This window comes from Canis lupus, chromosome 27 (genome assembly GCF_011100685.1).
Source record: "Canis lupus familiaris isolate Mischka breed German Shepherd chromosome 27, alternate assembly UU_Cfam_GSD_1.0, whole genome shotgun sequence".
Classification (NCBI taxonomy): Eukaryota; Metazoa; Chordata; class Mammalia; order Carnivora; family Canidae; genus Canis; species Canis lupus.
The window spans coordinates 41,970,017-42,190,114 of NC_049248.1; the positions used below are offsets into that span (position 1 = coordinate 41,970,017).

General features: G+C 44.6%; 6 protein-coding genes and 2 long non-coding RNA genes across 22 annotated transcripts; 5 read left to right on the plus strand and 3 right to left on the minus strand.

The window, feature by feature from the left end:
• The first annotated feature begins 19,703 nt into the window (after window positions 1-19,703).
• Window positions 19,704-44,354, plus strand: ASIC1 (acid sensing ion channel subunit 1). Of its 2 annotated transcripts, XM_038577620.1 has the most exons (12): window positions 19,704-19,758; window positions 20,638-21,015; window positions 21,626-21,821; window positions 38,413-38,563; window positions 39,189-39,316; window positions 39,600-39,750; window positions 40,141-40,197; window positions 40,618-40,771; window positions 41,212-41,303; window positions 41,802-41,881; window positions 41,969-42,073; window positions 42,235-44,354. In XM_038577620.1, exons 2-12 carry the CDS (start codon window positions 20,654-20,656, stop codon window positions 42,337-42,339), a joined length of 1,581 nt encoding a protein of 526 aa, XP_038433548.1. In that variant the 5' UTR covers window positions 19,704-19,758; window positions 20,638-20,653; the 3' UTR covers window positions 42,340-44,354. The 2 variants fall into 2 exon arrangements, with proteins under 2 accessions (XP_038433548.1, XP_038433547.1); XM_038577619.1 differs by lacking the exons at window positions 19,704-19,758; window positions 20,638-21,015; window positions 21,626-21,821 and adding an exon at window positions 34,912-35,782.
• Window positions 44,355-45,259: 905 nt separating this feature from the next.
• On the plus strand, window positions 45,260-58,232 carry SMARCD1 (SWI/SNF related, matrix associated, actin dependent regulator of chromatin, subfamily d, member 1). 7 transcript variants are annotated; one of them, XR_005380137.1, is made up of 15 exons: window positions 45,260-45,451; window positions 46,075-46,262; window positions 46,576-46,618; window positions 46,709-46,831; window positions 47,304-47,426; window positions 48,467-48,583; window positions 49,828-49,929; window positions 50,233-50,394; window positions 50,489-50,586; window positions 52,691-52,826; window positions 54,814-54,936; window positions 56,278-56,379; window positions 56,506-56,699; window positions 57,060-57,138; window positions 57,644-58,232. XR_005380137.1 is itself a non-coding variant. In XM_038577621.1 (13 exons), exons 1-13 carry the CDS (start codon window positions 45,275-45,277, stop codon window positions 56,557-56,559), a joined length of 1,548 nt encoding a protein of 515 aa, XP_038433549.1. In that variant the 5' UTR covers window positions 45,260-45,274; the 3' UTR covers window positions 56,560-58,232. The 7 variants fall into 7 exon arrangements, 4 of the variants coding, with proteins under 4 accessions (XP_038433549.1, XP_038433553.1, XP_038433551.1 ...); XR_005380135.1 differs by having other exon boundaries at window positions 56,506-57,138; XR_005380136.1 differs by having other exon boundaries at window positions 57,060-58,232.
• LOC119866368 lies at window positions 55,861-65,014 on the minus strand. The gene is made up of 2 exons (XR_005380138.1): window positions 64,550-65,014; window positions 55,861-56,501 (listed from the first exon to the last, which is right to left on the minus strand). It is a non-coding gene; the product is annotated as an uncharacterized LOC119866368 (long non-coding RNA).
• Window positions 61,176-68,324, plus strand: GPD1 (glycerol-3-phosphate dehydrogenase 1). Of its 2 annotated transcripts, XM_038577629.1 has the most exons (9): window positions 61,176-61,346; window positions 61,825-62,002; window positions 62,792-62,932; window positions 63,552-63,690; window positions 63,933-64,045; window positions 64,648-64,881; window positions 65,100-65,206; window positions 65,537-65,618; window positions 66,406-66,453. In XM_038577629.1, exons 1-8 carry the CDS (start codon window positions 61,306-61,308, stop codon window positions 65,568-65,570), a joined length of 987 nt encoding a protein of 328 aa, XP_038433557.1. In that variant the 5' UTR covers window positions 61,176-61,305; the 3' UTR covers window positions 65,571-65,618; window positions 66,406-66,453. The 2 variants fall into 2 exon arrangements, with proteins under 2 accessions (XP_038433557.1, XP_038433556.1); XM_038577628.1 differs by lacking the exon at window positions 65,537-65,618 and having other exon boundaries at window positions 61,182-61,346; window positions 66,406-68,324.
• Window positions 68,325-68,871: 547 nt separating this feature from the next.
• Window positions 68,872-74,036, plus strand: COX14 (cytochrome c oxidase assembly factor COX14). Its single transcript, XM_038577630.1, has 2 exons — window positions 68,872-69,028; window positions 73,626-74,036. Exon 2 carries the CDS (start codon window positions 73,634-73,636, stop codon window positions 73,805-73,807), a length of 174 nt encoding a protein of 57 aa, XP_038433558.1. The 5' UTR covers window positions 68,872-69,028; window positions 73,626-73,633; the 3' UTR covers window positions 73,808-74,036.
• A 12,149-nt stretch (window positions 74,037-86,185) lies between these two features.
• On the minus strand, window positions 86,186-117,079 carry CERS5 (ceramide synthase 5). 2 transcript variants are annotated; one of them, XM_038577627.1, is made up of 11 exons: window positions 116,790-117,079; window positions 96,410-96,515; window positions 95,489-95,619; window positions 94,208-94,265; window positions 92,516-92,566; window positions 91,736-91,828; window positions 90,016-90,144; window positions 89,775-89,881; window positions 88,853-89,009; window positions 87,783-87,891; window positions 86,186-86,509 (listed from the first exon to the last, which is right to left on the minus strand). In XM_038577627.1, exons 1-11 carry the CDS (start codon window positions 116,984-116,986, stop codon window positions 86,502-86,504), a joined length of 1,146 nt encoding a protein of 381 aa, XP_038433555.1. In that variant the 5' UTR covers window positions 116,987-117,079; the 3' UTR covers window positions 86,186-86,501. The 2 variants fall into 2 exon arrangements, with proteins under 2 accessions (XP_038433555.1, XP_038433554.1); XM_038577626.1 differs by lacking the exon at window positions 87,783-87,891 and having other exon boundaries at window positions 116,790-117,076.
• A 3,985-nt stretch (window positions 117,080-121,064) lies between these two features.
• LIMA1 (LIM domain and actin binding 1) lies at window positions 121,065-209,503 on the minus strand. 6 transcript variants are annotated; one of them, XM_038577636.1, is made up of 11 exons: window positions 209,376-209,503; window positions 177,820-177,961; window positions 163,665-163,710; window positions 155,376-155,840; window positions 141,471-141,555; window positions 140,671-140,819; window positions 137,871-137,978; window positions 133,795-133,852; window positions 132,261-132,370; window positions 125,083-125,216; window positions 121,065-123,364 (listed from the first exon to the last, which is right to left on the minus strand). In XM_038577636.1, the coding sequence occupies exons 2-11, from the start codon at window positions 177,936-177,938 to the stop codon at window positions 122,353-122,355; spliced, it is 2,286 nt and encodes a 761-aa protein (XP_038433564.1). In that variant the 5' UTR covers window positions 177,939-177,961; window positions 209,376-209,503; the 3' UTR covers window positions 121,065-122,352. The 6 variants fall into 6 exon arrangements, with proteins under 6 accessions (XP_038433564.1, XP_038433563.1, XP_038433562.1 ...); XM_038577635.1 differs by having other exon boundaries at window positions 132,261-132,373; XM_038577634.1 differs by having other exon boundaries at window positions 141,471-141,558.
• LOC111092730 lies at window positions 186,517-193,842 on the plus strand. The gene is made up of 3 exons (XR_005380139.1): window positions 186,517-186,638; window positions 191,020-191,080; window positions 193,733-193,842. It is a non-coding gene; the product is annotated as an uncharacterized LOC111092730 (long non-coding RNA).
• Window positions 209,504-220,098: the final 10,595 nt, after the last annotated feature.

Genomic DNA, 220,098 nt, shown 5'->3' on the forward strand with positions numbered 1-220,098 from the left:
ATTTGACTTCTCTGTGCCTCTATTTCCCTATTATATGGGGATGAGAATGATAATGTGAAGGGCTGTTGGAAGGATTCAATGAAACAGTGTTTGCAGAACACTCAGCACACTGCCTGGCACATGCTTAGGGCTCCATAAGTATCTGTTACTATTTTTATGTCTCCCTGTGCTCCTCTCTCTTTCTTTTGTCACTTTCTTCTGATGATCCTTCTCCCTCTCATCAAAACAAAAACAAAAACAAAAAATCTTCCCCCAATCCATAGTTTCCCCACTTCATGCCTAGGAATCACCCTCTCACAATGAATAAAGTATTGAACTAAATCAGAGTATAATAGAACCAAGGCCCCTTCAGAAACACACCAGTGCCTCTCCCAAGCACCCAGGAGCCTTGCTTACAGGAAGGGTGTAGTTACTGTGCTGAACGTGGCTCCCCTAGATTCCAGTCTCTTTAAAAAAACTGAGACCACAGCTCATTCAGCCCCACTTTGTCCCATCTCTGACAACATGCCTGACCTTCAGTAGCTCCTGCTCTATACTAGTGATTCTCAGATGTTGATGTGCATTAGAATCCCTTCCAGAGTTCTCGGCTTTTGTTTTTTGTGTTTTGTGTGTGTGTGTGGGTGTGTGTGTGTGTTTTAAGATTTTATTTATTCATTTGACAGAGAGAGCACAGGCAGGGGGAGTGACAGGCAGAGGGAGAGGGAAAAGCAGGCTCCCTGCTGACCAAGGAGCCCAAGGCAGGGCTCTATCCCAGGACCCCAGGATCATGACCTGACTGAAGGCAGTGGCTTAACCAATTGAGCCACCCAGGTGCCCCCAGAGTTCTTGTTAGAACACAGGTTGCTAAAATGTAAAAAAAAGAAAAAAAAGAAAAGAAAAAGAACACAGGTTGCTGTGTACCACCATCAGAATTTTTTTTCCCCGCCATTAGAATTTCTGATTCAGTGGTCTTTGGTGGGGCTTGAGAATTTGCATTTCTAACACATTTGCAGGTGATGCTGATGCTACTAGCCTGGGGACCACACTTTGAGAGCCACTGCTCTCTAATGGCTATTGAGTGGGAGAAGAAAGTAGCTGGTTCTTTAAAAAGACTCGAGATTTATGTAAACCATAGCAAGTGCCACTTCTACTGTTAACCCTAAAAGTCCAGCCAAGAGCTAGTTCTCAGGAGTCAGATCTGGACCCTCTCACTCTTCAGTTTCTGTCATCTGCAGTGTTAAAGGAGAATAACAGAACCTACTTCTCAGAGGTTTGATTTGATGATGATGAAGGGGATTATAGATGCTGAGTTCGCTTCCCCAATCACTTTGTTGTTTAGCCAGAACTTCCACACACCTTTCATTAGATCCTCCCAATAGCCCTGTAGCCTAGGGGAAGCGTTATTCCCAGAGGGAGGGGGATGTTCAACTGCTAGTTCCCTCCCATTGTACAGATGAGAAAGCTGAGTCTCAGGGAAGTTAAAGGACTTGTCTAGAGCCTGTGCAGTTTGGGAGAATAGGGGAAAGAGCTCAGAGCAGAGCTGGATGCCCCTCTCTACTTCTCCCTCTGTTTATTCTTCCGCCACCTCCTTCCCTTAGGTCCCTTTCACAGCTCCTCTGGGTGTGTCTTACCTGAATCCCAATGATAAGAAGACAAGGTTGGGGCTCTCTGCACTTCTTGGCGGTGGGTCTGTTCTCTTGCCTCCCCCTACCCCCCTGCCTGCTACTCCCTCCCTGTGTAGGCCCCTATAGAACTGCCACTGGCTGTCTGTGTGGCAAATATCTACCCTGAATTCAAATTCTGGTGCAACACCCGCACTAGCTATGTGAATTTAAACAGATCTTTCCCTGGGATCCCTGGGGGGCTCAGCAGTTTAGCACCTATCTTCGGGCCAGGGCGTGATCCTGGAGTCCTGGGATCGAGTCCCATGTCAAGCTCCCTGCATGGAGCCTGCTTCTCCCTCTGCCTGTGTCTCTGCCTCTGTCTCTCTCTCGGTCTCTCATGAATAAATAAATAAAATATTTAAAAAACAAACAAACAAAAACACAGATCTCTCCCCTTCTAGCTTGTCTCTTCATCTGTGACATGAGGAGTGGCTTAAATCTCTGATTCCCAAACTGTAGAGGCCATAGAGTGATCGATCGATCATGGTCCCCAGGCCCCATGAAGACTGAGGAACCTGTCTCTGTGTAACTGTGTGATTGCCCGGGGCGGGGGCGGGGTGTGTGTGTGAGATAAAATACAAATGAGTTTTAGTGATGCAGCCCCAAACTCAGTTATTACGTATGTTCTAAACCAATAGATTTTAAAAATACAACTGTTGGGATACCTGGCTGACTCAGAGAGTAGAGCAAGCAACTCTTGATCTTGGGTTGTGGATTTGAGCCCCAAGTTGGCCAAAGAGTTTACATAAACACACACACACATGCACACACACACGCACAAATATACACTTGTTAATATGGCAGGATCATGGAAACTTTTTTGGGAATTTAAAAGGTTGGAAACCTCTGGGCTAAGATATCCTCTGAAGACCCTTTCAACTGCCATCCTGCAGGTGAATGGGCCTTCGACTGCCAGAGGGCGCTGACGCCCTGTAGGATGTGGAAACTGAGCCCCCCACCCCCAGCCCCCAGCCCCCAGCCCCCAGGGCGAGAGGGCTCTTCCAAACTGAGATAGGGTGGGACCAAGGCTCCAGTCCTGGATCTATAGACCGCAGCTGAGACCTGTCACACAGAAGGCTCTGTAAGAGAGATGTAGCTCCAGAGTTGAGGGAGGTAAGGGACTCAGAGAGGACAGTGACCTGTGTCCCTGGTCACTTAGCACTGTGCATACACCTGTGGCAGTGAGTGGTGATTCCCATCTGGTTGAACCTTGAGCTCCAGGTCCTAGTGTGCCATGTAGAAGGGTCCTCCCATTTCACCTCAGCTATCCTCAGAAAAGGTACCAAACAAAGCACAGATGGCCATCCCGAGTGGCCTTGGCACACAGCTCGGGAATGCAGGGACCTGATGAAGACCCGTGGAGGCAGGAAAGCCTTCCCGAAGGTGGAGTTGAGGATGATCAGAGAGGAGCAGGAAGGTGAGTCCAGGCAGGAGTTCTGCATAAAAAGGGAAATAAAGATCACTTGAGAATAGAAGGCAGTGGCTCAGGGCAAGAGAAGAGGACAGGAGAGGCATCGCCCTCCCTCCACCCTCTCACCACACCCCCACACCCCTCAACCCCAGCCCTGCTGAACCCTGGGCACAGCTCTGACCCAGCTCAGCCTCTCCAGTCAGGAATTTCTCGCTGGCAAGAGCCAGAGGGAAGGGTCACATACAAACCCCAGAGGCTGAGACTGTCATAGTCAAACTGTCGGGATCCAGAAGACCTTGCAGCCCAACCTGAGGGTATATGAGCGGAACGTGATGGGACACAGAGACTCTATACCACCCTAGAACTGACTCTCTCTCTCTCTCTCTCTCTCAGGCTTGATCTTAGCAGAACAAATGAAGAAGGACCCGGGGCCCCCGGCTCCCTTGGGCCAGAGTACTGGATCCTCACGCCTTACGGCCTTACTCTTGCTCTAGATGGGCCACCCCTTCTCCTTCCTGGCCAAGCTCCACTCATCTGCTGTTCCTCTCTTATGTATCCTGGCTGGCCCTAAGCGGTGAATTGCTTCCCACAACCACACTGCCCAACACAGCCCCTCTTCCCCTTGGCCTGGGCTCTGGGTACCAGCCCTGACTCCCAGGCTGAGTGTCTCCCAAGCCTCATTCCTTCTGCCCTCCCACACCTCTGGCCCTCCCAGGATACCTTTCTGAGGTTTGCCAAGCCTGAGTGCTCTTCTAGGCAGAGAAGACCAGAAGGAGAAGCAACCAGAAAAGCAGGGGGCATTCGTATTGGCAAGGCTCCTCTGGACAGCAGAATGGACAGCAGGACAGGCGGGGCAGGCTGGCCACTCTGGAGAGGGTGGGCACACCCTGCCTTCCCCTGTCTGAACAGGACCATCTCCCAAGCTTAGAATTTTGGCTCCAACACACATGTGAGTGTACACATACACACCAGGCCCGTCTGCTCTGCAGAAGTCCGCTTCCCTGAGGCCCCCAGGGCTGTTTCCCCATTGCCCACCAAGCCTTTCCCGTCTGCTTTCACAGGGGAACCCTCAGCCATGGGTTACCCCCACCCAGAGAGCTCCCAATTTTTTAGTCTTCCTGCCTTCTAGAGACAAGGCCTTATCAAATCTAGGGTCACTGCAGCTGCCCCATTTACAGCCCAGCCCCTGCACCTCCCTCCCACCTCAGCACATCCCTCCCACTTCTGTGAAGCCTCCAAGGCTGGGAGGGAGGTCAGGATGGAGCCCATCTTGGCAAAATGAGAAAAGATTAGAGCAATACATTTGCTGTCAATGGCAATAAGGCTGCCTGAACAGGGAAAGAGGAATATTTGATTTCGGGCTCTCCAGGGGTCTTGGCGGAGGAACACTGGCAGCCCGCAGCCTCAGGCCTGATGGAGTGGGGAGGGCTGGTCCCAGCTCCAGCCAACTGGGGACCCTGGAGTCCCAGCCCTCCCATCTCCATATCGACCCCATCCTCTGCAGTCACCCGCAGGGTTGCAGCTCCCTCCCCTCTCTCCTCCCATCATTACTTCCTCCCCGCTGCCAAACTTGTGCTTCCCTGGAGCAGTTTTTCTACCCAGTGCAGGGTGATGGAGCAGAAAGAACAGTGCTCTAGGGGCTGGAGAGGAGACCTGGGTTCCAACCCCCTGCAGCATCTATGAGGGACTTCAGGCAAGTCGCTGAGCGTCTCAGAGCCTAGGACACTGTGGGGTTGGGGCATGACATGGCATTGGGCATCCTGAGGTCAGCGCAGCCATTCACCACTTCAGTGGTCTTGGGTCACATCACTTAACCTCTCTGAGCTCCCATTTGTTCATCTATGAAGTGAAGATGAAGCAAATAATAAGGCCTACCTATGTCCTGGGGTGGTAGTGAGTGTCAGCAAAGCCTCAGGATAAGAAAGCTGTAAGTAGTGTGACATAGCATTGTCTCCCTGCTACGTGGGAATTCTTGATGTGTTCCCTGGCCGAGGATGGGCCTGAGCTTCATCCAGAAATTCTAGAGGGTTCCTTCCAGCCCTAGGATCGTGGCTCTGGGTCCCACCCTCCCCAGTAGGCAGAGGGAATAGTTTTTCTGGAAAAGGCAGAAGAGGATTGTTTTTTTGTTTTTGTTTTTGTCAAACAGGCCTGAACTGAGGAGTTGACGCTCCTGGGCCAATCCTGAAAGACATTCTAGAGGGGGAGGTTTTAGAAGCAGCTGGTCAATAGCGTATCTTTCCAACCTCCTACCCTCATGTTTACAGGCTAACTGCCCCCTAGAGTTGTGCGATGGATGCAAATGAGGCAACTTCTGTCCAGCTTCCAGGCAAACGGACAAGGTGCTAGGCTGGAGAGGGCACAGGGAGCCTAGGGGATGGAAATAACATTCATTTCTGGGCTGCCTGGAAACATCTGCAGTGTTTTTCATATGATATCTGGTCTCTGCAACAGCCTGAGAAGGAGGTGTAACCAGCACCAGCTCAAGGTTGGTTAACTTGCCCATTTTTATATGCAAGGGCTATATGGGAGGAACTGTGATTCAGGTGGGCTGGACATCACTCCATGCTTCCTCCGATTGGAGCAGAAGGTTTGAAGGTTCCGTCCCGGACCTGGTTCCTTTGACTGAGCTGGGAACCTGGGCAGATCTTTGAGGGGATGGCACTACTTAACCAACTGAGCACAGAGAATGCTCTGTGTAGAAAGTGTAGAGCCCTGCACAAATGCATTATACCTTCATGTGCTTCCTTTCCAGTTCCAACTTCATTTCCCACTGCCCCCCTACATGATCCTCCCCTCTGGGCAGATCTCACTTTATTTTCAGCCTGACACATCAGGCTGATTCATGTCTTCCCCTCCCTCTTTGCTTATCGGGTCTCACCCATCCTTTGACACTTCCATGAAGCCTTGCCTGCCATGCAAAGTGGCAATAAGGTTAGCCTTCCTTGACTTACTGTTCACTTTTTATGAACGTGTCCTGATCCCACAAGAGAGTCCCCAACTGATTCTCTGAGGGCCCAGACTATGGTCCTAACTCCTACCTCTTTGTAATCTTAAGGCTTGCATAGAGTCTGGTACATATGGGGTGTTAGGAAAACATTTACAGCTGGAGGTGATGATTGTGGTGACGGTGCTCATTATAGAATCCACATTTGAATTTAAAGAAGAGGTGGGGGACGCCTGGGTGGCTCAGTGGTTGAGCATCTGCCTCCGCTCAGGGCATGATCCTGGGGTCCTGGGATCAAGTCCTGCATCAGGCTCCTGCGGGGAGCCTGCTTCTCCCTCTGCCTGTGTCCCTGCCTCTCTGTGTCTCTCACGAATCAATCAATCAATCAATCAATCTTTAAAATAAATAAAGTGGGGGGGGGCCTGGGTGGCTCAGTCAGTTAAGCATCTGCCTTCAACTAAAGTTATGATCCCAGGGTCCTGGGATCAAGCCCCATGTTGGACTCTCTGCCCAGTAGGGAGTCTGCTTCTCCCTTTCCCTCTGTCATTCCTCCTGCTTATGTTCTCTCTCTCTCTCTCTCTCTCTCTGTCAAATAAATAAATAAAATCTTTAAAAATATAAAGTAGAGGTGGGGATGGTGGTGACGTGCTGATAGCTGTAATGCCTGGTATGGTGGTGAGCTGAGCATAGTGGTGTTGGTAGTGATGGTGGTGACTTGGATGATGTGAGTTTGAAGATGGTGGTAATGATGGTGATGGTGGTGATAGTGGTGGTGGTGGTGATGGTGGCCATATTAACTACCTATGGCTGCAGAACAAATTACCCCCAAAACTTAATGCTTCAAAACACACATTTGGGACGCCTGGGAGACTCAGCAGTTTAGCGCTGCCTTCAGCCCAGGGTGTGATCCTGGAGTCCGGGATCAAGTCCCATGTTGGGCTCCCAGCATGGAGCCTTCTTCTCCCTCTGCTTGTGTCTCTGCCTCTCTCTGTGTGTGTTTCTTATGAATAAATGAATAAAATCTTTTTAAAAAACCACACACACACACACACACACACACAATCATCTCCTAGTTTCTGCAGGTCAGGAATCTGGGCATCTGGGTTTAGGTAGGTGCCTCTGGCTCATTTTCTCATAAGACTGCAACCAGTGTGTCAGCAGGGGCTACAATCTCATCTGCAGTCTCCACCGATGGAGGATCTGCTTCCAAACTCACATGCGTGATTATTGGCAAGATTCAGTTCCTCCTGGGCTCTTGGGCCTTGCTGGGCATTGGCCTGAGGCTTCTCTCAGTTCTTTGTCACCATTGAGTAGCTGGCAACATGGCAGCTGGGTTTCCTCAGTGCAAGTGAGAGAGTACCCAGGACAGAAGCTACAGTCTCTTTGTAACCTAATCTTGAGGTAACATCCCATCACCCAATCCTTTCACTAGAAGCGAGTCATTATTCTATTTACTATCAGCCAGCCATTAAATACAGCCCATACATTAAAAAAATTGAGTATAGGGATGCCTGAGTAGCTCAGCGGTTGAGCATCTGCCTTTGGCTCAGGGCGTGATCCCGGTCCAGGGATCGAGTCCCACATCGGGCTTCCTGTGGGGAGCCTGCTTCTCCCTCTGCTAGTGTCTCTGCCTCTCTCTGTCTTTCATGAATAAATAAAATCTTTTAAAAAAAATTAAAAAATCGAGTATAGTTGACATACAAGGTTACATTAGTTTCAGGTGTGTAACAGTGCTTCAACTTCTCTATGTGTTACACTACGCTCACCACAAGTGTAGTTGCCGTCTGTCACCGTACAACACTGTTACAATACCATTGGCCATTGGATCCCTGGGTGGCTCAGCCGTTTAGCGCCTGCCTTCAGCCCAGGGCATGATCCTGGAGTCCCAGGGTTGAGTCCCACATTGGGCTCCCTGCGTGGAGCCTGCTTCTCCCTCTGCCTGTGTCTCTGCCTCTCTCTCTGTGTCTCTCATGAATAAATAAATAAAACTAAAAAAAAATACCATTGGCTATATTCCTTATGCTTTGCCTTTCATTCCCATGACTTATTCACTCCATAACTGGAAGCCTGTATCTCCCACTTCCCTTCACCCATTTTGCCCACCCCATCACCCCTCTGCAACCATCAGTTTGTTCTCTGTATTTATAGGTCTGGTTCTGCATTTATTTTGTTTATTCATTTGTTGTTTTGGATTCCATATATGAGTGAGGTCATAGCATAATATCCTCTATATCCACATATTTTGTAACAAATGGCATATATCACCCTATTTTAAGGCTGCATAATATTCATTATACACACACGTGTGTGCACACATACACACACAGATCGCATCTTCCTTATCCATTTGTCTCTTAATGGACACTTAGGTTGTTTCCATGTTTGGCTATTGTAAATAAGGCTGCAGTAAACATGGGGTGCATATATCTTTTTGAATTAGTGTTTTTGTTTTCTTTGGATAAATACCCAGTAGTGAGATTACTGGATTGTAAAGTAGTTCTATTTTTAACTTTTTGAAGAAACTCCTTATTGTTTTTACAGTGGCTGCACCAGCTTGCATTCCCACCAGCAGTGCATGAGGGTTCCTTTTTCTCCACATCCTCACCAACACTAATACAGCCCATACTTGAGGGGCTAGGCTTATATAAGGACATGAATTACTGGGAGGCAGTGGCCAGTGGGAATTACCTTAGAGGCTCCTACTGCAATGGCGATGGTGGTAATGATGATGGTGGAGGAGGAAAGATGGAGAGTGTGATTGCATCAAGGATGGTAGGGTAGGGGATCCCTGGGTGGCGCAGCGGTTTGGCGCCTGCCTTTGGCCCAGGGCACGATCCTGGAGACCCGTGATCGAATCCCACGTCGGGCTCCCGGTGCATGGAGCCTGCTTCTCCCTCTGCCTGTGTCTCTGCCTCTGTGTGTGTGTGTGTGTGTGTGTGTGACAATCATAAATAAATAAAAAAATTAAAAATTAAAAGGATAGTAGGGTAGGGGCAGCCCCCGGGTGCACAGCGGTTTAGCGCCACCTGCAGCCCAGGGTGTGATCCTGGAGACCTGGGATAGAGTCCCACGTCGGGCTCCCTGCGTGGAGCCTGCTTCTCTCTCTGCCTCTCTCTCTCTCTCTGTGTGTGTCTCTCATGAATAAATAAAATCTTAAAAAAAAAAAAAAGGATGGTAGGGTATCAGAGAATTAAAGTATTAGTGTCCATATTATTTTAAGATTATTTATTTATTTATTCACTTGAGACACAGAGAGAGAGAGACAGAGACACAGGCAGAAGGAGGAGAAGCAGGCTCCATGCAGAAAGCGGGATGTGGGACCTGATCCTGGGACTCTGGAATCACACCCTGAGCAAAGGCAGACACTCAACCACTGAGCCACCCAGGTTGAAAAGCGGTTCCTCCAAACTAGATCTGAGCAGAGGAGCGCCACTGACTAGAGCCAGATATACAAGACCCACTCTTCTCTACTGCACTCCAGCCCCCTCCCAGGTCCAGGTCCATTTCCGTTCCCCTAGAGTCCTCCTATCCCATTGCTTTCTTTGCCAATCACCCACACCCTAGGATGACGTTCTCCTTTAGGCAATTAATGAGCTAAGAAATGGCCAAATGGAGAGCAATTACCACCAGCAATCAAAGGAAGGAGAAGAGAGTGGTCAAAGGCCCAGGGGAGACAGAGAGGTGTTGCCAGTTTGGGGGCTGGGTTGCTGTTCCCGAAAGTTGGATAAAGCCATCCACCCGGTCCTATACTGAGTCCTCACATTCTTGGTCTCCAGCTCCACATTCCCATAGGACAAAGCCCACCACCACCACCACCACCTTATCTTCCCTCTCTCAATTCTTCTCAGAGGCTTTAGGCTAGAGCTTTGCTAAGCTCAGGGGAGCCCATCCTCTTCAGTTCTTCTGCCTCTAGCTCCTTCCTCTAATCTTTCCCCACTTCTGACTACCTACTATTTCTTAAAATCCCCCCAATATTACCTCTGTTCTTTGATAAGCACAGAAAGGACGCATCTTTTCTGATGTCTCATACCTTCCATGACTACTACTAAACCCCCTAATCGTCCCCCCAATGCCAAGGTTTTTGGGTCTTGTAAGCCAAAATAAAGCCTATATCTAGAAAAATCCCTTTAAGTAGCCAGGTGATATTGGGTGTCATGGAGCCAAGTTCTCCTACAGTAGAATCATCAGGTTGAGTGACAGGGGTAAATTATACTAGATTGGGAGTAAGGACATCAGGATTCTTTTTTTTTTTTTTTTTTTTTAAGATTTCTTTATTTATGATAGACAGAGAGAGAGAGAGAGAGAGAGAGAGGCAGAGGAGGGAGAAGCAGGCTCCACGCAGGGACCCCAACGCAGGACTCGATCCCGGGACTCCAGGATCGCGCCCTGGGCCAAAGGCAGGCGCTAAACCGCTGAGCCACCCAGGGATCCCCGACATCAGGATTCTAATCCCAGATTTGTCACTCACTAATCGTGCCACTTTTGCTCAATGTCCTCATCTATTTAATGGTGGTAGTTGAAGGTGGAGGGTGGATCAGATGACCTCTGAAGACTCTGCTGCTTCTGAACTTCTCTGATTCTAATTCCCATGAGAATAGTGGAGGTTAGGTGGAGGGTGATGGCCAGGCTAGAAAGCCAAGAGCCATGCGGCTGACGGAATAGTTAGTGTCTGTTTGCAAAGGAGAGTCAAACCTCACGGTGGGGGGAGGGGGGACTTCGCTCTATGCATAATAGGGCCCCAGGGCCACCCCAACCTTCCTTTCCCGCATCTGCCCAGGCCCTCCACCCCCAGATGCATGACCTTAGAATTGCCAGCTCCCCCTCTGGCCCTTCTTCAACATGTCCAGACAGTCCCCATCTGCCACTTCTAAGTTTCCGCTCACCTCTTTTGTTTCCTTTCTTCCTCCCGACACACCCATATTGTCCCCACACTAGTTCAGCCTCTTCTCTCCTGGACCTCCAGAAGACACACCTGACTGTCCTCATGCCTCCCACCCGCTTGGTCCACATGACACCTCTCTCTCCTGGTTCTTCTCTTTGAGCGATCTTCCTCAGTTCCTTTTCTCTTCCAGCCTCCTTTCCTGCCCTCCGTCTCGCTTCGTGTCCCTTAAATTTGGGTGACCTCCCTAAGGCTTTGTCCTTGGCCATCTCATAATGGTAACATAATAACAAAAGCAAAAACAACTCAGATTTAGTGGTTCTTATTCGCCACAAAGAACCTTCCCATGTATTTTTATTTGATTCTATGAGGTAAACTATTCTCTCCCGTTTAATAGAAGTCAATTGTGCCTTCATGGAGTCTCTGAAAACTGTCCTTGCCTTTTTATTTCCATTGCCACCGCTTTAATTCAAGTCTTTAATGCCTCGTCTTAGACCCTTGCTTCAGCGCCCTAGCTCACAATAGTGTAGGTCTTAGCAGCAGAGGAGAAGGGAAGGATGTAGCTCCAGTTAACCAATTGACCAAGGGCTTTAGACTTAGCTGAACCAGACCAGGCCCCACTCAGAACACAGTGGGCTGTACTGTAAAGATAAGGCACTCAGAAGTAGAATCATTCTGGGGAAAAGATTAGGGTCACACACAAAAACTCAGAATCTGCGATTGGTCCAAGCATAAAGAGGACAGTTCCTGATGGAATAGGTGAAGGGCTGCATAATGAAGTCCAGGAGAATCTGTCTGGAAGCCCCACCCTGCCAGGGCCCTGTGCCTGGTCCCAGATCAGCAACCAGCAACCGGCTCTGCACCCTCAGCTTTCTGGAACAGGTAAACCTTGACTCTCTAGTTTAAGACAGGAAAAAATCCTACCCCTGGAAGAAAAAAAGAATAAGAATGAAGAAAATAATGTTAGAAATATTGAACAAAGAAATTTAAATTCATGATATTCAGGGGTTTTTTTGTAATGGGCTTTGGGGGCGGGGCAGCCATTGTGACATTGTTTTGTCTGCTCTTCAAGACGTTGAAAGTTTTTAAGAAAACCTGATTTATGAAGAGTTTAATTGATTTCATTTGCAATCAATGTTTAACTATTTGGGGAAACGCAATTTGCCAAATTCGTAAGTTTTTGATTTATTGGTTGTATAAGTGGTATGAGAATATTTAGGGGAATGTTAATAATTGAATAAAGATTAATAAATTGGACATCAAAGTAGAAAAAAATAATGAGTATTCCCCTCCATGTTCAAAAGTGTTTGAGACATTAAAGAATTTATCATCCTAAACTTCCCATCTGTGATATCTACTGACTTCAATTAATTCCCATCCTCTTGCCAAGACCTCTGTGACCCCATTTGCTCATCTATAAAATGGGATAATATTACTACCTACTTAGAGGGTGGCTGTGAGGATTAAATGAGAGAATTGCTTCCATAGCACTTAGAACAATACCCAGCGCACAACAGCTCAATAATGTTGGCTATCTTTATCATCCCCGGTACCACTTTGATCACGCCACCTCCTGCTCAAAAACCCTCAGCTGCTCCCTAGTGGCTCCAGACAAATGCAGGCTCCTTCCACATGTCAAGAACCTTCATGTCCTCATTTGTGCCTGCTTCACAGCGTGGCCCTTACTCTTTCCCCTCACCCACCAGACAAAGTTATTATCTCCTTGCTTCACCCTCACCTTTTGTGGTCATTTCTTCCATTTATTTTCCTCCTAAAATGTCTTACCTCTTTTTCCTATGCCATTATGGCTAATTCAAACTCCTACCCATGCTTCAAAACCCATCTCAAATGCTCCGTCATCTTCAACTTTCTTCCTCCGTGGAGCAGTTTATTAGCAGTTCTTTCCTGGCAAGCATCACATTCTGTCAAGCATCGCAGTCAAATATGTATGTGTCTGGTCCTCCAAGTTGGGCCAGAAGCTCCTTGACGGTGAAGCTCACTTCTAATATTGATCTTGGGGAACACGTGCCTGCCCTGCCCAGGTCCTGGTGCATAATAGGTGCTCAGTTATCGGGTGTTGGACTCCTCTAGCTCTGGGGGCCTGTCATCGAAGCAGAAGAAGCAGGGACCTCCAGGCTCCCCAGGTCAGTGTCCCCACCCTCGCTGGTCTACGCAGACCAGAGAAGCACAGGAAATGGAAGGAGCCAGCAGTCCCTGTGTGCCAGGGCCCACGGGGCAGATGGAAAAATGGCAGAGCCGCATTCCAGGAGCATGTGGAGCTACATCCACTCAGCTCATCAGCATTCTCCCAGACATTCAACCCTCCAGTCAGTCAACGTTTTTTGTTTTTTACCCTCTTCCATGCCAGGCCGCATGTGACGTGTGGCGGACCCTGATGCTGGTGCCGCTTCCCTGAGAGGTATGCCCGTGTGCCCAGAACTCCCGTGTGTACACATATGTGGCCACATGTGCGCCCCACATGTCCAAGTCTCTTCTCCCGACAAGCCGAGCAGTCTGTAAGCCCAGGCTGAGAGGGTTGCCTTTTACCCTGTTTCCAAACAAGTCCCTTTTCTGCGCCAGCGCCCTGCTTCTTCCTTCTGTTTGCCCCTCGCTTCCTCCTCCCTCTGTTGGGGCTGCCGCTGATGATGAAATTTGGCTTGCAACACCCTCTTCCTCCCCTTCCTGCAGGCCTGGGAGAGGATTAAGCCGCTGGAGTCTGAAATCGGAAAGATCCCAGCCTCTGCTCCCCAGCACCTCCCCACGCCCCCTCCTCCTCCCCGCCCATGCAAAACCAGAAAATTAATCTCCCCTTCTGCCTGTGATATGGCGGGCTGCATTACAAGCTGGGTGTCGAGATAAAGCGGGGAGCCGCGGGACAGCGGCCCAGCGCAGGGGCCCCGGGTGGGACCGGCCTGGGAGATAAGGGCCTCCCAGCCCCATGAATTATTCACCGGCACTGCCTCCTCCGGCTCAAAGGCTGCCCTGAGCGCTGAGATTGCGCCTTCCAGAGGGGCCTGGGTAAGGTGGGAGGAGGCTCCATGGGGAAGGCATGGGCTTAGAAGGGTCCTCCTGGGCTGGGGGGGCAAGAAGAGGGGAGGACTGTACTCCACTGAGGGACTGTTCAGAGACACAAGCACCCCACAGGGCCAAGGGATGCAGAGGATGGAGGATGTCCCCAAGCCCAAGGGCCCCTCAGACCCAGCTCTGGCCCTCAGGGATGCTCCTCATTTATGCAACTGACTAAACACTATTGAGCAGCTGTAAGTGCCAGGCCAGGGCCACGGCCTGGCATCCCGGAGCTGGAGACGCAGTCCCTGCCCTCAGGGTGCCTAGGATCCAATGCACCTACTGAGTGTGGGCCCAGCGCTGTCATCCCCTCACCCCCTTCCATCTGCCTTGTCCACCACCCGTACTCCCTTCCCTCCTGTGGAGGTCTAGACAGCTACTATCCCCTCTGGTGAAGCACTTCACCTTGAGGAGGGGGTGCCAGGGGATGACAGAGGACAGACCTGCTGGGGGGGCTAGAGCTCACAACACAGAGGCCAAGGCAGCTGGTGCAGCAGGGAATGGGAGGTCAGTGCCAGAGTGAGAGATTAACCAGGGAAGTTTCCTCCACCTGGGCACTCTGTGGGTCTTTTGTTTCTCCTTTGTTTGCTCTTCAAAGACCCAGAATTTGGAATCCCTGGGTGGCGCAGCGGTTTAGTGCCTGCCTTTGGCCCAGAGCTGATCCTGGAGACCCGGGATCGAACATTGGGCTCCCGGTGCATGGAGCCTGCTTCTCCCTCTGCCTATGTCTCTGCCTCTCTCTCTCTCTCTCTCTCTGTGTGTGACTATCATAAATAAAAATAAAAAAAAAAAAAGACCCAGAATTTTAAAGCAGGGGAGGGACCTTAGCGGTCTCTTCCGTATCTTGTAGACTCTATCACTACATTCTCCTTACCCTTTCTCTCTGTCTCAATCTCTCTTCCCTCCTCCTTCTCCCTCCACTACACCTGCCCTTTTAATCTCTGCCTTGACCCCAATCTCTCCACCTCTCTCTTGCACTCTGCCATTCTCTGTCTCTCAATCTCTCTGTTTTCTCTTTAATCATCCATTTCTTCTGGAGCCATGACTCCCAGAGTGATACAATGACACACAAATTGGGCTGTATGATGGAAGAAGGGTGGCCATCTGCTGGTCCCCTTCTCTGGGGGGAAGGGAGAAGAAAAGAAGGGTCCAACATGTCCTGGGTGTGCAGAAGAACTGCCAAGAGTCTGAGAATAGCAGCGGTAGCAGTTTGGGGAGAGAGCCCCCAGAGGCATTGGCACAGGGAAGACACTGAAATACCATCCCCCTACCAGAGCCAGGAGTGAGAGATGCTGGGAGAAGAAGGTAAGGACCTTCTTGGAGACCCCTTCCAATTACAGAGGTGGGGACCCAGCCTGGCAGGCGACCCTGAACCCACTGGCTCCTGGAACCCCACACTTGTAATGAGTGAACAAGGCACATCCTCTGAGACCCACATTCAAGTTAGAGAAGGGAGAGGGAGAAAGGGTGGAGAATGAAGAGCGGGACATGGGGAGAAGGGTGAGCCCCAAAGGATGGAAGAGGCCGTGACTTGGATAGGAAAGGATGGACAAGCTAGATGGGGGAGGAGAGAGATCAGAGATAGGATCAGGGAAGAAGACAAGACAGCTGGGTTCAGGGGAAAGGGTGAGGGTAGCAGAGAAATGAGCCATGAGGGTAAGAGGAGCACTGGGACCAGAAAATACAAAGCAGCGGGGGTTGGGGGGGAAAGGAGGGAAGATGAGGATAGCAGGGGCAACATAGAGCCCAGAGGGGTGAGGGAGGGTGTGTTGATGGGCCCCATCAGCCTCAGGTCCACAGCCCCTTCCCACCGGCCTGCTAATTAACTCCTTAATTGTCTCTGCATTTGCTGAGCTGGCAGATGAAGTGGATGCAGACAGATTGGGGCTTGTGTGATTTCACGCATGGGGGAGCAAAGAAGAGCTGCCTGGGAGTCCCAGGGGGCCTCGCCCCCTCTTTGCCCTCCTCCCTTCCCCCTTGTCTCTGAGAGGCTGGAGGGTGCTTCTGTACCTAGAGCAGATGGGGCCATCTGCAAAGGAAGGGTCCGGGGGGAATTTGCCCCCATCAGCCTCTCGGGAAGAAAATAATATTCGCTACTACTGATGGAGCACCTACTGTTTACTAGGCATACGTTATTTCATCATTGTGAGCTTTAGCCAGGTTTTATGGCTTGTTGAAACAGTGAGGCCCAGACAGGTTCAGTAACTCGGCCATAATCACACAGCACTGGTGTGACAGAGGTGGGATTAGACTCCGGTGAGTGGTGAGCGCAGTGCTAACGCTTGGGGGTGGGGTGGGTGGGGCTCCTGGCCAGAGGGCTCATGCCAGTGGGGGGAGGAATATTTCCAGGCCTCCTTCTCTCTCACTCTCTCTGCCTCAAGGGAGAGAGGGCACTGAGGTCTAGGGACTATAGGAGCCGAAGAGGAGGGAAGTGTGGGCAAGGGACTTGGAGGAGGCTGAAGGAGCAGGGATCTGTCACTTCCTGCATAAGAGGTAGGTGGGTCCAGAGAAGCAGAAAGGAGCAATGGGACACTAATCACAGTCCTTGGTTCCCTCAGTGTCATCTTGCTGAAGCCCACTTCTCCTTTTCCTCATCCCTGCAACTCAAACCCCTTTCGGTATGACTTGCCCCTCTGCCACCCGGCGCTGGCAGCCAGGACTCATCCCTCACTTTTACTCCCAGCCTTTGCACTAGAGTCACTCGTCAACACATTTCTCTATGCTTGGACGGGGAGATTTTGAAGACAGTGACTGTGCCACTCTTCACCATGTCCCCAGGGCCAGTCCTGGGATTTGAAACAGTGTAGGTCTGCTGAAATGCACAGGGCAGGGATGGGGGACCAGTGCGGGGAATCCATCTCATCTCCAATGAATCGGAAACAATAACATGAGGTACTTAGATTGTGCATAAGAAAGAACTTCTGGGGCGCCTGGGTGGCTCAGTCAGTTAAGTTCAGGGCATGATCCTGGGATCCTGGGATGGAGCCCCACGTCCAGCCTAGCTGCTCAGCAGGGAGTCTGCTTCTTCAGGGAGTCTGCTTCTCCGTCATGTCATGTGCTCTCTCTCAAATAAATAAAATCTTAAGGAAAGAAAGAAAGAAAGAAAGAAAGAAAGAAAGAAAGAAAGAAAGAAAGAAAGAAAGAAAAGAACTTCTAGATCTGGGCCTGTCATATGAGGAATCATACTGAAGCTTTGATTCAGACCTGTGGATTCTCAAGATCAAGGTTTCTCAAGACGGGCTGCTATATATTAAAGGTCCTGAAAAGCTAGGAAATCTGGGCCCTACACTCAGAGATTCTGATTTAATTGGACTAAGGTGGGGCCACAGCATCACTTTAAAAAGCCCCCCAAGTGATTCAAATGTGCAGCCTGGGCTGAGAACCACTCTCAGATTCTGTCCTGATTTGGCTGCACTGGTGCCTTTATGGCTGAATCCCAAACATACTACTACTTATAATTACTTATTGGGGATTTACCAGGTACAAGCTAATGTGCCAGCACATTGTGTGCATTAGCTTATATAATTCTCAGAAATTCCTGTGAAATAAATATTATCCCCATCTAACAGATGAGGAAACTGAGCTCAGAGGGGTCAAGAGACCTGCCCATGCTAATGAATGGCAGGGCTAGTTCTGGAAGCTGAGATTACCTGATTCACAACTTTTATCTTCCCGCAGACTCCTGAGGCTGCTCCTTGGCCTCGATTAGTCCTTGTCTGCCTCCACCTCACCTCATCACCTTCCTTCCACCCCCGCTGCTCCCTCAATAACATCCCAGGTGACTGAAGCAATTTGCAGCCATTTGAGGAAGCTCCATGTGTCACTCAACCTGCGAGGGTGGGGAGTTAGGGGAATTACAGATGCTCCAAGATGGTCCTCCCCTCCCCTGAAGACACTTGGATTTCAAGAATCGTGCCCCGCGTTTCCTGTTTCCTCCGGTCCAAGGTCCACGTTTGAGGCCAAATTCCCCCTCCCAAATGCCCCCCTTGGGTTGATTCTAAGTATCTGGGATAGTGCTGCCACCCAGTGGCTGCCCAGGGATATGGCAGCCCTCCAGCACCGTCTGGTGCTGCTGGACAGCTCCCCAACTCAAGACCAGAACCTAAGATCTCCCCTTCCCTTTGGCAGCACCTGCGGGGGGGGGAGGGCAGTAAATGGATCCCACCCTACCTCCTGGGATCCCACACACTCCCTCTAGGGATCTCCAGCGTCCTTCTCTGGTTTCTCACGTACTCCCAGCCCCCAACACCTCTCAAATTCTCATCCAACTTCTTTCCATTGTGCCAGCCTCTTCTCATTACAGGTTCTTTCTTCTCACTTAAAGCCCTGGGAACACACCTCTCACCTTCCTTCTGCCAGAGCTGTGCCAGCCTGCAAGTGGATTGAAGGAGCTTCTAGAGATAGAATTCTGGTCCCCCACACCCCCCTCCTCATCATCTGACACCATCAGACCTCAACAGTCTCCGTGCTAAGAGCCCCTAATGAGCATCAGCAAATTAACAACTTCCCTTTGATTGCTCCTTCTCTGTTAATTGGATAGGGAGGGCCCCCCAAGGCCTCTCAGAGAGGAGGAGGGAGGGAGAGAGAGAAGCAGAGAAGTGAGGGCTACAGGAGCAGCCCCCAGGCCTGGGCTCAGCGCCCCAGAATTCTGCTCCGTGCCCGAGTACAGCTCCTCCTTCCATCCCGTCCTCATACTGTCCACCCCACCCCACCCCCACCCCTCCACCTTCCCACCTCGTCCTAGTCCTATCCCCTGTCCTTTCCCTGCTTCTTGACTTCGGTCCAAATTCCCTTGACCTCTGGCTATTTCTTCTTCTGTCTCTGTGCTCCCTCTTTAGAGGTTTGGCGGTGGGGGGGCTGCGAACGCCACCCTCTAAAGGCAAGCCCAAGGATGGGGTCGGGGCGACCAAGCTGTGGGTCTATTTACATACGTGCATGTGTGTCCATGTCACATGTAGGTGGGAGGAGGGATGAGACCAGGTGACTGAGGGTAAGCTCCTGAGTGCCTACCCTGCAGGCCAGGCCTCTGCGATGTGTGTGTGTGTGTGTGTGTGTGACTGTGAGTGGCGTGGTGTGGCTCTGGTCTTATGTGTGTCTGTGTCTCCACACGAGCAAGTGCTTGAATCAGTCAAGTGTGACTCGGAGCTTGCGCGCGCGCGCGCGCGTGTGTGTGTGTGTGTGTGTGTGCGCGCGCGCGCGTGTGCCGCCACCGGGGGAAGCAGCAGCAAGAGGCAGGAGCATCGATCCGAAGGAGACAGCGCGGGGAGGGGGACGCTGGGGGCAGGCTCCCTCCCTCCCTCGCGCTCGCGGGGGCGCGCGCGCGCACACACCACACACGGCCGCACACACACGAGCCGCGGGGCCTCGCGGGCAGGGACGCGGCTCCCGGACCGGCGGGAGGCAGAGCCGCGGGGAGCGGCCGCGCGCAGGGGGCGAGGCGGCGGGGGGAGCCCTCGGTCCCGCTCCCGCGGCCGGGGGCCCCGCGCGCACCCCGGCCCGGAGACACCCTCGCAGACACTCGTAGGCGCGCACGCGCACCCTCTCCCCTCCCCCGCCGCCTCCCGGCCGGACGATGGATCCCTGCAGATCCCGGGGCTGAGAGCACCGCCACAGCGAGCCCAGGCGAGCGAGCGAGCGAGCGGAGCCGAGCCGAGCCGAGCCGGGCCGGGCGGGCCGCTCCCTGCAGGGCTGTGCGCGGCGCCCCGCGGGCTCCCGCTCCGGGCCATGAGCCCCTCCGCCGCCCGGCGCTGAGCCCGCGTCCGGCCCCGCGCCCCAGGACCCGCCGCCGCCTGCCGGGTGCCCGAAGCCCCCCCAGGTGGGTCTCCGATGCCCCCGCCTCGGGCTGCGGGACTCCCCAGCGCCCCGAAGCCAGGACTTTCCTCCCCTCCGCTTCCCCCGGCGGCCGGGGCGGCGCGGTGGCTGGGGAGGGGGGCGGGGGCCGCGCAGGGGACCGGGCCGCGTCGAGGAGCTGGACTGGAGGGGGGCTGCGTCCGGGGCGGGGACAGCTGCTGTCAGAGGGAACCGCGCCCCCCTATGCGTCCACCTCGGGCTGCCCCCCTCCCCCCACCCCCGCCCCCACCCCCACCCCCCACCCCAAACGTGCACACACACAGCCCGCGCCGCCGTTGGGAGAACTGGAGCCGCCCGCAGGTGAGGACTCGGGCCGGGCCCCCCGCCTCCCCGCCTCCCCGGGGTGGGGGGGGCGGTTAGCCCCGGTTTCGCTTCCCCGGGTGAAAGCCCAGTCCTGGGGACACCCGTGGCCAGAAGCTCCTGCCCCCCCTCCCCGGGGTCTGTCCATCTGGGGGAGTCTTCGTCTCCAGGATGGGGCGGACATTCCTGTCCCAGACTGACCCCACATCTGGAGGAAACTCCTGTGCCTGCCTGTGGAAATATTGGGACTTCCTCTCGCTCTCGGATGACTACATCTGGGGTCTCCCCTGGCCTGGGAAGCTTCCCTGGGAGAGCATTCTCTTGGCCTGAGCTGACCCCAGAGCCCCTGCATTCGGAGGAACCCTCCTCTAGGAGGGTGTCCCTTGGCCAGCCACCTCTGGGCTCACACAGAGGGAAGTCTTCTGCCCCAGAGGCGGTGACCTCTGGTGATAGGGATTCCCAAGGGACACATTTGCAGCCCCCCGCCCCGCCCCCCATGTGTACTCTCACCGCAGGACTCTAACAGACTACCCATCTTCCCCAGGATCCCCTGGGCCAGGATGGAACTGAAGGCCGAGGAGGAGGAGGTGGGAGGCGTCCAGCCGGTGAGCATCCAGGCCTTCGCCAGCAGCTCCACGCTGCACGGCCTGGCCCACATCTTCTCCTACGAACGGCTGTCTCTGAAGCGGGCGCTCTGGGCCCTATGCTTCCTGGGCTCACTGGCTGTGCTGCTGTGTGTGTGCACCGAGCGGGTGCAGTACTACTTCCACTACCACCACGTCACCAAGCTCGATGAGGTGGCTGCCTCCCAGCTCACCTTCCCCGCCGTCACGCTGTGCAATCTCAACGAGTTCCGCTTTAGCCAAGTCTCCAAGAATGACCTGTACCACGCTGGGGAGCTGCTGGCCCTGCTCAACAACAGGTGGGCGGCTCCCACCCATCCTCGGCTCGCTGGAGTTGCATGCATCCCAGCTCCTAGTTATTCCCATCGGGGTGCTTGCCTTTCTAAACCCACCATAGAGCCCAGACCACCCTGTCCTCCAGGCTCCCCAGACCTGCCACTCACAGAAAAGGAATTGGAGCACTGCTGAGCATGCAGTGCAGGGCACCCAATCTCTGATCCCAGCATAGTCCCAGCCTGAGCTGTGAGACATCAGTACCCTCTCTAGAGTGACCTTTGTCACCCTCCTGCCCCTGTGTCTTGATCTTCTTCTCCTTACTTGAGGGATGGGGGCAGACCATCTTTACCGGGTAGAGACTGTAATATAAAAGATAGCTCCTGCCTTGATCTCTCTGCCCTCCCCTCCCTTACCCATGCAGCCACTGCAGACCCTATTGTCTTCTCAGACCCCATGGGGCAGGTCCTCTGGACACACCTAGTTCTCCTGTGCCCGTGCCCAGGCCTGATCTCCAGGGCTAACTCTGCCCCCTGCCACCCCCACCCCAACCCCAGTTGGGTTTGGGGTTCTAGAGGCCAAATGGAGGCAGGGACGAAAAATGCTGATCCATTCGCTGCTCACCCTGGGCTCCAGGTATGAGATACCGGACACACAGATGGCAGATGAGAAGCAGCTGGAGATACTGCAGGACAAGGCCAACTTCCGCAGCTTCAAGCCCAAGCCCTTCAACATGCGGGAGTTCTACGACCGCGCAGGGCACGACATTCGAGACATGCTGCTCTCCTGCCACTTCCGTGGGGAGGTCTGCAGCGCTGAAGACTTCAAGGTGGTGAGTGAGTCCCCTGGTGTGGGGTCCACCGAGTCAGGCCTGAGGAGGAGGAGGAGGAGGAGGAGGAGGAAGAGAAAGAGGAAGAGGAGATTAGGAGCCCTGGGGCCTCTGTCAAGCTTGCTACTCCGGGAGAGGAAGCTGAGTGTCCCTGGGGTTTGCTTCTGTCAGGAGGGATCTTAGTTCAGTACAGGGGCTCATTTGCTCTGTGGGAGGGCCTGAGCATCAGCCTTGTGTCCACGGCGACAGGAAAGAGAGCCCACAGTGCACAGCACACACAGGCGGACATACCCACACAGAGTCTGGCATGACCCCAACCCCATCAAGCTTACCTTTTGGGCTACAGGTGTCAGACCTGGACGTGGTGGTGGGTAAGCTGCAGCCTTGTTACTAGAAATGAGGTCTGAGGACCATCACCTGGAAGATTGAAAGAACTGCAGGACTTAGCCACCGCACTTTCCAGACCTACTGAATCAGAATTTGCATTTTGACAGGTGATTTGAACTTAAGTTTGAGAAGCACCATGAAACATAGGAAGTGAGGGAAGCTTTCTCTTAAATAGCTAGACAGGTAATTCTCTCTGTGCCACACACCCCCTCCACACACACACACACACACACACACACACACGCATACACACGCATACTCTCTGATTGGGTTCCTCCCCTTGTCAGCAAGAGCCAGTGTCTGAGGAAGGAGAGGTTATTTGGGGTACAAAGTCATGGCTGAACTGGAGGCTTCCTTTGCTTCTTTTTTTTTTTTTTTCCTCATCTCTTTGCTTCTGAAAATGGAGATGCCCCACAGTCCCACACAGCACTCCCCGCAGGTGGGGTTGCCTCAAAGTGAGCATCCCAGGGAGGGTTAGAAGTGACTTGCATCTCACGTGCCAGGTGATCCTGGGCAAGTCATACCGGTTCCTGAGAGGTTACAACTAGACAGAGGCTGGAACGGGACCAGAGGACCTGAAGCCATAGGTGAAAAATGACACCAGATGAGAGAACGATGCTTGTAACTCTTCAGAACGCTTTGTAGGCTCTCGTGCAATCCCCTGGATAAACAGCCATATTATCTCTATTTTGCAAATGTGCAAACTGAGACAGAACAATAGGATGAGTCCCGGGTTATTGACAGGTTCAGGATTAGAACTCATATCTTGTAAAGTTCCAACGTAGTATGCTCTTTTTATTACTACTGCCAACCCTGGAGTCGTGATGTCCACTTCCAATTCTGGTCATTGCTCTTTGAAAACCCAGTCTCTCTAGGATCCCCTTCCTATCCATGCCTGCCTCTAATGCTCTGCTCTCAGAGACTCCCTTTTCTCCCTTTCCCATTTCTCTCCTACTTGCTTGCATCCTCCTAGCATTATGGGAGCATGAACTGCACTTGTTTCTGTAGAAATATTGGAGCCATGGTCATCCTTGTTTTTTCCTGCTGAGGTTACAGAAGAATTCCCACCTCTTTAAGCCCTGCTCTGCAGACCAGTTTTATGGGCCTTTGTCAGTCCTGCCAGACGAAGGTTACATGCCCATACTCCTTGCTGAGCCAAGCTGATGGGGAGCATAGGGTGATGCCTTAACCACTTCCTTCTTTTCCTTTCTCAAAACAGGGAAGTCCTGGATTCTCCAGAACCTGAGACCAAAGGGTTCCCAGGCTCACCAATTATGTACCCATGAGTAGTAGAAGTTAGGTGAGGGTGAAAGGCAGAGAGCCGTCCTCCTCTGCAACATACCCAATATATAGCAGAAGGGACCAGCAAGAAAGAGAAAACCCAGTAGCTTGGATGGTTTGTAGTATTGAATGAAGGGCTAAGAAGGCATAACATGGGGATACAGTTAGTCTATAAAAAGTCTTCAGTTGAGGCTCCGTTTGTCCCTCATGTCCGGAAGGATTCCAAGTGGTGATTGCTATGACATGTTAAGGTTCATGAAAATGGAGATACAGAAATGTGATTGGTCCATGTTATCTGAGGGGACAATTCTAAGTGTCAGATGGTGATATGACTGGTTCACAAAGTTCTGGAGCAATTGGAATTCTTGTTCTTGCTTGGGGTTGGGGTGGGAGGAGATATGAGAGCTGATAGCCTGCAGTCCCAGCCCTGGCTCTTCTTGGTTCTGGGTTGCTGGGGAAGACCAGGTTTTTGATGTTTCTGAGCCCATGTCAAAGACCTGACTCTGCGTCTGGCTGCACCCAAACCTCTCAGCGCCTCCTTCTACCCTGTCTCACTGACCTCCTTGCTCACTGTTTCTGTGTCCGGAGCTCTCCCACTTCTGCCCATAGGGATGTTCCTACACAGATGGGAGCTTGGCTGTGAGTCCATGTCTGACATCTCCCGAGGGGAAGTGAGGGGCTGCGGCGCTCTCCTCCAGGTCCCTGGTACTTAGGGGCGTAGACACTCCTTGCCCGAAGCTCTGCGGACTTTGGTCTAATAGTTAACATCTCCTCTCCATCCTTGCCATTCTCTGCTAGGTCGAGAGATATGTATCTAGCCCCTGGACAGTTGTGGCACTGAAGAAAACATTTGCCTCTTGGGTCAGAGCTTAGGAGAGACCATCTTGGCATCTTCTGCTGCCTTGAAACAGAAACCTAGAGTCCAAGCCCTGGTTCAGAGATTTTGCAAAATACAGTGTGCACAGGTACATGTGAACTCCTCTGCAGGTTTCCAGGGGCCAAGCTCATCCAACAGTGAGAACCCTGCTCATAGAGGACAGTTCAGGAGGTATAAGGGCATACTCTGGTCCCTCAGAGACCCTGGTCCCTCTAGCAGGGATCTGCAGTGACAAGTGTTCCCCTCAGATGTCTTCAGAATCCAGCTTAACTGCAGCAGATGGACTGGTGGTCACAGTGTTTGACTGGGTCTACCCGCCCCCCCCCCCCGCAGCTGTAGCTGAGTCAGCTTGGGAGAGTGAGGATAAATATGGGGAACCTGGGTTAATCTGGGAGAAACTAGTTTGGGACTGAGGAGGCTGAGGGTGGACCGTAGTGGTTCTCTCCTGAGCTACCAAAAGAGGAAGCTACCAAAGACCCACTGTCAAGGACCCCTCTTCCCTGGCCAACGCTGCTTTTCCTTTGAGGTGGGATGTTTGGTTGCCGGGGCAACGGGGTCTGAGGCTCTGCTCTCCCACCCCACCTCAAGGCCAGTCAGGCCAAGGCAGGGCAGGGGTTCCTGGAGGGGGACGGGGGCGCAGCTGTCCGCCGTTGTCTGGGTGGGGGCCGGAGGGAGTGAGCACAGCCGCAGCTGGTGCCAGCCTCCAGCTGCACCTTATCTGTCCCTGGCAGTGGGAGCTCCTATGTGGCTGGAATGCTGAGCAGCGCCAAGGGGAGGGGGCTGGCAGATGGCTGCCCAGTCAGCCCTATGCCATCCCCCTCCTCCAGCTGAGACCCAGAGCCTCTGCCTGGGGCAGAGAGAGAAGGGAATTCATTTCTGGGCCCTGGAAGAGAAGGAAGGGGAGGGTAGAAAATGGAAATCTTGGGGGTGGGCATGCAGTGGAGATGGTATTCTCTCTCTTGGGGGGTAGAATTGGGGGACAAGGGATTGGGGGACACGAATCCTTGAGGTGGCCTACAGGAGTGTCCCCACCCCCCCACCCCCTGCCCAGGTCCCTGGAGTAGAGACAGGAATTCCCCCAGAGAGATGGACTAAGGAGGAGGGGTGGGACAGAAATCCCCTTAAGGTCTGGAGGGGGCAGGACTCTTCTGGAGCTCCTAGAGGGGTTAGAAGGTGATAGAAGTGGGTGTAGGTGGGTGATCCTGAGACCTGGAGAGGGGAGGGAGAGGCCATCTTAAAGCCAGCTGAACCGGGCCTGGCAGGTGCCAGAGACAACTTCCTTATCCCCACCTTAGCTCTGCCCCTCACGCCCACGCACCCTAGCTTACCTCGCCCCCCTCCCACCCCGAGCAGCTCAGACCAGGAGTCCCTGGGGAGAGCCCAGCCCCACTACCCGGGTGTGTTCCCTCCAGCTAGCAGGGAGTGGAGGGGCTTCTGCACGAAAAGGCTGCCCAGACTGCGACAGAGGGAAGGAGGGTCCTGAGCACCACCACCCCCCACCCTCCCCACCCGGGGCGGACCCTACGCGTCTTTGTGTGTGTGTGTTCGTGGGGGGCCGGCAGCGGCAAGGGGAACCTGCAGACGTTGCAGCGGGACAGGAGAGAGGCTGGAGTGGAGAGGTTAACTTTGGAGGAGGGCATTCCTTCCAGCCTTACCCTTCCTTTCTCTCCCTCCCTCCCTTCAAAGTGCTAGAGGTTGGAGGGAGGAGGCTGGAGTGGAGCTGGTCGCAAGAATACGGGGGACCCTGGTTCGGGTCTCCCCCTCTCTCCCTTTCTGTCTCTCTCTCAGATGCATATACACACAAACCTCCTTTGGATAACGTAGCTTCCTCTCTCACCTCCTCTCCCTCTCCTTCCTTCCTCCCCTGCCGTTCTGGACTCCACCCCTCTCCCAGACTGCAGTTAGCTAAGAGGCTACTCTAAGTTAATTGATCTCCCGGCTGCTGGCTAAAGTAATAGGGAATTGATGTAAGTAACTAAGTGCCTCTGGGGGCAGAGTGGGAAGTGCAAGGGTGGGGAGGAGGAGTGCTTCCAAGCCAGGGGCCTTTCTCCTGCCCCGGCCTGCCGGCCTGCCCAAAGCTCAACGGCATGGTCACTGCTGCACCTGGTGTGCATCCAAGAAGCAGGGGTGAGGCCTGCAGAGAGGCCCACGTTTCTGCTGTGGGTGGAGGTGGCTTCTGAGCATGCTTCAACTTTGTGGAAGGCACTTGCAGTGCTGGGGGGAGGGGAGATGAGTCGGTCTGAGGTGGCGGCTCCGGCAACTTCTACCCTCTGGCTGAGAACCTTCCAGTCAGGATGCTTGTGTGGGGATTCTGGGAGGCAAACGTGGAAAGCAGAGAGCAAGACTGAGAAGTGGTACCTAGTTCTGGCGGAGGATGAGGCTGGGCACCGGGACCCCTCGGTTCTATTTTAGGCATAGTTTCATCTGGCTCCATTTCTCAGCTTCTAGGCACAATTTCCTGTGAGGAAAGGAGGCTCTAAGTAGATGGCTAAATTACTTTGCCAAGAGGCAGCCCCTCCTTCAGCCTCTGGGACTCTCTTGGCTGAGCCCACGCTGGCCCATGCATGGAACGGACGCGCGGCGCTGACTTCCCTGGACACGTGGATCAGACACCTTCCTCGTGGAAGATTTTAACATGAGCACGAAACAGCTGTGTGTTCACCTGGAGGGGAGGTTCCCTTAAGAAACCACAAGGACAGAGACTCTGAGGCCCCCAGGCTCTCCGGGGCTACTCCCCAAGGTAGAGGGAGGGCAAGTGGCGGATTTCTGGGCTACTGTGAGTTCTTGGAAAGGAAACCCTTTCTCATCCCTTTCTCATCCGTCTCATCCGCACTCCCTAGACGAGGCTGCAGTCCCCGGGGCCCTGGGAGGTTGGGCTGTATGGCTTAGTGCTGTGTGTCTCTAATTGATGCGTCACATCATCGAGCCAGGCTGGGGACATCCCGGGGGTGAGACCGCTGCAGTGGCCTTACCATGGACAGCAGCCAACTCAGCCTTCCTGTGCCGGTGCCACACTCACTCCAAGTGTGCAAGCACGCAGGTGCACCTCGGTGGGGGTGTCTCGGAATGGAGGACGTAGATTAGGGCGTGAAGTGGATGTCTGTGGATGTGCCTGGGGGCACTCGCAGCTCTCTTAGTGCAATTGTGGGAGGGAGCTCGTGCACAGACAAACCTTTGGTCACATGCAGAGCACATACCAGCAAAATTAATCATCTCTTCCAGTCGAGCTTTGCAGTTTACAAATTCCCTTTATTTTAGCTCCTGATCCTCATAATTCTGGGAGGCAGGCAGATATTAATATCTTCACTTGAGAGATGAGGAAACTGAGGCTCAGCGATGTTAGGTGACTTGGCTGAGGTCACACAGCCGGTGCATGCCAGAGTGGGACCTTGACTTCAGATCTTCTAAGTCCAGGTTCTTTGTGTGTGACTGTAGGAGTGGGCCTTGTGGAGCAAGGGGAGCAGGGTGTCTGGCTCCCCACTTGCCATGCTCTCTCAAGAAGCAGGAGGCAGGAAGGAAAAGAAAAGGTGCAAAGGAGAAGGAACCCCAGACTTAGGCTGGCGACACCAAGTCTTTTGACTCCTCTGCCTTTCCATTGTGCCATTTGGCCAAATCCCAGCTTTGCAAGGTAGACCCGCCACTGGCTTTCCTCAGGTGGCTCCAGGGCAGCCAAGCTCTGCCAGAGGAGGTCACACAACAAGCCAGCTTGAAATCGCTTTGTGCTCATGATCAACATCCTGAAATGGGCATGCAGTGCCGCCAAGCAACCCCGCTGTGTTTTCCGGGTCACCTTGCTCATCCCAATGACTCCTTCAAGCTTCTCTGCTCATCTCAGCCACCCTTCCTAGCCCCCCCTTGCACCCTCGGCAGATGACTTTGCTTCCTGCTTCACCAAGAAGATAGAAGGGACATCTGGGTGGCTTAATGGGTTAAGCATCTGCCTTTGGCTCAGGTCATGATCCTGGCATCCTGGGATTGAGCCCGCATTGAGCCCCCGCATGGCTTCAGGCTCCCAGCTCAGTGGGGAGTCTGCTTCTCCCTCTCCCCCTTCCTCTGCTCCTGCTCTCTCTCTCTCATGCTCTCTCTCTCTTATACTCTCTGCTGTCTCTCTCTCAAATAAATAAAATCTTTTTTTTTTTTTTTAAAGAAGCCTCGGCCAAAAAAAAAAAAGAAGAAGAAGCCTCGACCAAGATCTCCCCCTTCCCATTGGGGAACATCCCTCTTATCTAGGCTGAAATCTCAACCTATTATTTTTTAAAGATTTTTAATTTTTATTTATTCGTAAAAGACAGAGAGAGAGGCAGAGACACAGACAGAGGGAGAAGCAGGCTCCATGCTGGGAGCCCGATGCAGGACTCGATCCCAGGACTCGATCCCAGGACTCCAGGATTGTGCCCTGGGCCAAAGGCAGGCGCTAAACCGCTGAGCCACCCAGGGATCCCCTCAACCTATTCTTTCCAACCGATCTCCTTCTTCCAGTATAGGAATTTCACCCTAAAGATTTGTCTCTCCCTCAGCTATGGTCAGTCTCTCCCCTCTCCAGGGGAATCTACCTGTTGACACATGAAGCATGCTGAAGATTCTCCCATCTTGAAATATGTAGCTACAATGACAGCTAACATTTATCGAGCACTTACTATGTATCAGGGTTGAGGTTAATATAAAAACCAAAAACCAAAGGTCTCTCAACTCCGTGGCTTGAGCTCCAGCTCCCACACTCTCTCTGCTTCCTTTCTCAGATAAAATTCGGAAAAGTAATGTATATATTCCACTGTCTCCATCTTCTCATCTCAAACTCATGCTCCAATCCACTTCAGGCTGCCTTCTGTCCACTCCCAGCACTCCACCAAAACTAAGAGCTGAGGCCACCAGCGACCTCCACGTGGCCAGAACCTGCAAACATTTTTTTTATCCTTAATTTCTCAATAACATTCAAAATGGTTGACCACCTTCCCCTTTTTAAACTTTCCTGGGGGGATCCCTGGGTGGTGCAGCGGTTTGGCGCCTGCCTTTGGCCCGGGGCGCGATCCTGGAGACCGGGGATCGTCTCTGGGATCGAATCCCACGTCGGGTTCCCTGCATGGAGCCTGCTTCTCCCTCTGCCTGTGTCTCTGCCTCTCTGTCTCTCTCTGTGTGACTATCATGAATAAATAAATAAAATCTTTAAAAATAAATAAATAAATAAACTTTCCTGGGGCGCCTGGGTGGCTCAATGGGTTAACCGTCCAACTCTTTTTTTTTTTTTTTTTTTAATTTTTATTTATTATGATAGTTACAGAGAGAGAGAGAGGCAGAGACACAGGCAGAGGGAGAAGCAGGCTCCATGCACCGGGAGCCTGACGTGGGATTCGATCCCGGGTCTCCAGGATCGCGCCCTGGGCCAAAGGCAGGCACCAAACCGCTGCGCCACCCAGGGATCCCCCGTCCAACTCTTGATTTCAGCTCAGGTCATGATCTCAGGGTCATGAGACAGTTCCACGTGCAGTGGGGAGTCTCCTTGAAATTCTCTCTTTCCCTCTCCCTCTGCCCCTACCCTTAACCCCTCTCACTGCACATACTCTGTCTCTTAAAAAAAAAGAGGAAAAAAACTGTAAAACATTTGTAATACCCCAGAAAGTACCTTTGGGCCCCTTCCTAGTCAATGCTACCACACAAGAGTTAACCACTATTCTGACTTCTGGTGGTGCAGATACGTTCCACCTGTTCTTGAAGTTCCTAGAGTATATGTATTCTCCAGACAGTACCCACACTTTTGTGTCTGTCTTCTTTTGCTCATGATATTGTCTGTGAGATTGTTTTGTTTTGTGTGGTGGTAGCACTTTGTCAATGCTGTGTAGTACTCATTATGTAAATATGCCAAAATGTATTTATCCAGTCTACTCTTGCTAGACATTTGGGTTGTTACTAGTTTTTTGGCTATTGGAAGTAAAGCCACCATGAACGTTCTTGTTTATGTTTTTTGGTTGTCCTATGTAACTGGGAGCTGTGGTTAAGTCACAGGTTGGGACTCTGTTTGGCTTTGGTGGATATTGATCCATCTAGGCTTGCTCTCTTTCTCTTTCTTTTGACTTCCTATTCTATTCTTGGGCCATCTCTTCTTCACTCATGTCAGCATCTAGACCTTGGCAGGTGCCAGATGTGTGCTTCAGCCTGGCTGTCTTCAGCCTCTGTGCTAATGGCCAATCTCCCTGTTCACATCTCCACTTGGATGACCTGAGGCTCAAAAAACCCAGTATGTGTAAAGCCAAATTCATCATCTTATCTCCCAAACTAGTCCTTTCCTTGTGTTCCTGGCCCAGTAAACCACCCCACCATTCAGCCACTTATGCAAACTAGGAAGCATCCCTGACACTCCATCTCCCTCATCTCCCTTAATAGGATCTGCTATTGATGCCTCCTAAACATCTCCACCCTATCACCCTGCTCCAAGCCAGTCCACTACTCACTCCTTGTCTCACCTGACCTTGTGAGGTTTCCTGACAGGTCTTCCAGCACCCCTCTGGCTGTTCCAGTAGACAAATCCAAATTTTTCAAAATACTGCTCTGATCACTTGAAGTCCTCCCACGGTGTGCCTCCCATTGTCCTTGGACAAGAATCTTTGCTGTGGAGACACCTGGATGGCTCAGCATCTGCCTTCAGCTCAGGGTGTGATCCCGGGGTCCAGGATTGAGTCCCACATCAGGCTCCCTGCATGGAGTCTGCTTCTCCCTCTGCCTCTGTCTCTGCCTTTCTCTCTGTGTCTCTCATTAAAAAAATCTTAAAAAAAAAAATCTTCACTGTGGCCTGCAAGATCCTGAGGGGTCTGGGTCCTGCCTGTTTCTTCAGCCTGTTCTTACCCTGCTCTGGATGTCCAGTTATATCCTCCTCCTCTGAGCTCTCCCCCCACCCCACCCAAGGTCTTCAGGGCCTTTGCATAACTCTTCTCTCTGGAATACTCTTCCCCTGCCCCACCTCATACAGACCTAATTACTCTTTATTCTTCAGATCACAATTCAAACACACACACAGAGAAACCTACTTTGATTCCCTGGGCTGTGTCAGAACCTCCTGTCACTCACTCCCAAATTATGTTTCATAGCCCTGATCATGATTCGCAAGTAAGTATTTACTTTTGCAATTTTTAGAAAATGGTATCTGTCTCCCCCAGTTAGACAGTAAGCTCCACACGGGCAGGATCCTGGTTCATCATATATTCTTAATGTGTCCTCAGCCCATAAACACTCAGTGACTATTTGATGAATAAATGAAAGAATGAAGGAGGAAGGGATTTAGAGGGGGATGGTCTAATTCTAGTCTCATGCCCACCACTTGCTCTCCATGAAACTTGAACAGGTCACTGTGCCTCGGTTTCCTCATCTGTCAAATGAGGGTAAAGTTACTCAAACCCTTTTGCTAGGCTGTATAAGGATCCCTGAGATATCTACTGAGAAGCCTGAAACATTCTACAAGTGTTGGCAGGGGGGTGGGGGGGTTATTTCTATCTATCTATCTATCTATCTATCTATCTATCTATCTATCATCTATCTATCTATTTATTTATTTATTTTTGTGAGGGGGTTTTAGAAAGAGATGCAGAGAAAGTCAGAAACCACTGAGTTGCCACACACAGTTTAAGAGTGATACTGGGTAGGGATTGACATGGGGAAGGGTTGCATCCTTGGACAGAATGTACAGAATTGGTTTGTTGTTCTGCGCGTATGTCTACTTGGCCACTTCTCCTGGGGCCTCTGTTTGTGCTGCTTGATACTCTCCTTATGTGCCATTACTGTGAAATATTCGGATTTATCTATTGGAACAAGATGAGGCAGGAGGAAATGTTAGAGGAGGGAGGAAATGCGGTTGGTGTGTGTGTGTGTGTGTGTGTTTGTTGCCCCACAAGGGAGCTGTGTGTAGTGCTGTGTAGGTGTGCAGTGTGGGTCTTTATGTTGGTGTGGGGGAAGAATTGTCCCGCCATACCCGGATTGGCTGTCCTCTAAAGCCACTGGGTGTGCATGTCCCCCCTCTCTGGTGAAGCCCCAGGATAGAAGCATCCCCTCCCTTAGCCTCTTCCCTCTGGAAGTCTAATCTCCTTCCCCTTCCAGGAAGTCTGAAGGAGGGGCATAATGCCCTCTAGTGGGTGTGGAACGCATGGGCAGCTGCAGCTTCCCCACCTCCCACCCAGGCCTAGAACTTAATTTACCTCTGAAACATCCTGAGGATGTGCAAAGCCCTCTGAGAGCTGAGGTCTGATGGGGGGTGGGGGGGTGGAGAGCAAATGCACACAGGACCAGAAACAGAAAAGGAACCCCTGAGTTCATACAGAAGAAGCCTGAGGACAACAGCTGAAGGTGTGTGGTGGGGGGTTCTCTCTCTCCTCATCTCTGCAGTGGACTCTGAAGTTGCCCTGGGTCTTCCTGGTCTTTCTCAGTTCTGGTTTCCTTCACATGGTCACTGAGTCTTGCTCTTTCATTCTCACAGTCTCTGTCGTCAAGGAGCTCTTGGTTACTACTCAAGCCTGAAGGGACTTGAGCAGGATGGGACCCTTTGTTCTGTTTGCTGGGTGGGTACTACCTATGCCCTGTGCAGTCAGGGAAGGAAGGCTTCTTGGAGGAGGTGATGTGTGAGTAAGGTCTTGAAAAATGAGGAGAAATTCTCCGGATGGAATCCGAGGAAGGCACAGAGCTGTGAATGAGCCTAGGGGATCTACAGAATAGGAGAAGGGCACGCTGGCTGGGCGCTGGACTGCTGTGGAGGGTGGGGGAAGGGGAAGGAGAGCTGGAAGGGAAATTGCCAAGGCTTCATATAGCTTTTCCTGAGATGGAGGTGATTTTACCAAGAGGCACTGGTGACTGAAGAAGGTCTCTGTGCAGGAGAATGGTCAGAATTATAGAAGGTGAGGAGAAACTGTGGGGAGGCGGGGAGTTAGGGGGTCAGGTGGAAGGCTGATGTTTAGGCAAAAGAGATGAGGCCAGTCTGAGGGCAATGGTGAAAGGATGGAGAGGGGCCAGATCTCAACGGCTGCTCTTCCCCTGGGGCCTCTGTGTCCCTGGCAGCAAAGTTGAGGCCAGAGGTCCCACATCAGTCAGTGCCACTGAACTTGGCATCTTGCCTGCCATCCCTAACACCCTCCAGGGTCCCTGCATGCAAATGGAGAAGGGAAGAGGTGTTGGAGCAGGGAGGGAGGGGGGAGGGGGGAAGAGAATAGGGAGGGGGTCTGGGGCTGTGGATGGTTAAGGAATGGCAAGGCCCAAGTAGACTCATCGGACCCCCACTGCTTTGTTTCTGATCCTGCAGAGGAAGGGTTAACCTGCTTCCCCTCCCTCCCTCCCTTCCACTCCTCCCCTCAGGTCACCTTCTAGGCCCTGGAGACTTGACTGATGGCTCAAGTTCCTCAATCAGTGGCCCTGAGTAATCAGAGCACACAGTGGGGCCAGGGGCCTGGGGTCAGAGAATGGTAAACTGGGAGCAAGGGGAGCCTCAGAGACTAAGGTGCTGGGGCTGAGGGTTTGGGGGGCACCCCAGGTTGATCCCCGAGGCTCTCCACCTGACCTGGGAGATTGCCCTGATCTCATTTCTTCTGCCTCCTGGACAGAATTCCTCGAACTCCTCTCCTGGACCACTGAGGGGTGGGCAAGCTAGGAGGGGGAGTGGTGATCTGCCTGGAAGCTTTTCAGTGGCAAGAGACTGGGTCCCTCCCTGCCCCCCCTCCTGGTGCCGGGAACTGGCCATAAATGAGTCTGTGGTCAGTGAGAGACCTCTGCTAATGGAACCTGGGCTGCCCCCCAAGCCACAGAAGGGAAAGGTGGAGGAGGAGAAAGTGACCTAAGTACAGCTCAGCACGGGGCGGGGGGGGGGGGGGGGGGGGGTTGTTGGGGGGCATGTAGGGGTGGTGCTGACTTGAAGCTCTGCCAGGGTCAGGGGAGGGAGGGGAAGATAAATGGGGTTGGGGACTGGCTGGAGGGAAACTGGAGGTCAAGGCAATGATTGCAGGGGAATTAAGGGTTCAGGAAGTCACCGGGTAAATTGGGGTTAGGGCAGTGACAGGAAGGGAACTGGGGTCTTAGGAGTATATTGGGAGAAGGTGGGGGCATGATCATTGGAATAATTGGGGAGATTATGACTCAGGGGCAGTCAAGGAGGAATGAGAGTTCTGAGAGAGAGAGAGCCGAGAGAGTGCAGAGGCTCTTATGTCTCAGGGGAATGGCTGCACCAGTGAGAATGGAGGCGAGGACCCAGAACTGGGGTAGGAAGGTGGAGGGAGATGCTGAAGAGCAGATGAGAGGGTGACGGGCAGTTTGAATGTCATGGGGGAGGGGCAGGGGCTGTTGCTGTGAGCTGTGGGAGCAAAGGAGTCTCACCTGGAGCCCCGAGGCTTTTCCAGGGCTTCCACTGTCTTCAACCCTCTCTGTCCTGCTGGAGCTGGTAGCCGGAAAGGGGCTGTGGCCCGCCTCCTCTCCATCTGGCTCCCTTTCCCGCTGCCATCCATTATTCATCAGCCCAGGCGCCCGCCCTCCCAGGCAGGGCAGGCAGGTCCTCCTCTCCTCCCCGCCCCGCCCAGGCTCAGCCACACCGCCGCCGAGCAGCCACACGGCCGCCGAGCAGCCACACCGCCGCCGAGCAACCACACTGCCGCCCAGGCCGGGGCAGGCGGGCGGACGGAGGAAGAACGGAGCCTCGGACACCTGCGGAGGCGCGGGGTGGCTGGCCCTGCTGGTCCCTGCCTGAGAGCACATCTGCCTCTCGTTTCTCCTGCCAATCCCCCAGTGGAAGGCCCTGAAGAAGATGCCCATCCAGATCTTCTGCTCTGTGTCATTCTCCTCTGGAGAGGAGGCCCCAGGGCCCTTGGGAGATGTTTGGGGTCCCCACCAGCGGCGGCAGCGGGACAACTCAGAATCAGAAGAGGAGGAAGAAGAGAAGGAACAGGAGGCAGTGAGGAAGGAGGCTAGAGAGGAGGATTCGCCCATGGATCTGGTGGCCTTTGCCAACAGCTGTACCCTGCATGGCGCCAGCCACATCTTCGTGGAGGGAGGTCCGGGGCCGAGGCAGGCCCTGTGGGCAGTGGCCTTTGTCTTGGCATTGGGCGCCTTCCTGTGCCAGGTGGGGGACCGCGTCGCCTATTACCTCAGCTACCCGCACGTGACTCTGCTAGATGAGGTGGCCACCACGGAGCTGGCCTTCCCGGCAGTCACCCTCTGCAACACGAATGCCGTGCGCCTGTCCCAGCTCAGCTACCCCGACTTGCTCTACCTGGCCCCCATGCTGGGGCTGGATGAAAGTGATGACCCTGGGGTGCCTCTTGCCCCACCGGGGCCGGAGGCCTTCTCTGGGGAGCCCTTTAACCTGCATCGCTTCTACAATCGCTCCTGCCACCGGCTGGAGGACATGCTGCTCGATTGCTCCTACTGCGGGGGGCCCTGTGGCCCTCACAACTTCTCGGTGGTGAGTGGGGGCCCATGCCTGACACAGCACCCCAAGGGTGTCCGCCACGGCTTACCCTGAGCATCACCTCCTGGGACTGGGGCTGGTGGCCATCCTGCCTCTCCTCCACCTCACCTGAGCCACCCACCCTTCCCAACAGGACTCAGGGAGGCCCAGCTTGCCCTGGGGCTGGGGCTGGGCTGCTGTTTTCAGGTCTGTACTGGTACCGCTCTTCATGTTAGAATCTGGAAATACATCTGTGCTGATTGGTAATTAGTTGCTGCCTGGAGGCCCCCAGGGTCTCCCTGAATATTCTCCAGCATCTCCAGCCCTTCCCCAGATCTCCTTGTGATCCAGCAGGGCCTAGAACCTTACTGTGTCTCTGAGGTCATACTTTGCTCTGCTGGTGGGTACCTAGACCTGGCCTTAAAAATTTTGACTGTGACCCCTGGGCTGGAGCCAGAGCAGATGTCACCTGGTCTCTGGAAATGCAGGAGAAGGGTGTGGAATGCAAGTGGAGGGGTGAGGACAGTCCCTGACTCCACCCCACCACAGCCTTCTCAGCAGTGACTAAAGCCGGGACTTCAGTGCATCCTCACTTGGTCTTTCAGTGCTCCTTCTACAGGGTGTGTGTGTGTGTGTGTGTGTGTGTGTCTGTCTGTCTGTCTGTCTGTCTGTCTGAGGGAGAATAACAATCCTCCTCTAAATCTTCTCCCTCCCCCAGGTCTAAGTAATCAGGAATCCTCTTCCCTGGGAAAGTCCTGTGGCAGGGTCAGCCTCCTGCTTGCCCTCCCATTCTGGAGTCTAGGGCCTTCCTTGCTGAGAGACCAAGTAGCACCCCATCCCCTACCCAGTTCAGCTTCCCCTTCTGTCTGGCCTGATTCCTTTTGTGCCCCGTCCCGATGCCAGATGCCAGGCCTTCCCTTCCCACACATCTATCCCCTCAGCCCTCCACCTCCTCCCTGGCACAGGAGCAGGTGGGTGTCGTCATATAAGTGCATCATGGACCAGCTGCAGACAGAGATCAGGAGGTTTATGGCCACTGGGCCTCAGGGAGGTCAGGAAATAAAGGAACATGAGATAAGAAAGGAGTCAACCTGGCTTCCTCTAGACCAAAAGGTAGAGCAGACACTTCTCACACAGAACCACCAGGTGGCAGCAGTGGCCCACAGGTCCCCTGCACAGCTCTCAGCCCAAGTAAGCCAGCGCTCTCAGCCCCCCACTTTCCCAGACGGAGGGGTAGGCATGGGTGTGTGTTGGGAGCCTGTGACCGAATGCCACGACACCTCATAGTGGTGGGACGACGAGTCCTTGGAGTTCTCTCTCAACTTCATCTGTGGACTTTGCCCTTTCTTTTCTGGATGGGGAAGAGGATCTTCTAGGAAGGGGGAAAGGGAACATTTAGGACTCTATTTCCTAGTAACCCCCACACCCCTGACTTCTCTGGTCTGGCCTGACACTGTCTCTCTCTTTCTCTGGCATATGTGTGTACTTAACCTTCTAACTCACTTTGTGGATTTTGTTGCCATCAAGCAGTAGGAAAAGTACACTCACCTCATTTTTTGTGGGAACCTGGAAACATTCAGAGAAACTGTGGGAAGAGGGCCACAAAGAATTGCTTCACTCTTCTCTTTGTGGCTATGTCATCAGGGCCTTGATAAGGGCTGCTCTGAGGCATGGAATAGGAAGACTGCCCCCAAAGCTGAGAGCTCCTCTGAGGCCCCCTCAGTTCTGCACAAGTGTTGCCAAGCATGCCATGCCCTGGATGCTCAGTACCAAATCCTGGGGGAGGAGGTACTGGTGCTTGGATGAGCATGGTCCTTGGGATGGCAACTGGGTCAGTTTTCAGGTTCTGGTGATGATGGGACAATGATGGACACAAAGGGCTAATGGCTGGGGGTGGGGGGAATTAACCTTGGGGAGAGCAGGATTTCAGATGCCTGGGGCAAAATCCAGAAGAGAAGATATATCTCAGAAGCCCTAGGAACTTGGGGCTGAGGAGAGGGTCCTTAGGAGGGACCAGGAGTATGGCAGTGATGGGATCCTGGTGATGGAGGTATATTTGTCAGGGTCCTCCCAGGACTGCCATTCAGATAGTTTAATTGAAAAGACTTGAACAAAGGGACTGTTTATAGAGCTGTGGGCAGAGTAAAGGAAACTGCCTGAAGGGGCCTGAGGCACTTCGTGATAGTGGGAAAATTGTCACATAAAGGCTAGAGGGGCACAGGGAAGTGGCAGGACTTTGCAGGGAGGCCTCCTGGTGGGATCTGCAGTCTCAATGGGTCTAAACTACTGCCAGAGCATTCTCAGAGGCGTGAGGGGTGGGGAAGGATGAAAACCCTGATCTCCCCTCCTTCTGCTCTCTGATCCCTCTCTGATAAGCTCCCATTGGCCACACCCACCCCGAAGCCTGTCCAAGTGGCAAAGGAGCACGGGCAGTGCACCCCACAGGGATCAGCTTTCTAGGGCGCACATCAGGGCAAAGCAAGGCAGAGAATGGGTGGGAAGGAGGACAAATGGAGAAAGTGCTGCACAGAAGGGATCGTTCCAGAAGTGTGTTGAGATTACAGCAGCTGAGGGGTCTGGGAACAGCCCTTGGTAGGTAGAGGGTGCTGGCAGGACTCTCAGGCTCTCCACTCTGCCCTCACCAGGTCTTCACACGATATGGAAAGTGCTATACATTCAACTCGGGCCGAGATGGGCGTCCACGGCTGAAGACCATGAAGGGTGGGACTGGCAATGGGCTGGAGATCATGCTGGACATCCAGCAGGATGAGTACCTGCCTGTATGGGGAGAGACTGGTATGTCACTTCTCTCAGGGGCCCCTTCCCATGGCCCTAGCCATCAGCCTCCACCAGGGGACTCCTGAGATCCATTGTGGGACCTGAGACAGGACTTGGCCCTCCTCCCTTCCTCCCAGCATCTTGCCATCTCCATCTCCGACTCTACCTGACTGCCACCCTCACAGTTCCCTGGCTCCCCCTTCCTGGCTCAGTTACTCTCCAAGGTAACCAGCCGTCGCTTTCCATCAGTGGCCGCCACTCACTCTATAAATAACTCCCTCTCTTCTTGGGCTGCCTGCCGTCAGTCTGGTCTCGAGGGACCTTGGGGCTGAGAGAGATAGGAAGAAGGGAGACAGGGAGGGGGAGAAATAGAGAGTGTCTGGGAAAGAATTTGAAACCGCAAGATGCATACCCAGAGCCCGGTAAGAAACGCATGTAGGATGTGGTGTTCATCAGGGCAGTGTGGAGCTAGTGAACCCAAAAGGAGGCTGGGAATGGGCTAGGACCCCCCAGAGACTAACCCCTCCCCCAGTCCCAGTGTGCACTGTGCTCACCCCTAGGAAAGGCAGCATGGCCCCAGCTCTGAATAAGGTTAGGGAGTCAGAAGCCCTCCCAATACACCCCCTGCTCCTCATTCCCATAGATGAGACGTCCTTCGAAGCGGGCATCAAAGTGCAGATCCACAGTCAGGATGAACCTCCCTTCATCGACCAGCTGGGCTTTGGTGTGGCCCCAGGGTTCCAGACCTTTGTGTCCTGCCAGGAGCAGCGGGTGAGAGGGCCACGGGAGGGTGGTCCCAGGGGGTGTGTATTGAGGGGTCGAGACGGAGTGGTGGGTAATCAATACAGGAGGGACAGGTGAGCTAGGGCCTGGGGGCTGATCTGACTAGTGAGAAGCATGAATGAACAGGAGTGCTCTGCAAACTCTGAGACCCTCAGAGTCTGTGGAGGGACAGGGAGCAAGGCTCCTGAGTTCTGCGTCTTGTCAGAGAAGTCCATCAAGGTGACTCGGGGAGAAGTCCCCACACCCCCCAGCTCCCCGGCTCTCCCAGCAGCTCATCTACCTGCCCCCGCCCTGGGGCACCTGCAAAGCTGTTACCATGGACTCGGATTTCTTCGACTCCTACAGCATTACTGCCTGCCGCATCGACTGTGAGACACGCTACCTGGTGGAGAACTGTAACTGCCGCATGGTGCATATGCCAGGTCAGGCCCCAAAGCTCCAAACACAATCTTGGAGCCCCTCAGCCTGCATTGCCCCTCACCAGCTCCCCATCAACCTTCTGCCAACATGGAAGCAAGATTAAATGGCTTTTCTGCACCCCAGTTCTAGCCCCATTCCATACTCACATGGCTCTTGTCCCTCTAACCTCAATTCCCACCTGAACCCATAAAAATGTGTGGGAAGGGGTCCAGGAGGGATGGACTGTGGGGTGGGTGGTGTGTGGTCACCTTCAGGACATACTGGGGGCTGGCTAGTCCTGCCTTCCCACCCACTCCCATCTTCCAGTTTCTAGGCGCTTGGTACCACCACCATCATCACCACGAGACCCCTTTAATCTCCATCCTGCACCACTGTCTTTTCTCCTCTGTTAGGGGATGCCCCATACTGCACTCCAGAACAGTACAAGGAGTGTGCGGATCCTGCTCTGGGTGAGCACCCCTGTCTTGGGGCAGTCTGGGGGAAGGAAGGAGCCACATGCATAGGGGTTTTAGGCCAAGCTCCCAGAAGCTTCCAACAACTCCCGGATCAGGCTTCGCTTGGAATCTCTTGTGTCTGACTTAAGCAAGGCTGGGAATAATATCTCTAGAGGCCCCCATGCCCTTACCCTCTCTCATTAGCACCTCAGCTAGTTGACCCTCGAGGGCCCAAATGAGATATAGGACTAAGAAATACCCATGGGGAGGCTGGGTGAGGATCAGCACAGGGCAGACACAGGGCTCGGGTAAGAACAGGTCAGAAAAAGAGAAAGGGGCCTAGGTTTCCTTCGGACAGGGCCAGGATGTTCGTGTTGGGAAGGAGCTGGCCGAAGGGCACCACTCAACTGGTGCCTCTCGCCTGGTCGGGCACAGACTTCCTGGTGGAGAAGGACCAGGAGTACTGTGTGTGTGAAATGCCCTGCAACCTGACCCGCTATGGCAAGGAGCTGTCCATGGTCAAGATCCCCAGCAAAGCGTCAGCCAAGTACCTGGCCAAGAAGTTCAACAAGTCTGAGCAGTACATAGGGTAAGGGCTCTGGCTGTGCAGGGCAGGGCCCTTGGGCTGGGACTATAGAGGGTGTGAGTGGGCTTTGAGGGGCCGGTAGACAGGAGGAGATTGAGATGAAAAGGGGAAGGCAACCAAAGTGTCTGGGATGGGCATGGGGGGCAGATCAAGCTGGAACAAACAATGGAAGCACCTCTCTTTCCTCCTTGCATCATTCTGTATCTTCATCCTCACTGCTGTAACTGGGAACAACCCCATGCTTGCCAGTGTGCAGAGCATCTTTTCATTTTTGCCATCACATTTAATCCTCATGACAGTTCTACACTGAGGATACCCCCATCAACATCTCATTTTATGGGTATGGAGACAGATTCAGAGAGGGTAACTTGCTAAGGTCACCTGGTCAGTGAGGGACAGAGATGTGACTTGAACCCAGGTCTCCTCCCCCAACCCCTTTGCAGGGAGAACATCCTGGTGCTGGACATTTTCTTTGAAGTCCTCAACTATGAGACTATTGAGCAGAAGAAGGCCTATGAAATTGCAGGGCTCCTGGGTGAGCTGCTCATGGCACTGTCCCCTTCCCATGCCATGGGCATGGTGTGACATCCTACCGCCCAAAGCAGGCTGCCTGCCTCGGTCCCACAAGTTCCTTTGTCCCCTGCCATTCCCCCCCTCTCCCGGGGCCTTTCCCCAAACTATGTTGTCTTGGTGGGAGGAGGGGATGAACCTTCTCTTAGGGCAAAGTGGAAGAGACAGGCCCGTGGGTATGAATGGGGGACTATTTGATAAGCCTCTGAAAATTCACCCAGAGAATGAATGTTGGGGTATTTGATATTTTCTGAATACCTGTTCGCTTTAGAAAAGTAGAAAAAATGCAGAAAAACATAGAGAAGAAAATAAGAACCCCACCAGAATTGCTCTGTGCTCCTTTTATACAAAGGCGGTCGATCTTTTTGCAAATGCGACTTGCCTGCCCCTGTCCCAGGGAACTCTGCTGCTTCCACGGTGTCCTGACACCTCTGACCTCCCCGTGCCCTCCCCACTCCTGCAGGTGACATTGGGGGCCAGATGGGGCTGTTTATTGGGGCCAGCATCCTCACAGTACTGGAGCTCTTCGACTACGCCTATGAGGTAAGCGGGGGCGGGGCGCTGGGGCGGGGCCACCGGAGGGGCGGCGGTCCTGCCGGTCTAACCTCTCGCCACCCACCTCTGTCCCAGGTTATTAAACACAAGCTGTGCCGAAGAGGAAAGTGCCAGAAGGAGGCCAAAAGGAGCAGCGCGGACAAGGGTGTGGCCCTTAGCCTGGATGACGTCAAAAGACATGTGAGGGAGCGAGACAGAGGTGCCCTCCAGTCCCGCCCCTACCCCCAGCCCCAGGCCCACGCAACACCCCCCCCCCACCTTCTCTCCTCTGCCTCTCCCACACCCCAGCACCACCTGTGGCCCTTCTGATAACCAGTCCCTGTCCTGTGCCGTTCCCCTAGAACCCGTGTGAGAGCCTCCGGGGCCACCCTGCCGGGATGACGTATGCTGCCAACATCCTACCTCACCATCCGGCCCGAGGCACTTTTGAGGACTTTACCTGCTGAGCCCCGCAGGCCACTGTACCAAAGGCCTAGGTGGGGAGGGCTAGGAGAGTAAGGGGGCCCTCAGCTGCGACCCCCCCACATCTGCCCTGGGGACTCACTCCCCCCTCCCAAGGTAGTCTCCCACTCCTGGGCAGTCTTTTCCTCTGGTCTGCAGAGGAAGGAATCTTGACCATAGAGCCCTCTCCCTGCCTCTACCCCATTCTTTTTATTTTTACCGAAACTAATCTTAAAAAAACTAAACTAAACTAAAAAGAGAGAATGGGGCAGGTGACCTCAGGCTGCCCCTCTCTGTTCCATGCTGCCTCCCCCAGCTCCCAGCCTGAATTCTGTCTGTCTGGCTGTCTGTCATCTGAGTGTCCACCTACATTCTGCTGCCACCAGTCACCAAAGCCCCTCCCAGTGGGGGGTGGAGGGGATCCTTGGGGTCTGGAATTTGGCCCCAAACCAGAGAATGTACCTTGAAGGGGAGGGCTAGTGGGGGGGGGGCTTCCCCAGCCTTAAGAGACCCTCTCAGCCCAGTGACCCCCCCCAACCCCAAGTCTCCAGGCAGGAACTAAGACTCTAGTCCCCATCCCCACCCCCTTACATGTGAAGTCTCTAGGGAGTTGGGGATGGGGGATTACCTGAAGAAGTGGATGATGGGGAGGAGATGTGGCCCTGGTGCTGTAGGCCACATCCTGATATCTGTAAGTTTACCCCCACCCCAGAACTGCTGGAGAGAAATCCCAAGAGGTAGCACTCCTCTACCATCCCACGAAAGATCCAGCTGGTTGGCTTCCAGCTCAGGGAGAGGGGCACTGGTGCCTAACCTCACTGGTCCCTCTCCCCGGGGCCCCTGCAGAGGGCCACATCCATAAATTTTCTTATGGAACTCTCCCAAGTCCTCTTCCCCAACTTCATTTGCTTCTCTCAACAACCTCATCTGCATTTTCTATTTCTATATGATACAGACTCTATATTGCTATATCTCTGTATATACTTTCCCCTAACTCTGTCTGTCTCTACCCCCATCCCCTCTTGTCTCTAAGAACCATCTTCCCACCCAAAGTTCCCCTTTCTGTGTTTCTACTCCCTCCCTGGTCTCTGAATGCCTTCGCCTGTATAAAGAGTTGGACTTTCTCCCCTGGTGTCTGTACTGTGTACACACATCCCTCTGAGAAGCACAAGGAGACGACACGCGCATTGTAACCTTCGCACTGTCTCGGTGGCGACATAAAGGAAGCTGTGAATCACAAGCTCTGCCTCTTTCTGGCCTCACCCTCTCCCCCCAATCCCGGGCACCCTACGCCCTCCCTGTAGCCTTAACATTCCCTCCCCTGTTCCACCATCCCAATGCCCTTTGCCTGGCTGACTGTGGCCTCCCCCAAGAAGGGGTAGTTACAGACAGAGCCCCCCACCTAGGGAGTGGAGATCTGCTCTGCACACTAAGCCAAGGGTATCAGACACAAGGGGAACTGTGGATTGGTGACTCTTGTAGCTGGAACAGCGGCATGCAGACTAGCAGAAGTTGAGGTCCTCAGTCAGTGACCTTTCCTTTCTTCTGGGTGCCCAGCCTCCTTTCCTCACCTAATACCCAAGCCCATCACTTGTATTTTCTGGTGAGGTATGGTTTGGTAATGGTGGGAAAAATACAGGCGTAGAGTAGTTGAAAGCTCTGCTGTTCTGTCCCTTCCTTCCTATCTTAATGAGAAACAAGTGAGGTAGAGGGCCCGTCGTGCCGCCTCCCCCAGGCACTCCTCCTAGGCCAGAGGCCTACCCCTTCCCAGGCCTTCTCTACCCAGCTGTCTCTTGGTTTCCAACCCCAGAACAGGACTTTGGCAGGTCACCTGTACATTGGCCTGGTGCTGGAGAGTGAAGCTATGGGATTTTCGGGAACTCTTGGTTCCTAGAAATTCCTTGGAGATCAGACCTCTCCAAAGGGAAGCAAGGCCAAGGGGTGTGCACCGGATGGGGAACAGCAGGCAGGGCTATGGGTGACGCATGCCTCTGGTCTAATAAACTGGGTTTCAACCATCTCTTTGGTGTCGTTCTTCTCTTCGAGAGTATTTAGGTCTCCCACGAAGTGCCTCCAGCTGAGCTTAGCTTGGGGCCAAACAATCGTGCAGAAGTCAGGAGGCTCAAGCAAGGAGACCCTCCCTGGTCCTCCTGGGATGGGGCCCGACTGACCATCGCAGTAGGAAATGGTTTCCACTACTGGGCAGGGAAAGGGGGAGAGAGGTCAAAGGCAAGAGAAGTCCTAAAGAGAAGTCCTGGCACAAAGGATTCTTCGGGGGAGGGGGCAGGGTTAAAATCCAAACTAAAATCCGGAAGCAGGTTGGGTTTTTTAAGGTCAGGGAGAGAGTTGGGTTCAAATTCTGGTGTGAGGTAGCTACGGAGGCATTGTGTCTGCAGAATGAGCCCTGGGCCGTGAGCCAGAAGACCTGGGCTCTGAGCTCTGGCGTTCCTGCTAACTTGCTGGTTGGTCTTTGCCAACTCACTCACTAAGGTCGGCTTTCCGGTTTGTAAAATGGAATAAGCGGTGCATTCTCCTCTTCGGCTCCCCAGGCTTACGGCAGTAGGAAGGAAACGAAAAGACAAAGCGCTTTGGAAAGTTAGACCTCCTGAGCCTGCACGCGCAGGTTCCCCATCCCGACGCGGTCCTCAGAGCCCGGGGCCTCGGCGTCCTCCCGTCGGCCTGGGGGCGCCCGCTCACGCGGCCTCTCTATCCCGCAGTTCTTCTCGATGGCCTCCGCTCCCGGACCGCGAAGACGGGAGGGAGTGGTCAGCACGCCTTTTCTGCTGGCCACCCCCCCTCTAGCCCGCAGTCTCGCTGCCCCGAGCCTCCCGCGCCGGCCGGCCGGCCGGGCGGACAGGCGGGCGCGCGGGGGGCGCGCGGGGGGCGGGGGGAGTTCCGGTTCCGGTTCTTTGTGCAGCTGCAGCAGCGGCTCCGGGGAAGATGGCGGCCCGGGCGGGCTTCCAGTCTGTGGCTCCGAGCGGCGGCGCCGGAGCCTCCGGAGGGGCGGGCGCGGCCGCTGCCCTGGGTCCGGGCGGGACTCCGGGGCCTCCCGTGCGGATGGGCCCGGCGCCGGGTCAAGGGCTGTACCGCTCCCCGATGCCCGGAGCGGCCTATCCGGTGAGCGGGGCAGGAGGAGGGGCGCGCGGGCCGGGGGCGGGGCCGAGCGGGGGCCTGGGAGTGACAGGGGTGGCGGAGAAGTGGGAGGGCCTCCGGCGGGAGGGCTTCGGGCCCGGAGTCGGGGTGAGGGGAGGCGGTTAGCATCCCCACCTGCCCCCGGGAGCATTGTTCCCGCTGGGGAGTCGGGGTGCGGACACCGCGCGGATGAAGCGGGGCGAGCGGGGGCACGTGAGAACTGGAGGGGGCAGAGCGCCGGGCAGCTCCGGTGCCCGGGGGAGCGCGGGTGTAGCTAGCAAACGGAGGCCGGCTTCCGCGGGGAGGAGAGCTGGCGGTACCAGCCGAGCAGAAGTGGGACTCGGGGAGGACCCCGAGTGTCGGATACCAGAGAGGCTGGGGAGCGTTTGGGTGTCGTCGGGCTCTCGCTTAGCCTTGGGGCTGTAGCCCCTGGAGGACAGGAAGCTCCAGTTGTTCGGGTTTCAGAGACAGAGGGGCGCCCCCCCCCCACTGCGCCCCCCCCCCCCGCCGCCCCCAGCCTCGTTCATTCAGCGGACTCCGGCACCTCCCACTTGTCGGTGGGGTTAGTGGGGAAGCCATGACATCTCTGGGTCCTCTCCTCTCCGTAGAGACCAGGCATGCTGCCAGGCAGCCGAATGACACCTCAGGGACCTTCCATGGGACCCCCTGGCTATGGGGGGAACCCTTCAGTCCGACCTGGCCTGGCCCAGTCAGGGATGGACCAGTCCCGCAAGAGACCTGCACCTCAGCAGATACAGCAGGTCCAGCAGCAGGCGGTCCAAAATCGAAACCACAAGTAAGCTGACCCTGGGGCGAGGGAGTGAGGGAGGGAGGGAAGGAAGGAGGGGGGAAGCCAGCCCTTGAGGACACAGGTGATGGGAGAGCCTGAACCCAGAGGTGGTGATGCTGCGTCAGCAGATGGGTGCTCATTCTTCAGAATGCTTCAGCATGCATGGGTAGGGGGTGGGGGTGGGCGTGGGCAGAGTGCCTTGGATTTGAGAGGCGCTTTGCAGTCCCTTCATTTTCCTATAAATGGAGGTGCTGACCAGTCTGTCTTCATGTTCTGGCTAGTTCCATCCCAACCTGATAACAGTATTTATTCCAAACAGTGCAAAGAAAAAGAAGATGGCTGACAAAATTCTACCTCAAAGGGTGAGTCCAGGGTCTTCCTGAGGAGGTGCTGCGTTTGAAAATAGGAGCGGTCAGCTCTAGACCCCAGTGATACCTTTTTTTGTTCCTAAGATTCGTGAACTGGTACCAGAATCCCAGGCCTATATGGATCTCTTGGCTTTTGAAAGGAAGCTGGACCAGACTATCATGAGGAAACGGCTAGATATCCAGGAGGCCTTGAAACGTCCCATTAAGGTAATGCAGGAGAGTGCTAGGCAGAGAGCCAAAGGAGAGGACTCGGGAACCTTCAGTAGGCTTAGGATGAGAAATCAAAGGCACAGCACAGCTCTCCTTGGCATTTAAATTACGTCTCCCTTCCGCCTACGAACCTAGGAACTGAGAATTACATTAGAATCCAACAGCCAGGGGGGAGGGGCCCTTGCTGTCTCTTGCACCAGAAATCTGCCCTGTCCCTGTTGTGGCCATAACTGTTCTGGCACCTTGGGAACCCGGCATCTTGCATGACTCTTGTCAGTTTGGCATCCTAGTGTATGTACTTGCACTCGGGCCAGTATTCTTCTAGATGGAATCTCTGTCCACCCACCCCAGGGACTGGATAGATAGTAAGCCAGTCTGTTAGGAGTAATTTGCGGGTTTGGGGGAGATTCTTGTCTTCAGTATCAAACCACTGAAGCCCCATCATCAATCCTGTTTCTGCCTTCCTCAGCAAAAACGGAAGCTGCGAATTTTCATTTCTAACACTTTCAACCCGGCTAAGTCAGATGCCGAGGATGGGGAAGGGACGGTGGCTTCCTGGGAGCTTCGGGTAGAAGGACGGCTCCTGGAGGATGTGAGTTCAAAGCCCACTGTGGTTGCCGTCTAGGGCGGGAGCTGCTGGGAGCAAGCGGTGTTGTCTTGTTGGCAGGAATCCTGACTGGTGCTCACAGCTCCTGTTGAGAACAGCAGGGAGAGGATCACTGTGTTCCCTGCACTAAAAGACAATGGTTCTTTGTGTCTCGCTCCCACAGCCTGGCCCTCGCTGTGGTATCATATCGAGAACCTTATTGTTCCAGGACTTGATTTGTTGTTTACCTTCCTCCTGATGGTGCTGGCCATTGGACTTAGCATCTGCAGGTTATTCAGCTTTTGGGTTTTGTTTCTTTAAAATCAAGTGAGTTTGCACTTAGCACTGGAAGACCTACTTTTCTCTCTGAGTCCTGGAGGTCCTCGATTCCCACTGTAGTATCTCCACCTTCGCAACTTTCGTTGGAGACTTCTCACAGTGGCAGTGGGATAGTTTTCTGTGCTTCATGGGGAACATCAGCTGACAGGTGGCAGCCCCCAAAACTTCCTACCCCAGAAGTTCACCTTTCATTCCCTTACATTCTCTATTTTTAGCTTTTCATAAGCAAGCTAATTTGGATGCATTTTTGCAGGAGAACTGGGGCTCTGTGTCAGAGCTTCCTTCTCTATATAGGTCCAGTCCATCTGCTGGTGGTGTCATTCCATCCAAATAAAGCTGTTTTTGTTCTGGCTGCTTATTGCCTGTGATTCATTTCCCCTCTAGAGTCAGATTTTTCTCTGTTCAGACTCGCTTTGTTACAGGCAGCAGTTTGGCTTAACTTGCCTCATTTCCCTAAGGGAAATGAGGTGGGTAAGTCAGTGACCCTGTACGTGTTATTGGCTGCTTCTTCAGGGTTCTCTGGCTACCTTGATTGGTTTAATACCCACAGGCACCTATCTTACCATCTCCTGAGAGAGATTCTGCAGACATTTTTGAGGGTTTTTTTTTTTCCCCCATTGCTATTGTGGGTTCCTTTTTAATGAGACTTTATCTTTAGAAATTCTTTCTGGTCTTTTCTAATGTGACCTTTCCTCTCTCTCCTCTAGTCAGCCTTGTCCAAATATGATGCCACCAAACAAAAGAGGAAATTCTCTTCCTTTTTTAAGTCCTTGGTGATCGAACTGGACAAAGACCTGTATGGGCCAGACAACCATCTGGTAGAAGTGAGTAGTTCCATCCTGTAGGCTTTGACTCCATGACTGGAGGATGGTGGACTTGGGAGCCAAACTTTAATGCTTAGGGAGAGGGGGAGGTATAAAGGGTTTCCCCTGGATACAGTACTATTGTCGCAGTTTGCACGTTGACCTCCAGGTGGCACTAGGTGTTTAGTTCTGCTACTGTTTGAACCCAAGAGCTCTTGCAGTCTGACTTGCCCCACCTTTTTAATGTTATTTTCCTGGTTGCTGCCCTAAGGGAAATTCTGATGGAGGCCTCTTATACATTCCAGGTCATCTCTGCATCTTACTTATTAATAATGGTGAGATGTAGTTACCCACACCCTCCTCATACTTCTTCCTGATAGCAGGTGCTGTAATGGGGGTGGGGGCGTTAACTAATAGGTTTCTTTCTGGTCCTTACGAAGTTACCTCTATAGATAGATCTGGGACTTCCTTTTGGTTCCTGTTCTGTGTAGATTCACATCCCACATCATCAGAAATCCTTTGTTGTAAAGCCTGGTTACACAGTGTTCTTTGGGGTACAGTCAAAACAGAATGAGACAGTCCAGCTCTCTGAGTGAACTTAACCTGCTCCTTTCTTTGCCAGTGTAGCCGCAATCCCTTAACCTCAACTACTAAGAGACATGGGAAGGTCTTTACCACCTAATAAGGGAAGTAAGTCATAGAATCGATAGAAATTTATAAATATATTTAATTTGATTTTATAGCAGTAGAGTATAGTGGCTAAGAACTTGGGCTTAGAATCAGACACGCCAGAGCTCACAAGTCACAGCGCCACCACTTAGTGCCACCACTTAGTAGTTGTTTGACCTTTGGCAAGTTACTCCACTCTTCTAAGCATTAGCTTGCTCACCTATAAAATAGGTTTAATTGTGTCTTAATGTGGATGTTGTGGGAATTAGATAAGATGATCCCAGCAAAATGTCTTAGAATACTCTTGAACATAGTAAGTATTCAAGAAACTATAGCCACATTATTTTACTGTGCACATATGTGTTATCCATTTAGGCTAATTTAAATGTGATTCAAAACAGAATCAAAGGTTAAATCTGTTTATGTACAGACAGTATTCCCAGAGCTTTATGTGATGTTTAGAAATGTCTCATGCTATTGCTCTTTTCCAATAGCCTCAGTAATCAAAGTTGAATATTCAGTCATTACAGACGCTCTTCCCTCCCACCCCAGCTCTTCCTCTGGGAGAGCACCCCCTGACATCTTCCTCTCTGTAGTGGCACAGGACCGCCACTACCCAGGAGACGGATGGCTTCCAGGTGAAACGGCCAGGAGATGTGAATGTACGGTGTACTGTCCTCCTGATGCTAGACTACCAGGTATTCTGTGGTGATGTCTGGGGACCCTGCTGCTTTCACAGCCATCTCCCATCAGCAGCCTGCCTGATAATTTAAAGGTTTATGTCTAGTTGTGGGTAGTTTGTCACCATATGATAAACTCCCCAAAAAGAAGGAAAGGGTCTTAATCATCTCTTGAGTTTTTTCTAGTGTTTTTTGGCCCTAGAGAAAACACTACGTTAATGCTTGTTGAATGGCTTGAATGCATGGCCACGCTAAAGCACCCCAAAATACATATAGACCTAGCTCCCTAGCTTCATCCCTCTACTCTTTGGTTCTCTGCAGCCTCCCCAGTTTAAATTAGACCCTCGTCTGGCTCGGCTCCTGGGCATCCACACCCAGACCCGTCCAGTGATCATCCAAGCACTGTGGCAATATATTAAGACACATAAGCTCCAGGACCCTCATGAGCGGGAGTTTGTCATCTGTGACAAGTACCTCCAGCAGGTAAGAAAAGGGCCCATTCTTTTGCCAGAGTCCAGTGGAGCTCTAGTTGTGCTCAAAATGCCAACTTCTTAGCTACCTTTCCTCTTTCACACAGATCTTTGAGTCTCAACGTATGAAGTTTTCAGAGATCCCTCAGCGGCTCCATGCCTTGCTTATGCCACCAGAGCCCATCATCATTAATCATGTCATCAGGTGAGCATGTATAGGAGAGGCAGCAGTGTGATGGAGTGGGCTGGTACCAACTTTGACAATCCAGTTGTCAAATTTCCAGGAAGCAGGTTGTCAAATAGCAATTATTTAAATTATTCAAATCTATAGTTTAGTTAAAAAGAGGATAACCTATACCCAAAAAACTCATTACTTCTTGATTATTTTATTGGATCTTACTGGTATTTATATTTTTGAGGTTTCTGTTTTTCTTTTTCTTTTTTTTTTTTTTAAGATTTTATTTATTTATTCATGAGAGACACACAGAGAGAGGCAGAGACACAGGCAGAGAGAGAAGCAGGCTCCATGCAGGGAGCCTGATGTGGAACTCAATCCCGGGACTCCGGGATCATGCCCTGAGCCAAAGACAGACGCTCAACCACTGAACCACCCAGACGTCCCAGGTTTTGAGGTTTCTTATGTCTGTTGTGTTTGTATAGTGGAAATATTAGCCCATTTCCCCTGCTATCCAAAAGTAGAGCGTTCCTATGAAAGCTTTCCTTATTTTTTTTTTATTTTTATTTTTTTTGTGAAAGCTTTTCTAAGCTGAAATGGCATAAAGCAAGAAAACAGGAATGCCTGAGTTTCTCAGTTAAGTGTCTGCCTTCGGCTTAGGTCATGATCTCAGGGTCCTGGGATCAAGCCCCACATCACTCTCTGCTCAGCGAGGAGTCAGTTTCTCCCTCTCCCTCTGTGCTCTCTCGCGCACACTCTCTCAAATAAATAAATAAAAACTTAAAAAAAAAAAAGGCAAAGTGATTACCATTAATTTAAATGGAAAATTTTTTTAATGTCTCAGACGCCCAAAATGACCTCTTTTGCACAAGATAAACAGAAATAAAGTCCACATGCTCACAGACACAAATCAAAGCTGTGGTGGCTTGCTGCTGAGATGCTGACTCTAGATCTCCCAGAGAGGGAGCTTGGGGGCACCACTTGCTGTTTGGGGTGCGCACTGCCTCTGTGATACTGCTGCAGCACAAATCCTGAATGCTAGTGTTGCTTCTTGCGGGTTCTCATAAACCTGAAAATCCTTGGAAAAACTAATGTAAGTCTTTCGGAAAAGCAAAGCAGCATAATGTGAACTTTAAAGAAGCAGGGGGGAAAAATAAATAAATAAAGAAGCAGGGGATACTTGTGTTAGGATGTGTTACTGCACATTTCATCCCAGCTCCTTGATCAGTAAAACAACTTTGGCAGCTTGTAATCAACCAGGTTGGGAATATCTAAACCACAGAAATCCACAAATGCTGCAAATTGGCTTTTTTTCCCTCCCCTTTTGGAGAATCGGTTGCTAGACATTTACCAACTCATTGTGGATGGGCTACCATCTCCTCTGTGGTTGGTAAAACATTCTAACCTGAGGCTCAACAATTCCATTATCCTTTCCCACTTTTTTGTTCAGAAGATGTCCTTCAAGATTTAGTTGGGACACTCCATCCCACTAGATATGGGGTGAGGGAATGCCTTTCCTCCTCCTCAGAGCAGCAGGTGGTTTGGCTGTAGTCTCTTTGCAGCCTTTCCCTTACTCCATGTTAATTCTGATAAAGGCTTTCCTTTCTTTATATCCTGAACTGTCACTCAGCCAATAGTAACTCCTACAATTTATATGTTGGATCATTAGAAGCTGATCTCTCTTGTATTCTTGTGCTAAAGTTAAGCCTTTTGTGTAGTGTGTGTTTTATTTGAATTTATTTTCAGGGTCAATTTTGTTTAATAGGGAGAAAGATATATAAGATACTACAGTAGTAGTTTCTTTTGGGGTGGGAGAAACTTCCTTTTCACTGAATATCTTTTGTACCATTTGAATTTTTACCATTGATTTTTTTTTTTAAAAAAACAACAGCTTTATTGGGGTTTATATACAATAGGTCATACACTCTTGAAGTATAGTTTGAGACTGTCAAACATGACACCATGTAGCTACCATCACAAGGAAGGTATGGGAAATTTCAGTTATGTGCAAAAGTTCTCTTATGTGTTTTTGCTCTCAACCTCTTACCCTCATTCTCAGGCCTTCTTCTGGATCTTGTGTAAATTGGTCTTAAGGGACAAGCCCTTTACTAGTCCCCTTTGGTTTCCTCCCCAGTGTTGACCCAAATGATCAGAAAAAGACTGCTTGTTATGACATCGATGTGGAAGTGGATGATACTTTGAAGACTCAGATGAATTCTTTCCTGCTATCTACCGCCAGCCAGCAGGAGATTGCTACTCTAGACAACAAGGTAGGGGGCCCCAGTCCTGGGTACCTTGGGTGCCACCAGCCCTCTGCCACAGCTTCTAGGCTATCTTTTGATTCTTAGCACTCATTCAGAATGTATTAACACCTAATCTATGCCAGGCACTGTGCTTGGTGCCAGTTGGAGCTGGCTGTTATGATTCTGCTATAGCTTTTAATAGCTTTGAGCCTGTTTCTGAACTATGAAATAGACACTATCATTTTTTTTTTAAAGATTTTATTTATTCATGAGAGACACAGAAAAGGAGAGAGAGAGGCACAGGCAGAGGGAGAAGCAGGCTCCATGCAGGGAGCCTGACGTGGGACTTGATCCCGGGTCTCTAGGATCAGGCCCTGGGCTGAAGGCGGCGCTAAACCGCTGAGCCACCCAGGCTGCCCGACAGTATCATTTTTTTAATAAGATTGTCATGAGGATTAAATGAGACAATGTACATAAAGACGACACAGTGTTTGGCAAGTGAAAACAAATGGTAACTGCTGCTGCTACTGTTATTTTCCTCGATAGACATTGTCCATGAAGGTAAAGCTAGAAACCATTCTGAGGAACACAAAGGAGCACAGGGACGCTTTCCTGGATCAGTTGATACCCCAACTAAATCTTGAAGGACAAAGTGAGAGTTAATGAAAGGGGAGAAAGGATAGTGCCTAGGGGTGTGGGAGGCAGAGGACATTCAGAAAGAGGGAACAGGGTAGGTAAAGGTCCCAAAATGAGAGTGAGCCTGGCATGTTCAAGAAATACAAGCTGTCTAGTGTGCTAGATATATCTTAGGGTGCTAGGAATGGGAAGTTTGGGGGAAGGAAATTGGATAGGGAAGCAGGAGTCTAATTCTAAAGAAGCTTTAGAAGGGAAACTGGTTTATTTATACTTTGTCCCAAAGACTGGAGGTAGCGATGCTCTTTGCATTTAGAATGACCACTGGCAGGAAGGCAGAGAGCAAGTTGTAAGAGAGGCAGATCTGGAGACAGGAAGGCCACTGAGGAGTCAGTGCAGTAACGCCTGTGACATGGTTTGGAGGGCCTGAACTTGGGGTACTGACAATAAGGATGAAAAGAAGTGGACAGATCTCAGAGGTGTCAAGATTTGGACCTGCAGAGATTTGGATACTCTTCATATGGGGTCAGTGGAGTGTGGCTTGAGGGAGGAGAAGGCATTATGACTCCCACGGTTTTCGCTTGGATGCATAGTAGTGTTCATTCAGATTGGCAACCGGAGAACAGAAGTGAATATTGGGGGAAAGGTAGTGAATTTTGTTTCAGAGTTTCATGTGTCTTGAATTATCAAGCAGCTAGAGTGGTTGGAGTTTAGAAAGTGGACTCTGATCTGCAGACTGAGGACTCGTGAACCCATCAGTGGTAATGGAAGATGTGCCAGTGAAGGAAGTTGCCAGGAAGAGTATGGATGATGAGAGAAGGGCAGGGACAAACCCCCCTGGGCCATGGCTTTTGAGACAGCTGCCTGTACCACCGCTCCTACCTCAGAATGTTTTTGCGCTTATTTGTGCTGTGGATTAAGTATTCACCATGTGGCTTCACCTGTAGTGGACATTGTAGGGATCAGAAGGAAAACTTCCCTCCCATGGGGCGTGTGACACAGTGCACACAGCTGCTGAAAGAATGCCGTGTGCTGGAGCAGTTGAGGCTCTGGGCAGCACTCTGGGCCTAGGTTGGGAGTGGCTGGCACATGGAAATGCAGACACCATCTGCCATTTATTTTATTTTTATTTTATTTTTATTTTTAAAGATTTAATTTATTCATGAGAGACACAGAGAGAGAGAGGCAGAGACATAGGCAGAGGGAGAAGCAGGCTCTGTGCAGGGAGCCCGATGTGGGACTCCATCCCGGGACTCCAGGATCACGCCCTGAGCTGAAGGTGGCGCTAAACCGCTGAGCCACTCGGGCTGCCCCCCGTCTGCCATTTAAGGTCGCATTTCCCAGTTTGAAATGTTATTAAGCTTCCTTCTTTTCCTTTCAGATCCATGAGACAATAGAAACTATCAATCAGCTGAAGACCCAGCGGGAGTTCATGCTGAGCTTTGCCCGAGACCCTCAGGGTTTCATCAATGATTGGCTTCAGTCCCAGTGCCGGGACCTCAAGGTAAAGAACCCGGGAAAGGTGCGAAGGGACTTAGATCAGTGAGGCACACATCTGCTTTATTTTTGTAGCATCTGGTAGAAGAGCCAGAGGGGAGGTGAAGGACCAGATTTTCTTTAGCATGTTCTCGGGTCCGTTTTACAACCAAGTAGGGAAATGGAGGTGGAACCATCGAGTGTTCATCTAGTACGTACTATGAGGTGTCACTGGTGTACCGTATCGGAGGGGATGCAGAGTGGAAAACTGGATCTCTGCTTTCAAAGCAGCTTGCGTTCTGTTTGGAGAAACTAGGCTCATAGGATTAATGCATTTATTTATTTATTTAAAATGTGAAGATCTAATTGGTTTTATTCAATGATTCATGAACTGGGCAGCATCCCTTCTAGTAAATAGGCATTCTGAGGACTTGCACAGAATGGAAAGTTTTGATAGCAAGGAGGTTACTAGCAAAAAATAAAGGATTGTTTCAGACCAGGTTATTTTCTTTTAGAGGGAAGGGAACCGACTGATACAATTTAAAAAGTTGTAAAGCAAAAAAAAAAAAAAAAAAAAAAAGTTGTAAAGTATGTAAGACATTATCGGAACTCACCACTACCAAAGACATAATTCAAAGACGGAGATGGGTGAGGCTGGAATAGCCGGGGAACGCTCCATGGCAAATTTCGGATTTGCGGTAATCCTCAGAGAGGAGAGCACCATAAGCTCAGGCAAGGAGGTGGGAGTGAGTACCGAAAGAGTGAAACGTGCCCTCAGTTTTCTCCTGTCCTGTGGTGACTGTAATTACGGAGGCTGAGCAGAGGAACACAGGACAAGGGGTGCCAGAAAGGATCCCAGAAGAGAGCAATGACTCATTAATAGCAGGGGGTGACTTTGGTCGTTGTGTTAGTAGTTTGCGAGGGCTGCCGTAGTAAAGTACCACGAACTGAGTGCCTTAACAAGAGAAATTTATTTTTATCTGGAGGCTGGAAGTCTGAAGTCAGGGTGTTGGGAGGGAGAATGTGTTTCCAGGCCCCTCTCCCAGCTTGCGATAGCCTCAGGCATTCCTTGGTTTGCAGATGGTGTTCTCCAGGTGTCTTCACATCATCTTCCCTCTGTGCATGTCTGTCTCTGTGTCCAAGTTCCCCCTTTTTATAAGGACACCAGTCCTGTTGGATTAGGCCCACCCTAATGACCTCATCTTAACTTGATCATCTGCAGAGACCCTATTTCCAAATAAGGTCACATTCACAGGTACTGGGGGGTTAGGATTTTGTCGTCTTTTGGGGGGATACAATTCATCCATAACAGGTATGAAGGAGGGAAACAAGTCCTTCTCCTCTTTCTCCCCCCTTCCCTGTCCCCCAGACCATGACCGATGTGGTGGGTAACCCAGAGGAAGAACGCCGAGCTGAGTTTTACTTCCAGCCTTGGGCTCAGGAGGCCGTGTGCCGATACTTCTACTCCAAGGTAGGTGCCTGGGTGTGGGAAATAGACAAAAAGGCAGGGATCTGAACCCCTGATGGATGTCAGTAGTATGAGGTGCCAGCTTCTGGCTTGTCTCATCTTCTGCTCCCTCCACTGTTTTCTCTCTAGGTGCAGCAGAGACGACAAGAATTAGAGCAAGCCCTGGGAATCCGAAATACATAGGGCCTCTCCCACAGTGCTGAGCTGGCTCCATCGATTCTTATTTGGGCCCTGTGCTACCTGCCTCATAGCACCTGCCTTGGCCTTGCTTGGGGCCTCCCAGGGGATGCTGTTGGTTCAAGGACAACATCAGAAAGAAGAGGGTCTCACATTTCTGTCTCATAAGACACCTGTCACCCTCTTCTCCCACCCCATCCCTTCCTGTCCCCCAGCTTCCCTTTGCCCCACAAAGTTCCCATGTGCCTCTACCCTCCCCTGGTCTACATAGGACCTCTAGGTAGCGTTAGAGAGAGAACCTGTAGTGGTAACCAGTGCATTGAATGGATTGGGCCTAAGGCCAGGTGGTCTTCAAGGGGACCAGCTACACTGATCCTGCCCTTCAGAGACCCAGGAGTTGGGAGCTTTAGTCCCTTCTCTGAGACTCAGGCCTGGGGGCACTCTATAAGCTAGTTGATCTTGGCTCTCTGGATAACAGAATCCAATTTCCTTCCTTCCCTCCACAGGTTTGGAGCACACTCTCCCTTTACTTCTTGCCCTCTAGCACTAAAGGAACCCCGGTTCTTGGGCCCCACTGAGCCCCAGGTCAGTCCGCAGCCCTCTGGATTGGCCTGCTGTCTCAGTGCTTCTCTTACTCCCTCGTAGGGGGTCCACATCAGTATTGGAGTTTGTTCTTTAACTGTTGCTCCTTCCCAGCACACTCCCTGTAGCTGCTCTTTTTAGGCTCCCCTGCTATCTATCTGTCCTAACGCAGGGCATTTGGGTGGGGGAATCTTGCCTTTCCCTGTCAGAGCCCCAGGGATCTAACCTGGGGTATTGTCATTGCCAGCAGAGGCTATTCCTTCCTGCTGTTGCTTGGAGGTGTGACTCATTTATTCACTCCACCCTGCCCCCCCACCCCCACCCCTTCGTGGAGAAACAGGCCTGAAATCAAACGGGTAAAAGCCCTGGGCCATCCCTGTCTTCCTGTCCCTTGTCTGCCCAGTTGACACCCACTGGTGACTTCTAGGGCACTGAGGAGTGAAAGCGCCTAGGGCTGGCGAATAGCTCTGAGTTGGGTTTGTGACTCTTCCCTCTCCCTGCCTCACAGGATTGTGACTCCCCAGCCCCTGCCCTCAAAGCTTCAGACCCCTCAGGTAGCAGCAGGACCTTGTGATCTTGGCCCCTTGGAACTGAGATGGTTTTGCATCTTTCCAGGAGAGCCTCAGATTCTTCTTCCAGGTTGTATCACCCCAAGTTAGCATACCCCAGGCTCGCAGACTCAACATAGCAGGGTGGGAGACAGCTGGGCACAGAGGGGGACTCCGTTCAGCCTGGGCTCTAAACCCACAGAACTGACAAAGCCCCTGCTTCCCCACCCCCTCCTCAGGCTCCTGCGAGCACATCCTCCAGCCCCATAACCCTGCCTGTTCCACACCGGGGACAGAATTTTCTCTCCATCTTCCCCTTCTGACCATTGTCCCATCCCTCCCTTAAGAGGTTCTCCCCACAGACACTGGACAACCTCTGTCCTTGGGGCTGGAACCAGGAGAAGGAAGTTCAGCACTCCTACATAGTGTCCCTGTTGAAGATAACTTTTTATTAACGGAATTATTATGTTTTTTTCATGGACCAAAATTTTTTTTGTACTGTCCCCTTATCGATGTCACCCAGTTTTAATAAAAGAATCTTCTGAAGGATGGGTCCCCCTACCTACTGAGGGAGAGCTTTTCCCCGAGCTCTTTCTCCAATACCATTAGCCACACTCATGGTGTTTGTTCATTTTATTTAACAAATATTGACTGAGCACCTGCTGTGTGCCAGCTGCGGTACTAGGCACTAGGGATACGGTGGAAAACGAGGTTTCTGCGCTGTGGACCTCAGGTTCTCCAGAGCTTGCTCTGTCAGCCCGCTGGCTGAGCAGGCTGGTCTGAGCAGGCTGGGTACTGGTTGGGATCATTGGGCTTCCTCCGTGGATCTGAGAGTCCCGCCCCGGGCTCTAGGTAGGGAGGTACTACCAAGGCCGTGCCACTGCCATCTTATCTTCTCCCCGTGGTGTGCGCAGGCGCCGTAGGCTTGCTGATCCTGAGCCACCTTGGGGGCAGGTCCTCTTGGGCCCCTATCCAGCCAGGTCCTAGCTGAGGACCTCTGTGTGCCTCTGCCTGCTGTTCCCTTAAGGCTCCACTCTAGGGCCCTAGTGAGATTTCAGTTCTTCCGAGCAGCATGGGAGGGCTGTGCTGTCCAAGTACAGCCTGGGGCCCCTCGGCAGGGCTGGGAAGACTGCTCAGGATTGAGCTCCCCTTAGCACAAGCGGGACATTCTGCAGTCGCCATCATAATATGCTTGCCTCTCGCCTGGTGGCTCCTACTTGCCTCCTTGGCACCACTATCTAGCTTAGTTCTACCCAAGAAGTGGGTTTAGAATGTAGGATGAGTGCGGCCACATTCCCAAATTGTGAAAAAAATTATCCTTTGTCTTCGTGAATGGGAACGCCCAAGTACTGCCTGCACGCGGTCAGACCCGCCAAGGTTGCAGCTTGTTCCCAATTTGGAACTTGGGGGTTTATCTGACTTAGGATGGGAAAACAAGAACGTGTGGGGTGATAACTTGGAGTGGAAAAAATTGATGTCAAGGACATTGAAATGGCATCTGTTTTCACCCAGGCTAATTACATGTGTAATGAATGGCTGATGAACCATTATTAATTTCAAGCAAATAATCTACAGTTCGCTCTTGGGAAAAGAGCTCTAGTGGTAGAGATAACTTCCTGTGACGAGCCCATTCTGAATCTGCACACTCTATTCCTATATAAATGCACAAATTCTTTGTCTCCATACTACTGACAATGATTTTGAGGGCCAAACGGGAGATGGGAGAATTTAGGCAAACACAAGGGGGTTATTTTATGCATAAACCTCCATTCTCTGGGGTTCCCACCACGTGCACCAGGGACAGAAGCATTCTTTCTCTTCCATCACCCATAATCAGTGTTCCCAGCTGGCACTTGGCACTGGTGCCTTTTGTCTCCGTGCCAGTGCGATGATGAGCGATCTGTGGGAGGCCGGCTTTGTAGCAGGTGCGGTTTCACTCCTCAGGGAAACCATCAGCTACCATCTTCACGTATGTTCCCGTGTGGGAACTCCTTGGCCCTGAGAGGGGATACGATGTGCTCCTCCGGGCCAGTCCCTGGAACTTAGAAAAACCTCTTCTCCACAGTCCTGCCCTCAGACCCACTTAGCCTCGCTCAGCGGTTGCACACAGACTCCCCCCTGGCCTAGTGCTCGTGGCTGTCGCCTGCAGGCAGTGGCCCTGAGGGCTGGAAACACCCACTCAGCAGTCTGCCAAGCCAGGAGGTCAGCACGTGAGCAGACAGTGGTGTCTGCCCTCTAGGCCAAGGTGCACAGACAGCTGCAGCCTTAGGGGCATTTGCCCCACTCCAGATCAGCCTAGAAACCAGAGCTGCTGCTCTTCTTTGTCAAACAGATGGCTGTGGGTGATATGGAGTCCGGGGCTGCTCGATGTGTTCTTTCCAATCTCTGTGTCCCAAATCACACCCCTCACTTACTCTCAGTTACAGGATCTGAGACCACAAAGCTCAGCAGAAGTTACAGCTGCCCCAGGTCCTGCCTCCCTTTCCCTTTCGGGCTTGCAAACCAGCCACCACCCTGAGGAAGCCCCTAGTGTGGTAGCTGGGAAACCCGAGAAAGGATCGAGGGAAGCTCAAAGCCCCTCAAGGACAGGGAATCCTTTAGTCACTGTCTTTCCTCTCCTGTCCTTTTCTTCCTTAAGCCCAGAGTCTGCAAGAGCAATGTAAGCCACTGACATCAGAGCTTTTAATTCTGACCTTTCCCACCTTCTCTTTGTAGAAGACAATCAGGTGAGGATCCTTGGAGGTGAGGAGAGAGGCCCAAGGGTGAGTCCCTGAGATGACCTTGTCTCTCTGGGCTCTTGGAGTCTCTTCTTACTCTTGGGCTAGGATACCCCCAAAGCAGACCCTTACCTCTTATGTGGTCTTTTTTTTTTTTTTTTTTTTTTAAGATTTTATTATTTATTCATGAGAGACGGAGAGAGTGGCAGGCTCCCCACAGGGGCAACCCCAGGACTCTGGGATCACTCCCTGGGCCAAAGGCTGACGCTCCACCACTGAGCCGCCCAGGCGTCCTTCTTATGTGGTCTTATCTTTAAAGGTGAGCACACACCTACCCACCTCACTCACACACAGCCTGGCAGTAGAGCTAGTGTAGGGCCAGTGACATGTAGTCTTTGTCACTGCTAGAGGACAAACCTGCAGAGTAGATTTTGGGGTCCTAGGAGGCTATGTGGGGTGATTCCTACCTTGGAAAAGAAAGCACTCCTGTATCTGCTAATAGGACTGAAAACAATCTATTCTGGTGCTGGGGGACAGCAGGGAATAAGGGGGGGCCAGTCACTTGCTCCTCATCTGAGCTATTTCTTGGCAGATCTCAAAATGAGACCACTACAGGGAGGGAGGGCTAGGGCCAGGGGAAGAAGCTCACTAGCACCATCAGCTGGCAAACCCAAACGGAAGAGGGGCCTGGCCCCTGGCCCATTCCTGTTCCCCACCTGTCTCTACCCTTTTCTCCCCTTTCCCTGGCTTTGCCAGAGTCCCTGTCTCCCAGGGCACCCGCCTCCCCACCCGCCCCTGGAGGGCGGGACTTGGCTGCACCCACGTGCGGCGGAGTTATATGCTCCTAGTCGGCAGAGGAGCTGGGGCGCGGAGCACTGAGCTGAATCAGTTAGAAAAGTGGCACCATGGCTGGCAAGCGAGTCTGCATTATAGGCTCCGGCAACTGGTAAGTGGCTCAGTCAAGGAGTGTGGGGGCAAGGGGAGGTTTCCCTAAGAACACGGGGCTAGGGAGAGAGGCTTGGTGGGTAGGAAACGCCGTCCAGTTTCTGTTCCACCCCTGCTGTCTTCTGTGCTAGGCACAGGGGCAGGGCAGATGGTGCCCAGACCTCTCGCGTCCTTGCCCACCTGGGCAGCTGCACCTGTTTGCCACAGGAACGGAGCCTCTCCAGTGCTCCCTGCCTGAAAAGCTGCTTTGGGTTGGGGGGTGTGGGTGGGCAGATCAGAAGGCTGGGCCCCTTCTCCAGCTGCAAAGTGTAGGGTGGACGGGGCCACACTTTCACGGCGGTGGGGGGTCACAAGGACGATGGCAAGTAAATCTGGTGGGCTGCTGGGCCATCCCTTAATGCCACCCTGTGCCTCCTCCCCACCACCATTCCTCCCTCACGCCCTGACTCTTCCACTTTCTGTCCTCCCCCTCCCACCAGGGGCTCAGCTATTGCCAAGATTGTGGGTGGCAATGCAGCCCAGCTGTCACACTTTGACCCACGGGTGACCATGTGGGTGTTTGAGGAAGATGTCGGGGGGAGAAAGCTGACAGAGATCATCAACACGCAGCACGAGAATGTCAAATACCTGCCAGGGCACAAGCTGCCCCCCAACGTGGTGAGCCCCAAAACCCTGCAAGGAAGGGAGAGGGAAGTGGAGGGTGCTTCCTCCTGAGAGGGGGCTATTTCAGCCGCTACTTGGACTTGGGAAGCATCCTGGGAGGGCAGCTCTAGGCACAGGGCCCCCCTCTGCACACCCCCCAGACTGCTCTCCTGGCACTTTCTGGGACTGAGGAGAACTTGAACTCCCAGCACCCCCATACACTGAGGGGCTCCCAGGCAGAAAAGAGGGGGAGAGGGCAAGGAAGTTAGTTTCCATGGCAACCAAAGGCTGGGGGTCTGGGAAGCACCTGCCTCAGGTTGTAATCCTGTTACTTATTCACTGACTTGGAGGCTACTCCTTGGACTTAAGGTCCCTGGTCAAAACCGTGTGGCTTGCTCCCAGCCTGGAGAGGACGAGCAGGGACGACAGCAGGAAGGGCTCTCCTTCCTAGCCTGGGAGCCCTGCGAAGCTGCTGGTGGTGATGAAATCGTACCTGGCCTCTTCCTCCTGCCAAGCCCAGGCGTCCTGTGGCCTCCCTCGCTGTCCCACAGCCAAGGGCTAGGCGAGCACTGAGAGGAGGCTCCCAGGAGTCCTCAAGAGCCCCGGGCGGCTGGAGCAAGAGGCACGATGGCGACAGGAGGGAATATGGTGTTTCATTCCGAGTCCAGCCCTCCCAGATTCAGTCTCCCAGCTGCCCTTCCTTCTCCCCCACCAGCCTCACTCCTGAGCTCCTAGATCTCCTGCACAGGCTCCCGGGGGCTGGGGGAAGGCTGTGAGGCCCATGAGCACTGGTCACCCCCACAGGTGGCTGTCCCAGACGTGGTCCAGGCTGCCACGGACGCTGACATCCTGATCTTTGTGGTGCCCCATCAGTTCATCGGCAAGATTTGTGGTCAGCTCAAGGGCCACCTGAAGGCAAATGCCATTGGTGTATCTCTTATTAAGGTGCCAGAAATATCTCCATGTGGATGGGGAGGGTGCAGCTAACTGCTGGGGGTGGGGGCAGGGTCGGGGAAGAGAGGAGAACAGAAAACGGCAGAAGCAGGCCAAGGGTCTTTTAGAGAGAGAGGAGGAGTTGCTTGAGGGAGCCTGAGAATAGGTGCTGGGGCCACTGGGGAGGGCGGTGTGTGGGGGAGTAGTTAAGCGATTGGTTTGGAGGCCAACATCTTGAGGAATTTGGGAGGCATACAAGGGATGCCAAGGGGTATGAGAAGTGGGCTAGTTTGAGGAATGTGAAAGGGAAGCCGGTTTGGGGCAGTGGCTGGGATGGAAGTTGGTTTGGGGTACTTGGTACTTGGTGGGGGGTTGTTTAGGGATGTGGAGGGGATACATGGCCTTGGAGAGGTAGATCAATTGAAGGTATATGGAAGGCGAATCTTTTAATGGATTCGTTTTCACTTGCAATCTACCCTCTTCACAGCAAGCTCTGGATGGGTTGGAATGGGGCAGAGCCTCTGGGGAGGGACCCTGATGAATGGTGAATTTGGAAGGGGCAGGACTTCTGGGGGGGAAGCCCTCAGTTGGGCATAGAGGGCATCTGGCCTGAGCTCCATCCTGTGCCCAGGGGATAGACGAGGGCCCTAAGGGGCTGAAGCTCATCTCTGAAGTGATTGGGGAGCACCTTGGCATCCCCATGAGTGTGCTGATGGGGGCGAACATTGCCAACGAGGTGGCTGATGACAAGTTCTGTGAGACAACCATTGGTGAGAGCCCTATCATCACCTACACACGCGGCGCACCTTGTTACACCCCCTCCACTCTCCCCTCTCCCCCAGTTCGCCCTCTTCTCCCCATTAATCAGGCAAAGGAAGGAGACCCAAGCATCAGAGGTGAGGGAGGACTGGGACCACCCCCAAACCAGGGAAAGGGGTACAGGTCCTGCTTAGGGCAGGTGTGGGAAGAGTCAAGAATCTCCTCTTAAAGCCTTGCCCCCTCCCCACTTTAGGCTGCAAGGACCAGACCCAAGGACAACTTCTGAAAATGCTGATGCAGACGCCCAATTTCCGCATCACAGTTGTAAAAGAGGTGGATACGGTGGAGATCTGTGGGGCCTTAAAGGTGAGAGGGGCGCAGAGGCAGCCATGGGGTATGCTCCGGGCTCTCACTCTTGGGCCCCTTCCCCACCAAGTCCCACACACTGGGACGAAGAATTGCCGCAGTAAGGCCAGGGTCATTCCACCCTGCCAGTTACTCTCAGACATTGGGCCTCCTTCTTCCTTTCTTCCTACAGCTCCTTGTGGGACATCCCTATCCCTGCCTCCAGGGGGCGGTCCGGGGGAAGAGATGTCCTGGGGAGGCACCCAGGCTAATGGGAGATAAGACATCCAGGGCAGCCAGGCAGACTGATGGCTAGAACTCTGGATCTTGGATAGAGCCGACAACATCAGGGATATGGAATGGCATAGTCCTGGCTGGGAGGGCCCCGGGGACAGAAGACTGGTTTTCAGGATGGAATATGGGGCAGGGTTGGGGAACCAGGGAGCACAGGCCGGGTGGGGTACAGCAAATGGGAAAATCACTAGGTGGAAATAGCTGGGGAGCTCACCCACTGACTTCACTTACCCAGTGGTGTGTCACGGCTGAAGGAAGGAGCAGGAGGCAGGTGCCGAGGGGCCTGCAGGAGGGGATCCTTCCTCACCCGTGACCTCCACTCTCCAAAGAATATAGTGGCCGTGGGGGCTGGCTTCTGTGACGGCCTGGGCTTTGGCGACAACACCAAGGCAGCAGTGATCCGACTGGGGCTCATGGAGATGATCGCCTTTGCCAAGCTCTTCTGCAGCGGCCCTGTGTCCTGTGACACCTTCCTGGAGAGCTGCGGTGTTGCTGACCTCATCACTACCTGCTACGGAGGGCGGAACCGAAAGGTGGCCGAGGCCTTTGCCCGCACAGGAAAGGTGGGACCCTGGGAGAATGCAGAAGGAGGGCGGGCCCTATGGGTTCAAGGTAGAAGAACGTGGCTCGAGGCATCTCTTGAGCACAAACAGTAAGACTTGTGAGCATTCCCAGCCCTTCCACCCTCCTAAGGCCTCACCCCCATCTGAACCCCAGACTCCACCTCCCACAGACAACCCTCCTCTCGCATTTCCGTCTACCCGTCCTATTTTCTTCACAGTCCATTGAGCAGCTGGAGAAAGAGATGCTGAATGGCCAGAAGCTGCAGGGGCCCCTGACAGCCCGGGAGCTGCACCAAGTCCTCAAGCACAAGGGCATGGTGGACAAGTAGGTGTCCGCCCCAGCCCCGCCGGGGAAGCGCTCGCTGCCTCAGCTTCTCATCCTCCTCGACCTGTGGGGTGGGTGGGGGGGCACACCTCATGTTTACGGAGACTAGAGCTTGGAGAGTCTGGTCTGTCCGCTGTCCCCCAGCTAGTTCATAGCCTTTGAACCACCTCCGGGTCAGTGTTCTTCATACCACATCGCTTGGACCCTTCCACGTAGCCTCACTTTTGGTCCTTTTCCTCCTGTCCTCTGCTTTGGGGACTGGAGCTCTGGGGCAGCTGAAATAAACTCAACTGACTGTCGCACCTCTCTCTCCATCAACCCCATTCTCAGCCGCTATCCGGAGGCCAACCCCCCTGTACCCTGAATCCTGTCCTGGGTGCTGAGGTGTGAGGAGGACAGTCTCTGTGTCAAGGTGCTCCTTTTCAGGGAGCACAAAGCGGGGGGGGGGGGGGGTGGTCAGAGCAGAGCTCTGTTGGTCTGGAAAGAATCCAAGAATAAGAGAGTATGAAACAGGCTCAGAAGATCAGCTCATGGCTGGTCAGGGGAGAGCCTCCAGGTAAAGGAAGCAGGCTGTGCAAGGGGATGGGAGGAAGGAAATGCATTTATTGAGCCCTTTACATTAATACATAATCACTTTATTGCTTTGTTGTATTGGTCCCAATTTACAGTTGATACTGAGGCTTTATTTATTTATTTTTAAAGATTTTATTCATTCACTAATGAGAGACAGAGAGAAAGAGAGAGAGAGAGGCAGAGAGAGAGAGAGAGGCAGAGACACAGGCAGAGGGAGAAGCAGGCTCCATGCAGGGAGCCCGACGTGGGACTCGATCCTGGGACTCCGGGACCACGCCCTGGGCCAAAGGCAGACGCTCAACTGCTGAGCCACCCAGGCACCCCGATACTGAGGCTTTAGAGTGGTTAAGTGACTTGCTCATCTAGAACAAAAAGATCATGCCAGGGAATCATGCAGGCAAGTTTAATAGAACAGGGAGGAGGGCAATTAAAAAACAACCTGACCCTGAACCCAGGACTAGGGAGTTCAGATTCTCAGCAATTAGAAATTCAGAGCCAGCACCTGCCTGGGCTCAAATGTGGGAAAGTAGGGAGTGGAGGGTTAGGAGGTGGCTGGGGAGTGGGTGGGGGTGAGGGTGTCGGGGTATACTAGAAGGCTGAGCTGGGTCTTTCCTTCCCCTTTCTAGGTTTCCTCTGTTCATGGCTGTGTACAAGATATGCTATGAGAGCCAGCCTGTGGGTGAATTCATCCATTGCTTGCAGAATCATCCAGAACATTTGTGAGCAGGCCTGGGGCCCAGGCCAGGCAGCTTCTCTACTCCAGCAAGGCTGGGGGTACCTGGCCCCCAGAATCTCTGGGACCCTAAATGGAACTGCTTCTTCTCATGGAGGACAGGAGGCTGTGGGGTGCAACTACCTACTGGGGGATCCCAAACCATCAAGCAGCCTCTAGCCTCTTGCCACCACATCTCACCAGAAATGGAGTTGCCTTGTCCCTCTCCGGAAGTGGGCTTTTCTCTTTGTCTTCTGGGATGGGTAGTGTCAAGCCCCAGTACCGCGTGCTCTGGGTGTGTGTGCGGCGGGGAGGGTGGAGGTGTCGGGAGGCAAGAGCTACCCACTGCTGCCTCACACAGACCAGGAGTCCCATCCCCAAGCTCAGTTAAATGGCTAAAGAAGTACCTCAGCCACAAGAGGAATGAGGCAAGGGCTGCCAAGGGAGGGGTCTGGGCTTCTGGGCTGCACAGGCCTCAGGGACCCCTCTGCTCTGACCTCTGCCAGGCCCCACACCGCATCAATGGATCTCAGTGTTTGTTAACAAAATACAAAGCTCTCAACCCCCTCCTAGCTTCTCCTAGCAACATCTGTGTCCTCAGAAACCTCTGGTTGTTCCTCCCCCTCCCCGAACCCCCCCCCCACCAGGCTGCCCTGGCACCAGAGTTGCTGCCATGCTGGCATCTCTGGCCCTAGGACTTGTCATTCTCCCCAGGGACTTCCTAGTTCTTGCCAGCTCCTCCCCACCATGCCTGACCTTTCTAGGCCTTCCCTCGCCCTGCTGGCCAGCACCCTCTTTGGAGATCAGGCCCCTAATCTGCTGACAGCTACACCATTTCAGAGCAGGCTCGGATCACTCAGCTCCCTATGACCTCTGTGTGTGTCCTGCCGCTCTTCTCTGAAGCTCTGGTTGGGGGAGGTGTCAGCTGGGTCCCTCCTGCTTCTGTCTGCCCAAGGACATCCTGGGCTTCACCCATTTCCTCCCTGAAGCCCTGTGCCTATTTCTCAGCTGCCCCCAGAGCAGCCAGGGCAGCTAACCAGCACCTGCAGCAGGAGGCCAGGGGGCCAGAGAGTGGCCCAGAGGCTGATGGGGAACTGTGAGCAGGGCAGGGGGAGCAGGTGCATGTTGATGGCCCCTGACATTACAAGGCCAGCTCTTCTTTGTCACTGGAAGGCTTTCTCACGAGATATTGACTACATCAGCACCTCAGGAGCTGGGAGACTCAAGGAGAAAAAAATTAAAGCCCACCCTACCCGCTGTGGTGAGGGAAGAGCAGGAAAGGGGAGAAGGGAATGTGTTCTGAACTGGCCTTGTTCCAGGATGGGTTGGCAGGCAGGGAATGTCACAGGTCAGCAGTCCGGGCCCTAGCTACAAATAGGCCCTGTGGGCCTGCCAGGCTCCAGCCACGTTCAGCAGGGGCTCTCAGCTTCCTATGTGGCAGCACCTGGCACACTGTGGCTCTGGCAGCGTCATGTTAATCCTCGCCTACTCCCTGCCAAGTCCGGGAGGCCCGCTCCTCTCAGCCCAAGACCTGGAGGATTCACTGTTTCACCAGCGAAGGGCAGAGCTGCCTGGACCGGGCTGCAGGAGGGGGGCACAGCCACCCCAGCTTTGGCTGGGCCCAGGCTGGGGCACTGCCTGACTCCAGGGCGGCCCCCCCAGGAGGTCAAGGTCGGGGCAGGGAGGCAGCTCTTCTCAACCTCGGCTGCAGCTGTGACCTTGATAAGATAATCCGACACCTCTGCCTACGTCTGTTCACTCCGCGGTTAACAATCTGAAGCCTTCCATTCAAGTCTACCACCTGTCTGCTCAATAAATCGCGTTTTTCCCAGAGCGGAGTTGGGGCAGTGCCTATGCTGTGGTAAATCACTGCATGTGTTTCCAGGCATGTCACAGGGGGAAAAAACAACAAAACAAAAACCCAAAGAGGAGTTCCCTCCTGGATAATCGCAGCTGCTGCTGGCCGCTGGCAGGGGGGCCCACGCGGTCGCTCTGCCCCAAGGGCTGCCCCCTTCCCGGCGCGTCTTAGGCTTTCGCACGACTCCCGCAAGCGCGGAGGTCGCACCGGGCCACAGCCCTCAGACAGTCGCCCCGCGCCCCCGCCCCCGGCCCCCGCTGTGCGGCGGAAACCAACCCGCTGCTCCGGGCTCCAGCGGGCGCGCGGGCCCCCTCCGGGAGCCGATCCCCCGAGAATCCACCCAGCTCCCGGAGGCGTCACCGCGCCGAGGCTGCTGATTGGCTGCCTCCGAGCCGGCGAGAAGGCCCGTCTTTCCCTAGTGTGACCGTGTATCCGGCTCCGGAGCTGCAGTCACCACGGCCTCTCTGCCGACGGAGATGGACTACAAGCCCCAGAATTCAACAGGCCTCCCCGAGAGGAAGACCGGTCTGAGCATGCGTAGTAAGGGTGACTGGCCCGGAAGCGCAAAGGCGGCAGCCGGTCGAGCTGCGGCGTGCGCGGGCCGCCTCCTCAGTGGGCGGATTTGTGTTGCTACGGGCGTGTGGTGTCCTCTCTCCGGGTCGGGAGCCGAGTCTAGAGGGTAAGCGGGACGGGTGGGAGGCAGAAAGGGTGGCTTTCCGCACCAGTTGCGCCCCGGGAGCGGGCGCCCCCGCGTACGTGGTCCGGCATGCTGCGTCGGGCTGCGCTAGGAAATTGCGCAGGCGGCGGCGGCGGCGGCGGCCGGGCCCCTGGAAGCGGCCGCATCCCCGCCCGCGGTCGCCGAGGGCAGTGCAGGGGCCTCCAAGTCCGCGGAGGCGCCCCGTCTGGGCCCGGCCTTTGCTTACCCATCCTCCCGTGCGGCGGCCTTCGGTGCCCTGAGGCCCCCGCGCGTGCTGCGCCGCGGCCCGCCAGCCGCTCTCTCGGCCCCGCTTCCGGCCGTAGGCTCCGGGCCCGCCGTGGTCCTCCACGCTCCGACCCCTCCTTGCCTTACAGTCAGCGGCGCCTTGGCCGGTGGCTCTCCCGGGTCCTTGGTGCTTACGGACGAAACGGCCTCAGTCCTTTGCTGCTTTCAGCCCCTGAGACGCTGTCCCCGCCCCCCTCCTGCCCGCCCTTCTGAAGGACACGGCCACGCCCCCTCCCCAGGGGGCTGCTAACTTCTTGGGCCCGCACCCACCTTCCCTCCGAGCGCTCGCCTCGCTCCTTCTCTGCTGGTCACCGCCCGTCTCCTACCTTGTGTAACCGAATGTGGGATCTCTGGCTCCCCCTTTCCCCCTCAGACCGTAGGCTGCTCTGAGACTGAAGCCTTGTTCTCTGGCTTTCATAGCACTAGTAAAAGGTGGACAGATCCATCGTGTCTAAGCTGAGGTGGATGAAACACATTTGAGGAAATGATTTTCCAGAGGAGAACCTGGAGCCTTGAGATGCTCCCATGGTGGGGGCGGGGGGAAGAAGAGCCAGAACCTCACAGCTTGCGCTTCTGTGGGATTTTCTATACTGGTACTTGCGTCTTTTTCCGTTTTTCGAAACCTTGAGTCTAACTCCATCACCCCATAACAAACCCAGCATTTAGCTTTTTTTGTTTGTTTTTTGTTTTGTTTTGTTTTGAGAAAATGGATGTCTCTCAGTGAGAATGTTCTGCTCACCTCAAAAGTGTCATTTCTAAGGTGAATCCTTCTACCCGGGTCTAAGTTCACCTTTTCCTGGGCCATCCTGGATCTTGTTCCATCCTGCCCACCTCTTTTATCTTGTGTTTGGCGACCAGCTTATTTCTCTCTAAAGCATATTCACATCTTCCTTATCAATAAGCAAAACATAACTAGAATGCCCTTGATCTTGTTGCCTTCTCAAGCTACTGCCCTATCACTTCTATTCTGTTAACCAGAAAAATCACAAGAATTCTTATCTTTGAAGTGAAGGGGGTATAATCGAATCATCTGTTTTTTGTCTCTGAAAAATGCCTCTGCATTGGAAGGGCTGAGTTTGTGGACCTGCTGGAGCCCTGGCTTTGAATCTGTGCTTTATTGGGGCATCTGGCCAGATCAATAGGTAGAGCATGCGACTCAATCTCAGTGTGCTGAGTTCGAGCCCTACCTTGGGCCTGGCGCCTACTTTAAAAAAAAAAAAAATCTATGCCATTATTTAATGCCTGTTCCAGTTCAGTGCACTAAATTGACTTCTGTAGGATTGTTTACATGTCCTCTAGTCATCTTTTCCTATCCACTTATCCCATCTGACTAGCCTTCATGGCACTTAACTTGCAGTAATGGTTTCCAGTTTTCATTCTGGCTCAACAGGTGGGAAGGATACAGCACACCTCCATCAGTGGCAGTGACTTGATACAGCAGTTATTGTCAATCAGGAAGAGGAAGAGATGTTGAATGAAAAAGCCACCCAACATGTTTCTGGAGTTTCCCATCTGCATTCGTTCATTCATTATTATCCTTCAAACTAGCATTCCCTTGGCATCTCTCTCTGGTCTTTTTTGTTTTTTTCCCCCTAAAATTTGTTTGTTTATTCATGAGAGACACACACAGAAAGGCAGAGATATAGGCAGAGGGAGAAGCAGGTTCCCTGCAGGGATCCTGATGTGGGACTGATCCCAGGACCCCGGGATCATGCCCTGAGCCAAAGGCAGACACTAAACCACTGAGCCACCTAGGCATCCCTGTCTCTGGTCTTATCCTCTGCTTTGGTGTCACTTGTTACCTCTGTATCAGTAGGTTAGCCTCTCCCAAGATCTGTCCAGATTTGTGTGTCTGTGTGTGTGTGTGTGTGTATCTGCCTGGTAGACCTCATCACATGAGTGTTGGGTTGAGCATCTTAATTTTAATTTCTGGTCCAGAACCCAGTTCATGATCTTCTTGACTGCCACTCACTGCCACTACCACTCCCATACACACAGTGAAACACGTCAGTTTCATTTCTTTTCTTAGTCTTATTAACAGTATCCCAATCCACAGAGTTAGCAAATTGGCTGCCTTGGAGATATTTCCAGCTTTGCCCAAATCCATTCCATTAATAAATCTTTGTTCTGCTTCCAAAATAACTGCTACATCTGTCCTCTCCTTTTCTACTGCCCTGCCTTAGCTCAGGGTCTGTGGAGAGTTTTGGTTAGTGTGAAAATAGAAATCTTGCAGACATGTAGGTGGCTCAGCAGTTGAGCATTTTTTTTTTTTTTTAAGATTTTATTTATTTTTTCATGAGAGACACAGAGAGAGAGAAGAGAGAGGCAGAGACACAGGCAGAGGGAGAAGCAGGCTCCATGCAGGGAGCCTGATGTGGGACTTGATCCCAGGTCTGCAGGATCACGCCCTGGACTGAAGGCGACGCTTAAACCGCTGAGCCACGGGGCTGCTCAGCAGTTGAGCGAGCATTTGCCTTCTGCTCAGTTCGTGATCCTGGAGTCCTGGGATCGAGTCCTACATCGGGCTCCCTGTATGGAGCCTGCTTCTTCCTCTGCCTCTGCCTCTCTCTGTCTCTCTGTCTCTCATGAATAAGTAAATAAAATCTTAAAAAAAAAAAAGAAAATAGAAATCTTGGTTTGGATTAGACAAGAGATGAAAGTGGAGTTCTAGACAGCAAAATCACATCTGTTAGTAGGTCATCTTTCACTTGTCTAAGCAAGGTATACCATTCTTTTATAAGCTGGTGAATGCCTCCAGCCTTCTTCCTCCAGCCCCTTGAAGAAGTGGTCCTGTAGCTGATTAACATCTAGCCAGGGTAATGGGGGACAGGTGGAGAAGGAGTAAATGAGGAAGATGTTGAAGGTTGCAGGTCTCTTTGTTGGAAGCTTGCTTACCTTAGTGTCCTGCCCTGTGTGAGTGTGTGTGTATGTGTTCTTCACATCTCACAGCTTGGGGTCCTTTCAAACCTCAGATAACCTGAACACAACTGTCTCTTACCTGAACCTGTGCCATTTGGTTTTCTTTCTCCTTTGACCTTATTTAATGTAGTCACTTGGAATTATGATTCAAGGAAGCTGTGCCTCAGCTCAGCTTGGGCTCCACCCTCCAGGACTGGCTTGATAGCAGTGGTTAGTCCATAGGATGCACTCGGAGAAGTGCTTATGTGTCTCACCCTACTCTAGACCCCCTGAAACCAGCTAACCCTGAGCTTTTCTTCTTTCAAGTTCAAGACTTTTAAGAAACCTATTCTGTTTTGGTCTTTTAATGTCAATTCCCTCAACAGTGAGGAGCCTGAGAACATGTTCCTAGTCCCAAATGGAAGAATGTTTTGTTGAGGATGAAAGTGTCCTGTGCTAAATTTTATCTTGTTCCCTAGTTCAGAATATCCAGGGAACAGTTAAATTAGCAATAATTTATCTTATGCAAATGTGAATTAACAATTTGCTGGGGACTCAGTAAGTTTCTATTTAACCCTTGGGTTAGGTTCTTGGTATTATGTTTGGAACTTAGAATTAATGCTGTAGACGGTTAAGTATAATTGAAATAAATATACTGTTGGCATTATTTCAGGTGTATTTGGCTTATATGGACGCTTGAGAGCTAACATGGGAACTTCACCATCAAGAATAGGATTGTTTTCATGGGAAAACAAATTGGTTATTGTGTAGAAGGTTCCCATTTGATCCTCCTAGAGAGAATAATTCATTGCTAATGTTTAATCCCTGGCTACCCCATTAATTCCCTACTAGCCAGAAAAACTGATACGTGCTTACAGTCATAGATCAGTTAAGAACATTCCTGGGTGGTTCATACCAGTCATTTGTTTCCACAAATATAGAAGGCCAGGTTTTACCTGTAACATCATCGAAACGCACCTGTTTCTGTATCTCGTATGCAGAGCTTATCTATCATCCTGAATCTTTTTTTTTTTTTTAAGATTTTATTTCTTTGACAGAGGGAGAGAGCCAGAGAGCACAAGCATGAGGAATGGCAAAGGGAGAGGGAGAAGTAGGCTCCCTGCAGGGAGCCTGATTTGGGGCTCAATGTGGAGCTCGATCCCAAGACCCTCGGATCATGACCTGAGCCGAAGGCAGATGCTTAATCGACTGAGCCACCCAGGCACCTGTCTTTCTGAATCTTCAGAGTTCCTGAACAGTATCTGCATGTGTGTAGGGGCTGTTCAGAGTAGAGTACAGACAAAGGATGCAGAAGATGTTGTATGGCCTTAAACAGAGAAGTGGGCTGGGCAGATGAGGCCTTATCCTTGGGTCTAAATCCAGTCTGTCTTTGTAGGGGACAACATGCCAACTGCCAAGCAACTAGCTGACATTGGCTACAAGACCTTCTCTACCTCCATGATGCTTCTCACTGTGTATGGGGGCTACCTCTGCAGTGCCCGAGCCTACCGCTATTTCCAGCGGCGCAGCTCTCAGCGCCAGGCTGCAGAAGAACAGAAGACCTCAGGAGTCCCATAGAACTGGGGGTTTTTCTCCTGGAGCAGAGAGGCCTGAGGCGTGCTGTGGAATGATCTCACCTGCAATCATTTCCAAGTCAAGAGAACTAGGGCCTTAATGGTTTTCGAATCCTGCTGAGGAAAAAGTGCCCCCTATTTTCTCTGGTACTGCCGTTTTGGGGAGGCTGTTGAGTCACAACAGGAATGGGAGGATGAGGCACACCTACAGAGATTAAATATTTTGCCATGTCTGTGTCTTGGTATTTTTGTTTACTTAAATAGGGGATGAACTGCAGAGATGGGGCCTTGACTACCAGTTTTCTACTGCTTGACTACCAGACTGGATTTCTATATTTTGAACTCTTAGCTCCCATGAAGGGGAGATACGCAGTTTTAGGAGTAGCGGTGTCATCTCATGATCTCAGATGGAAGACTGTCCCAGTATCTGTACAAATCCCCTGAAAAGACTCCGTAAAGACCAGAACTCTTCATTGGTCAGTGACCATTCCTAGACCAATTACTGTGTCCAGGTAAAGGGTTACTCTGGCCAGTTCTTGGCCACGCATGCACCTCTCAGATAAGGAAGGCAGAGGCCCTTGTTTAACAACCCCACCAAAAACGCCCGAAGTGGGGGAGGCAGAGATCCCAGAGGGAAGAGTTGTTGGGCAGCCAGCCTATAGTAATGCAATCCAACTCCTCAAGCGCAGTGGGCATAGTATTAGCACAGGGCTGATTTCCCACTGTGCCAGTGCACAGGAAATCTTCCTGCGGGTCTTTCTGCAAAGTTGTGAAGAGGATTTGAAAACAGTGCATTCAAGGTAAAACTCAACTATGAAGAGTGCTGTTCTTGCCACTATACCATTTTGAGCTTTGAGCCTTGCTAGTTGACTTCATTCTCATTCTTGGTAATCGCCCCAAATAACAGTCCCCTTGGACGTTTGTCATCTCTCCTGCTTTCATGTGCGTACTGCTCTTACCATTGTCCTTCTACTCCTAAACCTTTCACCCAAAAGCTTTCTTCTGTGATATAAAAAACCCAGCTTTCCTATACCACCAGCCCTTTTATTCCCAGCCTCTCTTGGTGTGTTAACCAAGAACTCCATTGCCTCTGCTTTCTCACTTCCCTATATGGTAGAGGCATCATTCTCCCAGCTCCCCTGTGCACTTTCAAAAAGTGTAACATCTGTCTTTTTTTTCCCCCTTCCTCTGCTCCCCCCCCTTTACATCATTCCTTTTAGAAATGTTCTCTTACATTCGCATTTCTACTCCAGAACTTGGAGTCCAAAGAACTTCAAGTCTTTTTTTTTTTTTTTTTTTTTTTAAGAACTTCAAGTCTTTTGATTTCTTTGGTTTTCCAATCTGTCTGCCCTTGACGTAAACAGATTTCCTATCTAGCCTGTGCCCAGATCAGAGCCTTCAGATAGCTCCATTGTGGTTTTTGCCTTCCTCATTACCCTTTTCAATCCCAAGCCTTGCTTTATTAGTTGTCTCTAATTCATATTCTTTCTTCTCAGTGTACAAACTTGCGTAAGGCCTCCCGCCTCCTATCAAAACAGACTATTCAAGATTATTTAAGGAGAAGTGATGCCACTTGCACGGACTTAAAATTCCTTCCACCTCCACCATTGTGTTGAAACTCCAGGTTACCATGGCCTCCTTTGTGTTGCACCTATGGATGATTTCAGTCCTTCCCTGGCCGTTTCACTGCTGCGCTGAAGTTCTGTTTTGGCCATAGGGTGGGCCTACTATCTTGTTTCCTCCTATGCCTTTGACTTTTCCTTTTGATTTCCTTTGGGAATTTCTGCCCACTTTATTTATTTATTTATTTATTTATTTGATTTTTTTCTGCCCACTTTAAACAGTGATACTTCAAAGTTTTGTTCTTAGACCATTGCTCTCATCTGTATGTTTTTCCAAGATTATTCTAGGCACTCAGTGAAAATAGTTAATTAAGTGCTCAGTGTTGGTATCCCAACTCTACCATTCCAGCTATATTGCATTAGGCCAATTACTTAACTCTTAACTCCTCACTTTACCTGTGTCTAATGGGGATTTAAAAAATAATAGTTCCAGTTGGCTCAGCAGTTTAGCGCCACCTTCAGCCCAGGGCCTGATCCTGGAGACCCCGGATTGTGTCCCTCGTCAGGCTCCCTGCATGGAGCCTGCTTCTCCCTCTGCCTGTGTCTCTACCTCTCTCTGTCTCTCATGAGTAAATAAATAAAATCTTTAAAAAAAAAAAAAAGGTTCTAATTTAAGAGATTAGTTTGAAGAAAAATGAGATCATTCATAGTAAGTATTTCTTTGGGCAATCCCTGGGTGGCTTAGCAGTTTAGTGCCTGCCTTTGGCCCAGGGCATGATCCTGGAGTCCAGGGATCAAGTTCCACATCAGACTCATGCATGGAGTCTGCTTCTCCCTCTACCTGTGTCTCTGCCTGCCTCTCTCTCTGTGTCTCTCATGAATAAATAAATAAAATCTTTAAAAAATATAAAATAAGGGATCCCTGGGTGGCGCAGCGGTTTGGCACCTGCCTTTGGCCCAGGGCGTGATCCTGGAGACCTGGGATTGAATCCCACATCGGGCTTCCGGTGCATGGAGCCTGCTTCTCCCTCTGCCTATGTCTCTGCCTCTCTCTCTCTCTGTGACTATCATAAATGAATAAAAAAAAAAAAAAATATATATATATATATATAAAATAAAATCGTAAAAACAAAACAAAAACTCAACACCCCAAAAACACATAATCCAATTTAAAAATGGGTGGGGTTGCCAGGGTAGCACAGTTGGTTGAATGTCCTACTCTTGATTTTGGCTCAGGTTGTGGTCTCAGTCATGGGATCGAGCCCTGCATTGGGCCCCAAGCTCAGTGAGGAGTCTGCTTGAGGTTCTCTCTCTCTCCCCCTCTCCCCCTCTGCCCCTCCCCTGCTCACATGCATGCTCTCTTTCTCTAAAATGAATAAATAGGGGCACCTGGGTGGCTCGGTCAGTTAAGCATCTGCCTTCAGTTCAGGTCATTATGTATCCTGGGGTTTTGAGATGAAGCCCCACATCGGGCTCTCTGCTCAGTGGGGAGCCTGCTTCTCCCTCTCCCTCTGCCTGCTGCTCCCCCTACTTGTGCTTTCCTCTCTATATCAAATAAATCTTAAAAAAATAAGATGAATAAATAAGTCTATTTTAAAAATGGGCAGAAGACACGAATAGACGTTTTTCCAAAGAAGACATACAGATGGCCAGCAGGCACATGAAAAGATGCTCAGCATCATTCATCATCAGAGAAATGCAAATCAGAACTACAATGAGCTGTCACCTCACACCTGTTGGAATGGCCAAAATGAACATCACGAGAAACAACAGGTGTTGGGTGAGGATGTGGAAAAAGGAGAACCCTCGTGCACTGTTGGTGGGAATGCAAACTGCATAGTGGAAATGCAAATGCAAAATGCAGCCATTGTGGAAAACAGTATAGAGTTTCCTCAAAAAGTGAATGAAACTACCCTTTGATCCAGCAATTTACACTGCTCAAGCAAAATATACCACTAGGTATTTACCCAAAGAATACAAAAATACAAATTCAAAGCGATACATTCATCCTTATGTTTATAGCAGCATTATCTGTGGTAGCTAAATTAAGGAGATAGGCCAGCTGTCCGTCAACTGATGAACAGATAAAGAACAGGTGGTATATGTACAATGGAGTATTAGCTATAAAAAAGAAATCTCGCATTTGCAATGACATGGATGGAACTAGACAGTATTATGCTAAGTGAAGTAAGAGAAACAACAAATACTATTATGATTTCATTCATATGTGGAATTTAAGAAACAAAACGAACAAATTTAAAAAAGGCAAACCAAGAAACAGACTCCTAGCCATAGAGAATAAATGGTGGTTACCAGAGGGGAGGTGGGTGGGGGGATGGGTGAAATAGGTGATGGCGACCAAGGAGTGTGCTTGGTGTAACGAGCACTGGGTGACATAAGGAAGTGTTGAATCACTGTATTGTACACTTGAAACTAATATTACACCGTATGTTAACTAAGTGGAATTTAAATAAAAACAAAAAGCCCTCTGATACAGCAGATAATGCCAATATGTCGCTGTCCAGCTGGTTTTCTGGCCTGCTTTCCAGTCCTCCCTTACCTCTAATGGTCTAAGAGTCATTTTCACTTGGAACACCTACTGCCATTTCAAATGCAACTTGTCAAAGTCTAAATCAATTGTTTAGTCTTTACTGAGCATGAACTATTTAATAAAGAAGAGGAGACATATTTGCTGTCAAATTAAGGTGAATACAATCAAATTCATCAGTTATTTCACTATCAATGGACAATTTAAAAAGACTAATAGATTTGGCTAAAAGGAAATCAAGTTATATGTAGTTTTAATAAACATGCTCATTATTAATAGAGATTGAAAATAGATGGATAAGACATTCCTGAAAAATGTAGACAGATGTAAAGAGTGATAATATTAAGAAAAGTTAACAAATACTAAACAGTAAAGAGATCATTTACTAATGTAAAGAGTTTCTCTCTCCCTCTGCCACTTCTCCCCATCCAGACTCTTTCTCTCTCTCAAATCTTTAAAAAATATTCACACAACTGCACAGCATATATGTAGAAGGATATCATTTGCAATAAAAAAAAATCCATCTCTTTGAGAGTGAGAGGAAGCAGAGAAGAGGGGCAAAGGGAGAGGGAGGGAGAATCCCTAGCAGACTCCCCACTGAGTTCAGAGCCCAAGGCAGGTGGATCCCAGGAACCTGAGATCATAATCTGAGCGGAAACCAAGAGCCAGCTGCTTAACCTTCTGAACCACTCAGGAGCCCCTGTTTCACAATATGTTAATAATAATCTTTTTTTTTTTTTTTTTTAAGATTTTTATTTATTCATGAGAGAGAGAAGCAGAGGGAGAAGCAGGCTCCATGCAGGGAGCCCGACATGGGACTTGATCCAGGGTCTCCAGGATCACGCCCTGAGCCAAAGGCAGACGCTAAACCGCTGAGCCACCCAGGGATTCCTCAATAATAAAGAATCTTAAGTAAATTCAAGAATAATGGTATATCCATAAAGTGGAATGTTAATCAAAACTAGCAGAATATGTATGATCTCATTTTTGGGTTTAAAAAAATTTTTTAAAGAGTTCGTTTGTTTGAGAGAGCACAGCAGGGGGAAGGGCAGAGGCACAAGCAGACTCCCCACTGAGCTGGGAGCCTGTTGCAAGCCTCCATCCCAGAACCCTGAGAAAATGACCTGAGCCAAAAATCAAGAGTCGGCCACTCAACTGAGTCCCTCAGGCTCCCCTCATTTTTGTTTTAAAAGGAACATTTGTGGGGCACTTGGGTGGCTCAGTTGGCTAAGAATCTGATTCTTGATTTCAGCTTAGGTCATGATCTCTGGATCGTGAGATCAGCCCCATACAGGGCTCATGCTCCAGTCTGCTTAAGATTCTCCCCCTCTCCTTCTACCCCCACCCCCGCTGCTCACTCTCTCTTTCTCAAATAAATATACCCCCACCCCTGCTGCTCACTGTCTCTCTCTTTCTCAAATAAATATAAAAGGAACATTTGGGGACGCCTGGGTGGCTCAGCAGTTGAGCGCCTGCCTTCAGCCCAGAGCGTGATCCTGGAGCCCTGGGATCGAGTCTGTGTCTGCCACACTCTCTCTTTCACATGAATAAATGAAATCTTAAAAAAACCCAAAAAGGTACATTTGTATTCATGTGGTTATCTGAGAAGTGGTTTTGGAAGGCTATCTACTGAGTGTTGATAGTTACTGGGGCGAATGGAAATGTCATAAACTTCCTTAACTGCATTTTTTACAATGAGCATATATAGTTTGTATAATAAAAATATTTTGGGGGTTTCAAACATGTACTAAAGCTGAGGGAATAGAAATAAAACCCTTATACCCACCGATTCCTCAGTTTTAACTGTTATCAATCTACTGCCACACTTGCTTTAAAAAAATAGACACTTTTTTGTTTAAGGAAAAATGTTTATTTGTATCACCGTCTGTAAGCTTCTTATATGAATGTTTTCTCATAAAATATTTAAAAATAGAGATAAATACAAGTACCCCTTGTTATTCCCTCTTCTCCACCGTTTCTCTGCTCAGAAATTACCGGGGTTCCCAGCTTGGTGTACCCCTCCAGCCCATCTCCAGTGTGTTTACATGCACATAGTGTAGATTGAATTTTCTCTGGTTTCTTCTGTTGTTCAGAGGCAAAGGCTCAGGAGAGAAGTACTAACAGGCACTGCCTGGGACCCCACGGCTCTCCCCATCCTGTGCTAGTCAGGGGCAGCTTGGGTGGCGAGGTTATAGTTTGTCCGGGGAGCCCTCTGGAGGGAGGGGACAGCCAGGCCGACAATGAGGAGCCCTAACAAGGCCTGCCCTTATAACTCTGTCAGCCAGTTCCTCATGGTACCTTCCTATCAGATGGGAGAGCCTCGCGCTGCCAAAACGGTTAGTGGTGTTTCCCAGGTGTCTTCTGTAGAGCAGTCATTTGAGTGAAAGAAGATTCCCAGATCTGTTTTTTTTTTTTTTTTTTCCTTAATAGGCCTAGGGCTTGTGGCTAACCTCTGCTGGTGAGGCCTGTTCTGCGGACGACTTTACTGAACAAGAAATAACAACTGTATACAGATGGCTGAGGTGAGGGGGTCTAGACTGGAACCTTACTACCTGTCGGTTTATGCCGACCCATAGGCCCTTTCTTTTTTTTTTTTTTTTTTTTTTTTAATTTATTTATGATAGAGAGAGAGAGAGAGAGAGGCAGAGACATAGGCAGAGGGAGAAGCAGGCTCCATGCACCGGGAGCCCGACGTGGGATTCGATCCTGGGTCTCCAGGATCGCGCCCTGGGCCAAAGGCAGGCGCCAAACCGCTGCGCCACCCAGGGATCCCCAGGCCCTTTCTTTATAAAGCCATTTCTTGTAGCTCTAATGTCCAGTCTCAGATAGTAGGATACCCTCCCCTGAGTACTTTTCACAACTCATTTGTTGCTTTAAACCTTCGAGGGCTCCCATAACCTACCATCTAAAATGTAACTCTTCGACATGATAGTTTCAGGCTCTTCACTCTATGGCCCCAAGTCATCTTATTCTCATCTCCTGCCACTTTGATCCAGCTCCAGCAGGTTACAGTTTCCTGAAAATGGCACATACTTTTTTATATTAGAAAAATATTTGAAATGAATTATTCCAAATGTATTGAAAGCACCAAAAATAAAATATTATACCACTTAGCCATTTTACTCACATCTTCCCTTCCCAAAGATAAACACTTTCCATCCTTCTCATGCTGTATAGATTCTGTACTTTTACTATGGAAATACACTTAATAGTATTTGGGGGTTAAAAAAGGTAATGTTAACTGCATTAAATGGGACATTTTTCTTTTGAAACTTGCCCTTTTCACTCAACATTGTTTTTGACATTTATTTGTCCATTGTGCTGGTAATTTGATGTGGTGACTGAGTGCCCAGATACTTGGTTAAACAGTATTCCTTTAAAAAAAAATATCTATATATATTATTTTTTAAAGATTCTATTTATTCATGAGAGACACAGAGAGAGGCAGAGACACAGGCAGAGGGAGAAGCAGGCTCCATGCAGGGAGCCCGATGTGGGACTCAATCCTGGGACTCCAGGATCATGCCCTGGGCCAAAGGCAGGCGCTAAACTGCTGAGCCACCCGGGGATCCCCGGTTAAACAGTATTCCTGATGCATCTGTGAGGCTGTTTCTGAATGAGATTAACATTGGATTCCACATTCTGAGTAAAGCTGATCACCCTCCCCAGTGTGGTTGGGTCTCACCCAATCCATTGTCAGCTGGAATAAAACAGAAAGGCAGCATATGCAACTTCCTCTGCCTTCTGGCTGGGACTGGAACTATGGGCTCTCCAGGTGGAAAGGCTTCGGAATCAGACCGGGACATCATCGGCTCTCCTGTTTCTTCAGCTTCCTGACTTCTGACCCTGGGAGTTCCCCACCTCCACAATCACGTGAGCCAATTCCTTATAACAAATCTTTTAAATATATATATTTATTTCCTATTGGTTCAGACTAGTACATCCATATTTAACCCCCCCCCCAAAAAAAAAAACCCCTGTTTTTAATTGCTATATAACATCCCAACTGCATATAAATCAATAAATCAGTTTATTTTATTCCTCTGGAGAAAGATCACTGAGTCATCTACACTTTTCCCCTCTTAATAAATAAAAATAGCAAAAGTATAGTATCCTTGTATGTTTTCTTGGGCCCATCTGCTAGTTTCTCCAAGAGTAATTATTACTAATATTTAGCTTTGCTGGTTTTGGTTAAGTTTTCCAAAGTGGTATGGAGTGGTTTCTGTTAGTTTTATGTATTATTAATTTTCAGTAGAGTACCTTTTTACTTGATTTATTACCATTAGTGTATTCTTCCTCTAGAAGTCGCCTGTTCCTATCCTTTGCTCCCTATTCTGCCTTTGTCTTGCTGTTGAATTGTCTTTTATTTCTTTTTAGGTCTGTATTCTGTATTATACTAGTATTCTGGATACTAGTAGTTTGTTAGTTATAGGTCTTGCAGGTTTGACTGAGATGGTGTTTTAGAGCTTTGTTATTTGGGAGGTAGTGGTAGTGGTATAAGAATCCCACGTGGTCTGTGTCATCACGCACGGGACTCTCCAGAGCAGTGCCACGGATAACTGACCTGAGACCATTTTCATGTGACTCTTACCCGGGAATGAGGTGGGAGGAGTCATGACATTTCCTAGACCAACCACGCAGGAAGTGTGTATTTATGTCCTCAAATTCACATGAAGTGTGAATTTATTTACCATTTCTAGATGTCTGTCTCAGGTTATTTTAGCCTGCATTAAGCCAGAACTGGTATCTTTTATATACTTTGACATCTCTTCTCAGCATACCTTTGCTTTCAAGTTTTCTCCCACCTTGCCAAGAATAATTTAATAGTTCTTTTTGCACTGTATTATCTTTCCTCCTTACCTGGGGTATATGAGCTCTTTGAGAGTAGTAGAAACCAGATCTTGGTCCTCTTTGTGCCTCCAGTGTCTGCCACAGTGCCTATCATAAAGTAGGCACTTAAACATTTTATTGAACTGTATTTCCCTGCATGAATACTGGATCTAAAGTCTTAAGAACTTGGTTTACAATCAGCATACTGAATCAAAACCTCCTAACTTAACCTATGTGATGTGATTATTTTTAGGATTGTGATAACATGAAAGCTCATGATATATGATGGGCAATCGAAGATGTTTGTGGGATTTTATTTTATTTTATTATTATTATTATTTTTTTATTTTTTAAAAACGATTTTATTCATTCATTCATGAGAGACAGAGAGAGAAAGAGGGAGACACAGGCAGAAGGAGAAGCAGGCTCCATGCAGGGAGCCCGATGCAGAACTCAATCCCAGGTCTCTAGGATCACGCCCTGGGCCGAAGGCAGGCGCTAAACCGCTGAGCCACCCAGGTGTCCCTGTTTTTTTTTTTTTTTTTTTTTTTAAGTAACCTCTGCACCCAACATGGGGCTTGAACTCATGACCCTGAGATCAAGAGCTGCATGTTCCACCGACTGAGCCAGCCAGGTACCCCGGTGTGTGTGTAAGATTTTATTTATTTACTTGAGAGTGTGCATGAGCAGGGGAAGGGGCAGAGGGAGAGGTACAAGCAGACTCCCTGCTGAACAGGAAGCCGGATGCGGGCTCCATCCTAGGACCCCGAGATCATGACCTCAGCTGAAGGCAGACCCTTAACCGACTGAGCCACCCAGACGTCCTGATGTTGGTGTTAAGCACTAAGACTCAATTTCCTCAATGTGGCAGGTTGAAGTTTTCAAAGATGAATGTAATTCTATCCCATTCCATGTGCTCTTCAGCGGGAGCCCTGCTACTCCTCATCTAGAGGTACTGTCGTCTGTGTCCCCACCCTCTTGAATCAAGGTGCTCGCCGTGACTACTTTGATCAGAATACAGTGGAGGTGATGTGTGCCAGCTCTACAGGACATTCTTCTTCTCCGCACTGTGTATGGATCCTGAGATCAAGACCTGAGCTGAGATTGAGTCGAGTGCTTGGGGCACCTGGGTGGTATAGTTGGCTGAGCACCTGACTCTTGGTTTCAGCTCGGCTCATGATCTCGGGGTCGTGGGATTGAGCCCTGTGCTGAACACGGACCCTGCTGGATATTCTTTCCTTCTCAAAAAAGAGAGACACTGGGTTTTGATTCTTGATTAGCTGTTTGACCTTAGGCAAGTTAACTTCTTTTTGCCTCATTTTTATCATATATGAAGTGCTTTATATAGTGCCTGGCATGTAATGAGTTATGTGGTATTATTTATATTATACTACTCAGGTGCATCTTTTGACAGATTAACTGGGACAACCAACAGATTTACAGAGTAGCTGTTCAGATTGCAAAGGCTTAAAACCATATCTTTTAAAAGTATTTCATATTTCACAAATCCATGAGTCAACACTAGGGGAAGTTGAAGAGCTAAATTTAAGACCTCAGGCTAGCTCTGACCAAAAAACTATGTAAAACTTTTTAGAAATAGCTTTTACAGGCCCCAACATAAGTCTTAAAAGCCAGCCACTCAAGGGCGCCTGGGTTAAGCGTCCAACTCTTGATTTCGGCTCAGGTCATGATCTCGGGGTGGTGGGATCAAGCCCTGTGTTGGGCTCTGTGTTGGGCATGGAGCCTGCTTGGGATTTTCTTTCTCCCTCTCCCTCAGCCCCTGCCCCTCCCTGGTACTTGTGCACACGCTCTTTAAAAAGTCAGCCAGGGGGATCCCTGAATGGCTCAGTGGTTTAGTGCCTGCCTTCGGCCCAGGGCGTGGTCCTGGAGTCCCAGGATCGGTCCCTGCGGGGAGCCTGCTTCTCTCTCTGCCTCTCTCTCTCTGTGTCTCTCATAAATAAATACATAAAGTCTTTTAAAAATAAAAAAAATAAACAGGGCAGCCCCGGTGGCGCAGCGGTTTAGCACCGACTGCAGCCAGGGGTGTGATCCTGGAGACCCAGGATCGAGTCCCACATCGGGCTTCCTGCATGGAGCCTGCTTCTCCCTCTGCCTGTGTCTCTGCCTCTCTCTTCGCTCTCTCTTCATGAATAAATAAATAAATCTTTAAAATAAAAAAAAATAAATAAACAGCCACTCATTAAGGAAACTCTAAGCAGGGTCAATATCCTGATATTGTCAATCAACACCGAGTACCTGATTCTTAGAACAGTAACCTGTATTTTTCCGTTTTCATCCATTTCCCTGACAAGCACCATATGCCTTAATGTACACAAGGACATCTGGAAATATTTTGATAATCTGAATATTCACTAAATGGAAGACTATCTGAGATGAATTACCAAACTACCATTGGTAATTTTGCCAAGACCTCAACTACAGAAAAGTCTGGATTAGGAAGACTTTTTTTCCATGGCTAAAAGAAAACAGAACTAAAGGAAAACATCTTAGACTCATTTGTCACAATCTTTTAAGTGTTAATTGGTAGTCTCTATATGGGAAATACAAATTTCTAACTGGAAGTGTCTTCACCAAATCTCTCTTTCATTTGGTGACACATACTTTTATCTGCTCAGTATTTTTTTTTTTTTTTACTATTATGCATGTTTAGTGAGCCATAAAATGTGGACACTCTCTTCCCAGCATGCACAGAAAGAAAATACTGGATATCTAAGAACCTTAAGAATGAAACCTGAAAATTATCTTAATTAGCTTATGGATTCAGGGAATTGGGGATAGAGTCACTAAAGAGGTTGAGACAGCAGAGGAGGGTTGAAGCACTTTTAATCACAGAAGAGTAAACAATAGTATAAACCGTTAACGGCTCACCCAGTGGCTGTTGTCCCCCTCCAGCCCTCAGTGTACCCTCTGCCACTCCCCCCCCCCCCCCCACTCCCTGCGTACCATTTAGTGAAGAGCAGGGTATCAGCAGCTGTCCCTGTAACTACCAGGTGGCAGGAAGGGAATCTAGCTAGGGGCCAAAAATCTTGGTCATCCATCCATCCATCCATCCATCATTGTCTGTTTCTGTACAACTTCATGTGAAATCTTCCAGCTCCAAGGAGGAACAGTGCAGAAACCTGGAGCTGAACTTTACTGTTCCGTTCAGATGGCCAGAGCTTCAAGAGCCGTGGACAACAAGGGAGGGGACAGGTCAGAGCCAGCACCATTCAAGATGCAGGCCAGTCTGAGATTGAGGTGGGTTCAAAGGGGGCACAAGGTCTAGTGGCCCCAGCCTACAGTTGTGCCCCAACCCAGGAAATGAAACCCGTGCACATGCACAAATGCATATGCATATACATGTACGGGCACGCGCACGCGCACACACACACACACACACACACACACAGCAAATAATATTACTGAAAGAACCTGGAGGCTATTAAATACAAAATGGCAGAGTTTTTTTAAAAAGTGAAAATATCTGCTTCTTTGATTCTCCTCAGTGCCCTGCAGACCCCTAGTCACAAGCACGTAGATGTGGGGAGGCCCAAGAGGAGTGCGTTGCCAGTGGCCCTACAAATCCATGTGTGCTGTAGTTTCCACACCAACCACCTTACTCTTCAGCCCAGTAGCTGCTTCCCATGTGACCATTCACCCGATTGGCACCATTGCTGGAGCTGCTGCCACAGGGGCTTTTCATGTTGGTGGCCATATCTTCTTCCTCTGAGCTGCTTTCCACATCACTGCGGTCATCCTTAGACACCTGGGTGGGATGGGGCCAAAGATAGGAAAGGTGAGGACAGAACTCATCTGCTACCGTAAGACAGACTTCAGCCCACAGAGCCCATGTTTGGCCACTGCTCCCACTGTGGCCTACTTTCTGGTTGCACCTGACTCAAGATACTATCTGGGCTATGGCTACCATTGTGAACATCCTTTGACTTTTTATCGGTTTCTCTCTCATCATCTGATTGATGATTGATTGATTGATTCTGTTCCCTATAGAATAAGGAGCTGCTTTGGTAAGGGTATGTCTCTCCCTCTGGAGCAGCCTAGGAGAGCTGAATTCATTCACTGAGTCTGGGTGTAGGTCTGAGGGAAACTCCACACACTCTTTCTCCTCTCCTACCTCAAAAGCTAGAAAAGACCAATACAAACAACACAGATGGCTGTCATCATTGCTTCTGTCTTATGGGGGTGGTGGCCACTGGAGTTCCCCATATTGATTATCCTGACTTTTGTTTATCCCCAGAGCTGATCCATAACTAGGCTTTTTTCAATAGTTCTACTCTTCCCGGACTCAGTACCCTATGACATCAATGTATTTCCAGTTCTCTACCATGGACTATAAAAAGTAAAGGAGAGAAACCCAGTGAGACCTGCCAGACTTCTAACCCCTAGGACTGAAGGACAATCAGTGTGGGTTTTTTGTTTGTTTATTTTAATTTGTTAAGTAAGCTCTGCACCCAGTGTGGGGCTTGAACTTGCAACCCTGAAATTAAGAGTTGCATGCTGTACAGACTGAGCCTGCCACGTGCCCCTCAATACGTTTTGTTAAAAAAAAAAAAAGAACAAGAAAGGGGTGAGAAGGATACAAAGCTAGAAATGCTGTTGCCAAGGAGTAGGGCGGTTACTTTGGCTAGTTCTGAGACTCTGGTTTATTGTAGCTGTTGACCTGTGAACCCAGGCAACTGTATTATCTGAGCTTTAGGAAATTTCTACCAGAGGGCAGAGTCTATCTAGATTTGAGGTAAAGGGAGGCTCAAAAAGGAGAAAATTAAAATAAATAAATAAATAAATAAATAAATAAATAAATAAATAAATAAATAAATAAAGGAGAAAATAAGAGTAGACTCAACTTTTGCCTCCATTTAGGAAAAAGAATCTGCCAACTTGAGCTCTAGTCAACAATGGCCCCACAAGGTCAGGAGGGAGGCATGCTCAGAGACAACACGGCCAACAGGAAGGAAAGCAGAAAGGAAGAGAAACACATTCAGACATGCTTTACTGAACACTAGAAGCACAGATACACTTACATGCAAGAGATGAAACTGTCCAGCTCCCACCAGGCATAGAAAAAAGGAAGGAGGTGAGAAAAGAGTGGAGAGTACAGAGTCTGGGTCTAATCCTTCCTGGATAGGTCACCTGGTCAGGAAAGAAAAGCAGGAGAAGAGATGTCCAGTCACCCAGTAGCTACAGCAGAATGCATAGGCACACTGAGCAAGTTCTAAAACCAGTTGCAGCCATAAAGAACAGGGACACAACAGATCGTGTATACTTGGGTTACATTCCATCCCTTTGTCCTACAGTCAGTATCTTCTCCGGCGGAGCCCCTCCCCCTTGCCACTCCGTATTGCTGAAGGCTGAATCCCTACCTAGCCCGTAGGCAAATCCCAGCCTGACTGCTTCAGAACTTGCACAATTCAACTAGGAGTTTGATTGTTAAATGACACCGTCCTTTGTATTTTTGGGCTGGGGGCATAAGGTGGGTATTTGAAACCCTAAATACCTATCTCATGTAGGATCACTGCCTCATTCAACAGTGGGATGAGGCCAGTACTTAGTCCCATATCTTGAACATCCATATCCCATATCTTGGGATCTTGGAGTAGCTTGTGAACACCATTCTTAGGCAATCAAACAATGCTGTTTTTATATGTAGTTTAGAGCTCTGCATACAATTTCCTTTGGAAAAAGGTTTCCCTGATAAAAAAACAAAAATATGAAGTGCACTGAAGTAGGTAGGTTAGGGGCAGGAAATGGTTGAAGCCATCTCAAAAAATAATACAGTTCATTATTTAACCATAGTCATTCCTAAAGGACAGGAAGAAGGCAGATCCTTCCTCCTGCACCTATGTCTTTTTTTTTTTTTTTTTTTTAAGTAATCTCTACACCCAACGTGGGGCTTGATCTTCTGATCAAGAGTCACATGGTCTCCTGGCTCTAAGTCATGTCTTAACAGGCTAAACACTTATAGAAAAGGTGAAAAATCTGGAGTCCAAGCTTTCTGCTTGAGTACCTGCGGCTAAGCTAAATAGAAAAGGTCTATGAGTAATATGTATCTTCCTCCCTGGCCCCAAAGAAAGAAGCCATCTTTCCTCCTCACCTTTCCTCGGATCAAAGCTTTAAAAGCAATTCGCACAATTAGGTAGGACCAGAAGACATGTAGAAACTGTAGGATCAGGAGAAGGCCATTAAAGAGCCACCAGGAGGGATAAGGCCCGATAATTTCCCAACTCTCAAAGAAGGTCGTGTTCAGAATCCTAGAAGAAGAGGCCAATGGTGAGATTCCAGAGTTACAGCCGGGCAGTTGGGAATGAAGCTTGGTTTCCGGGAAAGCAGAACCCAGTATGTTTTCTCTCTGTACATTCTAACAGTTGAAATGCCAGGAACGTTCATCCACAGTGAAAGATAAAGAAAGGGGGCTATGAAGTTTTTTATCTTAAGGGGCAGGGAAAGATGTAAATCTTAGGAACTGATGGATTATATGATATTATTAATCGTTTCAAATATGAAGAGTTTCACAAAACCGGGGGCAGCAATTTTAATCATAATCCTCGTCATTCCTCAGATCCTTAGGTACAGATAGAACAATTTGGTAGTTGCCTCTCTCAGACTAAGGGGAATCTCTAACCTACAGTCATTGGCTTTGCACCATAAGCAGGAGTGTAAAGTGAGAGTGGTGTATATGTTGGTTACGGTGGGGGAGAGAGTATAAGAGCAGGAAAATAAGAGCCTGAGAATTTTGCAGTCAGTGTAAAAGAAGGCAAAATAATTACTTAGGCATAAAATGAGGGCTGTTCCTCAGACAGGAGTCTAGAAAGCCACAGCCAAGTGAGTTGGATGTTCTCAGTATGGATCATACCTCCTTAGAAATACTGTTAGAGGGAAGTAAGGTCCTGTGAGAGTCCATAAGGGGTCATGTTAGGCTCAGGATAAAGCAGGGCAATAGGGGTTTTGGTGGCCTGTTCCCTAAATTGGCAAAAAGTACCATTAGCTGACCACAGCTCCATGGCCCTAACACTTACCAGAATGGGTAGATTCCTAGACGAGTGACCACAAAAACAGCACTGAAGATCACAAAGAGGGTGTCACAGAGACGCTGGTATTTGGCATAATTGGCCAGTTTGGCTGCCTGGGAAAGGAGGATAAAAACTGAGTTGGGGAGTGGGGGAAGAAAAAGAACTGAATTGGGGAGAAAGCCAGTTATCAGGAAGAAAAGGAGACAAAGAGAGGAATAATGAGGAAAGAGGGGTTGGGGGATCTTACCTCCAGTAAGAAGTCTGAGGCATCATGTAAACACATGATCAGAGTTCCCACCCGAACCATGTTGTTGATGTAGGAGAAGGTTATAAGCCCAATGGTGGCCAAGTGATGCACAAACATGATCAGGAAGTCCTAGGAAGGAATGGAAATAGAAGAGGCAGGTAACGGCAAAGCTACAGAGATACTAGCCAACTCAGTCCCTGCATGGTTCTCTGAGGATCTCATCCCCTACCTCAGAGGTTCTTTAAGCACAGAAAATAAACATTTTATTTGGAAGTTGCAGAATATGTAGACCATGTATGCTGACCTGACACTTGGAAATAATTTCCGTTGGCAATCAGACCTAGAAGTCATATCTTTGAGATTCTTTTTCTTTCTTAATTTAAAGATTTTATTTATTTATTCATGAGAGACACAGAGAGAGAGGCAGAGACACAGGCAGAGGGAGAAGCAGGCTCCTTGCAGGAAGCCCAATGTGGGACTCTATCCCAGGACTCCAGGATCACGCCCTAAGCCAAAGGCAGGCACTTAATTGCTGAGCCATCCAGGTGTCCCAAATAAATAAAGTCTTAAAAAAAAAAAAAAACAACCAAGAACCTCAGTCTCAGTTCACTGAGGGACAGAAGGATGGGGGAACACAGGTAAATTTGGGTCAGAGAAACAAGGATGTCGTATCTCCACATGTATATGACAGTACATTATAGTTCTTGAGTTGGGGATGGGTTCACAAGTGTATGTTCTAGGATGTTTTAAAACCCATATAGGGCAGCCCGGGTGGCTCAGCGGTTTAGCGCCACCTTCAGCCCAGGGCGTGATCCTGGAGTCCCGGGATTGAGTCCCACGTCAGGCTCCTTGCATGGAACCTGCTTCTCCCTCTGCCTGTGTCTCTGCCTCTCTCCCTCTCTGTGTCTCTCATGAATAAATAATAAAATCTTAAAAAAAAAACCCCAAAACTTGTTTCCACCTTTGTCACCATGTGGGCAAGTCAACTCGCTTCTCTGAATCTTTGTTTCCTAAGCAATAGCAATAAACAATAAAATAAATCATCTAAAATGCTTTCCAGTTGACTCTGAGTAGGTGGGGTTACCAGGAAGGGAAAACAGAGAGCAAGCAAGCAAGAGCAAGTGTGCACACAAGGATCTCCAATGCTAAACAAAAGCCAGATCTTGCTTTTTTGAAAGCAGGCTTTTTCCTGGATGAGACCTTGCTATCCCTAAGTTCTGACTAGTTTCCAGAGCTTTATTTTTAATTTTTTAAAAAAAGATTTTACTTATTTATTCCTGAGAGACAGAGAGAGAGAGAGAGAGGCAGAGACACAGGCAGAGGGAGAAGCAGGCTCCCTGCAGGGAGCCTGATGTGGGACTCAATCCTGGGACTCCGGGATCACGCCCTGGGCCAAAGGCAGACACTCAACCACTGAGCCACTCAGGCGTCCCTCCGGAGCTTTTATACATGTAAGAACCTTAGAGAAAAATAAAGAAAATATAAGGAAAAGGCTGGCTAACTATTCTTATCCTGGGCTGTCTTGAACACCTCAGATATACTTCATCATTAGTAAAGTCTCATTTCTGAGAACATTACAAAAAGCTAACAGTCTCAATTAAACCTACTTTCTCCCTTTTTTATGGTCCCAGTCAGGGCAGAGAATCCAGTGGCAGTAGTAGTGGCTGCTAGAAAGGGGGAGTATGCAATAAATTAGAGTTGACAGAGCCAGGGTCCTTACCTTTCGTTTAATATCTATAAACTGAGAAAACATAAGAGACCAATAGAAGGCCAATTCCATGATATAATAGTAATAAAGCCCACTTGTGAGAGGCTGGAAGAAAGAAAGTAGTAGTTAAAATATTGGCTAGTCAAAAATTCATTCCATCTCTTGTTACTTTATCTCAGAGGACCAATCAATACCCCAAATCATTAGACATCCTTCCTCCCCATCATCTCCCAAGACCTGTAATAGCTAACAGACTTTGGATTGGTGTAGAGAAATAAACCTCTTCCCTCTGCCCCTCCCCATACACATTTTCAGCTTGCAACTTTAGTGATCAGATAATGTTAGCACACAATCGAATCAGTGTCTAGAATTCTGGACAATTAGTGCTTTTCAGGGGATTTAAGACACTTGGTCTCATCTTCTACCCTGTTAGCAGCCCCTGACATTTTTCTAGTATAGATTAGAATCAAGACACTTATTAGGGGACTCTAAGTTACCCTTGATTCAAAAAGGACACCTGAGCCAGAAAGCATCTCATTAAGTGCCAGGAAGCTGTTTATCTTCCAGTCCAATTAGGATGAATATAATGGGGAATCTGGAACAAAAAGATCACTGGATTTCACTGCTATGGGGGCCCCAGAAATAGGTACCCTAAATATATGACTCAAAGAGACTTAGCCCCCAATCCCTCAAGAATACCAAGAAAACATGCCATCTGCCCTAGGACTACCCTACCTACCCTACCTTACACATATACATAAGGGCCCTGTTTTGAAAGGGCTCAGACTGTACCTGATATGGATAGCTATGCCAGCACTGTCGGATGTCCCAGAACCAAGGTGACTAAGAGAAAACAGAGAATCCAGGTCAGGCTTTAGGATTCAACCCTGGCTTACCTATAAATCCCTTTGTCTATGCCAGGAGCCACATGAGAGATGGGGAAGAAAAGGGAATCCCTCTTGATGGAATTTAGGGGTCCTTAAAGGGTCAATAAATGGCTAGGTTTTTCTTCTTGAGCAAGAAAATGTTATTACAAATAGAAAAACCATACTTTTCATTATGTTGTCTTATTATCCTTTCAATGTCTACAGAATGTATAGTTAAGAGACCCCTTTTCTCCCTGACATTGATCGTTTGTTTTCTTTTTTCCTATGGGTTTAACAATTTTAGTTAAACCTTTCAAAGAATCAACTTTTGGCTTTACTAATTTTCTCCATTGTTTGTCTATGCCTATTTCATTAATCTTTTACCTTTTTTTGGTTATTATTTCTTTCCTTTAACTTACTTTGGAGTTACTTTGCTCTTCTTTCTCCAGATATTTCTCCAGATCATAAATTAAAAACTTATATCATTGATTTTAAAACTTTCTTTTCTAATATAAACATTTAAAGCTATAAATTTCCCTCTAAGTACGCTTTAGCTGCATTCCACAAGTTTTGTTACGTTAGGTTTTCAGCTTCATTCCATTAAATATTTTCTAGTTTTCCTTGTGATTTCTTGTTTCATCCATGGGTCATTTAGAAGAGTTTAACTTCCAGAGATTTTCTACATATCTTATTATTACTGATTTTTAACTTCATTCCATTATGGTCAAAGAACGTATTCGTAAGATTTCAAAATTTTAAAATTTACTGAGACTTATGGCCTAGCATTTGGTCTTAATTCATGTTCCATGCGCATTTGGAAATTATATATATTCTTTAGCTGTTGGCATAGTGTTCTGTAAATGTCAGGTCAAATTGGTTGATTGTGTTCTACAAATCTACATCGTTAGTAATGTTTTGTCTAATGATTTAGTCAGTTACTGAAAGAAGATTAAAATCATCGATGGTATTTGTCTGTTCCTTTCCTTCAATTCTGCCTTTTTACTTCCTGTATTCTGAAGCCTCAATTGCAACATTTAGAGAAAAATAAAGTGGTACAGTGAAAAAAAACCCAAACAAACCAACACCAACCATGGAATCAGGATCAAAAAGCCTGAAATTCTTCGACTCTGATAACTGAAGAACAGGAATGATACCTGTTTTATCCACTTTAAAAGAGTTACTAGTTCCATTTCTACAACTATCTCCTCCTTGGAAGAACAGGAATTTTTGTCAAATATTTTATTTTATTATTTTATTATATTACTATTTTATTTTATTTTATTTTATTTTATTTTATTTTATTTTATTTTATTTTATTTTATTTTATTTTTTGTGTCAAATGTTTTATAAACCATCACAGGGTATGCTGATTTAGTTATTAAATTATTATAATTATTATTACTATTATCTCCTCTAAATAAGGGGAGAAACAGTAAAGTTAAAAAGTTACTGAAGTCCAATGCCAGACAATCTATTTAGCATATAAACCTGGGCTGTAGGCATTACAGAAAAAATAAAAGGGGAGAGGGAAGATAAAGAACTAATGGTATTTAACTTTTATCTCTAGAGATGTAAGCATGATTAGAACCCAACAGAGGACCAGAGAGTTTAGACTTACCGACCAGAGAAATTTAATTCCGTAGCAGAATATACATAAATAAAAAGTGAATCTCCACCTGGGTGGACAAAGAACAGAGATTAGATGAATATTCACTCAAAAGAAAGTCTTTGAAGCTGAGGAAGTCAAGATAGCAGATTTGGAGATAAGATAATTATGGGTGAGAAATAAGATAAGTTCCCAGAGGGGCACCTGACTGGCTGGCTCAGTTAGTAGAACAACTGTTGATTTCAGATTTGTAAGTCTGAGTGCCACAATGGGCATAGAGTGTGCTTAAAAAAAAAAAAAAAAAAAAAAAAAAAAAATTTAATTAAATTAAAAAAAAAATAGGGGATCCCTGGGTGGCTCAGCAGTTTGGTGCCTGCCTTCGGCCCAGGGCATAATCCCGGAGTCCTGGGATCAAGTCCTGCATCAGGCTTCCTGCATGGAGTCTGCTTCTCCTCTGTCTGTATCTCTGCCTCTCTCTGTGTGTCTCTCATGAATAAATAAATATTAAAAAAAAAATAGATAAGTTCCCAGAATAGGGACAAATACTGTTACCTAAAAAACTAAAATGATAGAGACATCTTCAGCCCTGTTTAAAAGATTTCCACAAGTGTGTACTGCCTTTAATCCTTTTCTTGGGATCCCTGGGTGGCGCAGCGGTTTGGCGCCTGCCTTTGGCCCAGGGTGGGATCCTGGAGACCCGGGATCGAATCCCACGTCAGGCTCCCGGTGCATGGAGCCTGCTTCTCCCTCTGCCTGAGTCTCTGCCTCTCTCTCTCTCTCTCTCTCTCTGTGACTATCATAAAAAAAAAAAAAAAAAAAAAAAATCCTTTTCTTCTATACACTCCTTAGTGATAGTGCCTAATATTTTTTTGCATGACATGATAAATTGTATTCTGTGGCCAGACGATAATTAGTAAAAACCCAGTGAAATGAAATATAGCATGTCCAGAAAAGGGAGGTTTCCCACCAAAATGCCAATTTAGAGCAAGCCGGTACTATCTCTACCAAGGTGTACAAGGGTGTGCCTGTCTACCTACATAAGTGGAGTTATAGGAACGCACTCCCCAACTGTTTGGGAAAGGGGAACAAAATGGAACTACAATATGTAGCTTAGTGGCAAGCATGTTCAAGACACTAAGGGTAACCAGTCTTCCAGTTATCTTCTTTCCTGCCTATAATAAATTGAGTTAGCCCTCTACATCCATTTACTATTGTCCTACCAAAAGAAAACCTCAGTCCAGTCATACCCTACCCTTCCTTCTCCTCACTCCCCACATCCCTCTGCACACCTACATGCTTTCACAGAATTTAGTGAGCGTTGGGGGCTTGTCCTGATTCCTCCGATGACGAAACCAGCATTGGATTTTTCGGACATCCCAGTCCAGTTGCTTTGACAGGCCCTCCAGCCTCTTCTCATCAGGATACTGTAGATGTATGACCAGAGTCAGAACATCCTTTGCTCTTCATCCTTCTCATTAAATCCCTTTGACTAGCTGAGTGGCAAAAGGGGGATAACTATAGCAATTTAAGGGATGTTTATCTTTCTAGGTTTCATCCCCAAACTCATTTTTAGTAGGAAGTCCTATTTCACATATCAAAGACCTTTACCTTTATACACGTCCTCATTTTGTCTCCTCCCTCCAGCCCAAGCTGAGTAAAAAAAAAACTATTAAAAACCCAAACCACAAAGGTTATCAGTACCATCCCCATCTTGATTATGCAACTAGATGACGACAGAAGCTAGAACAGGGAAAAACAAAATCAAGATATGACATGTGTCTGGGGAAGGAAGAGTTGTGGTGGCTACTAGGTCTAAAATTCAAATGTGGGATCCCTGGGTGGCGCCTGCCTTTGGCCCAGGGCGCGATCCTGGAGACCCGGGATCGAATCCCACATCGGGCTCCCGGTGCATGGAGCCGGCTTCTCCCTCTGCCTGTGTCTCTGCCTCTCTCTCTCTCTCTCTCTCTCTCTGTGACTATCATAAATAAATAAAAATTGAAAAAAAATAAATAAATAAAATTCAAATGTATGTAAACTTGACTTATTTAAGGGATCCTGACCCAAAGGTATTTCCCTGAGGGGATAAAGTTCCCCTTATAGTTATATGGTCTACCCAAATGTGAAAGATCATTCTGTCCTATTCTACCCTTGGAGATACTTGTTTTCTACTCTCCCCTACCCCATATGAATCTTCCTATTTCTTTGCCCACTTACCTTGGTAATAGATATGAACACCTTTTCAAGGATGGCATTGGGTTGGGCCAGATAAGGATCACTGTCCTGGATGCCAACATGGAGTGCACAGGGTTTGGCAATAAACCTGTAATGATAAAAATCCAAAGCCAACTCTAAATACTGTTTGCTAAGCATGAAGGAAAGATTCTGATTAGGGGACTAAGGGGAGGCAAAAGGGAAAACATTTGGCTGGGAACTAGGTATTTTTTTATTTAGTTCTGGATTCTGCCATTGACTCACTTGAGAAGTGACCTGAATAAGAAATATTAGAATATAAGCTCTCTTTCCATTTTTCCCTGCTTCCCTTATCACATCTTGAGCTTTAGAGTCATAAAGATCTAGGTCAAACCTATCATTTTATCTATCAGTCTATCACTTATCACCCATAGGAATTTGGGCAATTTACTTAACCTCTATAAGAATGTTTTCTTCATCTATAAGATGAAAGTAATATCAACATTGCTATTGAGTATTGCTACTCAGTATAAGGGCCACAGACCAAAAGCATCATTGGTTTTTCCTGCAACCCTTTTAGAAATGCAGAATCTCAAACCCCATCCCGGACCTGCAAAACCAGAATCTGCATTAACAAGATCCTCTGGTGATCCTCATTTGCCCATTAAAATGTTAGAAACACTGGTCTACTTTATAAAAACTTTGTAAGTATTCAGTGAGACAATGTATTATGAAGACCATGGCACAAAGGAGATGCTTAATAAATGATGTAAGGAGTTTTCCTTACATCAAAAGATCAAGAAGATCTTAATTGGAGGGCAAAGTAGAACTGAGACTGTGTTCTTCCTAAATACAAATATCCTGGGTCTTGGTCACCTTCCTGACTAATCAAAAGATTATGGAAATAGGGCAGCCCGGTTGGCTCAGCGGTTTTAGCGACGCCTTCAGCCCAGGGCGTGATCCTGAAGACCGGAGATTGAATCCCGTGTCGGGCTCCCTGCATGGAACCTGCTTCTCCCTCTGCCTGTGTCTCTGCCTCTCTCCCTGTGTGTCTCTAATGAATAAATAAAATCTTTAAAAAAAAAAAGATTATGGAAATATGGAAATACTTAGAACTTTCAGTAGCCTGGAAGGAAATTACGAGATGGGAAATAAATTACCTATTAGTATTTAGTTCTAATCCCCAATCTACCACTAATAAGTCATATAAACTTTATCTAGTCACTTAACTCTTTGGGTCTTGGTTTCATCATCTAGAAGAAATAATGAGATGATTCCTAAGATTTTGTATCTATGATTCCATGGTGTTATCATTGATTATAGTTAATTTTTAACTTGTAGATCTTTGAAAATAAGGAACTGTTCTTTGGTTCTTCAAGAAAGATCTCTCTTTTGGGATGCCTGGGTGGCTCAGCAGTTGAGTGTCTGCCTTTGGCTCAGGGCGTGATCCCAGATTTCTGGGATTGAGTCCCACATTGGGCTCCTTGCATGGAGCCTGCTTCTCCTCCCTCTGCCTGTGTCTCTCATGAATAAATAAATAAAATCTTAAAAAAAAAAAAAAGAAAAGAAAAGATCTCTCTTGGGGCACCTGGCTGGCTCAGAAGGTAGAGTATATGACTCTTGATCTCAAGGTTGTGAGTTCAGTGCACATGTTGGGCATACAGTTTATTAAAAAATAAAAATAAAAAATAAATAAAGAGGGCACTTCAGTGGGTCAGTTGGTTAAGCGTCCGAGTCTTGATCTCAGAGTTGTGACTTCAAGCCCTGTGTTGGGCTCCACACTGAATGTGGAGCCTGCTGAAAGAAAGAGAGAAAGAGACAGAAAAATCTGTCTTCTCCACAACCATAAACTTCTGTGAGCATTAGCTCTAGGAAAAACTCTATGTAGTCACTTTCAGGATAAGTCAAAACCAGTTTTAGTTCTCTTAGCACCTTAAGGAGTCCCTAGATGACATTGTGACTGGGAAGCATAAGATGGAGTGCTCTTGACCTATTTTCTTGATCTGCATTTGAATCCAGAATTTATCTCTAAGGGAGGGACTGAGAATAAGAAACTTTATTATTTTCCTCTGTGAAAATCTATCACCAAAGTTAATCAAAAGATTATGTTATGAGCCATGGAGAAGTATTTATTCAGAGCACAAAGTTAGCCACATTTGTAGCCTACTCTCACCTCTTTTGCAGGTGGTGCAAAAGTTTCATTCAAATACCAATACTAAAAGAAAAAGAAAAAAGAAAAAAAAAACAAATACCAACACTAGTAGATACTTTAATTTATACTTCCTGTATATTATTCTGTGTACAAATATGTTAGCATCCTACTCATGTTTAAAAACATTATGAACACAGAATATACAGAGAATAATGTTTTTGTTTACCACAATTCTGTGTCTGTGCTCAGTAGTTGCTCAGTAACTGACAACTGACAGGTCTTGCAAATCCTACCCTTGCTCTAGTGGAACTCAGTTGGGACCTAGGATTGATCAGCATCCAGAGGAGTAATTAAGTCAGTCATTCTTTCCTTTTGAGTTGGTGCTGTATGAGAGACAAAAGCACTGTCTCCTCTCATCTACATTAATTATACGAAGAGGTAGATCTAATAACAAAAATAGCCTTTCCAATTCCTACTCTTGCTCCCTGATCTAGGGATCTTCCTCAACCCAGAAGCAGTCAGGTGATGAATGCCCTGAAGCTAGATTTTACCAGCTACGAGACTCTGTGAGTTACTCACCTATAGAATGGAGATGATATCTACTTCACAGGGTTATTTTAAAAATGAGATGATATGACCCATGCCTAACCTAGTATCTGATATTTAGTAAACATTCATTAAAAGGCAGCTGCTATTACTATTATTATTATTTTGGAAGGCAGCTATTATTATTTTTACCAGAAACAGTTCAGTCTTCGTTCTTCCTGATGCTATCTCTGGCAGAAGGCAAAAAGAGAAATCTTTTTTTTTTTTTTAAGATTTTATCATTTATTTGACAGAGAGAGAGAGCACAAGCAAGGGAGAAGAGAGGGAGAAGCAGGCTCCCTGCCGATGTGGGGCTTGATCCCAGGATTCTGGGATCATGACCAGAGCCAAAGGCAGACGCTTAATAGACTGAGCCCCAGTGCCCCAAGAAGTTTTCTTTCATACAACAGGGACAAGTTTGTACCCTGCTCACCTGGGCGAAACCAAGATAATTATTTTATTTTATTGTATTATCTGGACCTTGGAGCGGACTTAATATCCTAAAGTTGTAATTGGCTCATATCCTGACCTCATTAGTTTGCAGAGTGCAATGAAAGACCGTCACTGGCATCCAGTCAGTTACAGTTATACAGATACAGACCCTGGGAAAACTTATCTATTTGACAAATCTTATGAAGCACCTATTTTGTGCTACAGCACGAAGCACAAAGCCATAAATAAGGAGTTATGATTGGAAAATAATCTTTTTCTGATAAAAATTAAATACACAGATTTATTTATGTACTTAATGAATCACCTTCCTGAAGAAAGTGAAATTAGGTAGTCTTTTTTTTTTTTTTTTTTTTTTTTTTTCTGAGAGAGAGAGAGAGAGAGAGAGACAGGCAGAGGAAGAAGCAGGGTTCATGCAGGCAGCCCGACAGGAGACTCGATCCCAGGTCTCCAGGATCACATCCTGGGCTGAAGGCAGTGCTAAACCGCTGAGCCACCTGGGCTGCCGGGTAGTCATTCTTTCTGTTAGATAGGCACTTAAACCAAAGCATGTCGTAGAGACTCACAGGATTTCAGAGAACCTTTCAGGAGTCTACAACACTCTCATAATCATTCTGTAACTTCATAATAGTTCTTTTTTCTCTCATTCTCTCATGAGCATACAGTGTAATTTTCCATAGGTTACATGACATTGGAATAGACTGAATGCAGAAGCTGACATGAGAATACAGCTTCCAAATGACTAGAGACAAAAATGTAAAGTAATGCTATTCTCATATTTTTTTGTTTTAGAAAATATTTTTCATTAAATATTGGTTATAATGCCAATATAATCAATTTATTGTCATTTATAAATAAATTAATAACATTTTTTTAACATTTCCATTTTAATTTAACCCATGTTAATATTATCCATATAAACATAAATTCTCAGGGCACCTGGATGGCTCAGTAGTTGAACATCTGCCTTTGGCTCAAGTTGTGATCCCAGGGTCCTGGGATCAAGTCCCACTCAGGCTTCCAAAGGGGGTAGGCCTCCTCCTCCCTCTGCCTATGTCTCTGCTTCTCTCTCTGTGTCTCTCATGAATAAATAAAATCTTTAAAAAATAATAATAAACTCTCTTGGAGCCTTAATTTTTAAGAGTGTAAAAGATTCCTGATATCACGGTTTGAAAACTGCTGTGCTGGATGACACTGAGAAATCAAATTTGTCTTGTGATTTTTTTTATCCTCTCCAGGATCAGTTTGTTGCCCAAGTTTTAAAATAATTTGAAAAATCAGATTTCCCTTTGCTTGCAGGTCTGAATTAGTAGGCATTTAGTGCCCTTAATAAATGGTAAGTTACTCCTTTCCATTGCCACTCCAGGAACAGGAGTCTAATGATCCAATCTGATTGTAACATATCTATTCTGCTTCATATACATCATTTCATTCTGCACTTTTCCTGCCCTCTAGGTACATGGCAGCAGCTGACTGAGGCCTGGGCTAATTAAGATGAAATTACTTACTACCTTGCTTTTTCATACCAAAGACAGGAGATATACTATCTTTGTGATTCACTACAACATCACTGATAGACATGAACTAAACACAGATCTATTTCAAAGTATAGATCAAGCTTCTCAACTGGTATATCATGGCAAGTAACATACTTGAGCTATATTTATCCTGAGATACTGCTCTTAGCTCTCAGGCTGATCCATGGGGCCCACGGTAGTCAGGAAACCTTAGTCTATAGCCTTTTTTTTTTTTTTTTTTTAGGAAATCAGCATTTTATTTTTATTATTTTTTAAAGATTTTTTATTTTTATTTTTTAAAAGATTTGTTTATTTATTCATTAGAGACACACAGAGAGAGGCAGAGACACAGGAAGAGGGAGAAGCAGGCTCCAGGCAGGGAGCCTGATGTGGGACTCGATCCTGGGACTTCAGGATCACGCCCTGGGCTGAAGACGGCGCTAAACCGCTGAGCCACCGGGGCTGCCCAGATTTTTTATTTTTATTTATTGAGACACACACACACACACACACACACACACACACACACACAGAAAGAGGCAGAGACACAGGCGGAGGGAGAAGCAGGCTCCATGCAGGGAACCTGACATGGGACTCGATCCCGGATCTCCAGGATCACCCCCCAGGCTGCAGGCGGCGCTAAACTGCTGTGCCACCAGGGCTGCCCAGTCTATAGCCTTTGGCCTCAAATATCCCACTGTGCTATACACAAATCATTTTCTATGTGTGCAGCAACATGATTAGGTTGGAAAGCAGCAGCTCGGATAAATTTCTGGAAAACTATTAAGTATCAAAATTTATATATAAAAAAGAAAAATTACCATCAAAGAAATCAAAATAGGGAATGAAGAGAAAAATACCATAAAAAGACAAAGATCTTATACAGACTGATGAGGATGGTATATCCCTAGAGTATTGAGTAACAATATCTGAACCTGGGATCCCTGGGTGGCGCAGCGGTTTGGTGCCTGCCTTTGGCCCAGGGCGTGATCCTGGAGACTCGGGATCGAATCCCACATCGGGCTCCCGGTGCTTGGAGCCTGCTTCTCCCTCTGCCTGTGTCTCTGTCTCTCTCTCTCTCTCTCTCTCCGTGTGACTATCATGAATAAATAAATTTAAAAATAAAAAAAAAATTAAAAAAAAAAAAAAAACCAACAATATCTGAACCTGAATGCTCACCATTACACATACACACACAAAGGAAAGAAGATAGCGATTTTTTAAAAAGACTTAAGAGAGAGAAGTTAGGGGGAGAGGGGCAGGGCAAGTGGGAGAAGACAACTCCCTGCTGAGCAGGGAGCCCAATGTGGGGCTTGATGTCAGGACCCTAGGATCATGATCTGAGCCAAAGGCAGATACCTAACTGACTAAGCTATCCATGTACTCTCCCCCTGCCCACCATTTTTTTTTTAAATAAAGATTTTATTTATTTATTCATGAGAGACAGAGAGAGAGAGAGAGGCAGAGAGACACAGGCAGAGGGAGAAGCAGGCTCCATGCAGGAAGCTCGATGTGGGACTTGATCCGGGAATCCAGGATCACACCCTGGGCTGAAGGCAGGCTCCAAACTGCTGAGCCACATAGGGATCCTCCTGCAACTGAATTCTTAATAAACCAATCACATTACAAGTTTAAGTGGCAAGGTACCTGGGTAGCTCAGTCAGTTAAGTGTCTATTTTCAGCTCAGGTCACGATTCCAGCGTCCTGGGACTGAGCCCTGCATCGGGCTCCCTACTCCTCGGGAAGCCTGCTTCTCCCTCTCCCTCTCCCTCTGCATCCAATTCCCCTGCCTGTGGTCACACTCTCAAATAAATAAAATCTTAAAAAAAATTTTTTAGCCACTTCTGTAGGGTAGAAAGAGGGAAAAGTAAAAAAGACATTCAGGTAGCTGGAACAGCATGCATTAGAAATAAGAAACAGTGTGTTTAGAGAACTTTGCAATGGTCAAATCTGGGGCTGGCAACAGGGAAAAAAAAAACTATACAGGTAGGTAGAGGCCAGGTCACGGGTGCCTTATGCGTTATGCTAAGCGTGAACTTTATCCGATAGTTGATGAAGAGTCATTGCAAGGCTTTAGGCAGGGCTCGAGAAGAGATACAGATTTGTATATTAATAAAGGAATGCGGGATCCCTGGGTGGCGCAGCGGTTTGGCGCCTGCCTTTGGCCCAGGGCGCGATCCTGGAGACCCGGGATCGAATCCCACATCAGGCTCCCGGTGCATGGAGCCTGCTTCTCCCTCGGCCTATGTCTCTGCCTCTCTCTCTCTCTCTCTGTGACTATCATAAATAAATAAAAATTAAAAAAAAAATAAAGGAATGCCATCAGTTATAGTCTGCTGTAAAAACTCCATGCTATAAGTGATAAAGCACTGAACTAAGGCTATAGAAGTGGAAAGGACAGATTCAAGAGATGCTGAGAATGTAAAATTAATAGCACTTGGTGACTGAATAGATGTAGGAAGCAAAAGAAAAGAAAGAGTCAAGCGTTCCTTTCATATTTCTGGCTTGGGAAAACTAAGGTGATTATGGTGTCTCGACTATGTAGAGCAAACAGTAAGAAAGCAAATTTAGAGTGATAGGTGAATTCAGTGTTAGGCTGAATTTGAAATGCCCTTGGGACACTGAAATCAAACTATCTAGTAGGCAAATAAACTTGAAAAGGGGCTTGACAGACAGACACACACACACATACACACACAGATCTAAGAAAGAAAAAAGAGTAAGAGAATGAGAATATAGGTGGTAGCTAAAATTGTAGGAGTGGATGTGATTGCAATAAGAAGGAACACAAAATGAGAAGAAAACCAAGGTCAGGATCCTGGGAAATACTAGCATTAAAGGTGAATTTAGAAGCCAGGAAGGCCAGAGCAGAGTCATATCAAATGAGGCAGACATCGAGTAAGACAAGGATTTCAATATCCACTGGATTTGGCAATTTGTAAATCTCTGGTAACCTTCACCAAAGACATTCCAGTGGAATTGAGACTAGAGAGAGAGAGAGAGAGAGAGAGAGAGACAGTGAAAGGAGGAAGAAGAAAGAAGTGGAAATAGCTAAGATTCTTAAGAATTTTGACTGAGAAGGGAATCCCTTCAACTTCTGGCATCGGAATCACTCTAGATCCCCGTGCTTCAGATACATTTTCTTCCTGACCAGAAATTTCATTCTATTTATTCCTCTTTTTTTCAGCCTCACTATTTCTTCTCAAGAGAACTTAAACATGCTCAAGTTCTCATCTTCAACAGCTCTTCCTGCCCCTCAGATCCTCTGGTGCTCTCCCACCTCACAGCTGAAGTTCTTGGAAAAAGTTCTCTCCTCAAGCCTTCTCTTCTAATTCCCACTCATTCCTCAGCCTTCATCCTCTCTCATCTGGCTTCTGTCCCTACACTCCAATGGCACTGCTCTTGCCAGAGCTGTTAGTGATCTCACTGTGAAATCAAATGGATCCTTTTCAGTCTTCTACCTTACCTGACCACTTGGCATTTTCCCACATTACTGACCATGCCCTCCCTCATGAAATGCTTTTTCCTTAGCTGCTTCTTTATTGACATACTCTTCCTAGTTTTCTCCCCCGTCTCTCTGGCAGTAGAACTATACTGCCTGGTATGCATTGCTAGCTGAGTCACTTGGACATGCTACTTAACTTTCTCTGTGCTCCCGTTTTCTCATCTATAAAATGAGGATAACTGTAATATCCACCTACTTCATAAAGTTACTACGAGGATTCAGTGTTTAGCACTCAGAACAGTGCCTAGGACAAATAAATTTTTTTTCAAATAAATATTTATTACATCTTAACTACTGATATTATCAAATGTTGGTTGTCCCCCCCCCTCCCCCCCCCCCGCTTTTTCCTAAAATGTGCTATTTTCTCACAGCTCTATGCAGGTTCTTTTCTCACTTTACACATTCACTCTGGATGATCTCATTCAATTATAGCAGAAGGTCTCAAAGTATAGTCTGCAGACCCCAGAGGGTCCCTGAGATAGCTTCTAGAGTCCCAGAAAGTAAAAACTATTTTCAAAATAATTTTAAGACACTTGCATTTGTTACTGTGTTGACATTTGCAATGACAGTGCAAAGCAACAGTAGGTAAAACTTATAGCACTTGAGCACAAATTGAGGTAGTGGCAGCAAACTGCAGTAATATATATATATATATATTTTTTTTAAGATTTTATTTGGGGATCCCTGGGTGGCCCAGCAGTTTAACGCCACTTTTGGCCCAGGGCGCAATCCTGGAGTCCCGGGATCGAGTCCTGCATCGGGCTCCCGGCACGGAGCCTGCTTCTCCCTCTGCCTGTGTCTCTGCGTCTCTCTGTCTCTCATGAATAAATAAATGAACTCGATCTCAGGGCCCTGGGTTCATGACCTGAGCCAAAGGCATATGCTCAACCACTGAGACACCCAGTCGTCCCTGTAGTAATAGTTATTGTGTTCTTCCTTGCTATGTCCTCTTTTTGTTGTTGTTGTTTAAGCCAGTTCACTTAATATCTTGATGAAGCAATACTAATTATTGATTTTAATAAATCTCAGCCTTTGAGTATATTTTTAAAAAGCATTTTGTAATAAAATGGGAAGTACACAGAAAGCACTTTTGCTGTATACCAAAGTATATAGTTGTCTCAAAGAAACACACTTGTTTGACGGAGTTGTGTGCTGAAATAAATCACTTTTTTGACAGAATGCCATTTTTACCCGAAAAAGTGGGGAACAGACAAACTAAAGTTTGGATCTAGATATTTAGAAAATATTTTCTTGAAAATGAATAAAATAAGCTTGTCACTTCAAAAAACATTGTTGCCAATGATAAAATTCAAGCTTTCACGTGAAAATTAGAATTTTAGAGAACTTATATCCATCTTTCAGCTTGACAACTTCCCTGTGCTATAAGCTTCTATGATAAAACTGGTTCTGATGAGATTAACTAATAAGATTTTTAAAATATTATATAAAGAAATATTGTATAAAGAAATACATTGTATAAAATATTGCATAAAGAATATTGTATAAAGAAATGTATTGACACATGGGAGATCTATGTAACTCGATGAACCAGTATTTTTCTTTTTCTTAACTGATGTACTTTTATGTACAAAGAGTTAGCATGAAGGAGGTAGGTATCTTGGATATCTGCAGTTAAGTAAGGTAGGTTATCTTGGATGACCCAATCAAAGAAGTTCATTTAGTCCAACTTCAGCCTATATTCTTCACATACTGATAGAAACAATGGCAGCACATAATGAGGCTGTATTTCCAGATCAGACTATGCCAGTTTGAGGTGATGTGGCAAGCATGAGAACTCTTGCCAGATTTCCTCAGATGGCTCCAGTAGAGCTGCTGGTGACCCCATCTTGCTCTCTTGGATGCAACAAGACAAAGTGACCAATCCATGATAGCCAATCAAAATTTAAGACAGATAATGATTTTAACATTATTATTTTTTTTTAAGATTTTCTTTATTCATAAGACACACAGAAAGAGAGAGAGTCAGAGACACACACAGAGGGAAGCAGGCTCCACGCAGGGAGTCCGACGTGGGACTCGATCCTGCGTCTCCAGGATCATGCCCTGGGCTGAAGGCAGCGCTAAACCGCTGAGCCACCCGGGCTGCCCCGATTTTAACCTTAATGAAAAGCTCATTGATAGGGTTTCCTCAATGCAACCAATTATTTAAGAAATACTACTTAGGGGTGCCTGGCTGGCTCAGTTGGTTAAGCATCTGGCTCTTGGTCTCAGCTCAAGTCTTGATTTCAAGGTCATGAGTTCAAGCCCCAGATTGGGCTCCATGCTACTACTTGTTTGTTGTGCTTCAGTACTGTATCAAAGAAAAAATAAGTCCCCTTTCCAATGACATATTTGTGAGGCCAGCTTTTATTTTTATACTTCAACCAAAACAGTGTATCACAAGAGATTGAATGCAGAAGCCACAGAGAAAAATCAAACTATCTTTATTAAGTCAGACATGAAAGAGATTTGTAAAAATGTAAAATCAGTGCTGTTCTAAATTTTTTTTTTGGAAAATAATTACTTTTCAAAAATGTTATTCTTGTTAACATGTAACATGGATATCACTGTTATTTTTAATGAAATAAATACATTTCTTAAATTTCTCAGCTTTATGTATTTATTTTATTTTAATAAATAATATTTAAGAGAGGGAGAGCACAGAGAGAGAAGCAGGCTCCCCACTGAGCAGAGAGCCAAATGTGGGGCTCGATCCCAGGACCCTGATAGCATGACCTGAGCTGAAGGGAGATGCTTAACCCACTGTGCCACCCAGTCACCCCTCAACTTTATTTTCAAATATGGAAAAACTGATAGGAATAAGAGATGTTCAATAAATTCAATAAAATAAAGATTTTATTTATTTATTCATGAGAGACACACACACACACACACACACACAGAGGCAGAGACACAGGCTGAGGAAGAAGCAGGCTCCATGCAGGGAGCCTGATGTGGGACTTGATCCCAGGACTCCAGGATCACGCCCTGGGTCAAAGGTGGCACTAAACTGCTGGGCCACCCAGGCTGCCTGAGATGTTCAGTAAATTCTAAGAATGAAAAAGAATGCTGAGAATAAAAAGTTCAAAAATCACTAAATTATTCATTTCTGTGCTGATGACTCCCAACCATATATTATTTTATATATCCCTTATACATATGCACCCATGTATTTTTCTGAGTAAATTCTTTTTTCATTTTTTAAATTTTTAAAGAAGATTTTGTTTTTGGTTTTTGTTTTCTGCTGCCAAAAACTAGGAAAGACAGATTTTTCTTAAAAAGATTTTATTTATCTATTCATGAGAAACACAGAGGCAGAGACATAGGTAGGGGAAGCAGGTTCTCCGTGGAGAAGCAGGTTCTCCGTAGGAAGCCTTGATTCCAGGTCCCCCAGATCATGACCTGAGCCAAGGGCAGACACTCAACCACTGAGCCACTCAGGCGCCTTGAAAGATTTTTAAGAAATCTCTACATTCAGTATAGGGCTTGAACTTACAACCCCACGACTTAAGAGTCTCATGCTCTACCGACTGAGCCAGCCAGGCACCCCTTCTGAGTACATTCTTGAGCATAGGATTTGTTATCTACAAACACATGTGCTATACACATTAATTGTACATATATATGTATTCTTTGCAGTTTCCTTTGAGGACTATTTTTTTTTAATTGGCAAATTTGCTCTTAAAGTAAAAGCAGACTTCTAAAAAAAGACTTCTATAATATATATTACCCTAAACTATAGCAAGTCACACACCATGTATTTATAGCAGATTATTCTTCCCTCCTTCTCCCACTTTCATCAGATTTATCTTCCCTTAGACCTATTAACAGGGCCTTAAAGCATTAAGATGACTAATACCTTTACCTACCAGGTGCTGTGATGAGAAGGATCAGCATTCTGCTTACATTAACTTCTCTGTAAGGGTCAAAAGTCTTGAGATAGATAGTAAATTACATACCGTATTATGTTAAAATGCTTTAGATAGATACAATTTAAGACTAAGTTGTAGTATCATTGTATAGTAGTGAGTGAATATTTTACTTGCTATCGAGAGCAGCAGGCTTCAAAATGTGATTGAAGAACAGCTCGGGGTCCTTGAGACTCTCATTGTTAGAATAATTTCTCCCTCTCCAACTATATACATACATTTCTTTCATTACACATATTTATCTTTTTAGGGTTTTTTTTTGGGGGGGTGGGACAGAGGGAGAGAGAGAGAGAATCTTTTTTTTTTTTTAAGATTTTATTTATTCATGAAAGACACACACACACACACACAGAGGAACAGACACAGGCAAAGGGAGAAGCAGGCTCCATGCAGGGAGCCTGACATGGGACTCGGTCCCAGGTCTCCAGGATAACACCCTGGGCCGAAGGCGGTGCTAAACCTCTGAACCACCAGGGCTGCCCGGAGAGAGAGAATCTTAAGCAGGCTCCAAGCCCAGTGCTTAATCCAGCACAGAGCAGGACTGGGGGTTCCATCTCGCAACCCTGAGATCTTGACCTGAGCCCAAATCAAGAGTCGGATACTTAACTATGCCACCAAGGGCACCCATCATTACAAATAATTTACCTTTTTAAAATGGACAAGTGACCATACAACTTAATGTATTTGCTTAAAGTTGAAACACAAATGTGCAAGTGCCAAGAGGTGGTTAACAAGAAATTCTTCCTTATGCCTTACAAAGTTTTTACCATCCTATAGAGTCCAAGAAACAAGTGTTTGTTAGTGAGACATTAAGTCTACATTTTAGTTAATGACTGTTAAAAGGAAGTGAACCCACCTCCTCCAAACTCTCATAACAGCCTTGTGCATATGTTTATTACACTGTATCTTAAATCACTGATTTTCTTGCTTTCTTCCTGCGAGCAAACACTATGACTTATTCACGTTTTTTTTTTTTTAATTTTTATTTATTTATGATAGTCACACAGAGAGAGAGAGAGAGAGGCAGAGACACAGGCAGAGGGAGAAGCAGGCTCCATGCACCGGGAGCCCAACGTGGGATTCGATCCAGGGTCTCCCGGATCGCGCCCTGGGCAAAAGGCAGGCGCCAAACCGCTGCGCCACCCAGGGATCCCTTTATTCACGTTTTTATCTGTGGCACGTAGCTTGACATCTGGCATATACTAAGCTCTCAATAAATAATTGCTGAAGAAAAAAGAAAATGGATAGAAACTTAATTCTCAAATAAAAGGTGAAGTGTTTTTTTTTAAATTATTATTTTTTATTTATTTATGATAGTCACAGAGAGAGAGAAAGAGAGAGAGAGAGGCAGAGACACAGGCAGAGGGAGAAGCAGGCTCCATGCACTGGGAACCCGATGTGGGATTCGATCCCGGGTCTCCAAGATCGTGCCCTGGGCCAAAGGCAGGCACCAAACCACTGCGTCACCCAGGGATCCCCAGGTGAAGTGTTTTAAGGAATTGTGCCCACTTGTTCTCCTGAGTCATCAGATAACCTGCCAGCTCCATGTAGGAGAAGGTCATTGATTTCTGGAATCAGTAGAAATTCAAGTTAACCAATTTCAGTATAACTGGAAATTTCCCCAAGAAGAATTAAACATAGCCACAACAACCTGATTGGGTTTGAGTCCCTCTGTGCCGACTAAGTGAGACTTCTTACAACTGCTGACGCTACCCAAAAGCAAAAGGCTACAAACAATACCCCTTAAAAAAAAAAAAGATTTTAGGGGATCCCTGGGTGGCTCAGTGGTTTGGCGTCGGCCTTCAGCCCAGGGCATGATCCTGGAGTCCCAGGATTGAGTCCCATGTCAGGCTCTTTGCGTGGAGCCTGCTTCTCCCTCTGCCTGTGTCTCTGCCTGTGTCTCTCTCTCTTTCTCTCTCATGAATAAATAAATAAAATCTTTAAAAAATAATAAAAAATAATAAAATATTTTATTTATTTGAGAGAGAGAGCATGAGCAAGAGGGAGGGGCAGAGGGAGAGGGAGAAGCAGACTCCCTACAGAGCAGGGAGGCCGATGTGAGGCTCAATCCCAGTACTCCCAAGATCATGACCAACTGAGCCATTCAGGTGCCCAGGAATACCCTTTTTAAGAAACTCCATAATTTTGAGAACAGATAAAATACTGTGTTCTTAATGTCTTACCAGGGCTGTGCAGCACCCCATGTACATTTAACTACTTGACAAACTTGTTTGTTTACAGATCTTTACTCAACTAAGAAGATATATGCAGGGATCCCTGGGTGGCGCAGCGGTTTGGCGCCTGCCTTTGGCCCAGGGCACGATCCTGGAGACCCGGGATCAAATCCCACGTCAGGCTCCTGGTGCATGGAGCCTGCTTCTCCCTCTGCCTGTGTCTCTGCCTCTCTCGGACTATCATAAATAAATAAAAATTAAAAAAAAAAAAGTAGATATATGCAGAAAAGCAAGACTACAGAGCGATGCTTGGCTAGACTGTCAATAACTCAGTGATTACTCAAAACAGACTATAACTAGTCATTTATATCATTCAGGAAATGATTTACATTTAAAAAAAAGATTTATTTATTTATTCATGAGAGACACAGGGAGAGAGGCAGAGACACAGGCAGAGGGAGAAGCAGGCTCCATGCAGGGAGCCCGACTGGGACGGATATAAGGTCTCCAGGATCACACCTTGGGCTGAAGGCAGTGCTAAACCGCTGAGCCACAGGGGCTGCCCTGATTTACATTTTTAAACCCCATTTTTACCACAATTTTTAGAAAGACCTGTTGTTTAAAGCAATGTCTGAGATATTTAGGCCTGATCACCTTCTGGTCCTAAAAAAATGAATCAAATTTGAATTTACATTAAAATTCTTTTTAGTTATAAATATGTTTGAATTACTATCAGCATTGTTCAGAATATAATGGAGACCACAAATATAATTTAAAATTTTCTAACAGACACATTCAGAGAAGGAAAAAAGAAACAGGCAAAATTGATTACTTTAGCTTGATATATCCAAAATACAATCACATCAATATATAATCAATGTTAAAAATTGAGATATATTTGAGATACATTACATTCCCCCCCCCTTTCCAAAATCCCTGTATTTTGCATTTAGAACACATGTAACTAACACATCACATTTGGACTCATCACATTTGAAATACTCAAAAGCTAGTAGCTACTGTACTAGTTAGTGGCTACTGTAGTGAACAGCACCCTTTTAGATAATTCAGAGAGAATTCTTTACATCTAGGAAAACTGTCTTTGTTTCTAGGAAAGCTGGTTTCAGATTTTTTTTTTTAAGTTAGAAGTGATTATGGTTAACTCCTTTTGCAGTAACATTTCAATTAATCTCCCCAAAGATAAAGCAAGAGTGAATTCAAAAAGAGTCCAAAACTCAGTGCAGGGCAGCTTTTATCTGCCTAAAAATACCTCTGGAGAGGAAGCCAAAATGAGGTACATCTCCCTTTCTACTCTCTAAGAAGGGTGCAGATTTCACCTGCTTGCCTCCTCTTCATTACTTTCTTCTTTACCCATCTAGGAGTCCTCAGTTTTCAGAATCAGGAAGTGGCTAAAGCAAAAGTATCTGACATGTTTCTTTTCTGTGACAAATATATTGTCTCCAGGGATAAGTTAGGAACCTGACCTCAGGCATGACAGTATTCAGTTTTCTGCAGAGCATCAACACCCCCTGAACACAAAGGGTTGGGGAAAGAAGTTTACCCAGAAAAGAGGAAGGACACATAAGGCTTCGGATCATCTGGAGTTTATCAAGAGGTGGATTCTTAGATAAGGGCAGGGCCACATGATTGACTTTTCCAGTCTTGCTCTGCTAGATCTGCAAATCTGATTTACATCTGTGATTTACAATTCAATAACGCCCAATAGAATACTTTTAGGGATGCAATGAAATGAGCAGGCTCCTTTCCAGCCTAGTCAGCAGCTATGTCCATTCTTCCTAATGCCTCTCTACCCTGACAGAAGGACCCATTAATATCGGGTTGCAATGCTGTGTCCTGACATGGATCTGGGAGGAAGGCAGCAGGCCTGTCAGGTAGAGGAAAAAAGTTCTTCCTCTGATTAGCGGAAGTGGGGGGAAACAAGAAAAAGAAAAAAGGCAGTATGCAGCAGAGGTTGCAAGGCTTACAAGAAGATGAAATGAGCAGTTGAGAAATGTGCACAAGAAAAATGAGTCACTGCTCTTGTTGCCAGTTACATGACAGGCCAGCAAGTGAATCTGTTCAGTCTCCTGTGACAGAGAATGATAATGAGAAGGCTCTTTACACACCCCAGTGAGGTGGCTTTGGAAGAAGAGAGAAGAGGGGATTGGAATAATGAATGAGTAACAAGGAGAGCTCTAATCTTTCTCCTGCATAATTCACAAAATAATTTTCTTCTGGCAACACAAAGCTCCTATTGCAATACCATATTCAAAATAAATGAGCCAATATAGCTCTGATGGTGTCAATATTAAGTCTCAAGCTCCACTTGATCCCAAGAAACAAGTGCTCAAGTGACTAGATATTAAATTTCAAACAATTTTATCATGAACATAATAGGATAAGAAGTTTTGAAGTTTTATTTTTTAATTTTTTTTAAGTTTTGAAGTTTTAAAGAACACATGGAAGTGTTTCTTATCCCCGTGTTGATAGGACACAGGGTAGTGTGAATACGTGTATGGGGACAGGGGAGAAAGAAAAAAGCTGTAGAAAGGTGCACAACATGCAAATATATAGTATGATGAAATTTAACCACAGAAACAAAGGAATTTTAGTTTTGCCTCTTTCAGTCAAGCCAAACATCTCTTTCAGGTTGAAGATCTAGATTCCAGTCACTCCTCTGGGCATCTGTATAGATAAAGATGGACCCTTCTCAAACATTCAGTAGATATTTGCTGACCACATGCTACACCCGAGGCATTTTGCAAGGCTAAGGCCATCACAATACAACCACTGAACAGAGGCCCACAAAGGAAAGCCTCCTCCATTCTTTGGTAGGTAACAGTCTCCAGCCTGCAGTTCTTCAGCAAAATAGTTGGCTAGATACAAACACTTTATTATGGTCAGGTGGCTTTTCAAGTCATCCTTATCAGATATAGTTCTTCAGGGAATGTGGGAACTTAAAAAAAAAATGCTTAGTGTGGTTGATGAAAAGGATGAGAAAGTAAGACCAAACTATAAATGCTGTTTGTTCTTTGGGAGATTTTTTTAAAAAGTTTGTTTATTTATTTACTAGTAATCTCAACACCCAACCTGAGGCTGGAACTCACCACCCCGAGATTAAGAGTTGCATGCTCTTCCGACTGGGCTAACCAGGCACCCCTATTCCTTGGGGGATTAAGACAACACAAATAGCAATAAATTATCAAGGGGCATAGTGTAAAGACTCACTAAAATATGCAGAACAATTTGAAACAAAAATTTGAAAATATGATTTTCAAGTCAAATGCATTATATTAAACAACCAAGAATAAGATGAGTATAGGTTTAGTCTCCAAATCCTAGAATACTAGGAATAGGGGTTTAAATCTTAATCCTTGAAAGAGGGTTTAAGAACAGGAAAAAGATGGCCACATCATCATACAGTGGAAAGAACAAGAGGCTTGGGAAAATGATCTGAATCTTAGTTCTAGTTCCTCCCCCACTCTGAAAAGTTGCAGGGTGTTTCTAAGCTTTAGTTTACTGTCTGTAAAAAAAAAAAAAAAGGGGGTTCTGGCTCTTATAGTCTGATTACTACATGAATCGCTTCTAGAAACCAAGTAGATAGGATTTGAGAAATAAAACATAGGAAGGACAATTAACTGTACTAATATTTCTAATATGTCTTTTACTATAAGAGTGGCTTGGACTACTTTTATGGAAGACCAGTGTAGCAAGAGAGGAACTGATAATCTCTGTCAATTCTACTGCTAAATTAATAGGTTTTATAAAAAAGAAACAAAATAGCAAGACTGCTTCTAGGGTTAAACCTTCCTAAGATCAAACATGAGATGAACAAGGTGCCTGACCTTACTAGTCAAGGAATATAATACTAGAATGCTTTCAAGCTCAGTATTCCCAGCCACCTCTACTCCTCTGACACTGGAGCACTGTAGAAACATTCAGATAGAATTCCCATAGGTAAAGGATCCTTTCCAGTGGCTCTGCCAGCGCATATATAAGTCTTCATAGTCATTTAAGAGTACTCTGGAAATCTGAAGAGAATACAAGCTTATATCTTATTTCATTATATGAAATGGATATTTATAAGCAACAAGCTATTTCCACTTACCAATGATGTGAAGAAATTTCCATATTGGTATATATTTATATGAAAAGCAGAAAATCTTTTGGACAATTAAAATTTTCTGTCCTGAATTGTGTTTTTTTCTTTTTAGTCATTACATTTTCTCTTTTTTCAGCCCTCATATACAGCTACCGAGGTAGAGAGTACCTGGATTTAGGTTATCGCTAAAAGGGAAAATTGGTTTGTGCCCTCACCCCAAGAATACTTAATACAATTGACTATACTTAAATAAATACTGCACACAGGGGACACCTGGGTGTTTCAGTGGTTGAGCGCCTGCCTTCAGCCCAGGGCGTGATCCTGGAGTCCCAGGATCGAGTCCCGCATCAGGCTCCCTGCATGGAGCCTGCTTCTCTCTCTTCCTGTCTCTCTCTGTGTCTCTCATGAATAAATTAATAAAATCTTAAAAAAAAACCAAACCCTGCAACACTAAATTCCCAAGGACCGAGAAAAGGCACTTAGATCTTTCAGTTTCATTTGCTTCAGTTAAAAACATCTTTATTTTTGTACATGAATGTCTGATAGAGCATTTTGGTAACAATACACAAACACTATGAGTAAACGGATGAATGACAAGCTAGCTACATATAACATATTTTATGAAAGATTAGTCAGAAATAGGCAATTTTGAGAAGTAATTCAAAACATATTAATTTTTCAGAGCAACATTTGCAATGTAGTCGCATCCTAAAACGGGCATTTCTGCTCTACATGAGGGCCAAATGAACAAAAGATGTCAAAGTGCAATCCTCATTACCTAAGACCTACGTGGAAAGCAGTCTCCTTTCCTGCAGTCTGAGTAGGTTTTTTTTTGTCCTTTTTTTTTTTATGATTTTATTTACTTATTCATGAGAGACACACAGAGAGAGAGAGGCAGAGACACAGGCAGAGGGAGAAGCAGGCTCCATGCGGGGAGCCCGACGCGGGACTCGATTCAGGGTCCCCAGGATCGCGCCCTGGGCTGAAGGCGGCGCTGAACCGCTGCGCCACCCCGGCTGCCCAGTCTGAGTAGTTTTGATCAAAATCGCCCACAGCTGTGAGTCCACATTATAAAATCACCACACAAAGTCCTCTGTAAACGTTTCATCTGAGCAGATACCAACCGCTCAGAGAAAAGTGAAATCACTTTTACCAAGAACACACACGGTCGGGAAAAGAATGTTGTGACTCTGCTAAACTCCCTTGGAAGCCGGCTGGATACCGGGGTCCTCTCGGAAGCCCTACGGCTCCATCCTCCTGAAGGACCGCTCCTTCCACCTCCGGCCTCAAGCCTGTCCCTGACACCCTGACTCCCCTGACACCTTCCCATACTTTGGAAGCCTCAGGCTCCACCACGCCTCATCCCCACCGGACTTCTCTCCCGCGGGCTCCGGCAGCAGTTTCTGGAAACACACACACGTCCGTGAACGGGCAAACCGAGACAAACCAAGGCCTGGGGCCTAACCCTGCTCCCCTCAACTCTCAGAACCATCCTCACAAATCGCGGATTCCCGAGAACCTGCTCCTTTCGCTCGCAAGCGCGGACTTCTACGTTAACCCTTCAGCTTCCACAGCCCCGACCAGTTCTGGCTCCCGCGGCCCTTCCTCGTTTCTCGCTTCGGGTGTTGGGCCGCAGCTCACACTCACGGTTCGCCGCCCGGGCAATCTCTGGAGGCTGGCAGCAGGCCTAGAAGACCCGCCAGGCGACCTCCGGGACCCGAGGCGGGGAGGCCCCGCATCGCCCTCCCCGCCCCCCCGCCCTCGCTCTCCCTCGGTCCACACCCCAAACTCTGTCAGTGCCTCCTGGGCTCCGCGAACACCTCGGCCCCCTGCGAGCATCCCGCGCCGCGGCCCAGGCCCTCCCAGCCCCCTGCTTCCGGGCTTTCCCGGCAGTTCTGCTTCCGGAGCTCGGCCTCCCCGCCAGCGGCCCCTCCGGCCCCGGCCCGCGCCCCGCGCCCCGGGCCTCCCCGCCGGTCGCTTGCGGACTCACCGCTCGAAGAGAAGCCGCACGGAGAATATGCCCGCCGCCACCGGGAACACCGAGAGGATGTGCCGCGCCCGCGGGTAGCCGTAGCCGTCGCCCGGCCCCTCAAGGTCGGCCCAGCTCACGTTCTGGGGCAGCCAGAAGCGTTCGCTCCACAGCCAGCCCCACAGCAGGCCCAGGGCTCCCGCCACCGCTGTCGCCATCTTACTCCCACCCCGCGGCCGCCGCCGCCACAGCCTCAGCTGCCGCCGCAGCCAACGGAACCCGCGGGGAGGCGGCCCCAGGGCGGGGCCGGGCCGGCGGCCACCCCCTTCCGGCCCCTTCCCGTCCCGGGCAAGTCTCAGCCCGCCTCCTCCGGGGGGCCGGGCCTCTTCACCGCCCATCTTGCCTCCCCGCCCACCCACCTTCCGGACGGCCGGCCGCCGAGCCGCGTCTCCTTGGGACTCCGCCCAGCGCGGCCACGCCCACACCCGCGGGCCACGCCCACACCCGCGGGCCACGCCCACACCCGCGGGCCACGCCCACGACCGGTCCTCATTGGTCCCGCCCACTTTTGCCCCGGGTTTCGGCGCGGCTCTCGCTGCTGGGTCGCTCGCGCCGCCTGCCGCCGCTTCGCCCTGTGCGGGCCTAGCTCCCGGGCCCCGCTCCCTGCCGGCCCCCCTCCTGCTCAGCCCAGCCCTCCCCGCGGCTGTTCCCGCGCCCGGCGCCTCTCGCGGGAGCCTGCCTCGTCCTCTCAGATGCGTCTGCCGAAGCTCCCCCCCACCCCTCGCCTTTTGTGCCCCCAACCTCTTTCTTCCTTCTTGTCCCTCCATGATCTCAATTCCCTTTCACTGTTCTATCTCTCAAAATGGACCTTTGAAAATCCTTTTATTCTTCTCATGGGTAAAAGGAAATGGAAGATCTCCAAAGAATATCATTCAAGAAAAATACAAAGGAAAAAAAAATGATGGCCAGTAATTAAGGAGGCTTACCCAGTGCCAGGTACTGCACTCATCATTTTACACCGGTTACTTAACTGCATCATCCTATGACGTAGGTGTGATTTACCCTTTTATGGATGGGTAAACTGAGGTCCAGAGAGGTTAAGCAGCGTGCCCAACGCTATATAGAATCAGGGTAGAACTGGGCTTCTGAGCCAGAAAGTCTTTAGACTCTGGAACCCTGAGCCCTTATTTTATAAACCTCCTTAATTTTAGGTTTCCACACCAAACCTTTAACTTTTCTGTGGGTCTCCATAAACAAGGGGAACCATAGGCAAGAAACCTTCAAAACGCTAAATTCAAAACTGTCTCTCAACTGCTGGAGAGTCCTGAACCTTGGGTGTGGTCTGTTCAAACCTGGCCACGAGGCTAATTACCACAGGCTCACTAGAATGATCTAAGATTAAAAGAATCGAATCTCTACGAGGATAGATAAAGTAACTTTATAACTAGTAAGACATGCTTACACCAGAAGTTAGAGTTTCACGGGGAGAGGAAGAAGGGGAAAAAAGGGTGCCATCCTAAGTAGACTAGCTTTGCTTTAGCTCAATGGTTCTCACGCTTAGGGTACACAGCTTGGAAATTAGCTTATCTCATCTCTCACATGGAGAATTTCTAAAAGTCTTCTGGACCCAATCCAAAGAAATTCTGATTCAGGAGATGGGGAGGGTGGGGCCTATGAATTGACATTTATCTCTCTCTCTTTTTTTTTTTTTTTAATTCATGAGAGACAGAGAGAGAGGCAGAGACAGAAGCCAGGACCCCAGGATCATGACTTGAGCCAAAGGCAGATGCTCAACCACTGTGCCACCCAGGCATCCCACATTTCTCATTTCTAACCAACTCATAGGCCATGCCAAGACAGCTGGTCTGAGAACCACTGCCTGGAGCCATTTTTGTCCTAACCCACCAATAGCTTAATGGTAACTACACTATATTCACAGTACTTTTTTTTTTTTTTTTAGATTTTTATTGGACTTAACTACTCATTTTGTTCTTAAAAATTTTTTTTAAATTTAAATTCGCTTTCCAACAGAACACACAGTGCTCATCTCATCATGGGCCCTCCTTAATGCCTGTTACCCAGTTACTCCATCTCCCACCCACCTCCCCTTCTGCAACCCTGTGTTCCCAGGATTAGGAGTCTCTCATGGTTTACCTTCCTCTCTAGTTTTTCCCCATTCATTTCCTCCCCTTCCCTTATGGTCCCCTAAAGATTTTTTTTTTTAAATTTATTTTGAGAGAAAATGAGAGAGAGCACATGAGCAGGGGCAGAGGGAGAGGGAGAAGCAGACTCCCTGCTGAACAGGGAACCTAATGTGACTTTGGACTTGATCCCAGGACCCTGGGATCATGACCTGAGCTGAAGGCTTAACCATTTGAACCACCAAGTAGTGCCCCTCAAGGTACCTTTTAAGAAGAGAGGTAAACTCTCTCGGATCCCATGGGAATTCAGAATCCTAAGGAACGTACTAACTTGGCATGCAGGAACAAGCATACAGTGACCTTGGTCTCAAGGTTTATCCCCCCCAAAACCACATTTGTACCATTTCTCAACATCTCGGCTGTTAGAAAATATATAGTTGACAAACATGTAATGAGAGCAAACTGTGCAGCTTTCACTTTGTCCAGGAGTGATCCAACCAGCAAGCTGGTGGAAGGAACTAAGTTGGCTGTGTAGTAGTCATGAAGAGTCTCCTTAACCATCTCAGGTCCCGAGTGGGCCCCTTTTCTTGCTTCACTAACAGAAAAACATATCATCCTGTTCCCATCACTGACATACCAAGCCCAAACAAGCTGCCTTCAGAGAGCTAAAACACTTTGTTTGGCTACAGGTTCTTTTGTTTTCTAAGAATGTTTGGTATTGTCTGGTCATTCTCTTGATAAGAACCTTTATTATATTGATATGAAGCCTTGTTTCTACTCTGTGTACCTATGTCTACATAGCTCTTGAAAGGCAAAGAAAGCGGTTCTTCTCAAGGTAATTGCAGTCCCTGCATATCTGATATATGGTGACATATTCAACTAAGATCCATAAATACCAGCCATACGCACTCAGACTTTTTTGTATAAAATCAGTAGATTTGGTGAGTACCCTGTGAATGGGTTGGAGTAGTAGCTAATCACACAGTAAAGGTAGCTAAACTCAAGCCAGAAAATAATAAATAAATAAATAAATAAATAAATAAACTCAAGCCAGGGTTGGATATTTTATGGATGCCATCAGGAGCTTCTGGGTTGGGATGCCTGGGTGGCTCAGCAGTTTAGAGCCTGCTTTCTTCAGTCCAGAGGGTGATCCTGGAGTCCTGGGATCGAGTCCCACATTGGGCTCCCTGCATGGAGTCTGCTTCTAACTCTATGTCTTTGCCTCTCTTTCTATCTCTCATGAATAAATAAAAATCTTTTTTTTTTTTTAAACGAGCTTCTGGATTAATTGTTCAGTGAACAGGGCTTTCTAAATGACTTCAGCCTGTGATGGGGCCAAGAGCAGAAAGTAGTACCCTTCCATCCATTTGGAAGACCAGGCAAGACCCTAGAACATACAGTGACCCTGGAAAATGTAATGGATGACTCAAAAACCATGCCTATCTCCAAGAAAACTCACACTCCCACACTTCCATTTTTTTAAAAAAGTGCTTTAACTTTTTTTTTTTTATAAATTTTTATTTATTTATGATAGTCACACAGAGAGAAAGAGGCAGAGACACAGGCAGAGGGAGAAGCAGGCTCCATGCACCGGGAGCCCGACATGGGATTCGAGGATCGTGCCCTGGGCCAAAGGCAGGCGCCAAACCGCTGCGCCACCCAGGGATCCCAAAAAAAGTGCTTTAACTTTTGAGGCAGTTGCCTCTACAGTCAAGGAAATGAAATAACCAACTATGCCTCTGCCCAGAGTGGAAAGCAAATCCATTTTCACGTAGAGGCATTTGGAAATTCCCTTTAGCATGTTAGGCATAATTGAAAGGTGAATTATTAAATATTGAGTACAATTAACAATAAAGAAAAAAACATCAGATTTTGAATTGTGAAACCAAACAGCTCATTTTGAATGTACACACTAATTTTTCTTAACGCAAGTTGCCCTCAATTTTTTAAGAAAAATTTGTCCTCCTTTAGGGCAGATGAGGGCCCAGGATCGACCCAACACTACCACCTAGTGGTGAGATATACTCATAACACTACTCTTCGCTTAAAATGCACCAGATCCATTTGCCTTTTCTTCCCAAACTGCTCGATTAAAAGGAGGTCCCTTCGGAGACTGTCACAAAGTGAAATAATAATGAAAAGGAACACTGAAAAGTTCAAATGTAAATTAAAAGCTTTATTGAATAAAAATGTTTCAGACTAAGCAAGACTGTAATAAAGCAGAATATTTTACATCTCTAAAAAATATTAGAGCTAAATCTCTAAAAATGCAGTACAAAGAAAAGTCTATAGCTTAAAATACCTCTCTCCCCCACATACAGTTTGGAATATCAATTATGTACAACAAATGTACTCAAGTTTATAATGTTCCAAAGCCTTAACTACTAGAAAACCATCTCCCCCCCAAAAAAAGCCTATAATTGATTTAATTGCACCCTGGAAATACTGTCTGCCATAAAAATCAATACATTTCAGAGCTGAAAAGTTTTAAAAAAAATAACTAGTGTCCCAGAAAGGAGATATCAGAAGTGGAATATAGGGTTGGGGAAGAGGGGTCTGGGCTCAAGTGGTTTAAGGCAGTTATTTTCTGTTATTCCTCCTTAAACTCCTCACTTTGCGTTAACATGCAACATGGCAAACGACACAGAAGATCTTATAAAAATACTGCAGCTTTCAGTAAATTGTGAGCTGCACAGATACCACCAAAGAAAAAAGGAATCACTTGGGGTGGAATCAAACTCATTGGCAAATATCAGAGCTTATTTAAGACAATGGATCTCTCCAAGCACCAAATGTGCTCAAAAAGTGCTCCCAAAGAATGGTTGTATTATAGCCCAATAATCCAGTTCAGGGTGTGGTTTAGAGAATGGATGCATAGCAATAAATTCCCCATACATATCAGAGTAAGAAAATTAACCTAAAAAAAAAGTCTTAAAGATTAAATATTTGATCTCTTAACAGATGAATGCTAAATAATTAAATTGGTATTCATTTGAAAATACACAAACTGTGCCCTTTATACTAAAGTGCATTCAGTCATAATGTTTAGGTCCCTAAACCCCTACTGAATGTTCCCTAATTCCATAATTGAATTTTTAGTGTAACACTGTGCTACTAACCATCTATTCTGTATTGCTACTTGGGAATACAGTGGAGTTTGGACTGTATCAGTTGGCATATTCCCCCCTCACCATAAGACTTTAAAGCACTTACATATATCATTATTGCTAAATTAGAGAACTTAAGTAATATTACCTCTAGCACTTAGAATTGGTTCACTTAAGCGGCAGTATGGGATTTTTCTGAAGCAAGAACTCTTCCAAGATGACTTCCACATAAATTCTGGTTCATGCAAGATACCTGTCTATGCGCATCACTTTGATAAAGGGCAGCGGCTCGCTAACACTAACACAAATTTAAGGCCCAGCACCATTTACAGTTGGTCATTCCTCATCCTCATCCTCGTCCTCATCATAGTACCGATTTCTCTTTATCTGTTCCTCCACAGACAGCTCTTTGACTGATTCTCCCTCCCAGAATCCCATATCCTGGGATTTCTGATTCTGGGTCGTGAATTCTTTAGGGGAGGTATTGTCTGCAAAGCTGGACCAATTTGTAGACTTGGGTTCTAGTGGAGACTGCTGTTTGAGGTTTCTATCCTCTTCATCTACGTTCGCACCATTTTCTATAAGATTCTCACTCCCCATCTCAAAACCATGATATTCCTTGATTCTCCTCCCTGGTTCCCCTCCTCCAATCTCCTGGCTTTGCCGGGTTGTTTTTCCCACACTACCATTCTTTTCGGAGGTATTGGCATTTTCCACTTGTTTCCTTTCTGCTGTCATTCCTCCCATAAACTCCTCACTCTGCTCTGACATGCTCCAGCCTTTCCGTATAGGTGGGGACAAGATTTTTGGGCTCTTGACTGAAGTGGTTCGAAATGAAGCTGCTACAGTGAATGGGCGGCTTCTTTCTTTCAGCGAAGATGATCGTCTTAGCTTCTTCAGATCCAGATCTACATCCTCGGGAGCTTCAGGCTTGCTCATTTCATCCTCGGGAGGCCATTTGGGCTTGGATACTTTGATCCCTTCCTCCAGGGTACTTCCTGAACTACCAAGTTCAGTGGGGGGCGGCCAGGCGATCTTCAGCTTCTTGGTTTCTGCTGGCTTGTCTTCTTTCTCTGGCTGAGAGGAGGCCTTGGCTTCCATACTTGCTGTCAGCACACCCACCTTGGCAATGGGGGCATCTTCTACCCCTGGGCTCTGAGGGGTTTCCCCCACATTTGGAAGCTGGGCTGGTCTTTCCAAAGTCCCTTCATTTTCATTTTTGCTTGCCCACAGATCCTTGTGTGGTCTGTGCCCAAAGCCTTCATCATAGTTGCCTTTAGCTTTAAAGAGCTGATTGAAGTGAGGCTTGCAGTAGATTCTCCCATGTAAAGATGCATATGTTCCTAGACTGTTGTTAAGAGAAAAAGAACATAAAGTTAATAGATCTGTATGCTCCCATTTATACTAGCAGGCTGAAATTTGGCAACTGCAGTGTTCTCAGAAGATGTTAAGTGAGAAAAGTATCTTTAAAAACACATCACCTGGAATTCTTTATCTCTCCCTTTCAAGCACATTTGTTTTATTACCCTTATAAAAACATGCTCATTTTTAGGCCCGAACCCTCACAAGGCTTCATGTGTTACATCCCCCTATTTTCAAATGATTTCACTCCCTTCTGCCAAAACTGTTAAAACAACAACAACAACAACAACAACAACAACAACAACTATTTTTCCAGGAAGTCTTCCCTAGGTAAGCCCACCTCTCTCCAACCACTCATAGATTTCCTATTTACAATCTATAGCTACTTATAATAATATTCCTTTGTACAAAGTTGAATCATTTTCCTCCGTGTTTCCCATTTGTGTTATAATTTAAAAGTACACCTCTACAGGAGTAGGTATAATGCTCTGCAAATGGTTTGAACTCACTAGATGCTAGTGACTGAATATGGTTAATAGGAGCACAGTAAGCAGTAGCCAGGAGGTAAATCTACTCTAGTATCAGTGCTGGACAGGCTTTTAGGAGATTTGGTGTCTCTTGCAGGATAACAAATTTTAAAGGGGATATAAAAACAATAGCATTTCCACAGAGGAGATATAAAAATTCAGAAACTTAGAAAAATATGTCTTGGAGAAAAAAGTTAATACTGTGGGCAGAAGAACCAATGAATAGAAGTTACAGAGGCACATTTTGGCTCAGCAGAAGGGAAAGTGGTCAAGCTAGAGCGATCTTACACGGGAGCTAGGTATCATTCCCTGTGGAAGTGCCACACAGATGCCAGCACACCTTTCAAGAGTATTTTAGAAGGAATGTTTACTCTGAAAAGAAAGCTGGAGGAAGTGACTAGCCTAGTAACTAGCCTAGTTACTTTCTTCTCTAAGACTCTATGACTAAAATGAGTTAATATGGAAGATGTCCCAAATTTGTCACATTTCTCTCCCTCTTTTTTTAAAGATTTTATTTATTTGAGAGATAGAGGGTGCGTGTGTGAATGGGGGAGGGGAAGGAACAGAGGGAGAGGGAGGAGCTGACTCCACACTGAATGCAGAGCCCAACACAGGCTTGATCCCTCGACCCTGAGATCATGCCCTGAGTCAAAATCAAGAGTTCCGATGCCTAACTGACTGAGCCACCCAGGTGCCCCAATTTGTCACATTTTTATCCATACTTTGAGTTACTTGGAAGAAATGATACATAATTATTTTCTCAGAAATACATGCTCTTCAGGGTCTATTATTATGGTTATTATTACCATTTATACAGTGTTTGGGACATTTTCAAGTAAAGGCTTAGACAAGTATACTCTAAAGATTTTTAAACTTTGTGATTCTATGAGACCAAGGGGGAATCTTCTGCTAATTTAAGTCACAGGGGTTTTACCTGCCACCCATAGGATTTAAGCTCCATGTAAACTAAACATGTAAAGTATCAATGTACCAAGAAGTTCCAAACACCAAATATTTGTCCAACACCAAACACCAAAAGTAAATGGTACTTTAACTTTTCTCAAGGACCTTCAATAGCACACTCCTTGTACAATAGCTTCTAGTACCAGTACTCTAAAAACCAAAGACTCCCTTTGGTGGTCCAATGACACAAACAGCCTGTTCTGGTCCGGCTTACCTAAGTTTGTTGTTGCAGTAGGAGCAACGGAAACAGCTGATGTGAAACACCTGCTGGTTAGCGAAGAGACGTTCCATGGGGTAAACTGTCTTCTGACATTCCACACAAGTCTCTCTTGCAGGTGCCTGAAATTTCTAGAATGAAAACGGTAACATTAGCACAGGCAGGGATGAGTTTGTCCTCTGCTGAGATGTGCCCCGGTTTTACTTTGTTAACTAAGGGCTCCCTTACCTGTCAATTCTCATAGGAACACTAAGCCTGTTATGACGCTATAGCTGACTTTTTAAGGCCAGGAAGCTCTCCTGAATCCCTTTCCCCGACTGGCTGGCTGCCCCAAGGGTAGCAGCCACTGAGGCTGGACTACAGAGGAAGGTTTGGATAAGCCACCATACACGCACAAAGGTACACACAAAATGGTTCCACGGACAGGAAATTAGAGGAGAAAATGTCATCACGCACAGAAGTTTGTTTGATTCAACTGCCTGGTAAAAGCAGGACAGACTTTTATAAGAACAGATTTGGATAAATTTAAAGGAGAGGAAGAGCAATTTAGCATAATATTTTATCCATTAGGCACAATATTTTTAAATAAGTCAAAACTGACATATAAATGTAAACATTTTAAAGAGACAAACTATTTTATTAGGACTCCAGAAGAAAGCATAGCCCAACAAAGCTATTGGTTCTATCATCTTCTTGGACACCAATGGAGAGGGGCACCCGGCTGGCTCAGTTGGGAGAGCGTATATGGACTCTTGATCTCAGGGTTGTTAGAACCCCACACAGGGTGTGGAGCCTACTTAGAAAACAAAAAACAAAAGACATGAAAACAATGGAGAATAAACCTATTGTAATGGGGAGTGAAAGATCATAATAGACTGGGAATTCATGAACTGTACAGTGTGGAATAGAGTGGCCTGGGCAGAGCTGTTTTAGCTGGTAAACCCAATCCTAAACATAAAATAGTTGGTAGTATAGCACTGAGGAAAGTCAGAATTCTCTAACAGCTAAGTTTTTACATAAGAAATGGTTACATGAAAAAAAAAAAAAAAAAAAAAAGAAATGGTTACATGGCTACTAGGGGCTGGGGGTAAGAAGTCCCTAGGTGTATGTAAACAATTCTTGACTTGCCCCAGCAGAAACACCTTATCCAGCAAATGCAGGAGCAGCTTGGGTTACAGTGGCTGGGAAGCTCTCACAGGCACCTGGGTAGGGCCAAGGGTTTGGGGAGGCTCTGCAGCCAAGACTCAGGTGGTGGTAAATAATGCAAATCAGTCCCAAGGTGCAGGACTTGAATGGTTAAGATAAGCCAAAAATAAACTAGGTTATGGGGAAGACAGAACTTTCATTAAAACAACAACAACAACAACAACAACCTGAAAATAGTCCCATTAAAAATTCAGACTGCTGATTCACTTGCTACATGATTTACCAGGAGGTAAAGCAAAAAATAGGAATGGTTTTCCACGTGGATCTGGACAGGAAACAAAAGTAGAAAATGAGGGGAAAAAAAAGCCATAAAGGGAAATCTCTATAAAAGGGAGTTTAATAGAGTTTAGTGGTAAACTCCCAAATAGCATCAAGGGATTGAAGAACAAAGGAACAGAACTGAGTGGAATGGCTCAACAGCCTCCTTCCATTCCTAAGAATCAAAGACCAGTTTGACCCAGTTTACCAAGCGTAAGGGAGGTGTTTAAATATGATCAAATGTTATTGTAATTGAATACTGTTGGAAGTAATTAGGGCCTTATTGGGAGCTCAGAATTTTTATATGACACTTCTAACAAGACAGAATTAAGTAGAGATGTCAATGCATAGTTTTAATTAGGTTTGCTCTAAAAAGAACTAGGTCCTTGTCTAGCATGCAGGAAATCCATTAAAATGCCAAATAAAATTTGGGTATAATAGTTCAGTTGACCGCATCGGAGAGAGCTGGTACAGATCACAATTCACCTGATATAAAAGTCATAGGTCAATGTATTTATTTCTCAGACTGAAAATCTTTTTCAGCTGCAGGTTGGCTTTCGTATTTTTTTTTTAGCCCTTAGGAGGACAGCATTCATTCTGGTCAGTGAAGACAGAGCAGGGGACAGGAATCTCCCAGGGTACAAGAGGAGATGGGCATTCCTGTGCAAATGGGGACTGGAGCTCCTGAGCACACCTCCATCACACACACACACACACACACACACACACACACACACACGACACACTGGAGGAGGGTGCAGCCCCGGGAACAGAAAGGAGAACCTGAGAGAAAGCTGAAAGCTGAGCTCACGTTAGGAAAGTGGAAGGCAGGAGCAGAAATTAGGTACCGGAGGAGCAGGAAGCAGAAGCTGCAAGAGACAAACAGGAACCTTCAGTGAATACACAGCATTTGGGGAGGGGGCGGCCTGGAGCACTTTACCGCAGCTGAGCTGAAACTCAGGTATAGACTCAGAGCCAAGAATAAGGCCACGTTTTCTCTTTTGCAAGTAATTCGGCTAATTGTGGCGAAAGCAGCCTCACTCCTCTCTACCTGAGGCTGGGACATGGCCCAGTTCAGGAGAGCGAGCTGTTCTGAGCCTTCACCCACACAAGGAGTGTCTCATTAACAATTCTTTAGTGTCTTATTATCTCCCACACCTGACCCACAATGGCTCTCTCTTGAATAGGGCCTTCACCCACGCAAGTGAAAAGCCATTCCTCCTCCTCAACATCAAATTAATAGACTGCTAGCCCAAACATCTGACTAATCACAAGCTTCTAACTAACCAGACCTACCAGAGTCCCATTATTCCTATCCAATTTTTACACAGATCCTTTTCAATATTATTTAATGTTTATGTGGCAGCTGCCCAAGGGCCTTCTGGTTTCATAAAGTCAAGAGGATCCCAACTTGGTAAAATGCCAAAATCAGAGTGGCTGCGTCTGTGCCTCCCCTTTACTTCCTCTGTCCTGGGCTCTCAGCCACTTTTCTGTAATTGCCCCCATGTCTATTCAGACGACAGGAAGCATAGTCAGTGCCCAAAAATCCCTACCATTATGGTAGGCCTGGCATATATCCTGCCCATGCCTTCATGGCATGCTCGGACTTGGCACAGCCATGTTTAAAACGCTGTCAGTATTAGAATGTTAGACATTTTTAATCTTTAAAATATATTTTTTTCACTTGGTCAGATGTTTTTCATCTCTCCTCCCTCACCCTTTTTCACATATAGAAACTACAGCACCAGGATGTCAGGTTCCTTATCAAAGCTCACACGGTCAATTAACAGAATTCAAATTAAAACTCAGAACTCCCGATTCACAAACCAAAAGAGCATTTTCTAAATTGTCCTGGCACGTAATTTTCCGTAACTAAAGGAAACTCTTTGGGGACAAGAGCAGATGCTAACCCAAATGAAAATAAACTCACTATAGCACTTCCAACAAACTACGGTCCTCACTTTATTTCAAATTAAAATATGTAGATAGTATCTTTGAGATATTTAGGAATGAATGAGGTAATATATACATAATTGATGTTCATAAACACTGTCATGTCTTTTCCATATGAGGGATCTTACAGGTCCTCTGTTGATCAGCATCTCCACAAAGCTATTTTTCTAATAAATGTGTATGGCTTCATCTACATTCTTTCACCCTCTTGCCTTACATATATATTTCAGTTCAATGAAAGGTGTAGTTGGGAGATTATAGATATGTATGTATTTATATATATATAATATATAAACAACACATATATATTGGTGGGGAGAGCTGGCAACAGACAGTGAAGCTAACTAGCCTTTGGACATGGTGAAATCAGAAGAAAATTATGTATTGATGTCAGGTTTCCATCCCGCAGAACACCACAAAATGCCTTTCATTCCCTCCTTTCCAATTGGTGCAAAATATCTAGGTAATTAGATTGAAATTCTTCACATACAGTAAATGGTTGGGCCAGCTCTGTGCAGCCTTAACCCTTCCCCTGGCTTTCTGTGAAACTTTCTGACAACATTTTGGAGATAAATCTTAAATAGACTGCTCTACATGTCGAGGTTAGTGTTCTGATAAAGCAGTAATAATGTAGATAGTAAAAAAAAGATTCTAGATGCCTTTCTAGCATAATTCCAATAGCTTTGCAAAATAGCATAAAACCTCCTACCCTGTCCATAGAGGAAGGAACACTAGCAGGGCACAGAGAGAGTGTCCTCTCATGCAGTCTGCCATGTTTTCTCTCCACATCCATCAGCAGGACCAGTCAGGGAAGCTTTGGTTGTCCTAGTGGAGACAAGTGGGTGTACCCAGAGCTGGCCACATGTCCTCGCCTTCTTCCTATCTTTCCTCCTGGAAATATTTAGGGGATAACTTCTCTCAATGGAAGGACATAAAGCCTAAGAGACCTCTGGGTATCTTAAGTAGAAAGGTCCTGATCTTTCTCACAAGGTCCCCTGAGCTCTGCTCCCAGAACATCTTTTTTGAGAGTGAACCTGCAACTTCAATTTCACTAGCACCAGGTCTCATCAACTGCGCTGACCAGTGTTCAGAATAGATGAATAAAACTCTTACTTGTAAGGACCAGTATCATTTTTTTACTTTATCAAGCTAAAGTTTGAAATGAATCGCATCTCTACCTTAGATGTCCTATTTTTCAATAATAGACACATAGGCACTAAGGAACAGTTTTTCCAGGATGTGTGGGACCTAAAAATCTATTCTGAGTGAACAAGTTTATTCTTAGCTGTATGTAATTTCCCCAAGTGGAGAAATAACTTCTGTTGCATAGTCTATAGCCATGAGACCAGTTACGCCAGCAGGTCTTCCTATAAACACTAAAGTATATATATACTTGCCTTCAGAATGTAAGGGATAAATTTGAGGAGGAGGAAATAAACTACCCTTAAATAAAAGTGGAGATGTGATTGAATCCCATCTGCATCTGTACACCATAATCATTTGAGTTTTGGACGATAGGCAAACGTAGGGAGCCAGGCCAACTTTATAAAATGTTCAAAACCTGAGGTGTATGTCTGGTGAAAGCAGACCTGTCTGCATTCTACTGCTGAGTGACTAGGGCCAAAGAATAGGCATGAGTCTGGGAGCTTCATCTCCACCTCCTCATATCTCTGGTATGCTAGGGAGGACCTAAGTGGGGTGCACTCTATCCCTACTCACTCAGCAGCTCAGAGCCTGGAGTCTGAATCAAGGAGGGACCTCAAAAGTCCAACCCAGCACCAAGAAGTCTGACTAGCAGTTGAGGGAGGGAAATGAGACTGAGTTGAGAATTCAAATACACCCAAGAACAAATTTTAGTTCTTAGACAAGCCACGGAACTTCCCTAATCCCTCAGTCCATGGCCAAGTCAGATTTTCCGGCTGCTCTTGATCCAGAACCACAACCCAAGGACTCACATCTGGGTAGGGTTGCTGTTGGACAAGAAATTAACCCCATGACAGTTGCTACTTCGTTGGACTCCAGATACTGGACAAAGAAAGTGCTGATGACAGCATGAGCAGAACATTAAGGCCAGAAGAGGGGGGTCATGTTGAATACGCATGTAGCTCAATCACTATTAACTATCTTTCCTCCCTTTACTCACTTTCTCTCGCTACTTTCTTCACCTTTTGCTCCTTTTCATAAATCCTTCATAAATCCTAGCTTCCCATAAAATTTTCATTCATGTTCTTTACCCCTCTCCCTTCCCTTTTTAAATTCACCCTTTAAATTCTGGATTCTCCCCTTTTCCTCCTTTTGTTCTAAACCTTCACCTATGTCCTGTTACCTTCATCCTTTTTATACACTAGGACTTTCATCAAGGCACCAAATATGCCCACAGTTGAGAGATAAAAGTGCGGCTGATGGGTGCATGAAGTTGGGGCAGTTACAAACCACCAAAAACACTAATTCTGGCACCTGGGTGGTTCAGTGGTTGAGTGTTTACCTTTGGCTCAGGTCGTGATCCTGGGATCTCTGGGATTGTGTCCCACATTGGGCTCTCCACAGGGAGCCTGCTTCTCCCTCTATGTCTCTGCCTCTCTGTGTGTCTCTCACGAATAAATAAATAAAATCTTAAAAAAAGCCCACTAATTCTACTTATTGCATTTCTTTCAAATGTTAGAACTCTCTAAATAAAACCCAGCTACTTAAGAGAATACCAGAGGAGGAAGATACTAAAGAAGTATGGGTTTGTTTGGTTATTAATCCAAATGGCTAAATTGGGACTGCATTAGCAAAGCATTCCATTAAAACAAGTCAGGTAGGGGATCCCTGGATGGCTCAGCGGTTTAGTGCCTGCCTTCAGCCCAGGGCTTGGTCCTGGAGTCCCGGGATCGAGTCCCACATCAGGCTCCCTGCGTGGAGCCTGCTTCTCCCTCTGCCTGTGTCTCTGCCTCTCTCTGTCTGTCTCTCATGAATAAATAAATAAAATCTTAAGAAAAAAAAAAAGTTAGGTAATAAAGTCCAAAGTAGGTACTGGGTTTTATTTTTTGACCTTTATTTTTATAAAGGTCAAATATAGACATGAGATTATTTATATGTAGAAAGGGAAAAGACTTTTTAAAAAACTAATGGATAAAAGGAGGCCAGAGATTGAATAGCCTACTGAAGTCTTCTTAGGGCACAAAACTTTTGGACTTTCCCTAACATCTAATATTATATACCGTAGTATAAGTGTTAACTTGAATGCCCCATCTTACAGCAAATTGGCTGGCCAACCCCTGCTGCAATGTACATGTTCTTTCTTTAAAGAAGCTAGCCACTGATTATGTTACAATCCAGTTCTAAAGACCAGGGAGCCACCCTCTTTAAGTCGACATACATGTCTCCATCCAATGGGCTGATCTTATTCAACAGATCATTTTTTAATTTCTTGAATTTCTCATTTTGTGATCTTTTGCCCATTCACAGATTTATGGGCTTCCCTCAAGAAAAATCCCCATCATTTTCTTTAACTTTGGGTTTCCTTAAAGCTTTCATGAAGTTTCCAGATTTCAAACTAAGAGCTATTAGTGAACCTCTCCCCTCCTGGCTCAAAAACATCTGAGCAGAAGAAAACAAAATTTCTAGGAAAAATGATAGGCTTAAGTATGCCCTTATTTGATGTTTTCCTCCCCAGGAAAGTAAAAACAGGTTCAAATGAATATAAGGATAGAAGGTGCAATGAGCTCTATTAGTAAACCAATGTCTAAAGGCTCTGATAGAAATTGTTATCATACCTTCACTGGTTTGGGTGGAGAACTTTCAGAAAGGCTGGAGGCTCTGGCATCTGGATTTAGTGGCTTGGGATGGACAGGCTGCTGGGCCTCACTCTTGACCTGGAAGTTACCTGCTTGAATTACAAAAGGAAGACATTTTATAGTCTCAGGGGAAATCTCAGAAAGAGTTCCTCCTCAAAGTTTTGGCACCTCCACTATGGTCAGGTCTTTTCAATACTAAGAAAAACACAGCTCTTCTAATGCTAAAAGCTATGCTTTTAGGTTCTGGGCTAGGAGACTTTTTCACCTGTTGCCACACACAGCAGGAATCCAGATCACCCTATCAGAAGAGCTTTCTTCCCCCCTCCTCTTGTAGTATTTGTCATTTTTAAAGCCTGTTTGTAGATGTTGATAGCTTCTTTGATAGTTAGCACCCCCAATAACTCCTTCTGGGGTGCTTCAATTGAAGTTGGAAAAATGAATGTGAGGGTATAAATTTCATACTGTGTACATATGTGTGTGTAATCTGATGTGGTCTTTTTGATCAGTCCTATAGCAGATATCTATGGGTGGAGATACGTTTGGAAAAACATTCCATGAAGGTTTTTTTCATAATCATTGATGTGTCACCTGCATTAGTTAATTTCCTGCAATATATTCACTGTGTGGAAAACTGAACACAGAAAAGTGCTACTAAGGAACCATAAAAGAATTCCTTAAAATGTAGAGTTAAGTCAACAACATACTAAAAGATTAAGGCTTATTTTTCAAATGTTTTGCAAACCTAGTCAAAACTCAGAAAAATTTCTAGTCTAAGCAAAATGACTGCAAAAGGAATGTTCTTGGATTCAAGCAGCAAATTTCTCTGAAATTTTAAGGTAGGATTTACTAGAGATTTGTTAAACTCCTACGTTAGTTGCTGAGTTTTCAATGCCTAGTAATTAACCTGGAGAGAAGCTAGAAATCCATATATATTAAAAGAAATACTGAAAATCAGAATCAAAAGTGGCTATAGTAAGGAAAAAAAACCACCAATTTTTGTTTTTGAGAAAAGTGAGGCTCGGAATGGATAAAAAGGTGATAAAATTCAGCACCAAAAGGGAAATCTCTAGAACGTGGCTGGAAGGCAGACAATGGTACACATGTAGATAAGCAGAGAAAGATATATTTTCAAAAGGTTACTTAAATGCCAATTCTTTATCCCTGTAAATGAATAAAATCTTTCTTGGCCAAACTCCTATTAAAATGAAACTTCAAAATTAGTTTTTATAGCCTGAACCCTGACAAAAGGCAGGGTAAGTTCACTGAGAGAGGCACCAAAGGTATTCAGTTTGCCCCCAAGTAGTCATATCAAATTTAACTTCTCCCTAAGCCATGGAATGTGTGAAGGGTATGCAAGCACCAGTCCTTGAAATCCAGTGAAAGATTTGATCAGCTAAATTGCTGGATTTAGTCTGCTACATTCTCAGCACGGACAGCAAGGGGGACATTCCCAGACCAAATACAGGATACAGAGCAAGAACCTCACCCTCCAGATCTAAGAACAAATGCTTACGGGAGTCATCTTCAGCAGGAGTGGAATGGACTGCCAGGCTATTCTCAGCTGCGGAGACCTACAAAAGGGAGGAATTAAGAATCACATTAAAAATAAAAGAGCAAACTGCTGTTAATGCCATAAAAACCTGCTGACGCTAGTCAGTCACTGGCTGCCTGGGGGAAATAACGGGCCCCAGAACAGCTGAGCATTTAAACAAGAGGCAGCAAAATGTCTTTTATGAGGATATTAACATGCCTCTCAATTACAGAGTAACGGGAGAAACAGACTGCACTCAACTGCCAAAAGTGTGCATCATCTCCCTTTATAAAAGAACTTCTAAACCTTATCTTTCTACTGTCAAAAAAAAAAAGACAAAACAACACCCTCTATCAGAGAGAACAAAGCTCCTCACCATATAACTATAGCTCACTCCAAGGCAAGATGAAGTTTTCACATTAGGAACTATTTTCATTCCTTTATTTCCTAATTCCTTATTTCCCTACCAGATATATTCTGCTGAAACAAGTCTGCCAGTACAGAAGACCTTTTGATAGCTAAAAAACAAATTTACCAAAAAAACAACTTCCGGTATTAATCTTCAAGTTTTCCTTTTCAATCCCAAGTCTCAAAATGGCAGTGTTTAACAAAACAGCAGATCTCAGGTATACTTGCAAATCTCTTCCCCAGAAGCCATCAAGTTTAAATACAAACTTTCTACTATCTCTCTCCTTTTTAGTGGCCCCAGCGGCCTTCCAGGTATCCTCCAACACACTCAAAATAATGAAGGGTCAATAGGTGACCTAATGTGTAGTCTTTATGTAAAAGTCTTTCATTCAGATGTCAGGGATTTTATGGGCAATGCTGAGTGTTTATATCAGGATGTCTAACGTACTGAGTAAATTTACAATGGTGATTAAGTCATTGGCTAACTGCACCTGAATTTTAGCATGGCTGTTTTCTCAGTCTCTCTCTTTTTTTTCTTTTTAAGTAGGCTCCACACTCACCATAGAGTCCAATGCAGGGGCTTGAACTCTTGACCCTGAGATCAAGACCCCAGGGATCAAGACCTGAACTGAGATCAAGAGTCAGACACTTAACCAACTGAGCCACCCAGGCATCCCTACTCTCTTTTCATTACAGGAATTCCGACATGGCATAGAACAAACCACTATAATAACAGCCAACATTTACTAAAGTGTTTAGTATGTGCCAGATATTGGAATGATCACTTTCTGTGTGTTATTTCATTTAATGATATGAAAGAAATTAAAAGCTCTCCAATTCCTGTTAATTAGTAGGTGCATCCATCCCAGGATGTTCTTCTCTCACCTCTAATTTTGGTCACCTTGAACCTGCAGGGTAAATTTAATGCCAATCATGACATCATCGCACATGCCCAACCAGCTGACTTCACTGCAGGAATAGCCAGGAGAGAGCAAGTGAGATTTTGCTCAAACATTTTATTAAGGGAAAGCACAAATTCACTTACAAGAGGGAGAAAGGGAAGAACAATACCTTGACAAAATATTCTATTTCAGGCAAGTTTACCATAGCATTAATGTCCCTTTGTAGTAAGCTGAAGTTCAAATAGTTCTTAGGCATCGGTTAACAAAAGCTAGGCAAACAGATGAAAGGACAACTGAAGCTCTGAAAAATTTTATGAATGTGAAGGTAGCCACGGATTTATAAACCTGCAGTATGTACTTGAAGACTATGTACTGTCTTGATCTCCGTTCTTCCCCACCCACTCCTCAATTCATGGTTTAGTTACACTGATGCCCTTTTAGGCTATAATTAAAGTGTTTTGATCTTCTAATTCACCTCAGAGTTCCAGTTTCAAATCAGTGTGAAGACAATCAAGAAAGAAACACAAAATCAGATTAGGGACAATCCAAATATTATTTCCTAGATGATCATTTCTCAAATTATGCTCCTAGGAAAAATGGGGAGATTTCAATGCTGGGAATATTTTTCTCTTAAATTTCTTTTTTATGGTGTGTAACATTTTAACTCAGCTATTCTTTTTTTTTTTTTTTTTTTAAGATTTTATATTTAAGTACTCTGTAAACCCAATGTGAGGCTTGAACTCATGTCCCTGAGATCAAGAGTTGCATGCTCCACTGACTGAGCCAGCAAGGCATCCCAACTCCTTTTACTCTTAAAACACAATCTCCCATTTAAAAATAGGAAAACCAGGGAACCCTGGGTGGCGCAGCAGTTTAGCGCCTGCCTTTGGCCCAGGGCGTGATCCTGGAGACCCGGGATCGAATCCCACGTCGGGCTCCCAGTGCATGGAGCCTGCTTCTCCCTCTGCCTATGTCTCTGCCTCTCTCTCTCTCTCTCTCTCTCTCTCTCTCTCTGTGGCTATCATAAATAAATAAAAATTAAAATAAAAGCAGAAAACCAGGTAGTCTAGTAAGAGAACTCATTTTGTACATGGCATGTGACTCATGGATGAGCCCCCTGTTGCAAGGACATATGTAATTTATTGATTTTATGACTATGAAACACACTGCTGCCAAATATTTTGCCTTATTTCAACATATACTTGGCAATATATCTTTGTAAAATAAAGAGATTTAATTTTTCTAATTTTTTTCCCCTGTTCTATCATATAATTCAAATTTTGTAGCCATTGATCTGAGACCATTTTCCTGTGTGCCTACCTTGGTCCAAGTAGGTAGTGCATTTCCTAAGTTTCCATTGGTGTTCTGTCAATACATCATACTTTTTAAAGTCTCATATAGTCAAATCTGAGAACTATTGCTCTTAATCCATTTTAATTATCTCCTCACCTTTTGGAAGAATGGCCTTAAGGGTATCAATCAATATGTGGAACAGAAGCAATGGCTTTTCTCCTAAGATTAATCACTGTGATTAATCACTGTCAAAGTTCTTTCTCCTCATCTAACTTAACATTTGGTTATCATCTTGACCAGAGAACAAAAAAGACCTGGGTAACAGATTGGCAAAGAAAATGATAAATTCACCTGACATAAATGTTATGTATTCCAACCAAGCCATTCACCGAATGGTAGGTACATAAAACACTTGCTTAAAATCTTCCTGTGGGGATCCCTGGGTGGCGCAGTGGTTTGGCGCCTGCCTTTGGCCCAGGGCGCAATCCTGGAGACCTGGGATCGAATCCCACGTCAGTCTCCCGGTGCATGGAGCCTGCTTCTCCCTCTGCCTGTGTCTCTGCCTCTCTCTCTCTCTCTGTGTGACTATCATAAAAAAAAAAAAAAAAAAAAAAATCTAAAATCTTCCTGTGGTTTTCCACCTTGGCAGGATTCTATCCAAAATCTTAAGCATGGCATATAAAGCTTTTCAAGACCTGCCTTGTGGCCCTCCCTCCACTGTCTCTCTCCATTACCTATATGTGCCTTGTGTTCCAGCCAAGCCATCTTGGTTTGGATCTCTGGTTTCCAAAACTGTTTGTGTCTGCCTGGAATGCCCTTCTTTCTCTTTCTCTTTCCTCAACCTTTCCCTTATTCACTTGGTCTCTTTCCACACATTCTTCAGGACTTGGCTCAGACATCACCTTCTTGAAGAAGTCAGGCTAAATGTCATTAGTCAGAGCTTCCATGGCCCCAGAGCCTTCTCACAGCACTTACCACACTGCTTTATGACAGCCACCCTGTTACCTGTTAGCTTCCTTGCAGATAAAGACCACATGGAATAGTTTGTTCATATTTAGCTTTTAAGCTTAGCATTGTTTGTACTTAGCATGGTGCCTAGCTTTCAAAATAGTTTGAATGAAAAAATGAAATTGTCTTGCATAAAATGTGTTAAATTAAGAATATATAAATTCCTTGAAGATATCATCTCTAATCAAAACAGATTTTAGCTCCACACCATCTGATCATTTGCTGAGCAAAAGAATTTTCCAGTGAAGGTTCATTATTTGGTCAGCTATAAGTTGCAGAGTTCCCCAACTGAAATTATGTGACCTGCAAAAATGACAATCTGTCCTGGCAGCTGTTACCAAATTCCCAGACACTCTGCAGCCTAGAGTTAGAGTTGTTTCTAATTTTAAGCATCTAATTTAGAACACATGCTCCTTTGGCAACTGGACATCAGACTTTTCAACCCACCTTTTCTCCAGCCTGATGGGAGATGCAGACCTCAGGATCTGGGGGCACATTCTCCTTTTGCTCCAATTTATGAGTTTTGATTTCACCACAATTGGCTCTCAAGTCATTCTACAAAATAAAAGTAATCTGTGAACTAAAATTTAAAAATCTCACAATTCTACACTCTTCATAGCACATCTATTAAATAAATTTGGAATGTAAAATAAAAGTTCTTTTAAGAAGCTTTGGGTCAAAACATTCCCCTAATTCTCACAAGCAAGACCCATTGACTAGTGAAATGACAAAAGCGGCTTTGTGGACACCCACCTCAGAGTTAAATATTTGTACACTAGTCTAAAACTGGATGCTCATTAGAATACAGACACATCAACACAGACACACAGAAACCACCCCCAGCATACAATGTTCTTGTGATTCACTCCTCTAGCAGCAGAGCTTGTGGGAATGCAAAGCTTGTGAGTTTTATCAGAAAAGACCATTCTGGAGCAGGGGAAAGGAGATGCCAAGTGCCAATAATCAAGAAAATATACTGACCATATATATAAATGCTCGGCCTGGAAAGAGAGACAGGGATGATGCATACATATAAAAACTGAAATTGTATTTAATGATACCATAAAACAACCCTTTTTTGTGAGACTTTCAAAAGCATGCTTCTTTTTGCATAAAATTCATACATTGTACTAGAGACGTATCTTATTCTACTTCTCAGAACAGAACCTCAACATAAAAAAGCAGGTATTAATATGGTCATAAGGAGTAAGCCTAATTACCTTTTTTTTTCCTTGCAAAGAACACTTGGAGCAAAATATTTAACTTTATCTACGAGATCCAAAATTACTATAGTGGTAGATGAATATGGACAATTCCTACCTTTAGTTTACTACCTTTCTGAAAGTCTTGTACCTTTCTGTTCCCTGTGATTCTTTAGCCAGGGTGAGAAAACAGGCAATTTATGGCCCCAGGGCCAGTGAAAAGGGGTGAGTGTGCTGATGGGGGTGTGGGATCCCAGGCTAAGGGACAAGGCTCTTGAGGAGCATCCTTGAGGAGGAGTTGGCAGCCAGTGCTGCAGAACACATCAGGACAGCCTCATTCCTGACCCCATCTTGAAGCCCCGTCTCCAGAATCACTGCCAGAGTGTGTGCCTTGTTAGAGCCATCCTCTGTAAGGGGCCTGAGAAATTCTTCTGGGATGAGATAAGATGTACTTTTTACAAGAATTCCTAAAGACTTTTCAACTCTTAAAATTTACAGAGCAGGAGAACTGTAATGCAGAAACTCTGTTGGGAGGGGTTTTTTTTTTTAAAGGTCACTAAACAGGTTTTTCCACTTAGGGAGTCACCTGGTTGGAATGTTTATAGCAGGAGGGCACAGAGAAGCAGCAAAATCTTGAAACAAGGGAAATAAGCTCCAAAAATCACCTGCTTGCTGTATCTCCTGACCTGCTTTCTAAGAGAAGTCTAACCTTGCTCATTTTCACACGGTCAGTGAATAATGAGCCTGTGGTGTTCCACTTTACAATCGAGTTCGACGCATCATCTCTTCTTAAAACCACAGTGAACACTCAGGATGAAATTATTCATGGCCCGGATCAAATTATTCATTGATAAATACTGCTGGAGAATGCATACTTCATAATGTGAGGAAAAGAAGGCTCAACTTCTGGAATACAAGCTATGATTTCTAAGAGGTACTGGTTTTAGACTGCCTGGGAACACATAAAATTCAATACTATTCTTCCAAATTTGTTTAAAAATCAACAACAACATAGGACACCAAGAGATTCATGGCTTGTGTTTTGAAATCTCAGAAGGAACAAATGTTTGAGAGATCCATATCTATATATATGTAGAGTGTTTATATGCATGTGTATGTAGGAGTAAATGGCATTTAAAAGGTATCTTTGGAAAAAAAAAAAAAGGTATCTTCAGGGTACCTGGGTGGCTCAGTGGTTGACTGCCTTCAGCTCAGGTGGTGATGATCCCGGGGTCCTGGGATCTAGTCCCACATCAAGGTCTCTGCAGGGAACCTGCTTCTCCCTCTGCCTGTGTCTCTGCCTCTCTCTCTGTCTCTCATGAGTAAATGAATAAAATCTCTCCCTCTGCCTGTGTCTCTGCCTCTCTGTGTCTCTCATGAATAAATAAACAAATATAAAAAAAAAACAAACGTCCAGAATAGGTAAATCAATAAAGACAAGAAGCAGATTAGTAGTTGCCAAGGGATGAAGGGAGAGGGAATTGGGAGTGATTACACAGGTATGGGGTTCTTTTTGGGGTGATGGAAATGTTCTGGAATTAGTGATGATGGCTGCATGACCTTGTGAATGTACTAAAAATCACTGAATTGTATGTCATTTTACATCCTATGAATTCTCTATCAACAAAAAAACCTGCAAAAAACCTCCCCATCCCATGTTAATGTCAAATCCATCCTATATTTCCCGCCAGTATTCTCTCCTTTTTTCCTCAAAAATAAGTGTTTCTGTTAAAACTAACAGACTACTACTTTTTACACAACAACAAAAAAATTAAGTAGAAGAGATAACTCTCAATGATATTACTGGATGATAATGTCACAAACAAATGAGTGGGGTGGGAATGAGGCCTAGGAAAGCAAAGTCAGGATTAGAACATGATAAGAATTATGGATGAGGCTAGGGTAGGATGGATTTCCATGGAAGGAGAATGCCTAGGGACCAGGGAGAGAGCAGGGCTCTCAGGTCAGAGTCTGGGGGACATCTCTAGTTTCTGTGCTCAGTGACCATTTGCTGGATGAGGGAATGGATGATACGGAACACATACTATAGCGTTGGTGGAACTGCTCTGTTTGGACACAGCTGCCTGGTACTTGGCCATTCGATCCTTTATGGAGGTTTCTGACAGGCGTGGTAAGTCCAGAGTTCGCCTATTCTCGCTTTTCTCTGCGTTGGATGTAGAGGATGACACCTGACCTGGAAACATACAAATAACATGCTCTATCAGAAGATAGAATGTGATGTGAATGGTTTCAAGATTCTAAATTTTAGGCTATTGTATTCTGGTGTGATCATTTTCTTCTATTAAAGGTACACAGAAGGAAATCAGGAATGTAACTCATTTACTAGGTAATATGTACTTACTTTCCCACCACTAAAAGGAGAACTCTTACCATAACTGAGTATTACATAAACACCTCAGCTTATTTAATACAGTTTAAAAACTAGATCTCAACACCATTTTAATTTGCATTTCTTTGCCAGGAGGCTGATGATTTTCCTGTTAATTTTTTCTTTTGTGAAATGCCTGTAAATGCCCTCTTCAAAACATATTAATTATGCTCTCAAGGTGTTATGTTACCACTGGTAATACAGGATAACAAATCTTGACAGAGGACACTGCCGCCCATCCGTGGCAGCCCTCAAGCCCCAGATGACTGTAGAGCCAAAACTGTCAGCAGTGCTCCCCTCCCAACCCTGCAAGGATACCCGTTTGCTGTCACAAATATTTCCTTTTAATTTGTGCCACTCTTCCCCTAAAAACATTGGCTTTGAGGCTAAAAGGTATTGCTACTGATGAGTACTTCGTAGGGAACCACACACACACACACACGGAACATTGCTTACCTGCGCCTATTTCCAAATCATCCAGAGAATAGCTGTTTTCTGAGATCCTCCTCCCACCTGCACTACGGCTCTGGGTCCGAAGAATCTGCTGAGAAAACAAAACCCAGCCATAAGCTTTAAACAGAAGATGGGAAATCTTGATGAATGTTCAAAGAAGAGGTCTGCAAATCCCCTTTATTAATAAAATCCACAAGAGATGAGATTGTATATTAGTTCTTACATTGCACAGAATGTGTTTTTAGCATTATAAATATGAAGTACTACATATTCACAGGTGCCCAGGGAGAAATAAGTAACTCTATATAGGTAATTCTCTTTGGTAATCATCACTGTCTAACCAGCTTCACCAGGAAACGAAATACTTTAACCAGCCATGGAGGGGAACTCTCATGTCCCAGATGACACTGACATGTCTCCCAAATCATCAAGTCCTGATGGCAGGATCTGTTGTTTGTTTCCCTTCTGAGGTTGCTGCTTTGGTTCACATCTTCATCTTCTCCCCGTACTACTGTATCACATTTCTATTTGGTTCCTCTACACCTTCCAATCAAGTCTCTGTGATAGCTGCAATTATCTCCCAGTGTAAAGCTATATTACTCTCTTGTTCAAAATGCTTTAAAAATTCCTAATCATTCCTTGAACTAAATCTAAAGTGCTTCTTATGTCACAGAAGATCACCAGTTCCACATCTAGTCCCTACTGCCCCTGAGTTTTCCCTTCCTCAACCTGTACCCTCCAGGAAAAGCTGGGAGGTCTATGAGATTGTAAATGAGTTCCCTTCCCCTTATTGCCCTTTTATCCTTCTGTTTGTTGTTTTAAGACTCAGTGGAGGCTGAGCAACATATTCTCAGTGAAGTCTACCTTACCCCTCCTACATAAATCTAAGTAGTCCTTCCTCTCTTTCCAAGGTACCTGGTCACACTTCCACTCCAATGCTTATTGTGTGTCCCCTCTACCGGACTGGAAGCCGACTGAGGGCAGGGACCACATTTTTGTTTTTTGAATAGAAACGTGGATGGTAAAAAAAAAAAAAAAAAAAAAAGAAATGTGGATGGTACAGATTTTTTGAATAAATTATTTTGTGATCCCTGTAAATCACTACATTAATCTCTCTAATCTCTAGGGTAGATGTCTAATTAAAGTCACAAATTATAATTTTTAAGACTGGAAAAGTAACCTAAGAGGCCATTGATCATGCCAGAATGTTCCCAGACATAGTACACACAGAATATGTCATGTTTATTCAGCTTGTAAGGAAAACCTTCACCCAGATCCTATCATTCAAATCTCAGTTTATTTCCAGATAGCTTGAAGCGGGGAAAAGATACCTGAAATCTAGTATGACAAAAGAGTAAAACAGCATCATTCTGTATTCAACATTGTTATTAAACCTTTAAGTTCAATGGACTAATAACTCCACAGTAAAGTTTAAGGCTGTGAACTAGCACTATTTCAAGTCCTTCCCTGCCCCCAATGGAGAGAGAAAACATGAGCCAAGTTTGTTTGTACCATACCCATGGCAATAGTTTCTTGCAAATTCGATATACATTTAATAAAATTTCTCTCCAGTCAGCTTTGTTAACTATGTTATTAATTGATTTAAAAAAATAAAATAAGCTGTAGCTACTCTAACCTTGCCATATCATACTCAAGTCAGATGTACCAACATCAACCACATCCACATGACTCATATGATGCAACACACTCGTGCTCCAGGCGCAGCCCCCCATCTAGAAATGAAGATCACCAGCTGAAATGAAAAGATAAATTTGGCAGGACACCTTCCCCATCCACGTTTTTAAATTTTCGAAGCATTTTTCATTTGCAGATAATTAAAGGAAAGTCCAAAGACATATTCCAAATGCTGCATCACTGTAAGAAGGTTATTATAAAAATTAGAATTTTCTGGACTCAAAAAGGGGAAAGCCTGGAAATACACTTTTTTTTTTTTTTTTTTTTTTTAAGCAAAAGGGAACGGGTTCTGTATCCTTAAGAACAAAGGGATCATTTCAAATATTTATATTTTGTTAAAGGTAAAGTTCAAATATGATTCCAAGAATATGTGTTGTATCACAACTGCAGATAGCTCAGTTTTCTGTCTGTACTTTAGTCAAATCTCTGTTTCACGCAGAGACCCTGCCCTGGCATTACTGGGAGCAAACCCATTTAGAAGCAGAACATATGCCTTGCCAGGACAGGGGCTTATTTTGGTTTTAGAGGCATAAAATTTTCCATCTTTGCTAGCTTTCTTTAAACCTTCAGGTTAAATAAAGTTAAGAGCCTTTTTCTTTTTTAAAGCCTTCTGACACATGAGGCTATCAGTACTTGAATTCTTTTCTTCCAAGCACTAAAAAAGTAAATGTACAAAGCCATTTGGTCTTAAAGAAAAAGAGAGAGAAATGCCTCTGGAAATCAAGCTATACTGATGCTGGAACACAGCTCTGAGATGGGAAAGCTTTTAATGAGATCCCAGATGAAGCACTAAGCATTTCTTTCAATACCAGTTCACTCCAAATCACTCAAATATGGAGAATAACAAAAACTCAAATGCATTTACAATAAATTTTGTGATCCTCATTTTACAAGTAGTAGTCTGAGGTACAGGAAGAAGGAGGAGTTTCCTCTAATATTTCTCAAGGAAGCAGAAGAACACAAAGAGAAAAAAATACCCAACAGCCAGGAATTCTGATACTGAAATACTCTTCTGTAACACATTTTTATCACATTTCAGCACTGTTTACTCAGATGCCTGAGGGAGCCTATTAAAAGCAGGGAGAAAAGACAAGACACTTTAAGACTTTCTGGAATTTCCTAAGGCTTGGCCTCACCCCACCCCACAAGTCCTCCTTCCTGTCAGCTGACTATAGTAACTCTCCTTAGTGGGACGGCCCCTTAAAGTACACTCTGAGAATCCATAAACCAAACGCATCAACACATACCAATAAGAGAAAAAGAGCTGAGGGCTTTGAGCCAGTAGTCTGTAGAATTTCTTTTGTCTGGAAAATTTTCTTAAATAAAATAAAATAAGTGGGGTCCCAAATACCACGTAAAAAGCAGGATTTCCTATGCCCCTAATTTTTAGGAAAAAATTCTATTTAAAAGTTGATTCTCAACACTTTAATTTACCTCCTACCTCTCTCAGTCACTTCCTTTAACCTTTCAACTTTGACCTTCCTTCAGACTCTCATCCCTCCAAAGTCAAGGGTAGAGGAAGGATGATCTTTAGGGAAAATGGGACTTTGTTCAACTGTGCATAGGGTGTAAATAAAACCTAGCTCTAATTTCTCAAAGTACTGAGAGACAAACTTTTTTTTTTTTTTTTTAAGATTTTATTTATTTATTCATGAGAGACAGAGAGAGAGAGAGAGAGACAGGCAGAGGTAGAAGCAGGCTCCATGCAGGGAGCCTGATGTAGGACTCCATCCTGGGTCTCCAGGATCAGGCCCTGGGCTTAAGGCGGAGCTAAACCGCTGAGCCACCCGGGCTGCCCCAAACTTCTCTTTCTTCAGGTAGAAGAAAACAGGAAAAAAAAAAAAAGATGGAGCTCTTTTAAGTAAAAATAATATATATTGAAGGAGCACTTATATTCAGGTTGTGGGATTTCGCTGTTTACTGTATTTCTAAGCATTCTACAAAAATTATGTGTTACTTATATAATTAGGGAAAAAAGTAAAGAAAGGAGAGGCAATACTTCATATTTATTGATATGAATAGGTAAAAATGATAAAAACCAAATGCTGACAAGGTGCTGGAGAATTAAATATGCCCTGAGATTATGCTAGTAGTGTTATAAAGTAGCATAATTTTTAAAAATGATTTTATTTATTCATGAGAGACACAGAGAAAGAGAGAAGCAGAGACATAGGCAGAGGGGGAGGCAGGCTCCCTGCAGGGAGCCTGATGAGGGACTCAATCCCAGGACCCAGGGATCATGACCCTAGCCAAAGGCAGATGCTCAAGCACTGAGTCACCAGGTGCCCTAAAATAGTGTAATTTTTGAGAATCAGCTGAAAATATTTAAGAATGTTTAATGAATTATGGATTTAAAAAAAAAGATTTTGAGAGAGAGTGAGCATGAGAGAGAGAAAGAGAACATGATCAGGGGGTAGGGGCAGAGGGAGAAGTAGACTCCCCATTGAGCAGGGAGCCCAGGACTCCAGGATCACGACCTGGCCGAAGGCAGATGCTTAACTGACTGAGCCACCAAGGACCCCCGAATTATGGCTTTTGATCATGAGAACATTACCTCAATAATACTGCCCTCCCATCAAAATAACTAAAAACAAAATGTTTCTGCCAGGATGCTTAGAATTTTTTTTATTAGACTAGAAAAATATCTAATTACTGGGGCATGATTAAACTATAAATGAAATACTAAATTGCCATAAAAAAGATAACCACATGAACTAGGAAAATACATAGAAAGGTCTATATAAAAAAGACCAAAAAAAAAAAAAAAAAAAAAAAAGACCAAACAAAACTGAGCACACAGGGACTAAAATCATGTAAAAACTAGTTATGCAATGATAAGAATCATTGTGCACAGTTCTTTTATTCTTTTTTCCTGGTGAAAGTCACTGTTTTTTCATGGTTTACTTGGCTTTTTCTTCTCCTCTCTGGTTTACTGTGAGGTAGGGGTGGGGGGCAGGTAGAGACAAGCTTCTAACTCAAGAGTTTTCGTACAAATCTCTTGCATTCCAGTGTATTTCTTCTCTTCATTGCCCTATGCTTTTAATTCAGTTACAAGACTATAAAATGTGGGAAAAGGGAAGACGGAGAACTAAAGTCTTTGAGAGTATAATTGCTATGTTTTAAATTTTTCCTGGTGGAGAAAGGGGGACCCTCTTACACTGTTGGCGGGAATGTGAACTGGTACAGTGGTACCAAAGGTGGTCACATTTCCCCTCTGGAAAATTGTGTGGAGGTTCCTCAAAGAGTTAAAAATAGAGCTACTGTATGACCTAGCAATTGCACTGCTGGTGATTTACCCCAAAGAGGTACAGATGCAGTGAAAAACCGAGACACCTGCACCTCAGTGTTTACAGCAGCAAGTCCACAATAGCCAAACTGTGGAAGGAGCCTCAGTGTCCATCAAAAGATGAATGGATAAAGAAGATGTGGTCTATATATGCGATGGAATATTACTTATCCTTTCATTCAGAAAGGACGACTATCCACCATTTGCTTCAATATGGATGGAACTGGAGGGTATTATGCTGAGTGAAGTAAGTCAGTTGGAGAAGGACCATCATTATATGGTTTCACTCATACAGGGAATATAAAAAAGTGAAAGGGATTATAGGGGACACGAGGGAAAATGACTGGGAAAAATTAGAGAGGGTAACAAAACATGAGAGACTCCTAACTTTGGGAAATGAACAAGGGGTAGTAGAAAGGGAGGTGGGGGGGGGATGGGGGGATGGGCACTGAGGGGGGCACTTGATGGGATGAGCACTGGGTGTTATATGTTGGCAAATCGAACTCCAAAATATATATATATATTTATATATATATATATAATTTTTTCCTGGTTTCCTTAGATTTCAGATAAGTAAGGCCATGGCCAGTTGTTTTTACCTAAAAAAATAATTACAATATTTTTTTAATTTTAACTTTTTAAAAAAGATTTTATTTATTTGACAGAGACAGCGTGCATAAGCAGGGGGAGCAATAGAGGGAGAGAGAGGAGCAGGCTCTCCACTAAGCAGGGAGCCTGATGTGGGGCTCAATCCCAGGACCTTGAGATCACGACTTGAGCTGAAGATAGACGCTCAACCAACTGAGCCACCCACACACTCCCAGTTATGATATTAATGAAGATACTGTTACATGGTAGAGAGAGGGTACTAAACAATTTCAGTCCTTGTTCGGATATTAATTAGCCAATCCCATTGGGCGTGTCAGTTAACTTCTCTGACCTCAGCTGTTTCCATCTACGCATTAAGGATTTTAATATCCTAACTGTCTGAGAGCAGTGAGCTGGATTAAATAACTTTATGGTCCTGTACAGTTCTAGGATTTATGTCAAAGATTTTGATAGGGATTTTTCACTCACTGTAACTCACTGATGAGTTAGAAGACTAGAGGAAATGACTAATATGTTCATCTGGATATACACACCTATGTCGTCTAATCCAGGACTGAGTCTGATTCCAGAAAGATAAAGGTGGTCATATTTGAGGGGGTAAGTGAAGTCTTTTTGGCTACTCTAATGGAGCCAATCTTGCTTATGGAATGTTCCAGTCCTTTGACATTCCTTTTCAACATGTTTTTGTTTTATTTTTAACTTTTCAACACATTTTATTGTAATGAAACTGGCTAGAAACCAGTAAGCAGATGGCCTGAAACCAGTAGTTAGATGGCCTGAAAGTAAACAGAAAAGAGGTGACTGGTCTCCAGTTAGCATATCAAGATCAGTCATTTAGGACAACAAACAGTGAGAAATATCAGAATTCCTTGACCAGTATTTCTACACTTGGATCCATTATTACCTTACCACGAAAGCTGAAAGAATTACGGTTACTAATTAAGGGTAAATAAAATTAAATTTGTACTGGTGTGACATCTTTATCAGAAATGATCTGCTAGAGACCAGTCAAAATAACACTGAGAGCATTGTACTTACATTTTGAAATTATAGAAGATACAAATCATAGATGAATATAATAAATCAGTACAAAGTTACTTTTAGTAGAATATATTTGAGAAAGATGGCACTGATAGAAAACAAAGATAATGTTTGTGATTATTTAACAAAACCAGTTACTGTATTGACATTTAAAGCTCTAGCAAGGTATCTATTTGGAGGTTTAATGTTGGGTCAAATTTAAGATTTATGATTTGGTGATTAGCAAATTAAAGATATACTCCCCTACATTAGGATGACTATATTAGATCATATAGTGATGTTGACAGTTATTCAAGTCCCTTTCCTAAGTCTATCTTAAAATTATTACTTTAAGATAGCAATTTATACCAATTGTGCACATCCTCAGAATTTTATTCTTCTTGAAATATAATTTCAAATGACTTACTTAAGACATTAAGAAAGCAGAAGAAAAATGTTATTAAGATAACATTAAGGGCAGAAGACATGAACAGATATCTGTCCAAAGACCTACACATAGCCAATAGGTACATGAAAAAATGCTCCACATCACTGGCCATCAGGGAAATACAAATCAAAACCACAATGAGATAACCACTTTACACCGGTGAGAATGGCTAAAATTAACAAGACAGGAAACAACAAATGTTGGTGAGGATGTGGAGAAAGGGGAACTCTCTCACACTGTTGGTGGGAATGCAAGCTGGTGCAGTCACTCTGGAAAAAAGTATGGAGGTTCCTCAAGAAGCTAAAGATAGATACCTATGACCTAGCAATTGCACTACTGGGTATTTACCCCAGAGATACAGATGTAGTGAAACAACGGCACACTTGCACCCTAATGTTCATAGCAGCAATGTCCACAATAGCCAAACTGTAGAAGGAACCAAGATGTCCTTTGGCAGATGAATGGATAAAGAAGATGTGGTATATATATACACAATGGAATATTATTCAGCCATCAGAAAGGAATAATACCTACCATTTACACTGACGTGAATGGAACTAGAGGGTATTATGCTAAGTGAAATAAGTCAATCAGAGAAAGACAATTATCATATAGTTTCACTCATACGTGGAATATAAGAAATAGTGTAAGGGACAATTACAGAAGGAGGGGAAACTAAATGCAGAAAAAAAATTAGAGAGGAAGACAAACTATGAGAGACTTTTTATCTCTGGGAAACAAACTGAGGGTTGCTGAAGGGGAGGCAGGTGGAGAGATGGGGTAACTGGGTGATGGGCACTAAGGAGGGCACATGATGTGATGAGCACTGAGTGTTACACTATATGTTGGCAAACTGAACTTAGATTTAAAAAAAAAAAAACATAACAGTAAGTGGATAAGAGAACACATATATTTGTTAACCAAGAAAGGAGAAAATAAAATGCTATGGATAATTTTGAAACAATGTAGAGATTTCCTATGGACACCTACTCATTCTTCAAGAAGGCAAATATAAATTGTTTCTATGATATAGATTATAGATTGGTTGGCTATAGATAGAATATCTAGTGAACACAGATCAGACTTTAGCTTGGTTGCCTTATTTTCTCAAGGGCTTGCTCCAGTACACCAACATGTATACACTGTTATATACAAGTTACAGAAAGCTAAACAAAATGTCAAATGTCACTTCCAGGAAATTACAAGAAGAAAACCACAAAAATTTTGGTCTGAAGAAGGATGGTTTTATTCTCCTATTAACAAGTGCAGCTTTTGTTGGTATTTTGGTGCTAGCCATTCATATAATGATCCTGGTGATAAGAGAAACAAATTCTAAGGGAAATTTAAGGGCTTAGGAGTCTAAAGGGAGAAAAGTAGTAAACAAGTGAAAAGGGAGCTGGGGGCAGCCCAGGTGGCTCAGTGGTTTATCACCACCTTCAGCCTGGGGTGTGATCCTGGAGATCCAGAATCAAGTTCCACGTCAGGCTCCCTGCACGGAGCCTGCTTCTCCCTCGGCCTGTGTCTCTACCTCTCTCTCTCTTCTCTCAGTGTTTCTCATGAATAAATAAATAAAATCTTAAAAAAAAAAAAAAAAAAAAGAAGAGCTGGGACAAAGGAAACTTCTGTTTTTATTTTAGATACTCCTATTTTAGCTGAATGTACTGTTTTGCCTTTGTAATATAAGTTAATGTAATTAAAATATGACTAACTGGACACATTAAAATATACCATATAGTGGGGAAAAAATCAGAAAGAAAAAAATTTCTAAATAGTTTTTTTTTCACTTATGGGCAAACTTTCTCATTATTTTCTCTTTACAACTTCCCATCCTTGATTAGTCTCTGAAGAATGAGCAAATGAGTGAGTTTACGTGTTTTAGGAAACAATCATTTTTGGTGACGAGGTTCTCGCTCTTCTTCTCTCCTTTATTTCTTTATCTAAGTTTTCTCCTAGAAAATGGAAACACTTCATGGAAGAAGCAGTACTCCGCATTTGTATCAAAGAATCAATGGATATCCACAGTCTAGTCTTATTTTCTTGCATTACACCTAAGTGGTTCAATCTTGACCCAAGCAAAAGACAATACTTTAAATAGGTTATGAAGGTAGAAATATGTCATCCAAATACCTGGCCTTTATTCTCCTACCGAAGGCTTTGTGTGAACCAAATATGGAATCAAACCGGAAGAAGTGAGACTTAATGAGCCTGTCACATGCTCCTTACATTGCTTGGTCATTCCAGGGCATAAAAGAAGTGGTACTTAATTTTTGAATAACCACATCCTGACTTCTAAAGATTATGGATTCAAATGTCAACATGATGATAACTGAACATCAGTTATGTCTAGTTAATCAGCTATCTTTTTCATAAAAGGATGTCCAGAATAGTTACCTCAGCTACATAAAATCCAGATCAACATATACATGAAGTTAGGATTGCTAAACCACCTCAGTATATGCCACTGTGTGTGTGTGTGTCTTTTTCCTAGTAATGATGGTAGGTTATATTAGTCCATCCACCACTCATTTGCTCTAGGAATTAGAACTATCATGTTCAACTGAACCATCTGACCTGAATAATGTATCTATTCACTAAAAGTAGAGAAAAAGTGAGGAAAAGCCTTTAATCAATTCTTATTATTTATAAGCTATTTGAATTCTAAGCTTTGTTTCTTCCTTTTATTAAATAAGCACTAAGAGCTAAGTCATTGTACTAACCACTGGGGAAGAAAAACATCATTACTTTGAAAGAAATTACAGACTTTAGGAATATACAAATTTTTAAAAAATATTTTATTTTTTAGAGACAGAAAGAGCATGGGGGAGAGGGGAGTAGGAGCAGAGTGTGAGGGACAAGCAGACACCCTAATCCTAGCACAGAGCCCAACGGGGGGGGGGGGGGGGGGGGGCTTGAACCCATGACCCCTAAGATCATTACCTGAGCCAAAATCAAGACTCAGATACTTAACTGACTGAGCCACTCAGGACCCCAGGAGTATACAGATTTATACATGATTATTAAGGGAAGCATAATATAAATGCCCAAACAGAAGTAAAAAGAAAATTCTATAGCAGAGTGAGAAGGGTTAATTTAATCTGAGAGAAACTGAGGTAAGTTCTCACAGTTTTAACAGACCTCGAGGAGTAAGATTTCAGAAGTCAGTGATGGGGGGATAGATGTGAATGATTTAGAGAGTGGGGAGTGATCCAGGGTTTAAGTATAAGACTTGCTCTGAGACTAAAAGGTAAGTTGAGCTCAGACTGTGGAAGAACCAAATATTGAATATGGATTAATTTTGAGGCATCAAATTTTCTTTTCTTTTTTTAAAGATATATTTATTTATTTTAGAGAGAGAGAGAGAGGAGAATGAGCAGGAGGTGCAGAGGGAGACAGAATCTTAAGCAGACTCTGGGCTGAGCATGGAGCACAAAATGGGGCTCGATCTCATGACCCTGAGATCAGAACCTGAACAGAAATCAAGAGTTAGATGCTTAATGGACTGTCCCACCCAGGCACCCTGGGGCATCAAAGTTCCTGATCTAGGGAGTCAACAAATTTACAACTCTATTTAGAAAAATAAATCGCAAGAGTGTAGAGAATGGATGTGAAGAAAGAAAAGAGGCTGGATAGAGGTCATAGCAATATTATGGGACCAGACTGAATGGCGCATACTTGAGAGATGTGTGGAGGGTAGGCTTATTAAGATGACTTAGTAAGTGACTGGGGAGAGGAGGCAGGCAGAAGGAAGAACTGATTCCAAGTTTTACTGACAAGGAGATTTGGTGCATGGAGATGTATTAAGGTACACGGGGGTAAAGCAGGAAAGACAATGGATTCTTTTTTAGCTTTCTTAAATGTGAGTGCCTAAGGGATTTTCAAAGAGCGATGTCTGATCTGGCAGGCAACCAAAAAGATGAGTCTGAAGCTTGGGTTAAGAATGGAGGATTAGAATCTGGTATGGGGAGCAGCCCGGTGGCTCCGCGGTTTAGCGCTGCCTTCAGCCCAGGGTGTGATCCTGGAGACCCAGGATCGAGTCCCACGTCGGGTTCCCTGCATGGAGCCTGCTTCTCCCTCTGTATGTGTCTCTGCCTCTCTCTCTCTGTCTCTCATGAATAAATAAAATTAAAAAAAAAAAAAAGAATCTAGTTTGGGGATTCACCTCTTGGTGTCATGGAAAGAGATTTTTCACAAAGAGAGAGGAAAAAAACAGGAGGGCAGAGACCAGGAAGGAAAGTAGACAAGAAGAGAAACCATCTCAGGCAAAGGGAGCAAGAGAGACTAAGAATTGGCAGCTCAAGCCAATTAACTTTGTCTCCTGTAAATAACTGATAAAAAGATTTAGGAGGATTTGACATTAGACCTTTTACTTCCATTATCTATGTGCTCTCAGACCCGCCCAGCTCAGATTCAGTCCAGTTCTCTAAAATTACGGAACCAAAGTTTCACACAATTTGTACCTACTCTATTTGTCTCGCTAAGGTACTAATTTGTTAGCTCTGAAATATACATTCCTTCTTGTAGGCTCTAGCTCCTAAAAAGATTTCTAGTGTCCCTCCCATATTTCTTAGAGCGTCCTTCCAAAGATCCAGCTATAGAACTTCCCGATTAAAGCAGTATCCATGTTGGGACGCCTTGGTGGCTCAGTGGTTGAGCACCTGCCTTTCAGCTCAGGGCGTGATCCTGGAGTCCCACACATAGGGCTCCCTGCATGGAGCCTGCTTCTTCCTCTGCCTAGGTCTCTGCCCCTCTCTCTCTGTCTCTCATGAATGAATAAATAAAATCTTAAAAAAAAAAGCAGTATCCATGTTAATTAAAGCTGAAATTATGTTAACAATAACCACAATGCAGTTTCAAACTAGTTATTCCTTAAGCTAAAGTAGACAAAACTTTTTTAAACATTAAAAAAAATATATTAGATGAAAACTTTTTAAAAGTAAACTAAGCAATTTCTAACATGGATAATGATGCTTATTTAGGAACAGCTATAAAACCAAGGGCAGCTCTGTTTTACTAAGCAGTCCATTAAGTGACAAATGCCTATTTAATAAGGAAGTTTTAAAAGGCACCTAAAAAAGCCCAGGTCAATCTTAGACACACCCCCCTCGGCCCCTATTTTCCTATACCATTAAAAATCAGGCTGCCTGCCCAGTGCTATTAGAAATCTAGAAGGATCTTTATATGAGGACTCTTTCTCACTCTGACCAGCCACAAAGTGATAGGCTTGTTCTGACCCATCTCTCATCAGACATTTATGAGAAAAAAAAGTCTCTCACCAGATCCTTACACATAATCAGCATTTTTGTTTGCTGCAATCCCAGTCATTTCCTACCTTAGGCCAGTTTCGACATGCACTAGGCTTTTGCACTGAATCGACATTGTGTGTGCTGGCATGACATCAGCCGTCCTGCCCCTAACAGGGTCTCTGAGGAGGAGGCTTACAATGGTGCTTTGAGTCACAACAAAACCCCTTCCTCTCTATTTAGGATTTCTGACATTTTCCCCCTTCCACTTAAAATTCTTCCTATTTAAATTAAAAAAAAAAAAAGAAAAAAGAAAAAGAAAACTAAAAAATTTTTTTGTTTTATTAAGACTCTAAAGGAGAAAGGAATTGGCAGGCCCAGAGGGCTAAAAATTGAGAGGGATGAGAGTTTAAGAAAAGTCATAAAACTGCTTTGTGGTTACATCTCTTGCCAACTGGTTTCAGTGTTAAAATAGAGCTAAAACTCAGGCACAGGAAAGAGTTCTAGGCTTGCAGACCTTTAAAAATTCTTACTACATCCTCGAAATAGATGATCCTTTAAACACCCAAGAACTTTTTTCTAGGCAGGAAAGCAATAGGCACCGCAAGTGATGGGAGGAGATTAACTAAATCACGTCAGACTTAACCGATGATTATAAGACGAGTTATCGAATTTTTGTCTCAGAAAGAAGGTCTTATACCATTACTTCACACATGTAGGGATTTGGGCCAAATATTTAGCTTAAAAAATTTCAGCTTTCCCATCTAGATGGAATCGAGAGAAAATGATGGCTTTGCTTCCTGTCAGATCTGTTTATTTCATTATAATGACTGTTATAACAAACCATCCCCATGTACAAAGCCAGATATGCAGGAAAGTATGAGAAAACTGGAAAAATTTACCAGTTCAGCCATCCCTGGACTGTGTTATAAGTCACCAGCATATGTAACTCATTTTCTAGTTAAGTAATTCCCTCTGGGTACCCGGTCTGCAATCCACACGAAGGATCAAATTTCATTAGCAGTTGTAGGAAAATGCAACCCTGTGCATTTGCAAGTCAAAACTCCTGAAGGCTACAGCTAGTCTGGCTATCCTCATTGATTTTGCCTGGGAGAGGATTTTAGCTGATAGAAAACATTTGTTGGAAGGCACAGATGAGGAAGTTGAGAAGAGAAGGAGTCAGCTAGCATAGAGACAAGTAAGCCTCAGTCTTAATGTTAAACTCTGGCCTTAACACTCAGCCTGCAGCTGTGTCCAAGCAGAGAAAGATTCAGCAGTAATTCCACCCCCAAAGCTACAAATGACAAAAGGCACAGGAAGATAAATTAAAAGGGCAAGCGTACAAAAACACAAAATCCAATCGGCACCAAACTGCCTTCATTTCTAGATACTAACCTGAATCCCAGTATGTGCTTGATTTCACGGGAAACTGGGTCAGAGACCCGCAGATCTTAGCCTCCATGTAAATAACTCGAGACTGTTAGTTAATTCCTTGAAGTTTGAATCAAAAGACATACTGACCACCACTCAAACTGTCTAGATTAGAAAAAGAGCTTTGTTTCGTTACTTGAATTGGCTTTCTCAAGGTTTGAAACCGGCCCAGTCCTTACCTTGGTTTGAGTCGGTTCACCTTTCTCAAACATCATCTTAAGCCTGTTCAGCGGAACATTGTATTTCTCTATTTTGTTTGCGCCTTCTGTGTTTTCACTGATTTCAGGTTTTCCTACTTCATGCCTGGGTTCTCCTACACACGTTTCCATTTTTTTACTTTCTTTCGAGGGGTCTTTAAGATGCTCACTGCCCTCAGTGCGGGGATACGGACACTGAATTAGGGCTTCAGGAGGTGATCCGTGCCTAGGTCTGGGGTGGGCTCTTTCTTCCTGGTCAGCTTCGGCCTCAGAGGCAGAGCTTCTTGCCACTTCACCCGGAGGATGGTCGCCTCCGGGTCTGACCTCAGTGCTGCCGTTTCGCAGGGAGTCTGGGTGAGGCTCTGTTCCCAGTGCTGGGTTCTCCCACTTCTTCTTTAACACCGTCAGGATCCCCCTCCTGCAGTGCTGGGGGAGATTTTCAGTGTTCTAGAAGAACAAGAGGTAAGTGCCAGTTATAACTTGCCTGTTGAAACATTCAAACATGTTCTTTGCAAAATGAAAGTTAAAACTCTAAGCTGCTCCTGGTCCACTGGCGTTTCAGACAGCTGTGAATGGTTACAGCCCTGCCACATGGAGAAAGCATCCACCCCGGGAGAGGGAGAGGGGAAGAGAGAAAAAGTCAGGAGCTGAAGCAGGAAGTGATAAAACAGGATAGCCTTATAAGGACAAAATGAGAAGAAAGGAGAGCCCAGATCTAATGATAGTTACATGGGAGACAAGGGATTTTTTTTAATCCAAAGATTAATAAGGAAAACAAGAAAGAGAAAGCAAAATATTAGGTACTTGAAACACTGCAAATGTGCATTAACACAAATCACAAAATTATATGGCGAATCCTGTTTTTTTTTTTTCTTTTACATATGACAAAGATGAAGTATAGCTGAAACTATGCAATACCCTACTTGTGGGCAGTATCATCAAAGATTGAAACTATTTGTAGAACTTTAAAGAACTCACCAGATTTTTACGTGTATTTGCATCAATGATATTTCATCATATCTGACATAATCTACATGCATATGAAAAGTCAGTCAACTTTTATTTTTACATAAGAATCTAATCCTCTTTTCCCCTGCTCTTCTCTACACGTTTATCCATGTATAAATTCTCAGTTATCAGAAAATTTGCTATTTCACAGATCCTCTGGTAGAAAAATATCCAGGCTTCATATGAAAACACCATCACCCACCTTCTTGACTGAAGGACACACATTGACACATCTAAGGGAGTTCACTTTCACCTGGGTCAAAATGGAATTAATTTATACATATAAGATTGCAAACAACCTGGAAACTGCCACAATAACAGAGGAAACATGCTTGATGAACTAAATTCAGTGTCCCATACTCTGAAAGCATTCCTATAAATAAACTGAGCAGCACCACCTCCCAACAAACCACGAACTCCAATACCTTCGTACCCTCCGTTCCTGTGGTCTGTGACTCACGTCTTTCAACTAAGAAAGAAAGGACAAACCACCTAGGACTGAAAGACTTCCGGGAATTAAACGGGATTAGCAGCTATATTGGGAATTAAGTCTCTCACTCTATTACTCTCCTGAATACACTGTATGAGCTACTTCATCAAATAGCACCAACGTTGGAAAAAACGTACAGAGAACTACCGCTTAATTTTAGCGTTTAAATCTTTACTGAAAAGATAACTCATTGGTGTAAGCATAGAAGGATCAGAGATACAAGAAGCACAAAAAAGTTTTCTTGTTAGAAAAGCAAACTGCTCTGGACACTGGTGTTGCCTTATCACTGGCAGCATGTTTGCTGGATGCTACCTCCTGCCACACAGTGGATGAATCATCTGGGTCTCCAACTTCACCTGCCCTGCGCTAGCCCTGCCTACATAGGAGCCCTAAGTGGCATTTTGCCTTGGTAACTGGACGCTACTGGACGCTACTTTTCTCTGTTATCATGTGATAACATGTATATCATGTGATCCAAGTATATTTATTGACATGGAAAAATGCTTGTAAGATACTTTTGAGTGGAGAAAGCAAACTTTAAGATCACATAATCCCATTTTATAATACAACTGCATATTTATAAATATAAACGTAGAAAAGTACTCTGGAAGAAAAGACATCAGGATGTTAATAGGTTACCTCTGGATCATGGATTATGGGCATCTGTATTTCTTTTCTTTTTATAATAAATGTGTATTCATTATGTAATACAAATGAATAAAAAAACTATATGTCATCTTCATATCACAAAAATCTTCTACAGAATATTAAAACTTTTTGATGTTACTGTAAGCAGCTCGAAAATGGTCATTTCTACTTTACTTGATGATGATCAGGAAGAGAGGGATCTATGGAATGGAGTACCAGCAGTGTTCCACAAAGGGACTGGGTGGAGGACATCCCTTAGGGGGCATTGTAACAAGGAGTAAATGTGCTCTTTTATTAAAAGTAGTTATTAAGGATACACATTCAAAAGTGTGTAAGTGGGGACAAAGAGGGCTGTGTGGTCTGACAGCATTAAAGGCCCCATACCCAGAAATCACTCTTGGCAGCATACCCAGGCAACACCAGCTGTGTAGGTCTTTAGGACCTAAGGCAGGAAAAATGGGGAAGAAGCAGTGATTACAATTTTTCTGGGGAAGGAAAAAAAAAGAAAGAGGTACAGAACAAAAGCAATATTTAAAAGCGGTCTGGATTGCACAATGGCAAGAATATTATATTGAGATGGCCTGGGTTATCACTGGAGAAGAGATTACAGGTCACTTCTATTTTCTTCTTTATCTGTATTTTCTACAATGAACATGTGTTACTAGTATAATCCAGCTCTACCCAGCCAAGTGACCTTGGGCATGTTTAATTTCTGGAACCCACCATACTGGCCTATTGTAGAGAACAGATGTGACTATATTAAAGCATGTAGTATAGTATGTGACATAAATAGGCACCCTATAAGTGTTGACAATAAATATTAAGTGTGTGGTCCTTCCTACACCTCCAGCCATACCTCATGATGATCAACCAACTACAGTACCCAGTCATCTCCCAAATCCTGAACTTGGGTTACGATCTCTTATTTTTCTTTCTCTCTGTAATCTCCACTGTTCCAGAGTGGGGAGTGTGGGGCACAAAATAAGGTGATATTCTAGTTGGTTTTAACTTTTTCCCTCTTCCTAGAAGAGGCAGTGGGACATTACTGACACTGCAAGTTTTCAAGGGCCCATTGGCTGCTACAGTACTCCAGCCTTCTCTCTCAAAGCGACATCCAGTATGTGGTTTATTCCACCCAGCAAGGCTGGGAATCTTGGCACATTTGCCTCTGGACCATAATTGGCTGCCTGAATCAAGATTAGATACAACCTGGAAATGCAACACAATGTCCTTTCTGCAGGAGCATGTGATTTGGTACTGGGACGTGTCCCAGCACTGTCCATCTGAGATGCATAATCTTGGATAAGTCCTTTCCTCTATCTGGGTTCTCAGTTATTCCAACATTAAAATGAAGAGGCTGGGTCAAATGAGCTTTAGTGTTGAAACTTTGGCAAGGGTATCTTCATCTTAAAAGCAGGATGATGTTGGGTAGGAGATAGCAGTGCAGTTGGAAACATGGACTACTTGAATGTACAGCCTCCAAGGAAGGGAAGAAATTCCTAGCCTGAGAGCTTCTCAGAAAAGTGGTATCCAGTCATTCTGGAGAGGAGTGCCCAAACAGCACAGATTTCAAGAAGTGGTATATTGCATGCTTGAAAGGAATCCTGAAATACACTGATGGCAGTATTAATGGTCTGTTTCCATTTCCTATATGTAAGTGGAAAAAGAAAGAAAAAGGGAGAAAGGGAGAAGAAGGAAGTAAATTTCTGGGAATCTAGGCTATCATGTAACCTGATCCCACTATTTACTGAAGGAATAAATGACCTACTTGCTCCTGAATGTTCCTCTAACTTGCTTTCCATGGCAAAATATAAGTAAGTATTCTTTCATCTGGTCAGTCACTTCTATAAATTTATATGGATATTTCTCCCTGTTCGTCAGGAGACAATACAGGCTTCTAGTAGATCTTAAAAGCAATCCTCCGGCATTAGTGGAAAAACTAGTGGATCTGAATAAATTCTATAGTTTAGTTAATAGGATTACACCGGGTAATTTCTTAGTTTTGATAAATGTTTGTGAGTTGTGCCAGACGTTAACATTAGGGGCAGATAGATGGAGGTATATAGGAATTCTCTGTACTATCTTAAAAACTCTATTGTAAATCTGAAATTATTTCAGAAAGTTTGCTTAAAAAAAAAAAGTAATCCTCCCTGAACTTTGTGTGTTCCTCTAGCTATTGCTGTCTCTTGGATTTTATAGTTAAGGGTCTTGAAAGTACTCTCTGTATTTGCTGTTTCCACTTCCTCGTTCTCCATTCATACTGACTCTACTGCCTAAACATTTCTAAAGCAGCTCTAGTCAAGATCACCCATTACCTCTTTAACATTTTCATTTTATTATCTTGTTTTTAAATTACTATTTTCTCAATTACAAAAGTAATAAAAGGGGAGCTTGGGTGGCTCAGTAGGTTAAGCATCCGATTCTTGATTTCAGCTCAGGTCATGATTTCAGGGTTGTAGGACTGAGTCTGGAGTTGGGCTCTGTGCTGGGTGTGGAGCCTGCTTGAGATTGTCTCTCTCCCTTTCCCTATGTTCAGATACCTGAATATATACTCTAATTTTCCCTATTTGACTTCCCTACCCCTTTCCACCTAGATGCCCACTGCTAATAGTTTGGTGCATATGCTCTCAACTTTTTCCCCCTTTTATTTAATATACTACATATATATATATTTAGATATTATAAATATGTATATTTAAATGAGAAGATATAAAAAAGCACATTAAGTGCTTAAAAGCAAGATACAGAACACTTTAGTATGGTTACCATACTATTACTACCAGCATATGAGAGTTCATATTTCCTCAAATACTGAATATTATCTAATAAAAAAGCTGCCAACTGTTTAGATTATAATTTATATCTCATAGTTACTTCATTTTTTTATTATTGGCAAGACTAAGCATTTTTTCATATATTTATTATTTCTTCTTTAATTACCTATTCACATCCTTTTACCTCGACTGGCAAATGCAACAGACACTTCTGCTTTATTTTATTTGCTCTCTCTATAGCATTTGACACTACTGACTACTCCTCCCTTTTGATTCTCTCCTTTCATGGCTTCTGTGAGATACCCCTATTTTTCTAGATTTCTTCCCATTTCTCTGGCCACTCCTCAGTTTTTTTTTTTACAGGTTTCCCTTCCTCTGACCCGCCACCCCTATCACATATGCTGGGGTCCCTCAAGGTTCCATCTTAGGTCCTCTTTGCTCAGTTACATATTCCCTGCAGGTGATGTCATCTACCTTCTGGTTTTACCCACCAGCTGCCTATTGATGACTCACATCCTATAACTCTAGCCGGATCTCTCTCTTTACCTGGAATTCTACTTGAGAATCCTAGAAGCATCTTAAACTCATCCTTGTCTAAGGCTGAAGTCTCCTTTCTCTTCTCTTTACCCCTTACCCTTTAATCTGTTTCTTTTCCTGAATCCTCTATCTTGGTGAATGTGACAATCATCTTTTCAAATGTCAAATGTGCCTGTACTCATGTGTCTAAGCTGTGCATGTGTCACATCCTTTGCCACTTTTTTGCCTCCTTTGCTTAGCTAATTCCTATCTGTCCTTTGGATTTAGTCAGGCACACTTCTGGGAAGCCTTTCTTGACATGGCATAGTCCAGGTTGTGAGTTCCTCCTAAATTCTCTAATACCATGAGTATTTCTCTAACATGGTACTCATGGTGCTGTGATTATAAACTCTACTTTCCAAACTCTAAACAGTTCCTTGAAGGCAAGGACCACATCTTATTCCTTTATGTCTTCAGCACTTGGCACCTAAGAGATGCTCCATAAATGTTTGACTACACTCCTAGAAATCTATCTACACTGTCTTGAACCTACTCCAGCCAGGCCTTTATCCTAACACTCTCAAACAGCACAAGGTGACCAATGACCTTCATGTTGTCAAATCCAATGATCAGTTCCCACTTCTTTATGTGTTTGACTCTGCTACTAACTCTCCTTTTAGAAGCACTTTCTTCACTTGGCTTCTGGCACCCATTCTCTTGTTTCTATTGCTGTTTTACTAGTTGCTCCTGCTCAGTCTCTTTTACAGGTTCTTCCTTATCTCTCTAGCTTTGAAACATCAAGGTGCTCCTGAGCTCAGTCCTCAGACCTCTTCTCTTCTATCTACATTCACCCCTAAGTGATCTCATATACCTTATGTCTTTAAATACCACTGATACTTTGATGCGCACACATCTTATCTCTAGACTGCATCTCTTCCAGTTCCAGATTTGTATATACAAGTTCTTATATAACATCTCCGCTTGGAAGTCTTAAGGCATTTCACATTTAACATGCCCCAAACTGAGCTTCTATCACTTTCCCTTCTCTAAACTTGCTTTTACTAGTCTCCATCTTAATTAATTTTTCCAGGTGTTTGAGCTCCAACCACTATTGCCATTCACAATTTTTCTCTTTCTCTACTTTCAGTATAAATCCTGACTACTTCTCATCACTTATATAACTACTACTTCGGCCCAATCCATTGCTAAATCACTGAAATGGTCTTATAATTTGACTCCATGCTTCTGCCATTGTTCCTATAGTCCCTTCCACCTCTTTTTAAAATTTAAGTCAGGGACGCCTGGGTGGCTCAGTGGTTGAGCATCTGCATTCAGCCCAGGGCGTGATCCTGGAGTCCCAGGATCGAGTCCCAAACATCGGGCTCCCTGCATGGGGCCTGCTTCTCTCTCTGTCCATGTCTCTCTGTGTTTCTCATGAATAAATAAATAAAATCTTAAAAAAATAAAATAAAATAAAATAAAATTTAAGTCAGATCACATCACTCCTTTACACACAAACCCTCCAAAGACTCCCAAGTGATCAGAGTTAAAGCTCAGGTCCTCATAGTGCCTATGACTTCACTTTCCTTACTCCTCAAACACATCAAGAATGTTCCTCCCTCAGGTCATTTGCATATGCTCTTCCTTCTACTTGAATCACTCTTCTCCCTGGTTCATATCCTCAGATCTCTGCTCCAATGTCCCCTTATCAGAGGTTTTCTTGGACCACCCTACATTCTATCCCTCTTATCTGCTCTGCATGGTTTCTAAGCACTAATGACCACTTGACACAATTTTTTTTTATTGTTTATCCTTCCCACTATAATGTAAACTCCATGATGGCAGAAATGTGGTTTGTATTTATGCCTAAAACAGTGCTTGGCACATTGCAGGTGATCTGTGAATACTTGCTAAAAGAATGAGTCAAAAGAAAGGAAGGAAGGAGGAAAGGAGGCAGGGGAAAAATAACAGGCAGGAGAGAAAGGAGGAAGAAAGAAAAGAAACCAGCAGTTGAGTGAAATGATGGTAGCTTTTGTTTACAGTGTGCCAGAGTGAATACATTTTTTTTAATTACAGGAAAATTAAGCCTAAGACCTGGTCAGCATTATCTCCTTAGAGAGAACAAATTGACAGGGGCATGTTATGTACTAATTTAAATAGGTTAGGTACTAAAAACTGCCAGGAGGGTATTTTTATAATGCCAGTCAAATGAAAGAATTCTTACCCAAATATGTGAGGTTTTTCCCTCATAAGACTAAATCAAGTAAGATTTCAAGAGAAATCCATTATCCAGCCCAGCTGGAAGCTAGCCAGCAGGGAGAGTGCAGAATGGTTACGAGCAGAGAGCTTGTTCTAAGGGTTTAGCTTTTGATGGATCCTGCAGCTGAGAAATTTGCTAACTAGACGGGGTCAAGAAGTGTGCTTGAAACAAAGAACCCAGAGGAGGACAACAGCTGCACAGCTGCTACCATTTAAATGCAGAAATACAGAAATTCTGGTTGTTTGATTTGGAACACGGGATGAAGCCTCAGGGACCCTGTATTCTACTGTGAGCAGAAGTAGTAAACTCTATTGTTAACCTCAGGCAAAGCACTTGGCCTTCTATCTTTCATTTAACTCAGGGAAGGAGAAAAGGGTTCAAAAGGAGAACCTCAGTTGAAAAATAAGATTCCCCACACCCGAGCCACATTCTCCTGCGTCAAACGTGCACAGATCAGAGCAGCTGGCACCAATGCCCAGTTCAGCTGACGTGGTGCCCACAGAGGCTGCAGGTGGCTGGGCCACACAGGCTCCACTCGGGAAGTTCCACATGCCTCAGAGCTTTTCAATACTTACACTTCTCCTCTTTTCCATGTTTGCTTCTTCAGCTGCTTTCTGGTACCTTCAGAGGAGAGGGGGAGAAAGAGAATGTCCTCAAATTAAATTTATATTTTTACTTTTTTAATATTTAAGAAAACCACTTCTGCCTATGTATTTCTGCCAGCAAGTGTCTTTAATCAACCCTGTCAGAAGCAGCACAAAATTAGAGCGGCCCCCTTCCTGCACTGTTCCAGTCATCTGGTCTGATATAACGGAAAGACCCAAGGTGAGGAGGTCAAAAGCTGGGAAATAACTGGGTAGAGCAGAAAGTCTGGGGTTTAAGTCCCACTTTTATCACTCATTAACTGTGATCTCTGGCAAGTCTCAGTTTCCTTATCTAGAAAATGGCTTTATATATCTACTTTCCAGGTTGCTTGGAAGATTGAGATTACATGTGTAAAAGTGCTTTGGAATTAGTCAGAGGAGGGATGCCTGGGTGGCTCAGTAGTTGAGGTCTGCCTTCAACTCAGGGCGTGATCCCGATCCAGGGATTGAGTCCTGCATCGGGCTCCCTGCAAGGAGCCTATTTCTCCCTCTGCCTATGTTTCTGCCTCTTTCTCTGTGTCTCTCATGAATAAATAAATAAAATCTTAAAAAATAAAAAAGAATTAGTCAAAGGATATAACATTGCATTGATCCAGGATGCACATTTCACCCACACTAATGCCTCTGAAACCTTATAAATTCTTGCCAAATGATGCATAGTCATACTACCTGTACGTGTGTGAATTTAATCTAAGTTGTTGGTATTACCACTTTAGCTTGATGTATTTGATGGTATTGCACATCTTTTAAATGCCACTTAAAATGTCTTTAAAGAAATACAGTATGACTTGGTATTTAAAGAAATACTGGGAGTGCCTGGGTGGCTCAGTGGTTGAGCCTCTGGCTCAGGTTGTGATCTCGAAATCCTGGATCAGTCCTGCATAGGGCCCCCACTGGGGGGTTGCTTCTCCCTCTACCTGTGTCTCTGCCTCTCTCATGAATAAATAAATAAATAAAATCTTTTAAAAAAGAAAAACTGTTTTACTGTTTCAGGTATATATAAGGGTGATAAGTGAGAAAAGTTTATGTGCTAAGCAAGCATTGGTCCTTTTAAATGGCATTATTTTTTCTTAGTGATGCATAAAATAGTGGCAGGGCTACAGTGGATGGCATCTTAAATTTGATAAACAGGGATATATAATTTAATTATTTTAATTTACTTATTTTATCATTTGTATTACTTGGATCAGAAGATCCCTGAGAAACAATGAAATCCCAAGGGTTTTTTTTGGGGGGATCATGTTTTCTCTATTTGAAGACAAAGATAGACTAGGAGGTCTAGGCAGCAGCAAATCCCCAGACTACCCAGAACAACCTTAACCTGGCATCCTCAGGGCCTCTGAGTCAACCACAGAAAGGGTCATCACCCAGAGAATCCCTACCCTGTGACTCTCCTTGAGCCTACAAGACCACCACTCAGCACCAGACCAACCACAGAAAAGGGCCGCTTGTCTCTCTCTTAAGATAGGATTTCTGAATTCACAAGACATTTGGGGAAGGAAAAGGAGGTGAGAGAAAAAATATAAAAAGCAGAATGGGGAAGGGCCCATGCCTCTACCAAAACCAACTTTCAATTAAAAAATACCTTCATAAGCTCAGGCCTTTCTTAGTGTGTGTGTGTTAGACAGGATAGCCTTATTCAAAAATGAAGGCCAGAAAAATGCCCTGGTTCTGGTAACATTGCTTACCTCCTATGTGGGCCTCATCTATAAAATTAAGTGACTGTGTAAGATTTCTAAGGTCTCTTCCAGTTCTGTAACTTTTTTTTAAAAGATTTCATTTATTTATTCATGAGAAACAGAGAGAGGCAGAGAGAGAGAGAGAGAGAGAGAGAGAGAGAGAGAGAGAGAGATAGAGGGGCAGAGATACAGGCAGAGGGAGAAGCAGGCTCCATGCAGGGAGCCCGACTCGATCCCGGGTCTTGATCATGCCCTGGGCTGAAGGCAGTGTTAAACTGCTGAGCCACCTGGGCTGCCCTCTGTCACTGTTTAAATTTTAACAATCAGATATTAAGAAGTGCCTCATTCACCAGGCCAGGCCAGGCCAGGCATCACTCTGAGCAGAGCTTTCTAATAAAGTAGGGTGGAAGACTTCCAAAATTCTCTGGTATTTCATTGACCATAAATAGGTTATGGAAGATAATGGACAAGTAACAAGCTGGAAGGATACCTGGCAGCTTACATTAAAGACCAAAAGCTAATTTTCCTAAATTAAAAAGAACCCTTACAAATCAATAAGAAATCCACAAACAGGGATCCCTGGGTGGCACAGTGGTTTAGCGCCTGCCTTTGGCCCAGGGTGTGATCCTGGAGACCCAGGATCGAGTCCCACGTCGGGCTCCCGGTGCATGGAGCCTGCTTCTCCCTCTGCCTGTGTCTCTGCCTCTCTCTCTCTCTCTCTCTCTCTGTGACTATCATAAATAAATAAGTTAAAAAATATATATATTAAAAAAAAAAAAAAGAAATCCACAAACAAGGGCACCTGGGTGGCTCAGTGGTTGAGTGTCTGCCTTTGGCTCAGCTTGTGATCCTAGAGTCCTGGGATTGAGTCCTACAACAGGCTCCCTGTGGGGAGGGAGCTTCTCCCTCTGCCTATGTCTCTGCTCCTCTCTGTGTGTCTCTCATGAGTAAATAGATAAATAAAATCTTTAAAAAAAGAAAAAGAAAGCCACAAACAACTTAATAGAAATGGGCCCAGATACAAACATACCGTTCACACAAAAGGATGTTAAATGGCTCTTAAAAAAGATGTTCAATTTCAAAGTGAAAATTCAAACACTAAAATTTTTTACCTACGAAATCGGAAAAGATTTTTTTTTTTTAAAAAAGCTAATATGCCAAGGGGAAATTAATAAAACCTCTATGGGAGGCATTTTGTCAATTTTATAAAAATCACAAAAGCACAAATGTTGTGATTCATTGATTGTGTTTCAGAATTTGTCTCACAAGTACAAATGACTTTTATATTAGATTATTTGTCATAGCATTAACTGTAATAATGAAAGACTGAAAATAAGCTGAATGTCCATTATAATATGGGGCAGCCTGGGTGGCTCAGTGGTTTAGCGCCACCTTCAGCCCAGGGTGTGATCCTGGAGATCCAGGATCAAGTCCCATGTCGGGCTCCCTGCATGGAACCTGCTTCTCCCTCTGCCTGTGTCTCTGCCTCTCTCTCCCTCTCTGTGTCCATGAATAAATTAATAAAATCTTTTTAAAAAATTATAATATGTTCATGTATGGAATACTTGCAGCTATGAAAAGAAAAACACTGTGTTTTAATGCCACTGAATTGTATACTAAAAATTGTTTAAAAATTATTATTATTATTATTTTTTTTTTACGATAGTCACAGAGAGAGAGAGAGAGGCAGGCTCCATGCACTGGGAGCCCGACGTGGGATTCGATCCCAGATCTCCAGGATCGCGCCCTGGGCCAAAGGCAGGCACCAAACCGCTGCGCCACCCAGGGATCCCTAAAAATTATATGTTATGTATATTTTACCACAATTAAACACAACAAACAGCATGATATTGGTGTAAAGACACATATAGATCAGTGGAATGGAACAGAGCCCAGTAATATAGTCGAAGACTTCTCAATAAAGGTGCCAAGACCATCTAACAGGGTAAGGATGGTCTTTTCAACAAATGATGCTGGGAAAACTGGATATCCAGGTGCAAAAAAAAAAAATGGCTTTGGACCCTTACCAAACACCATATACAAAATTAAGTCAAAATGAGTTAAAGACCTAAGTGTAAGAACTAAAACTATAAAATTCTTAGAAGAAAACAGGGACCAATCTTCATAATGTTGACTTTGGCAATTTTTTCTTGGAATAAAAGCATGGGCAACAAAAGAAAAAGTAGACAAAATGAACTTTAACAAAGTCTGTGCATCAAAGGAAACCACCAAGTGAAATGGCAATCCACGGAATAAAAGAAAATATTCATGAATCATACATCTGAGAAGGGATTAGCATTCAAAATATACAAATTTTAAAAAATAGCATGGGATAATATTGTACATACTATTCTTTTAAAAAAAAAGATTTATTTATTTTAGGGGAAGAGGGGCAGAGGGAGAGGGAAAGAACCTCAAACAAACTCCTCTCTGAGTGTGGAGCCCAATGTATGGCTCGACCCTGGACCCTGAGATCATGACCTGAGCCAAAACCAAGAGTCAGATGCTCAACTGACTGAGCCACCCAATTACCCCTATGTATACTATTCTGCATCTCTCTTTCTCCATTTTCGAATACTTGAGTTTTCATTCAAGCAATATGCTCTAAGCACTAGAGAAAAAATAGTAAAATAACCAAAAGAGATACAGTAACATAAGCATAAAACATATATACACAGGCTACACACACACACACACACACACAGAGCAATAAATCCTTTAAAGGAAAAGAACACAGTACTAACAAGGCAACCAAATTGAGAAGGCAGTGGGTGGGGGGTGTGTGTGTGTGTGTGTGTGTGTGTGTGTGTGTGTGTGTGTGTTGTATGTCTGAAGAAAAGTCTTGTTGAAAAACTGACCTTTAGACTGAGATCTGAGGTTTGATCAGAGGAGTTAGCCAGGCAAAACAAGGCAGGAAAAGCATTCCAGGCACAAAAAAATAGTGCATGCAAAGGCCTCAAGGCAAGAAAGCATCTCCGGTATACAAGGTACACAAAGAACTCCAGTGTTGCTGGAACAGAGTGGGAAAGGGAGAGGGAAAGAAATGGTGCAGAGAGGCAGGGCCATGGTGAGCATTCTGAATATAATCCTAGGTACAAGGAATGGTTACTGACCCAATTTATGTTTTTAAAAACTTCATAAAAAATAAAAACTTCACAAAAATAAACTCAAAATGGATGAAAGACCTAAATGTGAGACAGGAATCCATCAAAATCCTAGAGGAGAATGCAGGCAACAACCTCTCTGACCTCAGCTGCAGCAAATTCTTGCTAAACACGTCTCCAAAGGCAAGAGGGATAAAAAAAAGCAAAAACTAACTATTGGGATTTCATCAAGATAAAAAGCTTTTGCACAGTAAATAGTCAATTAAACTAAAAGGCAACCTATGTAATGGAAGAAGATATTTGCAAATATCTTATCAGATAAAGGGTCAGTATCCAAAATCTATAATGAACTTATCAAATTCAACCCCAAAATACAAAAAGTCCAGTCAAGAAATGGACAGAAGATATGAACAGACATTTCTCCAAGGAAGACATACAAATGGCCAATAGACACGTGAACAAATGTTCAACATCACTCAATGTCAGAGAAATACAAATCAAAATCACGAGATACCACCTCACACCTGTCAGAATGGTTAAAATTAACAACTCAGGAAGCATGTTGATGAGGATGTGGAGAAAGAGGAACCCTCTTACACTGTTGGTGGGAATGCAAACTGGTGCAGCTACTCTGGAAAACAGTATGGAGGTTCCTGAGAACCTCCACAGAGCTACCCTACAACCCAGCAATTGCACTACTAGGTATTTATCCAAAGGATACAAACATAATGATTTGAAGGGGCACATGTACCCCAATGTTTACAGCAGCAGTGTCCACAATATCCAAACTATGGAAAGGGCCCAGATGTCCATCAACAGATGAATGGATGAAGAAGATGTGGTATGTATGTATATGCATGTATGTATGTGTGTGTATATATGTATGTATATATGTGTATATATATATATATATATTTCAGTCTAAAGGTCATTTTTTCTTTTTTTTTAAAGATTATATTTATTTATTAATGTGAGACAGAGAGAGAGAGGCAGAAACATAGGCAGAGGGAGAAGCAGGCTCCACGCAGGGAATCTGACATGGCACTCGATCCCGGGTCTCCAGGATCATGCCCTAGGCTGAAGGCGCGTTAACTGCTGAGCCACCGGGCTGCCCTAAAGGTCATTTTTTCAACAAGACTTTCCTTCATACATACCACACACACACACACACACACACACACACACACAGCCTTCTCAATTTGGTTGCCCTGGTAGGTTATTTCTCTATCTATCTATCTATCTATCTATCTATCTATCTATCTATCTAGTGGAATATTACTCAGCCATCAAAAGGAATGAAATCTTGCCATTTGCAACGATGTGGATGGAACTAGAGGGTATCATGCTAAGTGAAATAAGTCAGAGAAAGAATTATCATATGATCTCATTCATATGTGGAATTTAAGAAACAAAACAGATGAACATAGGGGAAGGGAAGGAAAAATAAAATAAGGTGAAAATTGAGAGGGAGGCAAACTATAAGAGACCCCTAACTATAGGGAACTAACTGAGGGTTGCTGGAGGGGAGGTGGGTGGGGGAAGAGATAACTGGGTGATTGGCATTAAGGAGAGCACTTGATATAATGAGCACTGGCTATTATATGCAACTGATGAATCACTAAGTTCCTCCTCTGCAACTAATTTAAAAAATTAAAAATTAGCCTAATGTAAAATAAAGTAAAAATAAAAGAGTATTCCAGAGGCTATGCAGAGAATGGACTGGAGGGGCTGAGAAAAGAAGTGGTCTCAGTGGGAGGTGATGCTGGCTTGGCCCAGGACAGTGGCCTTAGAAAGAAAAGTGAATAGACTTGAGATGTATTTCAGAGATGGAATCAACAGGATTGTAATGAGGGGAGAGGGAAGAAGCAGTCAAAAACGATTCCCAGGTTTCTGGCAGCCAAGTCAATGGAATTACTATTTCTGGGATGGGGAATTCTGGAGGAGGAGCAAATTTGCGGATGGGGAAGATCAAGAGTTCAGTGTTAGCCATGTTAACTAAAACATTCATTTTTAGTTTGGGTTAGTGATTAGATACATGTGTCTAGAGCTCAGAAGAGAGATCTGAGCTAGCAATATAAATTTAGGACTTGTCTGTCCACAGATGGTATTAAAGCTATGGGAGTATATGAATGATATCATCTATGAAGAGTTTATAGTGCAAGAAGAGGTCCTGGAGACTAACACTGAGAAGTCAGAAAAGGAGAGAGAAATGATGAGAAAGAATGACAAGGACCTGGCAGAGAGGTCGTAGGAAAACCAAGAAACTGCCAGAGAAGACAAAAGAAGGAAAAATGAAGGAAGAAAAAAGTGCTGAGAGGTCATGTGAGACAAAGGCTACAAACAGAGAAGGCTCTTGGAAACCCTGGAAATCCTCTTCCATCATAAATATAATTAATTCACCCACACTCCTTTTAATGCACATTTGGATTGTTTCCAGTTTTCTATCATTATAAATAGAACTTTGGTAAATGTCCTTGTACATATATTTCCCCCACTTGTACTAATACATCTGTCTGGCAGTCCCTAAAAATGGAAATACAAAAAAATATAAAATCTATGGATTATAGAGGGAAAGGAACTTACAATTGGCCTTGAACCTTGTTCCCACACCCCCTGGGTAATCATCTACAGTATATTACAGCAATAATACAATATATGAGAGCCAGAGCCAATCGGCAGACAAGTTTATTCTTAGGCAATTGTTCTCCAAGGAAGTATTTACATTGTGGTTAGTTGAACAAATAAGCTCAAAGGTCCCCTTCCCTTTACTGTCTTAACAGAAATACAGATTTAAAGAAAGAAGACCAGAATAGCTTTCATTTTCTTTCTTTTTTTTTAATTAGCTTTTTTTTTTTAATTTATTTATGATAGTCACAGAGAGAGAGAGAGAGAGAGAGAGAGAGAGAGGCAGAGACATAGGCAGAGGGAGAAGCAGGCTCCATGCACCGGGAGCCCAATGTGGGATTTGATCCTGGGTCTCCAGGATCACGCCCCGGGCCAAAGGCAGGCGCTAAACCGCTGCGCCACCCAGGGATCTCAGCTTTCGTTTTCAATCCTGTCCTTTGAGCACGGAGGCATCTGCAAGACACTGGTGGCTGTCTTGAATTATGTTTTCAAACTCCCACTCTAATATCCTTACCCTTTAGTTATAATGAGGTATTGCTGAATAGTAGATACACAGTGAGGTAAGGTTGTCTACCACTGCTTCCTTCCAAGTCAGTGCTTTGGTACTTTTAGAGTTTGCACTCCCAGGATGCTAAGATATGCTGAGGTGCCATACTTCTGAATTCAGTGTTAGATTCAGGCCTCAGACTGTCCTCAAAGGCATTTAAAGCAACTAGCATTATTCTGACTACAAAATGTGAAGGTTGCTGATTTTTTGGGGGACTGGGGAAGGGAAAGGCATTTTGAAGATCCAAATTTCAGGTAAAAAAATTTGCAGTGACATTTCTGTAATTAAAATATCATCCCTCTTCCCTTCCTAGATTGCCTTGTCCTCCCAGGCTCCTCTTCTTCACAGAATTTAATCTTGCAACTGCTCATTAATGCTCAGCTGTGAGGCAGGCAGCTGATGGAGGATGCTAAAATTATCTTGGGAGTAATAACAGTGCCTCAAACTTTTCTAAGGCCAGAATAGAGTTCCTGAGCTATGACTCTCACTTGTATGCCCTCAAATAGAGCAAAGGGAAAATGGAAACTCCTGAGTTTTAGGCAATGTATTTTCCTCTGGAACTATTTCACCACTAAAATGTTACAGAGAAGCAAAAATGGGAGGGGAAAAAAAAAAGTGGAAGTTAGCCAGGGAGATTTGAGGGTCAACTTTTCTTAATGAAGGATGAACAATCGGAGAAAGTTAATATAAACCATGTTTTTTTCTTCAGACTATGTTATGGGGAAAGTTGTAACAAGAGAGAAGGCATGATGTGTGTGTGGTGGGGGCGCGGGCAGGGATCAGTGTGCTGGGTTCAGCTCTGCCACTATCTTGGGGTGTGAACTTTAGTCATAATCGCTGGACATCAAATTCCTTGTCTGTCAGAGGAATGGGGCAAAGGTTAGATCAGTGGTTTTAAAACTTTCCTGCAGAATCATCTCTTCAAATGATATTTTATTTAAAACCTAACATATAAAAGAGATCAAAGCAGGACAGCTGGTGTGGAAGGTCTCTGGCTCAGTAAGCCCCTTAGATCTTCCCGTCTTCCCAGAACTGGCCCCTGAGGTTCCTCTGAAGAATTCAATTAAGATAGGCTGAAAACCACTGAGCTAGATTCCCTTTACTGCCAAAAATCTAAGAGTCAAAGAGGAGTCTTCTGCAAAGAAACCAAATTCCACCAAAAGAGAACATTTTAAACAAGCAAAGGATTATGTCACGTGGAAGTCAGTGGTGAGTAAAACCAAAGCTAGCCGATTAAATGGACTATCAACAGGGTCTTTTTTACCTCAAATTTACTTATGTATATAATATAGAGGTTCAGTAAAGAAATGTCTGGAGTGATAAACTATTCATGAGATGCAAACTCTGATGCTAGAAAAATTACTCTTATGTACAAATAAATGTAAAACGTGCTGTTAGAAGTAAGGCCCAGCTAATTCTACAAACGTGAGCCAAGATTAAGTTTCCCCCTAATACCACTTTTATATTAATCTCTGACCAGAAACATCCTAAAGTTTCCTATAGTCTCTTAACTAGGCTTGTGCAGGATTTACTAATTCTAAACCCCAAACAGGGAGTGTTTGAAAATAAGAGAAAATCAGGTTACCAGGTGTTGGAAGTAGAAATGAGTATTTACAGTCCTGCAATCTGCTGTGGGAACCTACGGTGAGTGAACTCTAAACGCTGTAAGCAATAGCAGCAATGTGGATTTAGTGTCTCTACTGAGCATGAAACAGAGAAGAGGTCCAGGCCAAGCCTCTGGTTTTCACTGTCCTAAGTGCACATCACCCCCTTGTACTACTTCTGTGCCTTATACCTCCTGTGGTTCTCTGCAATGTCGCCACCATCCTCTCAGCCTAAAAAATACAATTCATTCAAAACCTGTTCAATACATTTCAATATACGAATCAGATGAAAATACTAGACAGAAACAAATCCAAATATTAGATTTCAATTGGGGCAGGTTACTCCCTACACCTGTGTGCTCAGCTATACAACAGGCCTCAGGTCCCTCCCTCATACAGTTTTTGTTAGGATTAGAAATAGTATCTGTTTCAGTTAAGAACCTAGCATGGTGCTGAGCACAATGATTCTGAAAATGGTTCAGGACTTACAGATTTGCATAGTTGCAATTTGCCCCTAAGATGAACAGCTTTTTCCAACTTTCTAACTCTCATCAGTGCTACAAGACCCAATTCCTCTATCTTGAGAACTGGCTGGGCTGGGCCATGACAGAACAAAGGGGTGGGAAGGGAATTCGGGAAGGAGTGAGAGTTTCTCTGAAGTGAGGTAGACAGGTAGGCAGGCAAGGATGTGAAGCCAGGAAGGAGACCAACATCCAGGGTCTGGGTGTCCTGTTTTGGCCCAAAAGCAGCCATCAGTGCAAATAAAAGAATGGAATAGCATTAGGACAGGAGACTCCACCCCAGACAGAGTTTTCCAAATGCACGTTCCAGAGATAGATTCTGTGTGATGATAAGTCTGGGATTGGATGCAGGCCCATGGGAGACAATGTGCGGATTGAAGAAGTAGGGAAGATCAAGAAATGAAGAGGCCAGAGTATGAGACACGTCCAGTGGTTCTTCACCCGGGGCACTACTCACCCTGGGGGACATTTGGAAATGTGTGAGGGACTCTTATTGGGGTTTCCCTTCTGCCCCATTTTTCTTTTTTTGGATGCTACAACATCATGGGGGTACTACTAGCATTTGGAGAAAGGCAAGATGATGGCCAGCCCGCAGAAGGAAGGTCTGTTTCATCGAAAACGCCCGTAGCACCCTTACTGAGAAGATGATGAAGGGGCAAGCCAGTGTCCCCAGTGAAGGTGATCAGTTTGGCCAGCTGGCTGGCACACCACTGCAATGAAGGGGAGGATAAAGATAGCACAGTGAGATGTGAGCCTCAAATCACAGGGTTAGAACTGCAGAACAAAGAGTGAAACATGATGGATGGGAACCAGTAGGAGAGATGTAGGAGAGCAAGAACCCTGACTCCCAACCCCAGGATATTTCAGGCAAGCATGTGCAGAAAGAGGCAGCCACTGCTCAGAGACAGAATGCAAGTGGAGGAAAAGCCAAGTTCAGCTAAAGAGGTGGGGCTAGAGAGGGTGAGAAGGGTAAGAATGTGGAGAAGTTTCTCTGCAGAACAGGGAGTTTCCAACTTCCATTAATCACATCTCAACAATGTCTCAATTCTTTGTCTTCCTTTCCATCCCTGCTGCCCTCCACCCTCGACAGCTTTCACTTGGGTTTTCAAGAGAGCCTTACAGCTTGTCTCACACCTTTCCAGTCTACCTTTTATCCTGTTGCCAGAAACATCTTTCTAAAATACAAGTCTGATCATGTCATTCTCTGCATGAAAACCTTCAACTGTTTCCATTGTTTATCTAACTAAATCTTAAACTTAATATAGCATTCAAGGCTTTCTATAACCTGGCCTACACCAAACTGTACAAGTTGCTTCTCCCTTTGGTATTTCTCCATGCCGGACTGCTTGCTTTCCTGTTCCCTTTATTCATGGTCAGTTTCCATGATCCTCTATTTGAACCTATCAGAAACTGTATTCATTCTGCTTTATGTTCAAGTTCATGGCTGCAAGTTCACAAGTCCATCTCTTACACTACCAGTGTGCTTCCTAAACTGCCCTGAAGGTAAAATTCACCTGGAATACTTGTCAAAAATACAAAATCATAGGCCCCATCCCAAACAGGTGGAATGAGAATCTTTAGTGGAGGGCACTGGGAAGCCATATAAGACGGTTTTAAAACATGTCCAAAAAATCTTTGACATTCTTCCCATCAAAAGTAGAATCAAATTCCCCTCCCTGGGCAGCCCCGGTGGCGCAGTGGTTTGGTGCCGCCTGCAGCCTGGGGTGTGATCCTGGAGACCCAGGATCGAGTCCCACGTCGGGCTCCCTGTGTGGAGCCTGCTTCTCCCTCTGTCTGTGTCTCTGCCCCTCTGTGTCTATGAATAAAAAAATAAAATCTTAAAAAAAAAAATTCCCCTCCCTCTGAATCTGAGCCAGTCTTAGGGACTGGCTTCCAATGAAGACAATGTGGCAAAAGTGATTCTGTGTAACTTCTGAGGATTTGTCATAAAAGGCCACATGACCCCTGACCCTGACTCCCTTCTTCCTCTGTTCACTCCCTCCCTTGGTCTCTGGATGCTTGCCCTAGGAACCCAGCCAACTAAGCCAAGCAGCCACACGGAAAAGCCATGTGAAGAGGTATCCTGACCAGGACCCCAGCTGAGATCCCAGGTGACTACCAGCAGTAATGACTCAACTTGCGAGCGACACTTTAGATGACTATAGGCCCTGTCTATGAGCCACCATGGCTGATGCTAAGAAGTAGAGGCAAGCCCTACCCAAATTGGAGATTCTCAAGCAAAATAAATGTTAGTATTTCTTTTTTTTATTTTTTAATAAAGACTTAATTTATTTATTTGACAGAGAGCAAGCAAGCGAGCACAAGCGGGATGTAGGGGCAGAGGGAGAAGCAAACTCCATGCCAAGCAGGGAGACTGATGCAGGGCTCCATCTCAGGATCCCGAGATCATGACCTGAGTGGAAGGCAGACACTTAACCAATTGAGCCACACAGGCACCCATAAATGTTAGTATTTCAAGCCACTAAATTTGGGGGATATTTTTTCCCTATGCAGAAATAGATAACTAGAACACCATATTATTAACAGGTACCCCACTTGATTCTTAAGATGAAGGAAGTTAGGGACTTCGTCTACTATGTAAACTCTACTAACTTATTAATTTCCTTGAGGGCAGGGATTAAATCTTAAGATCTCTATCCCTTTTTTCTGAAATAGCTCTACTGATTTTGAGAAGAACAATACATATTTGCTATAAAATTACAGTAATACAAAATGCATAATGTGGAAGGTAAAAGGGCTATGCAATCTCCTTCCACCTTCACTCTACCTTAAGCAGTAACCAAGGTTAACAGATTGGAAGGGCAATGTTTTCCACAGAGTAAGTCTGTGATGGATTTGTTATTGAAGTAAAGGTGACATTGTAGATTACAGAAACCTCCTATTTAGGTATTTAGCTGTATCCTAGATACAGGTCCCAGGATCATTTTCTTCAAATCTTGACCATCTTTTTTCTCTTAAAGGTATAATAGCTTCCTATTACTTAATAAACTCTCCTAGTGATGTAAACCTACCACCTGTCCTAAGCTCTTCCCCAGTATGGCATATATTTGAGTGAAGTCAATGCTTGCCATCTCTGGTATATTATTTATATAAACCATCCCTTCAACATCAGTTGAATGCCTACTGTGTTCCAGTCACTGCGCTGTACACTAGGCATACAAAATAGGCAGGAAAGGGGCCTTCATATCAAAGAACTCATGGTCCAAAGCAGGGAGTCAGCAAACTTTTTCTTAAAAGAGCAGATAATAAATATTTTAGACTTGGAGGCCATATGGTCTCTGCTGCAATTCTGCTGCTGTAGCATCAAAGCAGCCATAGACAATGCACAGATGGATATGGCCATGTTCCAGTAAACTTTTATTTACTAAAACAGGCAGCCAGCAGTTCATAGTTTGCCCACATAGTTTGCACTGTTCAACAGAATGTTATGCAATGATGAAATATTTCTGTGATCTTCAATATGGGAGCCACAAAATGTGGCTAATGCAGCTGATGAATGGAATTTTAAATATTATTTAATTTTAATTAATTTAAATAGGCACATATGTAGTGGCTACAATATTGGATAATGCAGATACAGAGTATGCCTAACACTCCCTTCGACTAAATCAAAACTTACCTCTAAACTCCTCTCAATTGGAAAGCCTTCCTGACTAGCTTCTACCCATACTGGTCATATTCTCTCTCTTACTCTGTTTCTAGCCCTTATTCCCATTCATTTTGGACTTGCTTAATGATACATGTTTTATAATTATCTTTTCTGTTTGTAACTTTTTCTTTCCCCAACTAAACAAAAATTCCCGGATAGAGAATGTGTCTCCTGATTTATCTTCATCCTTCTTCACAGTGCCTTGTATGGTGCTCAAATTTGAGAAGGTGCTCAATAAAGCCATTTTACACCATGTAATTCCTTTACTGATTTCCCTGACAGGTGGTAATATTTGTTCAAGACAGATGGTCCTTTTGGACCAGGATCAGCACTTACTTGGAGAATATTTCCACAATAGCCGATGACTTATTCTTGTTGACAAGAGAAAGTTCTCTGGCTGTTACCCTCAATGATACTGAAGTCCATTGCCGTCTGTTAAATGGAGTCGATTCCATCTTGTCTACAGATACCAAAATACCTATGCAATAAAGAAAGTCAGAATATTAGAATCAGAAGATTCTCCAGCATCCGGGGACTGGCAGTGCTGTGCCAGGAGAGAGTAGAAAGCCCTAGGCCAGCAGAACCACACTCCTCTACCTGTTCTCTCAAAAACTGGAACCTTGGTCAAATGATTCAATATCTGGGTTGTAGTTTCCTGTAAAATGAGAAGGTTAGACCAGATGATCTCTAAAGTCCCTTCCAGTTCCATCATCTTATGACTGACCTCACTGTGCAAACATCAATTGGCCTTCCCTTGAACTTAAGTCTGTTCCAAACTCACATTTGGAGTGAAATGTTCCATTCTGAGTTACATCCCAGGGGAAGTACAATTGGCATCTCTGTAGATTCAGGTCCAAATTAAGTTCTACCTACATCCAACTTTCTTTTGGCTGCTCTCTTCCCAAACTCTGTAGCACTGACCATTTGGTTTGGAGAAAGAGCTGGGGAGACAGTATAGGAAGATATAAAGAGCAAGGATTTTATTTAAGTCAAGATAGACTTTACTTGAAATCATAACTTTTGTTACCTTGAACAAACTATATAATCTTTCAGTTTTAGTTTTCTTCAACTGAAAAATGAGACTACCTACCATTATAGAATGTTTTGATATGGATTTAAGGAGATAATATATTTAAAATACTAAGTATGTTATAATAGTATTAAGAACATTTTAAGAATGATATATTAGAATTGGCTTTTGTTATAATACGCTTTTTAAAAAAGATTTTTAATTTATTCATCTGAGAGAGAGACAATGAGAAAGAGCAAGAGTACAGCTGCGGAGAGGATCAGAGGGAAAGGGAGAGGGAAAAGCAGACTCTGTGCTGAGCAGGGAGCCAGATGCAGGGCTTGATTCCAGGACCCTGGGATCATAAACTGAGCCGAAGGCAGACACTTAATTGAGCCACCCAGGAACCCCAGTATACTGCATTTTATATTCAGGGGACAAAACCTCTATTCTGAAATTCTTTTCTAAAATCCCTTCGAGTCAAAGAATACATAAAGCCATGCCCCTGAAATCATCTAGTCCCTACCCATTAATCTGGATTTTTTGGGTTTTGTCTCCAGAAATTAACAAAGGAGTTTTTGCCCTAGTAATTCCAAAGGAGTTCCAACCTTTGTCCAGAAGAGGTAAGATTAGAAATGAGCCAATAGTTTCCTTATTTGAAGAGTGAAAAATACTGCTTGTATGTCTCCTGACAACCACAGAGCATAACCGATCTGGCACAAAGTATGGTTCATCAGGTACTGCTTCTAACAACTTTGACAACAACGGAACACACAGTGTGCTTAACCAAGCAACATGGGCTGCCATTTCACACTAAGAGTCCTGTTAGGCAAAGTGAGTTAACAAGCAACCTTAGAAGACCACGCTACTTTTCCACATGTAGTACTTGTTCTTTCCACTAAAGCATTGCCTGAAAACAATGCTAATTTTATTGTTTTTGTTTACTTGTTTGTTTTAATCCCCATGTTGGAAGGTAACATAGAACCCTCATGGTAAGGAGGTCTGGCGTTTGGGATGCCTAGGTGGCTCAGTGATTGGACGCCTGCCTTTGGCCCAGGGCATGATCCTAGAGCCCTGGGATCGAGTCCCACATCAGGCTCCCTGCATGGAGCCTGCTTCTGTCTCTGTCTCTGTCTGTCTCTGTTTCATGAATAAATAAATCTTTTTTTTTTTTAAAGGAGCTCTGATGTTAGATGCATCTAAGTGGGAGTTAGATTTCTCCCCCATACTAATAATACTTCCTTCATAATATCCTTATGAGGAATAAATAAGATAAAGAAGAAAATACTCTGATACAGAATAAGTAATAAATGTTTTTTTAATACTATCTCTCTTCCTGGATAAAATAATCTTAATTCTACACAGGTTTTTTTTTTTTGTTTTTGAGAGAGAGAGAATGTGTTTATGTGTGTGTGTGTGTGTGTGTGTGTGTGTGTGCGCGCAAGCAGAGGTGGGGCAGAGGCAGAGAGAGAAAAAGAATCTCAAGTAGACTCCATGCTGACTGCAGAGCCTGATGAGGGGCTCAATCTTATAACCCTGAGATCATGACCTAAGCCAAAATCAAGAGTTGGACGCTCAACTGACTGAGCCACCCATGTGTTCCTCTACACATGTTCTTTGAAGTGCACTAGAATGAATCAAATAATATATATTTGTCTATCTGCTATCCAGTTTGCATCTGACCCACCAAACAAGGTCAGCCATTATTCTAATAAGAAAAAGACACAAGGGCTCAGCGGTTTAGCACGGCCTTCAGCCCAGGGCCTGATCCTGGAGACCTGGGATGGAGTGTCATGTCGGGCTCCCTGCATGGAGCCTGCTCCTGTCTTTGCCTCTCTCTCTCATTCTCTCTCTCTCTCTCTCATGAATAAATAAATAAAAAAATTTAAAAAGAAAAAGACACAGAAGCAACAATTCAGTTAAAGTTAGTCATGTAAAACCACAATAACGACCCTTGGGCCAAGTTTAGGAAATACTAAACAATACTAAGGCACTGTTTTGTACAACTATACTTCCAATGTAGGTGTTGGTATAAATGTTGTCAGTGTTCTTATAGCAATCAGTCTGGATCAAAGAAAAAATATATAAGATATGTTCTCAAATGTATTTATAAAAAGGAAAAATCATTCATTATTTGAGGGACTGAGTGTGGTTAAAAAAAAAAAAAAAAAAAAGAGTTTAATTCCCAGGCCTAATTCCATGGTTTTGATTAATCCTGGCCAGAAATCCAAGAAAAGTCAGAATATCTATCTTGGTATAAGGCTAGGATATGCATGCTTTCTACTTGAGGAATGAGGTAGCTCACACCCTGACCACATTTCTCTTTACAGAAGCACTACTGTTAATTTCTTAACAATGTGATTAGCACCCTATGAAACAGATACAGGTAAGAATCAGTACATGATTTTTGATAGACTCTGGTATCAGGTTACTGAGTAACTAGCTACTTTCTATAGTGTGTAGGGAGAGGGCCTTGCCCAAATAGAGTGTAAAATCTATTTGCTTGGAATGAGTTCCCTGCCCAGCAGAGAGTCTGCTTCTCCCTCTTCCTCTTCCCCTCCCCCTGTTCATGCTTTCTCTCTCTAATAAATTGAATAAAAATATTTATTAAAAATCTGTTGGCTTCCTGGCATGTACACAAATAATTCTATTACAAAGCAAAATGTGGTTAGAGGTAATGCAAGGTCTAGGAGTAAGGGATCTGATTTTCCGGCTTGATGAGAGGGAAGGGAAGAGGCATCAGATTGACTTGGGATTTACAGATGGGCAGAATTTCATCAACTGAGGGCAAGAGCAAGAAAGTGCATCTCAGGTAGGGAGAACAGCATTACACTATTAGGGAGTTGAAATAGCATAGAATACTTCAATGGAGTTGAAGGTACAAGAGTAGTAGGTATAAGAGTAGTTGAAGGTAAGGTAGAGAAAGAATGGGGCCAGAATGAGAAAAGCCTTGAAAATGATGTTAAGGGATGGAAAGAACTAGTCTGTGAGTGAGCAGAGATAAGGACTTGTCTTAACATGCCACTCCCTAGCACAAATGTGACTTTCACGGCAAATAAAAAAAATAATTTCTGTGAGCCCAATACCCACAACTGTAAGATAAGAGCTTTGTAGTGGATCACTTATAGTCTGTATGGTGGAACATGAAAGCTTCTGAAACAGCAAGTAACATAATGTGAAGCACGTTGTATTTTTAAGATTTATTTTTATTTTTTATTTATAAAAATAATTTACCAAGCTATAACACCCAGTGCTCATCACATCACATGCCCTCCTTTATTTTTATTATTTTTAAGATTTTATTTATTTGAGAGAGAGCGAGCGCGAGCAAGCACAAGCAGTCGGGGAGTGGCAGAGGGAGAAGCACACTCTCCACTGAGCAGGGAGCCTGATGCAGGGCTCCATCCCAGGACCCTGGGACCATGACCTGAGCCAAAGGCAAAGGCAGATGCTCAACTGACTAAGCCACCCAGGCACTCCAGGAAGCATGTTTTAAAAGCTAATTCTGCAGCAGTGTATACCTTGATAAGAAGGGAAAAGACTGGAGTCTAATTTACTTGTCAAAAAGATCCTAAAACTGTCAAAGTGAGAGGTAATCACAGTTCTTAGAATAAAATGGACTTAGGGATAGAGAAGGAATCAACACTGGCATCATCAAACTTAAATGATTAGAAAATCGTTGATGTCATTAACAGACAGTAAATAGGGGAAGAAGTGGGAGAATGATGAGTTTTGCTTTACACATGTTAAAATATACACATCCACAAGAAAAATCCTAGTGATACACCATAGGAAGCTAAAAATTCAAGGCTAAGGTTAAAAATCTTAGACTCTTAGAAAGAAATGAACATTTTACAACACCTACTTATGTAAAGTACATATCTAATTCCCAAAACCACTTAACAAGATTGGTTTTATTGTCTTATATTTATGATGAAAAACTAAAATTCACAGGTATTAAATAACTTTACAATGATCTCTTAGTTATAAAGTAGCAGAAATGGGATTCAAATCCATATTCTCTTTGATTTCCAAAATCCATTTTCTTTCCACTACAAGTAAAGAATAATGATTAAAATCATCACTTTTAGCCAAGGTGGAAAATTGGATAACAAAAATTTTGAATCACCTAGCTGCAAACCCATACAAATTATCTTTCAGTAAGAATATAGTGCAGTGATCTTCCTAGAATGGTCAGCATCAGGGATAACCATTTGTTGTTTCAATGAAACTTAGAGTTATACTGGGCCTGCTTGAAATACTCTCCATTGTGAATATTTTGACTTTCGTGGGCTTGAATTAAAGGTGTGATAGCTCTCTCTACTTACCGACACTCTCTTAGATGGGAATCTCATTCTCAGACTTTAGGACAACTTCCTTAATCCTAGAAATCTTGTTAAGAATGAGAAGGGGAAAAAAATGGAGGTGCCTGGGTAGCTCAGTTAGGCGTCCAACTTTTGATTTCAGCTCAAGGTTGTGACATGAAGCCCCACATTGGCTCTGTGAGCAAACTGTGGAGCCTGTTTACGATTCTCTCTCTCTCTCTCCACCCTCCTTCTCTCAAAAAAAAAAAAAAAAAAAAAAAGTGAGAAGGGCATGTACTGGAAAGACATATCTAGAAGGAAGTATTCAGTTTGGGCTGCAATATCTTTGAATATTTTTTTCCAGAGGCCCATTTGACTTCAAGATCCAATCCATTGCATTGCTATGTACAAATAATAAAAGGCACTATCACTTATTGGACATTTACTAACTCACTTAATCCTTACAACCCTGGAGACAGTGTTATTTCCATAAAAAAAGAAAAAAATGGTCCATTGAGGTTGAGTAATTTGTCAGAGGTCATATGGCTAATATATGGCCCACACAGAAATCAGTGTTCAGACACCAAAACCCAACCTCTTAGATCAAATGCATTCTACTGTCACTTCAACTGTGATGGAAGAAATTGCTGGATTGGTTGTCAATTGTGTGGAAGAGTTAAAGGAAATGGATATAACAAAAATAACTCTTAAGACTTTAGCCTAAGAGACTGCAAGGACAGTGGTATAAAGAACAATAATGGGATACATAGAAAGGGTAACTGTTTCCTAAGAAGGAAGATGTCTTCAGTTTTAGATACATAGGACAGATTTTAACATCAAGAGGGAATCTTAGAAAAAAAAAAAAAAGGAGGGAACCTTAGAAACCAAGTAGCCGGATCCCTGGGTGGCTCAGTGGTTTAGCGCCTGCCTTTGGCCCAGGGGATGATCCTGGAGTCCCAGGATCGAGTCCCACATCGGGCTCCCTGCATGGAGCCTGCTTCTCCCTCCTCCTGTGTCTCTGCCTCTCTATGTCTATCATAAATAAATAAATAAATAAATAAATAAATAAATAAATAAATAAATAAATAAATAAATCTTTAAAAAAAAAAAAAAAAAAAGAAATCAAGTAGCCAAGTCCCCCCTCTTACAGTAAGAGAATTGACCTATGGTCCAATAATTTTCCCCAACTCACCAACTAGTTAGTATGAGAGCCAGAGTTCTAATTCCCTGTTCAAAGTTCTTTTATCACACCTGGTAGCTTGAGGTAGGATAGCTAAATGTCCTATGGGTGAGCGGTAGCCTGGAGATAAAAACCTTGAACAAAGGTCCTTTAAAAGTTTAAGGGTTGGGCAATGACTCATTGGAAAATTGGGTCCCAGGTATCTGCTTCCTTGAGCTCCTGCTGAGGGTGAGGCCTGTAGCTGCTCCAGGAAACCTACTTTAATAAATTCATTTACAGACTTCACCTAACTAAGCAAACTGTCTTGCAGAATTCAGGCTGAGACTAAAGCAAATGAGCTGCCACTAACACAATCCTGTTCTTATAAATCTAATCTCCTAATCTCATCATATCTTTCTCTCTCCTCTCACTCTCTCTCTCCCCTTCCCTCAGGAGATAGTTACTTGTGCAAGAGGCATAGTTGCCTGAACACAGACTAAAAAAAATTAGAGAGAACAAAGTACAAACTCACTCGTTAAAAGAAAATGTTATTTTTAGAAACAGACTGTAGAGTTCTAAAGTTTTTTTTCTTTCTTGTTTAATCAAGAACTCTTCTGATTTGAACATCAGGGAACAACTAGTTAAAAGGAAAAGACCAACCTAAAAGAACTTCAGGGTGCAAAGGGAAATTTTAAACAAAAGCAACTTGAAATTTGTTCCCACATAATGATATAAACTTACTCCTTCCTTCCCTTTCTTTTTCTTTCTTCCCTTCTTTCTTAGCTCCATGCCTAGTATGGAGCCCAAAGTGGGGTTTGAATGCATGATCCTGAGATCAAGACCTGAGTTAAGAGTCAGATGGTTAATCAACTGAGCCACCCAGGCACCCCTACATTTATTTCTAAAATTTCTTATTTTTTACAAAAATAGTGACTAAATTCACATACTTGAAAAAGGTTTTGAAAGTTAATAGTTTTTTTTTTTAATTTTTATTTATTTATGATAGTCACAGAGAGAGAGAGAGAGAGAGGCAGAGACACAGGCAGAGGGAGATGCAGGCTCCATGCACCGGGAGCCTGATGTGGGATTCGATCCCGGGTCTCTAGGATCGCGCCCTGGGCCAAAGGCAGGCGCCAAACCGCTGCGCTACCCAGGGATCCCCAGTTAATAGTTTTTTTAATTTTTTAAAAAAATTTATTTATGATAGTCACACAGAGAGAGAGAGAGAGAGAGAGAGGCAGAGACACAGGCAGAGAGAGAAGCAGGCTCCATGCACCGGGAGCCCGACGTGGGACTCGATCCCGGGTCTCCAGGATCGTGCCCTGGGCCAAAGGCAGGCGCCAAACCGCTGCACCACCCAGGGATCCCGTTAATAGCTTTTTTAATTTACAATTTTTAGATTTACACGAGAGTTGCAAAGATACACAGAAGTTCCCATGCAACTTCCACCTAGCTCTGTCTTATATTACCACGGGACAATTATTCAAATTAAGAATTTCCACTAAAGTCTTCTTTTTGTTCCAGGAGCCTACACTACATTTAATAGTCATGTCTTCTTAAATCTCTTCCAATCTCTTTGACAGTTCCTCTGTTTTGGTCTTTCATGACCATGACACTTTTTTTTTTTTTTAAGATTTTTAATTTATTTATTCATGCGAGACAGAGACAGAGGGGGAAAGACATGGTAGAGGGAGAAGCAGGCTCCCTCTGGGGAGCCTGATATGGGACTCAATCCCAGGACCCCAAGATCACGACCTGACCCAAAGGCAGACGCTTAACCACTGAGCCATCCAGGCATCCCAACTATGACATTTTTGAAGAGTACTGGTCAGGTATTCTGTAGAATGCCCCTCAATTTGAGTTTCTTGTTTTTTCCAATAAAAAGAACCAGGGCTCTTTGAAGAAGTAGTTGAACTGGGGTGGGACAAATATACCTGATGAACTTGGGACATCTCATAACTCTTAAAAAAAAAGGTTTTTCCTTTTTAAAATATGATGTTTTCTCAGATTAGATCGAAGTTATAGAATTTTGGGAAGAATACCACAGAACTCACGTGGCTTCATCCTCAGTGTATCCTCCTATCAGAAGGCACAAGATGTTGATGTGTTATTATTGGTGATGTTAACCTTGATCATTTGCTACTATGCTTGCCTCTATAATTCATAAATGTTTTGGGGGAGATATTTTATTCCTATTCCTTCTTAAACTTTTACTCATTAATTTTAGCATTCATGGCCTATCTTGCCTTCATTAATTATTATTGCTGTGTTCCAATGGCGATTTTCTGTTGCCCTCATTCCTTTCGCATTTATTAATTGGAATTCTTCTATAAGGAAGAAATGTCCTTTTCCTCTTGTTTATTCAATCATTTATTTATATTAGGAGAGACTCAGGGATATTATTTTATTTCCTGGGTTATAGTAATTCTTGGATTATTTTATTCCCAAGCTAATTTTATTTTGTTGCTCAAATTGTTCCCAGCTTCGGTCATTTGGAGCTCTTTCAGCTTGGCTCTAGTGTCTATTCAATGTGTCACTAATTTTTTTTTTTTTTTTTTTTAGCAGTCCTGCTGTTTAGCACTATAAGATGTTCCAAACATATTTGCATGGCCTCAGCCCTGGAATCAACCACTTCATCAAGGAGTTCTGATTCCTTGATGAAGACTGGAGAAACCAAATCTAGGTACTACGTGTGCTCATTGCTACTGAGATGTCACTGCTTCTAGGCTCTCTTGGAATACAGAACCAGGAATATATGTATGTGTATTAACTCATGTATATAATACACATCTATATTTTTTTTCACATCTATATTTTTATATTTATCTTTATACCTGTGTTGGTGTAGAGATATATATAAATATATAGAGATATATATAGATATCCACACACACACACACACACACACACATAATCTAGCATTACAAGATTCATTCTAGCATTCTTTTTATTTATTTGTAACTTTTTTTTTCTTTTTTTTATTTTTTTTTTTTATTTTTATTTATGATAGACACAGAGAGAGAGAGAGAGAGGCAGAGACACAGGCAGAGGGAGAAGCAGGCTCCATGCACCGGGAGCCCGACGTGGGATTCGATCCCGGGTCTCCAGGGTCGGGCCCTGGGCCAAAGGCAGGCGCCAAACCGCTGCGCCACCCAGGGATCCCCTATTTGTAACTTTTTTTCTCTGATAGGGAGAAGCCAAACTTTATAGAATTTTTTAAAAATTTTTTATTTATTTATGATAGTCACACACAGAGAGAGAGAGAAGCAGAGACATAGGCAGAGGGAGAAGCAGGCTCCATGCACCGGGAGCCCGACGTGGGACTCGATCCCGGGTCTCCAGGATCGCGCCCTGGGCCAAAGGCAGGCGCTAAACCGCTGCACCACCCAGGGATCCCCAAACTCTATAGAATTTTGATATGAAAAGATAATCTCCAAAATTATGCCATGACCAGTTTCTACTCCTTTGATACACCATATATTTTTTCACTCCACCTCGAATGTTATCTTTCCTCAATCTATTTACCTTTCAAGACTCCAGGAAAGACGGCATAGGGTTCTCCTCAAAAAACCCTTTCCTGAACTGCCCTAGCCCTGTTCCCAATCAGCACAGGTCACTCCCTTTATCTTACTATAATTTTATAAATTCTCCTTGTTAGAAAGATTCTTAGGATTAGGGGACAGGTCCACTTTGCCTCTTGCCCTCTTGCTTCAGAAGGAACTTTATGAATAAAATAGAAGGAACTTTATGCATATGTTTTGTTTTGTTTTGTTTTTTTTAATTTTTTTTATGCATATGTTTTGAATGAAATTGCATGAACGTTTAAATTTTATCCAAACACTATCAGCACAACAAAATGAATGCTTATTATTCAGTCTTAAGTCTAGTTGTTGAGAAAGTACATATCACTTTTCGGAACCTTGAATTAGTAATTTTAGCTAATGAAACTTTGAGATATACTCAAGAGGGCAGCCCCGGTGGCTTGGTGGTTTAGCGCCACCTTTGGCCCAGGGCCTGATCCCGGAGACCCGGGATCGAGTCCCACGTTGGGCTCCCTGCATGGAGCCTACTTCTCCCTCTACCTTTGTCTCTGCCCCTCTCTCTCTCTCTCTCTCTCTGTGTGTCTCATGAATAAATAAATAAATAATCTTTAAAAAAAAAAGATATACTCAAGAGAAAAAAAAAAGGAACCAGTAAATATAAATACTGTACATAATAGGCTCACTACTCTATTATCCAGCAACACTGTGACACAGAAGTTTGTAGGCAAGTCTAATGAGTCTGTTAGAATTATCACTGCTAGTGTTCTTGGAAGAGTTTTAGACAGGTCTCTGTAGAAATCTGTATCCTAGACAATAAGAAAATTGTAACAATGATCAAATTCCTAGGGGTCAACAAGGATGTAGATGTTTGCATCAAGACAAAAATCACTTCAATAACATCTTGTCTCTTTTTAAAAATCTCCTTTTAAGGATATTTTGCTCTTAAAAAAAACCACTATGATGCAGAGCCAAAGTAATGAAAAGTTGGTTGTGTAATCCTGAGAAGCAATTTTACTTCTGGAAACTGCTCACCAAAGAATTAGAGCCACTTTCACTGGGCGCTTACAAAATTCACCCTTAGTGATTCACACTTTACCACTCCAGAAAAAAAAGAAAAGGAAGCACACTTAGTATCATCTTTCCCTCCCTTCACCTATGTCTGGGGAAAAATAACTGTTATGACTATCTATCTGAGTTACCAACCTTTCCCTTCTGTCTTCTCAAAACTTTCATTTCACCTCTGCCTCTATCCTTGCCCTCCCTACCTAAAAACACGCTCATATTTTTTTCTTAGAGGGGAGGAGGGGCAGAGAGATAGGGGGAGAGAGAAAATCTTAAGCAGGCTCTACGCCCAGCATGTGAGCCTGACCAGGCAGGGCCCGATCTCAACCCTGAGATCTTGCCCTAAGCCATACCAAAAATTAGATGCTTAACCTACTGAGCCACCCAAGGTGCCCCCAAGCTCACATTTCTGATGTGTTTGTGTACACATATCTGAAATTTGTATATATAGATTAATAATGTTTTTTTCTCTTAAGCCTTTTTCCCCTCAATCTATCACTTCAACCTTGATCCAACTTCACAGTCAAACCTTAGTCTCTAGGTGCTCACTGTTTCCATTTTCTCACCTTCCATTCATCCCTCTGACCACTTGGGTCTGTCTTCTACTTCTACCATCATACCGATGTTACTCTCCTAAAGGTCTCTTGCTATCAAATCCAAGGACCATGTCTTATTTGTTATCATTCTCTGTTGCTGTTTGTTGATTAGTCTCTCATTTCTGACATTGTATTTTCCTTTTTTTCTTAACTAGAACTCTCCTGATTCCTATCTTTCAAATCATTTTCAATTTTTGGACTGAATCCCTTCACTCTCCCTCTGCTCACCTCTGTTCCTAGGCATTACTGAAAGGTCAGTTTCTCTCCTCTCTTTGGGTAAGCTCAGCCACTCTCAACTCATCAAAGATCACTTAACACCAGACAATTTCCAAAGATATATCTTAAGCTGTAAGCTTAACTTCCAGCCCCAGAATTTCTACTGCATGCTGAATAGCTTCATATGTTCCATAAATAAACAACATAACACAGTGCAAATCATGTGTGTCATTCTCTCTTATCTTTACTCCTTGAATTAAGTTTAACCACAAAAAATTTTTCTCCCATGATGAACTGGCATATACATTTTTGCTTTTACTAAATAAAATAATACAACATGAAGTATAGTATGATCTAACAAAATGTGCACAAGTTCTAAAGGTAAAAAGAGGACTTACAGGCTCTAGCTCTCCCTCTAATTGTGGTGACTACTGGCAATTTTGTCACCTCTCTGAGGAGTATACCATCACCTACCTGAGTTTGTCAAGTGTTCTTCATAAAATGTCTAACACAGTGACATATAGAAGGGAGAAAAAAAGAGGCTAAGAATATAGGCAATCGAGTAGAATCTAGCTGTCGAATCTCACACCATATACTAGCTGTTATAATCTGCCTCAGTTTCCTCAAATTGGGGATAAAAGAACCTATTTCATAGCTTTGTTTTGATCATTAAAACAAGTTCCTAGGGCAGCCCCGATGGCCCAGTGGTTTGGCACCGCCTTCCACCCAGGGTATGATCCTGGGGACCCGGGATCGAGTCCCACATCGGGCTCCCTGCATGGGGCCTGCTTCTCCCTCTGCCTGTGTCTCTGCCCCTCTCTCTGTCATAAATAAATAAAATCTTTAAAAATAAATAAATAAAACAAGCTCCTAAATATCATGTATGAATGACACTACCAAGCACCTAATAAATGCTCAAAATGTTTATTATTATTTAATCAGCATTATTTTACAGGCACCCTTTCACATGTAGACTTAAAACAAACTTTTTCTCATATCTTTAGGCAGGCTCAATTTCTCTCTCTTAATCCCTTGTCTTTCTTCATACATATTCCTCACTCTGTTTGAAAATGTTTTGAAAAAAAAAAAAAAAAAGAAAATGTTTTGGATCCTCCCTGGGCTTATGCTACCTCCCAGCTAAAACGACACACGGGGGGGGGGGGTGGGGGGGGTTACTCAAGTATTTGTAAAATAAAGGGAGGAATACCAGTCATTTGAAATGATTTCCTGGATTTCAACTATTTTTATAGACTAGTGCTTTGGGGGGGGGGGGGGGGAATGAAACAGTGGGCTATTTATTCCAAGACAAATATTTCCAAATTATAGGAAACCAGTGGATACAGCATCAAAAAATGGTTTCTAGCACCAAACTCAGGTAGAATAATACTGAATCCTATCAATACAGGTTGTTTTAGTCAACTGCTTTTGTCATAATTCAGGTGTTTTCTTAGAAATGTTATTCCTTACAAATAACCATTTGGCTTTTAAAACCCTTAATTTAGTAGGTCACAACCTTGAGTAAAACAAGAATCACCTAGGAAACTTTTTTTTTTCAAGTTTGATATGAATTTTATTCCATTTTATGTATAACTTTAAGAACATAAAGGTTTAAAAAAAAAAAAAAGAACATAAAGGTTTATTTCCACAGGCCTCAGGAAATAGAAGTCACAGGACAATGTCTCTTCCCACCAACAAAGTTGCGTATTTTGGTAAGTGTCCTAGAGAGAAAAACTGTAATTTACATTTGTAATGCTGTGCAAGATTCTTACATTTGACTTAAAAGCAGGCTGCAGTGGAAATTTTAGTCCTCTGCTCTGGTGCCTGGACAGAAACCAAAAGCAGTTGAGCATGACAGGGCAAAGGAGGCAGTGAAGGTGGAAGACAGGCACCAGCATGGAAGGAGAAAGGAATTCCAGATTCCTTGGAATGGTGTGTTTCTTTTTTCCGTCCCTTGTTTAAGGCATCTCTGTAGGAAGGTGCTGGGCAGGGATCTCAGAGAAAGGAAGGGTCCAAGACTCCTTTAACTGGCCTGGGTGCCAGGCACTGCCACAGCAGCTGGTAGAGGAGAATCTCCTTTCTCAGATTCAGGCAGACCCAGGATGGAATGCAGAATAAAAGGAATGCTTATAGGAAACAATTTTTCTTGGAAACCTATATGGCCAAACCTTAGCCTTTGGTCCAGTGGCAACCCCTGCCTCACTTGTCAACAGTGAAAAATTAGTTTGGCTAGAACCACCAGCTAGAATCACACCAGCTTCTGCTACCTTCATGCTCACTGTTAGAAAAAGATGAACTTGTATGAACATTCTGATCTGCTAACTCCTGGGGACTGCTTTATTCTTTCCCCAAAGACTGTTTGTTGATCAAATAACCCCCAAAAGCTGAATGCTAAAACACACCGTTGTGGTGTGTGATTTCTTAAGAATGGACTGGTGGGCAAGGCCCCTGGGTGGCTCAGTCGGTTAAGCGTCTGCCTTTGTCTAAGGTCATGATCCCAGGGTCCTGGGATGGAGCGCCGTGCCCTGCATTGGGTTCCCTGCTCAATAGGGAGCCTGCTTCTCCTTCTCCTGCCTTCTCAGGCTCTATCTCTGTCTCTCAGATTTAAAAAAAAAAAAAAAAAAAAAAAAAAAACACTTAAAAGAATGGACTAGCAGTGTGGTTGAGCTGATAGGGAAAAGCCCTACCTCCCTGCCAAAGATCAGCTAATCTGCTCTACTGCCCCCAAATCTCAGCCTGAGGTACATTTCATTGAGAGCAGAAAGCAGAGAAGCAGTTTAAGAGCAGAAAGGGGGATCCCTGGGTGGCGCAGCAGTTTGGCGCCTGCCTTTGGCCTAGGGCACGATCCTGGAGTCTCGGGATCGAATCCCACGTCGGGCTCCCGGTGCATGGAGCCTGCTTCTCCCTCTGCCTGTGTCTCTGCCTCTCTCTCTCTCTCTCTCTGTGACTATCATTCATAAATAAATAAATAAATAAATAGATTTTTTTTAAAAAAGCAGAAAGGTAGAGGAAAACTAAAAAAGAACCATCTTGATAGATTTATCCCATGGTATGAAGGAGTGGGCAAAGAACCCAGTGGCACTTTGCTCATCCAGCAAGCAATTTCTGTCACTGTGGGAACCAACTTCTGCCCATTCCATAGGGTCTTGAACAACTCAGGGACTAGGAATTCATTAAACTCACCACCTCTGTAGGAACAAGGACCTTTATCAGTGAGGACCTTCATCTCACATTTGGTGCTGGGTGTCACGCAACCCAGGAGTACTTGCTCAGGTAAACATGGCAGCCCGACTTTGTTGATGGAAATGGCTGACACTTTACCTATTATCTGAATTTTGACATCCCTACTATTGATTATCTCCATAATGCCCACCACTTCATTGAACACTGGACCAAGTTTCTTCTTTTTTTTTTTTTTTTTTTTTTTAAAGATTTTATTTGAGAGAGCAAGAGTGAGTGAGAAAGAGCACAAGTGGAGGGGAGGAGCAGAGGGAGAGGGACAAGAAGACTCTGCTGAGCAGGGAGCCTGATGTGGGGCTCAATTCCAGAGATCATGACTTGAGTCAAAGGCAGATGCCTAAATGACTGAGCTACCCAGGCACCCCCGAGACCAAGCTTCTGATAGTTATCTACTGTAATGGAGTTCATTTGCTCTTGATTTGCAATGTCACGTGACACACTTGTATATGTAAGTCACCTGTTTCAGCTCTGTGTCATCAATTACCAAGTTAGAAACATTGTCTTGATTTTCTGCTCTCCAGGGAAGTTTGTTTTATTGTTTTTTTTTTAATTTTTTTTATTTATTTATGATAGTCACAGAGAGAGAGAGAGAGAGAGAGAGAGAGAGAGAGGGGGGCAGAGACACAGGCAGAGGGAGAAGCAGGCTCCATGCAGGGAGCCCGATGTGGGACTCGATCCGGGGTCTCCAGGATCACGCCCCGGGCTGCAGGCGGCGCTAAACCGCTGCACCACCGGGGCTGCCCTAAATAAAATCTTTAAAAACAAAAACAAAAACCTTGCCTGCCCAGAAGGCACAAAATTACTCTGTAATTGACTTGTGATAATAAAATTGTTTGTATTCCTTTTTTCTTGAGTTTGATTTGTTGCTGAATTTAAAATGCTGAAGTATACAAAGAAAAGTATACAAAATTTTTAAAATGGTATCTGAACAGAAATTCCGATTTATTTTTACCTACTGCATATGAGAGCAACTGAAATTGAGATGTCAAAAGTTAAAGAAGGAAGCCAACAGACTTGGGCTCTAATCTTTAATCTGCAACTAATTAGCAGTATCATCTGCTAGGAAGTCATTTCTTGTGTAAAATGAATGGGTTAAAATTACCTAGTATTTTTTCTAACTGCAGGTCACAGTTAGTGAATTATGAAGTCAATGTTAACACATCAGAACCAAGATGTTTGTTTGTACTAAATAAAAAGAATAGAATGAAACCCATAATGTCAGGCTACATCACACAAAGTGTAAGTATTCTCTTATAAAGCTTTTGTTTCAGTTATTTGTGTGTGTATAAACTGAGTAAGAATGTAAAATATTTCTTACTGTGGGATGTGGTTAAAAAGATTACAGTTTGACAAGTGTTGGCAAAGATGTAGAGAAATTGAAATTCTCATATACACTGCTGATGAGAATGTAAAATAATGCAGTTGCTTTGGAAAACAGCTGACAGCTCCTCGGAGGGTTAAACACATCATTATCACATGATCCAGCAATTCTACTCCTAGGAGGGCACACACACACAGAGAAATGAAAAAAGAACACATGGCCACACAAAAACTTGTACAAGATTGTGTATAATAACTATTATTCACAATAGCCCCAAACTGGAAACATTGCAAATGTTCATCAACTGATTAGCAGATAAAATGTGGTCTATCCATATAAGGTATAATATTTAGCCATGAAAAGAAATGAAGTACTGATATATGCTACAGCATGAATGAACCTTGAAAAAATTATGCCAAGTAGAAGAAACCAGTCACAAGGATCATATGTGATTCCATTTATATGAAATGTCTAGAAATGACATACCTATAGAAACAGAAAGTGGTCACTTAGCCCTCGCAGTGGGGTTTGAAGACGATCGGACTGCTAAAGGGTATGGGGTTTTTCTGGGAGGTAAGGAAAGCATCATAAAATTGATTGGGGGTGATGGCTGCACAACTCTGTGAATATACCAAAAACCACTGAACTGCACACTTTAAATAGGTAAATTGTAGGGATGCCTGGGTGGCTCAGTGGTCCAGCATCTGCCTTGGGTTCAGGATGTGATCCCAGAGTACTGGGATTGAGTTCCACATCGGGCTCCCCAAAGGGAGCCCTGCTTCTCCCTCTGCCTCTGTCTCTGCCTGTGTGTCTCTCAACAATAAATAAAATATTAAAAAAATTTTTAATTTCACAATTATTAGAAAAATTACCTATCTCCTTTTTTTTTTTTTTTAAGATTTATTTATTTATTGATGAGAGACACACAGAGGCAGAGGGAGAAGCAGGCTCCTCACAGGGAGCTGGATGCGGGACTCAATCTCGTATCCTGGGATCACGCTCTGAGCCAAAGGCTGAGGCTCAAGGGCTGAGCCACCCAGGCATCCCTACCTATCTCATCTTAAATGTTTCTTTTGGACACATTAGCAATTACTTTTTGTAGCTTTTTTCCAAAAGTCAAATTAAACATGAATCACTTTTTTAGTATAAATGTAACTAAATTGCAAGAAGGAAAAGTCCAGACATAAATGTTGGGCCTTCATAAGGTTCTTGGGCAATTTAAAAATTTTCAATCTTTGATTAAATCAGTGATTTTCAAAGTTTCAGCAGCCAAGGTGGAATTACCCGGCATCCTTCCTATCTCCCCACACCACCCTCCTTTTACCTTCTTCCTTTTGGGGAACCTCTTCTCAGTTCTCAACAAGCGCTCCCAATTGGGGCTGCCAATTTGTTCACTGCCTAGCTTCCTTGTCTGTGACTGAGCAAGTGATAGGGCTGCTTATCATAAACAATGATGTGCAAACATACAATGTAAGCAAAAGAAGTCTCTGCCCACTCTTGTATACCCCTTCCCTCAAGACGATTTGACTTGCCAGAGGTAACCTGTCATACTTTGTAGTATAAATTTTCTGATATCATCTATACGTGATAATTATAGCACACAGCACAATAGGTCAGTCACTGTCCCAAGCATTCTACAATATATTATTTTATCCTCATAATAACTCTTGAGATACTATACTGATGACTATTTTACAAATCAGGAAACTGAGGCATGGAGATACTAATGCCAACTTATAAACACCTACATTTTTAAAAAATTACAATGATTTTATGTTAATGTACTATTCAGCAATTATTTATTTCCTCTTGGACATCTTACCACACACAAGAGGAGGACATATAGGGAAGGACACAAAGATGCAGGAGGACATTTAGATCTACCTCAGCCTTTCAGTAGCAGATACAATTTCACTCCCCAACAGTCTATAACTTATTTAACCTGGCCCCTGTCAATGAATATATAGGTTGCTGTAGGTTCTTCATAATTAATAACAAGACTAAAATGAACATGTTTCTACCATTGCCTATTTGGAGGTGTGCATCTGTGGTATAAATTTCTGGAAGCAGCATTTCTAGTTTAAGAGGACTATGCATTAAAAATTTTAATACACATTCTCAAATTTTCCTCCAAAGAAGTTACATCAATTTATACATATATTTTGCATCAATTTATATTTGAACCACTAGCTATATGAGAAAGATTATTTTCCACATCCTTATGAATACTGAGCATGATTAATCCTCTGGATTTTTTCCAACCTGCTAGATGTGTGAAAAAATGGTACATTATTGTTTTAGTTTTCATTCCTTTAATCATGGGGAAGGTTGAACATATTTTCAAATGTGTGCAGGGGGGCCCTCAACACACTTATTTTCTGAAATTACATTTACTTTTTTTAAACATTGTTTATAAATTGTTTATTAGCTCTACAACTTAATTACATTTTAAAGTTGCAGAAGGACTTTCTTAATACCACGTGTAACTCCTTGTACAATTCAAATTGCCTCTCACAGCAGCTGTCCTTTCCTGGTGTCTGATTCCTATCCAGATCTCATTAATATTCTTTCCAAACAGAAATGTTGCTTGACTATACAGATGAGATCGTTTTTATAGAGTTCCCTTCTGTAGGGCACCCACCCCTTGACTGCTCATTAATATTCCCACCAGAGCACAATCCTGTGAGAAGCCTGACACTGAGAATCCAAGCATTAAGATCACTTCAGCTGCTACCTTCAACTAGCCAATCTAATGCTTCTCAGTTGTGCCAGGGGGTGGAGAGGAGGGAGGTGAGGGAGGGATTGGAGAGGGTGCTTTGAATATCTGGATCATTGGAATCTGAATTTCTCATGTGGGATCCAAACACTTTTAATTTTTCTTTTCCTTCTTTTTTTTTTTTTTAAGATTTTATTTATTTATGAGAGACACAGAGAGATGGGCAGAGACATAGGCAGAGGAAGAAGCAGGCTCCCTGAGGGGAGCCTGATGTGGGACTGGATCCCAGAACCCCAGGATTACAACCCTGAGCCAAAGGCAGACACTCAACCACTGAACCACCCAGGTGCCCCCACTTCTAATTTTTCTTAAAAGAGTCCCCTACGATTCCAATGTAAAAACAGCTTTGGGAGTTTAAATTTGGCTTGATCCCAGAGTTATTAGGTCCCATCAGGGAGGCAGACACTGGCCCTAATCACCCACCATCCAGATGGACTGTATCAGAATCAGGTAAAGAATTTGGGCCACCTTAGCATAAGCCTGGGGATCGGTTATTGGGCACTGGTCATACGCACGGTGATTCATTCCATTTGATTTTACTCCCTTAGTACTTACGATACCATAAAACAAATATTATTCTCATCTTACAGGGAAAGAAACTGAAGTTCAGAAAGGTTAAATAACTTGCTCAAGATCACACAACTAGTTAGTCTGACAGATGGTATCTGGGGGTGGTCTGGGCCAGTCTTATCCTAAGTATCTTGAAATTAGAAGGGTTAATTCAAATGTCTCAGCCTGTTCTACATCTAAGCCCACTCTGCCCCTTTCAGCTCAAATTGACATCTTGAGTCTACCACTAACTTATTGGGTAACACTCAGAAAATTACTCTAAGTCTTAGCACATCATCTCTAAAATGTTCCTTTAGCTCAGTGCTAAAATAAATACTTTATAAAGTGATAGTGGTGGTGGTAATAAAAACAGTGAACATTTACTGAACACTTACCATGTGATAGATACTGTGTTGTTTTGCACATAGAAGTTTCTTAATCCTCACAGTAACACACTTAGAATATTACTGTCCTGCTTTACAGATGAAGAAACTGAGGCCCAGAAAGGTCAAATGAATGTTAACATTCATTTTTTTTTAGGAGACTGAGATGAAAATAAAATGACCTCTAGCACAGAGAATAAACCATGCTAATGTACCCTGTATTTCAGGGTCAACTTATTTTTGTTAAATCAGTAATAAGAAAAGAAAATCTCTAATGTCATCTCTGAGAAACTGGCAGTAACTACCAGGAACACCAGATCTGTGTAAAACCCTGACACCATTTCTCTGCACCCAAAAGTCTAAATCTTTCTCAAATCTCTCTCACTGCATAAGGGCCAAATTTTAGGTGTTCTCAATACCTCTGTAAAGACTCTAAATAGAAAATGAAAAATCAACATGCAACATGGCTTCTATTACTTTATTCATCAATTTTAATATCTTATCTTCTTGTACTTTGGAAACCCAAATTAGCTTTTTACATAACTGTGGTAACCTTCACATATCTTGTTTAGATAGGTAAAAGAGTAACGTGCAATTACAGCCATTGGGGGCCCCTGGGTGGCTCAGTCGGTTACGTGCCTTCAGCACAGGTCATGATCCCGGGGTCCCGGAATCAAGCCCTGCATGGGACTCCCTGCTCAGCAGGGGGCCTGCTTCTCCCTCTGCCCCTGCCTTTGTTCCTGCTCTCTCTCTCTCTCTTGCTTTCTCTCAAATAAATAAAGTCTTAAAAAAAAATAAAAACAATTTTGGGTCTAAAATTTTTAGGTCACAAAGAATCACCTAAGTATCTTCCTAATCTCTGTTTTCTTCTCCTTTAAATTAAAAATTACCCAATCTACTGCAAGTTTGATTCTACCTCTCTCTCAAATTTAATTTGTTATTTATTTGCTTGGTTCTTCTTCCTCCTCCCCCTGCCCAGTTGATAATTAACTTACTGTAAGGGCAAACATAATCTAGTGGATTGAGGGTTTTTTTTTCAGTATTTTTCATACATAATAAAAATCTCTATCAATAGGTTAAAAAAAAAAGGATAATTATGTCAGTAATTTCTAATTTAAAGTGAAAAGTGGAGAAAGGCATAGTTAATCAGAAAAAGAATGTGGAAATTTAGTCAACTAAGACCATTACAGCAAGCATAGATTTACTCTGAATAGCCTGTTTCTCCTTCAGCCTTTGTACCATTACGTGCTTTAACATCAGATGCATCAAATATCAGTGCCTGGGGGGATCCCTGGGTGGCTCAGTGGTTTAGCGCCTGCCTTTGGCCCAGGGCACTATCCTGGAGTCCTGGGATCGAGTCCCACGTCAGGCTCCCGGCATGGAGCCTGCTTCTCCCTCCTTCTGTGTCTCTGCCTCCCTCTCTCTCTCTCTCTCTCTATCATGAATAAATAAATAAATCTTTAAAAAAAAATCAGTGCCTGGTAGGGTACAGAGGCTCAATCAATATTTCATATAAATAAAAAACAGCATTATGCTAGTTTTCAGTTGTCACACATCTCAACAAAGGCCCAACCACATAACTGAACGTCTAGAAACCACATGCTCACAGATCTTGTCAATTAGGTGCTTAATTAAGACAAAGTAGCTAAATTAAGTCTGCTTTACAATGTCAAAGCAGAAGAAATATGTATGCTTATTTTAAGAAGGCGGCTTCCCTTAAGGATACAACCTCCTTATACCAGTCCTTTGTCCTTAATAATTAATCGAGTTTTCTCCAAATACAGGGCTTCTTAGTTTCACGCTTGGCCATTTCCAGGAAGGGCCTGGCTTCCATTCTTCTTATCTGAAATTTTAGATGATGTGGTTTTTTTTTTTTTTTTTTTTTTCAGGACTTGCTCAATCTGAAAAGCCAGTTCAGATCAATTTAACCAAATCCCTTCAAGCAAGAGAATTAAAACAGGTTTACTGAAAAGTGACTCTTCTCTAGGCAAGTTCTCTAATCTCTCCTTTCTGTACAAATCTGAGAAGCTAACCCAGAACAATGCTTTAATCGAGGACAAACATAGCTGAAGCTGGTCAAACAGACTTATAAACCACAGAGCCATAGAAGTGATAAAATTTTGCTACTTATCCCAATCAATGCTATGCATCTTATTTCTTAGGGAATTGTCACAAACAATGTTAATGTTTTAACCACATTTTAATGTTTACCTCCTAAAAATTACCTCAAATTATGGTGCTGTTCTAAAAAGTTATTGAGAGGCATTTATTGAGTAGTGGTCTTTTAGTTGGCATGGGAAAGTCCATCAATTTTGGGGGGGTCTTAGTTTCTTCATCTCAAAAACATATTCACAAGGGATAGTCTTAAGGATTACCAGTTTTTTTGTTGTTTTATTTTTTTAGAGAGAGAGAGAGAATCTTAAGCAGACTCCATGCTCCTCCAAGGATCCCGATGATGCAGGGGATGATTTTACAACCAATCATGACCCGAGCCAATATCAAAAGTTGGACTCTTAACTGACTGAGCCACCCAGGCACCCAGAGATGGTTGTGAGGATTAAATGAGAGAATAAAAGTAAAGTACTTTGAAAACTGTAAGTTGCTATAAAAACTATTTTAAGTTTAAGTAAGAGTTCAGCCAATTTCAAGAAAAAAAAATGGAATTAAAGAGTAAGTCTACCCACTGAAAGGAAATTGCTAATTAGAACTGATGATTTCGACTGATTCAACCAGATGTTAACAAGAAGCCCCTTGTTTGAAGCTGTTGCTAAAAATCTTTCAAGTCAATAGGCATATAGTAAATACAATGAAGATAGTTTCATCTTTCCTTGAGGATCCTAGGTAGCTTTCTTATTTTTCTTCTAGAGAAGAAAAGCAGAAGAAAACTTTCAGTACCTGGATTCTAGTTGGCTGGATCTAGTTGTATGTTGTCTAGTCAGTTGGATTCCAGTTTTGCTTGCTATTAAAAATGTAATGAGGAGAACCTAGGTGGTTCAGTAGTTGAGTGTCTGCCTTCACTCAGGATGTGATCCCAGGGTCTTGGGATCCAGTCCTGCATCAGGCTCCCCACAGGAGCCTGCTTCTTCCTCTGCCTAAGTCTCTGGCTCTCTCTGTCCCTCATGAATAAGTAAATAAAATCTTAAAAAAAAAAAAAAAAAAGTAATGAGAGCTAAAAGACTGGTATGGGCAGGAGTAACAATCCTGGAAATAGATGCTGACAGTAGTATTAAAATAGTGCCCTGGATCCTGGGAACACCTTGGAAAACCTGCACTCAGAGGGAACTGAATCCTGGCGATCACAGCCTCCATTTGTCCTGCTCCCTTCCAAAATCTTCAGAGGTAGCAACCTCTTCTGAACCCTGATAAAACTGTATCAGCTGTTGTCCATTAAACAACAGCAAAACTTTGAACTGCAAACCAAACCAAGACTAGTTAAAATGAGAAGTCTATCCTCAAGGCTTATTCATGCATAAAACAAGTACTTATTAAGGACTTACATGTGTCAAGCAGTGCTCTATTTGCTAAAGGTATAAATGTTAAAAGTGACAAAGTCTCTGCTCTCATGAAGCTTCCATTCTATTGGGCAAACAGGACAATTAAATACTGTGATTAGTGCAGTGAAGGAAATACAGAGTAACTGGAATGGTGGTAGATGCTTTAGATAGTGGTCTGGGGAAGGCCTCTTTGGGTAAATGACATTTGAGCTGAAACCTGAATGATGGGGAGGAGATAGGCAGCCAGCCAGTGGAGAGAAGAGACGTGGGAGTTTTCAAGATGGAAGAAATAGCAAATACAAAGGCCCTGAGGCAGGAATAATATGGCTAGGGAGTGAATGAAAAGTATGAGACGATGACAAAGCTGAGTGGCAGCCAAATTAAATAAGCAGTGGTCAAAGATCTTAATTTTATTCTAAGTGTAAGGCAAAGCCAAACATTTTTATGTAACAGTGCTTGCAAAATGAGATATATTTCACATACTCTATGAAAATTGTTTATGTATAATGGCTATGAATGAAAAGGAAAGGCAGAGTTTTCACACTTAATCTTTTAAGGAAGGAATATTCATAAATAGTAACAGTACTGAGGTAAAAAAAAATTAAAACGAAATGCCAAGTGATGACTGAGGAGGGAGCCACTGATTAAAACAGAAGAAATTTTAAAAGGCTTTATTTTTTTAAAGGAGCATTTTATTTGAGCTCTTAAGGAAAAGGATTTAAGCAGGACTGGGAGGAGGGAGAGGAGCCTGAGGCTGTGGGAACTGCATGAGCAAAGGCACAGAGGCAGGAAGGCACAGGGTGGGTCCAGGAAGCCATGAATCACTGCATGGCTACAATGCCAGGTGGGTGGGTAGTGATGTGGGAGATAAGCCTGGAAAAATAGGCTGTCAGGGTGTGGGAGAAGGGGTCTTGAGTGGCATTTAGAGAAATTTAGATTTAATTTATTTGGGGCTTTGTTTCCCCTTAAGTGTGTAAATGAATCTCCTGGGGTACTTGTTAAAACTGCAGATTCCCAGGCCCCATTCCCCCCAAATAAATATACAAATCAATATATTGATTTGTAAGTCCAAGTGGGACCTGGAAACCTACCTTTTTAACCAACACCCAGGTGATTCTAAAGCAGGTAATAATCAAGGAAACCAGATTTTGAAAACCAGCGTTGTACTTTTTTTTTTTCTAATGACAACTCTGAACTAAAAGGGAAAAACTGAAGCCAATTCTAAGGACTGTAGCAAAAAAAAAGGGAGGGGGTGTTATGAATTAGAACAATGACAAAGAGCCATTATCATTGTTGGGTAGAATCAACCAAACATGGTGATTGATTAAATATGAGAAAAGAGGACTGAGGCGTTCAAGACAACTTCAAGCTTTCTCCTTACAGAAATGAGGTGGACACAAGTGCATGGTACATAGAGAATATCCACATGATCTGCCAGGTAGTTGGAAATATGGATCTGGAACTCAAGAAGCTATGCAAACGCACTAAACATACTTCTTTAGTACTCTTAAGTAAATTCAAGACAAATTAAAGAATTATAAAAAGTAAAAATAAAAATCAGAAGGCAATCAAAGTGAATACTTAACCCATCTTCAGATGACAAAAGACTTCTCAATGTAAAAGCAACAAAAAGCCCAAAGAAAAAGATCTATAGATAAGTAATAATATATCATACATAAAATGTAAAGGCAAATAACATTTGACCATAGGGCAAAGAATTAATATTCTTAAAATAAAGAGCTTATACAAATGACAGAGGAACAAACCAACTAAGAATAGTTTCTGTATGGAATAGTGGAAGTTGTTAAGTAACTTAGCTTGGCAACGTAAAATCTCTTGTCATAAAATGAGATTTGCTTTACATCCATTAGAGACGATGGGGCTTTGTGGCATAGATCAGCAGGGCTTTTCTGACTTACGTAACTAGGTTGCCAAGTGTCAATCTATGGGAGTGCTTCAAAAATGCCAGTCTTTGCAACTTCTATTGTAATGAGAGCACAAACACATTAAAGTGCCTCTAGGTCCCATTAGCCTTGCTACCAGTATGAAAAATTGCCTTTACTGCATCTAGCCTTTTTTCTTGGGCTCGATATATCTAAACTGGGTAAAGGGTAAAGGATGGGACAAAAAATAATTTCAGTGTCTTGAGAGATCTGTCTTGCAAGGCATCCTTTTAGTACAGAGGCTGTCCGGACTTTGGGATCAATAACCCAACCCTCCCACTTTACAGAAAAAGTGGCTCAGTGAATGACTTGCCCAAGATATCACCTAAGTGGTTGGTTCCCAAGTTGAGAATCCTGACTTTCAGGTCATCAGCTTTTCCATTTTTCCAGTGCTGCTCGAACAGTCACAAGCTCTGGCTTCTTACACCAACAGGCATTTAAAATGCCACAATTTCAACTTCTATACACTTTCCACTTCATACTCCACTTATTCGATTTGGCCTAATAAAATATCTGTACTCCCTCCCCCAAAGTCCCAAATAAAAGAAAGAACTCCAGACAGAAAACAACATAATTAAAATGTTAGACTCAAATAGAAATGGGAATGGATCAACCAAAAGACAATGCACAGAAGAAACTGAAATGGAAATGAATATATGAAAAATGTTCACTCTTATTAGTAATAAAATACAAGTTAAATAACTTTTGCTTAACAAGTCAATAAAGATAAAAAAATAAAATCCAGTATTATGAAGGACACACTCAGATGGGCACTCACAATCAGTGCAGATGACAATGTTAATTAGTCTAATTTCTATGAAAAGCAATTTGACAGCAGTGTTAGTGTTTTTAAATTTTTATTCCCTATTCCCTATTTATTCTGGAAATCTAACCTAAGAAAATAGTGAGTGATTTGTACAAAGATTTACGCATTAATTTGTTCTCAATTTTTTCACTTGTTAATAATGTTGTAAAAATCAAAATACTGGGATCCCTGGGTGGCGCAGTGGTTTGGCGCCTGCCTTTGGCCCAGGGCGGGATCCTGGAGACCCCGGATCGAATCCCACGTCGGGCTCCCGGTGCATGGAGCCTGCTTCTCCCTCTGCCTCTCTCTCTCTCTCTCTCTCTGTGACTATCATAAATAAATAAAAATTTAAAAAAAAATCAAAATACTGATGTATAGAGTTAAATTATGCAACACCAATACAATAGGATATTGAACATCCATTATAATTCTTTTCAAATAATTTTGATGTCATGGAAGCTTATAACATAATGTAAAGTGAAAAAGTAGATACAAAACTGTATCTACTGTGATAAGATGACCCAATAACCTGTGTGTATCAAAGGGGGAAAAAAAAGACTGAAAGGATATACACCAATCTGGAACAGAATATGGAATATTTTACCTTCTTTAGAATTTACTTTTCCTCAAGTTTTCTATAATAAGCATATATAATTCTTATCTTCTAAATGGATATGCATGTCTGTATATGTGAAAATAAAACAAGAATTATATATATATAATATGAAAGGTTTAAAAAATAATCTGCAAATCATTCAGATGGAGATATGTTAGTTGAAGCCATGCACATAGATCAGACTGCACAGGGAGACTGTATAGTAAGAACAGGATGCTGGACCATGGCAAACACCCACATTTAAGGGGCAAAAAAGACTGTGAGTTAGTGAAGGGCATGGGAAGAAGTGGTTAGATTAGAAGATGGACAACCAGGTAAAGTCATGTCAAGAAAGCCAAGTAAAAGTAAGAACAAAAAAAGTTGTCCACTTGGTCAAACGTTGCCAAAGGATTAGGAGGAGAGCAAGGGCAGAGACATTACAGAGAAATCACTGGGTACAATGCAAGGACAGACAGGTTTCTTCTAGTGCTGGAGGTGAAAGCCAAATCTGAAAAAATTACCTATTCAGTGAAAGTGACTATGAGGAAAAGAAGTCCTGGGCCATTTGATTAAATTTCAGTTTATGGGGGAAAAAAGATTGTGGAAATCTAAAACCAAGTAAAAGTATACCAGGATTACTAATCTATGGGTAATGAAAAATTGGCAAGAAAAATCATGTTTGAAGGGTTATGAAGTTTTCCATACTGTAAGCTCTGTTACAGGATACATAAGAGAAAAAATAGCTCCACGCTTGTCATCAGAAGTACAGCAGGTAAATCTTTTTTAAAAAGGGAGCAGGCACCTGGCTGGCTCAGTTTGTAGAGCATGCAACTTTTGATCTTGGGGTCATGAGTTTGAGCCTCATGATCGGTGGAGAAATTACATAAAAATAAAATCTTTTAAAAAAAAAAAAAGCACAAAAAGTTGCATCTTATTTCCCTTAAAGATGAAAGTTCTTAGTTTCAGTGTAGCATTATTAAGAAACTCTTTAAAAGAAAATAAAAAGAATGTAAAATATCATGGTGTCATGTTAACTTCTCATGACTGCACAAGTGAAATCTCTAGAAACATTTTCAAGTATAAAAAATCATTTGACATGCTAAATAATGGAGTGTTTATTGGGTCAAATCTTGTCCTTTTAATAAAAAGAGATCTTCATTTGCACAATAACTTGACTGCCTCTCAAGGACTTTGCATACAGCCATACAATAAACACATCCTACCAAGAGTACCATTTACCATAGAATCTCAATTCCCCAATCATTAAGTAAGAAACTACTCAATTTACAACCATTCATTTGTTACTAAAGAACCTTGAGAGTGTGTTAAGTAATTTAACATCACCTGGAGATTACTGTACACAATCCAAAATAAAGTACTTTAACTTCCTATCACAAAACACACAATGAAAGACCATAGCAACCTTAAGAAAAAAGTCTTTTTTTTAATGGAAATTCCCGACAAGTCACACATTTTCCTATCTGCTGAAAGAGTACAATTCCAATCTAAATAAAAGTCACCTATTTCTGAGAGTACGGAATTAGGAACACCTGAAAACTAGTTTCGTTGTCAACATAAACAGTGACAAATTTTCCCAATTTGTGGTTATGTGGCCTTTTATGGCAAAGATGTCTAAGATGTCTGATGACCTCCCATACTCTCAACATTCTTTTGTCTTTGGGTGTATAGGTCTTTGATGAACCTTTCTGGTACAGAAGCTCTAATTACAATTGATTGTTGAAAAATATCAGAGGAAAGCCACGAATTTGAAACTCTAAGAACAATCACTAAAACTGTACTTGAAAACATTTTAAGGAAACAACATAATCATTGTAGATACCCAAAATATATGCAAATACTGACTGGCTTTCCAAAAATTTCCAGTAGAGACCACTTTCCTAGAGTGTAAACAGAAAGAAAAGAAGGTCAAAGAAATGTGTTCATCAAGTACCATGGCTCAAATTACCAAATGAGACAACCACTATCTGTTTTATTAACTCAGAATCTCTATTTAAAAAACCAGGGGATCCCTGGGTGGCGCAGCGGTTTGGCGCCTGCCTTTGGCCCAGGGCCCAATCCTGGAGACCCAGGATCGAATCCCACGTTGGGCTCCCAGTGCATGGAGCCTGCTTCTCCCTCTGCCTGTGTCTCTGTCTCTGCCTCTCCCTCTCTCTCTCTCTCTCTCTCTGTGACTATCATAAATAAAAAATAAATAAATAAAATAAAATAAAAAACCAAAAACGCCTGGGTAGCTTAGCTGGTTGAGCATCCGACTCTTGGGTCTCAGCTCAGGTCTCGATCTCAGGGTCTTGAATTTGAGCCTGGCATTGTGCTCCACGATGGGCATGGAGCCTACTTATAAACAACAACAACAAAAAAAAACAAATGAGAAAAATGAAAAACATAATTACACAGAAGGGATTGTGTCATGTTCATCTTTTGTACACTAGATCACTGACACACAGTAGGCAATAAAAGCCTGCAGTTACATGAAGAGTGCTTAAGACTACCATAGACTTCAGATCATCAAAACTCTGCAAAGAATCTTCAAACATTTCTAACCCTTTCCTCCACTCATCTGCCCATCCTGTTGCCCCTTCAAAAGAAAGAGACATTTGGAAGGCACCTTAGCAAGAAAAAGTATCCTCTGTCATCAAGATGTGCTGTTAAAGAACTATTTTCACTTCTGAAACTTTCTCTTCTTAGAATTATTAGAAGGTTGAAAGTTGGCCCACCTTTAACCAGAGTCTGGAACAAAATCTGAATGTACCAAGTTAAATAAAGTTACACAATGAAGCAATTTTTCAAAATGGCACTGTTTCACTAATGTTTCCAATAAGCTATTCCCAGAAACTCTACAGTTCAGGGACTACATGGTGACAACACTTAGAGGCCTGATCCCAAACAGTGGAAAAACAGCTCCACCAACTATTTATTGAACGGATGCAGAATTAAGGATAGGTCCTTACCCCATCTTCAAAAGGCCATACCTTTGGCAAAACACCCCTCAAGAAATATAAGCAAGGGGCACTTGTGTGGTTCAGTGGTTGAGTGTCTGCCTTTGGCTCAGGTCATGATTCCGGGGTTCTGGGATTGAGTCCCACATTGGGCTCCCTGCAGGGAGCCTGCCTCTCCCTCTGTTTCTCTCATGAATAAATAAAATCTTTAAAAAGAAAAAGAAATAAGAGCGAGACAAACATGTGAAGAAAATAATTCACAAAAAAAAGAAAATAATTCACAATACTTAAAAGTTTTTATTATTGTTTATTCTGTTTTAAGGAAAAGTAGAAGAGGGACTTTTTTTTTTTTTAAGTAGGCTCCACACCCAGCGCAGAGCTCAATGTAGGACCAGAACCCAACCCTGAGATCAAGACCCCAGCCTAGATCAAGAGTCAGACGCTCAACCAACTGAGCCACAGGCACCCAAAGAGGGACATTTTTCTAAAACTGTATTATCTACCCACAGCACTCTGGTCTGATCTCTCATACAGCACTAATCTCAACAAACCTGTAAGTTGTATCTGCTGATTTTTGCCTAATCCATTTGATTTTAATTAAGCTTTTTTAGAGTAAAGGGATGTTTGGAACTTTGAATCCACAGTGGGACTGACGAAACAAGAGGCACTTGATAAATGTTTTGTCCAGAAAATGATATAAGTTCCTAACGTAATTATCTAATACCATGTTACATACTGTTCTGTCAATGCAAAAAAAAATTAATAAAAGGAAATACATGTGCATGCAAATCTTGTGGGTTTTTTTTTTTTCCTGCTAATTCTATAGCTTTTTGAATATCTACCTAAGACACCGTCATCCTTCATTCAGGCTATAACTCCACAGAAACTTAGAATATGTTTGGCAGGGTCATCTTCTTTTTGCATTTACATCAGATCTCAGAAGAAAGTTATTTCACGGTTCCTAAAATGTTTGTCATTTGTGAATAGCAGTAGTAACCGTGAGGATAAAAAAGTATTCCGTTCAACCACTTAAATCAACAGTGGTGAAATAAAGAACACTTAATGCAAAAGACCTCTCCCCTAAAGGGGTATTGTCTTAAGGCTGATAACTCCCTGAGTACCTTCAACTAACTCAACAGGCCAAGTCAGTAGAACCATCTGGATTAGGCAAGACTTTTGAAAGCTAGAATGAGGTGAAAGACAATAGTAGTTCAAATATCCCTTACCGGGATCGGCTAAACTCGTTGTTGTAAGCGCACCAGTAAGGAGGCAAGGAAAGACGCCAGATGGTTGGCTCCTAGCACCTACAACTTCAAGCTCAGTAGGTGCAGCCCCGGGTGTACAATTACCTTATATTAACACCTACGTATGTCGGTGACAGGTGCCAGCGATATATACACGATAGCGATTGCAGGATGACACTGGGCTGCAAGGACTGCTATAGTCTCAGCATACCTCAAAGGGGTGTCAGTGTCTTAGAGTTCGGTTGGCAGAATGGAAGGGGTGGGGGGAAATCGAAGAGGGAGGGGACAGCTTGGAAAGGAGCAGCTGAGTATCAGAATGTTTCCCTAGGAGACTATTTTGAATTCTGAAGAACTGCCGCCTTCCTCCACTTCACCAAAAATGTAGTATCTAGCTAGAAAAGAGAGTTCCCGATGGAAGAGCTGGTCCTATGAGCTCCCGCCCTCTGGCAGCAAAGGTTCGGCCCCAAGATAATTACTCCCAAGACCAGCGCAGCAGCCAGAAGTGAGGAAAGAGCAGAGGAACCAGGATCAGCGGTTCCTCTACTCTCTCTCTCTATCTCTCTCGGAGGAGGGGGGAGGGGTGCACGCTCCCTGGGCTGCCCCCGCCCCAGAAGGCGCGGGAGAAAGAGACCGTGGAGGGCAGCCGGGGTCTCGCGCATTCTCCGGCCGCGGAGGATGTGGAGAGAGAGGAAGCGCTTACCTGGCTAAAATCGGTCTTTCCTCTTTGCTGCCGGCAGCCCCGCCGCGGGTCCCGGGCGCTCTGCCTCGCGCACCTGTCGCGGCGACCCAGCTGCAACACCTACAGCGCCTGCGGCCCCGCCCCGCCCCGGCGCCGAGCCCCGCCCCGCCCCAGCCGGGCCCCGCCCCCCGCCGCGGGGGCGCGCACGCACGCCGGCCTCCCGTGCGGCCTCAGGGCGTGCGTGCGCGCCGCCGGCTGCGTGCCCTGCGTCCTCGGCTGGCTCGGGCCGCTCGGCCGCGCGCGGCGTTGGCGTCGTGGGGGGCGTGGCTGCTCTTCCGACGGGGCCGCGTCGCGTTCTCCGGGCGACCCTGTGGGACATCCAGGCTCCTGTGGGAAAGCCTCGAGCGTGGCGCGGCTCTGCTCTGGCCTTAACTCTGGCGCGCAGTTTCCGCGGTGTGACTCGGGAGCGACTGGGAGGTTTGGCCTGGGCTCAGTGTAGGTCGGTCCCCGCCCAGACTCCTGGTGCTTTCGGGGTAAGTTCTGTGCAGAGAGGGTGTTTGTGAGGAGGCGGTGTCGGCGTCGCGGCCGGAGCCGCGGGTGACGTTCGTCAGGTCGCTTCCCCGCCCTAGGGCCACGCTTCCTCGTGAAAGTGAGGCGGTCGGACGGCAGATCCGGTGCCCCAAGGGCTCTAACCGTTATCGTTCCCACACTCGGTGTTGGAGCTGTGTCCCAGACCGAGTACGCCCAGAGGGCCTACCGGTCGGCCGTTCGGCCCCAGACTCTTGCCCCGCTGGTAGTGGCCTCCCTTTCCCTGGACCGCAAGTGTAGTGAGGTTTCAGATCACAAGTTTTCTTTCTTTTTTTTTTTTTTTTTAGATCACAAGTTTTCTTCCCTTTCCCTCGCCCTCCCTTCCCCTCCCTTCCCCTTTCCCTCCTCTTCCCTTCCTTCTTTCCCCCCCTTGTTCTCTTCCTCCCCCCTTCGCTCCTTTCCCTTCCTCCCTTCTCCTTCCTTCCTTCCTTCCTTCCTTCCTTCCTTCCTTCCTTCCCCTTCCCCTTTCCCTTTCCCTTCCCTTCCCTTCTTCCCTATCCCTCCTTTCCCTTCTCCTCCCCTCCTTCCCTTTCTCCCCTCCCCTCCCCTTCTTTTCTCTTTTCTTTTCTTTCTTTTCCAAAGAGACACCGAGAGAGGTAGAGACACAGACTGAGGGAGGAGAAGCAGGCTCCATGCACTGGGAGCCCGATGCAGGACTCAATGCGGAACGGCAAGATCACGCCCTGAGCAGAAAGCAGATGCTCAACCGCTGAGCCACCCAGGTGTCCCTAGATCATAAGTTTCCTGAAGGTTTTTTGGAATTCGTGTAGCTTGATAAGTACTCCAAGGGGCTTGTGGTACTAATGTCTGTATTTACAGTTCCTAAAGCAGTTAAAGGAAAAATGTTTAATAGAAATTTCCAACAGCTGATGATGGATAGACCAATCCGTTCCCTTCTTCCTCCAAATACCCAGCATCAAGACTAGCAACACTGGCAGGCAGCGTGGGAATGTAAGAGCGGATCAGCATAAGATGGTACTCCAGAAAATGCATTTCCCTTGCAGGTTTAGTTCCTTCAATGTATGTCACAGACACACAACCAATTTTTAAACAAGTCAACCAATAAGGGCTCTTACTCTCCACTGAGAAGGCTATGAAGCCTCACCTGAGTCAGAGTTTTAGCCCTACATTTGAATCTTGACAAAGCCACTTACCTAACTAGGCAATTACCTCCAAAAAGTCTCCCTTAGTCCCTTTTGAAAATAGAGCTAGTAGTCTACCACAGCTGACTTTTACCAGTTTGCAAGACTGATTGCTAAATTTGGGGGGATTTTATGAGCCAGTTGTTAAGCATAACCACTGTTAAAAGTCAAATTATAAATTTACAATGAAATATGTTAAAATCAGGTAATACTCAAAACTCATTGTTTTTTTTTTTTAAACTTAGTTTTGGTGAGAACTCTGTCTCCATCCCTACATGATGGGACTGTTCCCATGATGCATCTCTTCCCGCCTCTCATCAGAGAGGCCATTTTTGTACTTTGAAATTGGCCGTGGGGCACCTGGGTGGCTCAGCTGTTGAGCGCCTGCCTTCAGCCTAGGGCGTCATCCTGGAGTCCCGGGATGGGGATCGAGTCCCACATTGGGCTTCCTGCATGGAGCCTGCTTCTCCCTCTGCCTTGTCTCTGCCTCTCTCCCTTATGAATAAATAAATAAAATTTTTTAAAAAATTGGCCGCAATAGGAATATTTACACCATGGAAGTTGGCAAATGTTTTAAATAAGGGTTTGGTCTATTGTTTTGTTGATTTTCCAGGCCCAAGTATCTGCAACTTTTTCTGCAAACAGTAAGTTTTTCAGGCTTTCTACTACAGATGGTCTTTGTCACAGTTGCTCAACTTTTACATGGAAAGTGGGTGTGGCCAGTTCCAGTAAAGCTTTATTTACAAAACAGTCAGTAGGCTGGTAGAGAAAACGTTGATAATGCAGAATTAAACTTAACAGTGTATCACATTTCTGCCTTGATATTGTGAACCACACAGAGAATGAAGAAATACTCTTTCAGTATTCAAAAACTATTATCCAATTCAGCAAAGGAGTTGCTAATGTCATTGACAAATGAATGAAGTTCCAACATACTTTTTCACTATTTTACTTTGGTATCACTGGTTAAGTTAAATAAAAATATCAACCAACATCTGTGTCTAAACAACACTTCTTTGACAGTGATGTGAGCATCTTTTTAGTAAATTAAATTGTAATCAAGCATTTGATCATAGTCCAATTCATGGCCTGGTTTTGTGAAATATTGTTGGAAAAAGAATGAATCAAAACGGATGGATTTTCAAGAAATAGGTCACACAAAATATAGATGTAAGCCAAAAAGCAAAGTAAGTATTTTAGTTTTAAAATCCTGCCAAAGACTCCATCAAAAAAAAAAAAAAAAAAAAAACTATGAGAACTAATAATGAATTCGGTAAAGTTGTAGGATACAAAGTCAATACACAAAAGTCTGTTCTCAACACTAATAACAAACTATCAGAGAAATAAAAGAATCCCATTTATAATTTCATCAAAATGAATAAAATACCTGTGGTTAACTTTAACCACAGAGGTGAAAGACTTGTATTTTGGAAACTATAAAACAATGAAAGAAATTCAAGAGAACACAAATGGAAAGATATTTGATGCTTGTGGATTGGACGAATCAATATTATTAAAATGTTCATGCTACCCAAAGCAATCTATGGTTTCAATGCAATCTCTATCAAAATTTCAATGGCATTTCTCAAAGAAATAGGACAAATAATCCTAAAATGTATATGGAACTCCGAAAAACCCTGAATAGCCAAAGCAATCTTGAGAAAGAAGAACAAAGCTGGAAGTATCATGCACCTTTAAACTATATCACACTTACTATATTTAAAATAGTATAGTATTGGTATAAAAACAGGCACATAGATCAATTGAACAGAATAGAGAATCCAGGAATAAACCCAAACATATATGGTCAATAAATTTACAACAAAGGAGTCAAAAATATATAATGAGCCAACAACGACAGTCTCTTCATAAATGGTGTTGGGAAAATTGGACAGCCACATGTAAAAGAATGAAACTCAACCTCTATTTTACACCATACACAAAATTCACTCAAAATGGATTAAAGACTTGAACGTAAGAACCAAAACCATAAAAGTCCTAGAAGAAAATAGTAAGCTTCCTGACAGATCTTGGCAATGTATTTTATTTTATTTTATTTTATTTATTTTATTTTTTATTTTATTTTATTTTATTTTATTATTTTATTTTATTTTATTTTATTTTATTTTATTTTATTTTATTTTATTTTAGTGAGAGTATGCCTAAGAGCACAAGAGTGGGGAGGGGTAAGAGGGAGAGAGGAGAGGGGTGGGGGAGGGGCTGAAGGGAATGGGGCAGAGGGAGAGGGAGAAGTGGGGTCCTGGGATATGACCTGAGCTAGAGGTAGATGCTTAACTGACTGAGCCACCAAGGCACCCCTTGGCAGTATTTTTTTGCATATGATATAGAAGCAAAAGCAAAAATAGATAAGTGGGACTACATCATACTAAAAAACTTCTTCAGGGGCACATGGGGGGCTCAGTGGTTGAGCATCTGCCTTGGGCTCAGGTTGTGATCCTGGAGTCCTGAAATCAAGTCCCGCATCAGGCTGCCTGCATGGAGCCTATTTTTCCCTCTGCCTGTGTCTCTGCCTCTCTCTCTCTCTGTTTCTCATGAATAAATAAATAAAATCTTTAAAAATAAATAAAAAGCTTCTTCAAAACATAGGAAACCATCGGTGAAATGAAAAGGCAGGGGCCTCTGGGTGGCTCAATCAGTTAAGAATCTGCCTTCAGCTCAGGTCATGACCCCAGGACCCCATGATCCCATGGAGCCCTGCATCAGGCTCCTTGGTCAGTGGGTAGTCTGCTTCTGCCTCTGCTCCTCACCCCACTCATGTTCTCTCAGTCTCTCTTGCTCTCTCTCTCTCTCTCTCTCTCAAAATCTTTAAAAAAAATGAAAAGGCAACCTACTGAATGGGAGAAAATATTTGCAAATTAAGTATTTGATAAGAGCTAATATCCAAAATATATAAAGAACTCATACAATAAAATAGCAAATAAGCAAACAGTCCAACATAAAACCGGCAGATTGGGGCACCTGAATGGCTCAGTCGGTTAAACATCTCTCTCTCTCTCTCTGTCTCTCATGAATACATAAATAAAATCTTTAAATATATATATATATATATATATATATATATATATATATATATATATAAAATTCCTAAATATCTTCATATAACTTCCTTTTTTTAAAGGTTTTATTTATGTGTGGGACTGGTATCACACCCTGAGCTGAAGGCAGACGCTCAACCGCTGAGCCACCCAGGTGTCCCATTTAGGAATGTTACAGAAGAGAATTCCAAATATGTGCTAAAATTGATTAAACATTTACACTTCTGAAGAAAAACACCTGGTGAATTATCTGCAGTACACAATTGAACCGGGTTTTGTACTACTAATATTTGTGGCTTTAAAAGAATTGGTGTCAGCCACAAAGGCGTGTATTTCTGATACATTGTCTACTTTAAATGATTGCAGCTTTGATAATGAATGTTTGAAAGGGAACTTAATTGCATTTTGTTCTAATGGTATTTGTACAATAGTGGGAAGGAAGTCTGGAGTCAAGCTACAAATTTGTTAGAAAATTTTCCTGAAGTCATCATTTGGCACTAAGTCATCAGTTACAATTCAGTATCTGAAATACAAGTCAATCATTTTTAAATATTCTGGATAAAATTTAGTCTTTTTATCACCAATCCAATACAATTAAAATTGAGTTAAAAACTGTAAAGAACCTAAAATTATTAAAACTGGTCAAATACTGAGGTTGAGATGGGTAGTATGTAGTTTACAAACTGTCACTGCTGTATATCAGGCATATCATTCATTATATGTGCATTTTTCTCATTCTTTTTATCCTGGCTTAGCAAAGAGATTAGCTAGCATTAATCTAATTTTACTTCTAATTTCTCAACATTGGCACTAATTCGTTCTTTTTTCTTGAGCTTTTTTCGTGTTTTATTTTGAAAATGTAACATTCCAGGATACCTGAGTGGCTCAGTCAGTTAAGTGTCTGACTCTTGGTTTCAGCTCAGGTCATAATGTCATGGGTTGTGGGCTTGTTGGACTCTACACTCTGTGGGGTGTCTGCTTGAAGTTTCTCTCCCTCTGCTCCCCTACCCCCAGTCTTTTACTCTCTCTCACTCTGTCTCTCTAAAATAAATAAGTAAATCTTAAAAAAGAAGTAACATATCCATTAGCATGTGTCTTTGAGAAGTAAGTAGGATAGTTGAGAAATACCTTAGCCTCAGAGAAATGTGCCCATTCTGACATTTACATTCTTGAGCCTCTGTCACATCTCAGGACAAGGTTTAATCATCTTAGCTTGAACTACTTTGTCCAGTAGGTAACACAGCACTATGAAAGGAAGTTCTTAACTTAGAAAATGGTAAAAAGAATGGATATTCTTAGAAAGTTATTGATTTTAAGTGTTTTCCCTGGGGCGCCTGGGTGGCTCAGTTGGTTACGTATCTTACTCTTTTTTATTTTATTTATTCGAGAGAGAGTGGATGCACGATTGGGTGTGGGGTAGAGGGGAGGTTGTTGGTGGGGGGGGGGTAGAGCAGAGGGAGAGAGAGGAGATTCCCTGTTGATCAGGAAGCCTGATGCAGGATGCAGGGCTCAATCCTAGGACCCTGAGTTCATGACCTGAGCAGAAGGTGGACGATTAACCACCCAGGCACCCAAGTGTCCTACTCTTGATTTCAGCTCAGGTCATAATCTCAGAGATGTGAGATTGAGAAACCACAGTCGGCTCTGTGCTTTAGCAGGGAATCTACTTGAGCTTCTTTCCCTTTGCCTTTTCCCCAGCTCATGCTCTCTCTCTCTAAAGTAAATAAATCTTTAAAATGCTTCCCCTTCTCCACTTATGTTAAAGCCCTTATAAGATTTTTTTTAAGAGCAGTTTTTTGGGGGATCCCTGGGTGGTTCAGTGATTTAGCGCCTGCCTTCTGCCCAGGGCATGATCCTGTGGTCCCAGAATTGAGTCCCCCTCATCGGGCTCCCTGCATGGAGCCTGCTTCTCTCTCTGCCTGTGTCTCTGCCTCTCTCTCTCTCTCTGTCTCTCATGAATAAATAAATAAACTGGGACTCCAAGATCACACCCTGGGTGGAAGGCAGGCGCTAAACCGCTGAGCCACCCAGGGATCCCCTAAATAAAATCTTAAAAAAAAAAAACAATAGTTTTTGGTTCACAGCAAAATTAAAAGGACAGTACAGAAATTTCTCATATACTCCTTGTCCTCTTACAGGCACAGCCTGTCCTATTAACATCCCCCATCAGAATGGTACATTAAAATTTTTTTTTTTTTTTTTTTTTTTTTTTTTTTTATGATAGTCACAGATAGACACAGACACAGGCTGAGGGAGAAGCAGGCTCCATGCACTGGGAGCCCGACGTGGGATTCGATCCCGGGTCTCCAGGATCCCGCCCTGGGCCAAAGGCAGGCGCCAAACCGCTGCGCCACCCAGGGATCCCTAAAAAATTTTTTTAATGAGTATGGTTGACAAATAATGTTACATTACTATCAGGTGAATAGATTGCTATGTTTTTTTCATTTTTTACCAAGGATGAACTTACATTGACATGTCATAATCATCCAAAGTCTATAGTTTACATTAGGGTTCACTTTTGGCGTTATTTTTACTTTAGACAAATGTACAGTGGCATATATTCATCACTATAGCATCATTCAGAGGATTTTTAACACTGATAATACTCTGATTTTCACTACTAAAAATCCTGTGCTCCACCTATTCATCCCTCCTTCTAATTCAACCTTGGCAGTCACTAATGTTTTTAATATTTTTATTTGAGATTTATTTATTTATTTGAGAGACAGAGAGAGGTGGTGGGGAGGGAGAAAGAGAATTTTGAGCTGACTCCCCACTGAACACAGCCTGATGTGGGGCTCAATCCCATGACCCTGAGATCATGACCTGAGCTGAAATTGCAGTAGTTGCTTAACCAACTGAGCCACCCAGGTGCCCCCAACCACTAATCTTTTTCTGTGTCCATAGTTTTGCCTTTTTCTAAGAGTATCACATAGTTGGGATCATATAATATGTAGCCTTTTCAGATTGGCATGTACTCAGTTAATAGGCATTTAAATTTCCTTTGTGTCTTTTCATAGGTTCCACGTTTTATAAGAAACTACCAAACTATTTTTTTAAATGGCTGTACCAGTTTTCATTCCCACCAGCAAAGAATGAGAGTTCCTATTTCTCCACATCCTCACCAGCATTTGGTGTTTTCATTGTCCCAGATTTGGCCATTCTAATAAGGGTATAGGGTATAGTGGTATTTCATTGTTTTAATTTGCATTTACCCCCTGACATAAGGTGGAACATCTTTTCATATGCTTATTCAGCATCTGTATATCTTCAGTGAGGTACCTGCTTTGGCCCATTTGGTAATTAGGTTGTTTTCTTATTGTGGAGTTTTAAGAGTTCTTTTTATATTTTGGATAATACTCCTTTATTGGTTGTCTTTGGCAAATACCTTCTCCCAGTGTGTAGTTTATCTTCTCATTTTCTTGACATTTTTATTCACATAGCAGAAGTTTTTAATTTTGTTGAAGTCCAGATTATACATATTTCTTTCATGGATTTGCTTTTGTTATTGTGTCTAAAGCATCATTGCCATACCTAAGGTCTAGGTTTTCTCCTATGCTATCTTTTTGGAGTTTTATAGTTTTACATTTTACACTTAGGTTTATGATCCATTTTCAGTTAATTTTTGTGAAGTGTATAATGTCTGTGTCTAGATTCATTATTTTCATTGTAAATGTCCATTGTTCCAGCAACATTGATTGAAAAGACTGTCTCTGCTCTTTTGTAGTATTTGTTCTCTTTTGTCAAAGTTCAGTGAACTATATTTATATGAGTCTATTTCTGGACTCTCTATTCAGTTCCATTGGTCAATCTGTGTTTTTCATCAATATAACACTATCTTGATTACTGTAGCTTTGTAGTAGGTCCTGAAGTTAGTGTCAATTCACCAAATTTATTCATCTCTTTCAATATTATTGTAGGCTATCCTAGGTCTTTTGCTTCTCCATTTAAACTTTATTTATTTATTTTAAAGATTTTATTTATTTATTCATGAGAATACACAGAGAGGAGAGAGAGAAGGGCAGAGACACAGGCTGAGGGAGAAGCAGGCTCCATGCAGGGAGCCGGACATGGGACTCGATCCAGGGTCTCCAGGATCACACCCTGAGCTGCAGGCGGCACTAAACCACTGAGCCACCGGGGCTGCCCTCCATTTAAACTTTAGAATCAGTTTGTACTCACAACATAACTTGCTAGGGTTTTTATTGGAATTGCATTGAATCTATAGATTTATTTGGAAAGAACTGACATCTTGACAATAGTGACTGTTCTTATCTGTGAACATACAGATAAGAAGTTCTTATAAGAAGATAAATTCTTAAAAGGACATGCAGTTCTTTGATTTTGATTATAAGAGTTTTGTGGTTTTCCTCATATAGATCTTATAATGCTTTATTCTTTATCATGGGGGACTATCCATATTCATATGTGTGACTGTAGTTCATATTTTGAAGTATTCTGTTGACACGTATGCCACTGCTGATGGATTTTTAGATTATTTCCATTTTTCACTATTATAAACAATGTTAGACATTCTTTTTTTTTTAAGATTTTATTTATTTATTCATGATAGGCTTAGAGAGAGAGAGAGGCAGAGACACAGGCAGAGGGAGAAACAGGCTCCATGCCAGGATCCCGACGCAGGACTCGATCCCAGGACTCCAGGACAGTGCCCTGGGCCAAAGGCAGATGCTACACCACCTAGCCACCCAGGGATCCCCTAGAAAGACATTCTTATATTTGTATGCTGGAGTTTCTATGTACATACCTCCAGATTATCCTTTGTCTTTTTTAAGATTTTACTTATTAGAGAGAGCACAGAAGCATGAGGGAGGGGTAGAGGGAGAAGCAGACTCCCCACTGAGCAGGGAGCCCAACTTGGGGCTAGATCTCAGGACCCTGGGATTGTGACTTGAACTGAAAGCAGACAATTAACCAACTGAGTCACCCAGGTGCCCCTGTTTACCCTTTCATCTACAGTAAGATTTTATTTCTCTACATCTTTGTCAAAAGTTGGTATTATCAGACTTAAATCTTCATAAGTTTGATAGGTATAGGATGATAATATCATTAGTTTGCATTAGTTTAATTGAAAATAAGAATAAATATCCTTTTTTGATGTTTATTGGCCACTTGGATTTCTTTGTTTAAATTACTTATTCAAATTCTTTGTTCATTTGCTGTGGTTATTTTTCTATAGTCCCTCCTACTATTTGTTCATTGGTATACATTTTTTAAAAAATTTATGATAGTCACAGAGAGAGAGAGAGAGAGAGGCAGAGACATAGGCAGAGGGAGAAGCAGGCTCCATGCACCGGGAGCCCGACCTGGGATTCGATCCTGGGTCTCCAGGATTGCGCCCTGGGCCAAAGGCAGGCGCCAAACCGCTGCGCCACCCAGGGATCCCTGGTATACATATTTTATGCTGCATAAATACAGTTTTTCATCATCTTTTCCTTAACTTCATTCATACTTCTAAGTAAAAGTTATTATTTTGTTATTAAATTAATATATGCCAGGTACAGTGCCAAGTACTGGGCTATTCATGGAGAACAAGACAGTGATTCAGTGGGACAAATAATTAAGTTAGAATGCTTTAGATAAATGCTATGATGGAGGAACATACAGGAGTCTATGGTAGCTCTTAGAAGGAGTATTTAACTCAGACCTTGGAAATCAGAAATCTTCTAGAGGAATTGGTGTCTAAACTGTATAGTAAGTAGGAATTAGCAAGGCAGAAGGGTGTATGTGTGTGGTTGGTTTGCTGGAAGAGATAGGTGGGGTAGAATCAATAGGGGAAAAAAATACATGGTAGAGCTATGCTTACTTTAAAAATGGTGGCGGGGATTCAGAAAAGTTTAAGCCTGGGGTATGAGAGGTGGTAGTCTCCGATGAGGCTGAAAATGTTAGCAGGGACCAGATTTTACAAGACATTGGAGGGCATGTTAAAGAGTTTTG

Coding starts and splice junctions, on each gene's coding strand:
- SMARCD1 (XM_038577621.1), top strand. CDS start 45,275: ATGGCGGCCCGGGCGGGCTTCCAGTCTGTGGCTCCGAGCGGCGGCGCC. Junction 45,452..46,074: donor TGCCCGGAGCGGCCTATCCG/GTGAGCGGGGCA, acceptor TCCTCTCCGTAG/AGACCAGGCATGCTGCCAGG. Junction 46,263..46,575: donor GTCCAAAATCGAAACCACAA/GTAAGCTGACCC, acceptor TATTCCAAACAG/TGCAAAGAAAAAGAAGATGG.
- LIMA1 (XM_038577631.1), bottom strand. CDS start 177,938: ATGGAATCGACTCCATTTAACAGACGGCAATGGACTTCAGTATCATTG. Junction 163,711..177,819: donor ATTGTGGAAATATTCTCCAA/GTAAGTGCTGAT, acceptor TCTCCTCTGAAG/GTACCAGAAAGCAGCTGAAG. Junction 141,559..155,375: donor GTGAACCGACTCAAACCAAG/GTAAGGACTGGG, acceptor TTGTTTTCTCAG/CAGATTCTTCGGACCCAGAG.
- CERS5 (XM_038577626.1), bottom strand. CDS start 116,986: ATGGCGACAGCGGTGGCGGGAGCCCTGGGCCTGCTGTGGGGCTGGCTG. Junction 89,882..90,015: donor CCTCAGACTTCTTACTGGAG/GTAAGATCCCCC, acceptor CTCCTTTCCCAG/GCAGCCAAACTGGCCAATTA. Junction 89,010..89,774: donor CTAGGAATCTACCCATTCTG/GTAAGTGTTAGG, acceptor CTCTTCTTCTAG/GATTCTGAACACGACCTTCT.
- GPD1 (XM_038577628.1), top strand. CDS start 61,306: ATGGCTGGCAAGCGAGTCTGCATTATAGGCTCCGGCAACTG. Junction 63,691..63,932: donor GTTCTGTGAGACAACCATTG/GTGAGAGCCCTA, acceptor TCCCCACTTTAG/GCTGCAAGGACCAGACCCAA. Junction 64,046..64,647: donor AGATCTGTGGGGCCTTAAAG/GTGAGAGGGGCG, acceptor CACTCTCCAAAG/AATATAGTGGCCGTGGGGGC.
- ASIC1 (XM_038577619.1), top strand. CDS start 35,126: ATGCCCATCCAGATCTTCTGCTCTGTGTCATTCTCCTCTGGAGAGGAG. Junction 35,783..38,412: donor GCCCTCACAACTTCTCGGTG/GTGAGTGGGGGC, acceptor TGCCCTCACCAG/GTCTTCACACGATATGGAAA. Junction 41,304..41,801: donor TGAAATTGCAGGGCTCCTGG/GTGAGCTGCTCA, acceptor CCACTCCTGCAG/GTGACATTGGGGGCCAGATG.
- COX14 (XM_038577630.1), top strand. CDS start 73,634: ATGCCAACTGCCAAGCAACTAGCTGACATTGGCTACAAGACCTTCTCT.